The 266,321-nt window shown below is 36.4% G+C and overlaps 11 protein-coding genes and 2 long non-coding RNA genes across 20 annotated transcripts in view; 5 read left to right on the top strand and 8 right to left on the bottom strand.

Moving 5' to 3' along the window:
- Positions 1-21,477, bottom strand: part of LOC139970050 (uncharacterized) — a 32,188-nt gene extending 10,711 nt beyond the window's left edge. The window contains exons 1-15 of the mRNA XM_071975665.1: positions 21,151-21,477; positions 16,787-16,986; positions 16,136-16,180; positions 15,554-15,607; positions 14,698-14,751; positions 14,351-14,410; positions 13,247-13,267; positions 12,360-12,386; positions 8,789-8,833; positions 7,983-8,036; positions 6,620-6,673; positions 5,971-6,015; positions 5,333-5,383; positions 3,674-3,727; positions 2,704-2,757 (exon numbers count right to left, since the gene is read on the bottom strand). Of these exons, the coding sequence (XP_071831766.1) occupies positions 2,704-2,757; positions 3,674-3,727; positions 5,333-5,383; positions 5,971-6,015; positions 6,620-6,673; positions 7,983-8,036; positions 8,789-8,833; positions 12,360-12,386; positions 13,247-13,267; positions 14,351-14,410; positions 14,698-14,751; positions 15,554-15,607; positions 16,136-16,180; positions 16,787-16,986; positions 21,151-21,286 (954 nt within the window). The 5' untranslated portion in view covers positions 21,287-21,477. The remainder of the gene's footprint in view (positions 1-2,703; positions 2,758-3,673; positions 3,728-5,332; positions 5,384-5,970; positions 6,016-6,619; positions 6,674-7,982; positions 8,037-8,788; positions 8,834-12,359; positions 12,387-13,246; positions 13,268-14,350; positions 14,411-14,697; positions 14,752-15,553; positions 15,608-16,135; positions 16,181-16,786; positions 16,987-21,150) is intronic.
- Positions 21,478-22,869: 1,392 nt separating this feature from the next.
- Positions 22,870-28,801, bottom strand: LOC139966541 (uncharacterized). The gene is made up of 3 exons (XR_011792701.1): positions 27,693-28,801; positions 25,557-25,627; positions 22,870-25,284 (listed from the first exon to the last, which is right to left on the bottom strand). It is a non-coding gene; the product is annotated as an uncharacterized lncRNA (long non-coding RNA).
- A 2,089-nt stretch (positions 28,802-30,890) lies between these two features.
- On the top strand, positions 30,891-42,355 carry LOC139970038 (aldo-keto reductase 1B-like). 4 transcript variants are annotated; one of them, XM_071975652.1, is made up of 7 exons: positions 30,891-31,423; positions 36,053-36,161; positions 36,549-36,716; positions 38,119-38,235; positions 40,898-40,981; positions 41,534-41,650; positions 42,206-42,355. In XM_071975652.1, exons 2-7 carry the CDS (start codon positions 36,081-36,083, stop codon positions 42,350-42,352), a joined length of 714 nt encoding a protein of 237 aa, XP_071831753.1. In that variant the 5' UTR covers positions 30,891-31,423; positions 36,053-36,080; the 3' UTR covers positions 42,353-42,355. The 4 variants fall into 4 exon arrangements, with proteins under 4 accessions (XP_071831753.1, XP_071831724.1, XP_071831743.1 ...); XM_071975623.1 differs by lacking the exon at positions 30,891-31,423 and adding an exon at positions 31,799-32,732; XM_071975642.1 differs by lacking the exon at positions 30,891-31,423 and adding an exon at positions 31,799-32,732 and having other exon boundaries at positions 41,478-41,650; positions 42,206-42,331.
- Positions 42,356-42,404: 49 nt separating this feature from the next.
- Positions 42,405-88,157, bottom strand: LOC139972129 (uncharacterized). The gene is made up of 24 exons (XM_071979090.1): positions 86,538-88,157; positions 86,071-86,137; positions 81,563-81,672; positions 80,790-80,904; positions 78,883-78,992; positions 78,123-78,237; positions 76,202-76,311; positions 75,434-75,548; positions 73,753-73,862; positions 68,739-69,003; positions 68,018-68,317; positions 59,562-61,297; positions 59,030-59,232; positions 58,503-58,579; positions 57,556-57,617; positions 56,516-56,576; positions 54,406-54,729; positions 53,390-53,613; positions 52,595-52,720; positions 51,248-51,391; positions 49,639-49,737; positions 48,840-48,989; positions 46,084-46,321; positions 42,405-44,489 (listed from the first exon to the last, which is right to left on the bottom strand). Exons 1-23 carry the CDS (start codon positions 88,155-88,157, stop codon positions 46,088-46,090), a joined length of 6,477 nt encoding a protein of 2,158 aa, XP_071835191.1. The 3' UTR covers positions 42,405-44,489; positions 46,084-46,087.
- Positions 88,158-88,725: 568 nt separating this feature from the next.
- LOC139970026 (uncharacterized) lies at positions 88,726-100,298 on the bottom strand. 5 transcript variants are annotated; one of them, XM_071975600.1, is made up of 6 exons: positions 99,895-100,294; positions 97,793-97,868; positions 92,078-92,113; positions 91,166-91,201; positions 90,214-90,480; positions 88,735-89,061 (listed from the first exon to the last, which is right to left on the bottom strand). In XM_071975600.1, exons 3-6 carry the CDS (start codon positions 92,103-92,105, stop codon positions 88,973-88,975), a joined length of 420 nt encoding a protein of 139 aa, XP_071831701.1. In that variant the 5' UTR covers positions 92,106-92,113; positions 97,793-97,868; positions 99,895-100,294; the 3' UTR covers positions 88,735-88,972. The 5 variants fall into 5 exon arrangements, with proteins under 5 accessions (XP_071831672.1, XP_071831711.1, XP_071831701.1 ...); XM_071975591.1 differs by having other exon boundaries at positions 88,736-89,061; positions 97,793-97,837; XM_071975581.1 differs by lacking the exon at positions 97,793-97,868 and having other exon boundaries at positions 88,742-89,061; positions 99,895-100,290.
- Positions 100,299-103,556: 3,258 nt separating this feature from the next.
- On the bottom strand, positions 103,557-152,678 carry LOC139970021 (uncharacterized). Its single transcript, XM_071975557.1, has 23 exons — positions 152,555-152,678; positions 148,175-148,374; positions 147,525-147,569; positions 146,952-147,005; positions 146,103-146,156; positions 145,759-145,818; positions 144,635-144,655; positions 143,770-143,796; positions 125,068-125,112; positions 124,302-124,355; positions 122,907-122,960; positions 122,273-122,317; positions 121,630-121,680; positions 119,970-120,023; positions 118,967-119,020; positions 115,395-115,448; positions 114,569-114,619; positions 113,260-113,286; positions 112,014-112,179; positions 110,469-110,744; positions 108,523-108,651; positions 106,028-106,174; positions 103,557-104,831 (listed from the first exon to the last, which is right to left on the bottom strand). The coding sequence occupies exons 1-23, from the start codon at positions 152,631-152,633 to the stop codon at positions 104,728-104,730; spliced, it is 1,851 nt and encodes a 616-aa protein (XP_071831658.1). The 5' UTR covers positions 152,634-152,678; the 3' UTR covers positions 103,557-104,727.
- A 1,824-nt stretch (positions 152,679-154,502) lies between these two features.
- Positions 154,503-161,688, bottom strand: LOC139969969 (uncharacterized). Its single transcript, XR_011793843.1, has 3 exons — positions 161,534-161,688; positions 158,996-161,194; positions 154,503-156,971 (listed from the first exon to the last, which is right to left on the bottom strand). It is a non-coding gene; the product is annotated as an uncharacterized lncRNA (long non-coding RNA).
- Positions 161,689-162,537: 849 nt separating this feature from the next.
- Positions 162,538-202,972, top strand: LOC139972117 (aldo-keto reductase 1B-like). Its single transcript, XM_071979063.1, has 17 exons — positions 162,538-162,726; positions 180,045-180,131; positions 181,099-181,266; positions 181,909-182,025; positions 182,322-182,414; positions 182,774-182,890; positions 184,685-184,791; positions 185,211-185,376; positions 186,203-186,285; positions 194,400-194,426; positions 195,941-196,055; positions 196,841-196,930; positions 197,499-197,615; positions 198,052-198,158; positions 200,008-200,173; positions 200,738-200,820; positions 202,338-202,972. Exons 2-17 carry the CDS (start codon positions 180,051-180,053, stop codon positions 202,366-202,368), a joined length of 1,668 nt encoding a protein of 555 aa, XP_071835164.1. The 5' UTR covers positions 162,538-162,726; positions 180,045-180,050; the 3' UTR covers positions 202,369-202,972.
- Positions 167,391-172,320, top strand: LOC139972125 (aldo-keto reductase family 1 member A1-like). The gene is made up of 5 exons (XM_071979075.1): positions 167,391-167,471; positions 167,860-168,027; positions 168,679-168,792; positions 169,430-169,546; positions 172,219-172,320. Exons 1-5 carry the CDS (start codon positions 167,391-167,393, stop codon positions 172,318-172,320), a joined length of 582 nt encoding a protein of 193 aa, XP_071835176.1.
- On the top strand, positions 170,188-175,882 carry LOC139969964 (aldo-keto reductase 1B-like). Its single transcript, XM_071975435.1, has 7 exons — positions 170,188-170,201; positions 172,224-172,302; positions 172,843-172,959; positions 173,412-173,548; positions 173,966-174,134; positions 174,447-174,529; positions 174,937-175,882. Exons 3-7 carry the CDS (start codon positions 172,846-172,848, stop codon positions 174,998-175,000), a joined length of 567 nt encoding a protein of 188 aa, XP_071831536.1. The 5' UTR covers positions 170,188-170,201; positions 172,224-172,302; positions 172,843-172,845; the 3' UTR covers positions 175,001-175,882.
- A 12,374-nt stretch (positions 202,973-215,346) lies between the features above and the next one.
- Positions 215,347-238,179, top strand: LOC139966485 (uncharacterized). Its single transcript, XM_071969580.1, has 3 exons — positions 215,347-216,379; positions 235,422-235,567; positions 236,347-238,179. Exons 1-3 carry the CDS (start codon positions 216,264-216,266, stop codon positions 236,532-236,534), a joined length of 450 nt encoding a protein of 149 aa, XP_071825681.1. The 5' UTR covers positions 215,347-216,263; the 3' UTR covers positions 236,535-238,179.
- A 10,676-nt stretch (positions 238,180-248,855) lies between these two features.
- Positions 248,856-266,321, bottom strand: part of LOC139969962 (WASH complex subunit 3-like) — a 27,725-nt gene continuing 10,259 nt past the window's right edge. Inside the window, exons 2-7 of the mRNA XM_071975420.1 lie at positions 254,385-254,483; positions 253,259-253,324; positions 251,883-251,984; positions 251,175-251,273; positions 249,944-250,008; positions 248,856-248,979 (exon numbers count right to left, since the gene is read on the bottom strand). Of these exons, the coding sequence (XP_071831521.1) occupies positions 248,883-248,979; positions 249,944-250,008; positions 251,175-251,273; positions 251,883-251,984; positions 253,259-253,324; positions 254,385-254,483 (528 nt within the window). The 3' untranslated portion in view covers positions 248,856-248,882. The remainder of the gene's footprint in view (positions 248,980-249,943; positions 250,009-251,174; positions 251,274-251,882; positions 251,985-253,258; positions 253,325-254,384; positions 254,484-266,321) is intronic.
- LOC139969958 (uncharacterized) overlaps positions 257,076-266,321 on the bottom strand; it is an 11,357-nt gene continuing 2,111 nt past the window's right edge. The window contains exons 3-6 of the mRNA XM_071975407.1: positions 262,817-263,155; positions 262,453-262,715; positions 261,949-262,195; positions 257,076-259,018 (exon numbers count right to left, since the gene is read on the bottom strand). Coding sequence (XP_071831508.1) covers positions 258,900-259,018; positions 261,949-262,195; positions 262,453-262,715; positions 262,817-263,155 — 968 coding nt within the window. The 3' untranslated portion in view covers positions 257,076-258,899. The remainder of the gene's footprint in view (positions 259,019-261,948; positions 262,196-262,452; positions 262,716-262,816; positions 263,156-266,321) is intronic.

The following is a 266,321-nucleotide window of genomic DNA, read 5'->3' as shown; positions in this document are numbered from 1 at the left end:
ACGTCTATTAGTTAGGTCTAGACCCATGGTACCACTACTAGTACTATGGTTGCACTTGCACTGTACAGAACGTCACATTTTCCTTGCACTGTAAGACAAGTTAAGTAGTAGGATCATTGACATTCGAGATAATTTAAATCATATGAAGGTCTTAATAACGGTGGTTTTGTTTATGCTCAACCGATCAGTTTCGGTTCAGGGTCGTCCAAACGTTCTGCTCGGGGACTTCACACGGCAGCGACGCGTCTCGGCCATCGGGATCGTTTTACAATTCTTCTGCAAGGGGCTCAATTGATAGGGAAAAACACCGATATTATCTTCATCACCCTCAAAACTATTTCCCCCGCTTGTTCCTCAAGAAAATAATTTTAGTCAAAGCTTACGAATGTCCTGAGAGGTGAAGTCCTATTTCGTCGGAATCGGAAGATTCGAGAGAAGACTATTGATGAGAAGAGTGTTGTGGTTACAAGTTGTAAACTGTATAATGCCGTATCGGTAAACAGCGGGGAGTCGGCTTTGGCTGAAATGGTTCCTTTGATGACGTCAGATGAACTGCTGTGGGCAGCTTTGCTTTTTTTTACGAGTGGCAGCTCGAGAGGTCTCTAGGGAATACTTTGACAGCGAATTTCTGGCGTTTGAAGCCGTATTTACGGAAAGTTGTGCATGGGTGGTGTTGTAGTAATGAAGATAAACCATTCCAAGACATGAAATTTTTTCATTTCATAACCTCTTTAAAGATAAGAAGGTGGCCAACATCAGATATGATTAATGATCATAACTTGATGTTATCATCAAGATCATGCTATGCTTTACAATGGGAGCTTGCAAACATCTGTGATGAATGGATTGTTTCAACATTAGTCAAACTTCTATATGGAAACCGTATTGTATATGTCGTTCAACATGTATTCCTGCCAGTTCGTAAAGTGTGCACAATAATGTACACGTTTTTGTATACCTACTTTGTTCACAAGTTCGCGTTTTTGTATACATAGGTTGTGCATACGTACGCGGTTTTAGATACCAAATTGAACAGGGTTTTATATATATATATATATATATATATATATGTATATATATATATCTATATACATATATATATATATATATATATATATATAAATAGTAGTGGTCCATACTGATAATATAAAAGATAAACAAGCGAATATTCTTAACAACGACATACTGCTATATTTCGGAGTGGTCACCACTCCATCGTCAGGCAATTGTACAAGATCAATTAAATACAAGTGCTAATATACATCCGAAGACGACAATAGTGATAAACATGAGTGAAGTTTTAAACTAGGAATGATTAGAACAACCAGCAATAAAAAGTAAATAGGGATTAGAATAGCTTCAACCCGTAGCTCGCTACGTTTCAATTTAAGTCAGCATTTAAGTCTTTTATTAGGAGACTCTCCTTAATCTACCTCCTGAACCACTGGGGTTCATTACCAATAGCGGCACAATGGTCAACAAAAGTAGGCAGATTATGTTTGTGCGCAGTACAATGAAGGTTAATAGCGCCTTTCTGACCACCAAAAGAGCTCATCAGATGTTCTTTGAATCTATCCTTAAGCCGTCTATTGGTTTCTCCGACATAAAAGGAATCACAGTCCGGGCAGTTTATCCTATATACAACATTGTTGGCATAATCTAACTTATAAGCATCCTTGAAATTGAACAAAGCAGAAATTTTATTTTGCAGAAACATTCTTTTGATATGAATATTGTCATCACAAAACCCTTTAATGTAACTACCTAAAGTCTTAGCGAGTTTATCACTGCTGGGGCCACAGTATCGTAATTTAACATAAACAATATTTTCTTTGGTCTCCCCATGATCAAATTTAATTACAGGACCCATGCCCAGTTGTTTTCTTAATTTAGAAGTATAGTTCTCCATTTCATGCAACAACTTCCTAGGGTAACCCCATTTAAAGTAAAAATGCGTCTAGTAAATTGCAATTCATGAACGAACAAGGAATCCGACGAACACAATCTACGTGCGCGTTCATGCAAAGCCTTAATAACCGCAATTTTATACTTTTTGGGACACCAGGATTTCCAATTAAGAAACAACCCTGTAAAAGTTTTCTTACGGAAAACGGAAGTGGCGATAGTGTCAGTACCGCTGGAACCAACCATTCTGAAAATGTCTATATCTAGAAAAGAATATTTACCCCCGTATTCCATTTCATAAGTAAAATTGAATAGATTTATGAAAAGAGTTCAATACATGTAGAAAATCATCCACATAGTCTGCTGAAATAACTACAAAAATGTCATCCACATATCTTCTATAAAAGTTAAGTTTAGGACAAATTTGGATCAATTTCTCCTCAAGGTGGCACATAAACAAGTTGGCTAAACAGACACTCAAGGAAGAGCCCATGGCACACCCATCAATTTGCTCATACATTGAATTGTTAAAAATAGATCAACACGTTCAATTGTACAAACAATGCGTTTTTGTATATATATGTAATTTAGAATAACATCAATTTTATATTCAATAGGAACATTGGTGAATAAAGAAAGTACATCAAAACTAGCCATTAAAGAGTCATGGTTCAGAGAAAGTTTCTGAATGTCCGAACAGAAACTGAACGAATTGCGTGAAACGGCGTTCCATAGTATTTTGGTGAAGATATTTGCCCGTAACAGTTGGACTCTGATTTAAACTGAAACAATACTTACAACACTTCCAGGAGTTGCTGGAGTTCCTGCAGCGCCTTTAACTCCCTTAGCACCCTACAGTAGGGGAAAAACAAATATCATGATCATGATCATCATCATCATCATGATCATCATCATGATGATCATCATGATCATGATGATAATCATGATCATCATCGTCATCATCATCATCATCATCATCATCATCATCATCATCATCATCATCATCATCATCATCATCATCATCATCATCATCATCATCATCATCATCATCATCATCATCATCATCATCATCATCATCATCATCATCATCATCATCATCATCATCATCATCATCATCGTTCTCATCTTCCCCCTTCCCTCATTATTGTGATCATCATCGTCATCGCCCTCCCCTTACAGTCGTTAACTTCCATCCCCCTCACAGTCGTCATTGTTGTCGTCCTTCCCCCTCACAGTCGTCATCGTTATCGTCCTTGCCCCCTCACAGTCGTCATCGTTATCGTCCTTCCCCCTCAGAGTCGACATTGTTGTCTTCCTTCCCCCTTACAGTCGTCATCGTTATCGTCCTCCCCACCTCATAGTCGTCATCGTTCTCGCCGTCTCATAGTTGTCTTTGTCATCTATGTCGTCACCGTGTAGTCGTATTCATCGTCGCCCTCGACAATCACGATCTTGGTCGTGGTCATCATCAATTTGATGGTCGTGATTGTAATCTCCACCATATCGTCCTCGCTAACGTGGTCGTCTTCCCCGTGTCAGTATATTCCTCGTCCCAGCAATTCGTCACGACCTCACCCTTGCCCTTGTTCTCGCAATCACCACCACCACTATCCCCGTCATCGCAATCACCATCACTATCAACATCACTACCACCATCGTCATCTTCGTCGTCATATATCCTTCTCGATCGCTGTCGTCACTGTATTCGTGCTTGTCATAGACGTCCCCATTATTACCTTTTCCATATTTGGTTTTGTCTTTGACTTACCGCAAACCCATCAAATCCATGATCTCCGGGATCTCCGCCAACAGCAAATATCGACTAAATATTAGGAAAGAAATATTACCATATGATTTTAATAACTTATCAACTTATCAAATTGTTTAATACGTGAAAAGGAAATAAGTGCAAGTTTTATATTAAAGGAATTCATAATTGACGAACCTTCAAATATTACTAGCATCGATACAGCAGGCAACCTAAACTTTTTACAGCCAAGCAGAGTTACACATTTCATGAGTTTGAATCCATTCCAGGTATATGCAGATCAAATTGTGTTTGTTTTTTAAAGCTTTTAACACCCCCCCCCCCCCCAGTTTTGCATGTTTTTTGGCTTTGGAAATCTTACTCCCTAAAAATAACCAAAATTACCTCAATATAATACCACTTCTCTCTGGTGTCTGAGCTTAGAGGTGCAGAGCATAGCAAACAGCATTCAAAGTCAATGGATATATACTTAGGCCTACACTACAGCAGTAGCTTAACAACAAATGTGTCAATTTAGGGGTATGAAAGAACTTGACACAGCAGACATTTTGTGGTCCAACTCTGCTCAATTGTACGTTGCATAGGCACAAAACCTTAATTATTTTGAGATCATCATTTCTAAGGAACTACACCTATGAAAAACGCAGACAATTGAGTGATTTGGAGTTTTCGTTGATAGACATGACATCGTTAATCAAATCCTTAGGGTGGGAAGACTCGCGCAAAAAGAAATGTCTAATGCCGGTAATCTGACCTAGCTTCAAATGAGGTGTAACAGAAGTGTTAGACACCACCATCGATCCCAGAAAATACGCACACAGCTTGCTACCTTCGGTAATTAGACACTAGTGTACAGTCAGTACATACAGCTGCGGTCAATACCCACAGCACAGTGTTCAAACGATACAGCGATGGACATCTCAGGTCCAGCTAAAGATAACAAGGTATCACGTTTCATTACTATCTGCATTTTGTAGCGACGAGCCGAAAACTTCACTTGCAAGAAAAGGAAAGGTAACTTTTTCAGAGCGCAGCACTGTTATTTCTCTTCTACTCAATTCAAAGTTGCAATAACACTACGTAATGTTCACTTTAGAGCCTTTATAACGCACAATCTTCTCGAACGCAATTTGTTTCATAATGTAAGGAGAAATATCCGTATGTCAGGTAACAAAATTGACCTCGTCATTAATAATTAGCATGATGCCTATCTTTCTGCAAAATTATGTACTGGGAGTTAATCCCAGGGCCTGTATATGGATAATGTTGGCGAGGTCTTATATTTGTAACATTTCTCATACTTGTATTGTTCACCGAACATGTTGATATAAATTCTATATAAAATTGTGAGAAGGCATGGCAACGCTTATATTGTGAACGCCGGTAGGGTGGGGGGAAAAAAATCGAAAACATTATTCAGGTTGAATTTATCCTCAGATATGCTGATGATTTGAGTTGTAAACATGTTTATATAATTGTATAAAATATAGTTAGTTTAATATTTGTATGCTGATATTAACTTGTAACATGAGTATAGATTTTTCTTCAGACATAATTATGTGAAACGGATGGTGTTTCTCTACATATAACTGGTCGACACTTCACAATCATGAACAACAAGTTAAATTTAAACGAATACAGAACCGATGAGATACTAACGTCTATAATTAAGCCTGGAGATGCAGTTTGGGTTGAAAGCGTGCAGTCCGGCTGCCAAACAAAAATCATCAACAAGATTGAATAGCAACATTAATCATAATTATTTTCAATACGTAAGAGTTAGAGTAGAGAGCCTGATGTTTCGATCTTAGCAGGATCTTCTTACTGGAAACTAACATAAAGTAAGAACACAGTTAAGAGACACAGACGGACGGACAGACGGCAAAGAATATACCAGAATAGTGCCCCCAAAAATATAATGAATAGAGCAGACTTTAAAAGTGAAATGGAACGAAAGGGGATTATAACATAGGAAAACCTGTGAACATGGAAATGATGAGAAAGGCTGAAGGGTTGGGGGGGGGGGTGGTCACTACCCCTTCTGTTTTAAAAAGCAACAATAACTCCAATACTCTGGATTCGCTTACTTGAATGTTAGGATCTTAGATTTTTTTTTTAAATGGCTTCAGTAAAACACGACGTTTTTTGTATTACTTCTGGAACGGTGTGACGTCATTAATAGCGCTCGTGCCGAAAAAAAAATAGAATGCTGAAATCATATTCACTTGACATTGGGTATCTAGGGGTAAGAAAGGAAAAAGGAGACCGGAAGTGAAAAAAGTGTATCACCAACTTACCTGTGGTGCATCAACGCCTGGTTTTGGCAGGGCACCTTCACCCCCCTGCAAGATTAATAAGAAGTTTATCGGCAATTTTCATAAATTTATCTCGAAATTGTGTTCACCTATTTCTTCAAATAATTGAATAGCTAATATTTTATCCTGATTTTAATAACAAGAAAATTTTAAGAAGAAAGAAAAAAAAACACGTTCACTTTCTTAGAAGCGTGAATCACGGTGGCATACGAATAATAATAATAATAATAATAATCATAATAATCATGATAATCATCATCATCATCATCATCATCATCATCATGATAATCATCATCATGATCATCATCATGATCATCATCATGATCATGATCATGATCATGATCATGATCATGATCATCATGATCATCATGATCATCATGATCATCATGATCATCATGATCATCATGATCATCATCATCATCATGATCATGATCATCATCATCATCATCATCATCATCATCATCATCATCATCATCATCATCATCATCATCATCATCATCATCATCATCATCATCATCATCATCATCATCATCATCATCATCATCATGATCATCATCATCATCATCATCATCATCATAATCATAATAATAATACAAAATATTGGTACTAACATTAAAAGAGAATAACTTACTTTTGGACCAGTCCCACCTTTCTCACCCTTGGGGCCAGGCGGTCCTTCTGGACCCTGTTAAAAAACAATTCGAAAATCAAGGTATAACTTATTTCAATTAGAGCTACTTCATGTGTAACAATTAAATCAACATCTCTATTCTACTACAATATACATGTATTGATATGCTTTGCAATTGAGTCAATCCCTAGGTATATAAATGCGCAAGATATTTCGTGTTTTTTTTTTGTCTGCATAGTCATAGTCTTTATAGTCATAGGCGTAAGATTGAGGGGTGGGGAGGGAGCTTAGGATTGAGGGTGGGGTGGTTAGGGGGACATGCATCACATAGCCTATTCCTTGCTTAGGTCTAGGTCAGAAGTAAACGTTTCACGCTCTGAAAAATGAGCTTCCACACTTATCCCGTGTTTTTTTTTATGGGGAAGTGGGTGGGGGAGGGTTGGGTGCGGTGGGGGGGGGGGGGGTTCTTGCTACGCAACTGTTACATTAGTTTAGTTTATAGAGTGATCAGTAAACCTCGTCGTTATAAATCGCGATCATTACGGCTGATGGAATGATTCGGATTTGACTGACAAACTCCTCCGTCACTCGCGAATTCTATTTGGTAGAAGTTTTAGAGATTTCCTCTGTCGATAAGTAATTGAAATGTGGCAAAGAAAAAGCTGGCGACTTTCTTTGTTCAACTGCCATGGTGACATCGTTCTTTTGCTTCTTGCTCTTGTCGTCGCTTTAGCTGCCAGATGTACCCAAACACATCCGTCAGTCTGGGCAGTCGTTTAAAATCCCATCGGGACCCTTTTCTAGGACAGTCAAGGTATTACGAAGGGTCACCAAGAGGTCAGAACCAAAGCACACGAAAACGCGCAGCATGTTCAGGTCAAAAGGGGAGACCTTCTCACCGCAGACTAAAGCATCCGTTAATAGAATTACGTTTACAGTTTTCTGTACTCGGTTTCCGATCAGCATGGTAATTTGTCATTTACTTTAAAAATTACTAAATATCTTTGCATCAAATTAATAATTATTAAAATGACAAATAACAAATTCCGTTTGACTGAAATAAGTTGAATGGAACAGCGGTATGATCCGTAGCTCATCGTGGTAAAACAAATTGTACCGTGGCTTCCTTCTGACAGCGCCCATCCCTCGCCACCCCCCCTACCTCCCTCGCCACCCCATCCCCCACCCCGTACCGCCTTACAGGGATCGTAAGATGTTAACTCAGTTGACATAGCGGCTGTAGGGCTTTTTAACCCTTGAGGTCACTGGTTCTTCCCAGTTGGTCCATAAATAAATATATATATATATATATATATATATATATATATATATATATTATATATATTTATATATACAATCTTACCAGCAGATTTGGCTTCGGGGGTTCCCCCTTTTCACCCATTCTTCCTTTCACACACTGTTCGGAAAGATTGTCACAAACGAAGTATTGGTAGGATTATTTTGAAAAAATTGATATGTTAGAAAGTAATTAATGACGCATGACCTTGTTTGGTCATTTCTATGTCGTCAAACACTATACCATAAAGAAAACAAGCTTGAATAAGTAAACTTATTGACTTGAGAAATATAGCATAAAAACGATATAAGTAACTTGACTTGAGAAATATAGCATTAAAACGATATAAGTAACTTGACTTGAGAAATATAGCATTAAAACGATATCAATAATCAGTTTGAGATACAACTTCCTGATGTAAACAACTTTAATTATAACGTAATAATCATTAATCAATTGATTTGAGAAAATAACCTACTGACGTATCAACATCTTACTGTGAAAAAAAAATATGCCACAAAGATAGTAACCAATTGATTTGGGAAATAGCGCCCTCAATTAACAAGGTTAACTTAAGAAAGAAATACATACCAGCATTATTCAATGGATTAGAGAAAATCACAGAAAACTGATATTAACAGTACAACGATATGAACCAGTTGATGTATCAGCATCAACTTTTTTTTTCCTGATTAACTACGTTCTTTGACAATATAAAACGAATGACGATATAACAATATTCAGTGATCAATATCATGGATTGTAACTTTTCTTGATCAATAACAATGTTATATTTCATAAACAGCATAACAAGTTTAAGATAAAGACAAAACCAAAAACAAATTGTAAAATTCAAATAAAAATCCACTCACTGGTGCTCCTTTTCTGCCCTTTATTCCTTTCGCTAATTGACGGCACTGCAAAATAATATACGTTTTGTAAGTATGTAAGTATCATTGTAGATTAGGTCTTGTTATGTTGCTTAGGAGACATATTATCGGGGTTTGCCTCTAAAGTTTTGAAACAGAGAAGGATTCAAATCTATATATACTAAAAAAACTGCTGTTTACGAAGGTAATATTAATAAGGCTACTATGATTTTATTTTTGTATAGCAGAAAAGTTTCTCATTCTGAGCAGAAAAGGAATAATCCACTCGCGCCAGTGCAGTTTTAAATGATGCAAATACCGCTCTTTTAAGTTTAGTCTACTGTGGCGTCCTTCAAATAAGAGTTGTTGCTTCTATATGCCACACGTACAGAAAGTAGAATTTTTCCACTCATGAATATTATATTAGTCAGTGCTTTCTTGACCAATTGTACTCATGAACATTCTAATGACCGAATTAACATCAGAATAAATATTCATGAAAATGCCAATGAATTGTACTACACTTTTATTGAGGGCCGGCTACGTGTTACGACACACCATTAGTATACAACCATGCATATTCGGTACGCTATGTAAGCCCGGAATCCAATGCATGACACACATCTTCAGCGTGAGCCTATGCTGCTACTATAATATTACCAGGTACGCGTAACCAAACTACCGATTATAGTGGGCCTAGCCTACACCATTACCAGGTATGTAACCAAACTACTGATTAGTAGCCACTAAGAGCAGACATTAACAGCAGCCACTAAGAGAAAAGGACAGTAAGACATGACACACAGTACTACAACTGCGGTCGTGTGTGTTAGTTATAACTGGCGCTGCGGTAGAGTGTGTTGTTCAATTAGTGCATAAATAAGAAAGGTTTTTTTTTTTCCAAAATCGATTAATTTTAGTTATGGAGCCTACTGGGATGTCCGGTTAGCACCACATTAAAGTATAAAGGTTTCTCTTTCACGTGGTATACCTCTACTATCGGTAACAAAAATGATTTCCTGACCAAAAGTGGCCTTAAAGTTTTAACCCCGATACGGACATCTCTAAACGCGCTGTATATACGTAATGTGTAATGATCAGAAAACTGTTTAAATTTTTTATTTTTTTCAAAATCGATTAATTTTAGTTATGGAGCCTACTGGGATGTCCGGTTAGCACCACATTAAAGTAGAAAGGTTCCTCTTTCACGTGGTATACCTCTACTATCGGTAACAAAAATCGATTTTAAAAGAAAAAAAAAATAAACAGTTTTCTGATCATTAAACATTACGTATATACAGCGCGTTTAGAGGGTGGTCCGTATCGGGTTAAAACTTTGAGGTCACTTTTGGTCAAGAAATCGGTTTTGTTACCGATAGTAGAGATATATCACGTGAAAGATGAACCTGTCTACTTTAATGTGTGGCTAACCGGACATCTCAATAGGCTCCATAACTAAAATGAATCGATTTTGAAGAAAAAAAATCAATATTTTAAAACTTTTAGGCCACTTTTGGTCAAAAAATCGGCTTTGTTACCAATATTAGAGGTATAACACGTGAAAGAAGAAATTTTATTCTTTCATGTGATGCTAACCGGACCTCCTAACTAGGTCGATAACTCAAATTAATCGATTTTGAAATAATAATATGTTTGGATCATAACACATTACCGCGCGTTTCGAGCTAATTTTCCCATTTGCATCCCACTCCTGTTAGGATCGAACGGTTTGTAGCCATCGAATTTCAATAAATCAAAGTGTTACTGACTGTTTTTTTCATACCACGTGTAAGAGGAATAACTTAACATCGTCATTGTACCTCTCTTGAATGTTGCATATTCTCATAAATTAATTGTTTAGACATTTGAAAAAGAAAAAAAATGGTATAAAAATTGCCGCAATTTACGCCTTTCTCCACAAGATTTGGTAGGATTACAAGTTTCAGTTCAATATGGATGCATAAATCGTCCACCATTAAATTCCAGAATTATATCACATGAAAGAGCAACATCTCATCTCTCATATGGTGCAATTATTGACATTTTACAGTATGCATAACGTTAATTATTATCGCTTTAAAACAGGTACGAAAAAGTAGCAGTCTTGTTATTGTCCGCTAATTTAGGCTGCCCTCAGTAGCTGCTGGGGATCCACTTTTCCGCCACAGCGTACCCAGCGCTCGTCACATTGTACAAACATCAGTGGCCAACGGCGTGTAACGTTGATGTATACACTATTGGCTGCTCTTAGTGGCTGCTCTTAGTGGCTGCTACGTTCAAACAGGTTACTACTATACCATTACCGGTACGTAACCAAACTACCTATTGGTAGGCCTAGCCTAGTACGTAACCAAACTACCATTGGCCTATAGTCTACTACTATACCGTTACCGGTACGTAACCAAACTACCAATAAATAGGCTCAGCCTACCACTATACCTTTACCGGTACGTAACCAAGCTACCGATTAGAAGGCCTAGCCTACTACTATATACCATTACCGGTACGTAACCAAACTACTGATTAATAGGCCTAGCTGCCAACTTCTATACCATTACCAGGTACGTAACCAAACTAACGATTAGAAGGCCTAGCCTACTACTATACCATTACCGGTACGTAACCAAACTACCAATTAATAGGCCTAGCCTACTACTATACCATTACCAGGTACGTAACCAAACTATCAATTAATAGGCTTATTGCCTACTTCTATACCATTACCAGGTACGTAACCAAACTACCGAATAGTAGGTCTAGCTTACTACTATACCATTACCGGTACGTAACCAAACTACCGATTAATGGGCATAGCCTACTACTATACCATTACCAGGTACGTAACCAAACTACCGATATGTAGGCCTAGCCTACTACTATACAATTACCGGTACGTAACCAAACTACCGATTAATAGGCCTAGCCTACTACTATACCATTACAAGGTACGTAACCAAACTACAGATTATAAGGAAGCCTAGGCCAGTATTATTGTCAATGCACACGTATTCGCGCAGACCACCATGTCACTTACGTTTAGTAATAGCTGTGCAGTGATTATATTCCCCAGAACCAAGACATTAGAAATAATTATACAGAATCAAGTTAAAGTAGCAGCTGAGTGAATTCAAATATTTATTCTGCAAGTAATACCCCCATCACTGCAGGAGCAAGTACCGTACCTTACGGAATATAACTAGCGTTAGGCTATAGCGACAATATAAAATCATTCAAATGTCTAAACCATCGAATCTTCCCTACAATGGTTCACAGTATGTGGTCTGTGACGTCATACTGGCAAATGTTCTTCAACAGTTTTTAACTTCAACCGCCGGAATATACCTTCAAACGGATACTCCAATGTTTTCACTCAATAATATATTAGCCTAGTTGCAATGATATGATTCTGAAAACGATGTGAAACTATGCAGTTTCAAATGTTGACGCCTTCCTCATGTGAATTTAAATAAATGTGATGACAAACGTCGACATCGAAGCGCGCATCGGATGGGCAAAATTTATAATAAAACAGATTAAAACAAAATGACATTTTTATTATATATATTTTTTTTACCTGGTATGAGTGTTTGTCAGATCCACACTGTCAAAAGAAAGCAAATTTAACAGAAAATGTTAGATTGGAGATAATTTCCTTTAGCATAATCTACAGTGGTTTATAAGGGAAAAGTAGAAATTTCGAGATTAAAATGTGGACAAAGCGACATGTAAATGAAATTTTGAGACTTTAAAATCGAAATTTCGAGATCTAAAAGTAAAAATTTCGAATCTTTGAAGTTTCTTTGTTTAATGTCCCTATGATCCTTATTTTTGTCCTCAATAATAATAATAATAATAATATAACAACAACAATACTAATAATAATCATAATAATCATATCTATACGGCTATGCTGATATAAAACAGATGGAAAAGGTACAACAGACAAAATAAAAAAATAGTGTTAAAGTTATTCTAGTTTTCATCGATGCGAAATCCGTTGAATACTCTTTGAAAGCTAACTGGTATAACATGATAAATTTGCACAGCACTGTAAACATGTTTTCAGAGGCAATAACAACATATTATGTATGCCAATTATGATTATGTTTATTGTATTATATCTGAGAAATTGACCATTAACGGTATTTGTGTTAGGCTAAGTAGTCCCGCCACTTTCATTGATGAGCCTCAGTTTTTTTTTAAAGTCCTTTCTCAAAATGGTTAAGTGATAAAAACAAAATCCAAGCCATAGACGGATAAAGATAGTGTATACAACGTGTAGTTGTTTTTGCTTTGATTTAGGGTCTTGCTTTAATTAATACAAACGTTGACCAATATATATATATATATATATATATATATATATATATATATATATATATATATATATATATATATATATATATATATATATATATATATATATATCGAATATATATAACGAAATAATAAAGATCTCACCGGTACAACTGCTCCAAGGCACTGTAAGGGAAGACAAAACGATACACATTTATATATGAAAGTTGTTTATTTATTTATTTAGATTTTTTGTAAGAGAAATGTTTACGTGCTCCTAGACGCTTGATCAGTATTAAATATCTTACAAGCGTACGATACTTCCCAAACGTAAAAAAATAGATATTTTTTTCTTTTTTGGAGGGGTGGGAGGAGTGGGGGGGGTTGTTGTAAAAACTTTCCTTATATATTTGTTAATACCTAGAGCGTCGCAATTGGGATTCTGCCCCCCCCCCCCACTTCTACTCCTTACCCCTGGTTTAGAAACACAGGGGTTTGTGGGAACCAATTTAACTAGACGTTGACATAAAAGGCTCCTATACCAATCGCCTCATCTTCAAACCTGCAGTGACTTATCTGGGGTCGTGTTAAAGCACACGTTTGTCAACGAGGTTTACCACGAAGTATTTTCCCTCGAGGGGATTGAACTACTTTTTTTAGCTGATTATCATGTCAAGCGTAGGGGTCGTATGGGATAATGAGACCTTTTTTTGGGGGGGGGGGGTGCGCGTGCGCGCTACAATATTGGCATTTACTGGCCAAGTGAACGATACCTATACATGACTGGACTTTTCGTATCGTCACTGTACATTTGTAGTCTCAGAGGCTAGCTGCGTAGCGAACTTATTCTGAGGACGGGGGGGGGGGGGTGGGAGGGGCAGAGGATGGAGTTGCTAGTATATATACGGAGTCTTCACGACTATCGAAAAGTCCTCTTTTAGTGATTCTTACGGATTTGAAATACTGCAGTTTCTAAAGATTATGAGTTTGGTTGTTATCGCCCTTGAAATACGCAAATGATGATCATGATTCAATTCATGAATATTCATAGATATCTCATCTTCCAAAATATCACTGCCATGACGATGGTTAAATACCTAACATAGCATAAAATTAAAATGAAAACTATGTATTTCATAGTGTAAAACAAAGTTATGTTCATTACTTGAATAGATCGGTCATAATCCTGTTCTTCAAAAACCAACAAACTGACGAAATATGTTTCCAAAAATTGTTGCTATATTTGCTTTTTGAAGTGACAGAACTTACGTAAAACTCATCCTGTCCATCCGGTGTTGATGGACTGCTACTGGGGGTGCCACCAGACCCCTTTAAGGCAACCAAAAAAAAAATACACAGCCGTTAACAAGCATTGGTATTACGCAGTGTTTTCAATGGATAAAATATATGTATATATCTTTATGAACACCATTTCGGATGCAGTCCATTCATTTCGTTGTTAAGGAACTCTTCTATTATATTTCATTCCGTTCCGTTCCGTTCCGTTCCATTCCATTCCATTCTATTCCATTTCATGTATTATATTACAATATATTACATTATGATATAATATGATATGATATGATATGATATGTAAACTAGTCATAAAGACTCACCTTGTCCCCTTTTGAACCCTTAGTACCGCTTGGACCCTCTGGACCTGGACCCGGCTGAAAGTACCGTTCAGTGACGAAACAAACTTTTAAAATTAGGGGTTAATCAACGGTCTACCGTGCATTTATCACAGGATAATACACGAACGATAATGATAACTCCGGCGATAGGGTTGTACCATCCCCCTCCCCCCCCCCCCCCCCACTCTCCCCCAAACACACACCCGCTCGTGACGTTGTGTAGTCACTGTATATCTTAATTATCCATTTTACCAACTTTACTTTACCAACTTAGATATGAAATATTTCAGAAAAGTTTGGTTCTCCACATATTGCACTGACACAAAGACATTCTGTACTGGTTTTTTGTTTTTGTTTTTTTGTTTGTTTTTGGCGACAATACTTTAAACGATTTAATCATGATAAAATTGCTACAAGGTGTCGTCGACCTGTCTCGTTTGTGTACTTCAAGATCTCGTTATGTGTTGGCAATACATGACGGTCTTCGTGTCTGCTGTCTGTTAAATTCTGTTGTATGTTGTATGTAAAAAACTGAAATATACAATACTAGATATTGTTCAAAAACAATTTATCTAACTGAACACTTTTCAGCTTATGGGAATACTGCACAAGGGTTGGAAAAGTCGAAAAAAGGTTATTATTACAGAAGCTTCGCCCAATTTTAGCTTGCTAACGATACTTAAAACATTTCAACTACTGCAATCGAGAACAAATAATAGAAGGGAAAAATCGTCGAGCTCTGACGTTGTAAAATATAAACTATCCTGAGATTAGATGAAATACAGAACTAAACCAAGATTCTGCATATTCACAAATTTGCTTAAGATGCAATACATACCGAACTACCGTCAGCGCCGTCAACGCCTGGGTTACCATTGTTCTCAGCGCAGGCCTGTGAACACATGTCAAAGGCATTTAAGAAAAGTCTTTATTAAAAGCAAGGGTTAATCATTACATCTAGTTTACAAACTTGAGCAAACTTCATGTGACAATATAGAAAGATGACCAGGCCCCTATATACAGTTGTGTCCGGCCCCGAACTGGAATTATATGCTATGAAGTTGCCATCTCACCTTCGTACTTGTGGTTGATGTTACGTCTGATAGGGATATCCAATTAAAAAGATTGCTATTACATGCAGTTGAAACATTGCCAATTCCGCTTGGGAGACTTTTTGATTTCAGCTGGTCTCTCAAACTGCTCTGACACATTTCCTCTACAATTATACACCAGGAGTAGGTCACACCCTTAACGGTTGAAAGGGGGGGGGGGGGGCGGGTAATAGTAATAATAAAAATCATACACTATTACAGCTATTTGTGTTGCAAAATATTGCAGACTAGCGCGGTAAAAAAAATTCAAATTCGTAACTATTCTTATCAATTGACCTGCCAGGTTAATCGCAAGAGAAAGTGCTTACCGTGTCCCCGCGCTCGCCTTTGTCACCCTTTTCTCCTTTTATAGTCTGTCAAAGCAAAAATGGACAAGGAAAAGTGGATATATTATAAACTAGTTTGCGAAATTAGAGTTGTAAGTAACCATTAATTAAGAACGTTGTTGGTAAATTAAGAATGACTATTTCACATATAACAAAATATCTTGTCCAGGTGCAGATCCCGGGGTTGAGGCTGGGGGGGGGGAGAGGGGTGGGGCTGTACAGCCTGTACAACCAACACCTTTCAACTCCAGACAAAAACTTAAAAGTAGCCAGGCTGCTATCATATAACCTTAACATATGAGACTTGAGACATGTTTTATATAGCCTCTTTAGTATGTCTCAGAATGTACCATTACACGCCTGGGACATACCACTCTACATAGGAGTCGGCCGTCAGTGACATCGGCGCCATGTCCCCTTCGCATTAAAATCTACTTTGTCCCCCCCATCCCTCCCCCCTGGTTCCTGCCATGTTGTCTATTTCAATACAGCTACATAATTCCATAGGGTTAGATAGACAGAACCAAGGCACAATTTGCAGTGTTTCAGTCAGTCGCCGCTATACCTTGTTATACAAAGTTTTTTAATATTTTTTTTCCAAGCACATTGTTTGGAATAATCCAGATGACGTACACCGATTTTACCATATTCTGCACGGTTACCGTTGGTAACAAATAACGGATCGTCTCGGCTGCTGAAGGTAATCGAGTACGCCTCCACAATGAGAGACTCGCTATCTACAATGGCTTGAAGCGTGATAGGTTTCGAGGAAGATGACGGCACGGCTAACGGGCTCGTTACGCATATCAAATTGGAAAATCCGAAGCTGGTACCTGCAGTAGCAATATTGTGATAATTTTGAATATTGTGGTCATAATTTGGGCTTTAATAATATCGTGAAAAGACGTCTAGGGAGGGCTCATCGCCTTGACGAGGAATACATTCTTGGTTGAGCATTACATATGTATCGGGTCAATTAATAAAGGAAGCAATACAGCCCCACTGGTTTCGTTGTTTTATATTAATTATTTCATTTAGCTGCAATGATATATATATATATATATATATATATGCATACATACATACATATATATATATAGCATATATATATATATATATATATATATGTATGTATGTATATATATATATATTTATATATAGGCTATATATATATATATATATATATATATATATATATATATATATATTTATATTTATATTTATATATACATATATATTGTTAACAAATTACAGTAATCGCATGTTACAACCTATAGGCAGCGTCGACAAAAGGAAGGCGGAGTTTTCGTATATATGCTTCTCTCAATTGCGTACACAGTATTTAACAGCGTTAACGGAAAGGGCCAGTAAAACGTTACGAAACTGATGCTGCATTGGCCCCAAATATGCTAGATAATCAAATATGGTCACCTTTGGTTAAAATTCTTAAACTGTCTTTACTACAATCTTCGATGGAATTTTCCTCACTGGGACATCCAGTCATCTTGTGTTTTCCTTAAAAACTGTCTGAGAACAATTAGGAAAGTAAGACCTCCGGGAAACTGCTAGCAATTATAGCGTGCTATAATTTGGGGCCTATACTGACTACCTTTATGTATATTGATAGCATTGCCGACGTTTTATGATCAATTTGCTTGCTTTGTGAATGTTAGATGGATGTCCGACTGCTTTTACCGTTGGAACAAGGTGTCCGACACTGTAGACTTTAGCGTCGAGACAAGTATACAAGCTAATACTAACGTTTGTTTACGGTAACCGAAAAGAGTAACATCATGATTTTACTGTACAATTATTGGATTATACCTTTTGAAGAGCTGGGATGGATGCGTAAACGACTGTAGTTTTACACTCCAATGAGTAATCCACTTGGGCGAAAAAGTTCAGATACTTATAAAGGTTATACATCAACAATAAAAAACAAAACCTATTGTTATCATGACATGCACGCTGCTTTGTCTTGTGTTACAGATCGTCCCACTGTGCAGCGTCAACAGTATAAAACGACGTCGGGTAAGGCCTTTTAAGATTTTATCAAAGTAAAGTCACAAACGATATTCAATAGGTCCATTACAAAGGTTACCCCTTTGTATGCATTTATCAATTATAACGAACACGAGCGATACCCATACGAGGATTTAAGTTGAGGCTTTTTTAACAACATATTTCTGCTACGACCAGAGGTTACCAACAGATCATGGATATAATTAGGACCCAGTCCTCTAACAGACTTAAACACAATCAATATAATTTAAAAGTACACCCTCTCCTTGATTTTAAGCCAATGAAGATCATGGAATGGACCAGTCACATGATCATATCTACTTCTACCATAAATCATTCTTGCAGCAACATTTTGAACAGATTGGAGTTGATCATGCATAAATGCCGGTTGATACCAGAATAATGTGAGTTACAATAATCAATATGAGAAATAGCCATGGATTGGACAAAAGTGCTGAACTCAGACTTAGTAAGATAGAGCCACATTTCAGAAATATTTCTTAGATCCTTTAAAACACCTGGGCTTAAGTGAACTTATTTGATGCCGAAAGGACATGGTATCGTCAAATGAATACCAAGGTTACGAACTATTTGGTGAAATTGTACACAATCAACAGTGTTAAGAATAACACCCTTGATACGAATCAGTATTAATATAGGAGGGGACCAATTGCAATTATTTGGTTCTTGCCAGGGTTGAGTTGCAAATAGTATTTGCGCATCCAACGTTGAATACAACCAAAGCAGGACTGCTGAGAATCAACCAGAACAGATCCTTGATTATGGTGCCTGAAGTGTTTATAAAGTAACCTGTTGATCATCAGCAAAACCATGAATGTTAAACAACATTCTAGAAACTTCCGCGTAAAATAGATATAGATGTTAAATAAGACTGGACCCAAAACAGATCCCTGTGGCAATAATTGTAATCTCGTCAGAAGTACAGCCCCCCTATTCTCACTCTTTGCGATCTGCCCAAAATAAAACTTTTAAATCAGTTTAGGACAATACCAGTAGGCTAATACCAATTTCATTAGATAATACGGGGAAAACATAGTATTGTCAATGGTGTCGAAAGCCGAGCTTAAGTCAAGGAGTACCAGCACAGTGGCATGTCCGCTGACACTGGCAACTAATATGTCATTAGTTACCCGCAAAAGGAGGGTTTCCGAACAATAGTGTTTTTTTTTTTGTAGCAGATTGCCTGGAAATATTGAGGCTATTAGAATGCATGTGAGTATTTAACCGTTTAAGCACAACTCTTTCAATTCATTTTACCCAAAATAGATAGATTGGAGATCGGTCTATAAGTTTGTAATTGTTATGATCTAAGCCATTCCCTTCGATGACAGGAGAAATATCAGCAAGTTTAAGACCATTTATACTGCCAGTAATGAGAGACAGATTAACAAGATGACATATGCAAGGAAGAAGAAGATCAATATTAGTTTGTAAGAGATCTCTCGGAAGTATATTACTTTTAATTCCAGTATCATTAATTATCTCCCTTAACTCATCAATACTGGTAGGTTCAAACTGAGATAAGACAACTCCAAGATTAGCAGTAGCAAGCTGATCAGCATCTCTATCAATGTTCTGAAAATTAGAACGTATTTGTTCTATTTTGTCATTAAAGTACGTAGAAAAATCAATAGTAATAGAATTGCAGAAAAACAGTAGGTGGCAGGATTTTAGTTTGATTTTTATCAAGGAAGTTATGCACAAATTTGTAAAGGGCCTTGGAATTCCCCCCTACAATTTTGGAACTTGATTCTAAAGAAATCCCATACATACATATATATACATATATACATACATATATGTATATATATAAATATATATTTGTGTTAACCAACGAGTGATGCGACCATCAAGTTTAATTTGAATGCAAAGTAGTATATATGAGCTATATATTCGTTTACCATATACTATATATACGGACTATATATACGGGTTATATATATATATATATATATATATATATATATATTTACGGGCTATATACGGGTTATATATATACGGGCTATATATATATATATATATATATACGGGCTATATATATACGGGCTATATATATATATACGGGCTATTTATATATTCGGGCTATATATATACGGGCTATCTATCTATCTATATATATATATATATATATATATATATATATATATATATATATATATATATATATATAATTGAAATCGTAGTGAGTTGAAAAATCCAGAACAGTGACAAAACTTCCAGCCTCCACCGGGATTCGAACCCGGGTCTCTCGCTTTGTACGTGGACACCCTAACCAACTAGGCTATGGACGCTGATTGTATGTCCAGAGGTTCGAAACCGGCAAGGAAGGTAGTAGTTCCACTGTAGGCGTTTTCATCTGTACCGAACAATACTAGTTCTGTTTTGGTGACATATTTGCCTGACTCTAGAGATCAAACATGATGCTAACAAACTGGAAATCTTTTGTGATTCCTAAGGCCGGATTTCGAAAGAGATAGTTTGAACTGACTCCGTTTAAGGAAATTGAAATAAACGACAAAGGAAAATTATATATATATATATATATATATATATATATATATATATTAATATATATATATATATATATATATATATATACGCATTCGATGCGGAGTCTATCGGTGGCATCATTAGTTTTGCGTTGATTTTGATAAACTAGCTAATCCTTTTCAAAGTGAAACTCCCATTGTAACAACATAGTATCTTTGCTTGTCTGACGGGTGAGTAGTTACATAACAAACTCAATGAACTACAAACTTATATTTTAGCAATAGTTAAGTTTAACTGTTGCTTGAATGTATTCATTTTTAGTCAAAAGTGTCTGTACGAACGAAGGTTGAGAATCACAGACTGATCATTTGGTTTTTTTGGTGACGAAATCAATTCTTAGTTTCATGATATCTTTTAGGGAAGTCACGAACCAAAACGCTTATTCGATCATGGAGGTGACTTACCTATGTTGAAGGCGGCCCAGATAATCCCGATTAAGATTAACAGATGAGGACGTGGATTAGACCACATTTTGAAATCCATGGTAATCAATTCTCCGTTTTGACACACCCCTGCTGCTATAGTACTTGTTTCTGACATCCACTGTGTACTTAAATGACAATTACTGTGGGGACCAAAATCGTATGCCTACAGTGTTGTGGACTCATATATCTCAAAAACAAATAAACCAACACAAAGAAAAATACGAAATACAAAAACACTTTTAATCTGTTCACTAAATCTGATCTTTCCATCTATTGAGCAATTGTACGAATTCAGAACATTTGCTGGACCGTACCACTCCGGCTGTTTCGAGGGCGTTATAAAAGATATTTGAAAATCAAATCTGGGTACCTGAATATAGTTAATAGTTATACAATAAGCTTCGGTTAATTGCAATGTTTTGTATTTCGTCACTATAGGTTACCTTTATCTCTACATCAGATCACGGGCTTTTGAAATCTGGTGAGAAAGTTATCCTGCAGGGAAACGAAATACCAAGCACTGCAATTATTACAAATACTTCATGATCTGGCGAGGGCTTGAACTGATCCGTAGCTTAAAGGCATGAAGACTCGCCCCAAACCGTGTGCGGCCATCTGAAAAAAAGTTAACTTTCCGTTGCTTGCAAGTGACGTTTTGTTCGTGTCGCTACAAAATGCAGATAGTAATGAAACGTGATACCTTAATTCTTATCTTTAGCTGGACCTGAGATATCCATCGCTTTATCGTTTGTATACTGTGCTGTGGGTATTGACCACAGCTGTATGTACTGACTGTACACCAGTGTCTAATTACCGACGGTAGCAAGCTGTGTGTGTATTTTCTGGGATCGATGGTGGGTGTACACCTCATTCGAAACTAGGTCAAATTACCGGCATTAGACGTTTCTTTTTGCGCGAGTCTTTTTGTCACGTCCAGATGACAGTTAACTTGGTTGGTGTCAGTATTTCTAATGCCATGATAACATATAAATAAAATTAATGTCTAGTATATTCAGGTTAGGTAGAATTTGGGGAGAAAAAAAAACAAATTTATTGAGGTACGCGGTGAGAGGGGTGGGCTACTGTTATCATAATAAAGCGGACATAATTTCAGAGTACGATATGACTGTTGGACAGAGGATAACGTTGTGTACTTGGCGTGCACGGAATTTCAAAGGTGGTGGTGGTGGTTGGGGATGGGGGGGGGGTATATCTAAGCACAAGGTGCATGCATGGCGCCATTATATACTCCTTGACTGTTGTGTGGGGTTAGAGAGAGGGGATGGCCGGTGGGGAGGGTTGAGGGGTGTAGACACATAGAAGTGATATCATCATTCGTCCCGACTGAGTATTAAGGAAAAGAAAATCCCGACAGTAATTTTCGCACTCCTGTCACGTGGGGGGGGGTGGGTCTTGAAATGGTAATCCTGATCGCTAATCCAATGCTTTATTTCCGATCTAGCTGCTAAGAGCAAGATGATTTCCAAAGTCAAACTATCACATTGGCCTTATGGCTTAATTAGAGATGACAACTCCAGCCCCCCCCCCCCGTGAGTGGAAGAGAAGCGCATATGTGTCCACGGCACGATCAGTCGAGTACTGTTGATCTTACTCGATGTAGTGTACTTCTTGAAAGTACTTGTTTCAGACCGATGAAATTTAAGATGAAATATGAGATATTTTAAAAAGAATTCCATATTCGTGTTGAATTTGTCATTTTATTTGTGACATAATAAATCTTTAAAGTGCCATTAAACAAGGGAACTTCAAAAGCCCATCAGTCGACTTAGAGAAAAAAGAAAATGGTTAATCTAATCCATTGTGCTTAGAAGAGAAACCAATGATATGAAACCTCGACAACGATAAAATCCTGAGTTTCAAAAATACCTGACTGGCAGAAGGAGGTAAGAAATGAAGTTGCGCATAAGTTTGGAGAAGCATAAGTCATAAAAGGCTAGGCCTGTGATAAACCAAAGACAATTAAACACCCATATGGAAAAGTTTAGGCTATAAAAGAGCATTTGCTCTTCAAAGCCACACAGACTAAAATCCGCCGATGTTATGAGTCACCGGTATGAATATGCATATTGACAGGCGGACTGTTTCATTACCGGCATGGGGATTGTATTTGTTTCTAAATGAATTAATGCTAAAATAATTATAGCAGTGAATGTAAACGAACACTGAGACATGACGTTGTGTTTATAAATTTATTTGTCTGCACACCTTTTAATCGAACTTGAGAAAATAGCTTTTATTAGGCAAACTCATGTATTTGACTTAATTAACTGGGGTACATGGAGTTACCCACTTACAGTGGTATCTTCCAAACAAACAACCAGTGATAGTCCTAGCGATAGCTTTAGCCTACGTACATACGAGTGATAACCTAACTGTACGAAACCATATGCATTAATACATAAAGCACGGTAGGCCTGTACGTTCGCTACAAACGTTTACGTGGGCAATTTATATCACTATATTCATCCTATTCCAAAGGAAACTATGAAATAGGATTCTCAACTTGTTAATTTATGTTCATTGCAATGTCGTCATCTTATTTCATTGCATATTACCCCCCAAATCTCGAAATTCACCTCAGAAATCACAATACGATTGTCGGACGAAGCATCAGTGAGAATGTTGTTGATACACAAGCTGATTCGTGACGTAGCTCATGAATAAATAATGAGGCGTTATAATGAGGTTTTCGAAGAAAAATTTCTAACGGAAACTTTCATTCGATCGGAAAAAGACATACAGTGAACATTAACCAATCAGAAATAGCCTTATATAATATGAAAGAAGAGAATTTGAAGTTAGTTGCGCAAGTTGAGCCATGCAGTTTGATCAAACGGTCTGAGAATTCGAGTAGTTTGAAGTTAGCGTCCTTGTAGAATAAACGAATATGCAAGCACATAAATCCGATTGGACTAAAAATTTAAACTTTTTTAATCGGAAAACGACATACAGTAAAGTTCAGATTAATGATGATTCGTTAAAAGATTATGAAAGAGAAATGTTTAAACTACTGTAATTTGTTTTAGCCGATATCAGTAAATGATATCGGTACATTGATTTTTTTCAAAAGATCGCGATACGGTCGTTTTGGAAGGTATAAAACACACACTTAAGGCCCGAGGTCGACTATGCACGGATCAAATGATCGCCACCTTTCCATATGCAGTTACTCTCAATGTCAGCTCTTAAAACACTTCTGGGTAATCCCTTTAATCCCCTCTAGAGTAATCCCTTTAATCCACTCAGTTAAACTAAAATCACATATCATATTCAAGACAAACAACATGATAGTTAAACATGCACCATTTTCATATCAACACCCGCCATTAACTGGCCCAATCCTTTACAAACATTGGAAGGTAGAATTCATGTGATGAAACTCAGAAATAATCTGACATAGTCCCTACCATGGACTATTCTACAAGTCTCGGCTCTTATAATATTTGACTAACGTGCAACTTACTATAACTTGAATAGAATTACAACACTCACACAACACGTGTGTATCATGATGAACAGCTCAGGAGAATTGCTCCCCCACCCCCCCCCCCCAATAAAGCTAGAAATTACAGTCTGTATATAGATTAAGAGCAGGGGTGGGCAACATTTTTGAATGAATGGGCCCGATATAAGGAGTGAAAAATTGACTGGGCCGCATCTAACCAACGACCTGCTGTTGACTTCAAACCTTTGATTCCGAGGACTTTCAAGCAATAGGTGTGTGTACTTAATCTTTATTCACAAAAACCATCATGTCAATACAGTACAGTTGATAATTAATGGGGATCGTAGGCCTACCTGACAGCATCATTAGTGCCGATAAATTCTAAGCAGCTAGCTCGTATTTTGTGATTTTGTAAAATATATTGATTTTTTTTCTTTAAAAAAAAATCACTGGTGGGCCGCATGTGGCCCGCGGGCCATAGGTTGTCCACCCCTGATTTAGAGGAATGAAATAATGCTAGTGTGTGATCCAGTGGTGTTGTATTAATTATATCTAATGCCATGATGCACATACTGGATATAGAGAAATCGCTATATCTTGAGTGGACATCTTAGCTTGGGAATGGATGGTTGACATGACTGTTCCAACTGTGAAAAGGAAAAAAAAATAATCATATTATTGAATAATTAATTAGCTGTTGATATAAATCAGAATGCTACAAATATCACCCCAACAAAACAAGTGTAATCTATGCTACAGAATGGGAAGAATTTCTGAACCGAAAAGTAGGATTAGAGAAAAACTCACTGACTTTCCTGTGAACATTGTTTGCAACTATGGCGATTACCATGCCTTTGCTCTTGAGACCGAAGAAAAGTGCGGAAAAAGCTCATGCCTGCACTACCCTCCAATGACTAACCTTCCATGTGTCAGTATAAGGGACATCGTCCATCAGAGGCTTTTTGTCCCTGTGTTCCTGTCATCCAGATGCTGCAAATAAATGAGAAACCAAACAATCTAAAACTCAGATCACATACACAGACATCAATCATTTTTTTTTACTCAAACTCATCTGAATTCGCATCATTTCATTGAATAAGCATCAACGGAGTGTTAGCTCAGTGGCTAACGCCGGTGCCTTCCGATCATAAGGTCCCCGGTTCGAGTCACTCCAAGATTAATGCATGTCGTCCAGTTACAGAGTTGTTGACAATTCATAATCATGGACGTTAAATATGAATGTAAGAGACTGAATTCCGTCAGCTTGCGGCTTTGATAAGCCAATGAGGCTTCTTCGCAAGTTCCTGCTTGCAGGAGGATCTAAAATACATACATACATACATTTTTATTCCTCCATCTGTCCACCATACTATCACTGTTGTGAATTACCTTTGTTTTTTCTCCCTTTTTTCTTTTCCTCTATTGTTGTATCGTGCTTATCTGTAATGTTCAACTTGTTTAGGCGGGACTGCTCGTACAAGCTAATCCTTTGTACAGTCCTCCTCCACCACCTTGTTTTATCTTGACTCTGTACTACTCCTCTCTTATTGTTGTGGAAATATACTCAAACTCAACTGATCTTAGCAACAACAAAACATTCACCTGACAACGCATCAAATAGGTTGTGTCGTTAAGTTAGTTCTTAAAACCGACCTTTGGAAACTTTACCCATTGCCAATTCCTTTCCCAATTGTTAGCAGATGTGGTCATGCATAGTGTACTGTACATAAAGGCAGGGACGCTTTGTTTGTATTGTTTTGGGGGGAGGGGAGGGGGAGGGGAGGGTGGGGGGGAGTTTCATTTATTTTTTAGATCATTATATTATAACAAAATTGTATAGTCTGAAAATTATTCTGCTTTTTGTCAAGGTGTGTTTTATGTAGGGTTGCTAAGATATTGGTGGTGGTGATGAGAGGCCTGACATTCTCCATTTATTGGAAGCTGTTAGTGCCGCTATTATTAAATCCTTTGACAACTCCACTCTTTCGTTTATCAAGACTATTTGCTAGCTTGGGCTTTTGTTTGCCTCGCACAACTGGTTGCTGCCTCCAGGAAAATTGGTTGTTAAGGACCAATTTGTGTTTACTGGTGATGAAGTAAATATACTACGTGGTGATCTAAGTAAACCAGGCAGCCAGAATCTAGTTGGGTTTGTGCCAGTGAGAATCATTATCTAATACCAAAAAAACTTCCTAACTATATTTTGCCTTTGGGGAGTGCATTGCTTAATGTTCTTACCTTACATGCCATTGGGGAGTGCATTGCATATTGTTCTAACCTAACATGCTATTGGGGAGTGCATTGCATATTGTTCTTACCTTACATGCCATTGGGGAATGCATTGCTTATTGTTCTTACCTTACATGCCATTGGGGAGTTCAATGCTTATTGTTCTTCCCTTACATGCCATTGGGGAGTGCACTGCTTATTGTTCTTACCATACATGCCATTGGGGAGTACATTGCTTATTGTTCTTACCGTACAGGCCATTGGGGAGTGCATTGCATATTGTTCTTACCTAACATGCCATTGGGGAGTGCATTGCATATTGTTCTTACCATATTATGCCATTGGGGAATGCATTGCTTACTCCTCTTACCTTACATGCCATTGGGGAGTTCATTGCTTATTGTTCTTCCCTTACATGCCCTTGTGGAGTATCATTGCTTATTGTTCTTACCTTACATGCCATTGGGGAGCGCATTGCTTCTACTGATTAAATAAGAATCACTGTCGTATGAATAGATATATCACTCATTGATAGCTGGTTCTGTGTTTAAATGCGACACTCAGTTCAGATTATTACTTAAAATGCCTTCATTGCACTGTTTGCCAGTCTATGCTGCTAGTTCCATTGATCTCCTTGAATTCCCAGACGTTGCACCATAGAAAAGTCTGCTTCTTGTATAACATGAAATAACATGAACTACAAACTCAAGAAAAATGATTGGTTTTCTACTAAAATTTGTAATATTATAAAACAATGAGGAGTTCTTTAAACAAAACTTAAAGAAAAGTTAGATGTTCAACTGACCACATGAAAAAAAAAACTTACCATGGCATACAGAGACATCTTCCAAGTTTTCCTATAAGCTGCTACTAGTGTATCTTTGTCATGACATGTCTTCATTATGGTAATGCAATCGACTCGCTGTTCCATTTTCTGTTGAGAGAGTAACTAACTACCATCTTGACTGTACTTCACAGCTATTCGTCCACCATTATCTGGTATCGTGGGAGCCCACATAATGAAAATAAAACCATCATTGTCTATACAGACATCAATAGGATAGTATTCATTCCCTCCAAAACCTGACTTATCGATTTCCTGCTGAAGCTCTGGTTGATTTTGTTTCGTGACTATGTACGCCCTTTTCCTCGCTTTATTACAGACCAAGAGATCACGCTCAAGAACGACAACCCTGTCAAAGATTTCAACGACTTCGATAAATCAACAGTACCAATGTGGTTTAGCTGCTTGTTGAAGACATACATATTTAAATTGCTGCCACCAACATATATGTTTTTATTACTCGGATCACTAGCCACACAAGTAAGGCGCCACATAGTTGTCCACTTAGGTATTATGTTTGAAATGTCCTTCTCTTTGTATGACTTATCAGTGGCATCAAAAATACCAAAAGTATTCGTTTTAGATACAGTTGCTATCTCTGACATTGAATAAGAGGAACACAAACGAGCTGGAATGGTGTTTAGCTTTTTATGTTTGATACACTGTAACTGTTTTCCGTTTCCGTCTACAACGGCGATAAATGTGTATCCCCGTGAATCATAGCCGGTGATCACTATGCGGTTTTGCCCACAACTTGCAATACTGTGTATTATTTGCGTAGTAGACTTCATGTCTTTTATTTCGACCACGCTAACCGGGTGAAACATCAGTACGTTGCAAACACTTCCATTCTTCTTCGCGATCGTATCGGATCCTACATCAGAAATTTCCAAAAGAGACTGCAACTTAAGAACTGTATTTTCAACATCTTCCAATAGTTGCTTGCCGGCGTCCATTACATCAACCAGACTCAACAGTGTTCAGTTTTTTACGTCATCGATACTTTTAATTGTTGCACAGAGATCCTTCCGTCGTCTACGTAATAGTTGAGCAAATCCATATATCTTCACAGCTTCTTCACATCTGTCTGATGTTTGCTTATTCAAAGCAAGTTTTTCCTCTTTTAACTTTGCAGTCAATTGTAAAAGTTTCTCATTGCTTTTTTGTACTTCACTTTCATGGTTTCTCTTCAGTGTTTCTTTCACTGTTTTCACTTTGCTCTCTAATGCCTTAACATATATATGCTTGATATTTCTGAGTGACCCGTTGAATCTCGGCCTTCATATTTAACTTCAAAGATGCTGTTTTATTATACAAGCTCTTTTCCAACTTACTTTCTATTTCGCTTTGGCTCGTTGTTAGTTCTTCAACCTTAATTTGCATAGCTCGTTTTTCTGCTTCATGCTCTTTGTCCAGTCTTTCAGTAGCAGATCTTGCCGTTGCATTAATTTTGTCAACTGCAATTTTAATATCTCCCAGTAAACTTTCATCTATGCCTTCACATTTCTTCAGTTCCTCTTTTACCGCCATAATCTTCTTCTTGTCGGTGGTATCTGGAGCGCTAATTTCGTAAAGTGTATGCTCGTTCTGCTCTTTGGAAGAACACGTGATGCATACTGGACGATTGTTGCAAGTATAGCATAATTTCTGCGCTAGATAATCCTCATGAATATGACACTTTGGTGGTTCCATCAGGGATAAATAGTTTTGAAAATCGAAATGTTCTTGTTGGAAATATTTCGCTTTTTTTCACTTTGGAACAATGATCTGCCATCATATTGTTGGTAAGGTGAAAGTTGTAACATTGACAGCATAGAAAATCGTTACACTTGAAGCAAAAAGCTGTCGCGATGATCGATTGTTTTGGACATCCAAAACAATCTCTTCGGGTTTTATTGACGAAAGAAGATTTAATATATTTAATTTCGATCATGTTTTCCATGTGATAATCGGTCTTGAACCCCTGCACTCCCGCTGTTAGTACTGGGCATTGGTTGCTGCACAAATGACATGCCACCGTATCCTTCTGTATCAGGTTTTCCAAACATCTTTTGCAATATCTATGAAAACATGGCAGGAACTTTGGTTCCACAAAAAACTCGGTACAAATTGTACAATAGAAAAAGCCTTCCTCGGTTTCCAGGCTTGATGAACCTGCCATAACTGATTTTATTTGCAATTCTGCTAGGAAGTAAAGAAATGACAAAAGAAAGTGAGTTCTTAAAACGTAGCACAAATCCAACAACTAGAACGTTAACAAGCTTAAATTGATTAATACGGCATGGACGGCCATGTCTCCTACTTCTCGATCACATATAAGTTGACCTCCAGTCTTAAAATTAATATAGATATTTAGGATTGGCCCACATATATAGATATGGATGTTAATATTAAATATTGTGCAAGCAATTGTTTACAAGCATGGTCTCAAACAAATTATAAATGGCTAAAAGTTTGAGTCTATAACAATGCATTACTAACTGTACACATTTCAAACATATTCAGGTACAATATACTTACCCTATCAAACACATATGTAGGGAACACTTGACAACTTGTTCAATTAACGATTTATCACGATACCAATTAGTGAGTCGAAAAGGTATCGAGGATTTATTACAAGAATTGCAAAAATAGTTTTGCCGCTGAATTTTTAAATACGCGAAAAGTTATTACTGTTCCTTGTTCAACGATCTTACGTCTTCATATCACCAAGCGAGTCTGTGCACTCCATTTAAGATCCGTATCATTTGATAAGAGCTGCACCTACTTGTTCAAGTAGTTCAAAGTCGAAAAACAAATTGGTCCTAAAGTCAGAGGTTCGTTAGATTTATTTCGGGAATTCCATAACTCTACCATTTTGAAGTACTGATAACAGATTGTAAACCAATATTCAATGATAATAACAAACCTAAGGATAATATGAACATTATTAGGGAATATTTAACAGGGACGCCTTTTTATAACGATTTAACTAGTCTGTAGTGGAAACAATTCGCAATATGTCACAAAACATGAAGGCAGCAATAGACTAGTGCATTAATACAATTGTACCTTAACAATTTAAGTTAACCTAGGAAAGGTCAAAAGCTTGTTTATCAAAGCAAGCACGTTTGTGACGTATTATTCTAACACAGGTACTATGGTGCTTCATTTGAGGTACTTCGTCCAGTGGGTGGTGTACAGTAATTTCCACGCACTGGATCCTTAGCAAGGATATAAATGCATCTCAAAAGACCCTTTCAAGCGTGTTAATACTTGGCCACTTTTGAATTGATATGCCCTACCGACTGATTGTTGAACCATTTATCAACATCAGCTGAAGCAACATAACAGGGCAGCTAAATAATTTAGCAGATGGCATTAGAAGATATAAACGTTATCGCTACCAAACATATGGAAATGCAAGCAGCATAAATACCATATGTTCTATAAAATACCAAACGGTATACCAGCATATTTTGGTAAACACACGCCTACTCTCGTGTCAGTATCAGTTTGAAAATTCAGCATGGTTTTGTGATGGTATTACAAATATACCTTTATTGGAACACATTTCCTGTGCAGTTTTAGTTTTAAAAACAGTATACATTTTTCATATAAGCTTTAAGGAAGGACGGAAATTTACCCACTCGGTTGGTGATATGTTAAGTCAATCTTCGGAGTGACCAGTGAACTTACTACATCGAACGAAACAAAATAATAAAATAAAGGTGAGTGCATGGTAGCTTTAATGTCGTAGCTATATAATGATAGGACATCAGTAATGTATCGAGGGTATCATTGTAATTATAACTAACTTTACTTTGCCACATCAGTATATTTCGTAATCATGAATTTCACTAGATGTTATGCGGAGAACGTGTAATATGTAGTATGTAACATCAAACCTTATATGCAGCAATTATATCCTATTGTCAATAATACATTGTAGGGAAGTGCTGCTTTATAGTGACTTTTTCATGAAATGAAAGCTAATGTTCAGTGTGTTTTTTGCCAATACAACATGATACATGTAAAGAGTGTCACGCGTTTTCGTAGAGTGGGAGAAAGGGGGTTTTTTTTGGAGGGGGGGGGGAGGGTTGATAGCACTTTATGTCGACTGGAGGGTTGTAAGACATTTTGGTTAAATGTGTTCTAAGTTGCAAAATTGTGTTATATTTGCAATTTTTGAAATAATGTTATAGAAATTTCGACTGTTTAGGTTACTTAACGTATATAGGAGTTATAAAGTTATGTACTGTGCAATACTTTTTTGTCGGTGATAGAGGGGCAGGTGGTGAAGCTGAGCCCTACAGCGTTTATTTTGGGAGTAGAAAAGAGGACTAAAGCCCTGCTATGAGTATACGTTGAATTTGTGCCTCTGTTAGTAGCACAGGCATTAACGTGTTGTGCACATTCTGAAATCATCCATTAACCTCACTAACTTTAAGACTATATCATGTCAATTTCGTGTTTTGGTTTAAATGCTGCCTGTTATTACATCATAGCAATGCGCTTATTCACTATCGAACGATGACGCCTCTGGTGTATAAGCTCTTGCCCACATCTTCTTGTGGAGACTGTATCCATTGTATGACTTTGCAAAACAGAGCTGCTTATGTGTATGCTAAAGTAAGTCTATATATATCGAAGAGACTGCTAGAATATACAACAAACAACCACTCGTATGCATGGGCGTCAGCAGGTTTCAGAAAGTGAGGGGGACACTATACTATCAGAGCATTATATACAGAGAGTTGCGACAACTCGGGTCCGGGAATTTTCGATCACGTGACCTCATGGCACCATTTTGGGGCCAACTAATTCTGGCCGTAAGATCGACAACAACGTACGTTCGAGCAGTCAACATCTGCGCTGCCATCACAGAATGTCTGGCTGTTCAGCGTGGGGCTGTTCGAATCGTCCCGAAAATGGGTCAAAGCTGTTCAGATTCCCAACAAACCCACATCGGAGGAAAACATGGGAGGCGAAAGTAAACAGCTTCACTGGAAGGCGAACTCCAATCACAAACTTTGCGATGTGAGTACTTCACCTAGGCCTAGTACAATGAACTAAGATTCGTAACACTAGGCCTAGCCTAGTCCATAACCAGGACTGTGGATTACACCACACAGTCCTAACAGCTATGTATGGTGCACTGTGCAATGTACATACACACATAGTTAACAACACAGAAAACAGAGCATAAATTTCAGGCATGAAAATGGTCTATTTTTAACAAGTTCTGATCAAGAAAGTTGCGATGTTGGGATGAGATCTGTTATAAGGTGCATAAAAATATCTCTGCAAAGTTTAGTGAGTATATTCCTTAAATTGAAGGCTCCAGCGTGGCAAGACAAATCGGGGATCTACGAAGCACAGTGTGCAATACAAAGCACCAAGGGCTAGCCTAATGAAAAACTGCTTGGCTCCATTGAGTCATGAGCTTGTTTGGATTATTATTTATTAAAATTTGGGTGGCGATCTGGCAGACCATTGAAATGATTCATCATTCTGCTTTGCACTTGATGATTTGAATTGAACTGGTCCAGAACTCCACTATCTTCTATGAAATAATATTGAAAAATTAGGTTACTAAAATATCACTGTAGGCTAGGTAAAAATATTTCCTAGAACATTGTGTCCTGTTAGAGGATAGCAGGTAAAACTGACAGAGTCAACTGAAAACCATAGGCCTAATTAGGCTCAGGAATCATGTTTGTCCATGTCATACAAAGGTACGGTATACGGATCCTAATTCATATTCTTACAACCGGGCAGTTCCAAGCAAAAGAGGACATAACCCAGGAAATTCAATTTGACTGAGCCTAGGCCTAGCATTTTACCGTGGTTGGCGGGCAACTCCCCCCCGGCAATCCCCCCCCCCCAAAAACGACTCTAATTTTCGACTTTTGACAACATATTTATGCTTCTGTTGGGGGGAGGGTTGTCCGGGGGGTGTTGTCTGGTCACGATTACCTTATCCATTAATAATAGAAGCCCATGCCTAGTAATAGAGGCACAATTGGTATTTTGAAGAATTTCTGACTTTTTGGATCCTATAGTATATATAGATGCAGCTTTTTCAAGTTATTAGACATAAAATTCGTAGATAAAAGCCTGACTCTCATACAAAAATATTCTGAAGTAGATCTTTTCAAATTCCAGCAGCAGCTTAGTTCTCATAACGCTGAAATATCCTACTCACATATACCATATGTTTGCGATGTGAGTTCCAGATTAGTGGGAGGGATTAATTCATTTTTTTTCCGACGTGGCTGTTTATATCCGACCGACGAGACCAATTGTGATACCCCGAAACAATCCCCCTCCCCTGCCCCACATGTCACCTTTAACCCTGCGCTCTAAATTTTGTGGGACTGGAACACAGACAAAATGTGATTGGTCCATTTAGTTACCATAGCAATCAATTTTCAAAGACCTAGCTTCATGATTCTGTGCACCATGTCAGTACCAGTCACATGTCCAAATATCAACTTCATCAGCCATTGCTAGCTCAAGTTACAGTTAATCCCAATTTTGACCAATCACAGGCTTTGTTTGGTTACCATGGCAACAATGGAAGAATGTACATTATTCCGCAACTGTGCAATATGTGTTACAATATGATATATAACCAGTCATAATACAATTTTACCGTACCAGAATATCAACTGTTGAATTTTGACTTCCAAATGTGCCAACCTCATCCCCTTGAACTTGAGCGCAGCCAATCCCTCCCCCACCCCCCCTCCCTCCCGTTCGACACTCGACGCCCTACTTACACAGCCTCGGCGCATAAAAGCACCACAACATGAGCAGGCCAAAAATAAAACCCAGAATCCCGCTCACACTTCTACAATGCCATCGAAAAATTCCCCTATCCACCTGAACGCCCATTCCCACACATACTGTATGTTGCCCATTTGGCCCCAAAATGGCGCCCAAATTTCAGTTGTCGCAACTCTCTGTATATAAGGCTCTGTATACTATCTAAGCGGAGCGCCACCATTGGTTGGCGCGTAGCGTACCAGAAAATTTTGGGTACATAAGACCCCCTAGATCGCAGGAGACGGCCTTCCTGAGTCGTTTTTAGTTACATCAGAACCAGATCTGTGAGGAGAAATTTTGTCTCACAAAACTAAAATCCGACAGAAAGTACTGGTAGAAAGATGCCGTTCTGACACCAAGGGAGACGAATTACACAGCGTCCATCTCAAACGAAATATTGAAAAAGTGGCGCCGTCACCTCCGGGATGAGTGGAGTGGTATATATAATACATGCATGTAGGTGCGAGACGTCAGTTGTTATGTGCCCAGGTACTTTAATAATAATAATCAGAAAAAGGCACCGCGCGCAGAGCGTGTGTAGCGCCTAGCCGGCACTCAACAATAAAGATCTACCATATCCGGCGAATACATGTAGCCTTAATTACTTAACCCCTACACCCCTATTCGTCCGTCCAGTCCAAGGGACTGGAGGTAGTGATATGAACATAGAAACTCATCACCATCTACCTGTATGGCTTACCTAATCCCTTGGAACCCATACAAACAACATGTGTGCAAGATTCAATACACTTTCGAATGGTCTCCCCCCCCCCCCCCCGAACGAATTAAATGGGCAGATTTAGGATATTGGGAGAATGGGAGATAAATGACGGTGCAAGTGATAGATAGCAGGGGCCCAGGGAGTCCAGATTTCTTGACCTTAAATAGAAAATCGCGCATATGCATGTGATTTTTTTTTAATAACTACTCTGAAAAGTGGGTGGGACAAATGATATGATATCCCCTCCACTTTTGAAAGAGGGGGGGATATGTCCCCCCCGTCCCCCACCTGTTGACGCCCATGCTCGTATGAAAAGAGTGCACCCGTTTCAATAGGCATACCTTCAGCCATGTGGGCTTCTTGTCCCTATATCACTAGTGTGATTTTCAGTTGGCGTTCTATGAGTGTCATTCATTGATTGTTTGTATTTGCTGTATAGCCTATGAGCTTCACTGTTCTTCTTTGTTATGACTTTGCTTGATTTGCCTGTTAAAAATGATATAAAACATACCAAATACCGGAATGATTATCAAACAGTCAGTTTATGAGAGTGAGTACTCCGTTTTACATCATAATTCTTGCAAGAGGAATATCAGCTGTAAAACCATACTTTTTTCAATCCGTGATTTATAGTTGGTGTGGTTCTGGCACTCTATTATCGTCTCTGGGAGAATTATACACGGATCGCTTGTATCCGTTTTCTTTGTCCCTTGTTAACTGCGTTTGGATTTTACCATATTACGCTTTTCAATGATGTCAGCGAAAGAGGAAAGATAACTTATGCATAACCTCATTTTATTACTTAAAGGGTCCGCAGCCAGTTACTGGATCGAAAAATGACGTCTGTATCGAATAATATATATGCGACTCTCTGTAACGGAAAACAAATACCATTACTCGGTCTAGGAACGTTTCAGGTAAGTTAGAAATTATTGTCATAATATTTCAGCTTTCTAATAACCTTTGTGTTATAAAAAAAAGTAACAAGAAAAGTAATGGTCTCTCTGCGCAAGACATTTGTTAAGGGTAGAAGACAGACACACAAAGCGAAAGCCAGTCGACAAAACATGACGTGCATAATTACCTGTCTAAAATTTGTCTTATTTAATTTTTTTCTGGGCGGACCGGTTGACCGGGTACCGTTCCTCTGTGAATACGGGATCAACGTAATTTTAATGTAGCACGCGTAACACAACACATAGTGAATCTTTCAAGTACGTTATCAAACGTCACATTTGCATCACCTAATGCATGTTATTTTTTTTTTTAAATATTTGTTGTCTCTATGTCTTCATTTCTTAAAGTCGACATCTGACGATGTAAAAGAAGTGATTAAAACAGCAGTGGGCATTGGATACCGACATATTGATACTGCACGCGCATATCGCAACGAAACGGAAATTGGTGGGGCTATAAAGGAACTAATTGATACTGGTGTAATAAAGAGAACGGACATCTTCGTGACGACAAAGGTAGGATCATTATTATAGTTACATTTTAGTAGTATACTTCATTTCAAGGAAATGTCATATTTTGTTAAATCAAGATTAATGAGTATTTTCCCTCCTTATTTTTACATAACAAGATCTTGATTGTAAACGTTCAATGTGAACTTAACCGCGTTTGAGATATACTTTCCAAACAAAAGTCAATGTGAATTAAATTTGCATTAGGTCACATTTCATGCAGCGGGAAATTGCACTACAGTTCAAACAAAGAATCATCAATTAGCGTATATAGACCTGCACGCAGCCCTACAGCAACATCTACATTGAGAAGAAACAAACGGTTCTGCTATAGAGTGATCCATTGATAGTTACCTGCGTAACTTTGAAGAGAACAAAAACTTAGTAGGCTACGTTGAAAGTTTCGCACTATATACATTGAGTTCAGATCGAGTGGAGCCAAACAAAAACAGTGGCGTGGGTAGTGAGGATATTGGGGAGACACCCGGTGGGGTCTGGAAACCTTTCTCAGAAGAATGGATATGCCTGGTTGTATGTTAATTATTGTAGCGTTTCTAACAAATTTCATGGATTCATTTGGGACAACACCCAATTCAAGTGTTACTGGATAACTAAAATAACAATTATTAATTGGTTGACACTCATTTGATTGCTAAGAATATCCAAATACGTGATCCAGCAATGCCTTGGAATACATCCCTAGCTTATAGAGCCGACGGGAGCAGAAACATGCTCTTGAAATTACGTCTTGGTCCTAAGACTATGAATAAGGTATTATTCATTTCCTAAACAAACTGTCAGGTTTGACAGTCACTCGAAGCTGAAGATCAAGTTAAATAAGCATATGAACCTCTTCATGACCATGACGAAATGGTATAAGGTAAAGAATTTCATGAAAGTCAACCATTTACAAGGAATAACCACTTGTGTTTTAACCTATAGGATACAGTGGCCACATGTGCATGAATGCCAAGATACACAGCAGTAACACATTCAATGGACGCCTGTAATTCTTTGCTCATATGTGTGGAAACACTTTTAGATTGCATACTATTTTGCATTGATAGCTTCCAAATAGCAACGTTGATACCTTCCGTACATGTTGCGTGTTATCAGATATATCAGTGTGAATGTAATGTGTAACTGTAAACACTGACGTGTTACAGTACCAAACCTTTTAACGGAGAGCTTAGACTAATAACATATTTGTTGGCTACCAGCAATTCTTGAAATTAAGGACACCGCAAAGGTGTCCACGAACAGGTGTATTTCGCTGCAGCATAACAATTTGGACCTTTGGTAATAAACCGCTCATGCATCTGGAATATCAACGAACGAAATTAGCAGTGACTGATTTACAGTTTGAATCTGTCTTATTCATATGGTATTCTTCTTGTATTGATGACAGCTTCGAGGAACATTTCATCGGCCAGAAAATGTAGAACATGCCTTAAAGTTAAGCTTGGAGGCCCTTCAGTTGGAATATGTTGATTTGTATTTGATGCATTCACCGATGGCATTAGAGGTGAGTCAATAATAACGAAGTACACATGTCATGGAAACAATCCAACATATAGAAAATATATATATTTCTACTTTTTAATTTTGTCTGATTGGATGAGAAGTTGTTCACGAATCCACCAAACACTAAATCCACTAAACAATGTTGTAGTTACAGCAATTGACAAACAAAAATATTGAATGTTGTCTCTTTTTCCTTTTAAGAAAAGAGAATATTACTTCCACAAACCAAACATCTTCAACCAACGTCAGTGTACTATTTTGTACAGAGATGTTATTTTCATTAAAGTTCCCAATTAGCCACATGAACTAACGGCTGTATCTCGAAAGACGAAACTTTTTAGCACGAATTTAGCCAAGTAGGAATATCCATGTAGTTGTAAATTACAATCTCAAAATTTGGGTATCACCGGTTGGCTCATCAAGATTGAATTACATCAGACGTGGAGTTTACTGGCCTCATGTTCTTTGGCATTCTAAGTAAATGCATTTTACACATATTCATATTTTACACAGTTCATTCAAACAGTTAATACTACCTATATGAAGCTCTCAGAATTTTCTTGTTAGGCATGTGCACACGAGCCAAAGAGCAGTTTTCTTTTCTTTGAATTTAAATTTGCAGCAATATTGTTCAACAAACAACTTTAGCAACCGGGGTAACTTATTAAGTTTAACAAATTTTGTTCATCTGTCTTTTTGGTACATGCACAAATGTGCACAAGTTTGATTCGTGTACGATCCATTGACCATGTGACCTTTGCTGACTTACATTAATTATTACACTGTACACTGGCGAAAACTGTTATCCTACATAGGTTGGTGGTCATTTTGGTGTTCCCTTAATGACCAAAATGTTATTAATAGTAGTATAGTAGTAAGTTGAGTCTCGTCTATCCGACATGCTTTTGTTTATAAATCACTTAAAGGACATGGTCCAATGTATATTTCTGACTTATTACATATTTATGTCCCCTCTCGTAATCCAAGATCCAGCTCTCAATTTTTATTATCTGAAATTAAGTCCAAACATTCTTGGGGGGATAGGTCATTTATTGTTTCTACCCCTCGCTTATGGAACCAACTTCCCTCAGAAAAACATCTACTCTCTCTAACTTTAAGAAGAGCATAAAATCCCACTTAATGACAAAAGCTTTTATATGATCTTATACCATTAAGTTTTTCTTCTGTCATTGTTTTGTATTATTCTGTATTATTTGTATCATTTCTCATTGTCATTTGCGCCATGAACATTCTTTGAGTGGTGTGTGCGCATTATAAGTCTTATTATTATTATTATTATTATGCTCCGTGATAAATCTCCGACACGTATCACGATCTTGCGCAAGATTTATTGCTTCATCGAAACCGTTAATGTTAACGTCCCTAAATTGCGACTTTATTTTTCCAAGCAAGGTTGTCACGAGCCTTCCTACTGGTTTAGCAGTATGTATCAATGCTTCTCTTAAAGCAACCTTTACTGATGCGTCCTCCTGGAGTCTTGCTACATGACCGAAAAATCTCAATCTTCTATGTGCGACTATGGATCACCAAGGTGTTTGGTTGGTTTCATTGTAGAGCTCACCGTTTGATAACCAATTGTTGTTGGTCCATCTAATGTTGAGAATATTACGAAGTAGTCTCCTTTGAAAAGTGACAATTTTAAAATGTTGTTAGTAAAGCAAAATTGGCATCCTGACCCTTGGTCCTTTTACATCATCTATCACTGAGGCATTACGTCACATAAAACAAAGCAGACCCACCAAACGTGAAGTCCATCAGCGTTACGGTTAAGGAGTAGTCTGGGATGTGCAAAGTTTGGCGATGTTTGACATATAACCTCCTTGGATCATTTGCACATTTGATATTTTACGTTGTTTGGATAGTTTCGGCGATTTCGTCAATTAGTCTCCTTGTTTTTAAATTTGACCTTTGACCTCAGAGTTGTGATCTTATGATGTCATAAGGCACACAGGCAACACAACAGCTGCCCAGGCATATAACCTCTTGGCGTTAGAAGTCCATCCCCAGTTGGTATTACCGAAATGCTTTTTTTCACCAAAATTGGTACAGTTTGACCTTTGAAATTTTTCATCATGTGACCAATGGCGATTTACATTATTATTTCACTTTAGACAGGTAGAGTATAGCACACTGCTTGGTTTTGATGGTTTCGTTCATATTATCATTTTTTAGTATATTGTATACGTGTAATGTTCTTTTTATTTTTATTTGACCCTTGAACTTTGACCATTTACTACATCCCATAGCCTTGTATGGAAGTCAGTCTGAAGTAAATTGGTTTTACGGTTTAGAAAGAGTTTTTGGCACATGTTTAGTTCTTCCGGTGTTATCGTCACCCCATAGGGTTCCCACTAGGTCACAAGACACCAATTTCAGTTTACTGCCTGAATGAGTGAGGTGAGTAGCAATTTATTTGCCAGTACACAACGTGGAGGGTTGAGATGTATCTAATCAGTTAATTATATTTCAACCTATTGTGCGCCTATCAGTGAGTAAATGAAACACTTTGTCCATATCTCACTTCTCGGGAAGAAGAATACGTTGTCGCTGAATGACTCCGATGATCTTGAAACTGAGTAGTGTTCAGTTCGAATATAATCTGCATTTTTAATTTGACCTTTTTGTGATTTACTTTTGAATAGTACAGAGGGGACGATGCTTTTTGGCCAACAAGAGAAGATGGTACGTTGGCTCACGATGACATCCACTTTGTAGAGACTTGGAAAGTAAGTCTGGCTCAGTGAAACATTTCTTGAAATAATAATGAAGCATCACTATTATAACGGGTATAAAATTAAGCGGCCCATGAAGTTAGTTTCTATCGTTGCATCATTATAGGCAACGCATCTCAAAATCTTGTCTACAATTCAATCTAACTACCAGCTTGGTTTGTTTAAGACTATTTGAATGATGTTATATACAGTACTATTTATATGTATGTTTAGCATTATAGCCAAGGCAAAGATCCAGGTACCTTTACTTAGAAGTGAAAGAAAAACTGAAGGTTTTTGCTAAAAAATCTTGATATAAATGATTTTATTAGATAAGTTTTTTATTAGTTTCCCTGCCCTCCCCTGCACAGAAAACACATACTATCCACCTTCAAAATCAAAACAAATGTCTGTCGTGACTTCGTTTTTTGCCTTTATGTCAGGCCTCGAGGCCCCAAGAATAGGTAAATTCATTAAACAGTGAATATTTTCTTCTTTATGTTTCCGTAAGTCTATCGCTGAGTTGGACAGTAAAAAAGAAGGAAATTGTGTATACTTCATTGGCAGGCAATGGAACCTCTTGTTACAAAAGGTCTCACAAAATCGATTGGAGTGTCAAACTTTAACGGTCAACAGCCCAGTGAGATACTGAAGATCAACAGAATACCGTGTGTTATGAATCAGGTATGTTTCTGTTAGACGTAACAAATATGCCTCCATTACCGTTACCATATTTGATGCTTAAAGACTTAAGTGACGAATGATGTTGTTGTTTATGATGATGGAGAAGACCATAAATATAATGACGATGATGAAGAAGATGGCGAATGGTGACCACGACTACTATGCTGATGAAAATTATTACACTTTATCTTCCCCAAACTTACAATATTAAAATAATTTAAAATATTATATATAATATATATATATATATATATATATATATATATATATATATATATGATAGATGGCATTAATTCCAGGTGAAGAGTGCTCAATATACCTGGGTATAGAGCTGGATAGGTATAAATAATGTACACTCGTACAAAGTTTGCGCTATTACTCGAGTTTCATGCTTCTTCGCAATCGTCAGATAGCTAAGCTATAGCTATCTGACGATTGCGAAGAAGCATGAAACTCGAGTAATAGCGCAAACTTTGTACGAGTGTACATTATTTATACCTATATATATATATATATATATATATTACTTTAAATATTTCTTTCTTTGGGATCCAGATTGAAAATCATCCATTCCTGGACCAAAAGGAGTTAATCGACCTTTGCAAGTCAAATGACGTAATGGTGACTTCATATTCACCACTGGGAGCTCCAGACCGACCTACCCGAAAGTTAGGGGTGAACAATATACAAATGTATGAATAAATCATAGTCTGATTAAACTTCATTTATTTATGCTAATAAATTGCTAAATTCGTAGATCATGTGGTTTCTGCTGGTTACATTACAGCAATGTTTAGCTGCACAATAGTTTAACCTATAATAGTAATTGACATATGAATGGTGTTTTAATCTATCTAAACTATGAATTTTAGCACCGGAGTTCTTATCTCTTACGACTGTTTATTAAGACTGAAACATGCACCATCCGTAGTTGCTCCAATCATGTACGAACGAGTTCATTTTGACGAAACTTCAAGATAACAGTAATTACGATGTAAGTGAATTTTATCATATTGATAAAGTTACTTTTTCGACTCTAAATAAGCCACTCTCATCGACGTGAACACTTTGTAATTCATGTTCATAAAAGTTACCCTCAATGGCCTCATCATCCCAGTATTGGAGTTTGTATACGGGTATAGGTTTGGGTTTCCGCTTCACAACCGTGAATACTCTTCACTCCATTTAGGTAAATAACCCTTTTCAAATTTGAGTTTTGATTTTGCAATTCTAACTCTTTCCTCTAAGTTAAATTTAAAATTGTCATTCGGTTTCCGTGCTGTTGAAGGATATAACGTCTACCGCACCCTTCCTCCATTTTCCTTTGAAACGTCTATGGGTCGCATTTTAATGGATCTGTGATAAGCACGATTGTAACCATCTACGAGTTTGGGTACCACGTCGATGTATTTCAGAGAATTGCGATGGGTACTGTCTTTCCACATCCTTGATTTCAAAGTGCGGTTGAACCTTTCTACGACAGAAGCTTTAGTTTTATTATTGGTCGTGAAATACTGAATGTTTTTATCGTTTAAAAAGATTTCAACTTTTTTATTTAAAAATTTTCCACCGCTGTCAGTATGAATTACTAATGGCGTTTTGCCCGAGGAAAACATGGTTTTTATAGCGTTCAATACGGTACCAGTAGGACCAGGTTTATTTTTGATCGGTACTACCCATGCATATAGTGTATACCTAAAAATATGCCATATAGCGTTCGATGCAGTGATACAAGATGTTAACATATTTTATGCTGAAATACCACTAAAAAGGCAAATAATTAATGAAATTACGTTATTGTTAACTTTGCTTTTTAATTTGAAAGCATAACAAGAATGGAAAAAGTAAGAGTATAAAAGTGGAAGCTTGCTTGTTTTGAGAGGTGGATGGTATTCCATTGCCAAATGGGTATGGTTTTCTGGTGCTCAATTGAGTTCTCTCTGAAAGGTCTTGGAAAATGAAAATAACTGTTAACTAGAAAGCTTAAATTATATATTACAAACTGATCATTTCATAAAATAGAGCATTAGTGAAAAAAGAAAGAAAGACCTTCTAAAATACAGTTATTAAAAGTTGAGGACAAACTAACTCGAAACTATTAAATCTCAATTATTGCTCTTAAAAGTAATTAAAATTACTGGCTAAAATGAACATATTTATTTCATATGTACAGTGCTATCACTAATTATTACTAACGTAGCTTCAAAATTATGGAAAGATTTGACCTTTAAAATATATTCTGATACATGTCGCACGTTTGATCCAACCCTCAATCTGAGGTTAGTCAATTTAAAACGCTTCTTTATTCTAAGTAGCCGATAAAAACTGGTCCTTGATTGGTCCCCTTCATTTCAACAAACAGATTTTTTAATTGATCCCATGCTGTATCAGTTTATATCGTGTAAGAATCACTCAGTTTGCACTAGGTATTGATGATACTAAGATATCACTCTAAATCTGATATAATTGGCGGCGCTATTGTGGTTCGTTTCATTATGTTAACATTTTTTTTATAACTGTAAAAAGGTATCTGTGTGACAAGGCTACAGTTCAAAGCTACTTAATGTGGCGCTATGTAAATCCGGGGTATGCGGTGAGTGGCGAAGTATATACAAATAATGGTATGTAATAGAGCAACGACTTGTTACTCGGGTCTCACAAATGACAATTCTATTTCCGTAAATCTGTAAGGACACGAAAACATAGTTATTATGTAACCTACGAAATTAAATACAAACTAATACTCTCAATTCAGTTCCCATCGATGTCGGAGAAGGTCGGTATAACAACAGTCTGACATATTTTGTGATCATTTCTTCGTAGGAAACGTTCTGGTTTGCTAAAAAGAGAGAAGAAATGAAGGGGAAAAAAGAAAGTAAAATGTTTATCATAACGAGAAGATGACGAATGAACAAATGTGAAAAATTTTATTGCACTGTGCCATTCGTATTTCAGGTTAGTCTGCAGATGTTGAGCTCGGTATTAACTATTAAATGTACTGAATCACGCAAACTTACATATTTGCTATATTATTTCTTTACAATATACATGTGTTACTTGCAAAATTAACTATGAATGATGGTTTCTAAATATGTAAAAATATTTTGTAAGTATTTAGATGGCTCAGACAGAGTAATCCAAGTTACATCCCAACGCAAAATGCTGTCCCAAAGGTCAACTCTGCTTCCTCCAGCAAACTCCCCCCCCCCTTTCCCTCCTCTCCTCTCCCCTCTTTCTTCTCCTCTCTTCCCTCTCCCCTAAGTATTAAATTGAAAGGCATTGAATAGTTCTAAAAGAATCGACAAAGAAAGCAGAGATATAATACAAGAAATTAATTAAGCTTCCAAAGATGTAAAGCCGACTGCGTACCATTCAGACTAAAAAGAGTTTAAGTCTCAAATTTCCGGACGTGGAATGAAGGCAGTTAACTTGATGGGAACCTCACAGAGCAAGATGTGTTTCTTTCCCAATTTTGTTTGTTCCTTTTTTTTCAACAACAGGTTCATAAAATTTCAACTGGGGATCTGATTAAGTTGGTCGATCCTAAAAATTAGTATGGAAACTATTTCAGCAACCTGGTGAAGTTTGCACCTGTTCGTACGTACCGTTGACCCTAGTTTTAATAATAGTGAACCTGAAGCAACCATGTGTGATGTCTCAGAGGCACACTGACAATTGGAGTGAGCTTATCTCAACATACGCCTCGGTAATTGGCATATTGTTAAGTTCACATCCCCCTTGAGCAACACTGGAACTATAGCTTATCTAAGGTTTAAAGATACAGTGACAAAGAAAACAAATCACATCTTAAAATCAGTGTGCAACCCTGACGTCACGCCTGTCTGATTCTGCATCACTTATGGTACAATTTGTGACAAGTTTAGTTATTTCGTTTATTTAGTTTGCTCCCATTAAATCACAATGAGGTACATTTCTTAATACATAGTTATAGCAATGAGGCAGCGGGACCAGAAGTAAGATCACTATCTATTCTGTTCCCATACAAAGTTAAATTATCAATATATTGAAAACGGCATGTAGGAAAGAGTTACATATTTCACTTGGATGCATAGAACACATTCTCTTTTCATCAATCAAAAATAAACTTTCCTCAGAACTATCCTCTTAAGAAAAGAAAACTAGACTAGGCCATATCAGTTACTTCTCAGAACCGTGTAGCATATTGTGCGACCAGCTCTTTACTATTTAACTATTATACCTCAGTGAGAGAGAGATTGACAAGGAAAGTTGTGAAAGCGAGATTCTACACAGTTTATATGCTGTTTTAATTTTGCAGAAGGAAATTTTAGTTTAAAGTTTACTTTAAAGGGTCAAGTCGATATCTGTAACAGAAAGTAGTTTTATGCATGATTCAGTTATATATTGAATTGCTAAGTTTCTTTGAGGTATTTATATTATTATTTAATACTTACCTTGCTAATACAGCTTTTCTTGCAGGTCTCTGCGGCCAGCTGCTTCTAAAGCCTCACCCAGTACTCTGTATGTAGCTTTACTCCCATTTCTCTGCTTCCAATACAAAAACATTTGATAAACAATTTCCGTGTGTCCCTGCTTGGCATAATCTCTCTCAAGGTTACAAAGCTCTGAGTCATCTAGTCCAAGTTTTCTACCTACACTTTTCCATTCTTTTGGAATATTTTCGGAGATGTTCTGTAAGATGATCAGAGTTTATATAATGAGTGTTACCTGAGTAGAACTTACACAAATTATATCAGTTCTCTAACAGGTCTCCCTGTTGAAAGTTTTTCATAATTTTTGTTAAATCGATTACAGTATGAAGTAACATTCACATTGATGGTGTTCCATTTATTGTTCACTTGAAAATTATACTATAACTGACTCCTGCTGTATATCGTATATATTACAGCATGATACAGAATGGCAGAGTTAACATGCGGGTCATAAGTCACTAAATTCCAAGAGTGAATACCTCAAAGGAGTTTGTGAATTCCTCCCTCCCCGCTCCACCCCTCCCCCATTAAGATAATACGGTGACTTGGTTCAGGCAAATCACTGGTAATGACTAGACTCGAAAAAAAACCATGACCATACAGAATGAAGAATTAATCGGAAAAACACCAATAGTTGTCACTGGCTAGATGTCTCTCAGATGTGATAAAAATAACATATAACGCTTCTCCCTCCAAATTAAACTAATGACATGAGAGTCATTTTGTAAGCAGGTATTAATTTGATTTTGGCAATTTAAAACTTAATGTTGCCTGTCACCAGTCTGTCGGATATTATGAGTGATGAATGTGTTGTCTCTCTGAAATATAGAACTGGAACCTAACAGTAGATTTCAGAAATGGTGACCACTATGGTAAAACTATCAAGAAGCCCCATGTATGAAATGGACATTTCCCCAGCCCATGTAAAATATGAAATTTGATATGAATGCTGCAATCCCACCCTTCCTCAACACAGGTTTAAAGAACAACCTTTTAGAAATGTATGTGTAACTTTCCGGAGGGATGTATAAAATCTGTAATTATTTGTTTTGGCTAAATGCAGGTAGTACACATTATGGGACAACAATCATCAAACTACAACTTTCACCTATTCTGTCGTTGGTCAAGCTATAAACTGTAATTTTTTTTACTACTAACTACATTAAATTAAGTATATTCAAGCATTCCATTTTGAGTAGGGAGCTTACACAAGTTTTCAGACTTTAACCTCTGTTGACCTCAAATGGCATTTGTACTAAAAAACAAAATGTTTCCTCTACTCAATAACATGCATCCTTTGCTTGTGCTACATATGGAGTTCATCCAACTTCTACTTTGTGAGTTGTTTACAAGGCTTTTGGACTTTGACTTTGGCAAGGAATCAAAAAATGAAATAACAAAAGTCAAATGGTGCATTCTGAATCATACTCAGGCTATAATTTAAGTCCTCATAAATAGCTCAAAATGGAAGGTTGGGGTAGCAAAAAATTCTAAATTCAAAATTTCTCCCCACTGTTTGTGGTAGAGGACTGAACCTTTATGGAAGGGGCAGAGGAAAAGGAAGGATTTTAAAATATGAGTGGGTGCTGCCCTGACATAGCATACATTAATCACACAGCCTATTGTTTATCAAGACAATGCAGACATGCCCTAAAATGTAGCAAATAACTGAAACTTTGTTGCAGGATATATTACAGAATTCCTAAAGAAATAAACATACCATGTTAGTGGAATATACATTTCATTCTTGCTCTAGTACAAGATGGTATAAATTAGACAGTAGGAGACCAAATACTTGTGCAGTTTACTCTTGTCAGAGAACAATACCAAAGTTTGAAAATTAGTTCAAGCTGTTTCCCAATGAGAGATTTGCTTACTTGCATACAAGCTAAGTTAGTGGTCAAAATTAAGCCCATTGTTAATACCATATTGAATTGCTAGATGCAAGTCATAGCACAAGAAATTTTATTACTATTATTAAGAGTGTGAACTTGGGAAGAGATGATTATAGAAATCACCAGAGTACAAAAGAATTTGTGTTGTAGGACAGGGCAATAAGCAGAATAGCAAATTAAATATTGATTCAAGGCAGTACACCGGACTTAAGTTTGTAAAGCTCAAAGAAACTGAAGCTGGACCCAAGACTAGAATCTATGCACAAAACAGTGGTTGTAACTGTGTAAAGTTGTGCTCAGTATCTAGCATAATTTATGGTATGTTATCTCCAAAAGTTGACTTGTGAACCAACATTGTGCCGGTTGTGCACACGTTGCAAACATGTGTGTCAGCAGCCTGTGAACATTACAAATTTTTGGCAAGAGGCGCACAGTCAGCATTTTATTGACGCACTCTAATTTGTAAGAGCTCACTCACAAATCATGATACGGTTTGGTAAGGGCTTGGTCGTATGCTCTGTCAAATATGTTTATAAGTTACTGCATTCACTATTGTAACATTTCAGTCTCATAAATCTAACTACTGCAAGAATATACCTCATTAAAATCAGTTATCATAAAACAGTATCAGTACTAGATGGAAAGCATTTTAGTACAAATAAATCATAATGAAGTATATACAAGCAAACCATGAAGCTTGAACCTCAAAGTAGGTGTGCTGGAAGGGCCAGTAGGGACAAACTGCAAAACACTTATTTGTGTGATATGCTCTAAAAAGGACTGTTTCCAGGAAAACAGAATCTTGTGTATGTAAATTCTTACCTTGAGACTTCCTGTTCTGACTTCTAGATCAATGTTTTCTAGGTTTTTTTTGACAGCTAGACTTTCATCACAAGTCCTCTTCTGTGACTGAGATAGTCCTGCAGCTACTACTGTATCATAACTGCTAGCTGCAAAATCTTCCACTCCATCCTAATATCAGAAAATAAGAAAAATATAAATAAATATGTTAAACATGGGCTTTTTACTTTAAATTTTGTGATCCAGCATTGTATGCAAGTCACTTGGTTGTGACTTCTTTACACCAGTCAATGTTCCTCAATTCAAGTCTAGTCACAAGTAAATTTTATTACATCAGGTCAAGTCGATCACAAGTCATTTGACTATATTGCAAGTCAAATCAAGTCACAAATTAATGTTTCTAACTTCAAGTGAAGTTGAAAGTCCAATATGGAAGCAACTTATATAGTCATACTATAGGTATAGGCATTTCAACGCATCAATGGTTAATGATCAACAGGTTACTTTGTGAGGTGATGAGGGTGTGCGGTGGCTGACTTGCATCAATTGCATTGCTTGAACCCATTATAGTCCATATATATATTTAAAAATGGTGATTGTACGACCCTGGTTATATGAAACAATTTTTTATTTCATGCAAATGTGAAAATTTTGATAAATTTAATTCAACATGAGCAACTCCAACATCCAACATTGTCAATGCCACTTGTCATCAGTACTTTACAAGCTCACTTTTCTGTTTGCTAAGAATATAGCTTTACAGTCGACATTGTCAATATTTTGGAATATATTTTGAGTATACACATAGGCTGAACTTTACCTTTGCTGCAGCTGTAGATTCATTATAGCATCTCTTCTTTGGTTGTGGGGCATCTGCTGTCAGTGATAGACTGCCCGAGAGAGGTGATGCTGATATGCCCTGCAATTAAATATGTTGAAATGAGGTTAAACACAGAGTATGATGATATTGGCTAGTAATCAAGTAGCCATAATTGGGCTTATAAGTGATTCTTACTTGCAAAAATTGAGAATATTTAATGTAACACTGCAGACAAGATTGGAAGTTTTGACCACTGGTGAATTCACAAGATTTCATCCTTTGACTACTGTTGACCTCAAAAGACCTTTAACCTTTTGATTCTTGTACTTGAACAGGAACTATCATTGTAACTCCCAAAACAGTGCTTACAAGGTTTTAAGATTCCAGAATGAATCCACATGCAATTCTGAAACTTATCCAATCTTCACTGTTGGAGATGCCATGATTAAATATTCAAAATAAAATAAAATTGTTATCAAACTGCTTATCTACTAGAGAGCCTGTGTAAGAGAATGTGTAAAAAGTAAGTTGGCCTGACGTTTCGATTTTAGCAGGATCTTCTTCAAAGGCTAAATGACAAGTAACAATAACAGAAAGGACACAACACGCACAGTATACAGACAGGTTAATGAGCATGGTGAACACAAAGAGATAGATATAAGGGGATTAGTAAACAAGGGATGGAGAGAAGAAAGAAAGAAACTTCCAGGGGTTAATTATAGCTCTCTTCCACCTTTTTTTCTCCACACTTTTCTGTCCTTGTCCTTCTCCAGTTTATTCCTTACCTCCTTCCCTTAATCATCTCTTTGTCCCTCCACTGTTTATCTCCTACCTCTCCTCTTCCACTGGTGGTTTCTTTCTCTCTTCTCTCCAACTTACTTTTACACATGCTTAAATATTGTTATACTTTGACAATGGGGACCTTTCAAATCTAAGAATTCCTAATACTTATACCAGAGGGAAACCCTCACAGTGGTTACCTGCATTTAAGTACTGTACATTACATATGCAGTACAAGTTAATGTAGCAAGCTAATCCCGCAAGTTAACCTTGGCTGACATTCATACTGCATGTTCCTAAGCTGACCTCTACCCCAAAACAGCAAAGAAGTTCTACTACATATGGGGAAGTCAAATTTGAATAATTTTTTACATCTTCATTGAGACCTGACCTTTAGAAACTTTGTAGGATTTGACTTCTGGGACCTTAAATGAGCTTTCGCCTACAGTATACCATATTGTGGAGCAATTTTACTTATCATTGGGTGATGTACCGTGCATATATGATCTCTTTTGAAGGTAAATTTCTCAAGATATAGTTCTTTAGATTTGACGTTTGTACCTCAGCTGAGTCAGTTAAAGACCTAACTTCAAGCATACCAAGAGCATAGTATTGTTATTATAACAAGAGCTGTAATGGCTACCTAAATGAAAATATTTGTTGTTCTTCATGTTTGTGCATGCCCTAAACAGAACATATTCAATTGTTTTATATTTAGAGTAATTGTGCATCTTTTTATCAAAAGAAGTCAAAGAATTCACATAGGCACCTGATAAATGATGTCTAGTGATAATTTAAGAGCAAGATGAATCTATAATTGTTCACACACCTTGAACTGGACAATCAAATGTACTGGATCTTCCTGCATAGCTTCAAAGATTAAAATACAATCTTCTTCTCCAACCTTCTCAAAGACAAATGAACGTTGACAGTCCACGTCGGTTACTACGTTCATGAAAGGAATTTCCTGCAGCTGAAATTAATTGTTTAGTCATCTGATAAGGGCATGTTTCTTTATTTTAAATACGTAAAACACAAATATTTATTAACCTAAAGTGAGAGTAATATTTGTTTCTTTCAATGAACAATACCAGCTTTCAAAAAGAGACTTTGGCAAAGTGACTAAATTTCACAAACCATAATGTTTCAAACCCCATGTTCTTTTTGTGTAAACAGATAAATACAAATTTGAGATACTGATGTTTGTCCTCTTCAGATTATGGGAGCCTTTCGGCAACTATCAAAGTAAATGCTTCCTTTGAAGATGAATTGGTATAGCTACACTTATACACATATATCACCTTGTGCCATTTCTCATATCAGTCAGGAGAATCATGAGTCTGCCCCAGCCCTACCTCCTAAATCATATGCATGCCACTGCCACTTCAAAGGATGAACTGTTTAAATCAAGGTTGCTGAAAATATGTACAAGTATCAAGGAGATATGAAGGTTTGAAGCATGATTACCTTTGATTGATTATTGCTACTTGGCTTCATGATATTCATGCCAATCAAGGAGATTCATTTGAAAAATATTTCACTTTTCAGTTAATTATTCCTGAAACATCCTTTGACCTCTAATCCTTGTTACACTTTTGCGCCCAGTCATCAATCGACCTCTCCATATACTTTCATCCCGATCAGAATTAACCCCTAGGAAGAGAAGCACTTTAAAGGTAATCGTGTGGACCTGCATTAACTTCAAATGACCTTTGACCTACTATAATTTAGGTGAAAGGTTTATTCAGCCCCTAACATGGGCAACAACTTGGACATTTCATCAGGTTTGAGCAAATGGCCTGCAAACAAGAACTATTTAAAATTGTGACAGACAGATAGATGCACCTTGCTATGGCATTAGCTCCATTGGAAGGTCATGCTAAATGAGTTTATAAAAATGCAAGCCATAAAAACCAACCTAATATTTCTCTTTGGATATAAATTCATTAATTCCAATCTAGCGTTAAGAATGACACTAGTACAATATATATAAATATTCCATAGCACACAGCACTTATCTCATAATTCTATGTAGAAAGCATGATGAATAAAAAAATAAGCATTAACATAAAATTTAAAAAACACAGACTGGTGGTTGAGAATGCAACTTTCCAAAGCACATGCGAATTTTAACCAGCGTTAATGGGTCAACAAGAATGAAATAAAAAATCATTACCCTCCATTTTGCCTCTCCTGTATATTTCCAGGACATTGGCTTCACTTCATTAAATAATATCTGAAGAGGCAAGTTTCCTGCTTTCCGGAATAGGAACGGGATTTCTTTCAAAATAAGCATCTCATTCTTGACAGAAAACAAACAAAGTATTGATAAAACATACAGATATAATCAAAACATGCATGTGAAATCAACATGCTTAGACCTAGTACTTGTGATTCAATCTCAATCAAATGTCATCTCTACTTGATATTATTATGACAATGAGGCTGGTTGGGTGACAAGTTTTTCTATGTAATGATTTAAAAGCAGATTTGCCCCATACTCATAATCCTGACTTTACTCACTACTCGTACATACCACTTGGTTTCATACTTTTATAGTTTTTATACTTTTACACACATGTCTCCCATCATTTATATTATGACTGCAATTATTACCCTGATCCTGTATGGATACTTTTGCTGCATACATGTTACTTTCAACCAACTTCACAATATGTTGCACATAGTGAGTGCACGCTCAATTATGGAACCTCATTATCATTATGGTTATCACTATCATACCAATATGAAGTGAAATCCAAAATCTTGTATAAATATGCACTATGACATCTCTTAAACACTGTTCAAATGTGAATTCTTGTGATCTACCTGGAGGAAAATTCTTTAATGGTGAGATGTTTGTGCATGCACATACTTTGGCTGAATTAACCATTAAAGATGTTTCTCTTCCATGTAATCAAAAGAGCTTCCAAAGAGCTTGTAAGTTGGTTTGTGGTTAACTTTGACTCACTGGTCTTTCGCCTGGCAGTTTAGGGTAGAAGCCAACACATATAGGTATTATTTCAGGAAGTGGATCCAGGTTACAAGCAGCATAGACTTGGATCTTTTTATATTCAACATTTCTGTCATCAATCTGACATGTCTCCCAGGAAAAGCTTTCAATCCAAATTACACAGTTTGTGTCATTCAGCTGATACAAATGGTTAGGTTTTGGTCTCCACATTGGCTTAGAACCTGTATCAAAACAAAAAAGAGTAGGGAGCCCGAAAAGTTGATACTGCCATTTCTTAATATTCCTTTCTTTCCAAGCACACACTTTACAGATAATGCAGAAGTTCCTATTATGAATAACGAACCTTTATGTCTATTATGGATTACGAACCCTTTGTTCTATTATGAATATCGGACCCTTTGTCCCATTATGAATAACAAACCTTTTTGTCCATTGTAGATATCGAGCCGTTTTGCCCATTATGAATACCGGACCTTATTAATTATGATACCTTTTTATTATGAATAACGAATCTTTATTTCAGTTATGAATAACGAACCTTATGAACAATGAACCTTATGAATAGCGGATCTTATGAATATTGGGCAGACCTCATCTTTAAGATTCCTAAAACCTACTAAGTAATATTGTGATGAAATGTTATATTTTTGTTATTTCTGAAAGTCAACTTTATAACATGTATGGAATGATGACAGCTTTATTAGCTAGCGACATTAAAATATGTACTGCATATCTTTGCTGTAAGAAAGAATTTGTACAATCATTTAGGCGTAAATATTTCTTCATGGCAAGACTGCTGTATGCATCAAGAGTATGAAACCTAACATATTGTCAATTATCTGTTGTGTGTTGGCAACCCTAAAGGCAACATAGACACCAATATAGTATTGGTAGGTGTGACAGATGCTGCACACCAGGAATGAACAATACATCCAGTGTACATATAATGTGGGGTGTTGGTGTCTCTTCCATGTCAGCTTAGTCAGAGTTCCTACACCACATATATAAAGTACCTTTAGCATGGTGACTGCTGTACACCATGGCTTTGCGTTCACCAGTGTTCTTCAACTGCAGACAGTGAGGCAGGGTGAGTTTTGCTAACTGATGTAACTTCAGATTATTAGGAAGAAGTTCCACTACTACTGTCGAGTTACTGGTAAATGATGATTTAGAGTCTTTTTGAAAACTGATTGGTATGATTCTCATCTGGATCAAGCATTCCTGTTCAATAGCACCAGAAGGAATCTCTAGTCTAACGCCAGTCCCTGGTATTTCTAGAATCCCTCCTTTCTTGTTAACCAAAGATTGTGTGCTAAGAGATGTGTCCAAGTCTATATCTTTTGATGAGTGTAAAGAGAGAAAGTGAATAATGAATAGTACCATAAATTAGTTAGAAAACAAGCATGCCAGAAATCTCCAATTATATAGTTTTAACATCAATCAGTGTAGTCAATATCACTGTTGCCTCAATAAAGTATGTTTAAAGTGTGTCATTATAGCTCCATGGCCATTACAACTCCCTATTGAGCCACTGACCTTATTATTTATTTAATGCATAAGCTTTCATATAAATTATGCAAATTCAAGTTCATAAACTTGCTGAGTATTACAGTTAGACATAGCTTTACCATCTGTGCACTTTATGTATGGTTCTGTATGAGACCCACAGATATTGTATGTCCAGGCATCATCAAAGATATCATAAAACAATGTTTAACAACTGGTAAAGAGGGTCTCATATCTGTCAGTATACAATGCTACATCTGTTAATGGCCAGCTTATGCAATATGAACAATCTCAACTGCTCATGTTAGGTAACTCAGAGCATGATAGAAGTGTAAAATATAACAAGAAAAGGTCACAATGTCACTTTCCCTTGCCCTTTCTATCCAACTAAATTGTCATGTGTCACTGCATGTTTGCTTGAATCTAATGATGCACACTGTTTATGGTGTTACTACACATAAACTATCACTGTTCTGATATACTTTACCAGCTCAAGCGTGTTCTCAACATGTGGTTCTGTGAGTGTGAAAATGCATCCTAAGACCTAATTCACTTTCGGCCTGGATAGTACAACACTAAGTTCAGGATCTATGTTTATATCGTTGTCACAACCCGTTCTGGGACAACCCCCTCATGTATTTTATTGATTTCTTTACGTGTTTAGTTAACTGGATGCTAATTATTTAGCCATGGTTTTGTGCATCCTTAAGCATTACGCAATATTTTTTTGTTGTTAACGAGTATCGGAATTCCGTCGGCATGGGGTATAAATAGAACAGTAAAGCCACGTGCTCTCTCTTTTCAATCTCGGTCTTGAACCGAAAGCAAAACCGTAAGTTGCTCTTGTTTAATTATAAAATGTTAGTAAGAATTGTAGTTCAAAAGAAACCAATTTCCACCTTCATTGAGATAACATGAACTCATTACTTTACAAATTAAATTCGGTGTTTTTGGTACTTTTAAAGATGGCAAAAGAGGCAGGGAAGAAGTTAAATTAAAGCTTGAACGAGGAAAGAAAGAGAACGTGAAACTAAGAAAAGGAAAAGGCCGACGCTCGTATAGAAAGAAAGAACATTCATTTGTAATAATCATAAACGTTGACAGAACCCTCAACGAATCAAAACTAGGACCATAAGAAGGAAAGGATGCCATATGAAGCCTAGAATTTTAAAAGTTTAAAAGGATATATATAGAAAATGATGACTTTTTTTGTTCTATGTAACCGCTATTAATTTCATTGTTGTTGTTAATAATTATATTGAACTTTTGAAACTCACATACTCTCTCTGTCCGTGTTTACGCCGTTGTCGACTGCTCTCTTGAAAAGAATCCGTGACAATCGTCAAAGATTGCAGGCTTTGAAGATTGCCATATCTCAGCCTATCTACTAAACTACAAACTATGTCAAAGGCGAGTGCTGCCATTGTTATTCACTTCATTCCATCATTCATCATTGCTACAGTTTTACATTTCAATTATATTTTATAAAAAGTCTACTATGTAAAACTCTTCTAAACTCCATCATGATCCCTTTTCTAAGAAAGAGTGATTCCACTAACTATCTCCTTGGTACTGTGAATCATAACGTGTAAATAAATAAGTTTAAGCTAGACACACCTTTAACTGCTTTTGTTGCTGATGGTTCATTAGAGTTCCTACTGTGTAGTCTAAACTCCATCTGGATGAAGAAATAATTCCAGATAAATACAATAGCAACAATTATCAATTTACATTTGCTGGTGGTAACTTGGTGGTAACTTCTCAAAAGCAACAATCAAAAACAAATATATGATGGTGTACCAGAAAGTCACGTGACTTAGTGATTCCCTGACAATATGAGAAGAAACTTTGAATACAAGATTTTCTAACGAGCTGAAATATTAAGCAGAAATGGCAAATCTTGCAGAATTGAGTAATGCGTTCCTATGTTAAGAGGGTCAAAGGTCAAACAAACTTCACTTCTGCATAATTAGATTAATTCAGACTGTAACCAACAATTGACATTCAACGACCTTTGACCTCCATGAAAAACAATAGCCTTCATCTGCTCACCAAGGGCTATCAACATCCAAGGGTTAAAGTTGAAGCAACGTTTTCTTCTTGAGATGTAGTTTTTACCAGGTTTTCAGCCTTTGACCTCTGGTGACCTCAAATGACCTTGACCTCCATGTAAACAATAGGAATCATTTGTTCACCAAGGGCTATCAACATACAAAGTTTAAAGTTGAAGCAACGTTTGCTTCTTGAGATTTAGTGTTTACCAGGTTTTCAGCCTTTGACCTCTAGTGACCGCAAATGACCTTTGACCTCCATGAAAAACAAAAGAGATCATTTGCTACCCTTAGTCAATTTATAGTTTAAGTTTAAAGTTCAAGCATTTTGTACTTCCTTAGATACCGTGTTTACAAGGTTTTCCGCCTTGGACCTCTGGTGATCTCTCAAATGACCCTTGACTCCATGAAAAATAATAGTGATCATCTACTTACTACGGGCTACCCACACACTAAGTTTGAAGTTCAACCAAATTTAACTTCTTGAGATATCATGTTTACGAGCCAAAGTTTCACACACACACACACAGATGCTTACACACACACGCCATCACCATCGCATAGATTCCTTCGGCAAGGAATAAAAAATGCTTGAATACTTCTCACCGGCCATTTTCCAGTGTGCACATCTAGAGTGTGAATTGCATTGGCTCCAATGGTCCATTCAACTGCAAAGAGCATATTAGATCAAATATAGCTGTTGTGGTCACTGCAAATAGAACTGCAATTCTCCTAAATAAATGTTATTACTATTTGCTAAATGGTGACAATTTGTTCCCATTAAATTGCAGTTACATCTCATTCTACATTAGATCTGTAAATAACTACATGTTTGGTAAACATCTGATTGAAAACCAACAATTGTTTAACAATTTGTGACAAATACTGTTAAGCCTGCAGAAATTAAGTGTAAGTGATAAAAGATAATCAAAGAATATCCTCAGTCTGATCTTTCTCATGATCTTCGTTCTATCAAGTACATTTATAAAGAACCAGAAACCAACTTACTACTGGATCTACATAGAAGTGCAAAATTGCAGCCACCCATTATACTTGGAGTTTTTTTTGTGACAAGGTTTTCCAGACTTTTCACCTCCACAAAGAAAACAAAAGGGTTCTTGCACTCACCAATGTAAAGTGAATCGACATGCCATATATGCTTAAGCTCTGTAGTTTTGGAGAAGTTTATCATTTCTACACAATATTCAGACTTTGACCTCATGTATTGTTCTCAAATGATCACTGCCTCTAACAAACTCAGTATAGCTGTGAATTAACACACATATATATACACCATCACTATCAGCAGATTTGTGTTCCCTTTGACAAGGAATCAAAAATGAATTGATCCAAGTAATTTGTCTATACTTTGAGTACATTAAAAAGTGCTTTATACAAAGATGTTAGACCAATGGAGATTTCACATTTTTAAACGACTACACAAGAAATTCTTTGACTGTGTAATAAGTGTTTACCTTCAACATACTACCAAGGGACTTAATTTACATAACCAAACAAAAGTGGTATTCATTAATTACTAAGAGAAATTGCACCTGAAATATTTCGGGATTGTAAGGCTTTCAGAATCTTGTCATCTGTCACATTCTTTGGTGGACTTGGAAAGAGTAAACTAGAGGTAAAGAAAGTGAAGAAACAATACATGGCTGGTGCAGACACTGTTATTGTATAGAGAAATTCTTAGCAGCAAAGGTTAAAATATTGAACCATGTGTTTTAGTTGTTTATTTCACTGTTGAGTCTTGATGAGTGTTTACAAAGCATTGTGTCCCTTTTTTCTACATGCATTGTATATATTTCATAAAAGTAATATTGAATGTGCATATATTTTCTATATCTTGATTAAATATGAATGCATACACTGGTGTGTTAAGTAAACAACAAAATAGTTACAAATGAACTCTGTGTGACCAACAGAAAGATACCAACAGGTACTATTTCTTACCTGTTGGCTTTACTTATATTCATCTTCAACTATTTTGTCTCTATGTCCATGTAGGTATGTATTCTCAGTTCTGTTTTGCATGGTATGAATGAACAAAAGATATTAAATTTCTACTTACCGTGCTGCATGAACATGTTTACAATTTAAAATGAATTTTAGAAGGTCTTCATAATCTTTGTCAATTAGTTTCTGGTCCCATCGATCCATTTCAATAGCCTCAAGAGTTTCTAATATACCAAGCCATACATCGTCCTGTAAGACAAGGGCCTTGTCTGTAACTTTTTCAACCACATCTGAAAACTTCAGACGCTTTATTGGAACCTTAAAAGGAACGGAGTGTTTCCCACATTAAAACCTGACATCAGTATTCACAGATAACAGAGGGTCTATTTCAGAAATTTAATGTCCCTTGGAATAAGGAAAGGTACAATGGCTATAGAGGACTAGGTTACAAAATGTAATCACAAAGGGCTCCAATTCAACACTGACTTGATCATAAAACATAAAGACGCATATTACTGGGAATTCACTCCAGCATAATTTTTTACACTGCTGGCTCAAATGTTTATCAAGCATCTTCACGCATCCAAATGTTAAGGAATAGGGAGTTACATTTAAAAATGGACAGTGTTAAAAAACCGGGAATGTACCTTTGATCTCGACGCAAAAGTCAGCATAGAAACTTTTGACCTCAGCAGTATTCGACTATCTCCAGAGCTGAAGTTGACGGATTCTCTTCTACAGATCTCTGTGACAATGTCCTTGAACTTGTGTCCTTTGTACTCATCATGCTCACCAAAACAGAGACAGATGCAGTTGATGATGTAATCAGGAATCTCACCATCTCCTGTTTTAAAGTCTCTCATCAGAAAACTGGCAATAACATGAAAGCTGGGAGGACAGATATGACAAGTGAAGCGCAAGACATAATGGAGATCAGCTGGGTCTATGTTAGCCAGGTGTTCTCTGAACAATTGATTCTTGTCATGGTGTTCAGTTGATTTGTGACCCCAGAAGAAGCGGGCTAAATACTTTGCTGCAAACCACTCTTGTATTAACTTATGAAGGAATTTCACCTGTTGCGAGATATATTTCGGAGTTTTTCTGTTCAGTAAAGGTTCCGATTGTTTCTCTTTTGATTCCAATATTGGATTACTCTCTGATTGATTGATAGATGCCAAAATATCAGGTTCAAGTGGTACCCCTCTCTTTATCTCTGAAGTAACATTAGATGTGTTCAGTGACTCATCACTGATGGAATCAGTCTGGGAAGTTCCACTGCCTGAGGCAGTCTCAAGATTTCTATCAGAAGAATTAAATGGAGTTCCTTCCTCAATAACAAGTATCCCAGAATCTACCAATGCTTTGCTATTAGTGACACTTCTATCCACAAAGTCTTTCTGCCAAAACAGTTGTTGGTTTCCTCTACAGAGGCCATTAAATGCAAGTTCCTCCAATGTAATGTATGTTTTCTGGTCAGACAGATGACTATGTGTGTCTTCCTCATCCTGCACAGGACACAGGATATCTACAATGGCCTTCACGAAAGGAGTAACCCTGTCAAGCTGAGCCTCTTGTAACTTTCCTAATCTATCAATGTTATGTACTAACAACACAAAGAGAAGTGGAATATTACAAAGATCAAGAACAAATGGAATATTATCAATCAATTCCTTTACTTCTCCTTGCCTTTTGACATCATCAGAGTATACTTTTTCAATGTATTCAGTCATCTCGTCCTCACCAAAGCTTCCTATCTTCAATATTGGACCTGGAGGTAGATGCTTGGTATAATCTGTCCTAGCTGTGATTATAACAATGCAGTTGGACAGTTTCTCTTTTGTCATTACTCTCATGACTTCTGAAGGACTTCCATCTTTGGTTACACCATTGTATTCTTCTAACCCATCCAATATGAGGTAGACTTTCTTCTTATCACTGTTAAGCATAGACACAATATCCTCTTCTGCAATGGGAATGCCTTTACGGATGTAGAACATCTTGATAGCTTGAATAATTGTCATGTTACCAACAATTTTCAAGGGCAGAAAGATGACCATGGGGATATCCAGCTTCCCACAACACCAGTCATATGCCAACTGAGAGGAGAGCATTGTCTTGCCGGAGCCTGGCTGTCCTTCCAGAATGATTCGAGTCTCTGCTTTTAGTCTTTCATCAGTAAAGATATCTAGGTAGTGCAGCTTACATTTTCGGTCAACTTCTCTGCTAGATATACTTGAACCAGAATTTGTTAAGACTAAGCGGCTGGCAATAAAGAGATCATTAGAATTCCATTGACAGGACTTCATCCAGGGGACGGGAGTCATGGTTTCAAACCAACTCTTCGTCTTCTGTTGTAAGCATTTCAGGAATAAGTTCTCTTTGTCTTTAAAACAAGGAAACAGAAAGCACAGTTCAATTTCTATTGAAACAAGTTTAAATGTTTCACAATGTATGACAGTATATTAAGAATATCTACCATACTGAAAAACAAGTGTGCTTTGATATCAAAAGTTTGGGCAATCTCGTAACACTGTATCTTTGGTAACATTTATTAACAACTACAGTACAATCTTCAAATTTAAAGGAAGCTCTCCTCCAACACAAACTAAGACACTGTCATTGCTCAAACATGCTAGTCAGTTTAAATTACTCAGTAATACAAACAGGAATAATAACAAATATTTTCATACATCGAGACTTGAAACAATTGGAAACGCAAATGTTATTATATTTCATTCACACCATCAGACACTGTTCTCTATCTGCAATGTATTTTCAAAGACACTACATGTACCACTATTGAAAAATCCACATTTAAATATGTATTTTATTTTATTTAGAGACAAACATTGCACAATGATTGCTGTCATAAATGGAAGGAATTGACACAGCCTTTATTTATTTGTCACTGATCAAGTAGGACTCCTCCATATTAGGACCATGGTTTAATTGTGAAGTCATTTGATTATAATATTAATAATAATAATATAATAAGTTCATAATATAGCGCCAAATACCAAAAGGTCTCTAGGCGCTTTACAAAACCTAAAACAAACAAAAAATATAAAAAGACAGAGAAATATATATGTAAAACTGCAGCTTCCCGGGACACAACTAAATCATTTACAAAGAATTAATCCCATAACTTTAATTCTACAGGAGAAAGAGCTGTTAGTATAGTCACTGCATGACATCACATATTACACAGCACCACAATGCACTCATCACACTAAAGTGAAAACCAGCATTATTATATTTCTCAACAACATACACTGCTATGAAGCTGTGAGTTGCCACAATGTACTTCAGTTCAAAACATATTTTGACATCTCAGTCTTCATTATATCCCTAAAATATTCATATATTCATTATATATTTATTGTATCCCTTATATATATATATATATGTATGTATATATATATATATATATATATATATATGTATTGTTACGAGGGCCCATTGTAGCCTAACACTAGTCACTGCTAGTAAGGAACCTAATGTTATATTATAGAAAGTATTTGAAATTGCCTACGTGACAAATCAATATTTGAGAAATTAGGTCGGGTTACCGTGTCAGAATGTTATAATACACGATTGTTCTGGTATATTCCTTATGATGACACGCTGGTCTCGGGTTAACGTCGGTTTACGTGAAACCGCATGTAAGGTGTGCACACATTTTCGTGGATTCTCTGGAATGTTCGCGAGATATGCAAAGGACTTCCAAGAATGGAGAAACTGGGTCGAGTTGTTACTCAGGTGTATCGAGAAAGGTCTAGATGATTCTTGACCTGACGAATCGTATTAAAACCCGCCCAGATCGGAGAGTTTCTCAGTTTCTGAACGAATACAAGCGACAACACATATTATACCATTCTACTATATATCGTCAGTGCTCAACTGCCAGCAGTTTCTGAGGGATTGAGATATCGATACCAAGATTGATTCTACACTGCCATTCAGAGGTTTGAAGAGGACTTTGCTGTGAAACTACAGTTTTCCAGTCGTTATTTCGGAGAAGGTGAAGAATTTCTGTCTCCGTTGAGGAAGTTCGTTACGCCAGGAGTTAGTGGCTATAAAGCTGATTTTGGACTGACTCTGGTAATATTTAGTCGGCGAGAAGTTCGACTTGTGCTTCACTCGATTGTGGCTAGAAGTCCGTGTTCTATTGTGGAGCATCGCCGGAAAGAAGGTGACTGCTGTTTCTGTGATGGCGAGAAACTTCGTCGAGGACCAGTGAATTTCGCGGTACAACGGACCGAAAATCGTCGTCATCTACGTCGTGGCCGCTGAGGGATATCGCCGTTGGAAGAGACCAGCGTGTTTTAAAGTGTATCCTATCTTGTTAAGTTTGTGAGTAATTTTCTATATATTTGTAATTACCATTTGTTGTTGTTGGTTCAGACTCCATTGTTCAATATCGTTTACGTTCTCATTCAAATTCTCTAGACTCGTCAATTTGTCTGTGTTCCTTACGGAAACGAACCCAGGCTTGTGTCTCGTTAAATATTAGTTATCGAGACCTCTCGCATTCCAATGTAACAATATATATATATATATATATATATATATATATATATATATATATATATATATATATATCCCTAAAATATATTATATCTCAATATTATATCTAATATATTATATTATACTATAAATTATATTATATCCTGATTATAGATAATGAGTGCATTTTGTGTGTTTAACTGTTTTCGAACTATGAAGTCTTAAGTCAGGAATGTTCCTTAAAACTGTCATATATGTATATTGTTTGTTGAGGCCGAGCGCCCTCTACTTACTAAAATTAACCAGTTGTTAACGTAACTCCAAACATGGCATCCGCATAGTCTTTCAACAACACGACATGGTGTCAGATAATGGAGAAGTTTAACCCGCCGCCGCCGCCGCCGCTCAGCCTACAAGGTAATTTAGTGGAAAATTTCCGACGTTGGAAACAACGGTTAGAGTTATATTTAGAGGCGCCGGAACTGGTGGAAAAATCAGAAACACACCAGTGTGCCGTACTACTCCAAGTTGCAGGGGATGAGGCCCTTATTCAATACGTTTACGTTCACGGCTAAAGAGAGTAAAGAGAAGTAGCCGATGTATTGAACAAATTTGAAGGATATTGCAATCCACGGAAGAATTTGATCTACGAAAGGTTTGTATTCTTCACACGAAATCAACAAATTTCAGAACCAATCGACCATTATGTCACAGAACTGAAAAATTAGCGCAAAGCTGCGAGTTCGAAACACTGACTAATGGCCTAATCCGTGATAGGATAGTATGCGGACTGCAGGATAATGGGTTGTGCAAAAGACTATTGAGAACAGGAGAATTAACACTAGGAAAGACTGTATCAAGATGTCGTGCAACAGAGACAACAAAGAATCAGATAAAAACACTAACCAGAGCAGCTAACGTTGGAGACTATACAGTCCATGGTGTACACACAAGCGGACAATCACAGTGCAAACCGGGTAAGCCAAAGAAGAAGTACAATAACACTGACCTAAGCCTAAGCCTAACAATGACACAGGGGCAGGGAAGCTTTCATTTTTAACTGTGGCCGGTGTGGACGTAACCATAATATTGGGGAATGTCCCGCCTATGGACAAATATGCAAGAAGTGTGGTAGAAAGCACCACTTTGCGAAGTTCTGTAAGACAAAATCTGATAAAAGATTCACAACTGTAACAGATAATTCTTCTGATGTTAGTGGTGGATCATCAGTTCCTGATGAGTTCTACATTGGTTCCATCGATGAGGATGCTGCGTCATACCCAGAGTATGTCTGAGTCGGTCTGAATGGAAATCTGCAATCAAGGTTAATAAAAAGACAGTCACGTTCAAGCTCGATACGGGAGCGGAAGCGAATGTCTTACCGTTCACGATTTACCAGCAGGTTTGCCCAGGGAGGAACCGGTTGAGGTCTTCTGCCTCAAAGTTGCTACATACAGTGGTGAAAAAAATCAAGTCATGGGACAATGTCGGCTTCGTTGTCAATGTAAGACAATTGTACAATGGTTGGATTTCCAAGTTGTCGACCTTAAAGCACAACCACTACTGAGCGTAAATGTTTGCGGAAGTCTCAACCTGGTACAATGTATCAACACTCTTACCGATGAGGAGAGTACTTTCCAGGAGTACAGCGAGGTTTCCTCCGGATTAGGATGCTTACCAGGCAAGCACAAGATCGTGGTGAAGCAAAACGTTCCTCCAGTGATCCATGCAGCGAGGAGAGGAAGGTTCCAGCAACAATGCATGAACAACTTAAGACTGAACTGAGTAGAATTGAGTCCCTAGGTGTAATTGAAAAAAATGATAGGCCTACAAATTGGGTAAACTCCCTAGTTGTGGTTGAGAGAAAAAAAATGGGTCCCGAAGGGTCCGTCTTGATCCCAAAGATTGAATCAGGTAATTCAAAGATCCCATTGTCAGCTACCCACCGCAGAAAAAAATTCTACAAGGTCACATGGTGCACAATATTTCAGTATTTCAGATGCTAGTTGTGGGTTCTGGCAGATACAACTAGATTATGCTAGTTCAGAGCTTCGTACTTTCAACTCATCATTTGGGCGTTATAGGTATCTGAGACTACCCTTTGGAATTTGTAGTGCCCCATCATCAGCAGCCTTTTTGAGGGTGAGGATGGTATTGGAACCTATATGGATGACATCCTCGTGTATGGGAGAAATAAGGATGAGCATGATGTTAGGCTAAGAAGGGTTCTAGAAGTTGCTAATCAGAATAACCTTAAGTTCAACATTGAGAAATGTGGAATTGCTAAAGAAGAAATCAACTACTTGGGTCATGTATTGTCAAAACAGGGTATAAAACCAGGTCACACAAAAGTGGAGGCAGTCACCAAAATGCCAACACCACAAAACAAGGGTGATGTGATGAGATTTTTGGGTATGGCAAACTACTTATCAAAGTATATCCCTAATCTGTATTATGATGTCAATGAATCGGTGGTGATTTTGACTGATTCCTCTAAGAGTGGTATAGGAAGTGCTTTGTTGCAAAAGGGAAAACCTGTGCCATATGCTTCAAGAGCCATGTCTCAAAGTGAAATGAACTCTGCACAGATTGAAAAAGAGTTATTAGCTGTGGTATATGCCTGTGAAAGGTTTAGTCAATTTGTGTATGGGAAACATGTGAAGGTAGAGTCAGATCATAAGCCTCAATCATGAGGAAACCTCTGATGCTCAGACTCCAGAAATATCAGGTGAAAATTGTCCGTAATCCAGGCAAAGAGATGCACATAGCTGATGCGCTCTCTCGTGCATACTTGCCACTGACTGGTAAAGGTACACTTGAGGATGAAATTGAGCTACATGTCCGTATGGTGCTTACTAACCTGCCTATTTCAGACACCAAACTTGAACAGGTCAAAGATCACAAAGATCACAAGAAAGATGATGTTTTGCTACAGGTAATCAGCTATATTAGATAGGGATGGCCAAATGATATACATCAGGTCAGTGCAGCAGCTAGTTCATTTTGGCATCATAGACGTGAGTTATCGGAATATCATGGTATTGTCCTGAAAGGTGATCAAGTTTTGATTTCCACTGTAGTCTCAGAGCTGATATGTTGAAACGCATTCATAAGTATCATCAATGTAACAATAGGTGCAACGCCAGGGCTAGGCAGTGTTTATTCTGGCCAGGTTTGTCAGGGCAAATTGAGGATATGGTTGCCAGGTGCACAGTTTGTCAAAATTATAGGGTCAGGAAACAGAAGGAGCCATTGATACCACATGATATTCCTGATAGGCCATGGGTTAATGTTGGTACTGACTTGCAAGAACTATCTTCTTGTTGTAGATTATTTTCCCAAGTTTTTTGAAGTTGCCTTATTGCATTCTACAAGCAGTAATCAGGTAATCATGCACATAACGTCCATTTTTGCGAGACATCGGGTCCCAGTGGAAGTTTTATCTGATAATGGTCCTCGGTACAGCAGTGCAGAGTTTGAGTTGTTTGCCAATGAATGGGATTTCAAGCATGTGACAAGTAGCCCTTATTTTCCTCAGTCGAATGGGCTTGTAGAGAGGACAGTGTAAACGGTCAAAGCTATCCTCAAGAAGTCTGCACATGAAGGTAAAGATCCCTACAAAGGTATTCTAGCATGGCGCAATACCCCAATACTGGAGCCAGCTCTGCACAGCTTCTCATGGGAAGGAGGTTAAGAGAACAACTGCCAATGACAAATGAACAGTTAAAACCCCAATTGGTTCAGAAGAATGTAGAAAGGAAAGGAATAATCCAGAAACAAAAGATACGAAAGAAATATTATGACAGGAGTGCACGTCCATCTCAGAATTTCTCAGTTGGTGATAGAGTGAGAGTGTATGATGGTCAGTTCAAAAACATGGAATCCTGCAGTTATCACCGATGAGACTGCAATGCCTAGATCATTCATAGTACAAACTGATCATTAGTCTTAGAAGGAACCAGAATCAATTTAACAAAGATCTTATTGACAAGGTTCATGAGGCTGATAGTTGTTTTTAAGTAGATGAAAAGGATCTCTTTGTGTTCACCAAGATCATTAACCTGTATGCATTATGTGCGTGTTTTTGTCCCTTCTGTTACTGTTACTTGTCATTTTGCCTCTGAAGAAGATCCTGCTAGGATCGAAACGTCAGGCCAACTTACTTTTACACATAGATGAAAAAGGAATTAGAAGAGTCCAACAGTTCTTACCATTCAGGTTATTACTCTCAAATGGTTAAGAGTAAAGGTTTGGATGAAGAAAAATCATATTGCTCTAAGGCTGGTAGAAAAGTGATCCCCCAGCTAGACACAGATATTTCAGTTGGAAAGGAGTGTGTGTATAGGCTATGTTATTTTTATCACATCTAATTATTTTCAGTTGCATATTAAGCTTTTTAAGTAACAGCAAGAATCACTCCAATAACTTGTGTATTATCATCTTGTTTTTCAATAAAAGGGAGATGTCTTATATGTACATTGTTTGCTGGGGCCGAGCGCCCTCTGTTTACTAAAATAAACCAACTCAACAAACACTGGCATGAAACTTGTACCAGTGGGGTATAACAGTTTGTTAGATACACATGAATTTACAATACCTTCATCTTGTGGCATAGCTTTGTCAGAAAGTACCAAGGACTGGTATTCGTGTATCTTAGCTATTGCCTGGAGAAGACGATATTCCTCTAAAGGTGACTTTAATTTGCTGACATCAGAAGGATTAATGATACCCATCTCATCAATTGTCAGGAGGAAGGAGAGTCCTGGATTCTGACTGGAGATAACTGTGTTCTTGTTCTCATCTGTAACTTCAAAGTTATCACACAGTTTCTTTGTTATAGAAAATGTCAAATAAGCAGAGAGGCCGGCGAGGAATGTATCGTATTCAGTCTCTTGATCTGAAATGTTTAAGGTAAACATCAAGTTTTCAGTGTTGTTAATTATCCACAGAGATGTACAGGCATGCTGATAGCATAATACACATCATGGCACAAGGTGATTTTTGCCCACTTGTACATACATACGATGTTTTGTTGTACACATTTTGGTTTCCAGCATATAGAATAAATCACCAACTGTGTTGTGTATTGCATAAAGTGGAATCTTTCTGGGTGGAGGGGGTAGGAAGGGGAGGTGGTAGGGTGAGCTGGCAGGTGATAGTATATCACTATTCATACAGAGGTTTTGCTTCAAGGAAAATATGAATGATCGTTGAGCTATACTTTATGGAGATCAAGACCTATCTTAATTGCATTTTGAAAGTACAAGAGGTAAATCAAAATACAAAATTACAAGGAGAGCTAATGCTTAGTGGCCTACCTCTTAGCTCCATGCACGTCTTTGTTGTTAAGTGAGTATGGTTGATCTTCAGCTCAGTGAGTGCATCAGTTAATCGATTCACATTTGAAGGGTTTATGTATCCTCTCTCTTCAAGGGCAAGCAGAAATTTATCAGAGTACAAGGGACTTGAAATAATGGTCTGCACTTGATCAGGTGGTAGTGAAAAGTAGCGGCCTAAATTGCCACAGTCAGTTTGGGTTAGCTTTAAAGAAAGTTCTTCTTTCAGATGGCTGAAGATGGATGCCTATGGAAGAGAAAAACAACAATCAATCTAATGAGTTAGTTATTCTTCGCCAACTAATCACATCAATAACTTTCATTTAAGACTAGCCTTGATCAGAAGGTTTCTGAGATGTGACAATGTTTGAGATGTAACCAACAGCTCCCCTGAGACTTGAACTTATCTTGAACTCCACATAAGAAAGTAAGATTCTGGTTACTCACATAGAAGATCCACACACTAAGTGAAGTCAAAACAGCTACTGTCTGATCGGCTTAATGGGATATACATCAAACAGTACTGTTCAGATTATTGTAATCAAAGAAAATCTACAAACCACATCTAAAGTTCACTGTGTGTGCTCGCATTTGTTTCTAAAATCTTATTGATATTTATGTGAACTGACCTATGACCTTTAAGGCAAGGCTGCAGAAACGCAGTACTACCATGGAGGTTTTACCTCCATGGTACTACTGATTTACTCATACTTTGATGCTCAGTGAATCAGATAAGAAAGTTATTGTAGGTGTACATTACTTAGGGTATATTTGTTAACAGACATATCAATGCAAACAGTGAAATGTGCAAAAGTAATTACTGATCTATTCTACTTTACAGAATGACTTAATGACAAAAAATATATATATCCTTCAATATATACAGTGCTTTAAAGCCAATTCCAACAAACAAAATATCATTAAAAGGGCACTAGCTACTGTATCTGCTCACTGATAGAAGGCCTTTCAAACTTAATATGATGTCACAATCGTGTAATATACAGTACTTTCAAGCAACAATATCTTTGCAACAGTTCAATCTAAGCTGTTGAGACTTTTCTAACTCCATTGTCAAACCAAGGCTTTACTGCCAGGTAAGGAAGAAACTGTAAGACACTTCCGGGCTACTAGTGGTATTACTGGTCACGTTTACACAGAGCTCTCTAAACTTCAGATACCTTACATCCTTTGTTTATTGCTTTACGGCCTATGATTGCAAACATTTCTGGAACCAGTATGTCAGGTGGTTACAGCAAAACTGTTGTTACCACCTAAATGTAACCTTCTATCAGATGAGATGTAACCACAGATGATTAATGCAACAAATTAAAGGGTGTGAAGACTCGCTGCAAAAAGAAACATCTAATGTCGGTAATCTGACCTAGTTTCGAATGAGGTGTAACAGAAGTATTAGACACCACCATCGATCCCAGAAAATACACACACAGCTTGCTACCTTTTGTTATTTGACACTAGTGTACAACCAGTACATACAGCTGCGGTCAATGTCCACAGCACAGTGTAGAAACGACATCTCAGGTCCAGCTAAAGATAACAAGATATCACGTTTCATTACTGTCTGCATTTTGTAGCCACATGAACAAAAAGTCACTTGCAAGCAACAAAAACTTAAATTTTCTAGATGGCCGCACACGGTTTGGGGCGAGTCTTTAATGCCTTTAAGCCATAATTGCCTCATAATTTGTGGCTGAAGTGCTATAAGGCTAAGAAACTTATTAACTTTTGTAAACAATTCCATGTAGAACCAAGAGAAATTTAAAAAATGCATTGCTCAAGCAATGTGGCAGAAGAAGCAAAACACCATGCTGCTGTCAAGCATTACATATATATCTTAATACATAGAGGTATTGAAATGTATAGGGCTTTATTGTTAAATGTACATAGTCTACACTGAATAATTGTGATGTTTTACGAATTTATTAAGGTTTTGGTCAGGACTGTTAGATGTCATCTACAGTAAACATGCTTTGATGTGTGTGCAGGGGATGGTACCGTAGCCATTGTCTGTCATTTTCTAACAAAACTAATCTAAATAATCCAAAGGGTGGATAATACTGTGTCTGAGACCCCTTTTTTCAGGGGGACATCAGACTCCCACTTCAAACTCTGACTAGATGGCATTGTAAACTGCATATGTAGTTTAAGAAACATTGTTGCTTGTTATACACCAAATCCAACTGGCTGGAGTCTTGACTTTTTTTTGTGTTGAGGCATCACATGCAGACACAGAAATACACCCACACGAATACACCTACAGTACAAGCAGACTTGATAATATAGGTCCCAGGTGCTTTCAGCATAGGAACTGAATAAGACACCAAAATGGCAAACTACATTAAGGGTTTGATGAAATAACTGGTTGCGAATGAAGACATTGCTTAAAACCAGAATGCAAAATGCATTGAGGTTTCGATGACTTCAATGCACTAGTCTTCTGCTTGTTAGCAAACCCTGAACTAGCTGTTACAATAACACTATGGCATGATAAACACAGGTCAGTCTACTATACGTGGCTATACACATCTCCACCAAAAACAATAGGGGTCTTGTACTCAATGTTATGAAGCCACACACCAAGTATTAGAGGTATCATGTAATAGGTTTTCAGACTTTGACTTCTGGTGACCTACAGTATAGGAGATTTGACTTCACAAGCAATAGGATTCTTGTACTCAATATGGCCTATCCATATACCACGTATGAAAAGTATCCATGATTTCTACCATGAGAAATCATGTTTTGAAGGTTCTCAGGCCTCGACAAATATTTTTGAAAGTACTCGCTATTTGGCGACGGTAACTTAAAATCTACTCGCCAAATTCCACTCGCCACTAGGCCTATGATTGTTGTTCAAGTCTCCAAAGTACAGAGCTGCAACATCAATACTAGGTTAGGAAGTTAGGCAGATGCATGGTGCTCAGTAATTGGAAAGTCATGTTTCTTTGCAGTATGAAATTTAAACTTTTTCCACCAAAAGTAAGTGTTGAACAAAGTAAAACATGACGCAGAATCATAAATAAGCAGCTACTGTAGTGTCTCAAACAATTAAAAATACAACATCTGTAAAAATTAATAAACGAAGATAGCTTGGCTTCTGTTACATTAGGGCTCCTCTACGTTACTAGGCATATACTATACAGAAACTAGGTGTGCGGCAGTCCTAAGCATATACAGTACCTCACTGCGACTTTGAACCGCTGCTCAATTAGAGCGACGACTTCGTACAATTTCCGAATTAATTATTTGTCTTTTAGCTGCAGATTGATGCGCGAAAAATATCGCTATTACTCCATTACACTTCCTAAGTCAAGCGATCTTTTACGCAATGAAAATCTGAGGTTGTAAGAGCATCTCTCTTCCAAAATTCCTAGCAGTAACAACAGCAAACTTGTCTCAGAGCTCCTTAAATTGTTCTATACTTTTCGAATTATGAATGATAGCCAGGAAAATTGCTTTAAGAAATAATGAAGGAGATGTTTTGCCATCTTAAGTGAATTGGTATTCTGACTGGTATTCTTCACGTTGTTTTGTTAACGAACCCTATTCTACCCAACCGTTGCTGGCCTAGACAACATACAATTGCTCACAGGCCTACCCAGGTTTGTTCAAGTTGTCCCATAATTATAAACGTGACCAAAGTCGAACGTTACTTTTAAGGCCTAGCTATGCTGAAACTGGTGGAAGAGACTACACAAATTGAGATCAACAGCCAATCCAGACAAAAGCTTGTGAACTCGAGGCCAAACTAAGACAGTTTTACACAATTATTTCGAATTGGTCAGAGTAAAAAATCTCAGTACGAACTGTTAAGTTTCATCAACGCTGCCTAGTCACAACGAAACTACATCCAACCTGAAATAAACACGACGGAAAACGTCCAATAGAACCGCTGTACTACAAAGTACACCTTTCTGCACTCAAAGTAAAGCTTCCGAGCGGCACATTGAAGCCAATGCACATTTTTTTCGCGCTTTCAGTTTTAGATTCTATGGATGCCCATAAGCTCATCTGCAATTGCCAATAGCCTCCTATTCGTATGAGGCTTAACGCACATTATATCTGATAGGCTGGTCTGTAGGAGAGACGGTAGCTTATAAAACAAGGTTCCACAATTTGGAGTCTAGTGACTCCAAATAACCTTTGACCTCAATAAAATCTTGTACTGAACGCGTATCAACTACATACTACTAAATATGAAATTCGTCCAACCTTCCTTCTTGAGTTATCGTGTTTACAAGGTTTTCACAATTTGACCTCTAGTGACCCCAAATGGACTTGGACCTCCACCATAAACAATAGGGATCTTGAACTTAATGTGGTACTCCTTCACACGAAATACGAGACTGGTCCAACCTTCCCTTCTTGAGATATCGTGTTTACAAGGTTTACACAATTTGACCCCTGGTGACCCCAAATGAACATTGAACTCCAAATTGTGGTCCACCTAATCACGAAATATTAGATTGGTCCAAGCTTATCTCCCTGAGATATCGTGTTTACAAGGTTTTCACTATTTGGCCCCTGGTGACTCCAAATGACCTTTGACCTCCCCACAAAACAATATGGTTCATCTGCTCAATGTGGTACTCATATACACCAAATATTAGATTGGTTCCCTACTTCCCTACTTGAGATATCGTGTTTACAAGCGAGGCGTCACACACACACACACAAACACACATGTTGCATTACATTCAGACCGAGGACCCTATTGTATTTTCCATTGTTCAAATCCACGTACCGTAACATTAACAATACCCCATACAATAGAATTCTTCCGAGGACGTGGTGATTCTTTAAAAATCACAACCGAGGACCTAAAATTCTTTTGTTCAAGTCCTCGGTCAGATAGCAAAACAAACGCACACACACACACACACGCACGCCATCACCATCGCATAGATTCCTTCGGCCTTTGGCAAGGAATATAAATCTACCCGATTCATAGACTAACCTTCGCTGTCCATACACTTACCTCTGACTTGTTGTATGTGGTACCGATGTTCCTTTTTACAGAACGAACGTCACATTGTATCACTTGTTGTTTTGGTTGCAACAGTATTGGTGCTTTTGTTTTTGTAGTAACTATATAATGAGAACAGAACCAGAAAGCCAGTTACCTTAGTGTCTCCTTGCCATACAAATTAAAGAATTAAGTGAATACCAGGAAAGGTTTTTAGCAGTCCCTTTGGGGCATCAACCATGTCATTCACTGGTAAGGATTGTATAGGATAGACATTTACACCATAATGTTTCAGTATCCAGAACGAACAGTCTTTCTATGTAAAATATAACCACATTTTACGAATTTTAAGCTAACAATCTCTTAAAATCTTGTTGAGACTTATTTGATATTGTTGAAACATTGTGAAATAGTTTTGAGAAATTTTTCAATGTTTTCACCATTTGAGATAACCTTTTGACTCCTTGAGCCAGTTTGTGCTCCTTTGAGATAACATGTTGAAACCTTAATTGAGACTCATAGGGGGGACCTGATAGTAGCTTTGAAAGCATTGTTAAAACAAGAGTATGAATTCTGAAGCAGATTCTATTCACCTGGATGCCAGGTATGTTTCGTTGAAGACAGATCCACATACCAAGTATGAAGTTAACCCACCATTAACTTTTTGAGTTACCGTGCTTACAAGCGTCACCTACGAAACACATGCGCGCTTACACACACACCATTATCATCGCATAGATTCATTTGGCCTCTGACAAGGAATATAACAGGAATACAAGCCAAGAAGAATTCATATCCGAAAGCCTCTGTTGCGTACTGAAAGAGATATTTGAGGTGTTGACCAAAGTGCAAGGTGAAAAAGCATCAATGGTATTTGTTTGAAACCGAAAACCAGAAAACAGACGAAGGTCGTATCGTTATTGACGTGTTTGGTTCATGGAACTCATTTTACCTGTATCTGGTCTTGACAGTTATTTCTCTTACTGGAGCTTCTGATAGAAGGGTAGCCTCTCATTGTATTCTATGTTTATACTATATACCTATAAACTAAGCTACAGTGAAATAGGCGATATATAAATTGATAGATAGATACATGAAAGATAAATAAATAGATAATATGTCAGGTATATGGCATTTCATATTTTCAAGGTAGAATTTTACCAGCTTTGCAATCAAAACCGTTGGGAGCATTGTCATGTTAACAGGTCTAACATGTTAGTTTCAGCATTTGCAAAACCAATTTTCGTGTCAGAACATAAGTATTCTAATACGTAAAAATCCCCGTACAAATTAAAGACACATGTTGCTGGAACATGTAATATTTAAACTTTTCTAAGTCTTCAGCCTGCTGCGTGAAAGGACATCTGTGATATCTCCCAAATGGAATAAAATTCGTCTAGTTGTTTGGGTAAGTTTTGCATGACATTTACTTACATCACAAGAACCAGTAATGATGGTTGGGTTTGTGCTACCTTTGACTGTTTTTTTTTTTTGCTTCACAAATGAAGTGCCACGAATAGATAAAACAGGACGTTATTGATTGGCATTCGTCGACTAACACTTGAGCCTTTTTAAGCTTCAACGACGCCGCTTTATATATTTATGACTGAAACTAATAATAGTCATAAAATAAGTCAAAGTAACAAATGCCACATATAGACTATCATAACCTCTGTTTTATTAATTTACTAACCAGAGCTTGAGCTAAATGGACTGCGATTTGATGCCGTAGGATACGTTCTTTTAAGCGCTTGTGAACATTTTCCACCATCCAAAGTGTTTTCCCTGTTTCCTTGTTGCTTTCTGACCTGTGATCGAAAAGGTGCAGACTATTATTTGTGTTATAGTTTAAACCAGGTTTGCAGTCTAGTTCAGCAATACACGCAAAGATTATAATCGTATCATTTACATCATTTATATGATTTACTGTAGGTCCTGTAGCAGAAAAATGAAACGTCATGTCATATTTCAGAGGAGAGGATATACCACATTGATAGACGGGCCTGATGTCGGTCTCAACTTTGAGTTCGGTCTCTCACCGCACCCCCATCCCAAAAAAATCCAGAGTTCCAAAAATGCTGTGTCCAAATCCAGTTTCAAGTCCATAGTAAGGTTAACTTAGGTTATATAACCCTGGTCCAATAATCAAATGCAGCGGCATCATCATCATCATATTGTTATTACCATTAATTTCCATTCCAATGGGCAGTGGCGTCGCCAGGTGGTAGCCTGGGGGGGCACGTGCCACCCCCCAAGATGTGTCCCCAGATGCGATTTGTAGTATTAAGAAAAAAATACTCAAACAAAAACTTTATCTGCCTCAATTAAACACATAAATATTGGACAGTCTAAGCCCGAAAATTCTTGAACATGAAAATACTTCAAGTTGCAAAATATAGTACCAGATGCATCCAAAGACTATTTTTTATGACAGTTACTTATAAATGATTAACTATTATACCTCAGTGTGAAAGAGATCGACAGGTTCACCGGATAGCCTTTGCGCTGGCATGTTGGGTATCGCACTGGTTGCATCTTCCTTTTTGATTTTCTTGACATCGGTGTTGCGAGCTGGATTGAAAAATGGTAAGTTATCAATCCACATGTAAGCCATATGATCAATGAAGCGTGAATTATGCTACCAATCTGCTGCAATATATTGCTGACTTTGATATGAATATGATAATGATAAAGAAGAGTGCCTATAGATCATTTATTTATATTTAAGGCAAGAGGGACAGGAACTGGAACATAATGTTGGAAATAAGTTGCAATAAAGTTTCAGATATAAAACACGGTGGCCTTATAGAAAACCGTGACACCTATTTAAACAACTCGTATTTTAATAAAGCTCTGAAGGATAGATCACTTTCTCAAGCTGTCTATGATTATTATCTGGAAAAAGTAGCCAAAACACCCACTACAATTAGAAATTGTTATGCTCTGATAAACGACTAAAACCATGATGATTGGAACCAGATTTTTAAGATGCCATGGTTATCAGTAAATGAAGTGAAGATCCATTATTTTCAGTTTTAGATTTTACACATGATTTTACCGACCAATAGAATTTTAAGTTTGATGGGAAAATTAATCACCACTCTGTTCATTTTGAAATACTAAAAACATCTATTTTGGAACTGCACCTATACGTCTATTTTTATTTTCGACGTTGAAATGAAATTACTTAACAAGCAGTTTGTTTTTTTACGAAGCAGGATAGCTTTAAAAATACACCCTTTGCATCCTTATCAGTTCCTTATCCTACATATGAAATATTTCATTTTCTGATGTAAACAGATTAAAAAAAAAACAGCCTTTAATGTCTTCTTTTACAATATAAAATGTATTCTACAAGTTGAGATGTATATATTTGGTAGGAATATGGATACAAACTCAAAGAAATTTGTTGCCCTTCAGTAAATAGACAATTTTCTGTCGAGTATTTTTTTAACCGTTTGATACAATTTTTTTTTAGCCTAAACATTACACAGATTAACTATAAACAGCTTTAATGGTATTTGTTTGAAACCGAATACCAGCCAAACAGACGAAGATGGTATCGTTATTGACGCTATTGGTTCGTGGAACTCATTATTCCTTCATCTGTTCTTGACAAGGCTTTACCATCTTGATACATTGTATTTGATTTTCTTATTGGAGCTTGTGATAGAAAGGTACCCTCTCGTTGTATTGTAGTTTTATACTTTATACCTCTAAACAAAGCTACTGTGAAATAGGCCATAGATAAATAGATAGATAAATAGATAAATAAATGAATAAATAAATAGATACTATGTCATTTATATGGCATTTCTTATTTTCAAATTAAAATTTTACCAGCTTTGCAATCAAAACCATTAAGAGCATTGTCATGTTAACAGGTCCAACATGTTAGTTTCAGCATTTTCAAAATCAATCTTTGTCACAGAACATAAGCATTTTCGAATACGTTGAAATCCCCATTTAAGTTAAAGGCACATGTTGCTGGATCATGTAATATTTAGATTTGCCTTAGTCTTAAACCTTCTGCGTGAAGGGATATAACATCTGTGATATCTCCCAAATGGAATAACATTCGTTTAGCTGTTTTGGGTAAGTTTTGCATGACATTTACTTCCATCACATGAACCAGTAATGATGGATGGGTTTGTGTTACTTTTGACTGTGTTTTTGTGGCTTCATAAATGAAGTGTCACTAAGAGAAAGATAAAGCAGAAAGCTATCAATTGGCATGCATCGACTAACACTTGTACCTTTAAATCTTCAACCGGGGCCGCTTTATATATTTATAACTGAAACTATTAATATTTATAAAATAAGTCAAAGTAACAAATGCCACATATAGACTATCATAACCTCTGTTTAATTAATTCACTAACCAGATCTTGAGCTTAAAGGACTGCGATTTGATGCCGTAGGATACGTTCTTTTAGGTGCTTGTGAAGATTTTCCACCAATCAAAGTGATTTTTCTGTTTCCTTGTTGCTTTCTGACCTGTGATCGAAAGGTGCAGAATATTATTTGTGTTATTGTTTAAACCAGAATTGCATTCTAGTTCAGCAGCACACGCAAAGATTATAATCGTATCATTTACATCATTTATATGATTTACTGTAGGTCCTGTAGCAGAAAAATGAACGTCATGTCATATTTCAGAGGAGAGGATATACCATATTGATGGACGCGCTTGATGTCGGTCTCAACTTTGCGTTCAGTCTCTTACCGTATCCCCATCCCAAAATAATCCAGAGTTCAAAGTGCTGTGTCCAAATACAGTTCCAAGTCCATAGTAAGGTTAACTAAGGTTTTAAAACCTGGTCCAGTAATCAAATGCAGCGGCATCATCATCATATTATTATTATTACCATCAATTTTTATTCCAATGGGCAGTGGCGTCGCCAAATGGCAGCCTGGGTGAGGGTGCGGCACGTGCCACCCCAAGATGTGTCCACAGATGCGATTTGTAGTGTTTAGAAAAAATACTCACTCAAAAACTTTATCTGCCTCAATTAAACACATAAATATCGGACAGACTAAGCCCGAAAATTCTTGAACATGGTAATACTTGCAAAATATAGTACCAGATGCATCCAAAGATTCTTTTTTATGAAAGTTCCTTACAATGATCAACTATTATACCTCAGTTTGAGAGAGATCGGCAGGTTGACCGGATAGCCTTTGCGCTGGCATGTTGGATATCGAACTGGTTGCATCTTCCTTTTTGTTTTTCTTGACATCGGTATTGCAAGCTGGGTTGAGAAATGGTACATTATCAATCTACATTTAAAGCCATATGGTAAATGAAACGTGAATTAATTGCTGCCAATCTGCTGAAATATCTGACTTAGATATGAATATGATAATGATAAAGAAGATTGCCTATAGATTAGTTCATTTATTTAAGGCAAGAGGGGCAGGAACTGGAAAATGATGTTGGAAATTAGTTGCAATAAAGTTTCAGATATCAAATACGGTGGCCTTATAGAAAACTGTGACACCTCTGTAGACAACTCGTATTTTAATAAAACTCTGAAGGATAGATCACTTTCTCAAGCTGTTTATCATTATTATCTGGAAAAAAGTAGCCAAACCTCCCACTACAATTAGAAAGTGGTATGCTCTGTTTAACGACTAGAACTCGATGATTGGAACCGGATTCAAAAGATGCCATGGTTATCAGTAAATGAAGTGAAGTTCTATTTAAGTTTTGTAATTTCACACATAATTTTACCGACCAAGAGAATTTTAAGTTTGATGGGAAAAAGTTAATCATCTTTCTGTTCATTTTTTAATACTAGAAACATCTATTTTGAAACTGCACCTACATGTCTATTCTTATTTTCGACGTTGAAATGAAATTAATTAACAAACAGTTTGTTTTTTACAAATCCGGATAGCTTTAAAAATACACCCTATGAATCCTTATAAATTCCTTATCCTACATCTGAAACTTTTCATTCTCTGATGTAAACATATAACAGAAAAAACAGTCTTTAATGTCTCTTTTTACAATATTAAATGTATTTTACAAGTTGATATTTATATATTTCATAGGAATATGAATACAAACTCCAAGAAATTTGTTTCCCTTCAGTAAATTGAACATTTTCTGTCGAGTATTTTTTAACCGTTTTATATATTTTTTTTAAACCTTAACATTACACAGATTAACTATAAACAGCTTTAATGGTATTTGTTTGAAACCGAATACCAGCCAAACAGACAAAAGTGGTATCTTTATTGACGCTATTGGTTCGTAGAACTCATTATACCTGTATCTGTTCTTGAAAAGGCATTACCATCTTGGTACATCGTATTTGACATTCAGTGACTTTTTCCATATTGGAGCTTGTGATAGAAAGGTACCCTCTCATTGTATTCTATTTATATACTTTATACCTATAAACTAAGCTGCTGTGAAATAGGCGATAGATCAATAGATATATAAATAAATCAATAAATAAATAGATAATATGTCATTTCATATTTTCAAGGTCGAATTTTACCAGCTTAACAATCAAAACCATTGAGAGCATTGTCATGTTAACAGGTCCAACATGTAAGTTTCAACATTTGCAAAATCAATCTTTGTCAGCGAACATAAGCATTTTGTAATACGTAGACATCCCTATTTAAATTAAAGGCACATGTTGCTGGATCATGTAATATTTAGTTTTGCCTTAGTCTTCAACCTGCTGCGTGAAGGGATATAACACCTGTGATATCTCCCAAATGGAATAACATTCGTTTAGCTGTTTTGGGTAAGTTGTGTTTGACATTTACTTCCATCACATGAACCAGTTATGATGGATGGGTTTGTGTTACCTTTGACTGTGTTTTTTGGCTTCAAAAATGAAGTGTCACTAATAGATAGATAAAGCAGGAAGCTATCAATTGGCATTCGTCGACTAACACTTGTGCCTTTTTAAGCTTCAACCGGCGCCGCTTTATATATTTATAACTGAAACTATTATTATTTATAAAATAAGTCAAAGTAACACATGTCACATATACTATCATAACCTCTGTTTAATTAATTCACTAACCAGAGCCTGAGCTTAATGGACTGCGATTTGATGCCGTAGAATACGTTCTTTTAGGTGCTTGTGAAGATTTTCCACCCATGAAAGTGATTTCTCTGTTTCCTTGTTGCATTCTGACCTGTGATCGAAAAGGTGCAGAATATAATTTGTATTATAGTTTAAACCAGGTTTGCATTCTAGTTCAGCAACACACGCAAAGATTATAATCGTATCATTTACATCATTTATATGATTTACTGTAGGTCCTGTAGCAGACAAATGCAATGTCATGTCATATTTCAGAGGAGAGGATATACCATATTGATAGAAGGGCCTGATGTCGGTCTCAACTTTGAGTTCAGTCTCTCACCACACCCCCATCCCAAAATAATCCAGAGTTCCAAAAATGCTGTGTCCAAATAAAGTTTAAAGTCCATAGAAAGGTTTACTTAGGTTATATAACCCTGGTCCGATAATCAAATGCAGCGGCATCATCATATTATTATTACCATCAATTTTCATTCCAGTGTGCAGTGGCGTTGCCAGGTGGTAGCCTGGGGGGGGGGGGGGGGTGGGCACCTGCCATCCCCCAAGATGTGTCCACAGATGCGATTTGCAGTGTTAAGAAAAAATACTTAAACACAAATTTTATATACCTCAATTAAAAACATAAATCTCGAACAGACTAAGCCCGAAAATTCTTTAACATGAAAATACTTCAAGTTGCAAAATATAGTACCAGATGCAACCAAAGACTCTTTTATATGAAAGTTCCTTACAATGATCAACTATAATACCTCAGTGTGAAAGAAATTGCCTGGTTCACCGGATGGCCCTTGCGCTGGCATGTTGGATATCGAACTGGTTGCATCTTCCTTTTGGTTTTTCTTGACATCGGTGTTGCGAGCTGGGTTGAGAAATGGTAAGTTATCAATCCACATTTAAGCCATATGTTCAATGAAACGTGAATTATTTGCTGCCAATCTGCTGAAATATATTGCTGACTTAGATATGAATATGATAAATATAATGAAGAGTGCCTAAAGATTATTTCATTTATTTAAGGCAAGAGGGAAAGGAACATGACTTTGATGTTGGAAATTAGTTGTAATAAAGTTTCAGATATAAAACACGGTGGCCTTATAGTAAACCGTGACACCTATTTAGACAACTCGTATTTTAATAAAGCTCTGAAGGATAGATCACTTTCTTAAGCTGTTTATCATTATTACATATCTGGTTACATATCTAGAAAAAGTAGCCAAACCTTCTACTACAATTAGAAAGTGGAATGCTCTGTTTAACGACTAAAACTTCGATGATTGGAACCGGATTTTTAAGATGCCATGATTATCAGTAAATGAAGTCAAGATCCATTATTTTCAGTTTTAGATTTTAACACATGATTTTACCGACCAATATTTATTTTAAGTTTGATGGGGAAAAATTAAACACCTCTCTGTTCATTTTTTAATACTAAAAACATCTATTTTGAAACTGCATCTACACGTTTATTCTTATTTTTGACGTTGAAATGAAGTTACTTACCAAGCAGTTTGTATTTTATAAAGCAGGATAGTTTTCTGGGTACTAAAATACACCCTTTGCATCCTTATAAATTCCTTATCCTACATATGAAATATTTCTTTTGTGATGTAAACAGATTAAGAAAAAAACAGCCTTTAAAGTCTTCTTTTACAAAATAATATGTATTCTACAAGTTGAGATGTATATATTTGGTAGGAATATGGATACAAACTCAAAGAAATTTATTGCCCTTCAGTATTTAGAACATTTTCTGTCGAGTATTTTTATAACCGTTTTATATATTTTTGTTTGTTAACCAAAACATTACACAGATTAACTATAAAAAGCATTAATGGTATTTGTTTGAAACCGAATACCAGCCAAACAGACGAAGGTCGTATCGTTATTGACGCTATTATTTCGTTGAACTCATTATATCTTAATCTGTTCTTGACAAAGCATTACCATCTCGGTACGTCGTATTTGATTTTCTTATTGGAGCTTGGGATAGAAAGGTTCCCTCTCGTTGTATTCTATTTTAATACTTTATACCTCTAAACAAAGCTACTGTGAAATAGGCGATAGATAAATAGATAGATAAATAAATTAATAAATAAATAGATAATATGTCATTTAAATGGCATTTCATATTTTCAAGGTAGAATTTTACCAGCTTTACAATCAAACCCATTGAGAGCATTGTCATATTAACAGGTCCAACATGTCAGTTTCAGCATTTGCAAAATCAATCTTCGTCACAGAACATAGACATTTTCTAACAAGAAGAAATCCCCATTTAAGTTAAAGGCAAATGTTGCTGGATAATGTAATATTTAGGCTTGACTTAGTCTTAAACCTGCTGGGTGAAGGGATGTAACACCTGTGATATCTCCCAAATGGAACAAAAATCTTTTAGCTCTTTTGGTAAGTTGTGCATGACATTTACTTTCATCACATGAACCAGTTATGATGGATGGGTTTGTGTTACCTTTGACTGTGTTTGTTTGGCTTCAAAAATGAAGTGCCACTAATAGATAGATAAAGCAGGAAGCTATCAATTGGCATTCGTCGACTAACACTTGTGCCTTTTCAAGCTTCAACCGGCGCCGCTTTATTCATTTATAACTGAAACTATTAATATTTATAAAATAAGTCAAAGTAACAAATGCAACATTAAGACTATCATAACCTCTGTTTAATTAATTCACTAACCAGAGCCTGAGCTTAAGGGACTGCGATTTGATGCCGTAGAATACGTTCTTTTCGGTGCTTGTGAAGATTTTCCACCCATGAAAGTGATTTCTCTGTTTCCTTGTTGCATTCTGACCTGTGATCGAAATGGTGCAGAATATTATTTGTGTTATAGTTCAAACCAGGTTTACAGTCTAGTTCAGCAACACACGCAAAGATTATAATCGTATCATTTACATCATTTATATCATTTAATTTAGGTCCTGTAGCAGAAAATGGAACGTCATGTCATATTTCAGAGGAGAGGATATACCATATTGATAGACGCGCCTGATGTCGGTCTCAACTTTGAGTTCAGTCTCTAACCGCACCCCCATCCCAAAATAATCCAGAGTTCCAAAAATGCTGTGTCCAAATAAAGTTCAAAGTCCATAGAAAGGTTAACTTAGGTTATATAACCCTGGTCCGATAATCAAATGCAGCGGCATCATCATATTATTATTACCATCAATTTTCATTCCAATGGGCAGTGGCGTTGCCAGGTGGTAGCATGGGGGGGGGGGTGGGCACGTGCCATCCTTCAAGATGTGTCCACAGATGCGATTTGCAGTGTTAAGAACAATTCTTAAACACAAATTTTATCTGCCTCAATTAAAAACATAAATATCGGACAGACTAAGCCCGAAAATTCGTGAACATGAAAATGCTTCAAGTTGCAAAATATAATACCAGATTGTACCTAATGACCCTTAGATAATCAAAACTTTCTCAAATGGGGACTCCCATCCCATTAATCCCCCCACCCCCAGGGTAGCATTTACATATAAACTTTATGCCCACCTAATTAAGTGCGGTGCCCCCAAGATTGAAATGTCTGGCAAAGCCACTTCCTATGGGTTGCTTTATTTTGACAGTTACTTACAAATGATCATTGTTATCGCAATCTTCATCATATTGTAAAATCGTGGTCAATGATCCCTTTAAAATGACAGATTACGGAAGCAAAGAGTATGGGTCAAATTGACTAGCACAACGTTTGTCAGACCACTTCACTGACATTAATAGAATTAGGAAAAACTACATGATTCATAGACTAACCTTCGCTGCCCATACACTTACCTCTGACTTGATGTATATGGTACAGATGTCCCTATTTGCAATAGGAATGTCAGAATCTTGCAGCAATTTTTGCTTTGGAGGCAAAAATCTTGATACCTTTGCTTCTGAAGTAACTACAGAATTGAAACAGAACCAGAAAGCCATAAAGTTTAGTGACTTTTTTCCTCAAAATTCCAAATATCTATGTGACTAATTTAAAGTTAAACTTGTCCAAGAATGAAGTGAGAACCAGTAAAGTTTTGTAGCAATCACTTGCAGGCATCAACCAAATCATTCACTGAAAATGATGTTTTAAGGATAGATGTTTAAACCAAGAAATACCAGGACGAACAGTCTTCCTATGTGAAATATAGGCACGTTTTTCCAATTTTAAGCCAGCAGTTGCTTTAATACTTGTTGAGACTTACATGACTTGGTTGTGAAATAGTTTTGAGAAATTTGTCATTTTTTCCACTTTTGAACCCGAAAGCCAGGTTGTGCCTCTTCGAGATAACCTGTTGACACCTTAATTGAGGCTCAGATGGGGGGGGGGGGGACATGATAGAAGGTTTAAGAGAATTTTTAAAGCAAGAGTTTGAATTCTGAAGCAGATTCTATTCACCTGGATGCCAGGTATGTTTCGTTGAATACCTATAGAACCCCTTCACAGACCTAAGCTGAGCTGAATTTGACCAAACTAGATTAATTGTAGCTTTAACTTGGAGTTTTCATGTTTAACAAGTTTTCAGATTTGATGCCTGTTGACATCATGTGACCTTTCACCTCTACCAATTATAATATGATTTTGCACTCACCAAGCTGGATGTACATACTACGTATCAAAATAAAGAAAGATAATATACTCCTTGTGTTATCGTGTTTCCAAGATTTCCACTTAAATGTTGACCGAAATGACATTTGATCTCCACCAATTTCAATAGGGTTCTTGTACTAAACAAGCTGAATCTATATACCATATATGAAGTTCAACAACGATGTACCTATTCATTGGTCGTGTTCGCAAAGTGTTCATTCTTTGACATCTGTGACCCAACATGACCATTGAATTTCGCAGCAAACAGACTGCTCCTTGTATTTAATGAGACAGATGCACATACCAAGTATGAAGTTAACCAACCATTAACTGTTTGAGTTACCGTGTTAACAAGCGTCACATACGCACACATGCGCGCACGCACACACACCATCGCATAGATTAATTTTGCCTCTGGCAAGGAATAAAAGAGCACTACAACCCAAGCCATAGAATTCATATCCAAAGCCTCTGTTGTGTACTAAAAGAGATCTTTGAGGTATTGACCAAAGAACAAGGTGAAAGAATCATAAAAAGACATGATCAGAAAAAAAGAAAAGAACTATAACATGCTACATTGCATATTGAACTTATGAACGTATGTTGAAGGAGACAGCAGAATCAGGATGATACATTGCCTTATAATTATTGAAGAAATTGAAATAACTACAAAACCTGTTTGTGTTGTACCGGGCTGGGTAGAGGAATAACCAGACGTTGAAGCACCTAAGTCCGATACTCGCTATTTTGCAACAAAAAGACAACAATACGTTATTCAACAATCAACGAACAGTGAATGATTGAATATAAATTTCATTTAAATTTCAAAAGAGGTGTCGATAGAGCTATTTTCTTTATAGTTTTCTCTTTTGATGGATATCCTTCCTAACATATATAGTCAGGTTTAATATACATCCTCCTACCACAGTAAACGTGTATCCTTCCACCTATATCTTGAAATTAATAAAATGAAAAGATAATGTCAGTTGAGGTTTTGAGGGATAAAAAGATATTTGATAAATAACCGAACCCATAAAGTTTATAAAACGCCAATGAGTTGGTTGAGAGGATCAACTGAATCAAGAAAATTTTATTCTAGGGCGGCACAATCAACGGAAAATATAAATCGATTTTGTGTTTACCAATGCAGAGGTAGCTCTGTTATCTGGTCTGTTGTACTTTGATTGATAGATGACCTTCTCCATTGGTTTTTTGCTGCTTTGCATACTTACTAGTGTATGACAAAACATATTATTGATTTTCGTTGTTGCAGCTACCAGACACTCTTTTCCTTCAGATTGCTCCATTATAGTTACACACTCTGACCGTTTGTCCAGACGTCCTGTTGTGATTACAGTTCGGCCATCTCGACTATATTTTGCAAACTGGCAATCAACTTCTCCTTGTTTCTTGGACCACAACATGAAAATACACCCTTCTTTGTCTGTGCAGGCACTTAATGGACAATACTCATCTCTTCCGATAGCTTTCATTTCATGTGCGAGAACTGATAGACCACCTTGCCTCGTAACTATGTAGGCTCTTTTCGCAATATCATCACAGACCAGGAGATCGCGTTCAAGAATTAGAATTTCTGCTATGGATTTTACGATCTTTGTCAAATCTAGGGTTTGCACGTGGTTGAGACGTTCGTTAAAGACATAGATATTCAAGTTGCTTGCACCCACATATATTTCCTTTTTGGCTCGATCTGTGGCTACCCATGTGGCTACACACGATAGACGCCATGTGTATACCCACAATGGGATGATTCTCGAAATGTCTTTTTGGAACAATATTGACAAATCCTGAGTATTAAAGATAGTTATCAAATTAAACTTTGAAGCAATAACGACCTTTGCATCTGAAAGAGAGGCTATGAAACATTTTGTATTAGATTTTTTTGCCTCAATTGTGGTGAATTTTCTTTGCTTTCCTTCGGAATCTACAATAGCAAGAAATGAGTTATATCGTGATTCATAACCCGTGATCGCTATGCAGTTTTTCCCGCAACTAGTTATACTTTGAATCTTTTGCTTGGTACCTTTCATTTGATCAATTTTGATGACTCTAACAGATTTGGTGCTCAATAGCGAGGCCAGTTCGAAGGATTCCTTTTCAAAATCATCAGCCAATCTCTTGCAGGCGATGTGTAACTCAGGCAGGCATTGTGTGGTAATCCTATCATCGTCAGCGTGATGAATGCTTTCCCTTGTTGCGTTATTATTAAACATTCTGCCTGCTAATTGATTAACAACTTTCGATATTTTCAAAACTTTGGCTACTTTCTCTTCCTGTTTCTGTTTTGCTTTTTGATTTTGTTTCTCCATCTTCTTCTCTATTTGTTTTTGCTCGTTTGATAATTTTTGTAGGGCAATGATGTGATTTTTGTCCAACGTTTCTCTCTCTTCTTTGTCGTTTTTGTGAATCTCATCTAGTTTGTTGTCATATTTCTCATTGATTTGTCGAATTTCTCTCTTTCTGTCTTCTGCAAGCGACGCCTCTTTCTTTTGCAAAATTTGATTCAACTTATCTTTACTTTTCTTTAGGCAGTCTTTCTCTTTTCTAGTCTTATCCTTCATTGCAAGAATTCTTTCATGCTGGTCTTTCGTTTTCTGAGCAGCTGGATTATACATTGTCTCTATACTGGCATTTGTTTCTTCAATTCCTTTATTCAATTCTCTGTACTTTTCATTGCATATCTCTAGAACTTCTTTTACATCAACTAACTTTGTCTTCTCTTTTGCAGCGAGAGACTTCATATCACAAGTTTTATGTTCTGCATGACCTAGAGCAGCGCATTTAAAACACACTGGAAGGTTATTGCAAGTCAAGCAGCAAAGATCGACTGTTAACTCAACGTGTACGTTACACTTCTGAGGTTCCTTTAGAAATAAATATCTTTGCAAATCGAAACCGTCTGATGCGCAATACTTGGCGGATATCACTTTTTCTTTATGATCACGAATGCTCTTGTTTGTAAGATGAAGTTGATAACATATGTCACATAGAAAGTTTTTACATTTAAAACAGTAACCAGCCACATGTATAGATTCCTTGGAACAGCCATAACAGTAAATTATAGCTTTTCCGTTGAACGAAGACTTAATTTTTTGAAACTCGACTATGTTTTCCATGTGATAGTCTGTTTTGAAGCCATCCAATCCTTTATCTGGTAAGCTACACGTGTGTGAGCATGTAGGACATTCCAAATGCTTTCCATGGGGCACTTCTACTACTTTTGTCAAGCATCCCTTACAAAATCGATGAAAACACGGTAAACGCTTCGGTTCTGTAAAGTAATCTTTACAGATAGAACAACGGACTTCAATATTCTGTGAATTCGATGAAAGATCTATAGTTGTCCTGTAGATGGAAACCAAAGAAGAATACGAAACAGTCAACGATCTTCTTACATGTGAAGTTTGTCAATGGCATGCAAATAGTTTCAGACCTCAAGTAGGGAATTTGTTTAACAGGAGAAGGGCCAAATGTACATTACATTACAACTATCAAAATAATATGAAATGTTTTGACATTCTTCTCAAATGCGATGGCACAAATACATGTACGCAACTTACGCGATATGGTCACTTTCTTCTAAACAGTCTTCTAAACGACTCTCTTTACAACTGATGTTGGCAACGCTGAGAGTATAACAATTATCTGTGGAAGCAGATATCGACGTTTAATAAACTTTTAATATATATCAAATATTTACGAAATTCATTGAACATCAGTAAACTTCAAAATAAGATAGTAACATAAAAAACTAATTGTTTGGTTATAGGCTACGAATTTATATCTCATAAATTTGAACATGAGTATACGGTAAACAATGTTGATGTAAAAACACTTCATGAATACTCTTAGATCTAACTTGTTCAAGGTTTAATAGATAAGCCCACTCGTGTAACGCCCGACAGGTAAACTCTTCTTGACAATATCTTTACTAATGTGCCAAATAAAGTTTATCTGTTTGGTATTATTACGTACGGTATTACCCTATTTTAAGCTGTTTCCATAACAACCTACTTTATCAAACACTTTTTACCCCTAAAGCACATTTGTTTGCCCCATAACTGATGTGAAACGTACACTTTGTTTATCACAAAATTACCAATGAAAACTGTTATAATATTTTAAACCAGAATTAAGCTGATTTCTGCATTACTTTAAATTTCAAGAAATTGTACTCATCTTACTATAATTTCCGTTGGAACGTCACAAACCCCGTAACAGCAAATCTTATTGCAACAGTAGCATTTCTAATTATTGTCTTACAAAGCAAAAATTGTACAAAAAATACGTTAAGGATCCAAATGACAGCTACCGCCGTGATTAGGTTAGATTTTGTTATAGAATAAATACTGTTATTCAGAACTGCTTAAAGAAGACATCATTTTTATTCGCTCTCAAGCGACAACAATAATAATACCAAACGTTATAGGGGTATATAAAAGTCAATTATAAAAAAAACATTCCACTTAGCCTTTGTCTTCAGAAGATACAAAATAATGGTATCGAATTTGTGCACCATATTCAAGAATGATTTTACCTTTGACTTATAGCTAGCCAATTAAAAACTCAGCCAGTGACTTACTAATTTTAATCTACTCCCAAGTGTAAAGTTTATGAGTTCCTCTTTACAAGTGGTAATGTTATAAACAAGCTCTATTAGCAGATTTGCAATCAAATAAGTGATGACCACTGACAGCCCAAAATCGTTTTCAAGTCCCAACTTGATCACATTTCCTTGTTCTATCGTGCACTGAATAAACACGGTTCAAATGAAACTTTACAACATACATCACTTACCCTGAGGGGCAACTGCCATACATCTCAAGAATTCCCTCTGAACGTCCTCCTGTATTCCACGTAGCTTCAATTGGTTCAAGGCATTAAGAAGCACTGATATATCAGTTTCTTTTATAATACCCCTCTGGATAAGTGTGTTGACAAATTCTAGTTCTTCGCCCTGCAACCTTGCATGCAATGCCGGCGGAAAGTTAAAATAAGTTGTAAGTTTTGCAATAACTGGATTGGTCAGTTGATCAGCTACATATAGTTTAAAAAGCCCAAATCCTGAAGGAAAGCAACATGCACAAAAACTGTTAGTACTGATTGTGCATTTTTATATTCATCATATTCCACTCAGTACACCAGCAGCAAGTAAGTTGTAATAATTATCTGCAATTGACTACAAATTCAACTGTGATTGAAAACCAATTGAAACCGGAAGGCTAGGTAGCTTTGTGATTCCTTGTTATATAATTTGCTCAAATTCCACAGAACCATATCCACATCTCACAAAATGTAGAGCAAGTTAGTTCAGTTTGTCCAAGAATTAAGTGATAACTTTTGTGATAACCAAGAAGCTTTCCAGTTTGCATAACTCCCTTGTGGTCATCAAAGGTTTTTTTGGGGTCAAAGATGAGCCTGATTAAACATGCACTCATTGAATTATACTGTAGCTTTTACAGGGTATTCAGACTATAACCACAAATGACCATTAATAAACAAGATGAATGCACAAACCAAATGTGGAGGTCATCTACAATGAAATATTTGAGTTACAGTATGCAGAAGCAAGCATCACATTCCAGAGAATAATTTGGTGTTTACATTTTGTCAAGCGGTTTTGGGAGACCTGGATGTTGTCTTTTATAAATGCTATTGTTTTCTGTGCACACAAATTATTTGTAAGTATTGGAACCAAAATTGATTCACAAAGACAATTACGCAAGTATGTAAGTCTTCTCATTCATACCAGTTAGACTTCCGTCTGTTCCATCCATGTCACGTTCTGCCAAAGAACAATAAAAATATATTACATCATGTGCAAGTTGCTAAGCGTATAGCTAGTTCGTTTATTGTACAAGAATATCTATCTTATAAAAGTTTGCAACCAGTCACAACAGACTAAATATCCCAATAAGAATGTTGAAAGAAATTGTTTCCATGGGACAGTTGGAGAACAGAACAGGGTTATCGGTGTTGCTGCATACAAAACCAGAAAGCAAGTTCCATTAGTGATTCTTTGAATCAAACAAACACTTTATATTCGAACATTAAACAGTAGCACTGCAAACACTATTACCGACTTCAAATGATCAGAAATGTTCTTGCAATAATGTGAACCCACCACTACCAAGTATGAAGTTCATTCAAGCTTCTTTTACTCACTAATGTGGATCAACATGCATATTATGATGTTAATAAAGATGTAATTCTGGAATTTTGCATTTTCTGTGTTTTCATATTTGACGCAGGCTGACATCACAGGACCTTTGAAATTCATAAAACAGGTGAGACCCTGCAACTTGACTTGTTGACTGTAATACTGAAATGACTTTGACCTGAATAAAGGTGCACTCATTGAATTATACTGACGCTTTCACAGGGTATTCAGAATTTGACCTCAGATGACCATTTGGTTTATAAGATGAATTCACAAACCAAGTGTGGAGTTCATGTACAATGAAATATTTAAGATACAGTGTGCATAAGCAAGCATCACATACCAGGGGATAATTTGGTGTTCAAATTCTGTATAGCAGTTTTGGAAGACATGAATTTTGTCTATTATAATGCTATCGTTTCAGTGCAAAGTTGTTAGTACTGGAACCAAAATTGATCCATAAAGACAATTACGCAAGTATTTTGTTCTTCACATTCATACCAGTTCGACTTCTGTCTGTTCCATCCATGTTCAATTCTGCCAAAGAAAAAAGGTATGACATCATGTACACGTTGCCAAGCGTATATTTAGTTCGTTTCATTGTACAATTGTACACGTATTTAAAAAAAAGGTATGCAACCAGTGACATCAGACTATACATCCCAATTATAATGTTGAAATTGTTTGGCAATTTGAATCTACTGTTCATACCTGCAAGCAATTATTGATTTATAAAGTTTGGTCAATCTTTTCTGGTTTATTGTACACCAATGTAATCACAAGACATATCATCATGCTAATTGAGTTGAAACCTTTCTGCAATAGATCACTATAATTTATTGGTAGAGAGACATAAACTTCTTGCACAAGTTTTAAATAGTTTATGTATTAGAGGTCAATGATATGGAAAATGTCACAATTTATGACATTGAGTTCAGGCTATTGGCAGTATCTTGAGTTTACACACCGGCAAACTCTTCTTCCACCCTGAGCTCTTGTACGTGATTTGTTCAGTTGGGTAGAGGCAGGTACGGCAAACATTTCATGAATAAATTGTTTTTGGCTGCCTATTATAGGTGATGAATAGTCAAGACCCTAAATTCTGTGACATTGATATGCGCAGAGTCGCCTATTTTTAGTTAGTTTTATTTTGAGCCAATAAGAAACAGCATGCAGTAATTTATTCCTTATTTACAGCACGATAAATTAAATTAAACAAAAGCTTGTTTTTAACAATACCTAAAAAATCTTGGGTGGAAACCGAGATTTGTAGCAATTATTTTTAAAGGCTGTTCGACAACCAATAAAAGAGCAGGATTCCTGACGGTTTCTCTTACCTTCATTATGTTTGAATGTATCTAGTCCAAATTCCTGTGATTTAGTCACGGTGAACAACAAAATGGCGACTTTTGTCTAGCAATAACGAATAAATACGTACATAATGTATGTTTATAAACATACCTTGAACTCTGTATGACTGTCAAGTAACAAATTCAGCATTCGTCGTGTTTACACCTTACAACAATTATAGTGACAATGTAACGATAGTTTAAGAAGTAACGTTACAGTTTATTTTATTAAATTGTTCGCAAATAAGTTACTATGGCAACGTTAAGGCCATATCGGTTAAAAATTGTTGTCACATGAAAACAGAATTGACTCTTTTTACATGGTTGAGGCGATCAACATGATATTAATATTATGCCTACAACTGGAAGACCAACAGGCTAGGCTTCAAAGGTTTTGCTAAAATGTTGTGGGCATGTGATTATTCGTGAGGATACCAGATTTACTTGTAAAAGAACACGTTTGTGTTCTTGTACAGTTGGCCTAGTTTAGTTTGATAAGAGCTCCTTTCATTATTTGTTGTATGAGGTTATACCAAGCACTTTGCCCCTCAAAATATGGACTCAGTAGACCATCTCTGATATGACTGATTTACAAACAAGCTCAAAGACCACTAACTCTTTTTATATGAAGAAAAAGTAGTTTGAGCGAGGGATTCTAGTTGAAAACTCTAGTTCAAAGCATGGAATATCCATGTGTCCATAGAAGATCACTTGAAAGGGCAATTGATTTTCAGTATATTGTATGTATTATGTGCTTTTTTTGCCGAAAGTAAAACTGAACCATGTTGCTCAGCAACAACAGACTGTCTCTGTGCCATCCAAAATATGATTCATCTAGGAAGTTGCACACGCTAATAAAGTAAACTCTATTATTGAAACTAGAACAACAGTAATTTCTCATTTTATTGTGAGGTGGAGTTGAAAATTAGTTATTGATTTTCAATGGAGGTTCTTTGTTACTTCAACGCGTTGAAGTTATTTCGGTCTCTAATAAGTTGTGGTGCATTTTGCTCGGACACGGAGTTAGTCCATGCTGGTAGTAATACCAGTATTATATAACGCAGTCGCACTACAATCAAAGCCGATTGTCAGAAATGTTCCGATGCAATCATATTAGCCAATCAGACGCAAGAATGAATCTAACAGATAGAAGGGGGTTGTAGAATCCTTTTTTGCTGCAGTATTAGGTTAATGTAGTCAGAAACAGCAGAACATAGTTATACAGATGGGTGGTGGCGAGGGGTATGTGACTGTTTTTACTTATAGATTTTAGGCACTTGTAATTTATGAAAGAGGGTGCTAAATTGTAGGTTTACACATAGAAAGATTGCATGTATGCCACTGCAACTATGTCTTTACCACCTATGCGGTGTTCACACAGAACACGCTTTACAGGTATTTTGAATGCCAAATGTCAGTCAAAGTTTTGATCGCCTGCAAAGCTCTTCTACTGTAAGTGGACACGATTCGAAATCCTTTTGGACTTTCACTCACTTGATTATATTACAAACTACAAGTCAGAACAGGAATGATTGAGAAATTGCTTTGGCATCTGGGTATTTCACACCCTGCCGAATGTCCAGGGAACCCTTCTGTTAGAAAACATGACCTGAACTGATTGATCACATACATGACCTAAATAAATGTATTATTTAAAATGACCTTTACGTAGCAAATATTTTCCTGCATTAAGTTGCCCTGAGAGCAAGAGGATGCAACCGATGCAGAGGGAATTAAGGTAAATATGCAACGTGTCACTAAGCTAAACTAAATTATTTTTCCTTATTATAAAATATCAGTTTTTTAATACCCTTCTGATGCCTCTTTCAGAGAGGAGCTAATGTTAAATTATCTTATACTGGGCACGTATACTCATCTACTTCTCAACCAGTTTTGTAGTTGTGGACATCACATTAACTGTTTTTATAGTTTTAAATCCTTTATCTGACTTTTAGTAGTGAACAATACATATTTTACATTGCTTTCTTCAACAATTCACACTTATGCCAATTCGGCCAATAATGGTAGTATACACACGGTCTCTACATAATTGCAAAGACACTAAAAACTGAAAACCACAACTTCTCAAAAGAACCAATCAACCTCAAAGTATAGAGTAAACAACACTCCCTTTACAAAGATTTTCGTGCTGAAAGTGGTCAATGATGCGTTTCCAAATTTCCTGTGATTTTATTTGGCTTATAGTCCCTTACCATTGTCTGCAAACATTCTGGCAACTATAGTGCTAAAGTAAAACAAAGTTTGTTGTTTAAAGTAACTACTTGTAAGGTTACTGCCCCCTGTGTAGAGATAGCCAAGTTTGTGCTTTAGGCTATCATATGTGTGCACATAAATATAACGTTAGGTGTTGTTGACACATGTACAGTATAACTTACGACTTTTGAAAGGGGCTCATAAACAATATGAGCAAGTACTAGGCCTTTAGGGGCGTGTTCTTATGTCATTGAGATCTATACGTTATATTTTCTTCATCATTTATGGGCTTCAATTAAATCAGTAAAAAGTGCGGTATTTTTATTCTTGCATTTTCTGTCTAGGCACAATTTTGACTTAACATTGGTTTTGTTCACAGCGTATTCATAGCCCAAAACATTTTCTTAGACGCTATGTAAAGGAGTTGTATAGCCCGTACAGAAGTGCGCACTGCATAAGGCCTTGGCCAGCATATATAGTGACTAATCTATGGCAAAATTTCCCGCTTCAGAATTTGACAGTATTTTGTTGGTGTAAACTATTTACAGCTTTCATCATTTGATTTTTTTTCATGCACATTATAGACCTATCACAATAGGCATTCATTGCGTACGAGCCAATGTTTTGCCAGGGGTCACTATAACTACTGTGTGTTCTTGGTATGTTAAAGTGGATGCATGTTTTCATGGAGGACTGTGGGACGCAAGTTTTTCTGATAGGACGCAAATATTTATAAGACGTTGCGCCCCGCGGACGCAACTCTTAAAATCCGGGTACCAATACTGGGTATACACACGGTCTCTATATAAATTGCGTACCCACTATACTTTATTCCAAGAATCTATACCATATGACGTATAGCAGCAACAAATCAAAGCATTGGCCTCACTTGGAACTTGCTTTAAACAATAAAGATGTTAAGTCAATATTCCTTCGATCAGCTTCATCGAACGTCAGTTAGAACTTGAGCTAACTGTAGGGCCTGTAGGGTTTGTAGCTATACTGGATTTTGGTTGAACAAAAGTAATAAAATAAACACGATTTTACTAACTCAACAGTTTATTCACGTGCGTGTTTTTCTTGGGTCATACTGAAACATGCAGTACATGGGATTTTGGTAAACAATGATGACGTCACTAAGTCTTGGGTGCATACTCTTAATTACAGATTGAACAGAGCATGAGGTAACTTATCTTAACATCCCTCTTCACCTCATAATGTAGACTTCTTTTACTAACAACTACTAGAACATCAGTGATCATCTCCTCTGGTGGACAATATTGGAGATAAATGTTTCCTTCATTTATTACACTCCTTATAAAGTGATACTCGATGTCAATATGATGGATCTCTGGCAAAATATTGCTTGCTTACATAATGCAGTTGCCCCTTGATAATTACCCTTTATGTAGGCGCATGACCGTTCTTCACCAAGTACCCCCTTTAACAAGTGTAAGAGGTAGAGTGCTTCCATGGTAGTGTCTCCTTGACCCATTTACTCCGCGTCACACGTTGACGACCGTGGGCTGTCGCTTTGCTCTCCAGGATATTGGGCCATTATCCTTACTCTAAAAGAAGCGATATATTGTGATCTTCTCCTGTCGTCCGAATTCGTACAATGAGAGTCACCATAAGTGGTTAAGGTAATTGGCTCTGTATCACACCTCCGATAGGTCAACATGTAACCAATAGTGCCCTTCAGGTGTCATAGAATATGCTTAACAGTTGTAAGGTCTTCTACTCTGGAATCAGCTAAATGTTGGGACAATTCCCCGACCACACATAAGAACTCAATTCTGGTACGAGTAGCTGGAAATATCAGGCTGCCCACAAATTCCTGTTTGCAATCCTAATTTTAAAATCCAATCACAATGTACCTACTTTGTTTCAGTGAAGTCTCAACCTTGTGCAGAGTCTATTGCTAATTAGTATGAAAAGTTCATTATAACTTTCATATTGAACTTACGTTTCATGGAGCCCTTGAATTTATTGACAAGGTTTCCATTGCCAACGCAATGACATGGTCATCAACCCAAACTAGAATATAACTAATGGAAATTCCAACCCTTTTGTAGTAGAGACAATGATCTGCGTGACTTGTCTCAAATGTCTGGTTAATCAATTGATCATGGAGGAGTTGGTACCAGTTCCTGCTTGAACACTACATGAGGTGACGTATCCTAACAGGGCCTAGGCTTTAGAATAATATTAGTAACCTAGTCAGAGACCTAGATTTAATAAAGTTACGCTATTAGGCTTAGTCATAGATATATTGTGAAGTTGGAATTTATATGTATCCAATACATTTTAAGCTGTTCAACCTTGTGTATTTGCATTGCTATGTTATGAACATTCTGTCATTTCTGATCTATGTTTAATCAGTGTTGTGTTTTTGTCTTTTTTTTAAAGATTTACTTGGGTATTTGTGATATAATATTCAATGATGGCTATGCCTACAGAAAAAAGGAAGACCTTAGATAGGACGCTAGAGAATCTGAGTGAGGACCTTGATGTCACGCCTGCAATTATTCATCTCAAAAGTAAAGAAATTCTTAAAGACATAGACGACGAGAAAATCAACGCCAAAGTTACAGAGAAAGAAAAAGTCACGGAGTTTGTAAAAATCATCAAAAAGAGGGGAGAAAATGCATACCAAGTTTTTAGAGAGTACTTGGGGGCTTGTCAAGGTTCGGAACATCTAGCAAAAGAAATGGACAAGAATTTACAGGCTGTTGAAAAAGAATTACAGGGTTTAATGGTATTTATTATGTTAAGATACATTTGAAATCATTTCTTTTCTGGTTTTCTATATTAATCTTAAAGAACACAAAACTGGATAGTTTGGGACATGTGAGGAAATTATAGAGGATTTATTCCTGCGGACTCTTCAGTTAAAACGAAAATAAGGATAACAATCGTAGTGAAGATCTGTAGAATATGAGCATTAAGCGGGGCCGGGGATAGTTGAAGTTGTGAGTCAAACACAAATTTATCTCACATTTAGAGGTTTGTGAAATGATACTGTGAAGATATTGAAATGGGTGAGGTTATCGTCTAAACTGATGGGAAACTAGCCATTAATAACTTCGAAATGATGTTTTGTCGAATTTTGGTTGTTTTTGCCTCGACCATCTGCAATTCCTGAGCATTTTGAAAATAATTTGTTTTCCCCAAAAATATACAGCCAGTGGAGGAGCGTCCATACAGTCAGGGGGGCGGATGCCCCCCCCCCCCCTGACGGACTCAAATGGACTGCTGGCGCCCTTTTGAGCTTTTTACCACTTTTTACTTATTCGCGATTATTTACTTTTTTATTGCGCTTTCATCTACTTATAGACATTTGTCACATTTTTTTGGCGATGAAACCTATCTATTATTCATTTATCTGCAAATAAGCAAGGCCAGGAAAGGGTAATTTCCGGTGATCTAGGGTGTATCTTTACTCAAAAAAAAAATTCTCCACGCTCCGGTTATCAGAAATTACCGAACAAGTCCAATATAAAGTTAAATCTAGAATTCCCTGACCAGGTTTGTCATGATATATTGTAGTGACCATAAGTTGTGGCATATAGCATGGACTAAAAATGAAATGAAATTTCTATCTGAACTCAAGTGGTGTGTCGTTTCATATCGTTCATATGTTACTATATCACTCTGACGCACATGGAGACAAATGAAATGTTTTATACTGCTTTCATTTACACTTTATTATTTGTCATGATAAACCATAATTTAAATTAAACGACAGAATAAATACACAGAGACAAATGACGAAAATCATTTTCTTCTCCTTTTACACTATCACCATACAATTACCAATAACCATTCACAAATACAACATATATCAACATTTTAATTTGATCGACACTTAACTACAGTGTTATTTGTTGACTGATGTAAGTCAAATGCGGCACTTTAGGACCAGTTACTGCTACTTCTTCCCTGCATATCATCTGCTTTGCGCGTGGGCTTTTGTTATTTATGTGTCCTATACAGTGTAGAATACTCACTGAATTATAAAAACTTGGCATTGGAATGGAATGTATTCACGTGTAGAACAAACACATCTTTCACCTCGAAATGATTCACATTGGCTATATTAGGCAATAACGCTCACTCATTCAAAATGCTCAACGAACCAAAGCTTTAGTTTGGGTGTAACCGACCTTACTAGTTAGTTCCTCTTTCGTAAACCGTGCTTGTAATGACTGTGAAAAATTAATCGGCATAAATATATATATATATATATATATATATATATATATATATATAATGCCATATATATATATATGCCATATATATATATATATATATATATATATATATATATATATATATGCAGTATACTAAACATATACGCAAATATAATTTTGGCCACATTTTCTGGATTCTCGTGAACGAGTTAAGTAGGGTTTACACTGTGTGTGTATATATATATATATATATATATATATATATATATATATATATATATATATATATATATATATATATATATATATATATGCAGTATACTAAACATATACGCAAATATAATTTTGGCCACATTTTCTGGATTCTCGTGAACGAGTTAAGTAGGGTTTACACTGTGTGCGACTACTTCTCTTCGTAACAAAACGTTATTCTTATGCCAAAGAGACTAATGTCTAATGAATACCCCTAAAATTATACACAAATTACGACAGTCACGTCGGATACGCTTATCAATGATTCTCTTACAAATTAAATTACAAATTAAATTTTCAAAGGACTTACAGAAAATACGCCTATTGTGGACTTCTCTGACAGCCACCATCCGGAGAACGTCAGTCAAAGTGCGCTCTCTGTGCTTCCTCTGTTGGTACACATACGTACGTGTTAGCTCCCACGGTATGTATACGTGAAAATAACGAACGGTTGTGTTGTTCGCCAAAGAAATTGGACTCGTTGTACGTCGGATATCACGCAGGCATTATTTTTTTATAAACCACAGCAATCCATAAAATTGGCTATTTAACAAACAAATCTGCATTATTACTAGGATGTCAGTTTTTGGACGGCCGGTGTATTGGACAGAACATACAAAACCTTTTCACACGCGCCCACATTTCTTTTGCAAAAATAGCCACGAGCTGTCTGAAGAATTCCCGCCAAAATTATTCCCACACAAACCAGGAACAATATACAATAAAGAAAGAAGCAATTCACATGACAACTGCGTGGGCACAAACACGTTGACTTGTCATATATATTTATAGCACCGTTGCATCTAAGGGATTACATATTAGCAAATTATACAAATGTCATTGAGATTTTGAACATAATATATCAACGTTAATGCAGGATCAAAGGTCGGTACAGTAGTAATATTTCGTTCAACGTACATTATTGGGTTATTCGTATATGAGGTTGTAGATTTAAAACATCTACAAAATCTTTTAAACAAACACACAAACGGTATACATATCAATCTTGTTTGGTTTGACATTGATAATGGAACCGAATCAGTACAAAAATCGCAGTCTTTCTTTGAGTTCAAGGTACGCAGTGAAGTAAACATCAGTAGAAACGAGATTATATTTACAGAGTGTTGAATACATTTAGATATGCAGCTGGTTACAACTTTAAACGTCGAACTGTTAACAGTTTATGACAATTAAATCAGTCTTTGGTGTTTTGGTCACTGTTAGCTAATGGTCGTCATTTTGAAAGATTTTGTTAATAGAATGCAGTGAAGAAGACAGTCACCGTACAAAACTCCGAATGACTTTGGAATCAATGTACTTCGTTCGCCAACAAAATCACATGCAAGTCTGACAACAGTCGATTCAACTTCAAAGTAGGCTACAAAAACACAAAGGCTAGCCATTTATACATTAGTATACTGTGCTGAAAGTCTGGCTAGGCTGAGCTGAACATTAAACTAGTTACGAGCTTGCGAACTAAACCATCAAATGTCTACGGGTATATGTGATGCGTAATAGCGGTTTCAACTATTTTGTACCAGAGGTTACGTTTAAGAATCATCATACCATCATGTATCATCAACTTTTGAATTATTTTCTCAATCCCTACATGTAATGTGTACCTAAATGAGATATTCTAATTCACCATACATCAGGATTGTGAAGAATTGTTTTTATGTAGGTGTAAGTATGTGGGCTCTTACTGTATGTATACGTGAAAGTAACGGGAATGGTTGTGTTGTAAGAAAAAATATTTTGTTTGGATGAACCTTGGGGGTATGTTATTTAATTAAAAAACAGTCCATGTGATTGGCTATTTACAGCTGCACTACTAGTAAGAAATCTGTTTTTACTAATAGGAAATCCAGTGTTATCTGACAGAACATACATAACATTTATACACGCGGCATAAACAAGAGTAGACTATACAGAGTGAATTGTTGTTACACTATAGCTATTCATTACAGTTCAATCTTGTCGGTGTAAGTTGTATTTTTCAGTACTGATAGGTAGCCTACAATCAAAACAGTGTACCTTTTCCCACCGAAAATGGTTCTTTGCAAGTAGGCAGCAATCAGTTGTCCATTTTTGTTTAAGTTTGTGACACTCATCGATGGGTGGACGTGAAAACAGTCAAATCATGGAGAAACAAATGTGTCCCAACTCATATCTAGCTTTCACGGGGCAAAAACTTGGCTATTGACTCGCAATCACTACATATATTAAAATTTATTGGTTTGATATGCTAGAGGAATGTATTATTTCATGTTGTAATCAACTTACAAACATTTCACTGTTTATTGAACCAATACTCTATGTAATATTACTGAGACTCTATATCCATCTACGGGTGAATTTTATAGCACAAAGGTGATTAGCCCATATTGGGATAATCGAGGTGGAAGTGAAGATTATAAGGCTCATTTTGAATTGTGTGGTAATGTGAAGGAATGGAAAGATGCGGATAAGTTATTGTTCCTCTTGACACAGCTGCAGGGGGATGCAGCTCGGTCATATAGGGGTAAGCCAGACTCTAACATACTTGATTTCTTATATTAACTTTTGATTTATTACTTGTACATATATTCCATGCTATTTTATTCTTGATATCTCTTAACTGTTTTTCATATCCTATTTATAAATCTACACTTACATGTATATTTTCTGGATTTTAATACATTTGAAGTTTTTTAAAGGTAATATATCAGGATGTGTGTTGCTTGTTTCAGATACGATTTGGAACGTATGGGCAGAACGAGTTGTATCGGGCACTTCTTAGAATTCATAGGCTTAAACAGGGTAAATCTTTGGCTGAGTTGGCAGCAGAAATTCGAAGGATGGGGAATTCAGCATATCCAGACATGCCTGCAGAAGTTTAGAACGAATTGGAAAGTGATTATTCCATTTCATATTTAGATAATGCGGTACAGCGTACTGTTGTGAGGCCGCGTAAACCCGTGTCTGTGTAACTAACACTGGAAGCGGCAAAGGAGGAAGAATCTCTCATAGAAGTAAGTAGAAAGTTGAGTCTCGTCTATCCGACATGCTCAGTGATTAACCTCCGCCACGTATCACGATCTTGTGCAAGGTTTATTGCTTCCTCGAAATTGTTAATGTGAACGTCCTTTTATTGCGACTCTAATTAAGAAGCTCTCATGGAATTAAAATTTTCTAGGAAAGCTCAGAATCTAGTAGCTTCAGCTAGTGAACCTAGGCACATGAAATAAATTCATCATGACCTAGCTTTACAAATTCAGCAGTTAACGAATTGATGCTTAGTAATGGTAACCCACGGGGTGTTATGGTGTTGAAGTTCCTCACAAAAATGTTGGTTGTTGGGTTTGGGGTAACCCAAGTCATTTAAAAAGAGAATGCCCAATCGGAAGCTTTAAACGGAAACTCTCAGCTAACCAATGGGGGACTGGTTAACTAATTGCAGTCACACTTTGGGCCAATTGGAGACTAAGTGACGATATTCAAAGTACCGAAAATGTGGCTCAGATTAGCGGGAAAATTTGCATATGGTCATGTGAATGGTATGGATGTGACGTTTTTGATCAAGATCTGGTCCAAATTTACATAGCTGCACTCAGATGTATTGGAGTTGCTGCCCAGTTTAGTTAGGAGACCCTAGATTCACGTAATCTTCCACTAGTTGGGGTTGGGGAGAATATCTCGGCTTGGAAGGCCGAGGAGTAGTCAGTCTGGCCGTCGGGCAAATTTGAACAGAACATCCAATTTTATGTAGTGGGAATTTGGCATTGTCTTTCTACAAGGTCATGGGGGATACTTGACCTTCAACATGGTGTACTGTGATTTGGTAGCGTGATGTGAAGCTTGTAAATATTAGTTTTTTTGAAGAACTTTGTAGTTGGTAGTGGGTTCTTTTAATTTTGCTTCCTACCCGAGACCGATAAAACAATATGCACGCAACCTTGTGTGTTTTTTTTTGTTTTTTTGTTCATGGTGTAAGTGTGTGCGAGGTATTTTATAATTGTATGCGTGGTGAATTGATTTAATAACCATAAAACAAATATAAATATATAATTTTAAGTACAATATTAGCTCTGTCACGTTCATCATTCAGTTTTTGATCGGTTCAACAATTCTTCAATTGTTACTGTGCTTCGATCAACAGTGCATTGAAATTTGATTACTTTGATAAACATGTTCCAAACCTCTGCAGGGTTTTATTTTCTGAGCGGTGGCTGTTCTCTATTCCTCATCAAAACATGGTGTTCCCAAGGTTTCTTCGTACTCACGTGATAACCTGTTTTAATACAACCCCCTCACCCCCCCCCCTCCCGTCCCAAAAAGTCAGTCCGCATATACCTTTGCTATGATACTTTTCGTAGCTATAAAAACCCCATAGAAATCCCTTCCACAGCGTAATTATTTTCGTTTGCCACGAATCACTGCCTTAAATCGGTTGAGTTTATCACAAAAGGGTACAGTTATTACCAAATTGTCATGTCGAAGGCCGAACAAAATGAAAAAAGTACTATTAGGAACAACAACGAGGTTTACTAAAGAACTCGTGTTTAGAAAAGTATAGAGGAACACTTCTTTATGAATTCAGTTATGTGAATTGAAACGTGACTATATTTAATATACCGTACATTGTCATACTAGTTTAGTATTCAAATAATATGGAAATCGTTATCAAATTATATCATATCAACATGTCGCCAAGATAAAAGTAGCGAAAGTCGTAACTTATGAAATAAGAGACAATTTAAGTAAACATATATGCCATACATATTAATACTTATATAATCGGAACATTGACATTGGCTAGTTCCTTTCGTTAACAATGACAATATGAAATCCAGCTCCTACCCCTACCTTCCACCGACAATCAGAATTCCACAAATGAATCCTAAAGTACATTGGCATTAACATCTTACTTAAATTGTGCATTCGAAACCTATAACCCTTTAAAAAATTCTTAACGAACATGCACACTATACCAATATTAACAAACTTATCAACATTTCTCAAAGGAGGGGCGCTAACCGCCTCCCCTTTAGGTTATACCCCCCTCCTTCCCTCCCCTCACGACCATATTACGAATCACAGTCCACCCCGATCCTTGTAACAAAAATGATGGTTGCGCTCCTGAGTTGATAGGCTCCCTAAATATCTACGAACTTGTCAAACATGCCTCTCCAGTAAAACGGTTACATTCTGGTAACTCGGCGGGACAATCGAGGCAACAGTCAGGACCATATGTTCCCAAAGGGCATGCTGAAAGACGAAACAAAAGATGGAAGTAAAACGTAGATACAGACACACATAAAACATCTAGAGAGTGATAAGAACTCTTGTTCTATTAAAACAATGTTTCCAATACCTGTACAACTCGTCCCGATATCAGTTATAACAGCTCCTCTATCTGGATAAAGAACAAATACAACTTGGAGAGGTGGGGGAGAGGTGGGGGAGAGGCGGGGGAGAGGCGGGGGAGAGGCGGGGGAGAGGCGGGGGAGAGGCGGGGGAGAGGCGGGGGAGAGGCGGGGGAGAGGCGGGGGAGAGGCGGGGGAGAGGCGGGGGAGAGGCGGGGGAGAGGCGGGGGAGAGGCGGGGGAGAGGCGGGGGAGAGGCGGGGGAGAGGCGGGGGAGAGGCGGGGGAGAGGCGGGGGAGAGGCGGGGGAGAGGCGGGGGAGAGGCGGGGGAGAGGCGGGGGAGAGGCGGGGGAGAGGCGTGGGAGAGGCGGGGGAGAGGCGGGGAGAGGCGGGGGGAGAGGCGGGGAGAGGCGGGGGGAGAGGCGGGGGAGAGGCGGGGGAGAGGCGGGGGAGAGGTGATGATGTTAACGTGAATGCTTCTAGCAAATCAATGTCGCAAACTGATCAGGCCGTGGTAGCTTTAAGATTGCTTCAAAGTTACATCAATGAATCTTTATTAGATTTCTTAACCTAAAATAAGCAACACTCTCTATTGACTTAACTTGTGGAATTAACATGAATTTCCGGTGCGGAAAGTTGTATCTATCAAAAAGTGTCCAATGTAATATATGCATATTCTTATTATTATAAACATTTTGGGTCTATCTTGGACACTCGAATAGTATTTTGCGGTACTCTTATATTATCTTCGACATGCTGATGTTAGTTTAGACATACTGATTTTTATGATGGACATGCTTATATTATTTTGGACACGTTTTTTATTAATTTTGAAGTGCGTATTATTTTGGACAAGCTTATATTATTTTGGACATGCTTATTATTAATTTGAAATGCTTATTATTATTATTTTGGACGAGCTTATGTTATTTTGGTAAAGCTTATTATTATTTTGGACATGCTGATGTTATTTTGGCCATGCTTATTATTAATTAAGTAATTAATTGTTATATTAAATTTTTAATAATATAATATATGGACAAATAAAGAACATTTATGTTCATTAAAGTCCCTTTTACAATTATAGTCTTTAACTTACGTTCATCGCAGCGTATTCCTTTCCATCCATGAGCACAAGAACACCCAACGTGTTCATTGCAGACCAAAGCCCCCTCACAACTTCTTCCATGGCCTAGGTCAATACACGGGATGATTATATCATTACCGATGTTCCCTTCTCCTAGAGCTATGATTTGTTTGAAGAACGTAAAAACAACAACAATTTTAGTAGAAGATAAGCATCAGACTCCAGCATTGTACGTGTTACAATAGATTAATGAGGTTGAAACAATCTCATTTACATATATATATATATATATATATATATAGATAGATAGATAGATAGATAGATAGATAGATAGATAGATAGATAGATAGATAGATAGATAGATAGATAGATAGATAGATAGATAGATAGATAGATAGATAGATAGATAGATAGATAGATAGATAGATAGATAGATAGATAGATAGATAGATAGATAGATAGATAGATAGATAGATAGATAGATAGATAGATAGATAGATAGATAGATAGATAGATAGATAGATAGATAGATAGATAGATAGATAGATAGATAGATAGATAGATAGATAGATAGATAGATAGATAGATAGATAGATAGATAGATAGATAGATAGATAGATAGATAGATAGATAGATAGATAGATAGATAGATAGATAGATAGATAGATAGATAGATAGATAGATAGATAGATAGATAGATAGATAGATAGATAGATAGATAGATAGATAGATAGATAGATAGATAGATAGATAGATAGATAGATAGATAGATAGATAGATAGATAGATAGATAGATAGATAGATAGATAGATAGATAGATAGATAGATAGATAGATAGATAGATAGATAGATAGATAGATAGATAGATAGATAGATAGATAGATAGATAGATAGATAGATAGATAGATAGATAGATAGATAGATAGATAGATAGATAGATAGATAGATAGATAGATAGATAGATAGATAGATAGATAGATAGATAGATAGATAGATAGATAGATAGATAGATAGATAGATAGATAGATAGATAGATAGATAGATAGATAGATAGATAGATAGATAGATAGATAGATAGATAGATAGATAAGTTCAGGAAAAATGGCTATTATAAGAAGCAATAATACAAATAGCAGAGGAAATCCGCGAGGAAATTTAATCCTCGAAACACGTGACTGAAAGATGGCAGAGAACAACGTTAATGTCAAATATACGTCAACCTGTCATTGACACGTCGAATGATACCGAGCAGGTCAAATGGAAAAAAAAAATCAAACATATTTCTTTTTTTGACTTTTAAACCACGCGAAGAGAGCGGCTGCTATAACAATCAATTGAAAATTAATTAGATAATTCTTCCTCAATTTTTAGCTTACTATTGGAACGCACGTCAAGGAGAATGGACCAAAGTTTATATCTTCTCACCAAGTGACTATTGACTGAAGAAGGATCAATTTTACGGAAATACCACCCCTTTCTCAGTCACCTTTCTTGGGAATAAGAAGGCACTAATACATGTTACGTTACGACGGAGAAAGAAGACTGAATTATAGTACTGCACCAATCCTTGAAATATGATAATTTTGAAAGTTTTGCAAAGCTGTCAAAGTACTCTGTATTTAAAATTTCATAAACATATATCTTTAAACTTTCTTGTAGAAATGTTCTTTTCCACTGTGGATAAATGACTGACATGTTATAAAGAAAAACAATGGTATTTTTCAATGGGATTGCCAAATGCAGAATAAATAAATATATATATATATAAATGTAAATGTATATATAAATATATATATATATATATATATATATATATATATATATAAAAATATATATATATATATATATATATATATATATATATATATATATACAGGGTAATAGCCACGCCGGCCGGCGGCGGCCGGTGGTAACCGCCACTCACGCCTACCGGCCGGCATTGGAAGTGAATAAACAGTCCACCGGCCGGCACAAAAAATAGTAAAATGCTTGTGAAATACAACAAAAGTAACAAATTTATCTTTCCCTTGCCGTAAAACATGATAATAACGTCACCTTTTTCTGTTATTTGCCCCTGGACCCCACCAGGGGCCCTTAAGCGGGCCCCTGGACCCCCGGCCGTGAGATGCGAGAGCTTCGCTCGCTACGCTTCGCAAATTTATTTAACCAGCACTCACAATCTCCTAGCTATAACCCTATATATATATATATATATTTATATATATATTTATATTTATATATACATTTACATTTACATACACACACACATATGTTTGTATTACATTCAGACCGAGGACCCCATTGTATTTCCCATTGTTCAAATCCATGTACCCTAACCTTTACAATACCTCATACAATAGAATTCTTCCGAGGACGTGGTGATTCTATAGAAATCACAACCGAGGACCTGAAATTCCTTTGTTCAGGTCCTCGGTCAGATAGCAAAACAAACGCACAGGCATACATACACACACACACACACACAAAGATCGATTGATATTGCTTACGATCACAGTTTTGTTTTCCAAAGCCGTGAAGACATTGACAACGGCCGTTATCTGCACAGTATCCGCCATTGAGACAAACAGGACATTGCAATATGCAAGAAGGATATCCATATTTGCCATCTGGACAAGCTGAAATAAGGAAGAGGAGGAATATATTCAGGATTAAACCTCTCCATTTTGTTCTTCTTTCATGCTATCCAAAGATGACATATTTTCTAATACATCTCCGGCACTGATTAGACATCAGTCGTAGCCAGTGGCGTTAATATGAGCAACATGGCCGCGATCGATGCGGCAAGCGAAACTGGTCCCAAAAGGAGGTTCCAAATTCACCAATGCCCAGCCATGGTTGGGGATTGATGCTCAATTCCGGGGGTGGAGGAGGGGGGAGGGGAAGGGGGGAGGTGGAGGACATGTGGCCACTTATTAAGTTTGGTACGCTCAGCTTCAACCTATACAAGGGGTACCAAAGCAGGTGTTGTGTTAACATTTGTATCCACATGGTAGCGCAGTGTGATACTGTACATGCGCAATAGGTTACATTGCCAATATTTCACCCAAAGCTGTAACATTTGGTACTCTACATGAAAATTGTCAATTCATAGAGGCTACAAAACTTATTAGCCTGTATAGGTGCTTTGTTTCTTCTAGGTCAATTTTCAGATATTTGCTATTCATATTTTCTTTTTTCTTCTGATTTTGTGGACCCCATAGATCAGAGACTCTGTGGGAGGGTAGGTGGGTGGGGGGGGGGGGGGCGACAGGTATGCATCTGCCTGGCCGGATTAACTGTAACTGATGCTCTAAGCACAGCCAAAAACAATGGTACCACCTTTGCTCTTCCATTACTTAAACTGACCAGACAGGAAGACTCAGGAAGACTGCTGAAAGTGAAATAAAAGTTTGAAAATTTGATCACACTTCTTAAGTTTTTCTTGGCCCAGAACCCTACAACTATATATAGTTAATCGAAACTTTATTCCGGAGTCGACGTAAGTTGAGTGTGGCAGTGAAAGAGTTTACCCACCGAACTTAAACATTTTCAAGTTTATACCAGCCGTTTTGGGATTCCGACATGTCCAGCGTTGTAAATGGACTGCCTCCCAAATCAATGATGTTATGATATGATACTCATGTTATACGGCTAGAACCAGAGATATAAACATTCGCTTCTGATCGTCATTTTCCAGGAAGGTCTCTCAATTAATGATTGTTCGATTAGGATGGTTGATTCAGTAATTATTCGAGAAGGAGAATAAAAAGAAAAAAAAAGAAGAAAAAAAAAACAACACAAAAACAGGCCAACGAGTGACCTTATAGAGAGCGACTCTCCTTTCGCAGTTAAACATGTGACGTGGGACATTCCGAGACTGAGTTGCTTTCTACCTATAGCCAACTTGAAAATGACAATGAGTAAAGTATGCCGTTAATAAAAATAAAAATAATAATAATAATAATAATAATAATAATAATAATAATAGTAATAATAATAATAATAATAATAATAATAATAATAATAATAATAATAATAATAATAATAATAATAATAATAATAATAATAATAATAATAATAATAATAATAATAATAATAATAATAATAATAATAATAATAATAATAATAATAATAATAATAATAATAATAATAATAATAATAATAATAATAATAATAATAATAATAATAATAATAATAATAATAATAATAATAATAATAATATAAAACATATGCAAATGATCTCGATAACATTTAGTTTTGTCTTGCAGTTTGCATTCAGCTTGGCTTGTTGTATTCAAGATCGTCTGGCCTGAAGCCTTGGAGAAGTGTCTGGCTGTTTTAATATAGATAGAGCAAGCATCATAAAATCCGCACCCACACCCCTCCCCCCCCCTCCGTGTTCCTTCTATAGCCTACCCCTATCTGATGAACCTCGTTAGAGCAGTACACTTACGTCGGACAATCACGATGAAGTAGGCGTGCTGCTTGGCGTTTCGCCCGACCGGTCTCCTATAGGCCTCATAGATTCCAGCATCGGCTGTGGTCACACGTTTGATGTGAACACAGGGGGAACCATTCCACCGTCGCAATTTCTCTGTTCGTTTTCCGTCGATTACCCACTCAAGTTGGTTAAGACAGTTCTTCGGTAGTTTGGCGTCATCCACGCACAGAGTGAGTTCTTCACCGACACTAACCACGAAAGAACGTTTGGCGTCCTTTGGTATGAGCACTATATGTAAACAAACAATTAACAACCAGTTTGATTTAACTTAATGCTATATAGTGGTCTCCATGCTTTTGATTGCTTTTCTTTCTTCGATAAAGTGCATGAAACGTGATATGAAGAACACGTGATCATTGGATAATAACGTCAAACTAACACTTTATCTATAGCAATCCTTGCTTTTTAATTGGCGAATTATTAAGAGTTGCTTCTGCCAGTTCAATCAGGGAGTTGTTACATAACAACTTCCTGGTTTAATTGGTCTATAATTTAGTGTTTAGAAAAATTCTCCATCCCCGCCCCCCCCCAAAAAAAACCCCACCATCTATAGATTCGTTACCATAGTTTGAATATTCCCAGCTGTGATTTCTTAGTGAGGTAAACCTCTGAAGTTTTTTTTCCCCAGGTATTTAAGTGTTCAGTATAACTAAGTGTGTCCCAAAACTTCGCGTATTGTACATAATAGCTGCCGTGTTTGTAAGTTCAAAATTGTAATATATTTTTGGGGTGCAATATTACACCGCGAATTTGTAGAGGATTCGCCCCCCCCCCCCTTACTTAGTCGAGTGCTTGGCATCAATACTTAAATAATTACAAAGCAAGCACAGTCAGAGATATTACCATTACATTTGACCTTTGACCTTGACCTATACGTTTTCGATTCGGTCAATTTGGCGAAATTACCGTATAACCACTCTACGCTTATCTATATGATATTGTCGTGAAGTCAAACGGAGAATGCGACTTCAGTGCCTTTAAAAGTAACATAGGCTAGAACAGCATACATATACTGGTGATTCTCTCTCTTTATCTATCTCTCCCCCCCCCCACCCACGGCTCTCTCCACCCACCTCCTCCCCTCTCTCTCTCTTTGATATATGGACACGCGTACACCGATAAAATAGTGAATGAAGAATGTCCAAGCGTCAAACTTTAATCTATGGATTTATTCAGTTTTCAAGGATCATTGAAATAGCTCAGAAAAACAGAAAGAAGAAATGGAAAATTCCAACTTATGCTAATTGAGAACACGAGAAAGGGAACGATCAAGTGTAAATTAGTAAAATAGTCTAACTTAGGAGCTGTAAATGAATACTTATCAATCCATCTTGCACTCTCTGTCGGTAATTTCTTGATGTTCCCTTCCCTCATCCTCCACCACTCTCTCTCCACCCACCTCTTTCCACCTCTCTCCAGCTCTCTCTCCTCCCCCCCCCCTCCCCCTCCACATCTCTCTCCAGGCGTATGTTATTTAAAATGATTATAACTAGTTACCGTCTTGGTTGTACAACAGTACCGGGGTATGCCTCTTGACATAGAAACTGTTGAAGTTACAATGATAGACACCAAATCTCCCATCTTCACTATGGGCCTCGTCTGGTTTGTGTAATGTTAAAGTTTCCGCAGCAACAGGAATGTTGGTCACGCAGGTCGGTTCAGGCTAACAAGAAAAACAATGAAAACAAAAAATATCCTATATGCAACTTGGAAATATAATTGGATGTCATTATATGTAAAAAAGTAAAAAAAAAAGATACACTTTTATGGCTTATTCATTGCCATTCCATTTACCCATGGGCATATAGCTCGTGGGTATTGGGGATTGGGGGGTATAACGTATTACAAAGCAAAGATATGTATGTTTTTTTTGTATTTTTTTAATTTTGAAATATTTTGTAAATGTATGTAGCAGCAATAGACTGAATCATGTCACTACGGCAATTCAGCTTATGATGTTTTTTTTTTTCTGTTTTTTCTTTCTTCTTTACATAATATTTATTAAATTATTATCAAAGGCAAAACAAATAATTAGCCTTGATCTCAAATGTCGTATTTTCAAGTCGATGAAATTCCCAACTGTATCGAGGAAAACATTGGCAGCTAGTAAAAGTATTCAAGGATAACCAAATCAGCAAGAAATTTCGAATCCCCGGAAGAATCGATGAGTTAACCTGCAGTCGAATATAGCCTACGTTTCAATTGTTCTCGAGTTAGGAACAAGAAGATGAGATTGAGGTTTCAATTAACAGAGTAGACGATAAGCGCATACTCTTTTCTGTCACGGGTTATACCATCTTAAACCTAGCCTCGGCCATATGTATAGGTTAGTATTTCATGGATAGGCCTCATATGTTTTGCATGTTAGGCTATCCATTGATGTGAAGAGATGAACATTAGAGATGTATTATGCGTAGACTTTATTTTTTTGTACCGTCTAATGTGACCAATGCTAGAATATTACAAGAAAGTTAAGATTCCGGAAAATATAACCCGATACGTCGTTTCAGGTAAAACAGCAGACAACGATATGTTAGGTGTGCATCTAAAAACATGTACATTAAAGAAACTAAAAATAATAACGGTAAATTGTGTTGATTACAGTTAAGTTTTGTGTCCATTTAAAAGTAGTAAGTATCATTGGAAATACCTTAGTAACAAATAAATAATTTTAATAAACGGAATTCCGTGCAACCTTAGTAGATTGTTATAACTTTGTATAAATTTTGTCAAAATAACTTACATTTGGACCTCGATACAACGGCCTTATCTGCAAAGGAAGAAGTTGTCGATAAATGGATGCTATAAAATTCAGATAATGATAATAATAATAATAATAATAATAATAATAATAATAATAATCATAATCATAATCATAATAATAATCATAATCATAATCATAATCATCATCATCATCATCATCATCATCATCATCATCATCATCATCATCATCATCATCATCATCATCATCATCATCATCATCATCATCATCATCATCATCATCATCATCATCATCATCATCATCATCATCATCATCATCATCATCATCATCATCATCATCATCATCATCATCATCATCATCATCATCATCATCATCATCATCATCATCATCATCATCATCATCATCATCATCATCATCATCATCATAATACTAATACTAATACTACTACTACTAATAATAATAATAATAATCGTCGTCGTCATCATCATCATCATCATCATCATCATCATCATCATCATCATCATCATCATCATCATCTTCATCATCATCATCATCATCATCATCATCATCATCATCATCATCATCATCATCATCATCATCATCATCATCATCATCATCATCATCATCATCATCATCATCATCATCATCATCATCATCATCATCATCATCAACTTTTTTTTCAAACTGCGAAAGATGCTTTATGCATGCATTTCAAAGGTCTACATTTCTGACGAACATATATTGACGGGTAACATTTAACATTAATACTGAATATTTGACATATTTTACGCCATCATTCCATCTACCAGGTAATGTTTTAGTATCACAAGATGCTTTTACGAACATATCCAACCCTACCTTGAAGCTTAAAGTTAACAAGGCAGCATTATACTTCAGTAGATGCTGTTTTGTGTTTTCGTAAAATCCGATGGCCGGCAATATGGACACTAACTACATGCATGTAGCGCCATTAAGCACCTCTACGTAGGCATGCACAGGTATCCAAGTTAGCAATAAATTTAGGACAGAGGAATAATGTTTCATCCATGGATGAACAAAAGTTGGAAAGATGAGGAAATGGGAAGTGAGACACAGCCCGGTAACACGGGTTAAATAACAGGTAGGCCTTTGTCGAACTAACCTGGACTAACCTGGACTTTGTCGAGTTACCCTGGACTTGAACCAGAAAGCTTTGAAGTTTCAGTACAGGGGAAGTGACCAGTTAATTAAACTCGTATAAAGCTAGTTGGGGATTGACGTATCACACATTAACATGATATGCTATAACAATTATGCTGGGAGAAGATAATGAATAAAGCAATCTACTTACAAAAAGGCCGTCTCTCCCATTTGCTGAGGTTCCAGGGACACCTACCTCACCCTAAATGCAAATAAGGAAAACAACAAATAAATATACCCATCCAGTTTCAATATCTAGCATCTTTCTTTGTCTCCTTCAGGATTTCAACCATGTATACTTCAAGATGATGAGGTGGAGTAAGGAGAGGGAGGGGGGGGCGAGGGAAGACCGAGTTCCCCCAGACTAAAATCAGGGGAATTCAGCCCCTCGACTGAAAGGCAGCTTATTACAAAAAGAGTTCCTATAGTTTACGATAAATGTATAACGTGCATATAATCAGTACAACTTAAACAGTCAAAAATTCTTCATTGGGCAAAAATTTTCTATATATATATATATATATATATATATATATATATATATATATAGTTTCAGATTGAGGCCGGTTCACTTGCCACACTTGAAAACTCCTAACTTGCTGCTTATACAACTTTTAACTTCATAAAAAAGTAAAGAGCGTGTACCTTAACTGTTATTAATCAAAGGGGGAACGTTTGAGGTTTTTCACAACAAAACTGGGAGTGAAACGTGACCCCCCTCTCCCTCTCCCTTCGGTCCCACCGTATCTTGATTGGCCACACTATCTCCTTTCCTAGTGTCACCGATGTGTCGGCCGATGACTGTCTTTAAGTTCAACACACATGGGCCTATGTGAAACGGTAGAGTAATAAATGAACACTATGATAGGCAACCATTGGATATAGATGGTCAATATTATATTCGTTCAAACGTACTACGCTTAACTAGTTGCCATGCCATCAGCTTTTACGGTAATACTTCTAAGACAGCAACTCACAAAATCTCCATCTCTTCCCGACGGTCCTGGAAGTCCTGGCGGTCCAGGCACACCCTGAGAAAGGATTAAAGAGGTTATGAAATGGAAAAAAAAAATCTTTCTCATCGTATTCTGTATACTCGTAGCTTCCCAATGATACCCAATTTGTGTCAAACGAAGCTTGCATCCTCGAGGAATAAACGATCAAAAATTCTAGGGTAATAAAAACTTTCGAAAAATTGTTGTATTTATGGTAATGCGGCGTGACGTCAGTCGAGGAACTCAGCTCACTTCCGAGACGCTATGTTTACATTCTTAAACGTCTGAGAACACACAACATTGCACTGTTGCAGCGCTCCGTAGTAATTGAGATTTGGTGTTTGGAGTTTGTTTTTACGTAAATTTATCTCGTTACTGTTAAATATGCCGAGCCGATATGTGATATCAGGTTGCTCCACCACAAGTAAAGACGGATTTCTACTGCAAGCTTTTCCAAAAGATGATAGAAATCGAAGAATTTGAACACGACTCGCTCAAAACACTACACATACACAACGTTATGAGTGCCTGTAGGCCTACACTGATTTCAAATTACTTGTTATGACCATAGCCTAGGCCTCCTCGATACAGCAAATGACGATTTTGGGGGGGGGGGGGTTATCTAATATTTTGCACAAAACTTAAAGCCAGTTGGTTTCAGAACAATCACTACTAGATCTGCAAGGTTTTTTTTTGTGCAGGTAAAACTGGCGTTGTGTTGTGATTTTGAGTAACAGTTGGATGATACAATTACACGGGCTAGCCTGTTATACAACGTCTATTAGTTAGGTCTAGACCCATGGTACCACTACTAGTACTATGGTTGCACTTGCACTGTACAGAACGTCACATTTTCCTTGCACTGTAAGACAAGTTAAGTAGTAGGATCATTGACATTCGAGATAATTTAAATCATATGAAGGTCTTAATAACGGTGGTTTTGTTTATACTCAACCGATCAGTTTCGGTTCAGGGTCGTCCAAACGTTCTGCTCGGGGACTTCACACGGCAGCGACGCGTCTCGGCCATCGGGATCGTTTTACAATTCTTCTGCAAGGGGCTCAATTGATAGGGAAAAACACCGATATTATCTTCATCACCCTCAAAACTATTTCCCCCGCTTGTTCCTCAAGAAAATAATTTTAGTCAAAGCTTACGAATGTCCTGAGAGGTGAAGTCCTATTTCGTCGGAATCGGAAGATTCGAGAGAAGACTATTGATGAGAAGAGTGTTGTGGTTACAAGTTGTAAACTGTATAATGCCGTATCGGTAAACAGCGGGGAGTCGGCTTTGGCTGAAATGGTTCCTTTGATGACGTCAGATGAACTGCTGTGGGCAGCTTTGCTTTTTTTTACGAGTGGCAGCTCGAGAGGTCTCTAGGGAATACTTTGACAGCGAATTTCTGGCGTTTGAAGCCGTATTTACGGAAAGTTGTGCATGGGTGGTGTTGTAGTAATGAAGATAAACCATTCCAAGACATGAAATTTTTTCATTTCATAACCTCTTTAAAGATAAGAAGGTGGCCAACATCAGATATGATTAATGATCATAACTTGATGTTATCATCAAGATCATGCTATGCTTTACAATGGGAGCTTGCAAACATCTGTGATGAATGGATTGTTTCAACATTAGTCAAACTTCTATATGGAAACCGTATTGTATATGTCGTTTAACATGTATTCCTGCCAGTTCGTAAAGTGTGCACAATAATGTACACGTTTTTGTATACCTACTTTGTTCACAAGTTCGCGTTTTTGTATACATAGGTTGTGCATACGTACGCGGTTTTAGATACCAAATTGAACAGGGTTTATATATATATATATATATATATATATATATATATATATATATATATATATATATATATATATATATATATATATATATATATATATATATATATATATATATATATATATATATGTATATATATATATATATATATCTATATATATATATATATATATATATATATATATATAAATAGTAGTGGTCCATACTGATAATATAAAAGATAAACAAGCGAATATTCTTAACAACGACATACTGCTATATTTCGGAGTGGTCACCACTCCATCGTCAGGCAATTGTACAAGATCAATTAAATACAAGTGCTAATATACATCCGAAGACGACAATAGTGATAAACATGAGTGAATTTTTAAACTAGGAATGATTAGAACAACCAGCAATAAAAAGTAAATAGGGATTAGAATAGCTTCAACCCGTAGCTCGCTACGTTTCAATTTAAGTCAGCATTTAAGTCTTTTATTAGGAGACTCTCCTTAATCTACCTCCTGAACCACTGGGGTTCATTACCAATAGCGGCACAATGGTCAACAAAAGTAGGCAGATTATGTTTGTGCGCAGTACAATGAAGGTTAATAGCGCCTTTCTGACCACCAAAAGAGCTCATCAGATGTTCTTTGAATCTATCCTTAAGCCGTCTATTGGTTTCTCCGACATAAAAGGAATCACAGTCCGGGCAGTTTATCCTATATACAACATTGTTGGCATAATCTAACTTATAAGCATCCTTGAAATTGAACAAAGCAGAAATTTTATTTTGATATGAATATTGTCATCACAAAACCCTTTAATGTAACTACCTAAAGTCTTAGCGAGTTTATCACTGCTGGGGCCACAGTATCGTAATTTAACATAAACAGTATTTTCTTTGGTCTCCCCATGATCAAATTTAATTACAGGACCCATGCCCAGTTGTTTTCTTAATTTAGAAGTATAGTTCTCCATTTCATGCAACAACTTCCTAGGGTAACCCCATTTAAAGTAAAAATGCGTCTAGTAAATTGCAATTCATGAACGAACAAGGAATCCGACGAACACAATCTACGTGCGCGTTCATGCAAAGCCTTAATAACCGCAATTTTATACTTTTTGGGGCACCAGGATTTCCAATTAATAAACAACCCTGTAAAAGTTTTCTTACGGAAAACGGAAGTGGCGATAGTGTCAGTACCGCTGGAACCAACCATTCTGAAAATGTCTATATCTAGAAAAGAACATTTACCCCCGTATTCCATTTCTTAAGTAAAATTGAATTGATTTATGAAAAGAGTTCAATACCTGTAGAAAATCATCCACATAGTCTGCTGAAATAACTACAAACATGTCATCCACATATCTTCTATAAAAGTTAAGTTTAGGACAAATTTGGATCAATTTCTCCTCAAGGTGGCACATAAACAAGTTGGCTAAACAGACACTCAAGGAAGAGCCCATGGCACACCCATCAATTTGCTCATACATTGAATTGTTAAAAATAGATCAACACGTTCAATTGTACAAACAATGCGTTTTTGTATATATATGTAATTTAGAATAACATCAATTTTATATTCAATAGGAACATTGGTGAATAAAGAAAGTACATCAAAACTAGCCATTAAAGAGTCATGGTTCAGAGAAAGATTCTGAATGTCCGAACAGAAACTGAACGAATTTCGTGAAACGGCGTTCCATAGTATTTTGGTGAAGATATTTGCCCGTAACAGTTGGACTCTGATTTAAACTAAAACAATACTTACAACACTTCCAGGAGTTGCTGGAGTTCCTGCAGCGCCTTTAACTCCCTTAGCACCCTACAGTAGGGGAAAAACAAATATCATGATCATGATCATCATCATCATGATGATCATGATCATGATGATCATCATGATCATGATGATAATCATGATCATCATCGTCATCATCATCATCATCATCATCATCATCATCATCATCATCATCATCATCATCATCATCATCATCATCATCATCATCATCATCATCATCATCATCATCATCATCATCATCATCATCATCATCATCATCATCATCATCATCATCATCATCATCATCATCATCATCATCATCATCATCATCATCATCATCATCATCGTTCTCATCTTCCCCCTTCCCTCATTATTGTGATCATCATCGTCATCGCCCTCCCCTTACAGTCGTTAACTTCCATCCCCCTCACAGTCGTCATTGTTGTCGTCCTTCCCCCTCACAGTCGTCATCGTTATCGTCCTTGCCCCCTCACAGTCGTCATTGTTATCGTCCTTCCCCCTCAGAGTCGACATTGTTGTCTTCCTTCCCCCTTACAGTCGTCATCGTTATCGTCCTCCCCACCTCATAGTCGTCATCGTTCTCGCCGTCTCATAGTTGTCTTTGTCATCTATGTCGTCACCGTGTAGTCGTATTCATCGTCGCCCTCGACAATCACGATCTTGGTCGTGGTCATCATCAATTTGATGGTCGTGATTGTAATCTCCACCATATCGTCCTCGCTAACGTGGTCGTCTTCCCCGTGTCAGTATATTCCTCGTCCCAGCAATTCGTCACGACCTCACCCTTGCCCTTGTTCTCGCAATCACCACCACCACTATCCCCGTCATCGCAATCACCATCACTATCAACATCACTACCACCATCGTCATCTTCGTCGTCATATATCCTTCTCGATCGCTGTCGTCACTGTATTCGTGCTTGTCATCGACGTCCCCATTATTACCTTTTCCATATTTGGTTTTGTCTTTGACTTACCGCAAACCCATCAAATCCATGATCTCCGGGATCTCCGCCAACAGCAAATATCGACTAAATATTAGGAAAGAAATATTACCATATGATTTTAATAACTTATCAACTTATCAAATTGTTTAATACGTGAAAAGGAAATAAGTGCAAGTTTTATATTAAAGGAATTCATAATTGACGAACCTTCAAATATTACTAGCATCGATACAGCAGGCAACCTAAACTTTTCACAGCCAAGCAGAGTTACACATTTCATGAGTTTGAATCCATTCCAGGTATATGCAGATCAAATTGTGTTTGTTTTTTAAAGCTTTTAACACTCCCCCCCCCCCCCAGTTTTGCATGTTTTTTGGCTTTGGAAATCTTACTCCCTAAAAATAAGCAAAATTACCTCAATATAATACTACTACTCTCTGGTGTCTGAGCTTAGAGGTGCAGAGCATAGCAAACAGCATTCAAAGTTAATGGATATATACTTAGGCCTACACTACAGCAGTAGCTTATCAACGAATGTGTCAACTTAAGGGTATGAAAGAACTTGACACAGCAGACATTTTGTGGTCCAACTCTGCTCAATTGTACGTTGCATAGGCACAAAACATTAATTATTTTGAGATCATCATTTCTAAGGAACTACACCTATGAAAAACGCAGACAATTGAGTGATTTGGAGTTTTCGTTGATAGACATGACATCGTTAATCAAATCCTTAGGGTGGGAAGACTCGCGCAAAAAGAAACGTCTAATGCCGGTAATCTGACCTAGCTTCAAATGAGGTGTAACAGAAGTGTTAGACACCACCATCGATCCCAGAAAATACGCACACAGCTTGCTACCTTCGGTAATTAGACACTAGTGTACAGTCAGTACATACAGCTGCGGTCAATACCCACAGCACAGTGTACAAACGATACAGCGATGGACATCTCAGGTCCAGCTAAAGATAACAAGGTATCACGTTTCATTACTATCTGCATTTTGTAGCGACGAGCCGAAAACTTCACTTGCAAGAAAAGGAAAGGTAACTTTTTCAGAGCGCAGCACTGTTATTTCTCTTCCACTCAATTCAAAGTTGCAATAACACTACGTAATGTTCACTTTAGAGCCTTTATAACGCACAATCTTCTCGAACGCAATTTGTTTCATAATGTAAGGAGAAATATCCGTATGTCAGGTAACAAAATTGACCTCGTCATTAATAATTAGCATGATGCCTATCTTTCTGCAAAATTATGTACTGGGAGTTAATCCCAGGGCCTGTATATGGATAATGTTGGCGAGGTCTTATATTTGTAACATTTCTCATACTTGTATTGTTCACCGAACATGTTGATATAAATTCTATATAAAATTGTGAGAAGGCATGGCAACGCTTATATTGTGAACGCCGGTAGGGTGGGGGGAAAAAAATCGAAAACATTATTCAGGTTGAATTTATCCTCAGATATGCTGATGATTTGAGTTGTAAACATGTTTATATAATTGTATAAAATATAGTTAGTTTAATATTTGTATGCTGATATTAACTTGTAACATGAGTATAGATTTTTCTTCAGACATAATTATGTGAAACGGATGGTGTTTCTCTACATATAACTGGTCGACACTTCACAATCATGAACAACAAGTTAAATTTAAACGAATACAGAACCGATGAGATACTAACGTCTATAATTAAGCCTGGAGATGCAGTTTGGGTTGAAAGCGTGCAGTCCGGCTGCCAAACAAAAATTATCAACAAGATTGAGTAGCAACATTAATCATAATTATTTTCAATACGTAAGAGTTAGAGTAGAGAGCCTGATGTTTCGATCTTAGCAGGATCTTCTTACTGGAAACTAACATAAAGTAAGAACACAGTTAAGAGACACAGACGGACGGACAGACGGCAAAGAATATACCAGAATAGTGCCCCCAAAAATATAATGAATAGAGCAGACTTTGAAAGTGAAATGGAACGAAAGTGGATTATAACATAGGAAAACCTGTGAACATGGAAATGATGAGAAAGGCTGAAGGGTTGGGGGGGGGGGTGGTCACTACCCCTTCTGTTTTAAAAAGGAACAATAACTCCAATACTCTGGATTCGCTTACTTGAATGTTAGGACCTTAGATTTTTTTTTTTAAATGGCTTCAGTAAAACACGACGTTTTTTGTATTACTTCTGGAACGGTGTGACGTCATTAATAGCGCTCGTGCCGAAAAAAAAAAAAATAGAATGCTGAAATCATATTCACTTGACATTGGGTATCTAGGGGTAAGAAAGGAAAAAGGAGACCGGAAGTGAAAAAAGTGTATCACCAACTTACCTGTGGTGCATCAACGCCTGGTTTTGGCAGGGCACCTTCACCCCCCTGCAAGATTAATAAGAAGTTTATCGGCAATTTTCATAAATTTATCTCGAAATTGTGTTCACCTATTTCTTCAAATAATTGAATAGCTAATATTTTATCCTGATTTTAATAACAAGAAAATTTTAAGAAGAAAGAAAAAAAAACACGTTCACTTTCTTAGAAGCGTGAATCACGGTGGCATACGAATAATAATAATAATCATAATAATCATGATAATCATGATAATCATGATCATCATCATGATCATCATCATCATGATCATCATCATGATCATCATCATGATCATGATCATGATCATGATCATCATCATGATCATCATCATCATCATCATCATCATCATGATCATCATGATCATGATCATGATCATGATCATCATCATGATCATCATCATCATCATCATCATCATCATCATCATCATCATCATCATCATCATCATCATCATCATCATCATCATCATCATCATCATCATCATCATCATCATCATCATCATCATCATCATCATCATCATCATCATCATCATCATCATCATCATCATAATCATAATAATAATACAAAATATTGGTACTAACATTAAAAGAGAATAACTTACTTTTGGACCAGTCCCACCTTTCTCACCCTTGGGGCCAGGCGGTCCTTCTGGACCCTGTTAAAAAACAATTCGAAAATCAAGGTATAACTTATTTCAATTAGAGCTACTTCATGTGTAACAATTAATTCAACATCTCTATTCTACTACAATATACATGTATTGATATGCTTTGCAATTGAGTCAATCCCTAGGTATATAAATGCGCAAGATATTTCGTGTTTTTTTTTTGTCTGCATAGTCATAGTCTTTATAGTCATAGGCGTAAGATTGAGGGGTGGGGAGGGAGCTTAGGATTGAGGGTGGGGTGGTTAGGGGGACATGCATCACATAGCCTATTCCTTGCTTAGGTCTAGGTCAGAAGTAAACGTTTCACGCTCTGAAAAATGAGCTTCCACACTTATCCCGTGTTTTTTTTTATGGGGAAGTGGGTGGGGGAGGGTTGGGTGCGGTGAGGGGGGGGGGGTTCTTGCTACGCAACTGTTACATTAGTTTAGTTTATAGAGTGATCAGTAAACCTCGTCGTTATAAATCGCGATCATTACGGCCGATGGAATGATTCGGATTTGACTGACAAACTCCTCCGTCACTCGCGAATTCTATTTGGTAGAAGTTTTAGAGATTTCCTCTGTCGATAAGTGATTGAAATGTGGCAAAGAAAAAGCTGGCGACTTTCTTTGTTCAACTGCCATGGTGACATCGTTCTTTTGCTTCTTGCTCTTGTCGTCGCTTTAGCTGCCAGATGTACCCAAACACATCCGTCAGTCTGGGCAGTCGTTTAAAATCCCATCGGGACCCTTTTCTAGGACAGTCAAGGTATTACGAAGGGTCACCAAGAGGTCAGAACCAAAGCACACGAAAACGCGCAGCATCTTCAGGTCAAAAGGGGAGACCTTCTCACCGCAGACTAAAGCATCCGTTAATAGAATTACGTTTACATTTTTCTGTACTCGGTTTCCAATCAGCATGATAATTTGTCATTTACTTTAAAAATTACTAAATATCTTTGCATCAAATTAATAATTATTAAAAATAACAAATAACAAATTCCGTTTGACTGAAATAAGTTGAATGGAACAGCGGTATGATCCGTAGCTCATCGTGGTAAAACAAATTGTACCGTGGCTTCCTTCTGACAGCGCCCATCCCTCGCCACCCCCCCCCCCCCTACCTCCCTCGCCACCCCATCCCCAACCCCGTACCGCCTTACAGGGATCGTAAGATGTTAACTCAGTTGACATAGCGGCTGTAGGGCTTTTTAACCCTTGAGGTCACTGGTTCTTCCCAGTTGGTCCATAAATAAATATATATATATATATATATATATATATATATATATATATATATATATATATATATATATATATATATTATATATATTTATATATACAATCTTACCAGCAGATTTGGCTTCGGGGGTTCCCCCTTTTCACCCATTCTTCCTTTCACACACTGTTCGGAAAGATTGTCACAAACGAAGTATTGGTAGGATTATTTTGGAAAAATTGATATGTTAGAAAGTAATTAATGACGCATGACCTTGTTTGGTCATTTCTATGTCGTCAAACACTAACCATAAAGAAAACAAGCTTGAATAAGTAAACTTATTGACTTGAGAAATATAGCATAAAAGCGATATAAGTAACTTGACTTGAGAAATATAGCATTAAAACGATATCAATAATCAGTTTGAGATACAACTTCCTGATGTAAACAACTTTAATTATAACGTAATAATCATTAATCAATTGATTTGAGAAAATAACCTACTGACGTATCAACATCTTACTGTGAAAAAAAAATATGCCACAAAGATAGTAACCAATTGATTTGGGAAATAGCGCCCTCAATTGACAAGGTTAACTTAAGAAAGAAATACATGCCAGCATTATTCAATGGATTAGAGAAAATCACAGAAAACTGATATTAACAGCACAACGATATGAACCAGTTGATGTATCAGCATCAACTTTTTTTTTCCTGATTAACTACGTTCTTTGACAATATAAAACGAATGACGATATAACAATATTCAGTGATCAATATCATGGATTGTAACTTTCCTTGATCAATAACAATGTTATATTTCATAAACAGCATAACAAGTTTAAGATAAAAACAAAACCAAAACCGAATTGTAAAATTCAAATAAAAATCCACTCACTGGTGTTCCTTTTCTGCCCTTTATTCCTTTCGCTAATTGACGGCACTGCAAAATAATATACGTTTTGTAAGTATGTAAGTATCATTGTAGATTAAGTCTTGTTATGTTGCTTAGGAGACATATTATCGGGGTTTGCCTCTAAAGTTTTGAAACAGAGAAGGATTCAAATCTATATATACTAAAAAAACTGCTGTTTACGAAGGTAACATTAATAAGGCTACTATGATTTTATTTTTGTATAGCAGAAAAGTTTCTCATATTGAGCAGAAAAGGAATAATCATCTCGCGCCAGTGCAGTTTTAAATGATGCAAATACCGCTCTTTTAAGTTGTGGCGTCCTTCCAATAAGAGTTGTTGCTTCTAAATACCACACGTACAGAAAGTAGAATATTTCCACTCATAAATATTATATTAGTCAGTGCTTTCTTGACCAATTGTACTAATGAACATTCTAATGACCGAATTAACATCAGAATAAATTTTCATGAAAATGCCAATGAATTGTACTACACTTTTATTGAGGGCCGGCTACGTGTTACGACACACCATTAGTATACAACCATGCATATTCGGTACGCTATGTAAGCCCGGAATCCAATGCATGACACACATCTTCAGCGTGAGCCTATGCTGCTACTATAATATTACCAGGTACGCGTAACCAAACTACCGATTATAGTGGGCCTAGCCTACACCATTACCAGGTATGTAACCAAACTACTGATTAGTAGGCCTAGCCTACTACTATGCCTCATTGAAGGTAGCAGCCACTAAGAGCAGACACTAACAGCAGCCACTAAGAGAAAAGGACAGTAAGACATGACACACAGTACTACAACTGCGGTCGTGTGTTTTAGTTATAACTGGCGCTGCGGTCGAGTGTGTTGTTCAATTAGTGCGTAAATAAGAAAGGTTTTTTTTTCCTTCTAAAATCGATTAATTTTAGTTATGGAGCCTACTGGGATGTCCGGTTAGCACCACATTAAAGTATAAAGGTTTCTCGTTCACGTGGTATACCTCTACTATCGGTAACAAAAATGATTTCTTGACACTTTCTACTTTGATGTGGTGCTAACCGGACATCCCAGTAGGCTCCATAACTAAAATTAATCGATTTTGAAAAAAATAAAAAAATTAAACAGCTTTCTGATCATTACACATTACGTATATACAGCGCGTTTGGAGATGTCCGTATCGGGGTTAAAACTTTAAGGCCACTTTTGGTCAGGAAATCATTTTTGTTACCGATAGTAGAGGCATACCACGTGAAAGAGGAACCTTTCTACTTTGATGTGGTGCAGTTTTCTGATCATTACACATAACGTATATACAGCGCGTTTAGAGACGTGGTATACCTCTACTATCGGTAACAAAAATCGATTTGAAAAGAAAAAATTTTAAACAGTTTTCTGATCATTACGCATTACGTATATACAGCGCGTTCAGAGGGTGGTCCGTATCGGGTTAAAACTTTGAGGTCACTTTTGGTCAAGAAATCGGTTTTGTTACCGATAGTAGAGATATACCACGTGAAAGATGAACCTGTCTACTTGAATGTGGTGCTAACCGAACATCTCAATAGGCTCCATAACTAAAATTAATCGATTTTGAAGAAAAAAAATCAATATTTTAAAACTTCTAGGCTACTTTTGGTCAAAAAATCGGCTTTGTTACCAATATTAGAGGTATAACACGTGAAAGAAGAAATTTTATTCTTTCATGTGATGCTAACCGGACATCCTAACTAGGTCGATAACTCAAATTAATCGATTTTGAAATAATAATATGTTTGGATCATAACACATTACCGCTTTTCGAGCTAATTTCCCCATTTGCATCCCACTCCTGTTAGGATCGAACGGTTTGTAGCCATCGAATTTCAATAAATCAAAGTGTTACTGACTGTTTTTTTCATACCACGTGTAAGAGGAATAATTTAACATCGTCATTGTACCTCTCTTGAATGTTGCATATTCTCATAAATTAATTGTTTAGACATTTGAAAAAGAAAAAAAAATGGTATAAAAATTGCCGCAATTTACGCCTTTCTCCACAAGATTTGGTAGGATTACAAGTTTCAGTTCAATATGGATGCAGAAATCGTCCACCATTAAATTCCAGAATTATATCAAATGAAAGAGCAACATCTCATCTCTCATATGGTGCAATTATTGGCATTTTACAGTATGCATAGCGTTAATTATTATCGCTTTAAAACAGGTAAGAACAAGTAACAGTCTTGTTATTGTCCGCTAATTTAGGCTGCCCTTAGTAGCTGCTGGGGATCCACTTTTCCGCCACAGCGTACCCAGCGCTCGTCACAGTGTACAAACATCAGTGGCCAACGGCGTGTAACGTTGATGTATACACTATTGGCTGCTCTTAGTGGCTGCTCTTAGTGGCTGCTACGTTCAAACAGGTCTAGCCGCCTCATTGAAGGTAGCAGCCACTAAGAGCAGACACTAACAGCAGCCACTAAGGAAAAAAGGACAGTAAGACATGACACACAGTACTACAACTGCGGTCGTGTGTGTTTGTTATAACCAGTGTTACCAGCGACAGTTGACGAAAAAACGCTAGATTGGCGAAAATAAAACCCCAAACGCGCTGTATATACTTAATGTGTAATGATCAGAAAAATGATTTTTTTTTTCAAAATCGATTAACTTTAGTTATGGAGCCTACTAGGATGTCCGGTTAGCACCACATTAAAGTAGAAAGGTTTCTCTTTTACGTGGTATACCTCTACTATCGGTAACAAAAATGATTTCTTGACCAAAAGTGACCTTAAACTTTTAACCCCGATACGGACATCTCTAAACGCGCCGTATATACGTAATGTGTAATGATCAGAAAAATGGTTAATTTTTATTTTTTTCAAAATCGATTAACTTTAGTTATGGAGCCTACTGGCATGTCCGGTTAGCACCACATTAAAGTAGAAAGGTTCCTCTTTCCCGTGGTATACCTCTACTATCGGTAACAAAAATGATTTCTTGACCAAAAATTGCCTTAAACTTTTAACCCCGATACGGACATCTCTAAAGGCGCTGTATATACGTAATGTGTAATGATCAGAAAAATGGTAAATTTTTATTGTTTTCAAAATCGATTAACTTTAGTTATGGAGCCTACTGGCATGTCCGGTTAGCACCACATTAAAGTAGAAAGGTTTCTCTTTTACGTGGTATACCTCTACTATCGGTAACAAAAATGATTTCTTGACCAAAAGTGACCTTAAATTTTTAACCCCGATACGGACATCTCTAAACGCGCCGTATAGATGTAATGTGTAATGATCAGAAAAATGGTTAATTTTTATTTTTTTCAAAATCGATTAACTTTAGTTATGGAGCCTACTGGCATGTCCGGTTAGCACCACATTAAAGTAGAAAGGTTCCTTTTTCACGTGGTATACCTCTACCATCGGTAACAAAAATGATTTCTTGACCAAAAATTCCCTTAAAGTTTTAACCCCGATACGGACATCTCTAAACGCGCTGTATATACGTTATGTGTAATGATCAGAAAAATGGTTAATTTTTATTTTTTCAAAATCGATTAACTTTAGTTATGGAGCCTACTGGCATGTCCGGTTAGCACCACATTAAAGTAGAAAGGTTCCTCTTTCCCGTGGTATACCTCTACTATCCGTAACAAAAATGATTTCTTGACCAAAAGTGACCTTAAAATTTTAACCCCGATTCGGACATCTCTAAACGCGCCGTATAGATGTAATGTGTAATGATCAGAAAAATGGTTAATTTTAATTTTTTTCAAAATCGATTAACTTTAGTTATGGAGCTTACTGGCATGTCCGGTTAGCACCACATTAAAGTAGAAAGGTTCCTCTTTCACGTGGTATACCTCTACTATCGGTAACAAAAATGATTTCTTGACCAAAAGTGACCTTGAAGTTTTAACCCCGATACAGACCCTTCTCTAAACGCGCTGTATATACGTTGTGTGTAATGATCAGAAAAATGGTTAATTTTTATTTTTTTCAAAATCGATTTACTTTAGTTATGGAGCCTACTGGCATGTCCGGTTAGCACCACATTAAAGTAGAAAGGTTTCTCTTTTACGTGGTATACCTCTACTATCCGTAACAAAAATGATTTCTTGACCAAAAGTGACCTTAAAGTTTTAACCCCGATACGGACATCTCTAAACGCGCCGTATAGATGTAATGTGTAATGATCAGAAAAATGGTTAATTTTTATTTTTTTCAAAATGGATTAACTTTAGTTATGGAGCCTACTGGCATGTCCGGTTAGCACCACATTAAAGTAGAAAGGTTCTTCTTTCACGTGGTATACCTCTACCATCGGTAACAAAAATGATTTCTTGACCAAAAATTGCCTTAAAGTTTTAACCCCGATACGGACATCTCTAAACGCGCCGTATAGATGTAATGTGTAATGATCAGAAAAATGGTTAATTTTTATTTTTTTCAAAATCGATTAACTTTAGTTATGGAGCCTACTGGCATGTCCGGTTAGCACCACATTAAAGAAGAAAGGTTCCTCTTTCACGTGGTATACCTCTACCATCGGTCACAAAAATGATTTCTTGACCAAAAATTGCCTTAAAGTTTTAACCCCGATACGGACATCTCTAAACGCGCTGTATATACGTTATGTGTAATGATCAGGAAAATGGTTAATTTTTATTTTTTTTCAAAATCGATTTACTTTAGTTATGGAGCCTACTAGGATGTCCGGTTAGCACCACATTAAAGTAGAAAGGTTCCTCTTTCCCGTGGTATACCTCTACTATCGGTAACAAAAATGATTTCTTGACCAAAAGTGACCTTGAAGTTTTAACCCCGATACAGACCCTTCTCTAAAGGCGCTGTATATACGTTGTGTGTAATGATCAGAAAAATGGTTAATTTTTATTTTTTTCAAAATCGATTAACTTTAGTTATGAAGACTACTAGGATGTCCGGTTAGCACTACATTAAAATAGACAAGTTCGTCTTTCACGTGATATACCTCTACTATCGGTAACAAAAATGATTTCTTGACCAAAAGTGACCTTGAAGTTTTAACCCCGATCCGGACATCTCTAAAGGCGCTGTATATACGTAATGTGTAATGATCAGAAAAATGGTTAACTTTTATTTTTTTCCAAATCGATTAACTTTAGTTATGGAGCCTACTAGGATGTCCGGTTAGCACCACATTAAAGTAGAAAGGTTCCTCTTTCACGTGGTATACCTCTACTATCGGTAACAAAAATGATTTCTTGACCAAAAGTGACCTTGAAGTTTTAACCCCGTTACGGACCCTTCTCTAAAGGCGCTGTATATACGTAATGTGTAATGATCAGAAAAATGTTTAATTTTTATTTTTTTCAAAATCGATTAACTTTAGTTATGGAGCCTACTGGCATGTCCGGTTAGCACCACATTAAAGTAGAAAGGTTCCTCTTTCACGTGGTATACCTCTACTATCGGTAACAAAAATGATTTCTTGACCAAAAGTGACCTTGAAGTTTTAACCCCGTTACGGACCCTTCTCTAAAGGCGCTGTATATACGTTGTGTGTAATGATCAGAAAAATGTTTAATTTTTATTTTTTTCAAAATCGATTAACTTTAGTTATGGAGCCTACTGGCATGTCCGGTTAGCACCACATTCAAATAGACAGGTTCGTCTTTCACGTGATATACCTCTACTATCGGTAACAAAAATGATTTCTTGACCAAAAGTGACCTTGAAGTTTTAACCCCGATCCGGACATCTCTAAAGGCGCTGTATATACGTAATGTGTAATGATCAGAAAAATGGTTAACTTTTATTTTTTTCCAAATCGATTAACTTTAGTTATGGAGCCTACTAGGATGTCCGGTTAGCACCACATTAAAGTAGAAAGGTTCCTCTTTCACGTGGTATACCTCTACTATCGGTAACAAAAATGATTTCTTGACCAAAAGTGACCTTGAAGTTTTAACCCCGTTACGGACCCTTCTCTAAAGGCGCTGTATATACGTAATGTGTAATGATCAGAAAAATGTTTAATTTTTATTTTTTTCAAAATCGATTAACTTTAGTTATGGAGCCTACTGGCATGTCCGGTTAGCACCACATTAAAGTAGAAAGGTTCCTCTTTCACGTGGTATACCTCTACTATCGGTAACAAAAATGATTTCTTGACCAAAAGTGACCTTGAAGTTTTAACCCCGTTACGGACCCTTCTCTAAAGGCGCTGTATATACGTTGTGTGTAATGATCAGAAAAATGTTTAATTTTTATTTTTTTCAAAATCGATTAACTTTAGTTATGGAGCCTACTGGCATGTCCGGTTAGCACCACATTCAAATAGACAGGTTCGTCTTTCACGTGATATACCTCTACTATCGGTAACAAAAATGATTTCTTGACCAAAAGTGACCTTGAAGTTTTAACCCCGATCCGGACATATCTAAAGGCGCTGTATATACGAAATGTGTAATGATCAGAAAAATGGTTAATTTTTATTTTTTTCAAAATCGATTAACTTTAGTTATGGAGCCTACTGGCATGTCCGGTTAGCACCACATTAAAGTAGAAAGGTTCCTCTTTCACGTGATATACCTCTACTATCGGTAACAAAAATGATTTCTTGACCAAAAGTGACCTTGAAGTTTTAACCCCGTTACGGACCCTTCTCTAAAGGCGCTGTATATACGTTGTGTGTAATGATCAGAAAAATGTTTAATTTTTATTTTTTTCAAAATCGATTAACTTTAGTTATGGAGCCTACTGGCATGTCCGGTTAGCACCACATTCAAATAGACAGGTTCGTCTTTCACGTGATATACCTCTACTATCGGTAACAAAAATGATTTCTTGACCAAAAGTGACCTTGAAGTTTTAACCCCGATCCGGACATCTCTAAAGGCGCTGTATATACGAAATGTGTAATGATCAGAAAAATGGTTAATTTTTATTTTTTTCAAAATCGATTAACTTTAGTTATGGAGCCTACTGGCATGTCCGGTTAGCACCACATTAAAGTAGAAAGGTTCCTCTTTCACGTGATATACCTCTATTATCGGTAACAAAAATGATTTCTTGACCAAAAGTGACCTTGAAGTTTTAACCCCGTTACGGACCCTTCTCTAAAGGCGCTGTATATACGTAATGTGTAATGATCAGAAAAAATGTTTAATTTTTATTTTTTTCAAAATCGATTAACTTTAGTTATGGAGCCTACTGGCATGTCCAGTTAGCACCACATTAAAGTAGAAAGTTTCCTCTTTCACGTGATATACCTCTATTATCGGTAACAAAAATGATTTCTTGACCAAAAGTGACCTTGAAGTTTTAACCCCGATACAGACCCTTCTCTAAAGGCGCTGTATATACGTTGTGTGTAATGATCAGAAAAATGTTTAATTTTTATTTTTTTCAAAATCGATTAACTTTAGTTATGGAGCCTACTAGGATGTCCGGTTAGCACCACATTCAAATAGACAGGTTCGTCTTTCACGTGATATACCTCTACTATCGGTAACAAAAATGATTTCTTGACCAAAAGTGACCTTGAAGTTTTAACCCCGATCCGGACATCTCTAAACGCGCTGTATATACGAAATGTGTAATGATCAGAAAAATGGTTAATTTTTATTTTTTTCAAAATCGATTTACTTTAGTTATGGAGCCTACTGGCATGTCCGGTTAGCACCACATTAAAGTAGAAAGGTTCCTCTTTCACGTGGTATACCTCTATTATCGGTAACAAAAATGATTTCTTGACCAAAAGTGACCTTGAAGTTTTAACCCCGATACGGACCCTTCTCTAAAGGCGCTGTATATACGTTATGTGTAATGATCAGAAAAATGTTTAATATTTATTTTTTTTCAAAATCGATTAACTTTAGTTATGGAGCCTACTGGCATGTCCGGTTAGCACCACATTAAAATAGACAGGTTCGTCTTTCACGTGATATACCTCTACTATCGGTAACAAAAATGATTTCTTGACCAAAAATTGCCTTAAAGTTTTAACCCCGATACGGACATCTCTAAACGCGCTGTATATACGTTATGTGTAATGATCAGGAAAATGGTTAATTTTTATTTTTTTCAAAATCGATTTACTTTAGTTATGGAGCCTACTGGCATGTCCGGTTAGCACCACATTAAAGTAGAAAGGTTCTTCTTTCACGTGGTATACCTCTATTATCGGTAACAAAAATGATTTCTTGACCAAAAGTGACCTTGAAGTTTTAACCCCGATACGGACCCTTCTCTAAAGGCGCTGTATATACGTTATGTGTAATGATCAGAAAAATGTTTAATATTTATTTTTTTTCAAAATCGATTAACTTTAGTTATGGAGCCTACTGGCATGTCCGGTTAGCACCACATTAAAATAGACAGGTTCGTCTTTCACGTGATATACCTCTACTATCGGTAACAAAAATGATTTCTTGACCAAAAATTGCCTTAAAGTTTTAACCCCGATCCGAACATCTCTAAAGGCGCTGTATATACGTTATGTGTAATGATCAGGAAAATGGTTAATTTTTATTTTTTTTCAAAATCGATTTACTTTAGTTATGGAGCCTACTGGCATGTCCGGTTAGCACCACATTAAAGTAGAAAGGTTCCTCTTTCACGTGGTATACCTCTATTATCGGTAACAAAAATGATTTCTTGACCAAAAGTGACCTTGAAGTTTTAACCCCGATACGGACCCTTCTCTAAAGGCGCTGTATATACGTTATGTGTAATGATCAGAAAAATGTTTAATATTTATTTTTTTTCAAAATCGATTAACTTTAGTTATGGAGCCTACTGGCATGTCCGGTTAGCACCACATTAAAATAGACAGGTTCGTCTTTCACGTGATATACCTCTACTATCGGTAACAAAAATGATTTCTTGACCAAAAATTGCCTTGAAGTTTTAACCCCGATACGGACATCTCTAAACGCGCTGTATATACGTTATGTGTAATGATCAGGAAAATGGTTAATTTTTATTTTTTTTCAAAATCGATTTACTTTAGTTATGGAGCCTACTAGGATGTCCGGTTAGCACCACATTAAAGTAGAAAGGTTCCTCTTTCCCGTGGTATACCTCTACTATCGGTAACAAAAATGATTTCTTGACCAAAAGTGACCTTGAAGTTTTAACCCCGATACAGACCCTTCTCTAAACGCGCTGTATATACGTTATGTGTAATGATCCAAAAAATGATTAATTCCTGTGTGGGCAATTGGGCCTTTGAGGTTGCTGCATGGGCCCCGTTACAGTTAAAAATGAAGTCGTTGGTATTTTTAGATACCGCAATATCCAATAGGGCCAACACCTCTAAACGAATTATCCTGATTTTGTTAACATAATCAAATTATGTGTGGGCCATGGGCACTTTATGGCTGTTGCCTGGGGCCCGGTACAGATAAAAGTCGTAGATGGTATTTTTTGGTTTCTCCAATGTATAAAGGGTCCAATGCAACTATAGAATAATCCTTGTGTCTTTGCACATGATCAAATCACGCGTGGGCCATGGGACCTTGAGGTTGTCTGGGCCATGGTAGAGGATAAATTTGCAGTAAATCGACCTGTGACGTCATTATGATGGCTCGCATCTTGCAGTGATGTGAGCCTAGTTTATTGCATTGCACTGCACTTGGCCCGCGTTTACTTTCAACCCAGTCTGCATCGATTCGATACTCAACTGGACCGGGAACCCAGAAGATTTGAAAAGAGACAGAGGGTTTAATGGGCAGCTTATGTCCGTTTATGACCAGGATTCAAGGTTATGTGTTGCTGCCGTGCCACACAATGTGCGTGTATGTAGTCTAAATGTGCCTTCAATTAAAATAGGGGGCTCAAATGTTGATTTAATCATGTGAAAGACGCAAGGCAAAAGCGCTGGATAAAACTCAAAGTAAGATACTTTTAGAACCATAGCAATGACAGTAATTGTACCTTGTGACGGGCCCTGCAGAAGGGCCCATCAAAATGGTATTAATCATGCGAAAAGAGACAAGGATAATTCATTTTGCGGTACACCAGTTAAACATTGGGGTGTCCCAAAATACTAATTACAGCAACTTTATGATGTACATGGGCCCATGCAGGCAGCAACCAAAAAAGGCCTGTGGCCCACATATGATTCATTTATGTGAAATGAGAGCAGAGATTCTTAAAGTGGCATTGGACCCTTTAGAAATTGGGGTATCCAAAAATACTAATAACAACAACTTTATGATGTACCAGGACCCATACAGCAGCCAGAAAGGGCCCGTGGCCCACACATGATTTAATCATGTGAAAAGAGAGCAGTATGATTTATTTTTATTGGCGCTGGACCATAAGGTTGTCGGGTATTAAAAAAAGAAAAACCTATGACTACAAATTTATCCTCTACCATGGCCTCAAGGGCCCATGGCCCACACGTGATTTGATTATGTTAACAAAAAGCAGGATAATTCGTTTAGAGGTGTTGGCCCTATTGGACATTGCGGTATCCAAAAATACCAACGACTTCATATTTTAACTGTAACGGGACCCATGCAGCAACCTCAAAGGCCCAATTGCCCACACGAGAATTAATCATTTTTTGGATCATTACACATAACGTATATACAGCGCGTTTAGAGATGTCCGTATCAGGGTTAAAACTTTAAGGCCACCTTTGGTCAAGAAATCATTTTGTTACCGATAGTAGAGGTATACCACGTGAGAGAGGACCCTTTCTACTTTAATATGGTCCTATTCGGACATCCCAGTAGGCTCCATAACTAAAGTTAATAGATTTTGAAAAAAAATCATTTTTCTGATCATTACACATAACGTATATACAGCGCGTTTAGAGATGTCCGTATCGGGGTTAAAACTTTAAGGTCACTTTTGGTCAAGAAATCATTTTTGTTACCGATAGTAGAGGTATACCACGTGAAAGAGGAACCTTTCTACTTTAATGTGGTGCTAACCGGACATGCCAGTAGGCTCCATAACTAAAGTTAATCGATTTTGAAAAAAAATAAAAATTAACCATTTTTCTGATCATTACACATAACGTATACACAGCGCGTTTAGAGATGTCCGTATCGGGGTTAAAAGTTTAAGGCCATTTTTGGTCAAGAAATCAATTTTGTTACCGATAGCAGAGGTATACCACGTGAAAGAGGAACCTTTCTACTTTAATGTGATGCTAACCGGACATGCCAGTAGGCTCAATAACTAAAGTTAATCGATTTTGAAAAAAATAAAAATTAAACATTTTTCTGATCATTACACATAACGTATATACGGCGCGTTTAGAGAGGGGTCTGTGTCGGGGTTAAAACTTTGAGGTCACTTTTGGTCAAGAAATCATTTTTGTTACCGATAGTAGAGGTATACCACGTGAAAGAGGAACCTTTCTACTTTAATGTGGTGCTAACCGGACATGCCAGTAGGCTCCATAACTAAAGTTAATCGATTTTGAAAAAAAATAAAAATTGACCATTTTTCTGATCATTACACATAACGTATACACAGCGCGTTTAGAGATGTCCGTATCGGGGTTAAAAGTTTAAGGCCATTTTTGGTCAAGAAATCATTTTTGTTACCGATAGTAGAGGTATACCACGTGAAAGAGGAACCTTTCTACCTTAATGTGATGCTAACCGGACATGCCAGTAGGCTCCATAACTAAAGTTAATTGATTTTGAAGAAAAAAAAATTAAACATTTTTCTGATCATTACACATTACGTATAATCAGAGCGTTTAGAGATGTCCGTTTCGGGGTTAAAACTATAAGGTCACTTTTGGTCAAGAAATCATTTTTGTTACCGATAGTAGAGGTATACCACGGGAAAGAGGAACCTTTCTACTTTAATGTGGTGCTAACCGGACATCCTAGTAGGCTCCATAACTAAAGTTAATCGATTTTGAAAAAAAATAAAAATTAACCATTTTTCTGATCATTACACATAACGTATACACAGCGCGTTTAGAGATGTCCGTATCGGGGTTAAAAGTTTAAGGCCATTTTTGGTCAAGAAATCATTTTTGTTACCGATAGTAGAGGTATACCACGTGAAAGAGGAACCTTTCTACCTTAATGTGATGCTAACCGGACATGCCAGTAGGCTCCATAACTAAAGTTAATCGATTTTGAAAAAAAAAAAATTAAACATTTTTCTGATCATTACACATAACGTATACACAGCGCGTTTAGAGATGTCCGTATCGGGGTTAAAAGTTTAAGGCCATTTTTGGTCAAGAAATCATTTTTGTTACCGATAGTAGAGGTATACCACGTGAAAGAGGAACCTTTCTACCTTAATGTGATGCTAACCGGACATGCCAGTAGGCTCAATAACTAAAGTTAATCGATTTTGAAAAAAATAAAAATTAAACATTTTTCTGATCATTACACATAACGTATATACGGCGCGTTTAGAGAGGGGTCTGTGTCGGGGTTAAAACTTTGAGGTCACTTTTGGTCAAGAAATCATTTTTGTTACCGATAGTAGAGGTATACCACGTGAAAGAGGAACCTTTCTACTTTAATGTGGTGCTAACCGGACATGCCAGTAGGCTCCATAACTAAAGTTAATCGATTTTGAAAAAAAATAAAAATTGACCATTTTTCTGATCATTACACATAACGTATACACAGCGCGTTTAGAGATGTCCGTATCGGGGTTAAAAGTTTAAGGCCATTTTTGGTCAAGAAATCATTTTTGTTACCGATAGTAGAGGTATACCACGTGAAAGAGGAACCTTTCTACCTTAATGTGATGCTAACCGGACATGCCAGTAGGCTCCATAACTAAAGTTAATCGATTTGGAAAAAAAAAAATTAAACATTTTTCTGATCATTACACATTACGTATAATCAGAGCGTTTAGAGATGTCCGTTTCGGGGTTAAAACTATAAGGTCACTTTTGGTCAAGAAATCATTTTTGTTACCGATAGTAGAGGTATACCACGGGAAAGAGGAACCTTTCTACTTTAATGTGGTGCTAACCGGACATCCTAGTAGGCTCCATAACTAAAGTTAATCGATTTTGAAAAAAAATAAAAATTAACCATTTTTCTGATCATTACACATAACGTATACACAGCGCGTTTAGAGATGTCCGTATCGGGGTTAAAAGTTTAAGGCCATTTTTGGTCAAGAAATCATTTTTGTTACCGATAGTAGAGGTATACCACGTGAAAGAGGAACCTTTCTACCTTAATGTGATGCTAACCGGACATGCCAGTAGGCTCCATAACTAAAGTTAATCGATTTTGAAAAAAAAAAAAATTAAACATTTTTCTGATCATTACACATAACGTATATACACAGCGCGTTTAGAGATGTCCGTATCGGGGTTAAAAGTTTAAGGCCATTTTTGGTCAAGAAATCATTTTTGTTACCGATAGTAGAGGTATACCACGTGAAAGAGGAACCTTTCTACCTTAATGTGATGCTAACCGGACATGCCAGTAGGCTCCATAACTAAAGTTAATCGATTTTGAAAAAAAAAAAATTAAACATTTTTCTGATCATTACACATAACGTATATACAGCGCGTTTAGAGATGTCCGTATCGGGGTTAAAAGTTTAAGGCCATTTTTGGTCAAGAAATCATTTTTGTTACCGATAGTAGAGGTATACCACGTGAAAGAGGAACCTTTCTACCTTAATGTGATGCTAACCGGACATGCCAGTAGGCTCCATAACTAAAGTTAATCGATTTTGAAAAAAAAAAATTAAACATTTTTCTGATCATTACACATTACGTATAATCAGAGCGTTTAGAGATGTCCGTTTCGGGGTTAAAACTATAAGGTCACTTTTGGTCAAGAAATCATTTTTGTTACCGATAGTAGAGGTATACCACGGGAAAGAGGAACCTTTCTACTTTAATGTGATGCTAACCGGACATGCCAGTAGGCTCCATAACTAAAGTTAATCGATTTTGAAAAAAAAAAAATTAAACATTTTTCTGATCATTACACATAACGTATATACGGCGCGTTTAGAGAGGGGTCTGTATCGGGGTTAAAACTTCAAGGTCACTTTTGGTCAAGAAATCATTTTTGTTACCGATAGTAGAGGTATACCACGGGAAAGAAGAACCTTTCTACTTTAATGTGGTGCTAGCCGGACATCCTAGTAGGCTCCATAACTAAAGTTAATCGATTTTGAAAAAAATAAAAATTAAACATTTTTCTGATCATTACAGTTAACGTATATACAGCGCGTTTAGAGAAGGGTCCGTATAGGGGTTAAAACTTTAAGGTCACTTTTGGTCAATAAATCATTTTTGTTACCGATAGTAGAGGTATACCACGTGAAAGAAGAACCTTTCTACTTTAATATGGTCCTATTCGGACATCCTTGTAGGCTCCATAACTAAAGTTAATAGATTTTGAAAAAAATCATTTTTCTGATCATTACACATAACGTATATACGGCGCGTTTAGAGAAGGGTTTGTATCGGGGTTAAAACTTTAAGGTCACTTTTGGTCAAGAAATCATTTTTGTTACCGATAGTAGAGGTATACCACGTGAAAGAAGAACCTTTCTACTTTAATGTGGTGCTAACCGGACATCCTAGTAGGCTCCATAACTAAAGTTAATCGATTTTGAAAAAAAATAAAAATTAAACATTTTTCTGATCATTACACATAACGTATATACAGAGAGTTTAGAGAAGGGTCTGTATCGGGGTTAAAACTTTAAGGTCACTTTTGGTCAAGAAATCATTTTTGTTACCGATAGTAGAGGTATACCACGTGAAAGAGGAACCTTTCTACTTTAATGTGATGCTAACCGGACATGCCAGTAGGCTCCATAACTAAAGTTAATCGATTTTGAAAAAAATAAAAATTAAACATTTTTCTGATCATTACACATAACGTATATACGGCGCGTTTAGAGAGGGGTCTGTATCGGGGTTAAAACTTTGAGGTCACTTTTGGTCAAGAAATCATTTTTGTTACCGATAGTAGAGGTATACCACGTGAAAGAAGAACCTTTCTACTTTAATGTGATGCTAACCGGACATGCCAGTAGGCTCCATAACTAAAGTTAATCGATTTGGAAAAAAAATAAAAATTAACCATTTTTCTGATCATTACACATAACGTATACACAGCGCGTTTAGAGATGTCCGTATCGGGGTTAAAAGTTTAAGGCCATTTTTGGTCAAGAAATCATTTTTGTTACCGATAGTAGAGGTATACCACGTGAAAGAGGAACCTTTCTACTTTAATGTGGTGCTAACCGGACATGCCAGTAGGCTCCATAACTAAAGTTAATCGATTTTGAAAAAAAATAAAAATTAAACATTTTTCTGATCATTACATTTAACGTATATACAGCGCGTTTAGAGAAGGGTCCGTATAGGGGTTAAAACTTTAAGGTCACTTTTGGTCAATAAATCATTTTTGTTACCGATAGTAGAGGTATACCACGTGAGAGAGGACCCTTTCTACTTTAATGTGGTCCTATTCGGACATCCCAGTAGGCTCCATAACTAAAGTTAATAGATTTTGAAAAAAATCATTTTTCTGATCATTACACATAACGTATACACAGCGCGTTTAGAGATGTCCGTATCGGGGTTAAAAGTTTAAGGCCATTTTTGGTCAAGAAATCATTTTTGTTACCGATAGTAGAGGTATACCACGTGAAAGAGGAACCTTTCTACTTTAATGTGATGCTAACCGGACATGCCAGTAGGCTCCATAACTAAAGTTAATCGATTTTGAAAAAAATAAAAATTAAACATTTTTCTGATCATTACACATAACGTATATACGGCGCGTTTAGAGAGGGGTCTGTATCGGGGTTAAAACTTTGAGGTCACTTTTGGTCAAGAAATCATTTTTGTTACCGATAGTAGAGGTATACCACGTGAAAGAGGAACCTTTCTACTTTAATGTGGTGCTAACCGGACGTCCTAGTAGGCTCCATAACTAAAGTTAATCGATTTGGAAAAAAAATAAAAATTAACCATTTTTCTGATCATTACACATAACGTATATACAGAGAGTTTAGAGAAGGGTCTGTATCGGGGTTAAAACTTTAAGGTCACTTTTGGTCAATAAATCATTTTTGTTACCGATGGTAGAGGTATACCACGTGAGAGAGGAACCTTTCTACTTTAATGTGATGCTAACCGGACGTCCTAGTAGGCTCCATAACTAAAGTTAATCGATTTTGAAAAAAAATAAAAATTAACCATTTTTCTGATCATTACACATAACGTATATACAGCGCGTTTAGAGATGTCCGTATCGGGGTTAAAACTTTGAGGTCACTTTTGGTCAAGAAATCATTTTTGTTACCGATAGTAGAGGTATATCACATGAAAGATGAATCTGTCTACTTTAATGTGGTGCTAACCAGACATCCCAGTAGGCTCCATAACTAAAATTAATTGATTTTGAAAAAGAAAAAGAAAAAAATAATATTTTAAAACGTTTAGGCCACTTTTGGTCAACAAAATCGGCTTTGATACCGATAGTAGGTATAACACGTGAAAGAAGAAATTGTTTTCTTTGATGTGATGCTAACCGGACCTCCTAACTAGGTCGCTAACTCAAATTAATCGATTTTGAAATAATAATACGTTTGGATCATACCACATTACCGCGCGTTTCGAGCTAATTTTCCCATTTTGCATCCCACTCCTGTTAGGATCGAACGGTTTGTAGCCATCGAATTTCAATAAATCAAAGTGTTACTGGCTTTTTTTTCACACCACGTGTAAGAGAAATAACCTAACATCGTCATTGTACCCCTCTTGACTGTTGCATATTCTCATAAGTTAATTGTTTAGACATTTGAAAAAAAAAAGGAAAAAAATGGTATAAAAATTGCCGCAATTTACGCCTTTCTCAAAAAGATTTGGTAGGATCACAAGTTTCAGTTCAATATGGATGCAGAAATCGTCCACCATTAAATTCCAAAATTATATTACATGAAAGAGCAACAATTCATCTCTCATATGGTGCAATTATTGGCATTTTACAGTATTCATAGCGTTAATTATTATCGCTTTAAAACAGGTACGAAAAAGTAGCAGTCTTGTTATTGTCCGCTAATTTAGGCTGCCCTTAGTGGCTGCTGGGGATCCACTTTCCCGCCACAGCGTACCCAGCGCTCGTCACAGTGTACAAACATCAGTGGCCAACGGCGTGTAACGTTGATGTATACACTATTGGCTGCTCTTAGTGGCTGCTACGTTCAACCAGGTGGCCTAGCCTACTACTACACCATTACCGGTACGTAACCAAACTACCGATTAATAGGCCTAGCCTACTACTATACCATTACCAGGTACATTACCAAACTACTGATTAATAGGCCTAGCCAACTTCTATACCATTACCAGGTACGTAACCAAACTATCAATTAATAGGCTTATAGCCTATTTCTATACCATTACCAGGTACGGAACCAAACTACCGATTAATAGGCCTAGCCAACTACTATACCATTACCAGGTACGTAACCAAACTTCGGATTAGTAGGCCAAGCCTACTACTATACCATTACCGGTACGCAACCAAACTACCGATTAGTACTAGTAGGCCTAGCCTAGTACGTAACCAAACTACCGATTACTAGGCCTAGCCTACTACTACACCATTACCGGTACGTAACCAAACTACCAATTAATAGGCATATAGCCAATCACTACACCATTAACGGTACGTAACCAAACTACCAATTAATAGGCATATAACCTACTACTATACAATTACGAGGTAGGCCTACGTAACCAAACTACCGATTAGTAGGCCTAGCCTACTACTACACCATTACCGGTACGTAAGAAAACTACCAATTAATAGGCCTATAGCCTACTACTTAACCATTACCAGGTACGTAACCAAACTACCGATTAGTCGGCCTAGCCTAGTACGTGACTACCGATTAATAGGCCTAGCCTTCTACTACACCATTACCGGTACGTAACCAAACTACCAATTAATAGGAATATAGCCTACTACTATACCATTACCAGGTACGTAACCAAACTACCGATATGTAGGCCTAGCCTACTACTATACAATTACCGGTACGTAACCAAACTACCGATTAATAGGCCTAGCCTACTACTATACCATTACAAGTTACGTAACCAAACTACCTATTATATGCAGGCCTAGGCCAGTATTATTGTCAATGCACACGTATTCGCGCAGACCACCATGTCACTTACGTTTAGTAATAGTGCAGTGATTATATTCCCCAGAACCAAGACATTAGAAATAATTATACAGAATCAAGTTAAAGTAGCAGCTGAGTGAATTCAAATATTTATTCTGCAAGTAATACCCCCATCACTGCAGGAGCAAGTACCGTACCTTACGGAATATAACTAGCGTTAGGCTATAGCGACAATATAAAATCATTCAAATGTCTAAACCATCGAATCTTCCCTACAATGGTTCACAGTATGTGGTCTGTGACGTCATACTGGCAAATGTTCTTCAACAGTTTTTAACTTCAACCGCCAGAATATACCTTCAAAAGGATACTCCAATGTTTTCACTCAATAATATATTAGCCTAGTTGCAATGATATGATTCTGAAAAAGATGTGAAACTAGGCAGTTTCAAATGTTGACGCCTGCCTCATGTGAATTTAAATAAATGTGATGACAAACGTCGACATCGAAGCGCGCATCGGATGTGCAAAATTTATAATAAAACAGATTAAAACAAAATGACATTTTTATTATATATATTTTTTTTTACCTGGTATGAGTGTTTGTCAGATCCACACTGTCAAAAGAAACAGATTTAACAGAAAATGTTAGATTGGAGATAATTTCCTTTAGCATAATCCACAGTGGTTTGTAGGGGAAAAGTAGAAATTTCGAGATTAAAATGTGGACAAAGCGACATGTAAAAGAAATTTTGAGACTTTAAAATCGAAATTTCGAGATCTAAAAGTAAAAATTTCGACTCTTTATAGTTGGTTTGTTTGTTTAATGTCCCTATGATCCTTATTTCTTTCCTCAATAATAATAATAATAATATAACAACAACAATACTAATAATAATCATAATATTCATATCTATACGGCTATGCTGATATAAAACAGATGGAAAAAGGTACAACAGACAAAATAAAAAAAATAGTGTTAAAGTTATTCTAGTTTTCATCGATGCAAAATCCGTTGAATACTCTTTGAAAGCTAACTGGTATAACATGATAAATTTGCACAGCACTATAAACATGTTTTCAGAGGCAATAACAAAATATTATGTATGCCAATTATTATTATGTTTATTGTATTATATCTGAGAAATTGACCATTAACGGTATTTGTGTTAGGCTAAGTAGTCCCGCCACTTTCATTGATGAGCCTCAGTTTTTTTTTAAAGTCCTTTCTCAAAATGGTTAAATGATAAACACAAATCCAAGCCATAGATAGATACAGAGTGTATACAACGTGTAGTTGTTTTTGCTTTGATTTAGGGTCTTGCTTTAATTAATACAAACGTTGACCAATATATATTATACTTATATGCCATCACAACAAAATGATGATAATAATGCTAATATATATATATATATATATATCGAATATAGAAGACGAAAAAAAAAAGATCTCACCGGTACAACTGCTCCAAGGCACTGTAAGGGAAGACAAAACGATACACATTTATATATGAAAGTTGTTTATTTATTTATTAAGATTTTTGGTGAGAGAAATGTTTACGTGCTCCTAGACGCTTTATCAGCTTAAATATCTTACAAGCGTACGATACTTCCCAAACGTAAAAAAAGTTGATATTTGTTTCTTTTTTGGAGGGGGTGGGAGGAGTGGAGGGGGGAGTTGTTGTAAAAACTTTCCTTATATATTTGTTAATACCTAGATCGTCGTAATTGGGATTCTGCCCCCCCCCCACTTCTACTCCTTATACCCCTGGTTTAGAAACACAGGGGTTTGTGGGAACCAATGTAACTAGACGTTGACATAAAAGGCTCCTATACAAATCGCCTCATCTTCAAACCTGCAGTGACTTATCTGGGATCATGTTAAAGCACACGCTTGTCAACGAGGTTTACCACGAAGTATATTCCCTCGAGAGGATTGAACTACTTTTTTTAGCTGATTATCATGTCAAGCGTAGGGGTCGTATGGGATAATGAGACCTTTTTTTGGGGGGGGGGGGGGTGCGCGTGCGCGCTACAATATTGGCATTTACTGGCCAAGTGAACGATACCTACATGACTGGACTTTGAAACTCAAAGTTTCGTATCGTCTCTGTACATTTGTAGTTTCAGAGGCTAGCTGCGTAGCGAACTTATTCTGAGGACGGGGGGGGGGGGGTGGGAGGGGCAGAGGGTGGAGTTGTTAGTATATATACGGTGTCTTCACGACTATCGAAAAGTCCTCTTTTAGTGATTCTTACGGATTTGAAATACTGCAGTTTCTAAAGATTATGAGTTTGGTAGTTATCGCCCTTGAAATACGCAAATGATGATCATGATTCAATTCATGAATATTCATAGATATCTCATCTTCCAAAATATCACTGCCATGATGATTAATGTTAAATACCTAACATAGCATAAAATAAAAATAAAAATTATGTATTTCATAGTGTAAAACAAAGTTATGTTTATTACTTGAATAGATCGGTCATAATCCTGTTCTTCAAAAACCAACAAACTGACGAAATATGTTTCCAAAAATTGTTGCTATATTTGCTTTTTGAAGTGACAGAACTTACGTAAAACTCATCCTGTCCATCCGGTGTTGATGGACTGCTACTGGGGGTGCCATTAGACCCCTTTAAGGCAACCAAAAAAAAAAAAAACACAGCCGTTAACAAGCATTGGTATTACGCAGTGTTTTCAATGGATAAAATATATGTATATATCTTTATGAACACCATTTCGGATGCAGTCCATTCATTTCGTTGTTAAGGAATTCTTCTATTATATTTCATTCCGTTCCGTTCCGTTCCGTTCCATTCCATTCCATTCCATTCTATTCCATTTCATGTATTATATTACAATCTATTACATTATGATATGATATGATATGATATGTAAACTAGTCATAAAGACTCACCCTGTCTCCTTTTGAACCCTTAGTACCTCTTGGACCCGCTGGACCTGGACCCGGCTGAAAGTACCGTTCAGTGACGAAACAAACATTTAAAATTAGGGGTTAATCAACGGTCTACCGTGCATTTATCACAGGATAATACACGAACGATAATGATAACTCCGGCGATAGGGTTGTACCATCCCCCTCCCCCCCACTCTCCCCAAACACACACCCGCTCGTGACGTTGTGTAGTCACTGTATATCTTAATTATCCATTTTACCAACTTTACTTTACCAACTTAGATATGAAATATTTCAGAAAAGTTTGGTTCTCCTCATATTGCACTGACACAAAGACATTCTGTACTGGTTTTTTGTTTTTGTTTTTTTGTTTTTTTTTTGGCGACAATTTCCTGAAACGATTTAATCATGATAAAATTGCTACAAGGTGTCGTCGACCTGTCTCGTTTGTGTACTTCAAGATCTCGTTATGTGTTGGCAATACATGACGGTCTTCGTGTCTGCTGTCTGTTAAATTCTGTTGTATGTTGTAAAAAAAAACAACTGAAATATACTATACTAGATATTGTTCAAAAACAATTTATCTAATTGAACACTTTTCAGCTTATGGGAATACTGCACAAGGGTTGGAAAAGTCGAAAAAAGGTTATTATTACAGAAGCTTCGCCCAATTTTAGCTTGCTAACGATACTTAAACATTTCAACTACTGCAATCGAGAACAAATAATAGAAGGGAAAAATCGTCGAGCTCTGACGTTGTAAAATATAAACTATCCTGAGATTAGATGAAATACAGAACTAAACCAAGATTCTGCATATTCCCAAATTTGCTTAAGATGCAATACATACCGAACTACCGTCAGCGCCGTCAACGCCTGGGTTACCATTGTTCTCAGCGCAGGCCTGTGAACACATGTCAAAGGCATTTAAGAAAAGTCTTTATTAAAAGCAAGGGTTAATCATTACATCTAGTTTACAAACTTGAGCAAACTTCATGTGAAGATATAGAAAGATGATATACAGTTGTGTTCGGCCCTGAACTGGAATTATATGCTATGAAGTTGCCATCTCACCTTCGTACTTGTGGTTGATGTTGCGTCTGATAGGGATATCCAATTAAAAAGATTGCTATTACATGCAGTTGAAACATTGCCAATTCCGCTTGGGAGACTTTTTGATTTCAGCTGGTCTCTCAAACTGCTCTGACACATTTCCTCTACAATTATACACCAGGAGTAGGTCACACCCTTAACGGTTGAAAGGGGGGGGGGGAGGGGCGGGTAATAGTAATAATAAAAATCATACACTATTACAGCTATTTGTGTTGCAAAATATTGCAGACTAGCGCGGTAAAAAAAATTCAAATTCGTAACTATTCTTATCAATTGACCTGCCAGGTTAATCGCAAGAGAAAGTGCTTACCGTGTCCCCGCGCTCGCCTTTGTCACCCTTTTCTCCTTTTATAGTCTGTCAAAGCAAAAATGGACAAGGAAAAGTGGATATATTATAAACTAGTTTACGAAATTAGAGTTGTTAGTAACCATTAATTAAGAACGTTGTTGGTAATTTAAGAATGACTATTTCACATATAACAAAATATCTTGTCCAGGTGCAGATCCCGGGGTTGAGGCTGGGGGGGGGAGGGGTGGGGGCTGTACAGCCTGTACACCCAACACCTTTCAACTCCAGACAAAAACTTAAAAGTAGCCAGGCTGCTATCATATAACCTTAGCAAATGAGACTTGAGACATGTTTTATATAGCCTCTAAGTATGTCTCAGAATGTACCATTACACGCCTGGGACATACCACTTTACATAGGAGTCGGCCGTCAGTGACATCGGCGCCATGTCCCCTTCGCATTAAAATCTACTTTGTCCCCCCCCCATCCCTCCCCCCTGGTTCCTGCCATGTTGTCTATTTCAATACAGCTACATAATTCCATAGGGTTAGATAGACAGAACCAAGGCACAATTTGCAGTGTTTCAGTCAGTCGCCGCTATACCTTGTTATACAAAGTTTTTTAATATTTTTTTTCCAAGCACATTGTTTGGAATAATCCAGATGACGTACACCGATTTTACCATATTCTGCACGGTTACCGTTGGTAACAAATAACGGATCGTCTCGGCTGCTGAAGGTAATCGAGTACGCCTCCACAATGAGAGACTCGCTATCTACAATGGCTTGAAGCGTGATAGGTTTCGAGGAAGATGACGGCACGGCTAACGGGCTCGTTACGCATATCAAATTGGAAAATCCGAAGCTGGTACCTGCAGTAGCAATATTGTGATAATTTTGAATATTGTGGTCATAATTTGGGCTTTAATAATATCGTGAAAAGACGTCTAGGGAGGGCTCATCGCCTTGACGAGGAATACATTCTTGGTTGAGCATTACATATGTATCGGGTCAATTAATAAAGGAAGCAATACAGCCCCACTGGTTTCGTTGTTTTATATTAATTATTTCATTTAGCTGCAATGATATATATATATATATATATATATGCATACATACATACATATATATATATAGCATATATATATATATATATATATATATGTATGTATGTATATATATATATATTTATATATAGGCTATATATATATATATATATATATATATATATATATATATATATATATATATATTTATATTTATATTTATATATACATATATATTGTTAACAAATTACAGTAATCGCATGTTACAACCTATAGGCAGCGTCGACAAAAGGAAGGCGGACTTTTCGTATATATGCTTCTCTCAATTGCGTACACAGTATTTAACAGCGTTAACGGAAAGGGCCAGTAAAACGTTACGAAACTGATGCTGCATTGGCCCCAAATATGCTAGATAATCAAATATGGTCACCTTTGGTTAAAATTCTTAAACTGTCTTTACTACAATCTTCGATGGAATTTTCCTCACTGGGACATCCAGTCATCTTGTGTTTTCCTTAAAAACTGTCTGAGAACAATTAGGAAAGTAAGACCTCCGGGAAACTGCTAGCAATTATAGCGTGCTATAATTTGGGGCCTATACTGACTACCTTTATGTATATTGATAGCATTGCCGACGTTTTATGATCAATTTGCTTGCTTTGTGAATGTTAGATGGATGTCCGACTGCTTTTACCGTTGGAGCAAGGTGTCCGACACTGTAGACTTTAGCGTCGAGACAAGTATACAAGCTAATACTAACGTTTTTTTACGGTAACCGAAAAGAGTAACATCATGATTTTACTGTACAATTATTGGATTATACCTTTTGAAGAGCTGGGATGGATGCGTAAACGACTGTAGTTTTACACTCCAATGAGTAATCAACTTGGGCGAAAAAGTTCAGATACTTATAAAGGTTATACATCAACAATAAAAAACAAAACCTATTGTTATCATGACATGCACGCTGCTTTGTCTTGTGTTACAGATCGTCCCACTGTGCAGCGTCAACAGTATAAAACGACGTCGGGTAAGGCCTTTTAAGATTTTATCAAAGTAAAGTCACAAACGATATTCAATAGGTCCATTACAAAGGTTACCCCTTTGTATGCATTTATCAATTATAACGAACACGAGCGATACCCATACGAGGATTTAAGTTGAGGCTTTTTTAACAACATATTTCTGCTACGACCAGAGGTTACCAACAGATCATGGATATAATTAGGACCCAGTCCTGTAACAGACTTAAACACAATCAATATAATTTAAAAGTACACCCTCTCCTTGATTTTAAGCCAATGAAGATCATGGAATGGACCAGTCACATGATCATATCTACTTCTACCATAAATCATTCTTGCAGCAACATTTTGAACAGATTGGAGTTGATCATGCATAAATGCCGGTTGATACCAGAATAATGTGAGTTACAATAATCAATATGAGAAATAGCCATGGATTGGACAAAAGTGCTGAACTCAGACTTAGTAAGATAGAGCCACATTTCAGAAATATTTCTTAGATCCTTTAAAACACCTGGGCTTAAGTGAACTTATTTGATGCCGAAAGGACATGGTATCGTCAAATGAATACCAAGGTTACGAACTATTTGGTGAAATTGTACACAATCAACAGTGTTAAGAATAACACCCTTGATACGAATCAGTATTAATATAGGAGGGGACCAATTGCAATTATTTGGTTCTTGTCAGGGTTGAGTTGCAAATAGTATTTGCGCATCCAACGTTGAATACAACCAAAGCAGGACTGCTGAGAATCAACCAGAACAGATCCTTGATTATGGTGCCTGAAGTGTTTATAAAGTAACCTGTTGATCATCAGCAAAACCATGAATGTTAAACAACATTCTAGAAACTTCCGCGTAAAATAGATATAGATGTTAAATAAGACTGGACCCAAAACAGATCCCTGTGGCAATAATTGTAATCTCGTCAGAAGTACAGCCCCCCTATTCTCACTCTTTGCGATCTGCCCAAAATAAAACTTTTAAATCAGTTTAGGACAATACCAGTAGGCTAATACCAATTTCATTAGATAATACGGGGAAAACATAGTATTGTCAATGGTGTCGAAAGCCGAGCTTAAGTCAAGGAGTACCAGCACAGTGGCATGTCCGCTGACACTGGCAACTAATATGTCATTAGTTACCCGCAAAAGGAGGGTTTCCGAACAATAGTGTTTTTTTTTTGTAGCAGATTGCCTGGAAATATTGAGGCTATTAGAATGCATGTGAGTATTTAACCGTTTAAGCACAACTCTTTCAATTCATTTTACCCAAAATAGATAGATTGGAGATCGGTCTATAAGTTTGTAATTGTTATGATCTAAGCCATTCCCTTCGATGACAGGAGAAATATCAGCAAGTTTAAGACCATTTATACTGCCAGTAATGAGAGACAGATTAACAAGATGACATATGCAAGGAAGAAGAAGATCAATATTAGTTTGTAAGAGATCTCTCGGAAGTATATTACTTTTAATTCCAGTATCATTAATTATCTCCCTTAACTCATCAATACTGGTAGGTTCAAACTGAGATAAGACAACTCCAAGATTAGCAGTAGCAAGCTGATCAGCATCTCTATCAATGTTCTGAAAATTAGAACGTATTTGTTCTATTTTGTCATTAAAGTACGTAGAAAAATCAATAGTAATAGAATTGCAGAAAAACAGTAGGTGGCAGGATTTTAGTTTGATTTTTATCAAGGAAGTTATGCACAAATTTGTAAAGGGCCTTGGAATTCCCCCCCACAATTTTGGAACTTGATTCTAAAGAAATCCCATACATACATATATATACATATATACATACATATATGTATATATATAAATATATATTTGTGTTAACCAACGAGTGATGCGACCATCAAGTTTAATTTGAATGCAAAGTAGTATATATGAGCTATATATTCGTTTACCATATACTATATATACGGACTATATATACGGGTTATATATATATATATTTACGGGCTATATACGGGTTATATATATATACGGGCTATATATATATATATATATATACGGGCTATTTATATATTCGGGCTATATATATACGGGCTATCTATCTATCTATATTTATATATATATATATATATATATATATATATATATATATATATATATATATATATATATATATAATTGAAATCGTAGTGAGTTGAAAAATCCAGAACAGTGACAAAACTTCCAGCCTCCACCGGGATTCGAACCCGGGTCTCTCGCTTTGTACGTGGACACCCTAACCAACTAGGCTATGGACGCTGATTGTATGTCCAGAGGTTCGAAACCGGCAAGGAAGGTAGTAGTTCCACTGTAGGCGTTTTCATCTGTATCGAACAATACTAGTTCTGTTTTGGTGACACATTTGCCTGACTCTAGAGATCAAACATGATGCTAACAAACTGGAAATCTTTTGTGATTCCTAAGGCCGGATTTCGAAAGAGATAGTTTGAACTGACTCTGTTTAAGGAAATTGAAATAAACGACAAAGGAAATTATATATATATATATATATATATATATATATATATATATAAATATATATATATATATATATATATATATATATATATTTATATATATATATATATATATATATATATACATACATATATATATATATACGCATTCGATGCGGAGTCTAGCGGTGGCATCATTAATTTTGCGTTGATTTTGATAAACTAGCTAATCCTCTTCAAAGTGAAACTCCCATTGTAACAACATAGTATCTTTGCTTGACTGACGGGTGAGTAGTTACATAACAAACTTAATGAACTACAAACTTATATTTTAGCAATAGTTAAGTTTAACTCTTGCTTGAATGTATTCATTTTTAGTCAAAAGTGTCTGTACGAACGAAGGTTGAGAATCACAGACTGATCATTTGGTTTTTTTGGTGACGAAATCAATTCTTAGTTTCATGATATCTTTTAGGGAAGTCACGAACCAAAACGCTTATTCGATCATGGAGGTGACTTACCTATGTTGAAGGCGGCCCAGATAATCCCGATTAAGATTAACAGATGAGGACGTGGATTAGACCACATTTTGAAATCCATGGTAATCAATTCTCCGTTTTGACACACCCCTGCTGCTATAGTACTTGTTTCTGACATCCACTGTGTACTTAAATGACAATTACTGTGGGGACCAAAATCGTATGCCTACAGTGTTGTGGACTTATATATCTCAAAAACAAATAAACCAACACAAAAACACTTTTAATCTGTTCACTAAATCTAACCTTTCCATCTATTGAGCAATTGTACGAATTCAGAACATTTGCTGGACCGTACCACTCCGGCTGTTTCGAGGGCGTTATAAAAGATATTTGAAAATCAAATCTGGGTAGTTAATAGTTAATAGTTATACAATAAGCTTCGGTTAATTGCAATGTTTTGTATTTCGTCACTATAGGTTACCTTTATCTCTACATCAGATCACGGGCTTTTGAATTCTGGTGAGAAAGTTATCCTGCAGGGAAACGAAATACCAAGCACTGCAATTATTACAAATACTTCATGATCTGGCGAGGGCTTGAACTGATCCGTAGCTTAAAGGCATGAAGACTCGCCCCAAACCGTGTGCGGCCATCTGAAAAAAGTTAACTTTCCGTTGCTTGCAAGTGACGTTTTGTTCGTGTCGCTACAAAATGCAGATAGTAATGAAACGTGATAACTTAATTCTTATCTTTAGCTGGACCTGAGATATCCATCGCTGTATCGTTTGTATACTGTGCTGTGGGTATTGACCACAGCTGTATGTACTGACTGTACACCAGTGTCTAATTACCGACGGTAGCAAGCTGTGTGTGTATTTTCTGGGATCGATGGTGGGTGTACACCTCATTCGAAACTAGGTCAAATTACCGGCATTAGACGTTTCTTTTTGCGCGAGTCTTTTTGTCACGTCCAGATGACAGTTAACTTGGTTGGTGTCAGTATTTCTAATGCCATGATAACATATAAATAAAATTAATGTCTAGTATATTCAGGTAAGGTAGAATTTGGGGAGAAAAAAAAAACTAATTTATTGAGGTACTCGGTGAGGGGGGTGGGCTACTGTTATCATAATAAAGCGGATATAATTTCAGAGTACGAGATGACTGTTGGACAGAGGATAACGTTGTGTACTTGGCGTGCACGGAATTTCAAAGGTGGTGGTGGTGGTTGGGGATGGGGGGGGGGGGGGTATATCTAAGCACAAGGTGCATGCATGGCCGGTGGGGAGGGTTGAGGGGTGTAGACACATAGAAGTGATATCATCATTCGTCCCGACTGAGTATTAAGGAAAAGAAAATCCCGACAGTAATTTTCGCACTCCTGTCACGTGGGGGGGGGGGTGGGTCTTGAAATGGTAATCCTGATCGCTAATCCAATGCTTTATTTCCGATCTAGCTGCTAAGAGCAAGATGATTTCCAAAGTCAAACTATCACATTGGCCTTATGGCTTAATTAGAGATGACAACTCCAGCCCCCCCCCCCCCCCGTGAGTGGAAGAGAAGCGCATATGTGTCCACGGCACGATCAGTCGAGTACTGTTGATCTTACTCGATGTAGTGTACTTCTTGAAAGTACTTGTTTCAGACCGATGAAATTTAAGATGAAATATGAGATATTTTAAAAAGAATTCCATATTCGTGTTGAATTTGTCATTTTATTTGTGACATAATAAATCTTTAAAGTGCCATTAAACAAGGGAACTTCAAAAGCCCATCAGTCGACTTAGAGAAAAAAGAAAATGGTTAATCTAATCCATTGTGCTTAGAAGAGAAACCAATGATATGAAACCTCGACAACGATAAAATCCTGAGTTTCAAAAATACCTGACTGGCAGAAGGAGGTAAGAAATGAAGTTGCGCATAAGTTTGGAGAAGCATAAGTCATAAAAGGCTAGGCCTGTGATAAACCAAAGACAATTAAACACCCGGCATATGGAAAAGTTTAGGCTATAAAAGAGCATTTGCTCTTCAAAGCCACACAGACTAAAATCCGCCGATGTTATGAGTCACCGGTATGAATATGCATATTGACAGGCGGACTGTTTCATTACCGGCATGGGGATTGTATTTGTTTCTAAATGAATTAATGCTAAAATAATTATAGCAGTGAATGTAAACGAACACTGAGACATGACGTTGTGTTTATAAATTTATTTGTCTGCACACCTTTTAATCGAACTTGAGAAAATAGCTTTTATTAGGCAAACTCATGTATTTGACTTAATTAACTGGGGTACATGGAGTTACCCACTTACAGTGGTATCTTCCAAACAAACAACCAGTGATAGTCCTAGCGATAGCTTTAGCCTACGTACATACGAGTGATAACCTAACTGTACGAAACCATATGCATTAATACATAAAGCACGGTAGGCCTGTACGTTCGCTACAAACGTTTACGTGGGCAATTTATATCACTATATTCATCCTATTCCAAAGGAAACTATGAAATAGGATTCTCAACTTGTTAATTTATGTTCATTGCAATGTCGTCATCTTATTTCATTGCATATTACCCCCCAAATCTCGAAATTCACCTCAGAAATCACAATACGATTGTCGGACGAAGCATCAGTGAGAATGTTGTTGATACACAAGCTGATTCGTGACGTAGCTCATGCATAAATAATGAGGCGTTATAATGAGGTTTTCGAAGAAAAATTTCTAACGGAAACTTTCATTCGATCGAAAAAAGACATACAGTGAACATTAACCAATCAGAAATAGCCTTATATAATATGAAAGAAGAGAATTTGAAGTTAGTTGCGCAAGTTTAGCCATGCAGTTTGATCAAACGGTCTGAGAATTCGAGTAGTTTGAAGTTAGCGTCCTTGTAGAATAAACGAATATGCAAGCACATAAATCCGATTGGACTAAAAATTTAAACTTTTTTAATCGGAAAACGACATACAGTAAAGTTCAGATTAATGATGATTCGTTAAAAGATTATGAAAGAGAAATGTTTAAACTACTGTAATTTGTTTTAGCCGATATCAGTAAATGATATCGGTACATTGATTTTTTTCAAAAGATCGCGATACGGTCGTTTTGGAAGGTATAAAACACACACTTAAGGCCCGAGGTCGACTATGCACGGATCAAATGATCGCCACCTTTCCATATGCAGTTACTCTCAATGTCAGCTCTTAAAACACTTCTGGGTAATCCCTTTAATCCCCTCTAGAGTAATCCCTTTAATCCACTCAGTTAAACTAAAATCACATACCATATTCAAGACAAACAACATGATAGTTAAACATGCACCATTTTCATATCAACACCCGCCATTAACTGGCCCAATCCTTTACAAACATTGGAAGGTAGAATTCATGTGATGAAACTCAGAAATAATCTGACATAGTCCCTACCATGGACTATTCTACAAGTCTCGGCTCTTATAATATTTGACTAACGTGCAACTTACTATAACTTGAATAGAATTACAACACTCACACAACACGTGTGTATCATGATGAACAGCTCAGGAGAATTGCTCCCCCACCCCCCCCCCCCAATAAAGCTAGAAATTACAGTCTGTATATAGATTTAGAGCAGGGGTGGGCAACATTTTTGAATGAATGGGCCCGATATAAGGAGTGAAAAATTGACTGGGCCGCATCTAACCAACGACCTGCTGTTGACTTCAAACCTTTGATTCCGAGGACTTTCAAGCAATAGGTGTGTGTACTTAATCTTTATTCACAAAAACCATCATGTCAATACAGTACAGTTGATAATTAATGGGGATCGTAGGCCTACCTGACAGCATCATTAGTGCCGATAAATTCTAAGCAGCTAGCTCGTATTTTGTGATTTTGTAAAATATATTGATTTTTTTTCTTTAAAAAAAAATCACTGGTGGGCCGCATGTGGCCCGCGGGCCATAGGTTGTCCACCCCTGATTTAGAGGAATGAAATAATGCTAGTGTGTGATCCAGTGGTGTTGTATTAATTATATCTAATGCCATGATGCACATAATGGATATAGAGAAATCGCTATATCTTGAGTGGACATCTTAGCTTGGGAATGGATGGTTGACATGACTGTTCCAACTGTGAAAAGGAAAAAAAAATAATCATATTATTGAATAATTAATTAGCTGTTGATATAAATCAGAATGCTACAAATATCACCCCAACAAAACAAGTGTAATCTATGCTACAGAATGGGAAGAATTTCTGAACCGAAAAGTAGGATTAGAGAAAAACTCACTGACTTTCCTGTGAACATTGTTTGCAACTATGGCGATTACCATGCCTTTGCTCTTGAGACCGAAGAAAAGTGCGGAAAAAGCTCATGCCTGCACTACCCTCCAATGACTAACCTTCCATGTGTCAGTATAAGGGACATCGTCCATCAGAGGCTTTTTGTCCCTGTGTTCCTGTCATCCAGATGCTGCAAATAAATGAGAAACCAAACAATCTAAAACTCAGATCACATACACAGACATCAATCATTTTTTTTTACTCAAACTCATCTGAATTCGCATCATTTCATTGAATAAGCATCAACGGAGTGTTAGCTCAGTGGCTAACGCCGGTGCCTTCCGATCATAAGGTCCCCGGTTCGAGTCACTCCAAGATTAATGCATGTCGTCCAGTTACAGAGTTGTTGACAATTCATAATCATGGACGTTAAATATGAATGTAAGAGACTGAATTCCGTCAGCTTGCGGCTTTGATAAGCCAATGAGGCTTCTTCGCAAGTTCCTGCTTGCAGGAGGATCTAAAATACATACATACATACATTTTTATTCCTCCATCTGTCCACCATACTATCACTGTTGTGAATTACCTTTGTTTTTTCTCCCTTTTTTCTTTTCCTCTATTGTTGTATCGTGCTTATCTGTAATGTTCAACTTGTTTAGGCGGGACTGCTCGTACAAGCTAATCCTTTGTACAGTCCTCCTCCACCACCTTGTTTTATCTTGACTCTGTACTACTCCTCTCTTATTGTTGTGGAAATATACTCAAACTCAACTGATCTTAGCAACAACAAAACATTCACCTGACAACGCATCAAATAGGTTGTGTCGTTAAGTTAGTTCTTAAAACCGACCTTTGGAAACTTTACCCATTGCCAATTCCTTTCCCAATTGTTAGCAGATGTGGTCATGCATAGTGTACTGTACATAAAGGCAGGGACGCTTTGTTTGTATTGTTTTGGGGGGAGGGGAGGGGGAGGGGAGGGTGGGGGGGAGTTTCATTTATTTTTTAGATCATTATATTATAACAAAATTGTATAGTCTGAAAATTATTCTGCTTTTTGTCAAGGTGTGTTTTATGTAGGGTTGCTAAGATATTGGTGGTGGTGATGAGAGGCCTGACATTCTCCATTTATTGGAAGCTGTTAGTGCCGCTATTATTAAATCCTTTGACAACTCCACTCTTTCGTTTATCAAGACTATTTGCTAGCTTGGGCTTTTGTTTGCCTCGCACAACTGGTTGCTGCCTCCAGGAAAATTGGTTGTTAAGGACCAATTTGTGTTTACTGGTGATGAAGTAAATATACTACGTGGTGATCTAAGTAAACCAGGCAGCCAGAATCTAGTTGGGTTTGTGCCAGTGAGAATCATTATCTAATACCAAAAAAACTTCCTAACTATATTTTGCCTTTGGGGAGTGCATTGCTTAATGTTCTTACCTTACATGCTATTGGGGAGTGCATTGCATATTGTTCTTACCTTACATGCCATTGGGGAATGCATTGCTTATTGTTCTTACCTTACATGCCATTGGGGAGTTCAATGCTTATTGTTCTTCCCTTACATGCCATTGGGGAGTGCACTGCTTATTGTTCTTACCATACATGCCATTGGGGAGTACATTGCTTATTGTTCTTACCGTACAGGCCATTGGGGAGTGCATTGCATATTGTTCTTACCTAACATGCCATTGGGGAGTGCATTGCATATTGTTCTTACCATATTATGCCATTGGGGAATGCATTGCTTACTCCTCTTACCTTACATGCCATTGGGGAGTTCATTGCTTATTGTTCTTCCCTTACATGCCCTTGTGGAGTATCATTGCTTATTGTTCTTACCTTACATGCCATTGGGGAGCGCATTGCTTCTACTGATTAAATAAGAATCACTGTCGTATGAATAGATATATCACTCATTGATAGCTGGTTCTGTGTTTAAATGCGACACTCAGTTCAGATTATTACTTAAAATGCCTTCATTGCACTGTTTGCCAGTCTATGCTGCTAGTTCCATTGATCTCCTTGAATTCCCAGACGTTGCACCATAGAAAAGTCTGCTTCTTGTATAACATGAAATAACATGAACTACAAACTCAAGAAAAATGATTGGTTTTCTACTAAAATTTGTAATATTATAAAACAATGAGGAGTTCTTTAAACAAAACTTAAAGAAAAGTTAGATGTTCAACTGACCACATGAAAAAAAAACTTACCATGGCATACAGAGACATCTTCCAAGTTTTCCTATAAGCTGCTACTAGTGTATCTTTGTCATGACATGTCTTCATTATGGTAATGCAATCGACTCGCTGTTCCATTTTCTGTTGAGAGAGTAACTAACTACCATCTTGACTGTACTTCACAGCTATTCGTCCACCATTATCTGGTATCGTGGGAGCCCACATAATGAAAATAAAACCATCATTGTCTATACAGACATCAATAGGATAGTATTCATTCCCTCCAAAACCTGACTTATCGATTTCCTGCTGAAGCTCTGGTTGATTTTGTTTCGTGACTATGTACGCCCTTTTCCTCGCTTTATTACAGACCAAGAGATCACGCTCAAGAACGACAACCCTGTCAAAGATTTCAACGACTTCGATAAATCAACAGTACCAATGTGGTTTAGCTGCTTGTTGAAGACATACATATTTAAATTGCTGCCACCAACATATATGTTTTTATTACTCGGATCACTAGCCACACAAGTAAGGCGCCACATAGTTGTCCACTTAGGTATTATGTTTGAAATGTCCTTCTCTTTGTATGACTTATCAGTGGCATCAAAAATACCAAAAGTATTCGTTTTAGATACAGTTGCTATCTCTGACATTGAATAAGAGGAACACAAACGAGCTGGAATGGTGTTTAGCTTTTTATGTTTGATACACTGTAACTGTTTTCCGTTTCCGTCTACAACGGCGATAAATGTGTATCCCCGTGAATCATAGCCGGTGATCACTATGCGGTTTTGCCCACAACTTGCAATACTGTGTATTATTTGCGTAGTAGACTTCATGTCTTTTATTTCGACCACGCTAACCGGGTGAAACATCAGTACGTTGCAAACACTTCCATTCTTCTTCGCGATCGTATCGGATCCTACATCAGAAATTTCCAAAAGAGACTGCAACTTAAGAACTGTATTTTCAACATCTTCCAATAGTTGCTTGCCGGCGTCCATTACATCAACCAGACTCAACAGTGTTCAGTTTTTTACGTCATCGATACTTTTAATTGTTGCACAGAGATCCTTCCGTCGTCTACGTAATAGTTGAGCAAATCCATATATCTTCACAGCTTCTTCACATCTGTCTGATGTTTGCTTATTCAAAGCAAGCTTTTCCTCTTTTAACTTTGCAGTCAATTGTAAAAGTTTCTCATTGCTTTTTTGTACTTCACTTTCATGGTTTCTCTTCAGTGTTTCTTTCACTGTTTTCACTTTGCTCTCTAATGCCTTAACATATATATGCTTGATATTTCTGAGTGACCCGTTGAATCTCGGCCTTCATATTTAACTTCAAAGATGCTGTTTTATTATACAAGCTCTTTTCCAACTTACTTTCTATTTCGCTTTGGCTCGTTGTTAGTTCTTCAACCTTAATTTGCATAGCTCGTTTTTCTGCTTCATGCTCTTTGTCCAGTCTTTCAGTAGCAGATCTTGCCGTTGCATTAATTTTGTCAACTGCAATTTTAATATCTCCCAGTAAACTTTCATCTATGCCTTCACATTTCTTCAGTTCCTCTTTTACCGCCATAATCTTCTTCTTGTCGGTGGTATCTGGAGCGCTAATTTCGTAAAGTGTATGCTCGTTCTGCTCTTTGGAAGAACACGTGATGCATACTGGACGATTGTTGCAAGTATAGCATAATTTCTGCGCTAGATAATCCTCATGAATATGACACTTTGGTGGTTCCATCAGGGATAAATAGTTTTGAAAATCGAAATGTTCTTGTTGGAAATATTTCGCTTTTTTTCACTTTGGAACAATGATCTGCCATCATATTGTTGGTAAGGTGAAAGTTGTAACATTGACAGCATAGAAAATCGTTACACTTGAAGCAAAAAGCTGTCGCGATGATCGATTGTTTTGGACATCCAAAACAATCTCTTCGGGTTTTATTGACGAAAGAAGATTTAATATATTTAATTTCGATCATGTTTTCCATGTGATAATCGGTCTTGAACCCCTGCACTCCCGCTGTTAGTACTGGGCATTGGTTGCTGCACAAATGACATGCCACCGTATCCTTCTGTATCAGGTTTTCCAAACATCTTTTGCAATATCTATGAAAACATGGCAGGAACTTTGGTTCCACAAAAAACTCGGTACAAATTGTACAATAGAAAAAGCCTTCCTCGGTTTCCAGGCTTGATGAACCTGCCATAACTGATTTTATTTGCAATTCTGCTAGGAAGTAAAGAAATGACAAAAGAAAGTGAGTTCTTAAAACGTAGCACAAATCCAACAACTAGAACGTTAACAAGCTTAAATTGATTAATACGGCATGGACGGCCATGTCTCCTACTTCTCGATCACATATAAGTTGACCTCCAGTCTTAAAATTAATATAGATATTTAGGATTGGCCCACATATATAGATATGGATGTTAATATTAAATATTGTGCAAGCAATTGTTTACAAGCATGGTCTCAAACAAATTATAAATGGCTAAAAGTTTGAGTCTATAACAATGCATTACTAACTGTACACATTTCAAACATATTCAGGTACAATATACTTACCCTATCAAACACATATGTAGGGAACACTTGACAACTTGTTCAATTAACGATTTATCACGATACCAATTAGTGAGTCGAAAAGGTATCGAGGATTTATTACAAGAATTGCAAAAATAGTTTTGCCGCTGAATTTTTAAATACGCGAAAAGTTATTACTGTTCCTTGTCCAACGATCTTACGTCTTCATATCACCAAGCGAGTCTGTGCACTCCATTTAAGATCCGTATCATTTGATAAGAGCTGCACCTACTTGTTCAAGTAGTTCAAAGTCGAAAAACAAATTGGTCCTAAAGTCAGAGGTTTGTTAGATTTATTTCGGGAATTCCATAACTCTACCATTTTGAAGTACTGATAACAGATTGTAAACCAATATTCAATGATAATAACAAACCTAAGGATAATATGAACATTATTAGGGAATATTTAACAGGGACGCCTTTTTATAACGATTTAACTAGTCTGTAGTGGAAACAATTCGCAATATGTCACAAAACATGAAGGCAGCAATAGACTAGTGCATTAATACAATTGTACCTTAACAATTTAAGTTAACCTAGGAAAGGTCAAAAGCTTGTTTATCAAAGCAAGCACGTTTGTGACGTATTATTCTAACACAGGTACTATGGTGCTTCATTTGAGGTACTTCGTCCAGTGGGTGGTGTACAGTAATTTCCACGCACTGGATCCTTAGCAAGGATATAAATGCATCTCAAAAGACCCTTTCAAGCGTGTTAATACTTGGCCACTTTTGAATTGATATGCCCTACCGACTGATTGTTGAACCATTTATCAACATCAGCTGAAGCAACATAACAGGGCAGCTAAATAATTTAGCAGATGGCATTAAAAGATATAAACGTTATCGCTACCAAACATATGGAAATGCAAGCAGCATAAATACCATATGTTCTATAAAATACCAAACGGTATACCAGCATATTTTGGTAAACACACGCCTACTCTCGTGTCAGTATCAGTTTGAAAATTCAGCATGGTTTTGTGATGGTATTACAAATATACCTTTATTGGAACACATTTCCTGTGCAGTTTTAGTTTTAAAAACAGTATACATTTTTCATATAAGCTTTAAGGAAGGACGGAAATTTACCCACTCGGTTGGTGATATGTTAAGTCAATCTTCGGAGTGACCAGTGAACTTACTACATCGAACGAAACAAAATAATAAAATAAAGGTGAGTGCATGGTAGCTTTAATGTCGTAGCTATATAATGATAGGACATCAGTAATGTATCGAGGGTATCATTGTAATTATAACTAACTTTACTTTGCCACATCAGTATATTTCGTAATCATGAATTTCACTAGATGTTATGCGGAGAACGTGTAATATGTAGTATGTAACATCAAACCTTATATGCAGCAATTATATCCTATTGTCAATAATACATTGTAGGGAAGTGCTGCTTTATAGTGACTTTTTCATGAAATGAAAGCTAATGTTCAGTGTGTTTTTTGCCAATACAACATGATACATGTAAAGAGTGTCACGCGTTTTCGTAGAGTGGGAGAAAGGGGTTTTTTTTTGGAGGGGGGGGGGGAGGGTTGATAGCACTTTATGTCGACTGGAGGGTTGTAAGACATTTTGGTTAAATGTGTTCTAAGTTGCAAAATTGTGTTATATTTGCAATTTTTGAAATAATGTTATAGAAATTTCGACTGTTTAGGTTACTTAACGTATATAGGAGTTATAAAGTTATGTACTGTGCAATACTTTTTTGTCGGTGATAGAGGGGCAGGTGGTGAAGCTGAGCCCTACAGCGTTTATTTTGGGAGTAGAAAAGAGGACTAAAGCCCTGCTATGAGTATACGTTGAATTTGTGCCTCTGTTAGTAGCACAGGCATTAACGTGTTGTGCACATTCTGAAATCATCCATTAACCTCACTAACTTTAAGACTATATCATGTCAATTTCGTGTTTTGGTTTAAATGCTGCCTGTTATTACATCATAGCAATGCGCTTATTCACTATCGAACGATGACGCCTCTGGTGTATAAGCTCTTGCCCACATCTTCTTGTGGAGACTGTATCCATTGTATGACTTTGCAAAACAGAGCTGCTTATGTGTATGCTAAAGTAAGTCTATATATATCGAAGAGACTGCTAGAATATACAACAAACAACCACTCGTATGCATGGGCGTCAGCAGGTTTCAGAAAGTGAGGGGGACACTATACTATCAGAGCCTTATATACAGAGAGTTGCGACAACTCGGGTCCGGGAATTTTCGATCACGTGACCTCATGGCACCATTTTGGGGCCAACTAATTCTGGCCGTAAGATCGACAACAACGTACGTTCGAGCAGTCAACATCTGCGCTGCCATCACAGAATGTCTGGCTGTTCAGCGTGGGGCTGTTCGAATCGTCCCGAAAATGGGTCAAAGCTGTTCAGATTCCCAACAAACCCACATCGGAGGAAAACATGGGAGGCGAAAGTAAACAGCTTCACTGGAAGGCGAACTCCAATCACAAACTTTGCGATGTGAGTACTTCACCTAGGCCTAGTACAATGAACTAAGATTCGTAACACTAGGCCTAGCCTAGTCCATAACCAGGACTGTGGATTACACCACACAGTCCTAACAGCTATGTATGGTGCACTGTGCAATGTACATACACACATAGTTAACAACACAGAAAACAGAGCATAATTTTCAGGCATGAAAATGGTCTATTTTTAACAAGTTCTGATCAAGAAAGTTGCGATGTTGGGATGAGATCTGTTATAAGGTGCATAAAAATATCTCTGCAAAGTTTAGTGAGTATATTCCTTAAATTGAAGGCTCCAGCGTGGCAAGACAAATCGGGGATCTACGAAGCACAGTGTGCAATACAAAGCACCAAGGGCTAGCCTAATGAAAAACTGCTTGGCTCCATTGAGTCATGAGCTTGTTTGGATTATTATTTATTAAAATTTGGGTGGCGATCTGGCAGACCATTGAAATGATTCATCATTCTGCTTTGCACTTGATGATTTGAATTGAACTGGTCCAGAACTCCACTATCTTCTATGAAATAATATTGAAAAATTAGGTTACTAAAATATCACTGTAGGCTAGGTAAAAATATTTCCTAGAACATTGTGTCCTGTTAGAGGATAGCAGGTGAAACTGACAGAGTCAACTGAAAACCATAGGCCTAATTAGGCTCAGGAATCATGTTTGTCCATGTCATACAAAGGTACGGTATACAGATCCTAATTCATATTCTTACAACCGGGCAGTTCCAAGCAAAAGAGGACATAACCCAGGAAATTCAATTTGACTGAGCCTAGGCCTAGCATTTTACCGTGGTTGGCGGGCAACTCCCCCCGGCAATCCCCCCCCCCCAAAAAACGACTCTAATTTTCGACTTTTGACAACATATTTATGCTTCTGTTGGGGGGAGGGTTGTCCGGGGGGTGTTGTCTGGTCACGATTACCTTATCCATTAATAATAGAAGCCCATGCCTAGTAATAGAGGCACAATTGGTATTTTGAAGAATTTCTGACTTTTTGGATCCTATAGTATATATAGATGCAGCTTTTTCAAGTTATTAGACATAAAATTCGTAGATAAAAGCCTGACTCTCATACAAAAATATTCTGAAGTAGATCTTTTCAAATTCCAGCAGCAGCTTAGTTCTCATAACGCTGAAATATCCTACTCACATATACCATATGTTTGCGATGTGAGTTCCAGATTAGTGGGAGGGATTAATTCATTTTTTTTTCCGACGTGGCTGTTTATATCCGACCGACGAGACCAATTGTGATACCCCGAAACAATCCCCCTCCCCTGCCCCACATGTCACCTTTAACCCTGCGCTCTAAATTTTGTGGGACTGGAACACAGACAAAATGTGATTGGTCCATTTAGTTACCATAGCAATCAATTTTCAAAGACCTAGCTTCATGATTCTGTGCACCATGTCAGTACCAGTCACATGTCCAAATATCAACTTCATCAGCCATTGCTAGCTCAAGTTACAGTTAATTTCAATTTTGACCAATCACAGGCTTTGTTTGGTTACCATGGCAACAATGGAAGAATGTACATTATTCCGCAACTGTGCAATATGTGTTACAATATGATATATAACCAGTCATAATACAATTTTACCGTACCAGAATATCAACTGTTGAATTTTGACTTCCAAATGTGCCAACCTCATCCCCTTGAACTTGAGCGCAGCCAATCCCTCCCCCCCCCCTCCCTCCCGTTCGACACTCGACGCCCTACTTACACAGCCTCGGCGCATAAAAGCACCACAACATGAGCAGGCCAAAAATAAAACCCAGAATCCCGCTCACACTTCTACAATGCCATCGAAAAATTCCCCTATCCACCTGAACGCCCATTCCCACACATACTGTATGTTGCCCATTTGGCCCCAAAATGGCGCCCAAATTTCAGTTGTCGCAACTCTCTGTATATAAGGCTCTGTATACTATCTAAGCGGAGCGCCACCATTGGTTGGCGCGTAGCGTACCAGAAAATTTTGGGTACATAAGACCCCCTAGATCGCAGGAGACGGCCTTCCTGAGTCGTTTTTAGTTACATCAGAACCAGATCTGTGAGGAGAAATTTTGTCTCACAAAACTAAAATCCGACAGAAAGTACTGGTAGAAAGATGCCGTTCTGACACCAAGGGAGACGAATTACACAGCGTCCATCTCAAACGAAATATTGAAAAAGTGGCGCCGTCACCTCCGGGATGAGTGGAGTGGTATATATAATACATGCATGTAGGTGCGAGACGTCAGTTGTTATGTGCCCAGGTACTTTAATAATAATAATCAGAAAAAGGCACCGCGCGCAGAGCGTGTGTAGCGCCTAGCCGGCACTCAACAATAAAGATCTACCATATCCGGCGAATACATGTAGCCTTAATTACTTAACCCCTACACCCCTATTCGTCCGTCCAGTCCAAGGGACTGGAGGTAGTGATATGAACATAGTAACTCATCACCATCTACCTGTATGGCTTACCTAATCCCTTGGAACCCATACAAACAACATGTGTGCAAGATTCAATACACTTTCGAATGGTCTCCCCCCCCCCCCCCCCCGAACGAATTAAATGGGCAGATTTAGGATATTGGGAGAATGGGAGATAAATGACGGTGCAAGTGATAGATAGCAGGGGCCCAGGGAGTCCAGATTTCTTGACCTTAAATAGAAAATCGCGCATATGCATGTGATTTTTATTTAATAACTACTCTGAAAAGTGGGTGGGACAAATGATATGATATCCCCTTCACTTTTGAAAGAGGGGGGGGGGGTACATGTCCCCCCCGTCCCCCACCTGTTGACGCCCATGCTCGTATGAAAAGAGTGCACCCGTTTCAATAGGCATACCTTCAGCCATGTGGGCTTCTTGTCCCTATATCACTAGTGTGATTTTCAGTTGGCGTTCTATGAGTGTCATTCATTGATTGTTTGTATTTGCTGTATAGCCTATGAGCTTCACTGTTCTTCTTTGTTATGACTTTGCTTGATTTGCCTGTTAAAAATGATATAAAACATACCAAATACCGGAATGATTATCAAACAGTCAGTTTATGAGAGTGAGTACTCCGTTTTACATCATAATTCTTGCAAGAGGAATATCAGCTGTAAAACCATACTTTTTTTCAATCCGTGATTTATAGTTGGTGTGGTTCTGGCACTCTATTATCGTCTCTGGGAGAATTATACACGGATCGCTTGTATCCGTTTTCTTTGTCCCTTGTTAACTGCGTTTGGATTTTACCATATTACGCTTTTCAATGATGTCAGCGAAAGAGGAAAGATAACTTATGCATAACCTCATTTCATTACTTAAAGGGTCCGCAGCCAGTTACTGGATCGAAAAATGACGTCTGTATCGAATAATATATATGCGACTCTCTGTAACGGAAAACAAATACCATTACTCGGTCTAGGAACGTTTCAGGTAAGTTAGAAATTATTGTCATAATATTTCAGCTTTCTAATAACCTTTGTGTTATAAAAAAAAGTAACAAGAAAAGTAATGGTCTCTCTGCGCAAGACATTTGTTAAGGGTAGAAGACAGACACACAAAGCGAAAGCCAGTCGACAAAACATGACGTGCATAATTACCTGTCTAAAATTTGTCTTATTTAATTTTTTTCTGGGCGGACCGGTTGACCGGGTACCGTTCCTCTGTGAATACGGGATCAACGTAATTTTAATGTAGCACGCGTAACACAACACATAGTGAATCTTTCAAGTACGTTATCAAACGTCACATTTGCATCACCTAATGCATGTTATTTTTTTTTTTTAAATATTTGTTGTCTCTATGTCTTCATTTCTTAAAGTCGACATCTGACGATGTAAAAGAAGTGATTAAAACAGCAGTGGGCATTGGATACCGACATATTGATACTGCACGCGCATATCGCAACGAAACGGAAATTGGTGGGGCTATAAAGGAACTAATTGATACTGGTGTAATAAAGAGAACGGACATCTTCGTGACGACAAAGGTAGGATCATTATTATAGTTACATTTTAGTAGTATACTTCATTTCAAGGAAATGTCATATTTTGTTAAATCAAGATTAATGAGTATTTTCCCTCCTTATTTTTACATAACAAGATCTTGATTGTAAACGTTCAATGTGAACTTAACCGCGTTTGAGATATACTTTCCAAACAAAAGTCAATGTGAATTAAATTTGCATTAGGTCACATTTCATGCAGCGGGAAATTGCACTACAGTTCAAACAAAGAATCATCAATTAGCGTATATAGACCTGCACGCAGCCCTACAGCAACATCTACATTGAGAAGAAACAAACGGTTCTGCTATAGAGTGATCCATTGATAGTTACCTGCGTAACTTTGAAGAGAACAAAAACTTAGTAGGCTACGTTGAAAGTTTCGCACTATATACATTGAGTTCAGATCGAGTGGAGCCAAACAAAAACAGTGGCGTGGGTAGTGAGGATATTGGGGAGACACCCGGTGGGGTCTGGAAACCTTTCTCAGAAGAATGGATATGCCTGGTTGTATGTTAATTATTGTAGCGTTTCTAACAAATTTCATGGATTCATTTGGGACAACACCCAATTCAAGTGTTACTGGATAACTAAAATAACAATTATTAATTGGTTGACACTCATTTGATTGCTAAGAATATCCAAATACGTGATCCAGCAATGCCTTGGAATACATCCCTAGCTTATAGAGCCGACGGGAGCAGAAACATGCTCTTGAAATTACGTCTTGGTCCTAAGACTATGAATAAGGTATTATTCATTTCCTAAACAAACTGTCAGGTTTGACAGTCACTCGAAGCTGAAGATCAAGTTAAATAAGCATATGAACCTCTTCATGACCATGACGAAATGGTATAAGGTAAAGAATTTCATGAAAGTCAACCATTTACAAGGAATAACCACTTGTGTTTTAACCTATAGGATACAGTGGCCACATGTGCATGAATGCCAAGATACACAGCAGTAACACATTCAATGGACGCCTGTAATTCTTTGCTCATATGTGTGGAAACACTTTTAGATTGCATACTATTTTGCATTGATAGCTTCCAAATAGCAACGTTGATACCTTCCGTACATGTTGCGTGTTATCAGATATATCAGTGTGAATGTAATGTGTAACTGTAAACACTGACGTGTTACAGTACCAAACCTTTTAACGGAGAGCTTAGACTAATAACATATTTGTTGGCTACCAGCAATTCTTGAAATTAAGGACACCGCAAAGGTGTCCACGAACAGGTGTATTTCGCTGCAGCATAACAATTTGGACCTTTGGTAATAAACCGCTCATGCATCTGGAATATCAACGAACGAAATTAGCAGTGACTGATTTACAGTTTGAATCTGTCTTATTCATATGGTATTCTTCTTGTATTGATGACAGCTTCGAGGAACATTTCATCGGCCAGAAAATGTAGAACATGCCTTAAAGTTAAGCTTGGAGGCCCTTCAGTTGGAATATGTTGATTTGTATTTGATGCATTCACCGATGGCATTAGAGGTGAGTCAATAATAACGAAGTACACATGTCATGGAAACAATCCAACATATAGAAAATATATATATTTCTACTTTTTAATTTTGTCTGATTGGATGAGAAGTTGTTCACGAATCCACCAAACACTAAATCCACTAAACAATGTTGTAGTTACAGCAATTGACAAACAAAAATATTGAATGTTGTCTCTTTTTCCTTTTAAGAAAAGAGAATATTACTTCCACAAACCAAACATCTTCAACCAACGTCAGTGTACTATTTTGTACAGAGATGTTATTTTCATTAAAGTTCCCAATTAGCCACATGAACTAACGGCTGTATCTCGAAAGACGAAACTTTTTAGCACGAATTTAGCCAAGTAGGAATATCCATGTAGTTGTAAATTACAATCTCAAAATTTGGGTATCACCGGTTGGCTCATCAAGATTGAATTACATCAGACGTGGAGTTTACTGGCCTCATGTTCTTTGGCATTCTAAGTAAATGCATTTTACACATATTCATATTTTACACAGTTCATTCAAACAGTTAATACTACCTATATGAAGCTCTCAGAATTTTCTTGTTAGGCATGTGCACACGAGCCAAAGAGCAGTTTTCTTTTCTTTGAATTTAAATTTGCAGCAATATTGTTCAACAAACAACTTCAGCAACCGGGGTAACTTATTAAGTTTAACAAATTTTGTTCATCTGTCTTTTTGGTACATGCACAAATGTGCACAAGTTTGATTCGTGTACGATCCATTGACCATGTGACCTTTGCTGACTTACATTAATTATTACACTGTACACTGGCGAAAACTGTTATCCTACATAGGTTGGTGGTCATTTTGGTGTTCCCTTAATGACCAAAATGTTATTAATAGTAGTATAGTAGTAAGTTGAGTCTCGTCTATCCGACATGCTTTTGTTTATAAATCACTTAAAGGACATGGTCCAATGTATATTTCTGACTTATTACATATTTATGTCCCCTCTCGTAATCTAAGATCCAGCTCTCAATTTTTATTATCTGAAATTAAGTCCAAACATTCTTGGGGGGATAGGTCATTTATTGTTTCTACCCCTCGCTTATGGAACCAACTTCCCTTAAAAATCAGAAAAACATCTACTCTCTCTAACTTTAAGAAGAGCATAAAATCCCACTTAATGACAAAAGCTTTTATATGATCTTATACCATTAAGTTTTTCTTCTGTCATTGTTTTGTATTATTCTGTATTATTTGTATCATTTCTCATTGTCATTTGCGCCATGAACATTCTTTGAGTGGTGTGTGCGCATTATAAGTCTTATTATTATTATTATTATTATGCTCCGTGATAAATCTCCGACACGTATCACGATCTTGCGCAAGATTTATTGCTTCCTCGAAACCGTTAATGTTAACGTCCCTAAATTGCGACTTTATTTTTCCAAGCAAGGTTGTCACGAGCCTTCCTACTGGTTTAGCAGTATGTATCAATGCTTCTCTTAAAGCAACCTTTACTGATGCGTCCTCCTGGAGTCTTGCTACATGACCGAAAAATCTCAATCTTCTATGTGCGACTATGGATCACCAAGGTGTTTGGTTGGTTTCATTGTAGAGCTCACCGTTTGATAACCAATTGTTGTTGGTCCATCTAATGTTGAGAATATTACGAAGTAGTCTCCTTTGAAAAGTGACAATTTTAAAATGTTGTTAGTAAAGCAAAATTGGCATCCTGACCCTTGGTCCTTTTACATCATCTATCACTGAGGCATTGCGTCACATAAAACAAAGCAGACCCACCAAACGTGAAGTCCATCAGCGTTACGGTTAAGGAGTAGTCTGGGATGTGCAAAGTTTGGCGATGTTTGACATATAACCTCCTTGGATCATTTGCACAACATTTGATATTTTACGTTGTTTGGATAGTTTCGGCGATTTCGTCAATTAGTCTCCTTGTTTTTAAATTTGACCTTTGACCTCAGAGTTGTGATCTTATGATGTCATAAGGCACACAGGCAACACAACAGCTGCCCAGGCATATAACCTCTTGGCGTTAGAAGTCCATCCCCAGTTGGTATTACCGAAATGCTTTTTTTCACCAAAATTGGTACAGTTTGACCTTTGAAATTTTTCATCATGTGACCAATGGCGATTTACATTATTATTTCACTTTAGACAGGTAGAGTATAGCACACTGCTTGGTTTTGATGGTTTCGTTCATATTATCATTTTTTAGTATATTGTATACGTGTAATGTTCTATTTATTTTTATTTGACCCTTGAACTTTGACCATTTACTACATCCCATAGCCTTGTATGGAAGTCAGTCTGAAGTAAATTGGTTTTACGGTTTAGAAAGAGTTTTTGGCACATGTTTAGTTCTTCCGGTGTTATCGTCACCCCATAGGGTTCCCACTAGGTCACAAGACACCAATTTCAGTTTACTGCCTGAATGAGTGAGGTGAGTAGCAATTTATTTGCCAGTACACAACGTGGAGGGTTGAGATGTATCTAATCAGTTAATTATATTTCAACCTATTGTGCGCCTATCAGTGAGTAAATGAAACACTTTGTCCATATCTCACTTCTCGGGAAGAAGAATACGTTGTCGCTGAATGACTCCGATGATCTTGAAACTGAGTAGTGTTCAGTTCGAATATAATCTGCATTTTTAATTTGACCTTTGTGTGATTTACTATTGAATAGTACAGAGGGGACGATGCTTTTTGGCCAACAAGAGAAGATGGTACGTTGGCTCACGATGACATCCACTTTGTAGAGACTTGGAAAGTAAGTCTGGCTCAGTGAAACATTTCTTGAAATAATAATGAAGCATCACTATTATAACGGGTATAAAATTAAGCGGCCCATGAAGTTAGTTTCTATCGTTGCATCATTATAATCTTGTCTACAATTCAATCTAACTACCAGCTTGGTTTGTTTAAGACTATTTGAATGATGTTATATACAGTACTATTTATATGTATGTTTAGCATTATAGCCAAGGCAAAGATCCAGGTACCTTTACTTAGAAGGTAAGTGAAAGAAAAACTAAAGGTTTTTGCTAAAAAATCTTGATATAAATGATTTTATTAGATAAGTTTTTTATTAGTTTCCCTGCCCTTCCCTGCACACAAAACACATACTATCCACCTTCAAAATCAAAACCAATGTCTGTCGTGACTTCGTTTGTTGCCTTCATGTCAGGCCTCGAGGCCCCAAGAATAGGTAAATTCATTAAACAGTGAATATTTTCTTCTTTATGTTTCCGTAAGTCTAAAGCTGAGTTGGACAGTAAAAAAACGGAAATTGTGTATTCTTCATTGGCAGGCAATGGAACCTCTTGTTACAAAAGGTCTCACAAAATCGATTGGCGTGTCAAACTTTAACGGTCAACAGCTCAGTGAGATACTGAAGATCAACAAAATACCTTGTGTTATGAATCAGGTATGTTTCTGTTAGACGTTAAAAATATGCCTCCATTACCGTTACCATATTTGATGTTTAAACATATAAGTGACGAATGATGTTGTTGTTTATGATGATGGAGAAGACCATAAATATAATGACGATGATGAAGAAGATGGCAAATGGTGACCACGACTACTATGCTGATGAACATAATTACACTTTATCTTCCCCAAACTTACAATATTAAAATAATTTAAAATATTATATATATATATATATATATATATATATTTATATATATATATATATATATATATATATATATATATATATATATATATATTTATAAATATATATATATATATATATATATATATATATATATATATATATATATATATATATATATATATATATATATATATATATATATATATATATATATATATATATATAATACTTTAAATATTTCTTTCTTTGGGATCCAGATTGAAAATCATCCATTCCTGGGCCAAAAGGAGTTAATCGATCTTTGCAAGTCAAATGATGTAATGGTGACTTCATATTCACCACTCGGAGCTCCAGACAGACCTACCCGAAAGCTAGGAGTGAACGATATACAAATGTATGATTAAATCACAGTCTGATTAAACTTCATTTATTTATGCTCATAAATTGCTAAAGTTAGTAGATCATGTGGTTTCTGCTGGTTACATTACAGCAATGTTTAGCTGCAGAATTAGTTTTACCTATAATAGTAATTGACATATGAATGGCGTAATAATCTATCTAAACTATGAATTTTAGCACCGGAGTTCTTATCTCTTACGACTGTTTATTAAGACTGAAACATGCACCATCCGTAGTTGCTCCAATCATGCACGAACAAGTTCATTTTGACGAAATCTCAGGATAACAGAACATCGGAATTATGAATATTTTGTATGATAGTTTTTCTTTTGAAACTGTTATTCTTGAACCAATTGAGAACTGCTTTAGTTAACAATAGACACATTTCTTCTGTTTCTTCCTTGCATGTCAGCTCTGTAGCGAACGATGCGGAAACATTCCAAGTGAACTCTCTAATTAAGGAGATAGCCAAGGCGAGAGGATGCTCTGCCTCTCAACTGCTTATTGCGTATAATCTTAACCAAGGAATGGCCTGCATCCCTAAGAGTAGTAATCCGATCAGAATGGAGGAAAACTACAAGGTACAATAACGTAAGGCGTATATTTGGCAACATCAAGTCCCCCAGATTGTATTATTGTAATCTAATGTAATGTAAATATAGTGTTGTACAGCGTACTACGCACGATGCGTGTGCGCGCTTTACAGACGATACATAATATACTATACAATTTAACAGTGATCCCATAACGGACTTTTTTCAAATTGTTGGGCCGTGGTCAAAAAGGACAGCCTGTGGGTTCACTTTTACGTACTATATAGAAAGTAGGCTTTAATATTGCTTTTTTATCTCATCTCATTAAACAAACATTCTTTAAAATGTTGTTTGGTACAGGCGCTCAAAGTGTCCCTGACGGACGATGATATTCGACGGATGGATACACTAGCGTGTAACTTCAAAGCCTATCCATTCAAACTGTGAGTATTAATGTACAGTAACAAAAGCTATTACATAAAGCTGGCAAAGTATTATAACTGGAATGGAAGAAAAAGAAGCTGATGAATCAGTTGATGTTCAATTAAAAATAACATACATACAATAACATATAATAATGAGTAACTAGACAAAAAAACCGAGCTATCCAATTATTTTACTCCACGTTGACGTAACATAACTCAAAGCTAAAAATATTCAAAACGGTTGAAAACTTTTGAAATAATCTTTACTGCTGAAGAGAAAAACAAATAAAGAGTTGGATCACATTGACCTATCAATCTACCGTATTTTATGTATAATCCCGTCTTCAGGGATCCTTGATATATTTTAATAAGAATACACATAACTAACTATAACATCCATAAATTGATTTATTTTCCCTTCACAGCTGGGAAAACCATATCCACTATCCATTTACGACCTCACACAAAGAAAGTCCTGCGTCGTCATAGACATGCTAGCATAATCGATCATGAAGCCCTAGCATAAATGTGATGTTGGTGTGCAACATGAGAGCCTTTTACACCGGTAATGGAGGACACAGTTTATCTCATGGAAATTTTAATGGATTCAAAATGATATGTCGATCCTTTTCACCCCGAATCTCATACTTATCCAAAAATGATATAGTTTATGTGATAAATAAAACATTTACTTAAAGCAGTACTTGCTCTGTGGTGATTTTAAATGTCCAACGATGACAAGAATTGTCGCATAAGGTTACGTAAGTTTCACGACATTTCAGATAAATAATGCTAACATGCAACTGTGAAGAACTTAATCGCAATAGATATGCAAGTATACGCTTGATTATTTATTACTTTGCAGCTCGGTGATTGGTCACTTTAGAACAAGACTATCAGGGGCGTATCCAGGGGGGGGGCGCAACAGGCGCGCGCCCCCCTATTGGCCGTCACCAATAAAAAAAAAGTTTAGCAAAAAGAAAAAAAAAATTGATGACGACCTTTATGTGAGATGTCGGTGATCGCTCAACCCCCCCCCCCCCCTCCCGTATGCTTTATTTTTTGTTTGCCATAAAAAGGTTCTGGCGAAGTTCGGCGGCTTAATAGTTTTAGAAACATAGATGGTAATTGTGTTTGTATTATCACTATAAACACTAAGTGACATGCAAGCCATACTGAATTGTGCATTTTGTGTCCATATTTACTGGAAATGTTGCTCATTATTAAGGTCGAAAAATGGATCACATATGGCCATGGGCGGCGATCCTGGGTGGAGGGGGGATATATCCCCCCATGAAAATGGGTGGAGGGGATGTAATGCACCATATCCCCCCCCCCCCACCAAATGCCAGGGATAAGAATATTTTCATGCCTACATTTATGCATCTTCGTTAATGTACGGCTCTTTTTTAGCTTCATTTCTCGCCTACCATAAACGCAGTGCGATCTTTTCAAATAAAGCGTCTTTATAAAGCAAAAATAGTTGACTGTAGGCTTCATTGGCCCTATAACAACAAAATGTATTATTGCGCCCACGGTATTGATATAGTACATATATGCACCCTCATAGTATTCATATAGGCCCTATAGTAGGCCTACACACGTACATGTTCCCTCGAACATCTGAGAATCTCATGTAACCATCAGGGTAATGCTTAATACACGTTTCACCTGGATGCCCTAGCAATCGGTACCTAGGAATGTAACTATGTGTAATTGTGTATTGCATGTGTATAGGCCTATAATAGCCTGCATGAGGCCATTTTCTTCATCGAATAATATAAAAGAGCTCTCGAACATTCTAACGTTGCGCCTGAAACAAGATTGACAGGGGCAATTTTCCCAAAATAACACCCGAAATTAAAAAAAAAAGTATTTTGGATCCTGATTATGAGATATTTCGGACATGACATCCCTATTTAAAAGTTGGGTATATGCCGCTTGGAAACCTCGGGAAGTGCCGTTTCCGGCCATCTAGAGGGTTTGTTAATCCCAAAATTTTCTTGTACGCTTCGCGCCAACTCATGGTGGCGCTACGCTTAGATAGTCAACAAGGTCATATCCCCCCCCCCCCACTCGGAAGTACGGATCGCCGCCCATGCATATGACACCATTTTGCATTTCATCCCTTCTTCGAAAGCAAAAATTGTACACCCCTCCCCTTAGACCCATCACCAGGACGGCGATCATTCATGCCTGGCGCCCCCCTATTGGAAAATCCTGGATACGCCCCTGACTATAAATATAAAGCTATATAGGCACATACAACGAACCACTATAACCTCCTTCGATTGATTGCAGGTTACACTTGTAGGTTGCAGTTTGCAGGTACACTTACAGGTAAACACATTTCAGAGCCCTAAAACAACGGTAACCATTACAACATTTATCATCAGAAGAAGAATGAACATAACGATAATTATAGTCACGAATATGGTTGTACAGGTTATTGGTCGATCCATCTTTCTTTAAATTATAGGAAGGGCATCAACCTGCTCATATTGTAAATATTGTATTTAAGTTCAGGCACTAACCACATCAGTTTGGTGTAACGGTTTCTGTGAAGTGACGTTTTATTATCATTTCAACTTTCATTTCTGTGCTCAGCTGATGGTGGTCATTTTCAGGGGGTCATGCATGTTACCAAGCTATCCATGACACTTATTACGTAACCGCACTTATCTATGATACTAATTGCTTAAACTAGGAGCATCGCTTAACGTTTTTATCAAATAAAAGGTTTCGATTTATTACTAAGATATGTTTCGTCCTGATATGGGATAATATAACATATAATTACATCAAGTCTGTAATTTTCAAACAGGTTATTTTCCTTTTCCTCTTATTAAAATTTGCTGATGTAACCAATCAATCAATGTACTAACCAGTGGCGGAGCTAGGGGTATTGGTCAGGGGGGCAAGAATGGTCTGTAGGGGCGCTTTCGACACTATCTAAGCGGAGCGCCACCACAGGTTAGCGCGGAGCGTATAGACAATTGTTGATAAAGATACTCCCTTTCCGGGCCTTGCTAATTTGCAGATAAACGAAGAATAAATAGGTGTCATCGCCATTTTGTCAGAAAATTACACCAACAGAATATGACAAATGTCAATAGGTATTTGAGAGCGTCATGAAAAAGTCAAAAATCGCGAATAAGTAAAAGTAGTAAAAAGCTGAAAAGGGCGCCCGCAGTCAATTTGAGTCCGTTAGGGGGGGGGGGGCATCCACCCCCTGACTGTATGGACGTTCCGACACTGGTACTAACAGCTTTCTTACCGAGTCTGTTATAATGATCTGCAGCAGTATGCGATACTTTTCATTGCAAGTTCAACTTTTAATCGCCGCTTCAGTTCAGTGACACAGCTTATTTTTATTACCCTTGAGGTAAAGACTAAAGTTCAGTTTGTTGATTTAATGAGGGTGGTGTTAGATATACCACAAGAATTAAGATTAAATAATTGTTTACTGAACTGTATAAGATCTTTTCGGTATCAATATGATTGTGTGAAAGCTGGAATTAACTTGCCATGGACTTTGCCAACCTTTACCATGCAGAGAAGTTGAAGGTTTAACAGAGTACGTGGCAAAGTAATAAATCACGTCAGTATTCTTTAATCAAAGTAATAAAGCAGTGAACAAGTCGTTATATCGTATTAATATGGTTTTAAAAACTAGTCGTTTATATCTATAAATATGAATGATTGTTACTTAATATGTGAAAGTATTTTGTGAGTACTTAGCTGGCTCAGACAGAGTAATACAAAGATACATCCCAACGCAAAATGCTGTCTCAATGGTCAACTTTGCTTTCTTCATCCCAAACCTTCCCCCTCCACCTCCCCCTCCCCTCTCCCTCCCCTCCCTTCCCCTCCCCTCCCTTCCTCTCCCTCCCCTCCCTTCCTCTCCCTCCCCTCTCCCTCCCCTGCCCTCCCCTTCCCCTCCCCCTGAAATTCAAATGTGCCCTGTTTTATTTTTAAAGAACACCTGTGTTGCAAAAATTAAGATCGTGTCGTAAAATTTTAAAATAGTTGATTTTTAAAATCGAATATTTCCTGAATTATTTATTTCATGTGGATCAAAATTTTGGTTTTTAGTATGAGTCGTACACATGAGGTATAGCTTTTCCTGATACATTGACACAAATTTAGAAAGAAAAATTGATAACGGTGAAGACTGTAAATATACTTGGTAAATTAACATTCTCGATCGCAGATTTGGTGTTATACATCAACATAAATAGCTCACGGTAATGCTACATTTATATTAGTTCATTTATCAATTTATACAATTGTCAATCTGTCAATCTGATTGCAAATATCAATTGAGAGATTATACCAATTACTATACTCTCTGCTCAATACTTCGACCAGATTCAACCACCAGATTGACAATAACAACTTCCTAAGCACGCAGACGGTTTCCTTTAGTTTAATGATATGTAGCTTGAGTAGTCCACAAATGAGGTCAAGCTTGAGTAAATATTTACAGTAAGGACACAGTCCAAATTATAGTTAAACGTAGTAGGCTTATAACGTATGTTAGCGCCATATAGCTCTGGTTCGACTTATTGAGTGCCTTGATCGTAACGGATACGTTCAACTAAATCACAACGCAGGTGAGTTGAGTTAAATTTTCCCGACGACTTTGAATATATTTTGCAAACATTCTGACGAAGCAATTCAGAGTTGTTATTTATAGTACGATCTTCAACCTAATACAACCTACTTGAGCTAGATGTTTTAGTTATACCAGTAGGACTGTGCAGCAGGTAACCCTATGCACACAATATCAGCTCTATGTTAACACTAGGTAACTACATACACGTTAAGCTTATATTGATGCTAAAAGCAACGTTATTTTACGTTGCAGCAACCTCCGTATACGGTTTAAACTCCTCCCCTCTCAACATAAATCTTTCAAATACTTATATGGACTGCTTTATTTTCGAACTGATGTGGAGTATAGCGTAAGAGGCAAGCGTGGTCCGGGCCATTGAAGGAAACAGAGGTGTACAAAACTGAAGACCTATACAGTAAAAAGAGCTCTATGAACGAAATGACTCTATGTTTTTATAAGATCAAAACGGAAGGTCTTGCATAACCAAGAAATACGTGATTGCTTAACCATAATAACTAGTTACGCATGCAACTGAACACCTTAATTGCATTTCATTTGCGTATTGATAAAAGTAATATAATCTTGTATATTGATACAGTACTATTGATTTTGTGTGGTTAATTTTACTTTTGCTCACAAAGCACGCTTGGATGGTTTGACCTCTTTCTATGCAAGATAAAAAATAGTATACCCGTTAGCAGCAATTAGCCCTTCATTGTTATTGGCACTTCATTGTTACTGGCACGTCATTGTTAACTGGTCCTACGTATAGCCTGAGATAAACATATGCAAAGCAAATAGCACGTTTGATTTAGTGTGTGTCAGTGAAACTTAGCGTCGAATTAATTTCATTGACGGCGTTTCGTTTCATCTTGGTTGTTTGATTAATACATTTATTGATTTGTCGTGTTCTAGTTTAAAATGACCGGAAACAGTAAGAACACTTTCATCACCTTCTCTGATGGGAATAAAATGCCTGCTATTGGTCTCGGCACATGGCAGGTAAGTCCTGGTTAATATTATAGTATAATAACAACATCTGATAGAAAACCGCTTCATCGTGACCGGAACGAAAAACGGTAAAGATTGGATGTATTTGTTTGATTAATACATTTACTGATTTATCGAGTTCTAGTTAAAATGACGGGTTCTACTTACAATGTATCATCTTGTAGTCATGACAACTAACAACTTTGGCGGAATTAAACCATTGAACCATTTAACTCTTCATTATATATAGAATACATCTACTTTTAGATTACTCTTTCGAGGGTTTTTATGCTCATTATTGACAATGTGGAGATAATGCCATGATCATTAAGACATCCTGTCACAGTACACATGATAAATATCTAGCTTAATAGCACCGAGACTTTTAAGGAGTTTTAAGCAGTCCCCATAATATCAGTCTACATCGGGATTCCAGGGCAAATTTTCTAGCCACGGCGATTTTGGCCGTATCTGACTTGCTTAAATCGAAGGTTTTCATAATAATCTTTTTTTTTTGTCGGTTTTATAATTGTAAACATGATTCAAATTTCTTCATAAATTCTTCATAATATATCATCTCATCTGTCTTCTTCTTGCCTAGAGGCAAATAAGGCCTCAACAGAGCGTCTCCATTCATCTCGGTCGGCAGCTGCGTTTCTGGCCTCATTCCAGGATCGCCAACCAGCCCTCTCTCTCTCTTTGTCTACTTTCCTGCGCCATGTTGTTTTTGGTCGCCCTCTCTTTCTCCTGCCCTCTGGTGCCCAAGTCATGCTGATGTTGCGGCGTTGTTGGGGTTTTGGCGCAATATATGCCCAATGAATTTCCATATTTTTTTTCATTTTTTTCCCATCATATATATTCCATATTATCTCGAAGAACCAATTTACTGACAATTTATCTATTCAATGCCCACTAGCCGACGCTACCATGGATTACCATTATCCTGTTACAATTCACAATATTATCATCTTAATTTAAGTCTGAACCAGGTGAAGTACAGAACGCAATCAAGGCCGCTGTCAAGTGCGGTTACCGACATATCGACTGTGCTTACTTCTATCGAAATGAAAACGAAATTGGAGAAGCTTTGGCCGAACTTTTCAAAGAGGGAACTGTCAAGAGGGAGGAATTGTTCATTACCACTAAGGTATATTACACAACTGTTTTATTTTGAGTATTTGATTTTAAAAGATGTCAAGATATCATTGGCCTGAACAGGTCAACTGTCCAACTGTCCAATTGTCCAACTGTCCATCTGTCCAACTGTCCAACTGTCCAATGCCCAGATGGAAGTGATCTCATCTGAACTGTGACTTCTTCATGGCAGTGGTTAGATTTTTTAATTAATTAAAACAATAATGAATAACAATGGAAAGAGCAAACAAAGTTTTGACTCGAATAAATGACCTAAGATTACCAACCATGTGCTCTTTCAACTGAGCGGTCAGCCGTTAGCATTGCTGCTAAAAAGAACATAAGCAAATGAATAACGGATTTCTGACTGGGAAATTTAAGACTATGGAAAAGAGTAAAGACATGTCTTTTCCCTTTTTTGTTAATATTTTCTTAAAAAAAAAAAGAGTTTTGCTCTTTTCCAAAAAGAATCTGTAATTTGCTCTTTTCAAGGTTAGTACTCCAAACAACTGACAAATTGTTTTCCCATCTTATGAATATTCTTCGAAACTCTGCAATGGGTATAGGTCACGTATACAATGACTCTTACAAATTAAAATGAATAAGTTTTATGATTGCTGGATATCAATATGGAAATTTGAATTTTGCTTTACAGCTTTGGGCAATTTTCCACCGTCCTGACAGAGTCGAATACGCCCTGAACCTCAGCCTGAAAGCTCTGAAGTTAGACTACGTGGATCTATACTTGATGCACTCTGCAATGGCGTTCCAGGTAATTAATACTATACGGTATGAGTAATATCTGCCATCACGCAGCTGCTATAACCTTTGAGTAACATGTTGCGCTAAACTGTAGCTTGGATAAACCCAATGTTGTGTTTTACAATTGTATATTCTTCACATGATCAGTTTTGTGATTATTGGTCGTCTTTATTCCTTAGTTAATTTAACAGTTATCAGAATAAACGAATATGAATTAAGATGTTGGTCTGTTAGTTTTAATGACTATCCTTAAGAATCACACATGCAATAACACAGTGTACTCTAAACAGTCAATTCTACATTCAGCATAAAGGTGACGATATTATGTTCCCGGAACCAGAGGATGGAAGTCCTGGACTCGCAATCGATGAAACGATCCATTACTTGGACACGTGGAAGGTAAGAGCGAATCACGTGATCAGTCATGTGACCATCAAATTACCAGCTATTTTTCTGATTATCATGTAAGGTTACAGGGCATTTGACATCAGATAGAATATAAGCCAATACAAAGAGAAACATTTGAATGTCAGTGTGTGTTGATATGTAACTAAATAAATAAGGAGTTACTGTCTTAGAAAATATATTGGAATTTTCGGTCCCCCTGGGACGTTCGTCAGCAATACTTTGTAGTGCTATAAAAAGTACAACATATATGAAACTCCTTTGAACATAATTATACCATGGGAATGTACAGAAAAGGTGAAAAGGTAATCCCAATATCATTCAGTCATTTCAATATCTTTACTTTTCGACAGGAAATGGAAGGATTGGTTGCTAAGGGTCTCGCTAAGTCCATAGGAGTATCAAACTTTAGCAAAGAACAACTGGGAGAGGTATTGAGAGTGACAAAGATACCCTGCGTTAACAACCAGGTATGTTCCTTTTAAAGTTACCAAACATGAAACGTTCCACAAGAATAGGGTACGCAGTGATTTGATACAGAAGTCATTATGGACAAACTTCCACAACGATTGACCTTATGACGTAGAAGTACATATATATATATATATATATATATATATATATATACATATACATATATATATATATATATATATATATATATATATATATATATATATATATATATATATATATATAGGCCAATGGAACATGTAGAAATAAATATTCCGTTTCAGAATGACACATAGGTCGTTGGAAAACTAAAAATAGAGGGGTGGAGGGAGGAACAAATTCCGAAGACCAGTGGAACATGTGAGTTTCATTTCAGGATGCAAACCGTAAAATCACCTCATTATGTTCGTTTAAGGAGTTTAATGTTTTTCAATTACTATTTGTTTCGCAATTCCTAGTTACAGTTTTCTCAAATAAGGTCCCCTTTCACCAACAAAGGAACACTTAATTAAAAAAAAAATGGGGAAAGTCATCTTTCATTAACAACGAGTGGCACCAATTTATGATATGTATGGGCAACCTTTGAGGCTTGTCAGAAAACAGTTCTTCACGCCGTCCTACATTGTTATTGCTTGCATGGGTGTTCATTTAAATATAAAATGAATTGATGAATGAAGGGTTTATGCACAACCACTATCTAACGGACAATGCAAGATGTGCACGGATTAGCTGAAACCAAAATATAAATAAAGATATAAGAAAAGTTATATTAGTTGATGTTTGACTTAAAGCAGTATTCATTGTCAATATTCAAGAGAACATTTTTCCCATGTCTTTTAAAGGAACTAATTGTAGAAATAACACGGAGCTCTAGTGGAAGGGTGTTCCATAATTTAGGGCAACTCTTGGCAAATGAACGATCAACGAACGATCACGGACAAAGTGGAATTAAAGATATAACTTTAAAAAAAAAAAAATCGGCGCAGATCCATGTAGACGTTTGTAGACTATGGGGATGATTTTAAATAAATTATTTTAAAGTAGAAGGTACCGGTAGCGACACAAAATCCAACTTACTATAATATCGTTAACGCATTAGTTTACCTAATCAACGGATTCCATTTGCAAGTAGATGGAAAATTGGCTGAAGAGTCGAACTGAAGAAGGAAATATACTGTGGACTCTTTTTTATTGTATTAGAAAACTGATATTTGATGCTAAATAAACAATATGGAGAAAAAATGCTATGTCATTATAATGTGAGAAATAATCTCAAACCATGCATGTCTCGGTGAAGCTTGTAACTTTAAATACGTCCCATCCGCTATTCAATTGAGTTAAGGGTTCATGGTATTTCGCTCAATTTGAACAACTAGTTTTTTTTTCTAAGGCAAGCATGTTCCAGAATTCTTTTCTTATCTTTGGCTCAGTGTATTTACAATTTTAGTAGAAATTTAACATAACTTGGTTCGGAATTAACAACCAGTCCTGTGACATAACTCTGAACTTATGAGAATTATCATCAAAAGAAAGAGTTTCTACTCTCGACTACATATAATTTGTGCAAGTTTTAGCCAAAAAATTCTTAAGCTTTAAAGACTTTGGAAACTTACAATACGAAATCTGTTTTCTTTTTGATGAATATTTTTGCAATCTAATTTCTTTGTGGTCAGTCAAAATTTATAATGATATTTAAAAACACAGGAAACCACCAAGGTATAAAAAGCTGTTGCTGTATGCAAGATTTTTTTTCTCGGGATCACAATGTCGATCCTTACAATAATGTTTCTTTCCTAACTATTTGAATCAAGATTGAGAACCATCCATGTTTAAATCAAGAGGAGTTGATCAACTTTTGCAAGGCGAACAACGTATCTGTGACGTCATACAGTCCTATTGGATCACCTGACCGGTCATGGTAAGAGCAGGTCGATCATTATGAAAGGTTTTCAATGATATGCAATCATTTGTAATCCATTAAATTGCGTTTCGATTTCAATGGTGAATGAAAGGTGAATTGTAAATGTTGATGGTTTGCGTATGGTCGGTCGACCACTGCTCCGATATAAAGGCACATTGAAGGGTTCATTGAAAAAAAAGTTGATGTCCTTCACACATGGAGCGAACAGATCAAGCTGGCGTCGGATGACCTTTGGCACTGCTGTCAAGTTGGATCAGTGCAGAAGAGACAGAGACGTCACCAGTTAAACCTAAGCTAATTTTTTGTTGCAATTGTGTTTTTTGTTTATTGTAACTTTTAAAGTTCACTTCTGTCCTTTTTAGCTATAACTAAAGCATATCATTTTTTTCCACTCATATTTCTTCTTCTCCTGAAAGGGCTGCAGACAGCGACCCCAACCTGCGAGAGAATCCTGTCGTCATGGAGATAGCTAAAGTTAAGGGATGTACACCAGTCCAGGTATTGGTTGCGTACAATCTTATCCAAGGTCTGAGTTGCGTTCCAAAGAGCAGGTCAGCGGAGAGAATTGAACAGAACTTCCTGGTAAGAATGTTGAAGTTAAAATTATTTGTTAGAGTGAGCAGCAAAAACATAAACTGACATGCCTGCACAGTACGAAAGAAATGAGAACAAAGGAACAAGAAAAAAGCCATGATGAATCATTGGTTGCATTGATTTACAACATTGCTTACAAATGGAACAGTATGTTATTTTAAACATGCCAAAAATAAAAGTATCCAAATAAAGCAGTGAACGTTTTTACATAAAATCTTCCCCAATTGTTAGGTAAGTGGTCGTTTATGAAGTTCAAGTCTTACTGGCAACATGGAATCACATATCAATAAAATCGCAGCCAATGAAATTTTTTAAACATTGTTTTCTCTAAAAAATAACAGAATTTCTCAGACAAGTATAGTGAAGTTACCTGTCAAGTATGATGCTGCCCTCAACTTCAAAATCATACTGCAACATCGTAAAATACTGCTTTAGCGCCAACACTTTGTGGTCACACCTCGCTATGATAAATAAAGCCAGCCATATATGTCGCCCTGTAAATTTTAACTACTAATTTATGCAAGTAGTTTTCATGAAACTCGGGTTATTTACATTTTTATCTTTGCAAGAAGTGTGATCCTATGGAAAATATACATTAAATATCAATAATTCTAAATCAGTAACTATTAATTCATTTGTCAACTTTATTAAATATGAAATTACAAGAGCAAAATCTCAGCATAGCAACATATATTTTCGATAACTTTTCTTATAATTATTCCAATTTTTACACTTTCACTATTTATTGCTTATTCTTACTATTATCTCTTGTTTTAAATTTTGACTATCCCTGTTTTGTTTTTCCTCATGCTAGTCTCTTGACGTGAAACTAACTGATACAGATATTAAAAACCTGGATGAACTGCAGTGTAATTTCAGAGCCATACCTTGGGAATTGTAAGTGTTCTTTCATATTGTTTTCTCGGTCATTCCTTTCTTAGTGAGCCGAATTTGTTTAATTTCGTGTATTAATATTACGGCTAAATTCATTATCCGTTCCTCGACAGCGCCACCCTCTATCTTAAACATCTTATTTCTTCTAACTGTAGTAGCCAACGAATGGAAACGGTTATTATTTGTTAGCTGAGAGCTTCAATCCCCCTTTCCAGTAGAGTTCAATTAATGTAATGCCCTTGTACATGGGTTAACTGTAAGTGTTACGGGTTCGAGTAAGTGCTAATATTGCTAAACTTAAAACGCGTAACAAATTCCCCAATTTGGCAATGCAATAATTAATGTGTATATACATGTGTATCCTGAAGGAAATAAAATAAAGCCAAACGAACAAGCTACAATGAAAGCAAAACGATTAAAAAAGAACCTTGAATTTAGAGAAAATAGCTTGAATTGTTGTGTTGTAATTTAAACACACACAGACACTTGCTTACACACGCGCATACAGAGCATACTATTGAATACGGTGTAGTTTAGTAGATTTCTTAATAGCACTACCAACACTTAAAATATATCAATCACTCAACGCCTCATTTAATGTTTTATGCATTAATATCCATTTCATTTTGTTTTACTCTCTCTTTGTTTCTCAACAGCTGTGAACAACATAGATTTTATCCGTTTTAGACCAGCCTGAGAAGTAGTAAACCAGCCTGAGAAGTAGTAAGCCAGTCTGAGAAGTAGTAAACCAGCCTGATAAGTAGTAAACCAGCCTGATAAGTAGTAAGCTAGCCTTAGAAGTAGTAAACCAGCCTGGGAAGTAGTAAACCAGCCTAAGAAGAAGTAAGCCAGTCTGAGAAGTAGTTAACCAGCCTGAGAAGTAATAAACCAGCCTGAGAAGTAGTAAGCAAGCCTGAGAAGTAGTAATCCAGCCTGAGAAGTAGTAAACCAGCCTGAGAAGTAGTAAACCAGCCTGAGAAGTAGTAAACCAGCCTGAGAAGTAGTTAACCAGCCTGAGAAGTAATAAACCAGCCTGAGAAGTAGTAAGCAAGCCTGAGAAGTAGTAATCCAGCCTGAGAAGTAGTAAACCAGCCTGAGAAGTAGTAAACCAGCCTGAGAAGTAGTAAACCAGCCTGAGAAGTAGTAAACCAGCCTAAGAAGTAGGAAGCCAGCCTGAGAAGTAGTAAACCAGCCTAAGAAGTAGTAAACCAGCCTGAGAAGTAGTGAGCCAGCCTGAGAAGTAGTAAACCAGCCTGAGAAGTAGTAAACCAATACTGATTAGATAGATAGTTTCGGCTGTCTTTTTTTCATAATGGAGGGCGCAAGTCAAGTTTTTGATCAACGGAGAACATCTCAAATGTACAATGCTTCACTATAGCAAGTCTACTACTGAGTTTACGAAAGCGAATTGTAATAAGTCGATATTTGCGTATAGTTTTGGTTTTCTTTCGTAAACGTCAGTTGGTCTTTCATCCTCTAAACGCTGTAATACAATTTTGCTTTTGTACTACTCAAGTACTGCTGTTGGTCATATACCAACCATCGTAGGCCATTGTATTTACTAAGTCTACAGCCTATCGTATATTTTGCATATAGGCTATCATATATATTTGTATCTTAATCGGTATCTACAAAAAGGCTACATGTATTGATGGTTCTATATAGGCTATCGTATATATGTAGCCTATAGCCCATCGCATAAACTTAGCCTATAGCATATCGTATATATTTGTATATAGGCTATCACATATATTTGTAGCCTAATCGATACCTACAGGAAGGCCACGTGTATTGTTGGTTCTATAGGCTATCGTATATATGTAGCCTTTATCCCATCATATATACTTTGCTTATAGCATATCGTATATATTTGTATATAGGCTATCACATATATTTGAAGCCTAATCGATACATACAGGAAGGCCACGTGTATTGTTGGTTCTATAGGCTATCGTATATAGGCTATGTGCAGCCTAATCGATAACTACAGGAAGGTCAAGTGCCGTTAATGACCAACAATTACACCCAACGGACTAAAACAATAACTATGCCAAGCATCCACATTGGTTAATATCGATTTGAACTCATTTCATCAATATAGTTCTATTGCTTAAATTCGTAACTGCATACAGTTAATACATATGACCGGCTTCCCGTGACTTACTTTCAGTGTTAATATAGTGTGCATGGAAACCCAGCTGAGAATTGTAACACATGCAGCATGTTACGGAGATACCAATGGTAGAAACTCGCCACTGAGGTTGCACCACACCAGCTCCACTCATCTGTCCCTACCTCCACATCCAACCCACCCCAACACAACCTAGCACAAACTCGTGCGATTGAGTCAAGAAAACTTCAGTGCCCTTCAATTCAGACTGAGTTCGCTTGTATTTGGACCTATAACGTAAAATACAGTACCTGCTGTTCGTTAAAACAAATACATCTACACAGAGTTTATCTATCTTCTAGACTTCCTTCTCCAAGTTTGTCTCCAGATTAAGCAAGCTACCCATCTATTACATACATTTCCATAGATCTCAACCTCTGAAAGCACTCCCCTTGATGAACCCAATTTAGGGGTTTTAAAGTTCTCCCTTGCTCAGTTATACATAACCCATATTATCTTGTAACCACATGTTCTCTTAGTTACAACTTTACTGTTAGTAACTGTACCGTACAGTCATAAGGCAATATGGAGAAAGAATATTTGAAATAAAATGAAATGTTTATGTCAGCATACAAGGACAATCAAGTAATGAACTGGTAAATCTTGCCCAAGAATAGTATCACTGAATTGTCTTTTTTATCTTCTCAATTGAATAGTATTAAGTACTCTATGTTATTTACAATGCACTATAGTATCACTCCGATTAAAATACAAGCATCCACCAAAAGTTATTACCGTGGGATAGATATGTGAGGAATATGTCTGTTTAAGATAGAGGGGGGGGGGGGGCAAGTAAACTCAGTTATAAATTAAAAAAGATGAAGAAATTAATAAACGAAATGTAGCAGATTTGTCTCGCATAATTGTATGATGATGTATATACCATAGGCTCATAAACTTACTTCAATGTCATTATAATCCCTCTTAACCCATAGACCCAGCTAGCTTGAGTCAAGTAAAGGTCTGCTGTATAGACCCCGACTATAGCACGCTATCATTGAAACGTTTCTGTCGATTACGTAATCGACATGCATTGGTCGTAAAATGACCTCTTTTTACCAATTAGTCTGCATCGCCTGCCACATATTGTTTGCTTATATGAGGGTCTTTGTATGAACGTTGTATGTTATACTACACTGTAGACAAGAACATATTTCCACTCAGTTTTTTACATAAAGAGCCCAATGGTGTTAAGAAGCTATGCAGGCTAATTGTAGAGGTCTGAGGTCGATTTACGACCGTGGCAGGTCGATTACGTAATCACCAAACTTTCCTAGCTATAGCGTACTATAATATTGGAGCCAATAAAACAGTTATTTAAAGTAACATCAACAGCTTTTCATTCCTATAAATATAATAGAATTAAATCACAAATCATGAAATTTCATTTTCTACTTTTTTTCTTGGTATGAAGACATATTGTTCATTAAAATTCAGCAATTTGTTCCCCTGTAATTATCGTACTTAATTATCATACTTTTTGCAGCCACGTACAACCGTATGCACGGATTGCCACCCCTTTAAGCCTTTAGTCTACGTTATACTAGCCCCAAGAATGTTACAGCGTGCATTATGGACTTTCCCTCCGGTAATTTAACCATAGAGCTTCTTCCCTAATAGCTTCAATGATTTAACAGCGTTTCGCCGTTTTGCATGGCTAGCATTATTCCTCCTTTGGTTCTCTCTCTCTACCAGCAAGTGGTTCACTGTTTTTCCGTCACTTCCTTCCTCACAAACAGACCGTAAAGTCTTCAACCAGTCACAGTGATTACCTTCAATAACGTACGGGCATACATAAAATGAACGATAGTTGAGAGAACCGGCAACAAACATGGTCAAGGCCACCGCAAGAGATCACCCGAGGGAGATCAAGTTATCGCCTTGCATGATCGAGAACAACCTTTTCGAGGGTTAACCTTACCATTCACAGAGACGCTTCTAGGACACATGCTGTTTGGAGTTGAGAGCACTTGAGTGTGTGTTTTACTTCAATATCTTGATCTGCTGTTTTTAAACAATATCTCGCGGGAACGAGGAACATCAACGAAGGTAAGTTTAAGACTCTTCAAAATTACCATACCTTCTATTTTAATTGTGGTTGGTTACATTTAAGAGGGATTTTTTTCCTATCTGGATTTTGATGTACACGCAGGCTATTCTACAAACAATGGGGTTATTCAAGCGGGCTCTTTTCAGCACGAGAAATGTAAATTGCACTTAACAATTGTTTGTGAATAACGTAAGCATGTCTTTATTGAGAAAATCACCTTGTTCGATCAGTTGCATAAGCATAGTTAGATTAAAGGGTCATCGTACATCGTGATACCACACCGCGAGGAGTGATTTGAGCTTTGTGCCGTTATCTATGAAGGCTACAGGTTATTGTCAGTGAGGACGTGCATTGTTTTCAATCAAAACCAGATCATTTGTCTGTGTTGGACTTTCTGCTATTATGCAACATACACGAGTATAGGCTACTGTATGTGCACAGATTCAAAGTGATGGGGTCATTGTACAATGACAAATAGCTTAGGTCTGGCTACCTATAGAGTACGAAAGTAAACAAACTAATAGTGTTAGTCCTAGATCTATGCCACGTTCTAATAACACACATTCGTCAGGTAATAGTTGTCTAATTTAACAGCCATCGTTAGGCTATTAGTCCCAAATGGTACCATACTAGAAACATGCTATAAGGTTTCCAAATGCACTCTCATGGTGGTTCCACATCTTAAAATAACTTCCAGGCATAGGCTATATAGAGAGTTTTAAAAATTAGTCAATTCAATGTTTCAGTGAAAACAAAATTCTGTGGGTGTGGTAGTAAACTGCTAGATAAAGTTGAAGAATGTGTGACCAATTATTGAACTTTCTAGCATATACTTATAACCAATACCGATCACGCTTTTAGCTTTCATTACATGTGTTGTGATAAACAGAACATTCTTATTGATTTATTATTGAACGATATTGAACGTTTATAGGTTTGAATTGAAGGGGAGTTGCTTTGGACGACATAACATGCATGCTTCGGTTACATGATGGTCAAACCTTTGCGAATTTAATATATAACACACAGTATACATTTTATGAAGATTAAACGTTGATAAGCAGAGAAACACACAAAACCTGTCACGCAAATTTGGTCGAACTACATAAGTACACGTGTACTAAATGTGGTAATAATTGTAGTGCAAATATTACAAAGGGTACATAGTCTTCATGATGTCATTGGTAAAAATAGATTTCAAATATCAATATCATTTTCAAGAAAATGTTGAAAAGTATGATACGAAAAGAAGAAACACTACATTTTACTCGTCGAATGAAAAGTTTTGTTAATGTTATTTGCATGATTCACCTACTAATACTATCTTATTACGCGTGTAATAAGGAAATAGTTAAATTTGTCTTCGTGTATTGTAGCAGAGCCCTTCAATTATGAAGAAAGGAATTTTCTCCCTTTTTGAAGATGAACAGAACGCTGAAATGCTTAGTTTGCGGACACTATACCCATGTGAAACATAAGTTAATAATATTTTTGCTAATAGGGTCATAATAGGGAAAACAAAACACCTGTCCGAGGAAAAATATCATTTCAATCATGCAAATTTGATTTTAAATTTGCAAGCGAAGTGAAATCATAGTTTTACAACGTTATATAATAGCACATAGACATAGGCGTAGGAGCCTCATTTGATTTGGGGGGGCTGTAACGACTTGCCCGAAAAATATAACCAAAATTTTTTCGCGCGCTCCGCGCGCGTTCCACATGTTAAGGTGCATATCATATAGGCATCCATCAGTTATTACATCACCTGCCAATAACATAAAATCATTTTCCGTGTTATTACCCTTCCATATTGGTTAGAATTATTGGGGAAGTCGTTACAACAATAATGATAATAATAATAATATAAGTTTAACCATTGAAAAACACATTGCAAATTCTTCATCTTTCACTAGGTTCCAGTGGCGGAGCTAGGGGGTATTGGTCAGGGAGGGGGGGGGGGAGAGAATGGTCTGTAGGGGCGCTTTTGACACTATCCAAGCGGAGCGCCACCACAGGTTGGCGCGGAGCGTACAGACATTTTTTGAGTAAAGTTACTCCCTAGATCGCCGGAAATGACCCTTGCCGGGCCTTGCTAATTTGCAGATAAACGAAGAATAAATAGGTGTCATCGCCATTTGTCAGAAAATTGCACCAACAAAATGTGACAAATGTCAATAGGTATTTGAGAGCGCAATAAAAAAGTCAATAATCGCGAATAAGTAAAAAGTGGTAAAAAGCTGAAAGGGCGCCAGCAGTCCATTTGAGTCCGTCAGGGGGGCATCCGCCCCCTTTGACTGTATGGACGCTCCGCCACTGGTAGGTGCACGCAAAATTCTCAGCATATTGCCCAAATTTTCACCAAAAAAAATAGGAAAAAAATGCAAATTATTATTCTTTCAGTAGGTGCCCGAAAAAATTCTCAGCATATTGCCCGAATTTTCACCAAAATATTGAAAAACACATTGCAAATTATTATTCTTTCAGTAGATGCCCGAATAATTCTCAGCATATTGCCGAATTTTCACCCCAAAAAATGAAAAACACATTGCAAATTATTATTCTTCCAGTAGGTGCCCGAAAAATTCTAAGCATATTGCCCGAATTTTCACCCAAAAAAATTGGTTGGGGGGGCTGCAGCCCCCCCAGCCCCCCCGCCTCCTACGCCTATGCACATAGAGTCACATCAATGTCCAGGGGTGTTACATCAATGATGACATCTCTTTGGGTTCAAAGGACTCCTAAAGAACCCTTAAGTGAATTCGGCGATGAGTTCGGGTAAAGGTGCTGGGTATGGATTACTCGGGGGTTTCAGTGTTTTATTGATACATTTCTGGCCTTACCTCTTGACGCAGAATTTCTCTCGTATTTTTTAATGCCCAATTAATTACAGCTATGCTATTGTAGTAGTTGGAACGTTGGTGGACGTTAACTCACTGAATCCATATACAAAGCGAGTTTTTTTTTTTGATAGCAACTAAAAATATCCGATCTACATCATCTTATGTAAGATAATGTTACATCACTAATGTAACACTCCAACAACAATTTGAGAAGAGGATTTTATATTTCCTATTATTTTTTTCAGATAATCTCCACTAATCGCTACGAAAAATGTCACTCAAAAGCAAAAACAAATTTATCGATCTTTCTGATGGAAGAAAAATGCCTTTGCTAGGTCTTGGCACGTGGAAGGTACGTATAGGCCTATGTCCGTTTATCACATATAAACAGTTCAACGTATTAATACATTAACATCATTTAGATATAGAGTGAACCATTACATTATGCTTTTAGCTTTTCAAGTGAGTATGTAATTAATTTCGTTCGAGTTATAATATTTATTAATAGGGTCATTCAGTACATATTTTGGACCCCGACTAGTTTAAATATTTCTATATATACCAATAATTCTCATAGGTTCTCCGTATTGTTTGTTGCAGTATTTAAGGCCCCATATACTGTGTTGTTTCTCCAAAATACATGCACACTGACATGTTCTATTGATTGATGGATTTACATACTTTACCAATATCAATACACATGGTATGTTCATATTGTCTCTGCGTTTATCCTGTACGTTACCTTAAAGCCTTTAAATAGTGTTTAACAGATGGAAGCAAACAATGCAGATAAGTTATTTTGTAACTTATTTCACGAAATAAAACAATAACACAAACCGTTTGCAGGTCAACCAATCGGCTACTGCTTACCTAACACAGAATTCAAAGTCTATAATATTATCTCCCTGTACAGTCAAAACCAAACGAAGTTAAAGGAGCAGTGAGGGCAGCTATTAGATACGGGTATCGCCATATTGACTGTGCTTACGAATATGAGAACGAAAAGGAAATTGGAGAAACGTTAAAGGAGCTTTTCGACGATGGTACGATTAAGAGAGAGGATGTTTTTATTACTACCAAGGTATGTCAAATATTGTCCCATTAATAAAGAAAAATGTATAGAAATCCCGAAAGAAACGGGACTCTGAAGCTTCAAGCTGATAAAAAATATAACACATTGTCAATTGTAAACATTTTAAGCCATCGTTATGAATTCAATTTTGATGGTCAACAGAAACTTTCTTTGATACGATCATGTAGTAAGTAATTATACATTGTTGCCCATTCGTAGAGATTGAGAGAATGAAAATCCAAACAAAAAGGAGTGTTATGAGTGTTAGGATTGTTAGCTCAGTGGTTAACGCCGGTACCTTCCAATCATAAGGTCCCGAGTTCAAGTCACTCCAAGATTAATGTATGTCGTCCAGTTACAGAGTTCTTGACAATTGACAATTCATAATCATGGACGTTAAATATGAATCTAAGAAACTGACTTCGGTCAGCTTGCGGCTTTGATATGCCAATGATGGCTTGTTTGCGAGTTCCTGCTTACAGGAGGATATAAAATACATACATACTTACACGCATACATACAAAATCATCCGTGTGTGTGTGTGTACGAAAACGTTCACCGAACGAATGCGCGAACAAATTCTTGACCACAATATGTAAATCTACACAGTGAATAGTAGTCGTGAAACTAATGACTTGAGGGTTAGCTGAATGTGTCCTTCGAACGGCTGTCTCTTTCTCTCTCTCTGTTTCTTGCATCGGTAACGTTGGTAGAGAGCTGGACATTAATTAACCTTCACCTCGACCTCACCCAGAAATCATGCAAGCTTTCACTTAAGACCATATTATACATTAAATATTTATATAGTATAAATATGCTTCATAATTCACTATTTCATTAGCTAACCTTTTCATTTCTTTCTGCAATGAAGGATGTTCGGTCCCTGGCCTTGGTTGTTGATATTTATGAATATTTTGAATTTAATTGATTTGTAGATTAAAGGTGATACAAACCCAACCATCTAAGTCACACAGCTGTCACGAATAACTCCGGTTGGTTTGTGTCTATTAATTCACTACAATGCTTATTTCGATGAATGGAGATGGTTTGCAAATGCTGAATCTAAATCTTGAAGCTATTAATCCGACTTTATGATTTCAGTTTAACCCTTTTTAACATTTTATCTTGACAATTTAATGTGCCAAAATGAAGAGAAAAGTAAACATTTTCAGATCATTATGACATTATGACATCGAAGATTTACTAACTGACTGACACCAGAAATGTTATATAAAATATCTCCCGAATGGAGCATAATTTTTCATAATGGTATGTCTGGTTATTCTTCACGAATATCTCTGTCATAAAATGTTAGAGATCATAGTTGGGTTGGTGTCTCATCTAACTGTTAAAACAAAGAGGTTCATCAATATACACAATTACAAAATACATATCAGTTGTATTACTGATGCTTTCTTTTATATTATTTGTGATTCCATCTTTAACACGTTGCAAAACATTACCAGTTGTCTTCAGATTAAACTAATGCACACGTTTGTTTTCTATTTCTTGCTGATATATAGCTTTGGGGAATCTTTCATCGACCGGATAGAGTTGAGTATAATGAATCTCAGCTTAAAGGCACTGCAATTGGACTACGTAGATCTATACTTGATGCACTCACCAATGGCCTTCCAGGTACCAAAACTCATTTATATGTATAAACAAGGTCACCAAAACATACCAAAACCTCTATTTTTAAACATTGCTTTGCCGTGACGTTTGTAAAGGAGGTAATTGGAGAGTCAGTAATCACGAACTCTATTTCAAATTCTTACCTTCCTAGAATGATGACATCACAGCATGATAGACATCTATAAACATTATGATGGCAATTCCGATAATTCCGCACATTTTAGGAAACAGAACCGTTTAATTAATAAATACAGCTTTTTTGCTATGATGTACATTTACTATTACATCATTGGTATTACAACCTTACAAATTTTAAGCATTTCTATTTTTCATCCAATGGTAATATAACTCTCCTATCGTTAGTTACTACAATGCGATATATAACACACATGGATGCATGCAGTGTCAGAAGTATTTCCAGATTCGAAAACGCTTCAGTTATTCAACACCCAAGTAGCAACGGATGCAATGAATACTGGTCCAATCTCCCAGTTGTATTAATATCATCGTTCATATTAGGGAACTCCACCCCTTTTAACAAATATATTTCATAATGTTATACATATTGTTTCTGCATTAAAATGTATGCTGGCAATCGGAAGTGATACATATTTATTAGCAGTAGTCAAACATGTTTGAATACTTTTAGCTTAAAACTGAAAACAAAATATCCCACTAAATCGATGCATGTAGTAACTTCATTTCATAGTATTACCGTGATATGTCCATTGTAAATTACCCATATCCATCACAACTGGTATCATGTTTCATATTTTTTACATTTGAAGCATGCTGGTGACACGGTAATGTACCCGCCTACTGAAGGCAATCCCGACAGGGTGCTAAACGATGACGTAGACTATCTGGATACTTGGAAGGTATTTTGGTTTATTGAAACATTTGATCATATTTACAAGGTTTCTCAAAAACTACTATATACATGCCATCATTATCTGCATAAAGGACATATTCCAGTGTTAGAATGTGAAACTTACATGAAAAAAAAAGTTGTTGTGAAAAGTCATGAAAGTCATGAAAGTCATGAAAAAAGTTCAGAGTTGTTGACAATTAACAATTCATAATCATGGACGTTAAATATGAATGTGAGAGACTGGCTTCGTCAGCTTGCGGCTTTGATAAGCCAACGAGGCTTCTTCGCGAGTTCCTGCTTACAGGAGGATCTAATATACATACATATACAAAATATTCTCTGTAAGAGAAATGTCAAACACCATCTCAACATTGTGCCCGAATTCAACTTATGGTTGATTGAATGTAAACCTATATTGTTGACTGGCTAAAGCCTCGATTCTTCACATGGAATGGATCACTGCAGTAGGTAGGGATATCATTTTGGCAAATGTTGTTTTGTTTCCAAAGCGTTACTTTACTTTCCTATTCTTTCTTATTTTATCCCCATCGATTTGTTATTCTCATCTTTTGTAGGCAATGGAATCACTGGTAGGGAAAGGCCTAACCAAGTCTATAGGAGTCTCAAACTTCAACATTGAACAGCTTGGGAAGTTAATGAACATAGCCAAAGTGCCGTGTGTGAATAACCAGGTACACGCCATCATCCTATTATCCCCACCTTCGTTCGTTAGTGTCCATAAAAAGGACATTTTTTTCTCTGATTGCGAATGGCATTTAGGGAGGAAATGCTCATGGAAATCCGTATGCATGTCGATCAACCGTCGACGTTTTACCTATATGTGTTAATAAAATGTATACATTTATTCAATAATAAAAAATAACTAATTAATTAATTTATTAATTAAAATTAATCGTCTTATCAACGGCTCCTGATAAATTTGCCTCGGATCTAAGGGAAAGCCCACGTCTGTGAGACGATATTGTATGTGATACAGTTCAATTACTCCTATTAATCGGTCAAAACATCACATTTGAGAAAGAAAGATTGTTTTTAGCCATTTTTAATGAAATGAAAACAGTGCACACCTTTGTCGCTGACAGTAGAATTTTGTATTTTCTTTTCTAGATCGAAAACCATCCTTGCTTAGAACAAGCTGAACTGATAAACTTCTGCAAGTCAAACAACGTTACTGTGACGTCATACAGTCCGCTGGGATCACCAGATCGATCAGAGTAAATGTTTAATTAAAAGCAATTAATTAATGCAAAGACTAAAGACCAGTGTACTGTCCAATAGTAACTCAGTACTGAATAATAATGTTACACTGAAACATTACAAAGGATTTTAATGTGGCAGGAAGATTAATAAAAAACACTGAAGACAAAAGTTACTTTGTTTGCCACATGAGTAGTTGAATTCATACCCTTTAACAGACGAACATATGAGTATAGTTAAATTCATACCTTTAACAGACAAAAATATGCGTATAGTTGAATTCGTACCCTTTAACAGACAAACATATGAGTATAGTTGAAATCATACCCTTTAACAAACAAACAAATGAATATAGTTGAATTCATACCCTTTAATAAACAAACATATGAGTATAGTTGAATTCATACCATTTAACAAACAAACAAATGAGTATAGTTGAATTCATACCCTTTAATAAACAAACATATGAGTATAGTTGAATTCATACCACTTAACAAACAAACAAATGAGTATAGTTGAATTCATACCCTTTAATAAACAAACATATGAGTATAGTTGAAATCATACCCTTTAACAAACAAACAAATGAATATAGTTGAATTCATACCTTTTAATAAACAAACATATGAGTATAGTTGAATTCATACCATTTAACAAACAAACAAATGAGTATAGTTGAATTCATACCCTTTAATAAACAAACATATGAGTATAGTTGAATTCATACCCTTTAATAAACAAACAAATGAATATAGTTGAATTCATACCCTTTAATAAACAAACATATGAGTATAGTTGCATTCATACCATTTAACAAACAAACAAATGAGTATAGTTGAATTCATACCCTTTAATAAACAAACATATGAGTATAGTTGAATTCATACCATTTAACAAACAAACAAATGAGTATAGTTGAATTCATACCCTTTAATAAACAAACATATGAGTATAGTTGAATTCATACCATTTAACAAACAAACAAATGAGTATAGTTGAATTCATACCCTTTAATTAACAAACAAACAAACATATGAGTATAGTTGAGTTCATACCATTTAACAGACAAACCTATAAGTATAGTTGAAATCATACCCTTAACATACAAACATATGAGTATAGTTGAATTAATACCCTTCAACATACAAACATATGAAGATAGTTGAATTCATACCCTTTAACATACAAACATATGAGTATAGTGTAATCATACCCTTTAACATACAAACATAAGAACTGCAAACATGCGAAGAAAGTCACTTTACTACAAATCTTAAATTTAACATTTTGTGTATGTGTATTGATAACTTATAATAGTGGCATCGGCGTATGTCATGTATAATGGACCTGAGAGTTCACTCGTGAATTTACATCTTAACAGGGTCTTCGTAGTTTATGATGTCAGGTTTGATACTATGAAACATGGATTGATCAGGTTCTGTGCGAATGCAACAAACTCTTTTGTTGCAGATTATATTAAGCTATTATACAAATAATGCAACAAGTAATGTAAACAATATATTTACCAACTTTATTTACCAATGTTACCCTTCATTTGTGAACAGTAAAGTTTTATTCCGTTGTATCCATAACATGAAGCAACACAGATACAAACTACCCACAGAAATATAACACGAACCATACGTAAACGGTGTTTTGACGTCAATAAATAAAGGTGAAAAGGAGAGAAAAACGATTATTTAGTTAATATTACTAATAAGTTATACCAACCACCAAAAATTTTCCATATACTTATTCATAATCATAGACGTTGTTGTTGTTATGTATTGCTTATATCAAAGTATATTTTCATCAGAGAACTTCTTTGTTTTCGTCCCTACAATTTTCGTCACTTTACTTTCAAAGTGCATCAGATAAGGATCCCAATCTCCGAGAAGATCCCGTTGTCCTGGAGATGGCTAAAGCAAAAAGATGTACACCTGTCCAGCTACTGATTGCCTACCATCTTAACCAGGGTCTCATCTGCATCCCGAAAAGCAAATCAACCAAAAGAATTGAAGAAAATTTTATGGTAAGAAGAGTCATTGACTTAAAATCGATGATCTAATTTTGGTTAAATATTTAAAGTAAAACAAGTTGGTAATCTAGTTTTATCTATTGTACTTTCTGTTACTGTCCTTTCTGTTACTGTTACTTGTCATTTAGCCTTTGAAGAAGATCCGGCTAGGATCGAAACGTCAGGCCAACTTACTTTTACACATTATCTTACACAGGCTCTCTAGTGGATAAGCAGTTTGCTAACAGCTTTATTTTATTTTGATTATTATATTTCTCAGATACAATACATTTAGTTTGAAATGGGCGAAGAAATCTTTTAACTCAAATGGCATCATTAAGTCTGTCGCCATGTAGTGTTTTTTTTTTTTTTTTTGTATACTGACTTATGACATAAACAGAAACTGTAACTTCTTTAAGATTCGCCTTCAGATTCATGTCGTAGATTGCACTTTAGTTAATTATCATTTTAACTTGTAAGATGTTTCATGGCAATAGAACTGACATTGCATTAACAAATATTTGATTTTTCAAGTTCATGTTCACATTTCGTTCGCTGATTTTTTCCCCCTTTTTGCAGTCGCTCGATGTGAATTTATCTGAAGATGAAATCAAGAAACTTGATGGACTCTCCTGTAGCTACAGAGCTCTCCATTGGGATTTGTAAGTACGATCCCGGGAGGGTTACATTGTTCATTTCACTCTGTCATTGCAATTAGCTAATTTAATTTGATATCCGTGTAGTTCTGCCAGATTCGCGTTGCAAACATATGGACTGAATCGAGTACCTGTTATTAGATAAGGAATTTGATAGAGTTTCATAGAGTTAAAAATACCTTTGCCGACATGGTGAACGTCATAAATGTTAATCAGATCAAAACCCTAATATATTACGTGGTTGTGTCGTATACTTGTACAATACCAAAATAGCTTCCGTATAGTAAAGTAAATGATTAAAGGAAAGTGAAAACAAATATGTCAACAAATGTGTCAACAAATATTTCACCAAACCTATCAACTATCAATTAGTGAGAATGAAATGTCAAAAGAACTTAATATTCAGAAAATGGCATTAGATTTATTGTCAGTTTAGGTATTTCAATATTTTTGAAAATATTTCTGTATTCTAAAGACTGTTTCTAAAGACTCGTGCGAAGTTAAGGAAGGTTGTAAGAGTTATAATTTGAAGTTACAGAAATCTTCAATCATACTAGTCTCCTTTTTCGCCACGCATGGCGATGTTTGAGGATTTTCTTGAGACCTTCTCTCGTTAACGAATATCCTTTGATGGAAGTAAATACCATTTGATAGAAACCACTCAAACTGCTAGTTTGTTCGCATATGTCACAATATTTGTGTAAAATTCTGTCAACTGTGTTGATATTACTTCATTAAAGTTGTTGGTCCTACAGTAAATGGTCAGACTGTAATCAAAACTTGTATTAATACGATATTATTATTATTATTATTGTAATTATTATTATTATTAAAGTATCATACATATTAAGGAATTTTCCTTTCCATAGTTTAGTCCAACCCTTTACAGTATTGCTTGACTACAATGACATCTTAACAGCACTGGACCAAATTAATCGGTACCATATGCCAAAATAATGTTCAACAGCCGGAAAGTAAAAGTCACTAACTGAACATTAAGGAGATAGCATGTTTTCAGTTATCATTATGACCTTGTCCATGCTTGGACGTCGAAGAGAAACAAGAAAAGCCTGAAGCCCAGGAGGTTTAAAAGTGATTAATTAAGAAATTCGTTGGTGAAACAGGAAGATTACGCAACAAAAGTCGCACATAAATTAGGAGAGAACAACGCTAAACGTTTGACCTTTTCTATCTTACAATTGGAATAGTCATGGTGGCTACATTTGTATATGCAATGATAGTCCAAGCCATGATCTAAACTGTGTTAGGTAGGATATCATCAGTTGTCAACATCTCTCTATGCTCTAGGGACATTGTAATTTGACGAAATGTAGTATGTGGGCCAATAAAATCATTAATTGTGTTACGACAGCTTTGGCAAATACTGCTTATGCCTGCCTACCTGAACTGATGCAAAAAAAAATACTATCCCTCTTTAACAACATATGGTTATTCAATACCAAATTTACACGACTTTATCACTCAGTCTTCGTTTACAATTTGTATATTCTATTTCTCCATAGCGCCATCGAAAACAAATACTACCCGTTCTAGAACAGCTTAACGCAGTTGATACCCTGAAATAATTGAATCAGGAGGAATGCCAGATATATTCACAACGGAACGTCATTGGATAAATATCACTGACAGTTGATAACACGTTAATTCCCGCCGGTCTTCTCACTAATCTTTGTTTACTTACTGCCTTATTTGACCTGTACGGTATAGTATTTCAAAAAATTCAGCAAATTTGCTAACCTCGATGACGTCTTACAAACACAAAATGTGTCTTTTACTGGCAAAAGTTTTACTGACAATGTCTATCATTATTCTGTTAACGTCCAGGATATGAAGTGTCTGGGGTATTAAAGATAGGTCAGCTTGTTGTAGTAACTTCACTCGTAATTTCGATTAGGGATTTACACATAAACGTTATGACGGCCGCAAGGGTAGCGAATGTGATAAACCAAAAATGTCCCTTCTTGGAATTCCCCATAAGTGACTTCGAAAGAAACATACAGACGCTCTGATATAATTCTCTCCGATAATGTGTATTGTGTAGTATGTATACTCTAGTTATACTGAATGCCCGAGAATAAATTATAGGGACGATTACCTCCAGCAAAGAACAAACAGATATGTTTGAAATATGGTCGAACCTACCTCGATAAACTTGTAGCATTATCGAGTGTAAAATATCTTCCTACCTTGTGGATCTGAAAAATTTCTTTGAAATGAAAAACTTAACATTTATTAAGTTACTGAATTTGTCGTCCTGAATTCATATTTTGTTCTTGTATTGACTTATAATAAATATATGGAAACGCAAAAGAGAGTGCAGAATGTTTTTAATTCTCCCTAGACCTTTATTTGAATGATTCTTGTCAAATCCTCATTCTTGACAGCTCCTTGGTTTCTTGTTTTCTAATTTGGAATAATAGCGTCTTGCATTTCGGCAACCGTTCCATCAATTATCGATATTGGGCTCATAATAAAGTATGTATGTATTTTGTATGTATTTTTGATCCTCCTGCAAGCAGGAACTCGCGAAGAAGCCTCATTGGCTTATCAAAGCCGCAAGCTGACCGAAGTCAGTCTCTTAGACTCATACTTAACGTCCATGATTATGAATTATCAATTGTCAACAACTCTGTAACTGGACGACATATATTAATCTTGGAGTGACTCGAACCGGGGACCTTATAATTGGAAGGCACCGGCGTTAACCACTGAGCTAACACTCCAGAGTACCATTTATTAATGATCTGCTTACGCTCCAGAGTACCTTTTATTAATGATCTGATTGATGATAATGGTGGTTTTCTTTCTCTTGGTCACTTCCTCAAGCAGTATTCCATAAAACTATGTTTGTTTTGGAATACTATGGATTAAGTACTTCATGAAAAGTTTCGCTGCTCAAGGTTACTGACACTGGTAGCCCCGGTTACATGTGTAAGCCTATTGACAATCTCACTAATGAGCTATTGATAAATGGCAATTTTGAAGGAACATTTGCTTCAGTCTAATATGGTCCATGTTAAGTCTTACCATAATTGTATAAATTCTCTGAGTACCCCCAGTACAGATTGGAGTATGTACTGTGTGGTTCCGTTTAACTCGTCTATAGTGACATTTAAATTCGCTGGTTTCAGTACTGCATTTTGCATAGAATCATTCCTACCAACCAATATTTAAATTAAATAGGTATTATTCTATGAAGTATGTGTACATTATGTCTTATTCATACTGAGACTATTCAGCATTTATTCTTTCATTGTGATTTTTCGCAAAGAATTTGGAATTACTTTGATACAATCTTTAGTAATGCTATTATTAATATGAAATAGAGTTTGCTCGTATGCTAAATTAAAACCTTATTTTGATAAAATGTTATATTTTTATTAGTCAAAAGATCATTCCATCAGGGAATGAGAGCATTAATTAAGGAGTCATTTTGGAATGCATATATATATATATATATATATATATATATATATATATATATATATATATATATATATATATATATATATATATATATATATATATATATATATATATATATATATATATATATATATCCTTTGGTGCTTCTGGCATTCCATGTGTAGACCAACAGTATGACTGGAATTCTGTTAAGGTTACTGATTAAAATTGTTTCCCATGCTATTTTGAGCCCGTTTGCGTTTAAGATATCATCATTTCTGTTCAAAATAGAAGTAAACTTCAAGTTAATAATAATACATACGACATAATTATGATTAATATTGCTTTGTTTTGTTGTTTATTATAGTGTTGTTGTTTATATTTAATTCTTTATAAGGTGAGAAATGCTCAACATATATATTCAAACCGAAAAGCGTCTTTTGCATATAACCTAGGGTTAAGGCAATTTATTATATATATATATATATATATATAAGGCATATATATATATAAGGCATATATATATATAAGGCATATATATATATATATAAGGCATATATATATATAAGGCATATATATATATATATAAGGCATATATATATATAAGGCATATATATATATATACGATGTCAAGGGTTACCTGGGTACAAACATGGTTACTTCACTAGAAGTGATACTTTAAACGAAAGCTTTTCGACCATTTACAACTTGAAGGTTATCTATGACTTACAGGCTATTTCCTATGATAATTTAGGATTACAGAGAAATTCAATAAAACTCGCAAAACTGAAGGTTGAACGATTTCCTTGCTATTGTCGCTCATAAGTTCACACTGGGCATGCGCAAGTCAGATTAGTTTTTGTGCGTTGAAGCTATTCATTTAATTTTGATGGACTTTGAAAATCTCGCGGGAAAATTTGGAAAAAAAGAAGAATAAAAAAAAAAACATTTCAATCAAATCACTTATAAAGAGTGCAATGTAACCGAAAAATGCTTCAAAGATCATGACACAAGGAAAAGTGTTTTTTTGTGAGCTTGATCCCGCAGAGGTGAAACAGAGAGAAAAGTAGCGCTCTCTTTGTTGCCCTTTTTGTTGTTATAAAGTAATAAAGTGTCACTTTACTGTGACAACAGACAGTGACAGACAAGCAATCTGATTAGCAGATGTAACTTAATCTAAATAGATCGAGACAATCATTGAGAAACTTTTGATTTGTATCAAGAACCGATCATATTATCATTTTGCATCCATGTGAAAAGGAAAGTAATACAATCGTTATTGGCCTTCGTGATTATCCCCAAACAGTTACGAAAAATGTAATGTTATGCAAGGGTCTGGTTTTCCTTGACCAGTTGTCAAACAAGGCTTGCGACTTGATCAAGTCTAAAATATGACCTCATCATCAAGCCACCTGTGCTTCAAGTTGTATGTCTTCATATTATTAAAATATTCCGATTTTCTGTTACGGAAAAGAGTTGCGTTGCTATTAATAATGACATAATAAGTTGCGATAATTAAATATACTAGGAAGACAGAACAAAATGAATGTATGTCATTCTAAAAATTTAACAAGCATGTTTATTGACATCCTCGAAAGCTTTCATCAATGAAAATTCCATACTCTCCAAATTTGTGTATGTCGGGGGACGTATTTGAGTGACAGAACTTCTAGAAAGTAGGCTACTTTTAGTAACGTGAACTGCTATGCCCTAAAGTTTGAAGCCACTTCTACTAACCTTTAAAGAAAATCGGGTCATGGCACCATCCATAGCTAAATGCACACTTAACCCCCCCCCCCCTCCAAACAGAATAAGTAAATTAAATCAGCAGATATTACTCAATCATTCATTAACATTGTAGCTCAAAAGCATATTTATGTTTTACATTCTAAACAGTGGCCATGGTTTAGGGTAGCCAAGGGCAACCTTATTCATATTGCGGGCCAGATTACGAATCCGATACTTCGCCATGGGCCAACCCATACATACTCTTCATTCCAATTGCCACCCTCCCTTCCCCCACGATCGATGTGATGTTTATTTCCAAGTGTCACGAAAAATAGGCGGTACTTACTTGCTACAGTTCATGGCGTGCATTATCTTGTGGGGAGCAAACACGCAGTCAAGGGCTAGTCACTGCATCGCTAACGTTGCAAACTAACTAAAAATGAATGGGGTTTGAGAAAATTTACTAGTTGCAGAATCAAAATCACATCGCGGGCCAGATTGAGAAACACAGGGCGGGAATTATTTCTCATGCATTGAACTGCAGGCCAGATCGTTATTAAATATTGTTGACTAGGCATTCGCGGGCCTGGTAAATCCAATCCACGGGCAGAATCCGGCCCGCGTCCCGGAGGTTGCCCATTGCTGCTTCTCGAATATTATGTCGGAAATTGCGAACTCTTTCCTATGGCATCAGAGGGTACATTGAACGTTCTATACATATTAATTGACTATTTTATCAGAACCGAAGCCCCTGGAGTTGGGAAGAGGGGGGGGGGGAGGGTCGGGCATAAAGTACCACTTCCTTCCAAATTGTACAACATATCCACGAAAAGACCTATGCACTGGCAACATTTTAAAATGGTACATTAACAAATATCATTACAATAATGGGATTGCAGGACCCATTTCACATCTAAGGTTCTTTACCTGAATAAAAAATTGTCTGTAGTTCCTTCCTGTTGAACCATTCCACAGGACGGGCATTACCAAATTTGTTGATCCCATCAATATTTGAGCTCTGTCTAGTGTCTACCTGCCTATATGTTGTTATACTAACTCTACCTTTTTCGTAGGTGTCAGTAATATTTTTTCTTTAACATAAATAATTCAAGGTAATCAAATGTCGAATACCAAAGCCATTTCGGTACAATAAATATGATTCTGCCCTCACATACAAAACGAAACGCTCTTTCGTTTTGTGATATATATATATATATACATATATATATATATATATATATATATATATATATATATATATATATATATATATATATATATTACAAACTGTGAACAAAAATTTGCCCAATTTTCTCCCGTTTTTTTTCTTCTATATTCTTTGAGTCAAATAATAATTCAACGGATTGACTTACGGTAAAGATAACATAACGTAAACAAACTGGTAAATAATACTGATCGCTTATGGATGTACCTTCTACGGTCATGTCGTGGTAAACATATTTCCAATTTGCTCACAGCCCGCACAAACGTCATAATAGAGAACGTGCTCTTTTTCAACGTCGCTTACAAATTTTACTTTCATCAAGTCACATATTATTTTGTTTGAGCAATGTTGCTACTCTACTTACCGAAATTTGGTTTATTATTTAAAATATAAAAACAAAACAAAAATCTTGAAACTATTAGTTGTCAAGACTACAGTTAATAAGCAAATTAATAAGCAGGTGGTTAAGAAATCTTCGGAATAATTGCTTAAATTTAAAAAAAAAAACATGTTCATTTTGGTAAATTAATCTCTTTATTCTCACAATTGTTATTATCCCGCTTAACGCAGTTATTTACGGAGATTATAAATATTTATTCCGCATCAACTAATTTAGATTGGATGGTGAACTTAACACGTCAAGGATAATGAATAAATTGAAGGGTATCTTCTTTACAGTCACGAGGATTTGATCAATTTGACATGTATGAAATTGGTTAAGAAAACAGATCATTATAGAGTCTTAGTGTTACGTTTATTGCATAGACTGTTGAATTCAGATCTCCTCAGACGAGTAAAAAAAAAAACACTACTGTAAGTTTATTTGCAATGTCTAAAACTGAAGAGATAAGTTTATATTGTCAAACTGTGGCCATAAGTATAAATCACGTAGTACGTAAGGTATTTTGTTTACGAAATGAACAATTATGAGGCGAATATAAAAATCGTCGAATATAACTTTTCAGGGTACCATAAACATTCGAGGGAAAGAACGATTTGACACAATGTGTGTGTATATATATATATATATATATATATATATATATATATGTATATATATGTATATATATATATATATATATATATATATATATATATAATGTAAGGACTCTACCTTTCTTCTGTACACATGTATTTACATACCCTCACCCCACCCCCCCCCCCCCCAAAAATGTGCTTAATATAATTAAATTTGAGGTAAAATGTCTAAGTATAAATTTCGAAAACAAATATTGAGATGAAGCGTCATTGTGAAAGTCAAACGATGATTTAAAAGCTCCAAAATTTGTATTTTAACCTTTACTGGACACCCAACAGCTCACCTCGCATCGTATGATAACCATCTTGGCATTAACCAATCATGTATATCACCTGTATTGCCCCATCATCCGTTAGATTAGACATTAGTTTTTACGCTACCTTCCCCCAAAAATAGGTATTGCTGAGTCTTATTTCGTTGATGAAAGCAATTTTCATGGCTTTATCAGTTAAAATTCGTAAAGGTGAGTACCCGTTAATCAGTTAAACTGGTTTGTGTTTTGGTATAGTAACATGTAGTACAGATATGACAAGTTGCTACTGCGAAGGACTTACAAACAGAAAATACGAAACACAAGATCCTATGCATAACGATGAAATGGACTATCCTAAGGGTTTCGTCAAATGATTTCGTCAACATTTTAACAGAGTTTGGAAGACAATTTACTGCACAACACCTAAAGTCTGCATTTTAAACCATCTTTACAAGATAAACTTACTAGTCAAACATAGGGGCAGTTGTTAAGACGCCTAAGTTGAACAGCCTTTGAGAAATGAATTCGTTTGTTAATAAGTTTAATTTGGTACAGTATCATCTGCTGACAGGTATAACATATGTTAAGGTGTTATAACACAATTCAGCGCTGTGTTCGTAACACGGTAACATATGTTACAGGTGGCACAGTAATTACTGCAAAAAAAATCTTACTGCAAATTTAAGAATTTAAAATAATTCTGTTTTTTTTTTTTTTTCAATTTAAAAAAAATTGTTGTTGTTGTAAATTACTGCAAATTTTCACCTGCCGGACTAGTAGTTCAACGTGCAACAGCTTTCCAGTAATTACTGTACCAACTAACACATGTTACCGTGGTGCGAACACAGCGCAGTAGTTACTGATGCACGGTTGTGGAACATGAACAGTAGATACTGTACTATCTATGAGTATCGGGTGATAATACAGATATTAAACCTTCACTCAGTTTTTCTTTTATATTGTGATTTTATTTTGGGGCCACTGTGATGTACTATTAAATCATAATAATTTATACATCAACGATTTGCTGTAAGCATTTATACAGAACGTAAAAAATTGACCTCAAAACCGATGACCTGAATTACTAGTATTGATTGAAACAGAATTTGCATATTAATATAAAGTATACACACAGTAAGTTGGCACATTTGACAAACCTGTCGTCGTTTAATGATCGCTGGTTGCAAAAAAAACAAAAAAAACGGCTGACTTTCTCTTAATATTAAGGAAAATGGAATATAAACTGACAATGGATAAAGAACGATTCGGAACATAAGACAATATAGACATTAACGAACGTGCTCTTTATGAGCCGGTGGCATGTCGAGTTGTATTAATAAAGACAAAACAATAACATTCATCCCCCCCCCCAATTAATTTAATAAGCTCATATATAGAGGATACACGAATTATTTATCTCCTAAATGTAAATTAAGTCACTTTTCCTTCTGATATAAATTACATAACAGACTTGAATTACATGGTAATAAACTATTACAAAACCGTTAATGTGACACCCTTCAGAAAAAAATAGCTAAAGGTTGGTAACATCCATGAATACATATTTTTTTTGGCTGATTCTACAAATTTATTCTCAATCTTTATCTAAAACTGACAGTAGTATATGTTTGAGCTTTATCACTAATGTCATTTTTTTTTACCAATTTTACCAAATGTCACTGATAAATTTGTGTATTATTGATGAAAATATGTCCCTGGATATTTGGCTGAATATTTGTTTCCATGTAAATAAAATGTAATCCTCTTCATTTCCGCTTCTACCTTTCCGCCAGAAATTTGCTCCGTATAAGTTATGAGAATTACGAGAAGGAAAAAAAGGCATACCTCACTGATCTGTGAAACCTTTTGTCATTATGTTGGCAATTAAAATGGATCCCCAATTGAGATAAGAAATGAATATTCTTAGAGGCTTGGGATCATGTTGACATTTTACTTTTATTAATCGAAATTTGGTTTGGATAGACAAAAAAAAAAACAGAAGGCAAAAATAAGCTTGTTTAGGAGTTACTCTTTCAAGAGTGGACTTTATAAAGCTTCATGTATTTTTAAAGGTGGAACATAATAATTCAAGATTTCATATCGACTCTACCCTTACCTTTAATCAGCTGTATGTCATTGTTGGGAATTTGAAGCGACATATTCTAACCTCCTTACTAGATATATAAAGCTTATCAATGGCATTGGTAAATTTCCATAACTAAGACGGCTTCGAGCTAGAAGAGAAAATATTTACCATAGTGATGCCCAACCCTTCTAGCATACTGTACTCTCAGATAAATATCCACGATTAACAAGCGCAGAAAGAAAAAGAAATCATATTTAATACACCATTCACTCAATTTGTACTTTGACTGAAGTCTTTGCAATACAAAGAGTGTAAAAAGTTTTGAATCAGATTATATCTAGTAATTTTTGACGGATATTCATTACTGCTAAAAATGCGGTATAATGGTATACCTTAAAAGAGTAACGATGTTCGTTCCACGTTAAGCTTGAATCTTACTTAATATATTGAGTAGGCGCACTTGAGGTCATGGATCAACAATATTGGATATCATGACGCAAAAACATAAAAAAAAAAAAAAAACTGCTACAGTATAGAGGAGATTATTCCAACTTTCAAATTAATTTGGCGAAGAATCTGCCCTCCGTCAAGTTGGATTATCAAGTTTATGGAAAAGGTTTTCAGATCAATATTTTTTGACTTTCTGTTTGTTGAAGGGACTTATAAACACAGTTTGAGGTTCTTTCCTTATTTCAAATTTTACGTCATGAAGTAGCCGACGTTAAAAAACACGCAGATAATATTATCGGCTTATTCTACTTATTTACGCCTTTCGCAGAACCTGATTACTTAGCTTTTAATAATGCGAGAGAACAGTGACGTCAGACTTATCTTATAAATGACGTTGGAAGGAGGAATAAATAAAAGATAAAATATGCTTGTATCTTCCCCTCGATATAAAAGAATCACTCATGCCTTAAAGCGCTGTCAAAGGGGGAAAAAAATCGTTTATGCATAGCGACAACCTCAGGCAAAAAGTTGACACACGAATAACCACTGGCACTTATAGGAATTATTACATTGCTAAGTGCCTAAAATAAATACAGAAGGGGTTTATTTTCGGCAGCGCAAAAAAATCTATTGATTATATTTCTAACCATGTGATGAAAATTTCTTTTCTTTTTTCTAATAGCGTGACTTGATGCTTTCCTTGAAGAAGTCTCGACTTAATATTGATCGCAATTTTGAACGATGAAAAAGAACTTTGGTCATTTCTGTTATCATATCATTTTTTCCCTTCAACTTTACTGAGTTATTTTCGAAACCATCATAAGAACATCGACCTTTGCCTCGTTTGAAGTTTAATTGGTCTTGGTTAAAGTCATGTGCGGCCAGGAAACGGTGCAAAAAAACAAAGCATGTTTGAAACACCACAATAAAGCGTCTGGAACTAGAATGACATGGTGTATGTTGGTATATTACAAGGTACAAACAAGCCTTCCGTGAGTTATTCAATAAAGGTGGTAATGTCTTTTTTTTCTCATTTCCAGTAATGAAAATGGTTTCCGACATTCTGTGGTAAGATGATGACATCATTTTTCTTGTTTGTGACGCACGTTGACTCAGAATTTCTATTTTTAAGCAACAAATTTATAGCAAATTAACCAGAGCATTTCTAATTCGTTTAGTGGCCACGTTGGTTTTCATATATCTTACGATTATATGTGTGCACTTTATGTGTACGAAAAAAAAACAGTTAGGCATGTTAGTGTGCATTTCTCCTTGTAACTATTTGTATCTGGAGTGCCTTTGTGGCACGAAATCTATGGAGAAAATTCACCTATTACCAATGACCACTTTAATTATGATCTAATTAATTGATAATACTATACATATTATATGTCACTAATGATGCTTAAATACATTTCAACAAGTTCTTTAAAAATTCTCTTCCGTTGCTTTGCGTCAACTTGCCCCCGAGGTGGAATAAAAAAAAGTATTTGTCAGTGTACTTTCTATGACTTCCAAGCTGTTTGCTCAAAGTTTACTTGATAATCGAAGATGTTACTTCAAAAGCTGTTATCTCGAACACGGTCATCATGAATATGATGTTGCAATTTATGCTCAGAATATATAATTCTTTTATTCAGCCACAAATATAGATGTTCTTCTTGATGATCCAGTCAAACCTTGTAACACCTAATTAATGGAGGACGTTAGATATTTCATCTTTGATGAAGAACCAAAACCAGGCTTCTTAGCCAGACTATAATTCAAGGTCGCGGTATTCACGTGCAAGACATAAAGGCCTACTCCCATTAAATCTGAATCTGAGAGGATATATAGCTATGCAGAGATAATTATTATGTGTGCAATCTCTCCTCTTAGCTGTTTGAATGAAGACACAAATTGTAGCTTTTTCGTATGAATTTCACGCGAGTTGGTTACATTCTGTCATTTTCTAGTAATAATTCCCCCATTGCATAGCATCACTCATTATACCTGCTTGAAGCATGATATAATCTAAAACAGTTGTTAAAGATTCACGTACAGTAGTAAATAGACGTTTATCTATAGCTGCCTTTGAAAGAACCATGAACAAATATAAAATTAATCGTGAAATGTTCAGAAGCAATGAAATTATAGATCTCTCTTGTGAAGGTAACCGAAGAGAAACGGAAGTTGAGCCTTGTCATATTTTTTTTCTCATTTTTTTTATATAATGAAGCCTTGACCTAATATGACCGTTATGGCGTTTCTCTATTTAACGATTTGATTTATTGTGCATCATTATCTGTTTACAATCGACTTTTTTCTAGTTTTTATCGATTACTCCCCAATACTTACCTCTTGCAGCAGATACTTCTACTGTTCTATCTCTAAATGCACAGTTTAGCACAAAGTTTATGTCTTCATTTAAGACCCAACCTGCAGCTATATAGCTGGCCGCCCCGTCGGTGTCATTTTAGAATCAGAAGTTATTTTTAAGACGCTTCAAGCGACCACCAATGTGGGAGAACCCCGCAATGGCTTGTGGATTACAACTTGCACGTCGTGGCTTCCAATTCAATATCACAATTCAGCAAGATGGGAAAACCGTAGTTTGATCTTGGATGAAAAACACACCTTACGGGTATCCAACCCGGAACCTCCCGATTTCTGAGCCTCATTGCCTCAAATGCCACCGCATTTATCCACTTATCCCTTATCCACTCGGCCACAGCACCGGTAATATATTATAATATATTGATACGTTCTATGTCGACATTTTACATTTTATATTTGACTGAAGAGAGAGAGAAAGACACACACACATATTCTACAGTTCTGTGTATCCTGGCGAATAATTCCTATATAGAGCGTTATCGAAGTATTGATAACTGAAATTGACACAGATTTGTATCACCGTGAACTTGAAGCAAACAAGTGAAAAGTCATAGTCGCTGATAAATGTTTCGTTTTCTTGATTTTGCATTTGATAAATTTGACAAAGTATCTAACTTAACTAAAAGTGATGTAGATGTAAAAACATACCAATGACTTGATGGTTTGTTAATATTGAAATGTTTACCCACATTTTGAGGTTACTTTTAAAATTGATCGAAATTTAAATAAAAAAAAACATTTTGTTTAGACTAATTGAGTTATGATTTTAATGATTAATAATACAACACATATTAAATGTAGCTAATGATGTTTAAAAACATTTAAAAATTCCTTGAAATTCCCTTCTGTTGCTGTGAGGTAATGTGCCCCCGAGGTGGTAAAAGAAATATTTATCTGTGTGCAAAATTCAATGAGTGACATTAAATCTTATTTCTCCAAGTTCACTATAGTTACAAAAGGTGTTAACTTAAATGTTGTTATCTCCAAAAACGGTACGCGGGAACAGAATGCAAGATTCTTAATTATAATTAGAATATGTTGTTCATTCATCACCTACAAAAATAAATTTTGAGAACTTCCATTTAAGTCAAGCAAATTATGAAGGACGTTACATTTGTCATCTTTCACGAAGAACCGCAACCGCATTCATATCCAGGAAGTTTTTTATCAAGAGTTTCAATGATGCAGTTGTTTTTACCTGATTAATCGCCCGCAACCCTCTAGCGCCCCCTCCCCTTGGCCCCCAGTACACCGAGTCGACGATGACATAGCTGAAACAAAGCTCTGAATTGTTTACTCAGTGGATATTTTCGTGTAATAATCTACTCTATCCATTAGGCTGCGTGCCCATATAACTTCTTTCAATATCCAGTTCCCCAGTTTTATCCTCTAAAAGATGATCATATAAAAGTCATATTCCATTAAATGAATGATTATACATGAGAATATTAGCTTCATCAGAGCAACGACTGTTCAATGCCTATTACGTATTCATCCTGTTAAGTCTGAGACGATAAGCCCAATCCTTCTCCTTTTCTTTTCTTTTTGTTTTGCCTCATTTTTAAGACCTAAAGATTCGCCTTGCGTTATTTATGACGTCAGAAGAAACACAATTCGAAAGTATTCTAAACCCAGTTCCAACTTCCTAAGAGACTTGTTTTAATAAGTCTATGTGTCTTCATATTGAAGTGTTATATATAGAAGAGTATTATATCAAAACAAAACAAAAAAGAACAAGAACAAAGAAAATAAACTATACCGCTATAGACTATATCGCGTTACGTCTCTATATGTTACTAGTTTAAACTCCAAAAGTCGTAGTCTACTGCTTATTAGCTCAGCTCATCGTTCAGGTAAGAATGCCTGTTCCTTTGATGTTACCCATACAGCAATAATCAGCACACGCACACATGTTGATTCAACAGTTGGGCTTGACGTAACAGGAACAAGTGCTGCCTAGCATCGTGAGTAATACGAACTCGTGCACACGTGGGCTTGACGGCATAGGTTTATATTTGCGGAACGATAAATATAGTGTGCACTATAGTGGCTAGTTTATACTCGATAGAGACCAACGACTTCGTCGCAGTTTATTAAAAAAAATGTATCTTGCTAGTTCGCCGGTTCCAATTGCGGCCAAGATACCAGTATTAATATCACGGCTATAGAGCATATGATTAGCAGAAAGCACTTCTTATAAAATAACATATATGAATATATCTATCGGATATATACGGAAGAAAAGGGAAGGAATCCATGAGACGTTCTTTTCCTGTTGTTTCACATATAAAAGCAGAGATATTTGTTTGGTAAATAGAAATGCATATTGCATTTAATACAAACATTTGTAAAGTGACTGTATATCTTGATTGTGTACTGCAAATTTTCGTGTAAGGGTAATCTGGAATTATTGTGGACGCGTTAATATCCACACCTCCCACTGGACGTCCCAATATATTGACCTGTTGTGGTAAACAAGCACATCGTTCGAATAGAGTGGAATTTGTAACAGCTTTGCTATTTCTACTCTCTATCGCGTTCTTTTGTTTTCCTAAAAAGTTCAGTGAATTTGGGAATGCGTTAAAAATGGGCGTTAATAATCGGACCGATCTATAAATATTGTTGTGAATAGTCCTTTTTCTTCTGTTGGCGTTCCTCGATGAATTGATTGTGTACATATCAAGCAATGATACTCTGAGCAAAACTATCCATTTAGTTTTACGAAACAGAAGAAGGAGAAGAAGAAGGATACACAATAGGAAACTTAACTATTAATCGAATCCAACAGCGATACAAAGGTTTTATACGCTTTTGTGGAAAACCTACTTTTGTGACGGGAGGAAGCCTTGAAATTGAATAATCGGGCATGGGAGGGCAACTATTGGCGAATGTTTTGTTGCCGGTATTTGCAATCGTTGTTCTTCAATGGGATTATACGACAGGAACTCTACCTGCGGAAACACTACAGGAACTGAATTCCAGGTACGTGTTTTTATTTTAACTTCTTATTCCTGTGATTAGTCCGTCTTTGTCCTAAACCCAACCGATTGAAAAGTTGACATGGTTATCTGTAAGTAATACGAATTCGATGCAGACATTACAGTTTTTCATATTGATCACAAAATAAGAACACAAACTAATTTATGATTAATCATAAATAATGCATTATAACCATAATTTCCAACGTGGGAATCTAATTAATCAATGCTGATAATGGGAACTTTGTTTAATCACTAAATATATGATGTGTTTAAAAACATACCGCCGACTAGAAATCTCTATAAACTCAATGGTTAATATGCCACTGATTAATTAGTTATCAACAACATCAACGTCAAATTAACGGCCAGTCTCAGTTAAACAACTAATGATTAATATCATACCCATGCATAAAATCAAGTGAGAATGTTACAACTATCGGTATTCATTAGTCGATAATTATATTATTGGTCTATGATAATTCATTAATTTATGCCAATTCTTTAGACTGAGATGAAACCATCATTTAATCAAAATTGGATTTTTGCATCCTTCAGTATTTATTAGCATTTAAGTCGTATAAACACTATGTTTTCATTATCCAGCTGAAAGAGTGGTATTTTTGATAAGGCTGATAATGTATATATATATATATATATATATATATATATATATATATATATATATATATATATATCGATCGAATGATCTTCAGTATTTCAACAACTATCGACAAGACGATCAAATTAGTACCATAATATGACATATCCATATAGTAATTATTCTATCGAGAAACAGGTAGCCAAATTTAATACTTCTAATATCCATTTTTGTGTTCTTTTTCATTTCTAAACCAATTCCTTGCAGTGTAATTTTGCAGTTTTAGTTTATTAAAATTAAGGAGGCATCTTGCAATAAGGATAATCAGTTCTTGCAACTTTGTAGATATTCATAGATATATGAGAAGTTTTTTTTTCTCTTTCATTATAATTTCTTTCGCATTCAGATGTTATTTGTCTGTACGAATATTACACAAATTACTCTCGTGTTTATTATAAAAACAGAAGTAAGATTTACTTTTACTTAAATAAATATTGTGTGTCATATTTGCTTAACCACAAAAGAAAGCAGGAGCTTTGAATATATAAGTAGAAATAGTAAAACATAGATAAACGTATATGCAAAACAAGTGATATATCATATGGTGGCCTGTCGGTCAGTTTCTAACTCGGACAATATTAATAGAGACTTTGTTTGTTGTATGTGTGTTCAAACTTGATAGATTTAACATTGAGCTCAAAATCGGTCAGGCAACTAAGTAAAACATGTATGAAAGATAAAAAAGGATCGTGCCAGTATATTGTTCGTGTTGAGTTGTATGTATGTGTGTATGTGCTTTAGATCCCCCTGCAAGCAGGAACTCGCGAAGACGCCTCCTTGGCTTATCAAAGCCGCAAGCTGACCGAAGTCAGTCTCTTACATTCATATTTAACGTCCATGATTATGAATTGTCGATTGTCAACAACTCTGTAACTGGACGACATACATTAATCTTGGAGTAACTCAAACCGGGGACCTTATATGATTGGAAGGCACCGGCGTTAACCACTGAGCTAACACTCCATATGTAGCTATTGCACCATATGTAGATGAAATCCAGTGCTTGCTTGCAAGTTCTTGTCAATGTCTTGTGATTTGATGCACACGTGCGTCACTGTCAGCTCTGTCCAGTTCAATTCTTTTACCATGTTATCCGATTCTACCAGAATTGTTGCGACATTCGAAGGAATTCATTTATCTATAGTTTGGTCATTGTCGCCAATTCTTCCACATAGGAAAACATACCAGTCTTAAAATATGTCGATAATAAAATACCCAACCAACCTTTGTGCAGATTGGGAAACTTTCTAATTTTAATTAGATATCCCAACATTCACAACATACTAATGTTGTCAAACATTACATAACCGTATGCTTTATTTCATTGGTTTCCTATCATCCGGGTTTATATCATTGCTCTTGGAAGATGTGACATCAATATCTCAAGGGAATTAATCGTATTGCTTTGGTTATACAATGTAATCAACTTAATTAATACACGGATCACCAGACGAGAAAATAAACTACACCAGTAGCATCGCAATTTATTGATGAAAATTCAACTTGTCAGACTTTAATCACTCACTTTTAGGGTAGTCAGTTTATTTTGGGTTTACTGTTAATTAAAACAGAGAAGAGATAAAGCCGTTTTTCACATAGTGAGATTGTTGTCACCCGTCATTTTTGAGACCCTTCTCATTTGAAACACTACTGATTCCATATATTATAATGATATAACACTGCGCATCCTTGCATTATAAGCTAGCTGATAAAATTAAGAATGGGAATTTTGAAGTTTCCAGCGTTCAGCAAATTTACATGTGAGAAAGTTACCGCTTGCTAAGGTCATACTATGGATTGGTGGGTTGGTCACAACAAATTCTCAATTGTTAGAAAAGTTTGCTTTAACGGGTTCATGATGCTAACAGGTGTTTACAATTAAAAAATATGTAATTCCGTCACGGGATTACCAGTGGGTCATCTATGTTTGTTTGCAAGTATATAAAGTATAAACCAAACTCACCCTCTGAAAATGGATGAGTGTGGCTACTTTATCCGCAGTCAAACCAGTAATGCCGTTTCCGACATGCATGCACCATATGAAAGCACATAAGTAATTCATGTAACAACACATGTTTTAACTTGGTAACGAACAAGAGGTTTATTTTACAAAGGATGAATTTCTATTCTGTAAACAATGAGATTTTTTTCTCTCTCTTTCTCTCTCAACACTCTCAACAAAACCAGCTCGGAATGGTTATGTATTCATTTGAAACTGACCATACCTCACCCAGAATTTCCCTAAATGAACGTAAAATAAACACCCACTGCGCCGTGAGTTCATAAACACTTACCCGTGCCATTTTAGTTTACTAGTTTGGAAGATGATATGCCTATAGCTTCTGTTATAAAAAAAAATGTAAATGGAGTTATTTATCTGCAGTGTTTTGGTAAATATTGGAGTCAACATATGACAAATACTGAACTGTATGGCAATGAACCAAAACTATCCTGTAAGATACAACAACGCCGTCTCAAACTAGCAGGGCACTCATACAGGAACACCAAGGAACCAGTCTATCAACTTATCATGTGGAAACCAAAACATGGAAGGAGAAATAGGGGAAAACATAAGCTCAGCTATATAGATGTAGTTGCTAGGGACATCGGGTTGCTTGAAACTGATCTTCCTAACTTGATGAGGGACAGAAATAATTGGGCAAATCTCAACATGATTCCGACTTCTGTCGACTAGAGAGAGAGAGAGTTTTGGTAAATGAACAAACGTATATAGCTTTGTTTGCATCCTTTGTTTCATGTTTTGTTTTCCCTTGAACATCTTTGACATTGTCATGTTTATTGCGTCCTTAGGTCATTCAACTGGAATGAAACAAAGACAATTTTTGATATTTTGGTAGAGTTATGACAGTTTATAACAATCCGAATAATTCAAACATTTAAATCTGAATATGACCGACGAAAATTCAAGAAGGATATCCCTTTCAGTTTCCACTTGTCTCGTGTTTCTATTATTTTATTGCAGGAACTTTATGATCTGCCACTTCATAGTAACGTTAAGAGAGGAACATCCATATGAAATGATCATTGAGACTGATAAATATTGGAACATATTCACCTTTTAAGATTAAAAAGAAATCTTAATTGCTACAAAATGGGGAACACCATACAGAGAGACTGTTGAGAAAACTGTCATTGTAACAACACTGCTTTCCACCAACATATCCTACCTCAGACACACCTTGTTCAAGTCAATACTGTCATATAGATGCATTTTTGCTTCTTAAAGCTAAGCCTAAATCAATTCATAAAGTAGCAAGAATTCTTTCATTCGATAATGGATATGTACAGCTTGGTTCTAATTCAGTATGTGAATTAAAAGTTTACCTTGGGGAATACAAGCCAGATTATTCCTCTCTAGAAAATGATATTTGAAAATGAAAAAGAAAAATGTGTTTTAAAGTAATGTCAAACATATTGTTGACTTTTTTTTTATATCAAAGAGTGATTTATTGTACAAACCAGTCACTAAGTGACGTAGTGTTATTCTATTTTCAACGCACGCAATTTGAAGTCATGCGTTCTTTTGACCTATTTTAAGGCATATCTTCCCGCGATGACAACTTTGTTATGGTATCATTCGAAAAAAAGAAATACTTCAAGTGATTCCCAAAAGAATATTTGCCACATAGACCTTTACACAAATAGCTTTGCGACCTAATAGAACATGACAGGAAGTTGGAGTGTGCGGCACAAAACAAAGACTGAAAACCAGGAAGTGGTGGGTGGATGCCGTTCATCTCAATTTAAGTTTACGACCAAAAGTAGATCGATTCTTACAGACGTAGAAACTTTCAGTTACAGATGATGTCATATTATTCTGTTGATATTTTGTCATCTGCAGCTCTGGTAGCTTCATTTCGAAGCAATGATAACTTGTTACATTAAACTTTTCAATAACATACCAAAACCAATGGAAATTACACGAACTTTCCAAAAATTTCATAAACCAGAATAGAAAGTGACAATGGATTTTGTGGGAACCAAAACAATTCTATCGTTGATTTCAATAGTTTATAGAGCTTTATATGTAACATAATAACAAAGTTATGGTTCATTACATGCGTACTCTTGAATTCATGGCTATTCAACCATGTGTTAATATCACATGACATTATGACACGGTTACAGATAGCACTTTCAGTTAGAGATCGAATTCGAATTATCAGAATGATGCAACGATTTTCTTCTCAATTGTAGCGAGTCGAGGTACAGGAATTTTCTTGTAAGTGAAATAACAAAAGGCCAATTCAGTCTTTTCATTATTAGACTCTTCTTGTCATTCCTTAGTCAATGACGGGTTGTCATTGACAAGCAAACACCGTTTATCTTTTACTTCTACCTCACTTTTCTGGCTGGCAGACGAACTTTATAACCAGTATTGCCCGCAGATTATGGCCAAAAATAGGGTAACAAATCTAAGTACTTGCTTTTTACCACATCCTTACAAGAAGATTTCCGAATTTTGTTTGTTTGGGGGGTTTTTTGTCATCGTACTTATAAGATATTTCGTAGTCTTTGAATTTGACAACACATACAATGCTATATTAACAATTTATCAATGTTTTGATTTGATGGCTGTTATTTACAACTATGATATTTCTTTTCTTGGAAGGTGGGATATTTAACAATGTAAATTGCCCTTGGACTATTTGCTTTCATACGTTATCTGTAGTTTAATAATACGAACAAAGATCTGTAGGACCAGTTTAAAGCACTGTCTATAAAAACTTGCCATATTTAAGATTGTAAGCAAGTTTTTGTACTTGACCTAAAATTAAATTCAAATTCGATTTACCATAACTACATCAAGGTTGTACAATTATGAACTCAAACGTTACAAACATGATAAGACTGACACAACTAAGGTTAGCAAAATGGACTGCACTGGCATAAACTGCAAATTTAACTTAACCGAAAACCTAATCAAATTAACATGATTAGAAAAAAAAAACAGTCCTGTAGAGAATCAATTTTATTTTTCATTATGTGCTTAAGTATATAGGAATTCTGCCTCAGGAAGTTTATATTGTGGGGTATATCATAACCATATATGTATATGTTTATCTATATATATATATATATATATATATATATATATTAATAATTTGCTCCTGTTAAAAGTCACGTGATACTCTTATGAAAAGTGGTTTCGAATGTAAATATTGATTTTTCACACGGAAATATAATTATTGTAGGCGTCAGTATTATTTACTATTGAAATAAAATGTATGCAAATTCAATTTGATGATAATGCGTTTATTGCATGAAAGTCAAATTACTTAAGTTTACAGAACAAACTCGTTAATATGGCGTTTCTTGGGGTAACCTAAATTATCTTGAAAATCTGCTCCAGAATAATAACAATTTTAATCCACAGATATATTGACCGTACGTTATTATAGTTTCTCGCACGAGTGGTATACCTTATCGTTATGATATATAGTGTAAACACTTTTGTATATTCAGAATAACATGAAAGTAACAGACGGTGAATTTTGTAAATTTCGGATTATTATTCAATGAATAGCCAATGAATCGCAAATTCTGTGTATTTCTAGTCTCGAACGCAACCCCAAATTTACCCCTACTGACACCAAGAGGTGTTTGTAATTGTTGTCGAAGCTGATACAGCTTGTAAGAGTTACAGGGGAAATGGCATGTTACTTTGATCACGAAGGAGGTTGGAATTATCATAAAAATTTGCAACTTGATTATACGAAAATAATTGCATTAAAGTCGTGGGTCTCAAAATGTCAGTGTTATAAGGAGCAATCGCAATGAGCGGAAGACAAAATAGTAGAATGCACATTGATCTGTAGGGTTGAGAATAATTAGTTTCTGAGTACAATATTACAAAGTACCGAATGATATATTCTGGATTAAACCCTGTTGCAAATTACAACTTTAAAAATTAAAAAAAAAATCATTGTGGCTAACAATAAAATTATAAACAATAAAGAAAACATATCCTCCTCATCAGGGATGTTGGGAAATATAAAGGAAACAGGGAAAATGGAAGAGGGAATGTCCATTGTCCCTTTCTATAACAAAGACGAAGACATATTGTCCTGGAAGTATTTCGATACGGCTGTTTCTGGTGCCTACTATCACAATAGAATAAGGTTACCCAACTTTTCACGTGAATAAATATTACGTCAGTAACACGTCAAGATTGTTAGAACTTTACGCTTAAATTGCAGTTTGTGGACGTATTCCTGTCAATAAAACAACATTGATTTTTTGTTGTTGATATGTTGAGATTTAAACTCTTTCAATTTTTACTTCAAGCTTTCTCTTACAACATGTGCAATTGCTTTGCACATTACGTGTTACCTTATTCCGGTCTCTGTGCTATGTTGTATCAGCCAAGTTGAAGCTACCTCAGTGGACATCTTCAGACCACGTTGTAAATAGAACGGACTTAAACTCAAACACAAATCACTAATATCGTCGTGATTGTAAACCTATTTAAATGCAGCCTTGGGTTAAACGATTTCTGTCTGTATTTAAAGCGCTCCTTACTGATCGCATAGTCCGATAAAAGACCTAGTTCCCAGTACGTTTAAATGGATCAATTACTTCATTTTCAGCCTACCTTGCATTTATCTCATTATAATGCAACACTGAATCCTTTCGATCACTGAATACTGATAGCAAATTCGCAGTGACTGAATACGAATAAATTCTTACCCGGAGGACAACGTGAAAGATCTGAATGGAATGAACTGGAGATTGTTAATCTTTGCGCTTCGGTGCAATCAGGAAGTAACAACAAATTATACAAGATAACACACAAAACAGTACATGGGTATCCCTAAGGATTTTTGCTGAAAAGTCTGAATGAACGGATGATGTGAGTTGTGACTCTCTATACGCTACATTTAGAACTACACTTAACGATATACATTTAAAAAGAAACCACTTTTAACAGTGGACATCCAAACTGTGTTAACATGTTTAACGGGCTGACGTATACATCGAGACATAACATCTTCTAATAGATGCCGTATAGTGGCCATATGTGGACGTAATGAACTGGCAAGCCATTCTAATTATGAAAACACTTATGTGGACTTAGTTATTGTCCAGAGTTAATGCGTGTAGGCTACCCAGAGTAAGTAAGGCCACCAAAGGTCAAATAAACTTGTTAACTCCCTCAATTCGGATGGTCCAAATGTGGACCATTTTTTTAGAGAATCATTATTCGAGATAGGAATACACTAGGGAGCTTCCCATAGCTTTATTTTGCACATAAGACAGCCTGCATCAATATACAACATTTATTTAGGGATTTGCATTACTCGGGAACATATTCAATGCAATGGTTACCATGTCACTATACACAATTTTATGGGTTCAAGCGATGGGCAATTTTGCAAATCGCACAACAAATTTATAGATTTTGTCCAAAACTGTTACATATTTGTTGTAAAAGAGGAATAAAGAAACAAACAAGCAATAGATCTACAAACTCTGAAAAAAAAGGATTGATTCTTTCCTCATCAAAGAGACTCGAAAACAGGTTTCTTTCTTGTATATTTTTTTGGTTTAATCCTTGGTTTTACTCGTTAACAAGAAGAATTCTTTGATCAAACAAATCTGGATCACCTAATCTTTTGAATAATTGCGATGACAGTACACGTTTCTGCATAGTTTGTACACATTGACTGAGTTAACCAATCACACGCTGACACGGGCTTTGAATTCGTCAATAAATTACACAGACACACTCACATAACGTAGGTAGGTTATTAAATGTGATCAACTCATTCTATATATTCTCTTTCTTTATGCGTTGACAGTATAAATGCTTAGTTCTAATTACAAACTGTTCAATTTTCATTAGAAGCTACCCATGATCTAGGGTAACAATTGTACATAACATGATACAAAAACAAACTTTAACCTACATTGTACAAACTTAACTATTACTATTTTTACAATTTCTCTCATTATGTAGGCAAGTGTAGCAACTCACTTTCCAATCTGTACGGAAAATGACAAAAGTAGATAGATTTTAATATATAACCACAATATAACCCAAGGGAAGCACAATTCCCTGCAGAAGACAAATTTCTAAATGATTTGCTTGAAAACGTATCAAACGGTAGGCTCGTGTAGTCAGGCTTTCAGTGCTAAGCAAGATAAATATAAGATAATGGTTCGTAGCCTGTAGGTGTCGGTAATAAACATCACACTACTTAAATTCATATTACCAATCTCCATATCCTTCGGTGAAAAAGGGGGGAGGGACGGGGGACATGGTCATTATCGCAAATTATAATGGTATACCTGGCGATCATCAACCACTCTAGCTGACATTTAACTGCAACCATGATAAATGAGAACCGAATCGTTCAAACGATGGTAGTGTTGATTAAATGACAGCTATGTACATTAAGTTGAAAGGGAAATTATTGGCACGTTTGTTGAAAGTGAATGGTTTGATGGAAGCTATTGTTTTTCGACAAATTGAAGCTACTTTAACATATAAGAGATTAGAAAGCACCACATATATGGAAGAACCAATTAAAGTTACCTCCTTTCCAATAATTGTCTGGAATATCCACATTATCTACGTAATCAATTACAAAAAATAAGACATTAATTGTCATCACGAAACTACTTCTACTAAAGTTTGGGCAAGTAATTAGGTAAAAAGAAAACAAAAAAAAAATACTTCAGATTGGAGAAATGTGTTTTTGAACAGGCAGTCAGCTTGTATTGCTAGATGGCTTACTTTCAAAGAAATCCATGTTAGATTTGAATGTATAACACAGTATACTTAAAAGAGAACAGACTGATGTTATTTCATAGCAACGTGGAAGCGCAAAGACTTTTTCCAGTTAAAACAATCGAGGATGTTCATTTATAACAATTGTATCGAAATCAATTCCATAATAGGGAATGATATAAGCAAAATTACTTTGTTAATTCAAAAAAAAATTACTATCTTATGAATGATTTAAAGTAATTGCAGATAAAGAAATAAATAATCATGTTACAGGAGGGAGCATTTAAAAATGTATTTCTTGCAAGTCATAGTTTTCTTGGAAACTTTCAAACAAACTCTAAATTTTATAACGTTCTTGCTTTGTGAAGGATTATCTTTTACTATTTCTGTATAATGAGATGTCCTTATGGGTTCGCTAAAGAAATTGAGTATCCATTTTGGACTGACACAAGTTCCAAAATTTCCGTTCTTTTCTATAGATATGTTCTTTACAAAAGGTAAATGATTGTGACCATAAAATCATGAAAATATAAGAACATCATCGTTAGCTGCGAATGGATGAAAACCAAAGATAAAATTCTCTCAATGTCAACGTAAATGAAATACTTGTTGAGCATGCACGCGTTTATTTTACTTTATGTTTTTCGATATATTAGTTTGGGGCAATATGAAGTTTTATTTCATAACACACATTGTACGACAATTCCATAGAAGTAAAAATCTAACTGGTATGACGGAAATTATAAGAAAAGAAATTGTTTCATAAATTGAAAGACAAGACAATACATATCAGAAACTTCATGTACCTCTTTCTATTCAAGCTTTCATCATATTTGACCAAAGCAACGTTAAGCAAAACGTGACTATATAAAAGAACTTTAAATGTCACAGAACTATTTGTAATCAAGGCATGAACACCAAGGACTACATTCTCTCCATTTCTTAACTAAATGAAAATTTGCCGACGAAAACACAAGCTTTTTCTCCCTTCGAACGCCTATCCACTTCGTCTTCGAGAATGTCAAAGATAAAACAATTAAATATCGCTAGTTTAATTACAGTTTGATTTGTCACTGCCGCAACAAATGTGTTTTCTATCTTTTCGTGCATTTCAAATAAATGATTACAATCGAAAGAAACAAAGAAAGTAGATAGAAATATATGCGGGGTATCCTTAATAACGGTTGGCATCATACCGGAGGATAATTGCCGCAGTTCTGTTAGGGTTGTATGATTTAATTCTACAGTCGAAATATTAAATATAAATTTCTGTGAGAGCAATTGATATGTGCATAATATGAGAATCAATGAAATGTCTTAACAGCTATAAAGTTGCGACCAAGAAATAGATAAAGAAAACAAAAACCCACAAGCGTGTTAATAAGTAACAAACAGACTATTATGATTTACACTGAGGCGTTTGAATCACAATTGATATTTTTGAAGGATGTAGGTCTCGTGACAGATAAGGAAGACATTGCAATGTTATTTTTCCCTTGTCGTCCATTGACAGATGGGCTTATATATTTGCCTTGACATGTTACAACAAGTTAAGCAACCTTTGGCAAACATATATTTGTAGACATTGATCAAACTCAGTTTGATTCTCGTGAGATTATCCACGTGAAGAAAACAAATCGAGAAAAGCAAAAGCCAGTACATGTTTGCTTCAAAAGTCCACATTGTAGCAGAAAAACTCTCCACGAATTGATCAATATAGCACGTTTGCAGTATTTACATATGTTCAGTGCTCTAACCAACTGATTTAGGAAAACAATATTTAGTGCTAACTATACGGTTCAAACGATTTGACTTTTAAAACGCAAACGAGTAAGTGAGTACTGCCTAAAAAAAAGCAAAGTTTACTATGCAAAAGTACACTTACTTTACTAAATACTCACAAAATGGCTGTTTTTCGTATACAAATTATCTTTGAGCATACAGCATTTGCTTCACATATACACACTTTAAAATTTCCACGGATAATACCAGCAGGATCTATTATGTCCACGTGGTGTGTTACACTTTAGACCCTTGCTGTATTTTGTTATATGTGAATATAGACCAACATGAAACCTACCACGCAATCGCTTCGTTGTATCAAATAACAACTTGTGGTTATTTAAATGAAGTTATCACTTTAATGTTTTACTCTTCATGAAAGCTTATTATAATGTGGCTGCAAAACGGCAATTGCTTAATGATTTTCAGTTCTTAATGATTTTTCAAAACAGAGTTAAGAGAACAATCGCAACAATCTACAATCATTCGGGTTTAGCGTAAAATTAATAGTTAGTTTAAAAATAAACAGAATATGTAGCACCTTATTCAAAACTACCAAAAAGAATTGAACTATGTAATTTTTGTTTCAAACCAAAAAGGCAACAGAGGTTAAAGTATTGTTTGTATTTGAAAATGTTTCACTTATTAATTGGAGGAAACGTCGCCGGATTTTATAATTCACATCAGCGGTTTCCGTTTTCTATTTTAGTGTTCTCATAATTGTAGTAAGACTAATCGTTCGAGGGCATTATAATTTTTGTCACTCGTTTGTGTACTTGTCTTATTATCCAGACTGTGACACGACCGTTGCCTTATTCCTCAAATTAGTTTGACGTCTAAGCTTGAATTGACTCGTAAACAGCCACTTGCTTCTCCAATCAATAACCATTTTAAATTCAATAATGTTATTAGTGTTGCCTTAGGTCACCGGAGAATTTCTTACCCAGTCTTACAAAAAGTGCGCTTTCGAAGAAATATATTTTCGTGAACATTACTAGAAGAAAAAATAACACAACTTTATCGACATTTTCGATCGCGGCAAACTGCTGGCACAGCGAAGGCAAATTCAAACAAACCGAAGGTTTGCAATAGGAGAACGTGTACAAATAACCAATCAGTAACGTATTTGATGTTTGTTGCTATACAGTGCATACATCTACGGTAGAGGAATGTGAACACTGCAGCTAAAGTGTGCTATATGAAACTATATACTTGTGTTGTTTTTATCGATCTCTATTGGAAGTTCAAGATGTCAGGAAAGTTCAATTGGTCCTTATTAAAGTTCATTTAAAGGTTTTCTTTAATATATTTCCTATGGCATAATTATTACGTATAGCCTTATACAATTACCCATGATTCATTGTTTGATTTGTCATACATTAAAGTTAAAGAGTCTATGCCAAAACACAAACACTTTGGTTCATTGTTATCAACTTTAATGCTAATACGAGTCGGTGATCATTAAAGTTAAATGATGACGTAATATTAACTACTACTACAAAGCAGTGGAAGTATAATTGCATCCAGGGGTTTGAATCGACATAAAGTAAAGCATAATAACAAATAAACAGAGTAAATAACCGTATTAAAGTGAATATATATCCTATAATAACTTACCATAAATACCATAATAAGAATCTCAAAAACTTAGGAACGAAAAAATTCACACATTAACGGTATTTCATCGTACGACGAAATTCTTGTGAAATTGAGCGGTTTCCTCAAAATGTTGACATTAAAATACACTAGTATTAAATTTTAGCTTATATTATTTGAAGTATATTTACTATGTAACTAACTAAAATTACAATTGTAACATTTAATGCCTTGTAAATGCTGTAAATGTGATATTTTAATTTTATTATTCAAAGCATTGAGAGCAAAATATATATATATTTGTATATATATTTATATATATATATGTAAATATATATATAAACATATATATATATATATATTCCAGTAAATAAACATAACGATTCGGGTTTCGAGTTAAAATAACGAGCTCCTTCAGACAAAATATTTTCACTTCTCTCCTAAATCATCCCTGACATTACTCTTGCCCTCCCAACATAAGACGCAAGATGGTGTTAACGTATCTGGTGGACGTAATGTAGGATTAAGTCTGATACCTGCATGGTGAATATTGACAACAGTCACCTGTACATACGGTCATCAATCAAAACACATTATTACAACATAACATGTCCGTAAAGGGGTTAACTATACATGTTGAATTAATTTCTGACTCAATAAAAATAATCACATTAACCTATTTGATATGAAAGAGAATTGAACAACGGTTATCTCCGTCTAGGAAGAAAATTAGGTAATCTTCACGACAGGTTTACAACCTTTTTACACAACCACCTTTTTGGGTTCCTCGACAGAGATGCCATACTTCTTTTACTCTATAGACTTGACAAAGAATTACGGTCAAATACGAGTATCTACTGTTTGAATAAGGTCGCGAATATATGCTGGAAATGTTGACAAAGTTGAACTATACGTCTTGCGGGCAAACGCAGATCCTATCATTTCCTTTCTCTGGAGAGGTCTCTCTACAAATTTGAGGCACTCGGCACTATTAATGGATCAAATAGCTAATTAAGCTCAAGTTTTAACCTTACAAAAACTATCAATGAGAACGAAAGAGAGGAAAAGAAATGGAGGAAACGAGTACTTGAATTCTCAATGAGCGCAAACATTGGTTGAACTTATTAAGACAGAATGATTGTAATTCTGGTTACAAGGGTAATAACGCGAAAACTTTTTGAGAGACAAAATAAATGTACGAATGAAACTCGGAGGAGGAGGGAAAAATAGGAAAGTAAAGAGAGATTTATACTAAGAGGGGGAGGGGGGATGGAGAAGTTGAAAGTAAAATTGAAGAAAACAAAGGAATTACAAGTTACAAGAATGCAGTGAAGAATGTAATGGTGAATTCATTGAACTTTCTTTCGTCGAAAGGAAAGAAATATAAAATTTCTCTTGTAAAAAAAAATAGACTACATTTGTTCTCCATAATGACTTCGTAACTTGGCTTAATGGTTGCATATTTTATTGGAACATTTCAGTAAGGGATTAGCCACACAGTGATAGTTTCTGAACTTTCCGTTATGGTTCTGGCCTCTATGTAAATTTTTATCGCAATTAAGATGAGTTTCGAAATGTTATGAAATCTCTTGGGTGGTTGGGTTATGCAGTTTCTGGTCTACTGCTAGTATAGCCGAGGGGTGTTCTAAGAATATTGGCAAAATGTGGCATGTATTTGAAGACCCACATGGCATATAAATGTATTGATGCGTTTGGTACCAAGTGACTTAACGCGAGCAGATGTGATATCATAAATGTCAAAACCTGCATTTCTACTGTCTCATTTCGAAATGAGAAAGCAGCAAGACAAGATTTCACTGCGCGTATTGATTTATTGTGAACTGCAATCCATGTTCATTAGAGAAGAAACAAATAAAGTTAAACAGAAATGTTGTGGCTTGTAGAAAACAGTGATATCACACATGTTTGCTATAAAGTCTCAATACGTGTTTGCTAATGAATTTCGGAAACAAACTTTCGCAGTAGATTCAATTTTTTTTATTCTGAATGCACTCTGACCAGGTGGGTTTAATAGAGAAAAGTTGAAGCAATCGAAAGAAATAAATTTATTTTCTGTTGCCCTTATGGCGTTAACGATTAATCGTTAAATCACGGCGACCGCCCATATCAACATGTTCATAACACACGTGTAAAAAAAAGAAAGTCTATACATGCGGCCCGATTGAGATTTTAACGCAGTCCTATACTCGTATCACCCACTTTTTACAATTCCATGGAGAAAACATCTGAAACAATTCTTTAGTCATTGCAATGGAAGGAAAAGACAATTTCGCAAGCTACATCCGTAAAACCAAGAGAAAGAAAAAAGAGCTGGGACCTAGGACATGCTAGCCACGAAAAAAAAGAAGTAAAGTAAGCCTAGGTCTAACGGTCGTAAAAAAAAAAGAGAGAGATTTGATTGGCGCAGGATTCTGTTGGGCGGGGCATTCAAATTTTGATTGAAGTTTGTACGGACTCGTTAATACATCTGGCGAATTTTATTCAGCTCAACAGTACTAACGACAGATAACTCAATAAAGTAATGAAAACTGATATGAAAATTGCATAGAATGGTGTCATTTTCACTGAACTTTTAGTGCAGTAAGGTGGAAAGTTCGAAGCTTTAATTTGGCAATCACATACTGAGACTTTAAGCCCACTTATGTTACAAATTGTGAAATATTCGACTGTAATTATTTTAGAAATGGTACATACAAATGAAAACAAACTTAATCTCTACAGCTTAGATCATCGAGACTTACCCCTGGACTGCCTTCTTAAATCTTACTTTAATGATTTGTTAATTACAATCACAATAATTCTCATGTAGGGCCTCACACGCGGGATAAAGAAGTATTAATTATTTAAGTACAAGGTGCAACCAAAGATTGTTGGAAAGGGTTTGCTCAAAAGAATTGTTTAGACGTCGAATTTTAAGATCAAGCAGGAATTTTAGGGGCAAAAAAATGCCCCTTTTGAGCAAAGAGGGCCAGTGCGCTGGAATGAACTTTTAATGATTTCTACCTATTTAAAGGAAATATATCAAAATCATCATGCCATACACATTGTTGAACACACAGTAACACACAAAACAATACATTATACCTCTATAACTTGTAGAGAACTTAAATTCCCTCTAATGTTATTACACGGACTTTTGTTATTTAAAATTAATTAATCCACTTCTTAATGACAATCATACAAACAAATAAAACAAAAAATAATGGACAGTATTGTTTTGTCAATCCCTTATTTTATTTTTCAAAGTGGAGTTGACAGTAAAATACAACATAAAGTAAAATGTTCAATAATTTAGCTTGACCATCGATACTCGAGTGCAAACATTTTCTTTGGGCAAAAGATTGATGCGCTCAGTCACATTGTAACGTTTGGCTCCCAATCGGGTACTCAAATCAGAATAACCACACATTACTACATTGATAATGTTATATAGAAGAAGCACTGCCAAGTAACCAGCCGATTTGTTACGGAAACGTATCTCTGTTTAATTGTGGAGTGTTAGCTCAGTGGTTAACGCCGGTGCCTTTCAATCATAAGGTCCCCGGTTCGAGTCACTCCCAGATTAATGTATGTCGTCCAGTTACAGAGTTGTTGACAATTAACAATTCATAATCATGGACGTAAAATATGAATGTGAGAGACTGACTTTGGTCAGCTTGCGGCTTTGATAAGCCAATGAGGCTTCTTCGCGAGTTCCTGCTTGCAGGAGGATCTAATATACATATACAATTGTATTACATATTCAATTTCACTAAGCCATTTGAAAGATCATGTTAACCTCTAATAAATTTGTTTTCAGAATCGTCTATTAGACACTTTTTCAGTTGACCTTCCCCTTGAACACAACAAAATAGAAGGGGAAAAAAACCTAAAACGACCTTGTCTGCTGTAAATTACATAGGATAACGGTTTTGTGTGTGTATAAGAAGTACACAATAATTAATGTATCTCCTTGTTATTGTGAAATGGAAAATAATATATCAATTGCTCTAGTTTCTAAACTGGAATATTTTACAGTCTACAAGGACGAACGAGGAGACATAATTACAATGTTCCCTTTATGTTTTGTACTCCATGGTCATTCCCAAGTTTTCAAATACATTGCTCGTGTCTATCGGGTTTGTATTCTTCGTAAATGTAATGTTTATAAAGCTGCCATACCACAGTTTGTCAGAAATGGGAAAGTATTTATATCTGATTGACAGGTAAATTTGTCAGGGTGGTTACAGGTTTGAATAGATTTCTCACACTCTCGATGTGTATAATATGAACAGGTGGAAAGTTGCTGGTGCGATCGTGTGACTTTCACAAACATCGGTGTTAAATTAAGGAACGCTCGAACAATACTCTCTTTTTTTCGTCTATAATTTAACACCTGTCATTATAACAAAAAAAAATACAAATACACAGAGGGAACTTGCAAAACTGTAAATACAAAAGATTAAGCTTAAGAGTTGACCCGAGCTGGATATCAATCGGGACAGGCCGGATATCAACAATATGTTAAACAATACCACTACGTTAAACAATAAAGATGTGGTGAACAATTACAATATGTTAAACAACAAAGATATGCCAAACAATAACAATACGTTAAACAATAAAGATGTGTTAAACAATCAAAATATGTTAAACAACAAAGATATGCCAAACAACACGTTAAACAATAAAGATGTGTTAAACAATCACAATATGTTAAAGAGCTGAACAGGGTGAGATATTCAAGAGATTTTCTGTATTTCATGTTTAGACCCTTTAGTACCATCTAACTATTATATATTTACTAAAACAATGTATTATTTTACAGTTGATAAGCAATTCGATAGCTGTTTTGATTCTCTTTGATTTTCAGTATTCCTGTTTTTTGTTCATTTGAGTCCTGTTTGTCTTTTACCTCTCTGTGTTTGTGTATTGTTGTAATTTCATTTAAAATAACACTGCCTCAGGTAACGTACCTTGATTCCTCGTTTGGTTTGCATTATGTGCAATTCTGTGAAGAAGAACACATTTTAGAACGTACACAAAGAGTAACATGGAATTATTGCTTTGTTTCAATTGTTCATACCTTTTGCAAAGACTGTTCTATTGTGTGGTTAATGTATTAGTTATTTCCTTTCTTTATATGTAGGCTGTTATCGTTTTAATCTATTACATGTAAAACACTGCTGGTTGGTTGACAGAGGAACATGTTAACACCTTTTAAAGTTTACAAAGCTATGACGCATAGCATGGAGGTACATAATCTCAATTCGAAATGTCAATCGATAACTTGCAATAAAATAAATTTGGGTAATCATTTTGCTTCATCATCTGTCAATGACAGATTTTCTCGTTTCCTCAATAAATTGTATGTATTTTTAGCGTCTACTTTTCCTTATTCCCTAGTGAATTATGTGATCTAACGTGCTCCGAGTTGACGGATGCTAACAGAAAGATTAACATTAAAAAGACAACCTAAGAAAAAATGCAAACAAAAAGAGGAAACTCACATCATTTGTTTTTAATATAATTGATACCAATTCCGTTAAAATTAAGTAGTTAATTAACTAATAAAGCACAAACGAAAAGGAAAGAAAACATACCACATCAGTAATCTATATTATTAGTATATTCCATCTCATGAACTCGTTTTCTGGGTTCTGCGATCTCAATGAGCTAATGGAAAGTGGACGTATACATTGAAGCAAAATGTTGAATTTATCTTGCAGCATTATGGAATATGGCAATGCAAATAAGCATATGACGTTCTCCTTTGTCGTAGTTAACAGGCTAAGGTCACTACTTACTACTTAGAGACGCTACATCACATAAGGCATGAATGACATAGAGACCCAGAGAACCACCAAGAGGATTAGCTCACCCCCTCCCACCCATCCCTCCTACTCATACTGGTAGGCAGAATATTCAAAGTGAACAGTGCATAAATGTTATGACAGTCGAAAAGTTCCTAAAAATCGTTCCAAAACTGGCAAGTATAGCACCGTTTTGCATTGAACCACCCTCCATTTATCAACATTTCTCACAGCGAAGGGGACATCTTCTTGTTTTGCTTTTAAGCAAAAGCTCCACCCAGAATTCATAGAATTTGTTTATCGTAGATCGTGTCACATTCCGTGCCGCACTCTGACGACGTTATATATGTTCATCATTCAATCGTATTTTTTTAATGCAACATAACCACCGAACCTACAGTTTAAACACAAGTTTTCAATCTTTTTTATCCTTCGACAGAACGCAACCTTCGTGGGAACAGTTATGGATTGTGGAAAATGTACCGACCGTTGACTGCACGGTGGATGCTGTACAGCTCCATATAATAGCGTGTAGTAATGACGTGTACAAAGATCATGAAGGTAGTCGCAGGCGACGTTCTTTTGGTATGTTAAAAAGCACAGTGACCACACTATTGTAAGAAATGCAATGTTTATAATTAAGGTTTGTATGTTCGTTTTTCAAAAGCATTACGAGCACAAAAAAAAAAAAAAACTTGTTTGGCCAATGAAAATCATTGTACCATTTTTGTTTTGGTGTAAGTGTGGAGGGTGGCGATTTGACCTGTAAACATTTTCTTGTCGAAAAACTAAATGCACGTTCCAAAATATGACGTTAGCACGTTCATTGTTATATAACAACCAGGTGATCATGAAATTATTATGGGTCAAATATAGTTTATTGTAGATGATTGTGTATTTTTAACCCAAGTTATGAATAATAGCATTAATTATTGTGGAAATTTACCCAGCCCACCCCCCCCCAACACCAATATAGACATCGACAAAAAGGAGGAGGGTTTATTTTGATTATAGTTCTAATGTCTATCAACATATTTATAAGAACCGATTACATGCGGATTTACACACATTCATATATCTGACAGTTGAAGCAATATACGCTAACGGTGGTGGCTGAACTCATGATCAAAAAGCAAATGTTATTTGTTTTCCACCAGCTCATTAAACTGTGTACATTTGTCTACGATATGTATAGGCCTAATAAGACTCTCTTATTTTCTTTAATAATTGACAAAATCAAGGGAATATACAACTGAAAAACCTTTGAATAGAACGGGATTAAAAACAACTGTGATCTAAACCAAACGAGATCTTTCCTTCATTTACAACTCTCTCTCTATTTATTTCTCTCTCTTCCTTCATAGGCTTCAGTGATAAAAGAAGGCGATCCATCTTCCTTAACTTCAGTGAAGCAAACAATTTTCTTGCCAAGACGAAGCGTACGCATAGTAGGGTGCGACGAACAACCACTTTCTCAACAGAATGCTGCGATAAATTATGTATTTGGGAAGAAGTTGGTGAATATTGTTGGCACTCACGGGTATATCATTAGATATGTGTTGACTTAAACAAGTGTGGGAAAATTACGCATTTATTGATTGGTTAGTAAAACATGCTTGAAGCGGGAGGACGGGTTGGGGTGAGGGGGGGGGGGTGGGGGTACACCTATCCCGGATTGTCAAGTGGCTAACCACATGGTATAACTGGTCTACCGGAAAGGTATAGCGCATATGTTATGTAACGTTACTGTGACCTTCATTACATTTTACCGAACAAATGTGATTTATTTAAGAATATATAATTGATACAATTCCCCCTTCTCGTCTCACATTCTTTCTAGCCGCCTTAAGACTGATTTCTTGCCAGTAATTGGTGTGAAATATAGCACTTCAAATACTTTAGAGATAGAGGTTGTATTAAACGAGAAATAAGAATCCTTCGTTCAGTTTCCTTTTTCAATTTTCCAATGCAAACATGTATCTTGTCCTTCTCAAATGCATTAAAGTACACATGTTACCCTTCGCCTAATATTTACGTGCATGCCCATGGAACGCCGAATGGCTATACTTAGTAATGATGTTGTTATTAAACAGTTATGTCCATTTTGAAAAAGTATCTGCCTATTTTGGAAACCTACATAAATTTAAAGAAAACACACAAAGTTCGTTGTTTCTGCCCATCACTTCTATACAGCATGAAACAAATTAAAAATAAGGAAGGAGCTGTGAACACCTCTTCAAGAGCAACGTCATATTTCTGGGCTTTGGGTGTGTTTATTTAGTCTGTTTCCATGTAAAACGATGTTAACATGTAGGCTAACATATCATGTAAACATGACAACGCAAATTTTTTTTTTTCAGCCGAAAGCATAGTTTGCAATATGGACACATCTTCATGGACTAAAATGAAATCGTTTAGCACAATGATATATATTCCCGGACTATCTTTTGGAGCCTTTTGCCGTTCCATGCATATCTAATTCAATGACGTCACAATCGATAATAGCGTTTGAAAGCAGTTGATGATAGATAGAACAGAAATGAATGACTGGTAAATGAAGTGCACATTTCAATCACCAATTACTATACTAAGCGTGTAAGACCTGATTGAAATCTATAGCAACTTCCTTTACGATTAGTCACGAATTCAGTTGGATAAAATAAATCGACTCAATTTTCAACCCTTTCAGACTTTAAGCGAATAAACCGTTTGTAATCAATATGATAATATCGTACATTGTTGCCCTTATAATAATATTTTGTGATTCTTGCCAATCACATGTTTTCCTCCATGTTTATAGGCCTATATATAATCGTTTTAGGTTATCTCTTTCCCAAACCAAGAGAAGGGGCGTAGATAGATGGATGGAGCTTGGGTTGATAAAACAAAATACATATTTCCTTGGTGATGATTAGTGAAAAACATATGGTTAGCTATTATGCTATTTAAAGTAATATATAAAAGATATAGTCATGTAAGAGTCATTTACTTTCAAATCGACAAAGAAATACTTTTTCTTCTTCTATGTAAGTTGCAATCTTGGACATTATTCTTCCATCGTGAGAGGTGTCGAGGACATTCTTAGTCCATAAGAAGTATGTGTTATTGTAACGAACGAAACGTTTCCTCCTTTTATGATTTGATCTAATTATTAAGAAACATGATCTATAAAATAAATTAAACACAATAATAAAGAACTTAAAATTGCGTGGAAATCCTTTTTTTCTTCTCGCTTTTGTTACAGCCTTTAGCGTATCTGCTAGAAGTAAGACTCATATTGTACTGTTGTTGCATGCTGACTTTATTGAAATTATTTAATTATTGAAATACACTTCGTACACATCTAAAAAGTACTAAAAGAACCGTTCAAAATTTCAGTTATCCCATCTACTCCCCCAACCTGTGATATATGTAACGATGTTGGCACATAGTATTCCATATCTCTGGCATCATGTTTATTTATTAGTATTAGTTTGTGCGGGAAGGTAAGGGTTATGGTTAGGTATATATATATATATATATATATATATATATATATATATATATATATATATATATATATATATATATATATATATATATATATATATATATATATATTTATATATATATATATATATATATATATATATATATATATATGTATATACATATATATATATATGTATATGTATATATATATATATATATATATAATATATATATATAAATATATATATATATATATATATATATATATATATATATATATATATATATATATATATATATATATATATATATACTTCATATACCTATAAATCAACACATTTTTAAAATAGTTATGACAAAGAAAATATTATATTTTTGGGAAGCATTGAATGGAAACTGTGATGATTGTCGATTAAACGAATGATTACTTTGTGGCTTCAACACCCCTAACTCAACCCCTAACTCAACCCCAATCTCAACCCCACCCCACCTACATAAAGTTCATGTTTGAAATGGATAGTTTGGGGTTGGATGTATCCCTCTGAAATGAAATCATCCAAACCATGTTTATAATTCCCCAAAAAATTGTTCGATTGCATTCTGCTAATACAAGATAAAAACAGAGTGATGGTACGTTCATTTCAGCATGTATATCGAACAGTACAGTTATTACTAGGCGTACACATCATAGGCTAAAATATCCAGCTTTTTTTGTCACTTAACAAGAGCAAAACAGACAATCAATAGTATGCAGAGCTTTTGGTTAATCCGAATTGCTCGTAGCTTGCATTTCAATGCAGACGTCAACATTGCGTATATGAAAGCAACATGTAAATATACGCAATGTTGTCTTTCAATCTAATTCAAGTATTTTCTATTTAGGGCTATCCTTGGAGATGGTAGCAGATATGATTTTAACCTCATTATATATTTCCTTAAAATAAAACGCTATGGACCGGAGGGATGACACTCTTCAATCAAAGTCAATAGGTAACATTTACATACATTTTTGTTCAAAACCGCGGAGAGGGTTTCAGTAAGACCTTCGCACTTGACTGTAAGAGACGAAACTCAAAGCTGAGGTAGTTTAATGGGATATAACATGTAATCTTTATATAAACAAATGTAAGTTTGCAGATTCTGATATCTATATGCCGATTTTTATTTATATTTTTTATTTTTTTATGTCTGTCGCGTTCACTACAGAGTTCAATGGGAAGCAACCCAAACCATAATTGTTATATATTATATAATTAATATAATATATAATTATGATATTATGATATTATAAACCTATAAAATACTTATTATTTATTTTTATGGTATTATATATTTATTATATATGATATAATATGATGTAATTATTATATATTATATAATTATTATATATTATATGATTATTATATATTATATAATTTTAAGGATTATATATTATATAATTATAATTATTATTATATATTACATTATAATAATTATTATAAGTGATAGATATATACGTGTCACGAACAACCTTCCCCAAGCCGCTATAAGAAAGATCTCATGCCCTGTGGGTGATATCGCAAGTTTAATGTTTCTTTATACAGACAAAACTGATATTTTAAGTCAATATGAGACAACTGACAGCCACACGTGTTAATTTGTTACCACTTTATTTTCTGTCATTCGGTTTTGCGAAGGTTCAGTGTAAAAAGTAAAGTTCTTCGCATGAACTAACTTAAATGCTGATATTTTTTTCAGATCGATAGCTATGCTGTTCAAATTCTCGATGAAACGTAGAAAAAAAACACACACACAGAAATAGAGAACAAGTAAAAAAGGTGCTACCTTCACGGAGTACAAAGACGTCACGTTTACAATTTTCTTAAACTTTTCTATTTTTATGGTAGCCCCAGAATGGCCTATTAGACTAGTATATTTTCAAACCAGAACAACATATATAAGCTGTTTGGACGAGTTATTTGTCACAATGATCTTTATGATAACAATAAAAAATAATAGTTAGGATTGCTTCTATTTTCAATAGTAATGTTCGCTTAAGAATCAAACGGTAGAGTATCATAACAAACAGATGTTAAAACTGGATCTAAAAGTTCCATAATTTATATTTGAAATTATATTTGAATTCATAAATTAAAAAAAAAGAAAAAAAATAGAAGAAAAAGAAAGCATATCCAAGGAACATAATGACACTTCGTATGTATTAACTTAACTCAATTTTTCACATACGTTGCCGTAACATTACCGTTATTTACGTTTGAATGGTGATATCTTATAAATAAACATGGTGTTGCGTTCGTTTTAAATTTGTGTCACGTTGACGAAACCAAATAATATTCACACATACTTGGATACCTCTCCATCAAGGTGAAAATATTAAACGTAGTTTTACTCTTCTAGCCGCGTCTGATTAGCAACTTTCGTCTAGCCCTTATAAAAAAATCCTTCACAGAAAATTTGTAGCCGAGAAAATATAATGCAATATTAAAGTTGTTTCATTTGCAACCCTCATGCCTAATTATTGGATTGAAGTATATAACGCATTGTTGTCAGATAGCTGCAGTCTTTTCCCTTAAGAACCGAAAAATATTGTGCTATCAGGTGCAAAGGTAATTGAAGACGAATTGGAGCTTTAATCTGTTTCCATCGGACTGCAAGGTTATCAAAGTTAATTCAATGTCTTTAAGGTAGTCTGCTGTAAAATAAGGAGAATAATCAGAAGTGATATCGCAATCATTGTTTTGTTTTTGGTTGGTGCTTGATGATCCAGCTTTTCTTTAATCAAACGTTTGCCTCTTAAGATTGCATTATTGCCCTTGCCCCCGGTCACCGAATCAGACGAGGACTGAATCTAAAGTAAAAGCTTTACTTTTACATGAGTTACCAATAGTGACTTAGGCTTGGCTTTTCAGTTAATGAATCTGACCTCTTCCCCTTCTACACGCCGGCGGCAATTTTCTGAGACCTCGTCGAGTTCTGTTGTGAACAAATCGATTGGAATTGTTAACTTTAAACTACACGAGACCTGTGAATGATTTTCAACGAATGGCGATATTAACCCGGGTATTGCGTGAGTTATATTGTATCAGAGCATTTGAGAATTGTTATTAATTTATCTCTCCAACAGCCGTCTTAATATATGTCCCCGCAAAATATCAAATGATAACTCGCGACAATAACATCTACACCGGAGTTCACACTGCGCCGATTCTGTACATATTACCGTATCTTAAACAGCCACACTCGGTTTGGTAATGTATTCGTACTTCTTTTTCCTGGTAAAATCTTGCAGTCTTTCTGACAGGTTTTATAGATCAATTCTTAATAAATATGAATACATATGAACTGCAAAACAATGAACTAACTTGAATGTTATTGTAAGATAGTGTCCAAAGATTTTTTATCCCACGTCACGTTACGTGGAAACATAATTGCAATTAGGGTTTATATTGAATACAGTTATATTATGTGATATGCAAAGGATATCAAATATGGGGAGGTAAAAGTGTAACACCCCCCCCCCCGCCCCCAACCCTGACCTATTTAGAGATGAACCTTTATAGGAGGGACAGATGCAAACCCATAAGTTGATTAAGGCGGGGGGGGGGGGGGAGCGGTCTAATTTCCCTGACTGACTGAGGAAGGCACATGAACCGTTATGAAAAGGCAATGGGAGGTTGCATGATTTTATGCAGGAGAAAGTAGTTTTGCTCTGGTGGCGTTGAAGTTGAATTCCATGTTGAGCGAACTTTGTGTCCTCTCAAAGTGAAACAAAGTAAATAACAAGTTCAGACGTCAAATGATGGAATTCAGAGTCATACTTAGACTTCAGAATCATACTTAGACTTCACAGTCATACTTAGAGTTCAGAATCATACTTAGAGTTCAGAGTCATCTTAGACCTCAGAGTCATACTTAGACTTCAGAGTCATATTTAGAGTTCAGAGTCATATTTAAGAATTCAGAGTCATACTGAGACTTCAGAGTCATACTTAGACTTCAGAGTCATACTTAGACTAGAAATTCAACGTCTATTATTTTGTTTTAACGCAAGGTTGTACTCAAAAAACAATTCTCTTTGTTTCGGTGGAAGGGTAAAAAGAAAGGCTATGTACACCCCTCAAACCCTGTGGATCTGTTGCTGAGTGCGTGTAATTCTTCAACGACTGAAATTTAAAGTCTTCCCCGACCGTCCACGGAACATTTTGCCTCTGACACCCTCTCCTTGCGCACGTTAATGTCGCATCATGAAAGATTGACATTCTAACTGCATGCTTTAAGGCATGTCATTTTTCAATGGATAACGTCGCCCACATCATCATTCAAACTTTCATCTACTTGCGCAAGTGACCTAGAAATAGCCAATTTCCTTTCTCCGTAGCACCGACTTTTGCCTTTTATTATTGCAAACGTATAAGCTACATTACAGTAGAGATTTAATAAAAAGATAAAACAGAAAAGAAAAAGAAAACCATTGAATTATGAGTGGGATTTGATTGAATTATAAATGAACAAATCCAGGTCATACAAGGCTAAGGGAGTTAAAATAGTTAAAGAAAAAAAGTCGAAATTCTGAGCCACAACGGAATCACCACCAACAGAGTTACTAAGAGTTGTTATATATGTCAGCCATTGAATTAGTCACCTCCTCGAGTTAAATCAATAAAAATGCAAATATTGAGTCAAAGGTGTGGAACTTTTGAACTTACAAAAATCATTTAGACTGCTGGGCAATGCGCCAAGTATAAAATAATAATGAACCAAATACAATGGCTTTCTCGCGGTTCTAAATTAAATTCAAAATTACGGATTTTGGGGGGGGATTTTTGATTTCGTAGCAACCAGTAGGCTAATGATCGATTATCTAGTGTAGACCATATAGGCTTAAAATACATCCACAGTGTTATGACAAAGTAGAGTTGCCGTCAAAATGATAAGATCTTTCTGTAAATAAAAGTAGCAAATTTCAACAAAATGATTAGTTGTTCAGATATAATGACATGGCAAATTCCTTGAATATCAAACAGATTTAACAATTAAGCAAAATGATAACTGGATCACTTTAATTCATTTCTTATCACTTCAATATTTTCAATCAAAATGAGAACAATACGGTGAGAGGATCATCATTACAAGAAAATTGGAGCTGAACAATCAAATTGATCACTTAATTAATCTCGTCAACTCCAAGAGTTTGCAACAACATGTTTAATTACGGTCGCATCAGAAAGTCATCATTCCTAATATCATGATTATTTAAAATATAAACTCGTTAAACCCAGCAATATTCATCAAAATGATTATTTTAGGCTAGCATCAGAATTTTATCATAACCCATTTTTGCAGCAAAATTATGAATATTTCAGAAACAAAAACAGATGTTAATATTCAACCGACAGGGCAGAACAGTGTTCATATCACTGTGGGCAACGGTAGGCTTATTCAACAAGTCCATGGAATCAGATCAGCCTACACATTGAACTAGGAATTTTGAAGAAAAACACTACCGTTGATATCATTCAATAAACATGTGTGTTTTGGGAAGCATCGCTTACTTAATACCCACTGTTGTTTGGATATTGAAATTCTATATTAAAATTCTATAGAAAATATTAACATTCTCTGTTGTCACTAATGTTATGTAATAACACAACAGTACGTTGGGTTGGAGGTTTTTTTCTTTCATATCTATATGATGATATATGAATGGTAACGGATGCGCATAACGTAAACAGTATTAAATTTGATTAATATTCGTCAAGTGTCTCAATATCACATTCGCCAAATTGTCTCAATGTCACATTCGCCAAGGGTCTCAATGTCACATTCGCCAAGGGTCTCAATGTCACATTCGCCAAAGTGTCTCAGTGTAAAATTCGCCAAAGTGTCTCAGTGTCACATTCGCCAAAGTGTCTCAGTGTCACATTCGCCAAGGATCTCAATGTCACATTCGCAAAAGTGTCTCAATGTCACATTCGCGAAAGTGTCTCAGCGTCACATTCGCCAAAGTGCCTCGGTGTCACATTCGCCCAAGTTTCTCAATGTCACATTCGCCAAAGAGTCTCAGTGTAACATTCGCCAAAGTGTCTCAGTGTCAAATTCGCCCAAGTGTCTCAGTGTCACATTCGCCCAAGTGTCTCAGTGTCACATTCGCCAAGTGTCTCAGTGTCACATTCGTCAGTGTCTCAATGTCACATTCTACAAAGTGTCTCAGTGTAAAATTCGCCAAAGTGTCTCAATGTCACATTCGCCAAAGTGCCTCGGTGTCACATTCGTCAATGGTCTCGATGTCACATTCGCCAAGGGTCTCTGTGTCACATTCGCCAAAGTGTCTCAGCGTCACATTCGCCAAAGTGCCTCGGTGTCACATTCGTCAAATGGTCTCGATGTCACATTCGCCAAGGGTCTCAGTGTCACATTCGTCAGTGTCTCAGTGTCACATTCGCCAAAGTGTCTCAGCGTCACATTCGCCAAAGTGCCTCGGTGTCACATTCGTCAATGGTCTCGATGTCACATTCGCCAAGGGTCTCAGTGTCACATTCGTCAGTGTCTCAGTGTCACATTCGCCAAGTGTCGCATCCACAGAGTTTAGAGTGTCACGGACAATGTCATTCTGTGAAACTTAAAAAACAAAAAAAAGCATTATTGAAGGTGACTGAACATGGAATGCAATGTAGAGCATGAAACATGGTCAGTAATATAAAAGGTTAATTTGAGGCCTCATGACAGTTGGTAAAGGTAAAGGCTTCTTGCGGGCTGACAGCAGATTTGGTCGGATTTTTAGAGCGGACAAAAGATTCTTTCCTAAATGGTCTTTTTAAAAGAAAATTTGGAACAGAAACGTTCACGTGGCTTGAGCAAAATTAGGCCGACTAATGGCTACAATGTCATTTTCATCGATTTTTTTGTTCGAGAAAGAAGAGGGGGAATTCATGTGAAATGATGATAGCAAACGCTTTGAGCATAGGATAGGCGGTATACGCTTGAGTGATTTCTGTGTGGGGTACTAATTTTCCCAGAAGACTTTATAAAGCCACATCTGACCTGTAACTTTGCACAGAAACGATAAGAAACGTCAGCTGTCGTTACAAAGACATACTGTGCTTGACTTTAATTCCATACAGAATTGCTGCAGCATTCAGGGAAGAAGTTAATCAAAATTACCTTCCATTTTTTCCTTCACTTTTGGCAATAACAAACGTGCAGAGCTATCGCTGGCGTAAAGCCAGCTTCCATATGAAGAGAATAGTTGGGGAGGCGGGGGGGGGAGGGCAGGGGGGTGGTGAAGAGGTTTTGGATGAATGAGGTGGGATATGTGATATGCGCTGTTTACAATGACACTATTACATTTCACGAATACAATATGCTTTGGTCTATCGTTATGTCCACAACTGTGATACCTTGCACAGATTGAGCACAATTAGTAACTTATTGCTATTATTTAATAATGTTACCGCATTAGTCTCTACTCCTTCCCGTGTTATACTAATACAGACAAATCACTCGTTTAGCACAAAAATAAACACACACGATACGATAATTTCCACATTCATTTTCAGGCCAGTTGTAATTAATTGGATGTTTGATAAGGTTGCTGATTTTACATTGTCTTCCATCCCATGCTTTTGCATGCTTTTTAAGTTGTAACATGTTTCATTAAACTCATTTCCGTGGGCCGTTTTGTGTTATCCATTCTAACTGTAGGCCATAGTACCCCCTACCGCTCCCCTCTCGCTTATTACGGCACCCACAAATCGCGACTAATGCATAACATGTGGATATGACATGGTTTAATCAGTAAGACAGTGTTTTTGTTTAAATTTAATCGGAAAGAGCTAGGCCACTCCCCTAACAATTTTATGCCCAACATCAGTCAGAGGAAATTTAGAATCACCCCACCACACATTTCAAAATCCTGTTCAAATCAGCGACGTTGCCAGGAATTTGCAAGGGGGGGGGGGCACATTTTGCGATTGATATGGGAGAGGGGTCTAAAGGGAGTGGGTGTCCCTCCCCTTTGAGAATTTTTTGAACAATTGAAGGTTGAAGGTCCTTAGATGCGATCTGGTGCGACGTTTTCCCAGTTTCATCATTATCATATTATATCACTAAGCAGCACAATTTGTTTCGGGTCGAATTATTCTTTTACATGTTCGATCTTTTACACATTATATCAGACAGACAAACATAGGGCTTATTAACAATTTTTCAGTAGGATGATTCTTGTTTATTGTCCAATGTATGAACTTTAATACATTTGACGAACTTACCTAATGGACAATATAAAATGTTATATTTAGCAGTGTAATAATTATTTATAGGAAGCGCATATCACGTACGATGATGACGAGTATTCAAGATTAAAAGAGCACTGACAAAATGCCATGCTAAAAAAACATCAGTTTTGAACATTCTTTAGACACTGAAAGGGGGGAGAAGTCGCTCCCCCTGCTCCCCTCTGGCTACGTCCCTGGTTCAAATCACTGATCACAATTGTAGATGTGTATTTGTTACACAGGATGTCGATTTCTTTTCTTTGTCATTGAATGGCTTGTTTCATTTCTTTAGGATTAAGAGACTCCGAGAAATTATCCATTACCATATTTCATACACCAGGGAATATTTTAAGAGGGCCTGGTAATTAAAGTAAATGGTCTATTTTATTTAAATGTCTTACCATAAGGCTCACATAATTCCGTCTGTGCATGATGGGATTATGAATGGCTGATCATCAGAGGCACACGAGAACATTGGGATATGGAAAGTGATGTTTCATGTAATTATGTATTGACATGTTTAAACTATTGGTGTTGTATAAATTAAATCAAAGATTTGATAACGAACCGACATATATTTGGTGTATGTTCCATAATAATTAATTGCTTCAAAGTGATACAAAAAATAGAGAGTAAAACATATTTATCATCACCCCATTACAACTCTTCCAATTGAACAAAAGCTTGAAGGTTATAAAAACAAGTAAAAGTCCTTTCAATTTCCTGTATATGATAGATTTTTTTATTTATTTTTATTTTTATTTGAATTTCATTTCTGATTATCTTTCAACACTGACAATATATGAAGCAAGCTTGACCTATCTTCAACAATATAGGTCACTCTATTTGGACCTCAACATAACTCAGTTCATGCTACACAGAGACCCACCCCATCTACAATTGATCTTGAAACACCATGAAATGTATGGAAGTCTCAATAGGACATCATACTTCATCCCAGTAAGTTTGATGCATACATTTACTGGGATTTTCTTTATATGTTTATGACATAAATGGATGGCTCACCATATCATTGACATGTTTGTCCCTAGTGACATACAGATGAGTCCAGAGCCAGTCCAGTCCAGGATCCCTGTTTACCCTCATCGTTATTACTTTTGTATATTAGCAAATTGAAAAGACACCATTCTTTATCCACAATTTTATTTTGACATATTTCCATAATTTTCCAGGCCCTTATCCATACATTCCAAGCCACCCCCACTCCATACATTCCTGGGCTCCTTTATCTATTGCCCATCAGGCGAGTGTGTTAACCCTGACCCACCTCCACCCCCTATGGATATATATGATGATAATTTACTTGGTATAACTTACCAACAAATGTTATGGTGTACTGTTACCATATAAATATGGACATATAAAATTCACTTGAACTTACCATTCTATTACCTGGGCAAGTCTGGTGTAGATCAACTAATCCCCCCCCCCCTTCCCCAACTCTCTCTCTTTCATCAGTTTCAACTTTCATTAACCTTTGTAGGCACAAGCATCACAAGAGTGACTGAAATAGTTGGTAACATCTTTCCAGAGAGCCTCATAAGACAAGCTTACATATTTCTTACTTTCAATCAATATACATGAAAATTATTTAATTAACAGTTAATGTTTTAAAAGATATTGAAATTAACCAGCATTTCAATCTCTTTCCCCATGCACTTTTATAAACATTCCAACTTGATAAAATTTGGCATACGGTATCATCTGCCAAAGTGAGGTCAGTTCACATACTGCCTGTGAAGCACAACAGAAAGGGCGAGACTCCGTTTTCATTAGAAATATGAGACCACCGTTTAAACAGAGCACCTTCCGTCAGAGCCCTGTACCAGTCAGTACAATACAATATATTACTTAACATCATAATATATGTAATTATCAAATTTAGAGTTCTAAAAGTAAAAAAGAAAATCACTATTGACTTGATATCAACCACATCATGCATTGTGTCATCATCATCATCGTCATCTGAGAGGTATCATCAACCATCTGCATTTAGATGGCGCTATGCAAGTATTAAACCTGATCTCTTGATCTGTTAGGTCCCCCATGCTGTTGTATACTCTACACAGACCAGCTGTGCAGTGCAGGATTCTTAATTGCCGTAGTCATTCCTGGAGGTCCCACGCATGAATTAATTAGTCGCTAAACTCATCGTTATCACTCTCCTCACTCCCAAAGCTAGATTCCGAGCTCTCCTGTTGGGTAAGCGGTGGCGCCGGAGCATCTGGAGTTCTACGAGAGGTGGAGACAAAAATTAATCAGTGTTTTCTAAACATATATCAGGAGGCACGTTGAAACATTAAAAGGTTCAGTAAATGTTACATGTGTAAAAGTAAGTTGTCCTGACGTTTTGATCGAAACGTCAGGCCAACTTACTTTTACACATTCTCTTACACAGGCTCTCTAGTGGATAAGCAGTTTGCTAACAGTTTTATTTAAAATTTATTTAAATGTTATAAGCTCATTCATTGGAATTATGGATTCACAACATGATGATGTTTTCCCCTTTGATAGTTTTTAAGTCATCCAACATTCCATCATCATCTTCTGCAAAAAAGGAAGAAACTTCATTATGAATGTGAAACTGAAGGAAATAAGAAATATCTCATATTAATTTAAACTAATATTTTCAAATGGTTGACTGTATCTGACTGAATTAAACTTCACACTTGGTTATTGGAAGAAGAAACTAGCAAAGTGTACCATCTAACATCTTGGACGTTTCTAGCAATCTCACTCTATGCTTCAAACACATGATATATAGTATATAAGCCTGTCTGTAATACTAAATAAAAGAAATTAAAATAAAACTGTTAGCAAACTGCTTCTCCACTAGGGAGCCTGTGTAGGAGAATGTGTAAAAGTAATGTGTAAAAGTGTCCCTTCTGTTACTGTCACTTGTCATTTAGCCTTTGTAGAAGATCCTGCTAGGATCGAAACGTCAGGCCAACTTACTTTTACACATTGTAGTACTGAACATAAGTTCTCAGTAGTTTAAGCTCATACCAATGTGAGATGAGATTCATAAGCTGGAAAATTCCTAATGATGGCAGTATTTCATATCTTTTAATCTGATTTGACATGGAATGCGCAGACATCCATCAAGGTTTCTCCTCATTTTGTATTACATAGTGGTCAGGAAAGAAGAAACTTGTAATTTGCATACAAGCTCGGTAATTGTTACTTAAGTACTTACAATAATAAATTTGGATCCAGTCCGTCCATCAATACTTTGTTCCTCAGTGGTTCTATAGGTACGCCCTATAAGTCGATAAAGAAAGGAATTGTTCAAGCAATCAGTATGCATTCGATCAGGATGGTCCAAATAACAATTGGTACTATCGTTTAGTAAGTGGACTCACAATCATAATAATCTTCTTCTTTAGCTAATACATAGGCCATTCGGCTGAGACTGGGCAAAAATTGAAACCAAAACATCGAATGATGATCAGCTCGGTAAGCCCAGACTCCCAAGTATCTTGAATTCGTTTCTTAAGCATCACGATTGTTGCATAAGCATCTGACATTATAGGCAAGCCTTCAGCCTTCACTGGGAATGTATACTATAACACCACCTCGATCTTTAGTAAAAAAACTAAGATAGCTACAATCACTAAGATTTCTTATTAATATAGATATCTTATTAATCTTGCATTCACAATCATAGTGCATAATACTGTACATATGAAACTGGGCATCAATAATGTCATGTAAGCTTCTGATATAACAATATCTGCCTATACTAAGAATCTGCAGTTGTAATTTATCTCCATCAACAATTTATCTATGTTCTTTGTAACACACTAAAGACACTGTGTGACAAATTAATGACTTTGCACCATATTGATTATGAATACCAGTATTCTAGTAAATCTTGGATTCACAAACATAGTACTTCACTTAATACCAAACTGAGGATCAGTACCATGACGTTAGCATCTGACATTACCATACCTGCCTTCACTATAAATCTGCACATACTTTTGACGGCACTGCCTTCAAATGGCTAACGTACTGGACTTGCGATCGAAAGATTGCAGGTTTTTGTCCTACCTTGTGTCCTTGGGCAAGGCAGTGTATATTGCCTCTTTTCACCCAGGTGTATAAATGGGGACCTGGCAGGTAACTTATAAATTACAGTTGCGTATGACGCTTTTGTGGTTGCACCTAGGGGAGGTGCCCTAGGGAACACGTTGATGTGGCACACAGTAGTGCCACAGGAGTGACTCTTTGAATTGTGCACCCTTTGATGGGTGGGTGTGACAAGTTACAAATGATCATTGATTAACTGCTGTAAAGTTGTGTGAAAAGGTCTTGTCTCAACTAACAATACATCTGCCTTACGTAACAAATTCAGGATGTGTACCAACCTGATATTAATATTAATATGCCTCTGACATGACGATAATTGCATTCAGCCATCTTACCATGTTGATCATTTTGAAGTATTTCATGTATCTTGGGTCTTGAGAGACTGTCAGGGTTGGTGGGGCTTCTGGCAGTGCTGGCTCTGTTTCCGAGGTAGCCTAATAAAATAAAATAAAATAAGATAAACAAAACAAAACAAAAAATAAATTTTAAAAAATTAAATTAAATAAGAAAAAAAAAAAATTCATCAATAAAAAAACTTTAAAAAAAGTAAAGAAAATAAAACAAATTATAACAAAACAGAAAATATTAAATAAAGTAAAAAAAAATAAAATTAAGAAAATAAAATCGGTTGATATATTCCTGCAGCCCATACTTTCTGGTGACAGCATTGTACAGTTCTTAATATGCAATATGTTCCATCAGCACTATTACTAAAACACATGTGTATCTTTTTCTTTCAATTAAAAACGAAAAAACAAAAGAAAAACAAAAATGCAACATGAATGATCTATTTAAAAATGCCTTCATTACTAATAAGAGAAAGATCATAATCCATGTATTCACTTTTGGAGCAGACCAATGCTTCATAATTAAAAATATGCTATGGCTTCAAAAAAGACTACCTACTGACTTATGGGAGATAGATTTATTAATCTTTCAAACTGATCAAACTTTTGTTCGTTCGTTCATTAAACATACAAAGCCTGGCTTTAAGTTGGTGAATTGCTTTAAAAGCAAAGTTACAGTGCAACCGATATCTTTACCTGGTCGTCTCCAGCTGTGACCGCAGGAAGATTTGTTGCTGGAGGCTGCTGTGGTGTAGCTTGCTCAACTGTAACGTTTTCAAGACCAGGTATGGAGGCAAGCTGAATTGTGAGAGAATTATCATTAATTTGCAACCTATTTTTTTTATTTACTTTTTATTATTTTCATCTTTAATGAGGGTAGTCCTGCTCAATGCAGAAGTACTGCTTTCCAGAGGAGCCCTCAATATTTAAATTATTGAAGCAACATGTCAGCCCTATTGACCGGAAGCAACCTTTACAGTGTCCCTTTGGCCTCCTAAAGGTACCTTTTTTTTGGGTGATCAAAAGCTCAAACAAGTGAGTACCTCAAGCTATGAAAGTTGTAAGAAAATTGACATTCCACATGAGACCTGGGTGTATTACCTACCTGGCATTTTTTTTTACACAGTTACACATATTACACTAAACTGTTAGTAAATTACTTGATGTATGCTACTTTGGTTGATAAACATGAGGGGCCTATATCCTGCTTAACATAGTAACTCAACATGACTCAGGATCACAAAATATGGCAGTTGGCACAGGTTGATAGTTATTCCCACAGGGGATGGAGGGGGTGGGGTGGGGTGGGCTGTAGAGTTTGGGAAGTCATATGATTATGCTAAGCAAGGCATTTATAAAGTACCCAGTAGATGGGGCTATTGCTAAATAGAATTTAACTATGAATGATACCATGTAATGAATGCCTCTCCAAATTGCTAGCATATTTTCTAGTACTCCAAATCCTCAATCCTTGTCGAAACTTTATAGAATCAACAGTGTTCAGTCAGTTTCTGTATGATGACATTACTGCGATTTCTTTTACTAGCAGGTAAATGTTGGCTTGAACTTAAAATATCTCCCCTCGCTCCCCCTCCCCCCCACCTCCCCCAAAAAATTTCCTCCCCCCCCAAAAAAAAAGAAATTGGCGAATTATTCAACAATGACCAAGATTGATTTAATCTAAATGAAAGGTAGGAACGACTGGATCTTGTGGGTTGGATTAAAATTTTGTACCTTTTTCCCTACCTACCAGTTAATGTACTACGGACACCCAGCCAACCTGTCCCATATTCAATACATTTGTTGCGGGTGATAATCTCATTCAATATCTGTTGAAAATTTTCGAAAAGTTCCTTTTGTTTCCAAGATATGCACCTTAGATATACACATCTGGGAAACTTACTAAATATGTACAAGCTATGACGTGGAGTGTTGCGCTCATCAAAATTACTTATTTTAGGCAGTAATAAGTTAACCCCTAATTATAAGCCCATATATATCATTTGAATAATGTGTCTTTTCAAAGAAGACAAAGTATTTCAGAAAATCGTATAATGTAATCTCTACAGTACCTTGGCTTCTAAAATGTTCATTGTCACTTCCAGCTTCTGTATCCTATGATTCAAATCCAGTAATTTCTAAAAGACAAGTGAAATAATTATGTGAAATAATTATTATTAAAATCAAAAGAATCCATAATCTTGTGTAAAAGAGAAATTGGGAATAACAAGTTGCTCTGTGCTACCTTTCACAACAGCTGGTCTTCAGTTGTGATACTGAACAATATACTTACTGTAATATTCAACATTAAAAAAATTGTTTTAGGTAAGTTAATATCATTGCCCAAGACTATTACACACTTTAAGTAACATCTAAATCACACAGTCACTTTGTAATTTCATTCCTTGTTAGAATATTTTGTTCTTCTTCAGAATTTAGCAAAATAAGGGCTTTGAAACCAAAGAGCATGTTTTAATTTCATGGATTGCACAATAAGAAAGATTATCTCTCCTCCAAAGTAAATCATTCTATACACAACCACTGCATACTGTCATTGAACAAATTCCTGTTTTTATTACACTGCAGGGATGACTAAAACAGCCTTTACTGTGTGGCCCGTGGATAATATCAAACGTGACTGCATAGCTCATTTTTGTGATCATCATAAATATTAAATGTAAATTGACAACTTTGTCCTGTGTCTCAAACATTTGTATGAAGTTTATTGATTGGGGCTTTTAACCTTTTATAGCAAATTTAGCAAGCCCTGTGAGTACTTTATCCAGTGTTGCATCACAAAATGCTATACAGGATCATGAAGTTGCTACAGTACCATACGAATCCAAATATGTATAGCAGTTTTGCTGCACAGGAACCAAGAGGAAAAGGTCAGGCTAAGACTGCTACAGTAATTAGTTAAAGAGAAACTGGATATCTAATTGTTATGTTGAACAACATTTGTTCTGAGGTATTTTGTTTGAAATTGATTGTACGTTGGATACTCCCTAACCTGTGTTATGGAATTACCATCCTCTTATGATTTCGTCTGCTACCAGTTTGTCTGAAAAAAGCATTTCTAAAGTAAAATTATTTATGCTATTTTCAATGATTTACAAAGGTTACCATGACAAACTTGCAAACAATGGGCTAACAAACCTAGTGATACAGTTCATAGAAAAATGACAATCAAAATATTACCTGTTCACAGACACAAGAAAACTTGTTAAGGAATCTTGTGGTATGGATAATGAAATGATTCAAAAATGCCAGCATCCTCTTAGGGTGTATAGCTGTGACCTGTATAAGAAACAAAAGATAAATTTGTACCTCGTCAGTTCATACAAAACACACAAAAATATTTCTAAGACACTACTAGTGATCAAAAAATGGATAGTCTGAACTCTGCAAGTTCTAGTGTAACAATTGAAGGTGAAAAAATCGTGAGAGAAAGAAATTTGTAGCGTGATGTGGTGCTTAAACTGGTGCAGTGCTACGGGGGCAAGTTTTGATGTAAATTTATGCTAAATATGTACAGGTAAATTAATTGATGTTAATTACACTATGTTAGCTGAAGTTAATACTGAAATTGACACTTCACTTTGACAGATCTGCTTAAAATAAACCATTCCATCCTCAGTAAATATAATAAAGTTCAAAACCTAATCTAAACCTGCTGTTGTGCAACTGGTGTTAACATTAAGCGCAGTCTACCATGAATGTGGTATAAGGGGGTTTTGAAACGACTTCCTCGGACACCATGAACATTGCATTGCTCTGACAATGAATGAGGTACTGTACCTTCACCTCAGACCTCAGTATTTGGAAAAAAGTGGTCAGATAGTGCAGGCGACACTCTTGTCCATCGGATTGGGATGTAAAATGGTGGTGACCAGAGCAGGAATGGGTACAACAGGTACTGTGTGTACACCTGCCTCCTAGTTCTAGGGTTACAATCCATATTTCTTTGGTCGAAAGTTGGAACACTGTGTCCAGCGGGAGAGTCTAATAGCTACATTATAAGTTGTTGCATTTTAGTCCACGTCTCCACCAGGGTGGGAATTTGGCAAAAAAAGTTGGTAAGCATATTTTCATTTTTTGATGAAATGTGCTTACCAACATGAGCCAAGATTTCTTAGTTGGTAAGCACAATTCATGAATCGGTAAGCACAGCACAATGACCTGAACGCTGTTTTCTTTTTGTGAAAACTTCCTGATTCGCGGCACAAGTGTACTTTATATCAAGCCGACAGCGGCGGCGCAGATAATCCAGTCAATGCATGTTCGATCGAAATAATTACAATCCCTGTCCATCACGTTGAACTCTCCCACCAGACAGTACCTGGTTGAATACTCCGGTATTAGTTATTCAAATACATGATCAAAGGAAATGAATCGACTGGAGATTGTAAAAAAAAACTCTGAAAATCAGTAGAGAAATTACCAACTGTGTACAAAAAGTAAGTTCGGTCCTTTAAAATTTTACGGAAGATCCAGCAAAACACTTTCGAAAACTTCACGCAAAACTGGCATATCGTGCTACATGCAACTAATGTCATGTAAACAAGGCTCTACAGTAGTACACCCATTTATGAATAACCTGTACTGTAAGACCACATCTGGTGTTAAGCGGGGGGAAAAGAAAGTATTTTCTAGAGTTTCCAAAAATACGGAAAAAATAATGTCCTACTATAGTTAAGTGAATAGCAAATAGCCTAACCACCTCGTCTGTTACGAATCTCACGTAACTACAAAAACACAACTATTTGTATTTTGTGAACTTGACGTTTTCTACAAGAACATAGAAATAATTTTAAGCATTAGTTAATCATGCCGTGTGGCCTAAAACATATTTTATTACAAGGTTTACTTTCATAAAGATGGCCATTACTTGATATCTTGTGCTGCGTGTATGAACTGTGCCTCGTGTATCATGGGGAATACTCCATGAAACGTTTCTTGGAAATGTGCCAAAAATGTTAACAAACAGGTGTTAGACAGGGGATGAGCGCACAGTTGTTTGGCAGGGTACCTGGGAAAATTCTGAGCACATGTACAGTATGAACTACGCAATTGCCGTCGGCAATTGCGTAGTTCATGTGTGAAGTTGGAATAAATTGCGATGCATACACAGTTAGTCGTAGGTATGTGACGGTCAAGGCACGATCGCCGAGCTAGCAGCCAGCTGTGTGCGGCCAGTTCGTTGGTGCTTTTTGCTAATTGCGCGACAAATTAATCCTCCGTAACTTAGAAACAGATTGCAGATAAGCCTACTACAGTCCGATGCAGTCACTTACGGTCAGAATTTTTGGTACGCTCATTACAAGGGTGTGTGGTACTAGGCCTATTTGATTTTCTTATTTTGGTAAGCCATATTTTCATTCCAGTACGCTAGCGTACCGGCGTACCGTAAAATTCCCACCCTGGTCTCCACCAGATTACCACCAGTCCACCAAGCTAATAAGTGGGACTAATATTCAACAATAACCTTAGTTTGTGAAAGGGTGTGAAGACTCGCGCACAAAGAAACGTCTCATGCTGGTATTCTGACCTAGTTTCGAATGAGGTGTAACAGAAATGTTAGACACCACCATCGATCCTACAAAATACCTGTAGACACAGCTTGCTACCGTCGTCGGTGATAAGACACTAGTGTGCAGTCAATACATACAGCTACGGTCAATACCCTTACCAAACATGAATGCATTCATTAAGGCTTCATTAAAGCTTCGAATGCTTATAAATGATGGCTTATATTTGCCCCAAGAATGCCTTCGCTAAGGCTTCGCTAAGGCTTCGCTAAGGCTGCACCAGAGCCGAAAAATTTAAATTAGCTAAGGCTTCGATGGCTTAAATTTGCATATAAGTATTCACTTTGAAGCTTTAAATAGGCATTCGCTCTGCAGCCTTAATGCTAGCATAAATTTGCCCTGAAGCCTAAAATGAAGGCTTCATTAAGGCTTCATTAAAGCTTCGAATGCTTATAAATGATGGCTTATATTTGCCCCAAGAATGCCTTCACTAAGGCTTCGGTGTATGGCTGCATCAGATCTAGCCAAAAAAAGTGCATAGGCTTTGATGGCTTAAATTTGCATATTGGTATTCACTGTGAAGCCTTAAATTGATGAAATTGTTTTGAAGATTTATAGTGAAGGCATTTCAGTTTTCCTCATGATTGACTCGACCGTACATATACGCTTCCCACCCAACACTGTAGGGTTTAACCTTGCGATTAAATTGACTTAAAACAACCTTAAATTACCTTCTTTAGCTTAATTATATCATGAAGCAAATTAGTTGTATGCACCTCACATTATTTGGTTTGACAGCTATTTTGTATAGGTCCCTTCCAATTCTCCGGCCCCCCTCCCAACCCGTAGCAATCGCTTGAATGACTTTACTAGGAATCTATCCGTCCCATGCATTCATGAATGCCTCTTCACCCCACACATGAAATGATGAAGAAACGATTTATATTATTTCTGTAAGAAGAACACTTTAATTCAACAAAATCTTAATCATCATTATTGAGAAACAATTGTGAATGAAATTTGAAAACCAAAGAGTTTATCAGTGTATGACATACATTACAGAAATTCCTATAATATAATATTGACATGAAATCACAAACACAACAGTTGGAATGAGCTAGCAGCTAGCTCACTGCAGTGTTTTATTAATATAGCCTTTTAGGGGAATGTGGGTCCATGCAGTCAGCTACTTGCTAGTAGTGTGAATGGGTTTAAGAATGCTTTGGACAAGTACTTTAAGCATTGTAATCGGGTATGACTTTTAGTGTCTTCGGTTTTTTCCCCCTCCCTCCATAGGGTCCTTGATAGGGCCGTGATTGTCCCTCCTGCTCCTTTTTTCTACTAAACTAAACTAACACATTACTTACGGGCTACTGGATATAGTGCACAGCTATCACATTCTTGGCATAAAGTTAGTGTAGGTCCTAAAATGCAGTCAAGACAAGACTGAAATTTTCGACATGAAAATCAAACATGTCTTCTCCTGAATAAAAAGAATTCTGTCATTTCTTTTCTACTTTAGGCTTACTTTTCTCCCTTATACCAAACTTACCTTACCTTCTGTATGCCATGTTTTATTTGTATCACACCAGAAGCGAATCCATTATGAGCAACGTTAAACCATGCTCCATAAAACTAGCGTTCCAAATTATCCTATTAATAGATCTTACGTGAAATCCGCATCACACATACTGTAACTTCAATACAATAAGAAAATGCATTGAGTAGCCTATAGATATATCAGTCCTGCATGGTTTGTTGTATAGGACGGGTAGAAGGAAAATTTTATTTACAAAAGCAATGGATAATATTGTCCTGAATGTGTAATGCATATTTACTTCCTGTATGAACCTGCATGCATCAAGATGAATCTGCCCAAAATTCACACCAGCTATTATAATATAGTCAATTATAGCATATAGCCAAATTGTCAGACTACCATTATGATTTCAAGTAAATGGACGATAGAGGGATGTTCCTTAAATTTGCATACGTTTTCTCTGAAGTGCAGAGCTAATTTTAGGCATCAGCATACGTAATAGAAAAAAAAGTTGTGAAAGAGTTTAAAAATTGCATCTCCGTCAAAAAAATACAAAACAGCCAAATTGCAACAATAAAAAGAAGATAGAAACAGCCGACATGAACAGGATATATGATTATGATGATTTTAAATTGTCAATTAAGTCTATTTCAAAATTTTCAGATCCCTCCGGGCATTAGTAATTTGACAAGTAAATTTTCGGTTTATGTCCTTCTCGTCTATGGGCGTCCAGTTATATTTCTTTAATGCTGATCGCATGTACTCTGCAAGGAAAAAAAAACAGAATATACAGTCCGTAGAATTAAAAAAAATGAAGCAAACATGTCAAAACTGTGTGTAATTGAGTAGACTTAAAGGTAGTCTGTATATGCCCCAAATGATGGCAAGCTTTAATTGCTAGAAGTTTTCAAAAAGTAATTTCCTGCATGGAGGTCTGTACTTTCAAAATTGTTCTCAGACGTTCTTAATGAACATGCATGCACACAAGATGACCGAAAGTCCCAATGAGGTAAACTTCCTCCAAGGGGGTGATAAACAGTTGAAGAATTAATTTGGACCAAATTAAGGTGATGTATATTTGGAAATCTGGCTTATTTGGGTCCAATATAGAGCATACCTTTAACTCTTTTTAACCCATTCCCTTCTCAAAAAGTTTCTTTGAATGTGATGAATTCGTCAGATTATGGTCCTACTAGACGGATAAACAAGGGTGTAGGAACCGGGGGGGGGGGGGCTGGGGGGTGCCAGCCCCCCAGTGAAAAATGTGGAGGGGCGGAAGTATTATTCCGCCCCCCCCCTGTTCGCAAGTCATAAAACCCCTTTTTCATTTCCAAATGAGAAAAAAAATCTCATTTGGAGCACCAAATTGCATCTAAGGCCAGGTGAAAATACAAAATTAAGTTTACAAAATGGAGTGGGTGTTGAAGTGTGCTATATTGCACCAAATTGCATCTGAGGCCACCTGGAAATGCAAAAAATTTCCTTAGACCCCTCCCCCAGGCTGGCCATCAGTCTTCAGCCCCCCCCCCCCCACTCAAAAGTACCTCCCTACGCCACTGCGGATAAAGGTCGAGTGTCGGTTCATCCGAGGTGGAACAGACTATTTAAAAAAAAAACTCCTACTTCCGACTTAAATCTGACGCCAGATGGACGGTTCTAATTACATGTTTTCAATGGGAGGATCGACCGGAGGCACCCCTTCATTTTTTTTTTCATGCAACATCGACTCCCAAGGGTGTCCATTCCTTTTAGGGTTGGGCACACGGCACACTTGAGTTGAAACATTCTTTTTTGCGTAGCGAAGCCGAAGTAGACAATTCGTAACCGCTGATATGCTACATGCAACCACAGGCACTCGTAACGTTATGTAGGTGTATATTATATAAACACGTGTTTATATACTATACACCTACATAACGTTACGAGTGCCTGTTCATGCAACAAGGAGCCTTTGTCATAAGATCAACAACAATTCAATTTGCATTATTATGGCGTACCGAGTCCCTTTCGTGATCAATAATGTCTGAGGTAATAATTTTTTCTATTCATATTATTGCAAATTAAGATTTGTTAAAAGTTTCTGAGGTTTTATTACAAGTATTTTACCTGGTGTTTTGGCTCCCAGACCTAGGCTAGTCTACGGTAGTGTAACATTTGCAGTAAGTTATGCACGATTGGTCAACTGTCTTACGAAATTACATATAGCTTTACAGTAACACTAGTATTACAGTAAGAAGCCTAGGCTAACACTTGCAGTACTAGGCCTACTTCTTTAGGGCAGGGCTGTGCGTGACCTTGTAGAAAATACAGCACATGATCGTTTAAACGCAAAAATTTGCGAACGTTAATCGATCGATTTCAAGCAACTTAATCTATTAGGAAACCAACAACTTAAAAAGAAAACTCAGGTTTGCTGCAATGCCCTTAAGAAATAATTTATAGTGGTACGGCAAAAATGCAACGGAGTCGGATCCCTAGCCGTCGCGTTAATTACAGTAGGCCTAACGTTAGGTTGTAACATTTAGAACAGGCCTCGAAATATGGCTTGTAATTTAGCTCAAATTAATGATGCATGAGTAAATGCAAATTTTTCATGTTAAAAAACAGTATTGGAGAAGGGTTTAGTCGTTGTGATTTCTTTAAATCAATCTGGTATTGTTCTACTTTAATTCTAGACAAGTTACGATGATGCAGTTTGATTGGCCTAAGCTTACATTTTCTAATTGAACTTGAATGGAGTAACGAACAAGGATGTTTAACATCAAGTTCGTTACATGTTTATTTCTTCATAAACGGAATAAAACTGAACATAAGTACAAAATAATGACGGAATGTAAGGAATAGGTAATTAAAATATACATTTTGGTGAAGATTGAAGATGGATGATTTTTCTGAGATGCTTTTTAAGATGGATATTTTGAGTAACTTTTCTTAGTGCATTACCAGGTAACATGGATTTCATACACAATCAAGCGGTTAGGCCATTTGCTACATAAACATAAATAGTTACGGTACATGGTTTCTTGGTAGGATGTCAATATTTTTTTACTTTGGAAATTTGTAGTAAATCTCTTCCTTTTCTTCCTGCAAAACCCCAGAGGTGGTTTGGTACATACAAAAGGACACATGAGAGTCTGTTTTACATAAGAAGAGTTGCATTAAGTAAAATGTGCATTTGTGCCACTTGTTAACAAGAAAAATGGCTCCCAGTCGTTCCAAAACCAAAAAGACTGTGAGCCAAAAATGGAATCAACTGAGGCCCTTGGCCTCATAATGTAAGGCTGGCATGACCTGATGCCTTTTTGTAATTGCCAGGAATAAATATCTTTCTCTTATAGGCACAAGGAGCATTCCTTTAATAATGTAAATACTTAGTAAAGCAAAACCGTTATTTGTTTTGATTACTAGATCATTCAGGAGAGCTGAGGCTGCGAACAGGGCTAGCATTTTCAATGAACTTGGTAATTCACTAGTCATTGGTTTGCCCTTTTTCTTTTTACAGCTCTCAAAAGAAGGGACATTCTCTAACCCCTGGGTCCTGCTGTTGCGTTTTAGAAATGTATATACCAGTCGGATGGGATTCGCCGTACACTGGAGAAAAAAAGAAAAGTCGCATGCGCTTGAACTGATAGCTGTGGTGTGGACAGGTCAGCGTGCCAGACAATGTGATAAACTTTAGGTTATGAAGTCTAACCTTTTGTCGCCAGAACTTTGACTTGCTCCAGAGGGTTGGGGCCTGCTGTTCCACTTCCATTTGTTCGGAGCCCCAAACCGGAACACGACGCCAGCTCCAACTGAGAAAATACTAATTTTATAATTCCATTTAGCAGGTGGTAGGGATTGTTCTTCTTCACAGCATACTGCTCCAGCTGATACAATTTATACGTGTCCACTTTTACACTTGCGAATCGGCCGTTGTTCTTTGGGTCGACTATTAGTGGCTGAAAATTAAATTGAACATAAAGCTTCACAATTTAGATATTGATATGGTAATGAGAATAGAATGGTAGTTAGGTCCAAAGTTAGGTTTGGATATGGAACATGTTTGTTCAGAAGAGGATGACAACAGTGACGAATAACTAGAACTTATCTTGAGAACAAACATCAATTGTGTCAAAAACTATCAATGGTGAGACTACAAGCTTAAGTTGAGCATCTTTAGGTAAATTGTAATGCTGTTTCTAGTAATTCTACTAACTTGTGATTTTGCTGACACTTTTTGTGCTGGTGGTAGTACTGGTTGTGAAGTAGATGGCAAATCTGGTGGCGTCAGTGGGAGTGGGCATTGCAGTGGCGAAGTGGGAAGATCTGCATCTTTAACGCTGGGATTGTAACAATTAACAACAGTGTCTGATTTGCTTAGTCTTTCAAATGAGGATTTGCTTGCACCTTGACACTGGAACTTGCTCAACAATTCCATCAATGCAGATATGTGGAACTTCACATCATCTGGTATTTGCTCTGCATCAGAAATAGAGAAAAGCATGTAACATTAGCATACTATCTGATAATTGGGGTTGAAGCAGAAAAGAAATACCAGTGATAGGTTGATAAACACATACCCTTCTCAATCAGCTTTAACTGCAGCTCCAAGACTTTTGATTTTTCAACTTCAAGCTGCGCCTCCAACCTTCTTATCTTTTCCGACTGAGTCTCCAGTCCCTCTAGTTCCTCTCTGCTTTCGGCAAGCAGAGAGGATAGGGACTCCAGTTGGCTGGATGGTTCCAATGTAGAAAGTGGATGGATGGCATCCATCAACCCTGAGAATCCAGCCATCATTGCCATGTTTCTTACGTCCGGTTCGTTGTTAATGGCTGGTGCAGTTTTTCTGACATCTTTCTTCAGTTTTTTGCTCCTCTGAGCTGGAGCTGGAAGACTTGTGTTCTCTTTTTGCTGTGGAGCTGAGGCATTTGAAATGGTTTCATTCTTCAATAAAAAGTACAATTTTTAAAAGAAGTTATGTTGGTTGTTTTTATTTTAATTTAATTCCCCATATAGCTTTCCTTCTTTGTTTAGCTATAATCAATATCATGTAAGCCTAAGTTGTTGTTGTTGTTGTTTTTTTTTTTTTTGGGGGGGGGGAACAGTTTACGATTTGCCTGAAAATTGAAACGATTGAAACGGGAGAAAAATGGGTCATCGACAGTTTTTTGTTTGTTTCGAGAAATGAATGTTTAAACAAATAAGTATGTAAGGATTGAGCCGTTGCCACCAACCATGTACCTGCTGGAATATATCTCAATAGTTGAACCAATAGTTTGTTTAGGGGGAGGGGGGAGGAGTAGTCTTGGGCGATATATCGAAAAATTTTGTATTATCGCGGTAACTTTTATCTATCAATGATTTTGATATTTGTAGCATTCCATGCTTTAGTAATTTGAAAGGAATAAATTGCGTTTTGTCTAAACCTTCGAACTTTACCCTCCGACTTCAGAATTACAAACCCGTCATACGCGTGCACGCAAAGAGTCAAATATACCAACGCCAAATGCATTGTTCAAACCACGCAGTACAAACATGAGTGTATGTTCCTTGAACATGTCAAACCTTGCACAAACTTTGATGTACCTGTAAAACAGTATACATCTACTGTTACTTGATGAAAATAATTGTGCCACAGCGTTTGTAAACTCATATTAAAAAATTAAAGATCGAACATAAAAGTTTGGCAACGCCTAGTCTACTAGCCAAAATTTAGTCGATGTTGTTGAACAAACTACTGTAGCATGTAGTACATTATCAATTCCCTGATATGAGCAGTTGCTCTACCCCCAATCCAGGCTACATGCTATTGCAGTATATCTTCCACTAAATTCCCACCGAAAACGTTCAATTGTATCTCGATCTCGAACCACATGGTATAGCCTAACACCACACTGAGTCAATTGGAAATCGAGCCTAACCATATGTTTGGGGTGGGGGGGGGGGATCACACTTTTCGTAGCCTTGTTTACAACTTTCAATTAGCCGAAAATCGACTGTGATTTGGAAAGTATGTGCTATATCTTGAAGAGGGAATGTAGTACTTTACGTTCACCGTTGCCGTGGCGATGGATTGCAGGTTTTAACTTCTGAGTATTTCTTACCGATATAGGCCTAATCCTTTTTTTTTTTGCGGTGGTGCGTGATTTGAACCACACAGGGGGGGGGGGGAATTGTTAAAAGAAAGGGCACCTAGCCTACGCAAGGGCGGCGGAAGCACTTTTAATCTGGAGGGGGGGGGGGGGCACCAACGTCGAAGGGCACTTTGCAGAAATTCGATTGGACTGATGCAGCCTGATATTTAGTACCCTTTATAACTCTTATTGTATTATCTTATTTGCGTATACGCATCACTCCATGAACGCCACCCCCCCCCCCCCTCCGCAAGGAAACAATGCATACTAGCACTGCAATATCTAATGTGCAAATTGGGAAACAAGGAAAAAGACAAAATGAGGTGAAATCATTATAAAGTGCAAGTCCCTGCACACGCGATCGATACATGCACGAAAGCAAATGAAATATGTCAAAATACTGAAAGAAAAATAATTTTCTATGTGTTTTTCAATGGTTAAACTGATAATATTATGATCATTATTATTGTAACGACTTTCCGAATAATTATAACCAATTTGGAAGGGTTATAACACGGCAAATGATGTATGTTATTGGCATGCGATGTAATAACCAACGCATGCCTATATGATATGCACATTAACATGTTGAACGCCCGCGTAGTGCGCGAAAAATTTTGGTAATATTTTTCGAGTAAGTCGTTAAAGCCCCCCCCCCCCCCCCCAATCAAATTGGGCTCCTATGCCTGTGGTAGTAAACATTTAAAACTTCCCGAAATATTTCATTCGACGTGGGTTTCGCTTTGTAAACTCTTTTTTTATTTAGAAATTTTTATGTAGAAAAAGAGCACATTTTTAACCTGAGGAAAATGGGGGGGGGGCACGTGCCCCCCCCCCCGGTTTCGCCGCCCTTGAGCCTACGACAAACATGTGTTTTCTGCTTCAGTTGATGGATTAGTGGTTTGACATTAATCGAGATTAACCCCTAAACGATAAAAAAATCTTACAACTGCATATACAACTTACACCCCCCCCCCCCCGCCTTTATTTATTGCTCGCCAGTAAATCATATTTAGCCATCATTAATCCTGAAACATGTAATTAGATTGCAAGATTACGATCATATAGCTACTACTAGCACTATCAACAAACCTAATTGGTAACAATTATGTTCATTTGTATCATTCCGACTTCGATAGATCAATATACAAAAAGTTTCAAAGCTGCCGATGTCTAGATATAAACACAGCTATTCACGTAAACAACATCAACTTCATGTAACATAGTTAAACGCGCGCTCTACGTTACACTTTTATGCAATGATGAACTCGCATGGTGTTCAATTTTACGCGCGCACAACTATTCACGTAAACAACATCAACTTCATGTAACATAGTTAAACGCGCGCTCTACGTTACACTTTTATGCAATGATGAACTCGCATGGTGTTCAATTTTACGCGCGCTTGCGCAATGCACGCATATCGTGACACATGTTTTATATTTATAACGTCTCTTCACATGATTGCGTTCATTTCTTAAGTCAAACTTCTGGAATTACAAAGGACTTATTTGGATTATTTTCGAATGGAATGGCGAACTTAATGACAATGTCTGTGATTATGACTTGTTAGTTTTGTTTCAGGATATAAGTGCAACACATGCATTCACGAGAACGAACATTTGGACACATTTGCTTCGACTGGTGACTATACTGCTACCTAGCCTAGGCAAATACTAAACGTACTACTACTAAAGTACTAATAGTATTAGTAAGTAGTTCTAGCACTTTAGCTAGTGTACTGTAGCAATGTAGCCTAGGCCGAATCAGTATTTACTAGGCCTAGGCTATATAGGCCTACTAGTACTGTCACTGATAATTTACTATAGTGACTTATTCAAGTAAAGTTATGGACAATGCACAAATGGAATTGTTCTCGTGAGTCGTGGTAAAAAAGTATTTTTAAGTTTATTATTTTTTTTATAGGCCTAGCCTAGGCCTATATAGCCTA

Source organism: Apostichopus japonicus, chromosome 1, assembly GCF_037975245.1.
Source record: "Apostichopus japonicus isolate 1M-3 chromosome 1, ASM3797524v1, whole genome shotgun sequence".
NCBI classification, from domain to species: Eukaryota; Metazoa; Echinodermata; class Holothuroidea; order Aspidochirotida; family Stichopodidae; genus Apostichopus; species Apostichopus japonicus.
Note: the sequence above shows the minus strand (reverse complement) of the source record. Positions and strands in the feature narration are given on the sequence as shown.

Coding starts and splice junctions, on each gene's coding strand:
- LOC139970038 (XM_071975623.1), top strand. CDS start 32,581: ATGTCTGGCTGTTCAGCGTGGGGCTGTTCGAATCGTCCCGAAAATGGG. Junction 32,733..36,052: donor CCAATCACAAACTTTGCGAT/GTGAGTACTTCA, acceptor TATTACTTAAAG/GGTCCGCAGCCAGTTACTGG. Junction 41,651..42,205: donor TACCGTGTGTTATGAATCAG/GTATGTTTCTGT, acceptor TTTGGGATCCAG/ATTGAAAATCATCCATTCCT.
- LOC139972129 (XM_071979090.1), bottom strand. CDS start 88,157: ATGAAGTCTCTCGCTGCAAAAGAGAAGACAAAGTTAGTTGATGTAAAA. Junction 75,549..76,201: donor TCGATCTCTTTCACACTGAG/GTATAATAGTTA, acceptor TTTCGATCACAG/GTCAGAAAGCAACAAGGAAA. Junction 69,004..73,752: donor CCACATACAACAAGTCAGAG/GTAAGTGTATGG, acceptor TCTCTTCCATAG/GCATCCATCTTCAGCCATCT.
- LOC139970026 (XM_071975571.1), bottom strand. CDS start 91,968: ATGTCTTCCAAAACTGCTATACAGAATTTGAACACCAAATTATCCCCT. Junction 90,481..91,165: donor AACAGACGGAAGTCTAACTG/GTATGAATGAGA, acceptor GCTTTCCTTCAG/GATTTGGGCTTTTTAAACTA. Junction 89,062..90,213: donor TATGGCAGTTGCCCCTCAGG/GTAAGTGATGTA, acceptor CTGCTTCCACAG/ATAATTGTTATACTCTCAGC.
- LOC139970021 (XM_071975557.1), bottom strand. CDS start 152,633: ATGGATTTCAAAATGTGGTCTAATCCACGTCCTCATCTGTTAATCTTA. Junction 147,570..148,174: donor CAGAATATGGTAAAATCGGT/GTACGTCATCTG, acceptor TTGCTTTGACAG/ACTATAAAAGGAGAAAAGGG. Junction 113,287..114,568: donor ATGGGAGAGACGGCCTTTTT/GTAAGTAGATTG, acceptor CTTCCTTTGCAG/ATAAGGCCGTTGTATCGAGG.
- LOC139972125 (XM_071979075.1), top strand. CDS start 167,391: ATGACGTCTGTATCGAATAATATATATGCGACTCTCTGTAACGGAAAA. Junction 167,472..167,859: donor TCGGTCTAGGAACGTTTCAG/GTAAGTTAGAAA, acceptor CATTTCTTAAAG/TCGACATCTGACGATGTAAA. Junction 168,793..169,429: donor GTCCTAAGACTATGAATAAG/GTATTATTCATT, acceptor TATTGATGACAG/CTTCGAGGAACATTTCATCG.
- LOC139969964 (XM_071975435.1), top strand. CDS start 172,846: ATGGAACCTCTTGTTACAAAAGGTCTCACAAAATCGATTGGCGTGTCA. Junction 173,549..173,965: donor GGAGTGAACGATATACAAAT/GTATGATTAAAT, acceptor CTTGCATGTCAG/CTCTGTAGCGAACGATGCGG. Junction 174,530..174,936: donor AAAGCCTATCCATTCAAACT/GTGAGTATTAAT, acceptor TTCCCTTCACAG/CTGGGAAAACCATATCCACT.
- LOC139972117 (XM_071979063.1), top strand. CDS start 180,051: ATGACCGGAAACAGTAAGAACACTTTCATCACCTTCTCTGATGGGAAT. Junction 182,026..182,321: donor ACTCTGCAATGGCGTTCCAG/GTAATTAATACT, acceptor TTCTACATTCAG/CATAAAGGTGACGATATTAT. Junction 186,286..194,399: donor AGAGCCATACCTTGGGAATT/GTAAGTGTTCTT, acceptor GGTACGATTAAG/AGAGAGGATGTTTTTATTAC.
- LOC139966485 (XM_071969580.1), top strand. CDS start 216,264: ATGGGAGGGCAACTATTGGCGAATGTTTTGTTGCCGGTATTTGCAATC. Junction 216,380..235,421: donor CTACAGGAACTGAATTCCAG/GTACGTGTTTTT, acceptor ATCCTTCGACAG/AACGCAACCTTCGTGGGAAC. Junction 235,568..236,346: donor TCGCAGGCGACGTTCTTTTG/GTATGTTAAAAA, acceptor CTTCCTTCATAG/GCTTCAGTGATAAAAGAAGG.